Below are 270,713 nucleotides of genomic sequence, written 5' to 3'. Positions count from 1 at the left end.
ATACAATATATTTGACAAGTGATCATCTGGTCTCTACTTGAAGACCTCCACTGAGAAGACGTTCCCTACCTCTTAAGGCAGACCTTCCACTTTGTGGAAGTTCTTAGTGTTAGAAAGTTTTTGTTGTTACTGTTTTTGTTTGTTTGTTTGTTTGTTTTTTAAATGACACCAAGCCTACATTGGCCTCTTTTCTACTATCACCCATTGTTCATCGTTTTGCTGTTCTGGGCCAAAAATACAGCCTAATCCATCTTCCTTTTCTTTGGTGATGAGGAAGTCACACATATTTTGAGTATTTAAAAATAATGAATGTATTATTTACTCTTTGATAGCCTTGACCTAAGAACTACTTTAGTTCTGCCAAAAATAATTGTAACACCTCAGGTGAGCCTTGAACTAGATCCATTTTTACTGGGGCTCTCAAGATGGTAGCTGTTACTGCTTTACTGCCATAGAAATCAAAGCCACTTTTTACAGATCTGAATAAAAAATGAGTTAAAAATCGATTGACCCATACTTAGTTTTCATAATATCAATAATTTTTATTTTTTCATATCAATAGGAAGCATGGCATAGTAGATAGAGTTCTTAGGAAGAACTAGGTTCATGGATTTTCTCTGACATTTACTAGCTGTATGCTCATGAACAAGTCATTTAACTTCAGTTTCCTCATCTGTAAAATAAGGGGGTTGGAACTGATGACCTCTGCAGTCTCTTGTAGCTCATATTCTTTGATACTCCTTTTCTATGTATAACACAACTATATTGAGGAATATGATTCATTTTTGAACAATTTATTTTATAGAAATTTTCATTTTCCTAATAGCAATATAGTACCTGTCTCAATATTGGAGTGATATGGAAAGAAATATCTCCAAAAGTCTTACACCATCCTAAAATAAATGATTACACTTTTAAAAGAGAAAAGAAATTCTGTTCATGGTATTTTGACTGCAGATTGAATCAGCATGCATGATTTCACTGTTGAGACATGATAGAAATGGATTTCCATTGTATGTTTTTAATTTTTGATGACGTAAAAATGTATTGCTAAAAATATATATACTTTAAATGAAAAGACTTCACCATAATCATCATCAGACAAAGTTATTGTAATCTTGCAAATATTTAAATTCTAAGCCAATTGTGTATCTCATAGTCCTTTTTCATATTTCACTTTTTTGAAGCATGATAATTTTTTGTATCTTATTTTAAATAAGCATGCTTTGTACATAAGTCATTTTGGTTTCAATTTTATTTTTGCAACAAGTTGTGCTTGTTAATTTTAAGAAAATGAGTTTCATATGTGTTAAAATTGTAAATATCTTACTTTGAAAGATATTTGATTAATTGATTTGGTAGCAGAAATATTTTAATTTTGATTAGACTGTTAATACTTTTGTATCTGATTTCATTTCAAGTGAATAATGAATGTATCTGAATGTAAATTTATCTTCCTTACATTTGAATTTGCCTCTTGTAATATGTGAATTTTTTTTTATTTTTGGATGATGCTCATATTTTTGAAGTATTACTACAATTAACTTGATGTTAAACAAAGAATATTTGATTTTTTAATCAAGAATTTAAAATAAGACTGAGTATTGATATACATATATACTAAAAACTTTATAGCCATAGTAAATGCATAATAAAGCACAGATATGTTTGTGCAAAGATTGCAGTTGTTTCAACATGCTAAGCAGAGTTTTCTTAAGATATTAAAATCGTGCTCTCCTTACATTGCCATTCATTACAGTTTTATAGCCTATCCAGTTAGTGATGGAATTGTCATCCACTTTAAGGAAAATCTGGCCATATGTATATCACTACAGATGGAGAGAAGAGAATTATAGTTCAGTTGATAAAGAGCCTAAGTCAGTCATGAAAATCTGGCTTTAGGTCCTGCCTCAGTTATGTACTAGGTGTGTAACTAGAGAAGTCATTTAATCTTTCAGTAACAGATACTATTCTTTAAGTTGTTAAGACTATAAATTGTGATATAGTTGCTGATCTACATTGGTAGAAAGAATTTCTACACTGAAAAATTCCCTATAACAATGAAATCATAGGCATGGACAAAAAAACTCAGAGATTATGTAGTAATGAAGCTGAATCTCATCAGCTACATTAAAAAATAAATTAATCTTGCTTCATTTTAGCCATGTCCATTGGATTCTCTTGACATTAATCACATATAGATTTTATACAAAATGTGTAAGAGAAGACATATTCTAAAGCAATCTGTTCATTTCTATAAAATTAATTTCTTAGTATGGTTACTAATCCCTGCATTTTAGTAACAATTGGAATAATGATGTTTTTCTTACTTGGGGGGAGGGAAGCTAACTTCAAATTCCATATTCCTTCAAAAGGATATCTTGGAAAACATTCTTCAGAAAATCATACTAAAATTGTTTACATGTTGAATCTCTATTTTTTCTTATCACTTTTTGAACATTGATTATTGTACATTAACAGAACTTATGATCTTTTATTAGATAATTTTATTATCTTATCAAGTCTGATATAAACAAAATCAAACTTTGGAAACTATTAGTGATGATTTGAGTTTTTGTAAAGGGCATTTAAGCATTATGGTAAGGTTACTGATTGACTCAAAGACAGATAGATGAGCACAGATAGATGATCATCATAGAACCATCTACTGAACAAGGTTATAGGAAAGAGGGATTCATAATTTTGATGGGAATTGGACTTGAACTCTTATATTCCTTCCAAATCTGCAGTTCTGTTTTTTTCAATACATAGCAATCCTAAGCGTATATCATTTGCACCTATATTTTTGGGGGCACTGGGTTTTGGTTGGTGCCTTCATGGTAGTATCAGCTAAAGATGAAAGATAGCTCCCATTGCCATCAAAATCTCTAGGCTTAAAGATTCATGGAGAATTTTGAACCACTGTGGGGCAGACTTGGACTTAATTTGGTCAGCCAAAGTGCAATGCTAAGACCTAAATCTGGGACTAGAACTCAGTGTGTCTACTAAATCTTAAGCTGGTAGATATTCTAAGGTTTCTGGTACAATCAGAATGACCTCAAGAATGTCAAAAGTCAAACAGTTTTTCAGTTTACTTATGTTGGCTCATTGACGATTTGGAGTATATTAAGGATATCTGATACCATGTCAGGGAAACTTCTTTAACTTCTAATTAGCTGTGTTCTAAGCCACATTATTCTCCCAAACAAGGTGATTTTTTTAGTCATATATTTTAAAGGTTCCACTTCTTCCTCTTTCTGGAGATAATTTGAAATTAAGATGTAAACTTCTAGGCTTTATCAATCAATCTTCAGCATCTCTATGATAATGATAAGCCCCTGAGGAGGGAAATATTGACAAGAATAATTTATTTTACACTTATTTAACCTATCCTGCAACCACCATTCCAAGATTTACCTGTCTTATTTAAATATAAGATCAGTTCATTGGACTATCAGTATAAGATCCTAGCATGATAAGATTCGAATCATTTTGTCAAAGACATATTAGGCAAATGCTATAGCCTCACATCTGAAACATATAGACTATATGATCCTAAGCAAGTCATTCAACTTCTCAGTGTTACTTTTAGGAAATTATTTAGAGTTATTATTTGTAGCAGCCACCTATCTTTATGGATAGAGGGAGTTTCTCATATCAATAAAATCATAGTTCTAGTTCAAAGAAATATAAATAAATAAAGCTGTATGAATATACACGTTTATTTGTACTGAACCTATGATTTCATTGATGTACATATGTAGACACACCTATTCCACACTTTTTTAGAGCTAGAAGTGACCTTAGCAGTCATCTAGTGCAATGTTCTGATTTACACATGAGGACACTGAAGGTCAGAATGGCTTACACACACCCAAGTTTACTCAGATAACAGGTGCCAGTGAAAATTACCAGGATGAGGATGTTAGACTAGAGAAAAAGAAATTACCTTCAAATTTTCACAAAATCTGCTTAATCCTCAAGTATAAGTAAAATAAATATAAAAGGAGTTGATTCTAATATTTAAAAAATAATTTATGTAAATACTAATGTGGACACTTTAACTTTCTGTAGCACAAATTAAAATAAAAACAACAGATTAAAGGTCTCACACTTTTCAGGAAGACTAGGAAGGATATAAGTGCTATTTTCTATTCACCTCAAGCTGTTAAAATAACATTATTCATCAAAGCTATGTAAGGACTATTATTAAAGTTGTTTTTTAATTTTTTTTTAAGAAATATTTCATTAAATTAAATTACTAGAAGAACAGAAATAAAGAAAATCACCAAGGAGATATACAATCAAAGAAATGGACTGGTTACATGGCAAGGATAAGAGAAAACAAATAGACTCATTGCTACACTGGTATCCTCTCAATGTCATGAGAAAATAAGGAAGGCCCTCCTGAATGTTGAATGGATTCTCAGGGGCAAACTCATGGGAGTACAGAGACAAGAATGAAATAAGAAGAGTAGGTATGGACGAGTTGCAATCTGTATTATTGGAGGGAATATCCAAATTGATTAGATCACAGATCTATTTGAGTATTAATCAATTTAAGACATCACATATTATGGTATATTGGGTTTGTAATAATGATGAACATTTACACGCTGCTTTAAATTTTGTAAGTTGCCTTATGTACTTTCCCACATTTATTCATAGCAATGAGCTTCACAGACCACTCTGTGATACAGAGGTATTATTATCCCGATCTTACAGATGAGGAAACTCAGATATATTAAGTAATTCTCTTGTGATCATATAACTAGTAAGTAACAGAGACAGGATTTGAACCCAGGGCCTTCCTGACTTAAAGTCCAAGTCACTATCCATTGAATAATCTTATTATTAGGGTTTTAACACAACTACCTCTAAAAACTACAATTCCTAGAGTTGAAATTTATTTATGTTTTAATTCATGTTTCAAACACTGAGGCCTATATACCAAAGACGATACTTGGGCTTACACACATTTTGACAAAAATAGGTGTTCTTTCCTTTGCAGGGTGGCATGTGTGTCTTCCATGACAGTTTTGCAGCATCCAGCTATATTCTAGGACACAGAATAGAGCAAATTCTTCAGAACGCTGTCACATTATTTTTTAATATAGGATTCTTTTCTTCTTACTGAATGGTTAGAATACTCTGATGTCTCTTGGTCTAAAACATGTAATTGCACAGAGAGAATAGAATTTTAAAAGAAAGTTTGTTGAGAAGGCAGGTATGTAAAAACACAGAACATTGGCTTGAAAAATACTCAGAAGTCTTCTGTCTCTGAACCAACTATTGTACCTAATTAGTGGCTGCAGGTTGAAAATTCAATAATAGTTTTTCCTTGTTAAGCATTTTAGCTGTCAAGATAATTTTAAACACATTCACATTCAGTTTTAAGATTCTATTAAAAGCTACATTTTCTGCATTACATAAGAATTTGATTATCCACAATCAAGTTCAGTTTTTAATAGATTACTAAATAAGGGGGAGGGGAGAGAAGAAAAAGAAAATCCTTGCTTTTGTTCCATGAATGAAAATTCAAAATTATAAAAAAAAAAAAAGCTTAGGTATGTGGGTCAAATTGTTTCCTACTTGGACACTTTGGAAGAAATATGAATCAGTTGGAAGTTTCCTGATAATTTATTAGTAATCCATTTGTGCCAATGAAACTTCTGGAGTGACCAACTATGATTAGTTAGTAGTTTCAGACCATGAATAAATTCATATTTTTGATGGAAAAATTGAATAGTTTACTTTGATCAAACATTTCCAAAATGGCTGATGAAATGATATATATGAATGAGAAATTCTGCTCATGGACCTGGGATCCCAATGGTCTCAATATCCCTTCCAAAGATTCAGCTCATATCTTATTTATGCCTGCCTATCCTATGTAACTACTGTCCATGTCCTCTCAAATGTATTTGTTGTGGTTGCATGTATTTTTCTTAAAACTCATTAAATGAAAATGTCACTATATTAAAAAACCTTCACTCCCACAATATTTGGTTTTTCTCAGTATTCATTTTGTGCCCCAAATATGCATATGGATAAAATCAGGGATAGCTATTTATATGGGTCTATACTGTACACTAATGACTGTCAGTATGGAAACATTGTAACCATTAAAGTAGGGGTTCTTAACAGTTTTTATTTTCTGGACCCTTTGATTGCCTAGTAAAGCCTATGGACATTTTCTGAGAATAATGTCTTCAAAAGCATACAATAAAGTACAGATGAGTAAAAGGAAATTAATTATATTTAAATATAATTATATCAAAGTATTAAAAAGGGAAAAAATATGGACCCCAAGTCAAGAACCTCTATCTTATAGTTTCCTGGGTCAATGAGAATTAAGTGACTTACACATATTCAGTATCAGTATCTGTCATTAACTGGATTTGAAATGAAATTATCTGACTCCCAGGCCAGTCCTTTATTCACTATGTCACAATTGCCTTTCATATACTTATAAATAATAGTTATTTCAAATAGGCTGCCTAATATGCAAAATGCCCATCTTATCTTCACTTTCTCCTCTAACCAAAAAAAAATGTGGTATTTTTCCAGTAATTAAGGAGAGACATGGGGTTTTCAAAACATATTTAAAGAAAAGTGTGGTTTCGTGATTGCTTGCTCTGTCAAAATTCTGGCTTTGATAGGTACTGGTTACTAAAAGAGTTTGTTGGCAAAGAATGAAAAAAAAAGATTAGGGCTATTTGGAAAAATTTTTTTTAAATCTTATTTTTCATTTTTTTTTCTGTTCAGTATATTAAAATGTGGTGTATATCTGTGTAATATCCATGAGTCTACTAACAACTTAACAAATCTGATTATTTTTGCATTTAATAAAGTGCCATTGTTTTGCCTCTCCATGTTGATTGTCCTTAAGGTAATGGAAGGAGATTTAAAATATTAAACTGATCAGAAATTTAAAAAAAAAAAAGAAATTTAAAAGAAAAAGTTAGCATCTAGTGCTACTGTGTCCCACAGGTTCTTCTACATTGACCCACACTTCCTCCACTGGTGAGTTAGAGGAGCATATTGCGACTGCCACTGATGCTATTGCTGTTGCTAGCACATCTGCAGATGTTACTGCATCCAATGTGACAGCTGCCACCACCCCTAGACTTTCTGAGGAACAGCGAGTGCAAGTGACAAGCCTCAGAAATTCAGGTCTGGACCCCAACACATCCAAGGACGGGCTCTTTCTTCATCAAGCAGATACACAAAGTACAAGGAGAAGACCAAGAAATGCTGAGCAGATAGAAAGAACTAAAGAACATGCAGTTGTTACTCATAGAGGTATTGGATGTTATTTTACTTGTGCCCATTTAGTTATTAGCCAAAACTATGATTTTCTAATGATTCAAATTAGAGAATCAAGATCACAAAAGAGGGCTGAGATGAAGTTAAAGAAAGGATACACACAAAGTCTTACAAAAGAGTAGAGTAGAAAACTATGACAAAACCCAAACATTTAATCAGAGATTAATGACAATTTAGCATCTCCTATCTTATCATATATTTGAAGGTGGATAAGGGAGCAAGAGAAAAAAGAACAACTTTTAAAAAGTTTATAACTTGTTGTCAAGTCCATCAAGACACAATATTGTGTAATTTTTACTTATATCAATTGAGGTATTGAAATAACTTATTGTGAAGAAATATTTCCCTAAGTGTAATGTTAAGGCATGTTGACTTGGAGACTGAGGCTGGCTTAAAAACAGTTTCAGTGTTGTCATATTTCAAAGCAAGTTCAATCTGTAGTAGATGTTTTGACATTACATTTTGAGAAATATGTGTCAGAAGTGTCTAACACAGGCATCTGATTTTCTTCTGCTGCATGAAAGCTCATTATACAAAGATTCCACTAAAATATCATTTACTTGGGAAATTAATGAATCTAGATCTTGATGGTAGTTTTAACACACATTTACTTTTCTATCCAAATTTCCTCTTCCTTCTACCATAAGATACAATTGAAGAGGAAATCGTTTATTTTGAACAGGTGTTGGCCATTGCTTAACTTTATGGTTTTTTAGAGTAAATATTCATTAACTTCATAATTCATATTTAGGGATCATAAATGCTTGGGCATTTTATTATGTATTGTTTATATTGTTACTTTAAGTCAACCTGCTAAAATTGATTATATAAAAATAATGGTAAATAGATTTAAAAGAAAATGTTATTATTGTTTTACTTAAATTATCCAAATAATATAGAAAATTAGAATAGTGCCACAGAAACATATATGTTTGTGTATAAAATTACCAATGGATGCATCCATAGAAGTTTAATTGAACAAATTTCTAGTCAAGAATGTCTGTTTTCCAAATCAGAATTATATTTGACACTGAATAAGATAAATCTTCAGTTTGAGTACAGTCTCTATAATAAAGTATATTATATAATTTATGCATGTTACATTTTATGTCATGCATAGATATCATATATAAGTATATATTATTTTAAAGCAGAGTGAGAACTAAGAAGGAAAAAAAATTTCTACAAGCCCATTGCAAATCACCTAGAAATATCTCAGAAGCTCATTTCCATCCATGTATATTTGCAATAGCATTTTACTTTCCATCTCCTTTACGAAAAACTTTTTTTAATGGTCCCATCCCTAGACATTCTAAATTGCTTTCTTTTGATTCTTTACTATGTTATCAACATATTTTTCTTTCCATCCAAAAATGTGGATATTTCAACATTTCCGAGTTGTTGGGTTTTTTAAAATTATGTAGCTATATTGCTTTGTTTTGTGTCAGAGATTTTAATAATGATAAAGATCTAGTTTAAATCATGATTTATTTGTGAGGGCGAGGTATGGAGCATTGTTTAGATAGTTTTTCGTGCTATGTTATGGCCAACAGAAAAGCATAACTGAAACCTAACCATTTTTACTGTGAGTTTTTACTTGAGCTATGGAATTGGAGTTCATGAAGTACAAATGTTTTCTAATGTATAATAACTTCAGGCTACATGAAAATTGCAGAAAAATACATTTTGTTGCTGCCTGATTCGCTGTTGAATAAAATCTACTCTTTGAGAAAATCAGGGAATACTACTTAAGTTCATGTAGCAAGTGTTGTCATTAGTGGGGAACAAAGGAAAACATAAATTGAGAAAAAAGAAAGCTAGGTTTTATGTGCTAATTGAAAAAGGTATTTTTAAGAAAGTTAAATCTGAAAAGTTGTAAATAGATAAAAGTAAATATCAATTAAGCATATAGACTTATTCTCAACATAGTTTCCAATATTATTCAAATTTCCTATTTAATTATATTCATTATGACCCCAAACTATGTTGATTCATTCTCTGTATTGCAGTCTTTACCTTCTTTCCAAACTTGCATTTCTTATTTGAGCTTCCTTAGAAATAATTATTCTCCAGTCATTTAAAAAGTCACTCTAGACATATTCCTTAGGATAATTTGGATATATGTTTAACCTCTTTGAAAAGAAAGCAATTTAAATTTAATTGTTACGTTCATTGATAAAAATGTTAAATGTTCACTGCTTAAGTCTCTCAAAATATGCAGTTTGCAAATTAGTTTGCATTTCTCTACTATAATTGCACAACAGGAATTTCTGAATGACATAACTATCATTTATGATTATACTACAAGATATTAATTTCAAAGGAAATATTTCTAAGAATAATTAACTTAAATAAAAACTCTTTTCCTATGCCTATTTCTCTCCATGACAAGAGAGCAATAGCTTTTGTGGCAATGAAGATTTCCCTTTTCATGAGGTACACTATCTTCATTTCCTGTCAACAAACATTTATTAAGAGTCTATTTTATGTTAAGTATTGTGATAGGAATTTGGGATGTAAAGGCAAAAAGTAAAAAGAAAAATATCTTTACACTTAAAGAGCTTGCATTCTACCCAAAGTAGATCTTGAAAATGTTTAATGCTATAAATGCCAGGTTTCTGCAAAAGAAATGGTTTAATATTAAATCAAAGTACCTTTTTTTCCCAATTAGAAAAGTCACCTGGAAAGGAAATTATATCAGTGATTGTTATTCAATGTAAGTCCGTAGTTTAAAGTCTATATTATTCAGGGAAAGAAAATGTTGTTTTTATCTTCATTCACTAGGGAATTAATTAAAATATCCTCTCAATATAGTTAATATTTGTCCTCTCACATTAATGATAATAGCTGGGGCAGCTAGGTGGTGCAGTAGACAGAGTGAGGCCTAAAGCCAGGAAGGCCTGAGTTCAAATGTGTCCTTAGATCCTTACTGGCTATGTGACCCTGGGCAACTCACTTAACTGCTGTTTGCCCCAGTTTCTTCATCTGTAAAATGAGGATTAAAAAAATGTCTCTCAGAGTTGTTGTGAGAATCAATGAGATAATAATTATAAAGCCCTTAGCACAATTCCTGGCACATATTAAGTGCTATATAAATGTTAACTTTTAGATTTTTTTCTTATTGAAAAACATATTCCATACCCTGGCATAATTATGAAAGAAAAAGTATGCCCCATAAGTAAATGTATGTGTGTGTGTGTGTGTGCGTGTGTGTGTGTGTGTGTGTTGGACCTAGAAACTATACTATTTTATATATTATACATATATGTATATGTGTGTATATGTATGTATATTTATATACATACAAAAATATGCACACACCCACACATATATATCATACTTCTGCTTACATTGGTATAATATTCTCAGAAAAGTGATTTCTCTTACCAATACATTCTCTGAAATTTTTAGTTAAATAGTTACTGGGGGAGGGGAGTGGAATTAGAGAGATTTAGTAACTTACTAATGACCTAAAGACACAAACACCATAGGTGAAGGCGAATACTGAACTTAGGTCATTCACACTCCAAGGTCACCTTTCTTTCCACACTGCATCTCATTACCCTACACAAAAACAAATAGGAATTCATCCAAATCCTATCGTCAAAATTTATTTTTTCTTTCTATGTTTATATAATTCTTGGCAATTTATCTCCTATTTTGTTTCATCTCAAGATAGTTTCGGGTAGAGAATAAGAGCAGGCAACACATAGCACAAATATTTATAAAGCAATTTCCTCAGAACAACTTTATGAAATAAGAAGGGCAATCATGTACTCACATTTTACACGTTACAAAACTAGGGATAAGAAAGTCTTGACTGACTGGCCAAGCTAATCAGGAAAGGAATCCAGATTTGAATCTAGGTCTTCTAACTGAAATATTTTGATTACTCCACATTGCTCTCTGTTGGGTTATATTACTTTCTAATTGATTCTGAGTTGTTCAAAATAAGCGAATAAGTGATAGATAGCTAAGTATGAAGTGATATTAAGGAAAATCATTCACTCTGTTACTTAATAAAAATATGAAAATATCTGCTGATACTATGCCATGCATTATTATTTCTTCAAGTAGTCTTGATACTAAGACATTAAGTTTTAACCATAGAATTTGATTTAAAATATACCCAATCACATAACCTGATGTTTACAAAGAGAATAATCAATTATTGAGAACAATATACAAGCTCTCTAAAATTTTAAATTGCTGGGTAATTGTGGCTCTACATTAGTAGAGGGAATTTCTTCCACCAGCATTCTCTATACCCATGAAATCATAGGCTTAAACTCACCCAAGCCACCCCCATGCACATATACACACACACACACACACACACACACACACACACACACACACACACACACTCACAGAGTTAATAGATGATTTAGGTAGGTAGGTAGATACAAAAGACAGACAGATCAATAGTAAAGGGGATAATGTGATTATATTATACTGAATGTAATAGAAGATACCATCTGTTGTCATTTATTTGTTTTTCAGTTATTTCTGACTCTTCATGACCCCATTTGGGATTTTCCTGGAAGAGAAAACTGGAATGATTTGCTATTTCCTTCTCCACCTCATTTAACAGATGAGAAAACTGATGCAAACAGAGTGAAGTGACTTGCCCAGATTTACACAGCTAATTAATCTCTGAGGCCAGATTTGAACTCAGGAAGATGAGTCTTCTTGACTGGAGGCCCAGAACTGTGTCACCCAGCTGCCTAAAATATTTACTAACACACACACACACACACACACACACACACACACACACACAGAGGATATCCAAGTGAAAAGCATAATAATAACCATACAACCAATTCAGATAGATAGATGACAGATGTAGCAACATATATGGAGGGAGAGAGAGAGAGAGAGAGAGAGAGAGAGAGAGAGAGAGAGAGAGAGAGAGAGAGAGAGAGAGAGAGAGAGAGAGAGAGAGAGAATTTGTTTAATGGGGTATTTGTAAACAAAAAAATGTCTAGAATATTTAAGACCAGTTTAGATAGTGTGATATTTTAGCACAGGATTTTTGTAAGGCTCAATTGAGATAACATGTAAAATGTTTGCGAACTTTAAATTAACACAGAAATTTCAGCTATTATTCCCATGTTTCTGTTATTTTGTTCAGTCATTTTTCAGTAGTCTGACTCTTCATGACCCCATTTGGGGTTTTCTTGGTAAAGAGGGGTTTGCCATTTCCTTCTCCAGCTCATTTTATGGATGAGGAAACTGAGACCATCAGGGTTAAGAGACTTGCCCAGGGTCACACAGTTAGTTGAACTCATGAAGAGAGGAGTCTTCCTGACTCAGGACTTTATCTACTGTGCCATTTAGCTGCCCCATACCCCTGTTTACATGACACCAAATATTTATAAATAACTGAATATCTTGCTTTATGGAGAAAAAAAATCCAAATAACAAAATTGCATTTTTCTCTTTTTTGTATTTTGCAAGTACCTAAGTATAATTTTAAAGAGTTCCTTAATTATTAATAAACTATCCTATTTTACTGACCTTAAATTTCACCATTAACTGCTATACTTTGGGAAAAATAGCAAGGTATAGTTCATAGAATCCATGGTATAAACCTTGGCATCAAGATGCCCTGGTTCAATGTCCTAGTCTATTCTTAATCCCTTAGTGTCCCAACGACATTTTTAAGGTTATAAATTACAAAATAGTTACTGACCTTTGTTGTGGTAAGGAGTTATCATATTAGGAATGTCTCACAGTGATTTAATCATTTGTCTATAGGGTTGGAAATCTATACTCTGGTGATGAAACAGTAGTTAGGACATCTCCATTACAAACAAAAAATAGAAAGCATCTGATGACCAATGTTAATAAACTTCTCTAAACTGAAATAGATTAGCCAAAAGGTAAAATTTCTGCCATATCCTTAGGAAGTCTCCTCAGTTTATTAGGACATGCCAGAGCTTTTTTTCTCCTGAGAGTACTTTCAGAACTCATGATTATTTTTATGAACATGAGGAAATAAAGTAGAATTTTTGTGGAAAACTTTATGCAATTTTAGTAAAAAATCATGTCTATTTAAACTGAAATTTGAATAATTCAATTTGAAGACTGTACTATCAGGTGTTTTCATTTATTTTTTCAATAACTAAAGAGGTTTTGATAGCTGTTTTTTTTTCCACCTAGGATTTCCAGGATTTTTTTTCCACCTAGATTAACTCCTTTATATATTCCTACCTAGATTAATTTCTATGTAACATGAAGTATCTTAATTATGGTTCAAATAGGTATTTTATTTAATAATAGGTGTTTATTCAATGATAAGAAAGTTTGGTGATTTTTTACATGACAAATTTTTGTTATGAATATTTATATACATAAGATTTGGTTTTCATATAGTTTGGCCTATTTGCTGACAGTATATTTAATAGCCAATCATATTAATATGATATAACAGATTATATAAGTTGGAATTTGAGGTTTTAATTAATATTTCTGATTAGGTATTTTAAAAAAATTTTACAATTTTTCTCATCTTTTAGTGGGAGTTGTAATATTAATTTTTTTATTTATATGCTAATAAAGCAAAAGGAAAACTAAATGTTTCACTTTCACCTCAAGATATTTTTCTAAATACAACTATTTACTTCCTTATGGAAGGAGATCAGGAAACATTGATTTCTCTATTATGTTGCTGTTCTCAAAACACTAAGGTTCTTTGATTTTTCATACTATAATAGAATCTTAGTATTGGAAGCCTATCTCTACCTCAAAAAGTTGAGGAAAGGGCTTTGCAAATCTTTAAAAAACTATGTAAAGTGGGGCAGCTAGTAGGACACCAGCCTTGGAGTTACTAACTAGTTATGTGACTCTGGGCAAGTCACTTAATCCTGATTGCCTCAAAAAAGAAAATATGTGAAGTAAAAGATTATTTTTTTTTTTTAATTTTTGTTAGTAATTCTAATAAAGTTAACTAATAGCATATTGCCGTATGAAAATATTTAGGTCTATAGGGTTGTTCAACTATTTTCTCTATCAAGAGGCACCATAATATAAAGGATAGAAAGCTGGCCTTGGATTCAAGAAGGATTGCTTCAAGTCCTATTTTTGACGCTTGGTATCTGTGTGACTATAAGCAAGTTCTTTAATCATCTGTATTGATAAAAAAAAATTGTTATCAAGTAGTTGTTAGTTATAGTTTTGTTGTTTTCAATGGCAGATATATGGTAGTGTTTTTAGGGGCAAATGTCAAAAAATTTAGCACTATACCTAATGCCTATGGCTAACAGAAATTAAGCATAAGACAAAGACATAAAATCATAAGTAAATAAATTATTTGCCTTTCTAAATCTGGTTGCCATGCATTTTACTTAAATCTTTTGATCAGGCAAGCAATATTTTTCCTATTTTACAAGTAAGGAAACAGAGATGGTGTAGGTTCCTCATAGCTGGTATTAGAATTTGCATCTCTAGACTCCCAGTTTTGTGTTCTCTCTACCACATGTACTGACTTTCTGCCTAAAAAGAATAGTTTGAAGTATAAAATGATCATCCACAAAATGTTCATATTAACCCATGTATTATAAACCACAGTGGACTCCAAAGAAGTCCCAGGTAATGTAGACTTGAATTCTTTAGGAAATATAAAGTAAAGGTAGACTAACAATAATAATCCCAGAAGTTTATGTTTCCAAAGTTGTTAGGAATCTAAAAGTGAAAACTGAAATGAAAATATCCTGGATATATTGCAAATAAAATATACTTATTAATAGCAAAATTAATATCTATTCATCCTTAAAACACGAATCTGTCAAAATAATACATTTTAATGTGTAGTTTCATAATTTGATGTTTGGTTAAAGAGATAACATAGATTGTGTGTGTTTGTACTGTGTGTGTCTATGTGTATGTATTTGGGATAAGCAGTATAAATCAACATGTTGGGCTAAGAGTTAAACAAGAGGAAGAGATGTAAGTGGACTGTCTTTATTGCCTGGTACATAGTAGACACTTAATAAATGCCTATTGAATTGATTTTTTGGTTGAACTGCAGTGTTCTTTTAATGATCCTCAACTTCTCCTATAATAACTGGTTTTTAAAATTCCAATATTCTAGTGTTATTGAGAGGAGGAGGAGGAAAAAAGAGGACCAGGGAGAAGAGGAGGAGGAGGAGGGCTATAAGTAATGGAACACTATAGTCTCAGAAGAATAAATAAGTATCCCTCAGGGGTGCAGTGGATAGGTACACAGTATGTATAACCAGGCTGTAACAAATACTGGAAGAAATGCATATTATATATGTTTATATGATTTACAGATATATTTGACTCATTATGTACATTAAATTTTATTTAGTCTACTAAATGATTTATAGTTTAAATGCTTCTTAAATTCAAGGATACTTGATTCGTTGATGTTGATAACAAATTTTCTATAACATATTAATAGATAGCTTTCTTGACTTGTTCAACCAAAATAATTCCTCAATGGAAAAGTTTACTTTATTAATTTTCTCAGAATGAGACCTTCTAGGATTAACTAGATTGTTCCTCAGATTCCTATTATCTATTAGCAGGAATATACTTTTACTGTTCCCTGATTGGTAGGATCAGCTACATAATATACTCAACTGGTAGCCTTTTATTACCTATGGTAACCGTCATGTCAAGGCAGCTAGGTAGCACAGTGGATAGAGTGCTGGGCCTGGAGTCAGGAAGACCTAAGTTAAAATCCAGCCTTAAACACTCACTAGCTGTGTGACCCTGGGCAAGTCACTTAACCCTGTTTGCCTCAATTTCTGCATCTGTAAAATGAGCTGGAGAAAGAAATGACAAGCCACTCCAGTATCTTTGCCAAGAAAACCCCAAATGGGGTCGAAAAGAGTCAGACATGACTGAAATGAACCAACCTTCATATCAGAATGAAGCCTCCTATCTGGGTAGTTTAAGGTAATGAAAATTGATCACATTCTTTTAATATATGTTACCTGGGCTCACATGTTCTTCTCCTCCTTCTAGTAGTCACAATGCTGTAACAGGTTCTATATACAACTGAGTCAGGAAAACAAAAGTATTCGTTCACTCTGACAATTACACATATACATACATACATGCACACATACACATATATCATAAATTTTTAAAAATGACAAATAATTACTAACATCCAATTTTACAATGTAGTATATAGGCATTACCATAGAGTTCTTTCATAGACACAAACTCCCAAATAAAGTAGGAACAGAACCAAGAGAGAGTGTTCATTAATTTATTTTTGTGGTAGGTATCTAATGTGCTATGAATAAAGGTCTAGAGGGAGGCAACGTGGCTTACTAAGGAGTGTTTACCTTGGAGTAAAGAAGAACCTGGCTTCAAATACCATCTCTGACATATATTAGTTGTGTAAATCATATAAATTTTCTGAGCCTTGTTTTCCTCCTCTATAAAATGGACATTATAGTGTTTGACAAACCATACAGAATTGTTAGGAGGAGCAATTGAGATAATAGATGAAGTAGTTTACAAAATTTAAAGTTCCAATTACATGCCAATTAATAGAATGCATGTCTTATTGGCTTAGCTGTTCAACATCTCAATCATCTGTGATAATTTTTGGAATTGATACTAGGAAATGCTGATTTCCTATCCCCACTACCATGTGCTTATTTGCACAAACCCAAATAGCCTACTGGATATAGATATAAACATGATGCTCTCAGAGTGACGAAGATGTTGTAGTAGCCCAGACAGCTTAGCCTTCCCTGGTTGTACATTGTACTTCCTACCTTACCTTCTGTCTCCTTTCATATCAAAATCACCTGCCCTTTGAACAATATCCTTAGGACTAGCTGTGACTAGAGGCACTGATGCCACTAGAATATTAGTTTTAATGAAGTAGTTTCTCGTGTGCCTCAGCCTTACCTGAGTGTCTCCACTAAACGCAATAAAAAGATATCAGGTCACATTTAAATCTTTTTTAAAAACAAGTATAATAGCTTTAACTTTATCCCCAATCCCCTCAAACCAAAACTCCAAACTACTAACATGCCCCCAAATTAACTAGCTTTATTTCCGTTGTTTGTATTTGTACTGTTTTTAGCCTCTGGTGGAAGTATTAGAAAGGCCAATGTTTTAGGTGAGAAAATCAGCAAGGGCTGATTGCCCTGTGGAGTTTTCACTGAAATTGTACAACAGCAATTTCTTTTGAAATTCAGTATTCCAAAGCACTTCTTAAACACGGAAAACAAACAAACTAATATATTACTTTGCCATTTATGTAATTAATATTTTGAATCACAAGTAACAATAGAATGGTAAAGAATAGTCATGTTTCTTTGTTATATGTTTTTAAAAGGTAAAATAAATAAATGAATTTAATAAGAAAGGTCATCCTAAACATATTATGATTACAGATTGTTTGGAATAATGTGTATTTTATCAATATTAGTCCATTATTTGCTTTCAATTTTAATATATTCTTGTATACTAGTCAATAATGAGTTATTTTAAGAAAGCCTTACCATGTTATATTTGTAGTACATTCAGGTTCAATGTTTAGATGTATACAATATATATTTAATCATACTGAAAGGATTATTTTGCTTCCTTGTACCAATTCATCATGTCTACACAGACTTATCAAAGTGATACTCTTCATAACGCTAAATTTTTACTTAGTATCACTTTTGCTTGTTCTTTACTATATTGTTTAGCCCAAGAGGCAAGCCAAAACCCTAAAGATTAGAATGTTCCTGCCAATCTATGAGGAACAGAGTATTTAAAAGGATTTAAACAGATGTATTTTTTAACCAGCTGGTACTTTTATGATGATATTAATTCACTGAACTTTATTTTTCTTTTTTGATAACAGCATATCTAGAATTTCAATAAGAATTCTAGCCAGGGTCAGACAGGTTAATATTATATTTAGAGTTCTTTGTATTATACTATATAAAACTACACACTGGACAAGGCATTTTCCCATAAGGGAAAAGGCTTAGACTTTTACACTAAGCTTTCCAGAGCAAAGCTTTAAGGACTGATTATGTCTCGGGTTTGTGGTTTTAATATTTTTGTTATAAGAAAGTCTTCTGAAAAACAGACAACTTCTCAACTTAATCCATATCATGCCTATGTAGAGAAAAGTACAGTGTAGGAAGAAAGTTCTACATTTCAATTTCTTCTTTTTCAGCCTAATTGTATAGCCTTGCATGAGACATTAAATGTATTCAAATCTTATTTGTAAAATGGTATTAATAATACTTATACTACCCTTTCCACAGATTCGTTGAGGGAATCAAATGTAAAAAACAAAAAAACCATAAAGCACTACATGAATGTCAGCACCTATTAATGGGAGAAAATATTGTTCTTGATAAAATTAGATTTCTACATTTTGACATTTTCTCCCAGCCTAACATAGTTTCTTCCTTAAAATATTTGATAGCTCCTTTTAAACAACTCAATCTAATATTATTTTCATTCCTACTTTTTAACTGGTTGCTATGATTGCCTACCTTTAAAAAAAATCCGTATTACCGTTGCCCAACATTCTACAATTTATAAATCTGGGCATATAGGAGATGAGGGCAATCACATGTAATATTTCATATAGTTTTATATCCAAAATGCAGACTATTATAAGACTAAAGCTAAACAGTGTCATTACATTCACCATTTTCCACAAATGATGCTCAAAGATCATTGTCGTATTGATAAGAGGAATGGCCCAGATTTATCTTGTACTCTAATTAGAACAAAAAGACAGAAAATCATATCCATTTTCTTATTATATCACATATTTTCAAAATCCTTATTGATTTTATGCTTCTTCCCTAACTTTACAAACTCCATTTTGCTTGAAGTGGTGTATCATGTTAAAAGTACTCCTGACTTTCATAACTTTTGATGGAATTTTAGTACCTGCAAATAAAAAGTGTATGAGGGTACATAGATTTATAAGTAGTGATGTAACTCAGGTGATAATATAGACAAAGCTACTGCCACTTTCTTTTCTTATTAAAAAAAATTAAACCTAGTGCCAGAGCAAGCCCCTGCTGCCTTTGGGATATGAAGAAATTCTACAACACCTTAGATACTTTTATCTTATTTGTGATTATTTTGGACCATTTTCATCCCATTTTGTAACAATGTGCTGTACTTGTTTGTATGCTTATAAAGCATATGGTTCTCTTTCTGTGCACAAAATGGACACATACCATTAACCTGGGTGCTTTTAGGAAGGCTAGAAGATTGCATAAATGGTAGAACAGTTTGTCATTGGCTACATAGAGATAGGACCATTTTTCATAATTATTACATTTCATTCCGTCATGGTCTTATGTATCTGTTCATAGCTTTAATGTTTAAATAATCTTTGGATAATTCTTAGTGGTGATATCAAATAAATACAAACTTATAGAACTTTCAAGATATCTAACCTGTCCCTTTCCTTATTTGTTTGAATTTTTCTTTCTAAAGTATGTAGGAAACTAAGTAAAGCCTATCAAATTATTCTGAATCAATGTAGTCAATTTTTTTTGTTAATGTTGTTATACATCTGGCAGTCATTAATTTCCTATATCTTGCTCATTCTATTGATTATAATAACAGTATTTTAAACTGAGTTTTTAGGTACCTAAGCAAAATTATCAATATCTTTATTAGATATAAGTAATTCAACTAATTACACTGAGTACAAGAATAAGCCAAGGGATATCCAAGTATATTTCATTTTAGCCTAGTTAATGGGAACATTCTATGTGTCCTTGGTGTTATTCGGACATTAAGAATTAGATAGGGTCACAGCCTTCATAGAGCTTACATTCTAGGCACATATGTTTGTTCATATCTTGGTTTACTATGTGAGATCTTCATCAGATGAAATAATGAATATAAGCTATTTTTCAACATTGAAGCACTACCTAAATTTCAATAACAATCATAATGTTGTTAACAATCATTTTGGAGAAACTAAACCTATATATAGTGTATTTTATGAGATATATTGAAGGGGTCAAAAGTTGGTTTGGTCTAATTCTTTGGTAGTTTTTATATTCTGCCATTTTAGGAGTAAGAATACAAGACTTTCCCAAATAAAGCATTTTCCTCAAAGCTATATAAATCTCATAAGAAGGAAAACAAAAATTAAATAGCCAAGATGAAATTTTATCGTAAAGGTTAAATAAGTTTCTGAGAGAGCTCAGTAGTAGAAGCCAAACAGAGCACATATTAAAACAATATACATATGAAAACAGTATAATTTCATGTTTTGTACCAATATGATCCTCTAGTTCACATTAGCCCCATATTTCTTTGTTGATTGGGGCAGTGGGAAGAATACTGGATTTAGAATTGGAATAGCTGGGTATATGTCTGGTTACTACTCTTGTGATCACTTTACCTCCCCTGGACCTCAGACTCCTCTCTTATAAAATGAGAGAGCTCTACTTGAAAACCACTGAAGTCTCTTTTTTTCTGGAACTTTGCTCCTATGACCCCTAAGTTGTCACCTTGTTCTTTATGATATTCTCTCTAATATTTTTTGAAAAGCTCACTCATTACTTAATCTGTCAAATTCAAATAGAAAGAGGGTGGGACACTAACCTGTACACAAGGATCTCCACATATTGATTTAGAAAATCATTAATATTATTCAAATTCTATTGCATTTTTTATTTATTTTGTCAAATATTTCACAATTATGTTTTATTCTGGTTTGGGTGGCACTAGGGAGTATTTATCAACCACAAGACAGCTTGTGAGCCTAGAGAGTTTGACTCTTATGATTTACTCTACCTAGTGTGGCTTGTGTTTCAAGAATCATTTATTAAGCAAGGTACTGTATTAGGCATTGTAGATACATGCATACATATATACACACATATATACATACACACATTGTAGTGTAGATAGATATATACATATAAATATGTGTATGTATATATATAAAGATATACACACTATATATATGTGTATATATATATACATATATATATATATATATATATATATATTTTCTGACTTCAGAGAGCTTACATTCTAATGGGCATGATTCAACATTAAACTGATAAGTGTAACACGATAATTTGTGGAAGGAGAGAACAATTAGAACTATGGAAAGTAGGAAAGGTGGTTTTAGTCCTATTGAGATATTTACTTCAAACAAGCCTATTTCTGGTATGATGCCCTTCCAAACGTTCCCCAGGAGGAAGATGAGCAGACAGAGAAAATGCTATAAGCACTAGCCATTCTATAACCCTAAATGTGAAATTATCACTCTAGCATGTGAGATAGGCAGATAAATAGGAAGTAAGATAGGCAGTAAGAGAAGAAGATAGACAGACAGAAATATAGCCAAATAAAAAACCTAGAGACAAGGGTGAGATAGAGTTGGGGAATAGGTCAAGAGAGGTCAAGATATTGAATTTAATTTTCAAGCAGACTGAGTTGATATTCTTGGCTTTCTTCACAGTCTAGCAAGTTAGCAGCTTGAATCTAATGTGCCCTATGGGAATACTTTTCTGCCAGCCTCAAAAATAGTGCATTATGCAAGTATAGCCCAGATGATATAAGATCATAAATTACTATGGTCAAAAACTTGTGAGAACTTCAAACTTATCCAGTCTATGCTTTTGGCAAAGCCTAAGAGAGTATGGTCAAATGGTTTTAAATTATTTTTTAGTAATTTTGGATTAAAACAAATGCATTAATGATTCCATTTCCCCTTTGATATTGAAATACTGTATTGTGTTCTGGATGAATGATACTTATTAATTATGATCACTGATTAGTTGCTTGCTTTCCAATAAAATAAGTTGAAATTATTAAGCCCTTATGGAGGCAAATTTCCTAAGACATTGAATCAAACATGCATATATATCTATATCTATATATAGATATCTATGTAGATATATAGATATAGATATATGGTATGTATGCATATATGTATGTATCATATTGTTGATATAGTTGATATATCACATAGTTGACATCACATAATGGATGTATCATATTGAGTGGCATATTTATTTTTTAAATAATTTATGATTAAAAAAGCAAAGGAAAAGACAAAACTGCAAAAAAGAAAAAATAGACACTTAGGATGCTGTAAAATATGTCAAAGGATTTTAAAAATTTAATTTTATGGATTTAAACTATCCTACTTGGACAAAGATAACAATAATTAGACACTCAATTTAAATCCAAATGCAAAAAGAATTGGAGGGTATTACCTCTATTAGTGGAGGTATAAACAGCACTGAAAGTTATAAATGGTAACTTTAATCATATGTTGGCTTTTTCAAATCAATTAAAATAATTCCCAAAAATGATTTTTTAAAAAATTCTCATTATTTTCATGTAGTTGTGACATTTTCTTGCTGCACCATAACTGCAAGGTCTATGAAGCCAAGCAGACCTGGTACATCTGCTACCATCAACATATGTTTTAAAGTTTCCTGAATTAGTTCCATCTCTGTGATGGTACAAACTAAAATTATCCATATTGAGATTTGGGTGTCAGGATCCAATAATTAATTGCCTGATTGTGAGCCAATCATTTATCTTCATCACATTGTAAAATGTAGATCAAAAACTTGATGTGATTAACATATACTGCAAAAATAAAGTTTTGTAAGTCATTCTGTAAGCTTTTAATTTCTTCTTCGTTTTCTAAGTTAAAGGTTTTGTTTTTTATATTTCTCAAAATACAGCATGGAATTGTATGATTTTTCCATTTTTCATATAATCACTAAAGTTTTTTGATGAAGGAGGTAATGTTAATAAAATTTTTAAAAATAAATCTATAAAACAAATGGGCCTGCATAGTTCCACCAAATCAAACATTTTGGACTAAAGATACTTGGTGCTTTGATTAAAAATTTCATGATGTTGATTTGATGATATCAGCCTCTATATATGGAAAATGGTCGAATCTGTTTCTGCCTCCTATATATGGTTACAAAATGGAGGTAACACCATAGAGGCCTTTAATTCTTAAAGATTCTGAGTTTAAGTAACTAAAAGTACTGAATTTACATAGGCATGAATTTTTTTATCAAAGATATTTGGGGTTCAATTCCTATTAGTCAAAAAATTTCAGATACCAATTACTCAAATGGTAAACAAAATAATTTAGTGCTAAAGAGAAATGGATTTGGCTGTCTTAAACATAATACCCATTTTTACAGAAATTTTTAAAAGTTAAAATTAGTGCATTTATGAAAGGTGAAATTGAGTATTTGTAGCTTTTTAAAATATCTATCAAGTTACTGTTTCTACTTTTTTATTCCAAATTGCTTTGATTCTGTTATGTATAAATCTCTAGTTATTTATACTCTCAAAAAAATTTTCATCAGTGCTTTTCAATTTCTCCAGTCACATTACTTGTTACTTATATAATCCTACATATTTATTCATCATTTACATTCAAGTTCATTGTAAAATAGGTTTAAAAATTGTGTCATAAAACAATTCTCATTGAATTGCAAAAGGGTATACTTATATGATTTTTATTACTTAGCTTTTTATGTGTGACAGCCTTGTTTTACAGGTATAACTCACATTATGAAGCAAATCATTCCTACAAAATTGGCTTTACAGTAAATTAATTCATAGCATAGCTTTTCCATGGACTTCCATTCTAGTTCCGAGGCTATGTTTCACATATGTTTTGAGTATAAGAGAAAATTTATAAGTGTGATAGTGGTCTGCTTTTTATTGTGAGAACTTCCAGGGAACTGGTGTAATAATGCCCTACATTTTCTTCTTCATACTAGTGATAGAGTGCATACTTTGACTGTCTTCGCTCAGAAAGGAATTTTGATGTTTCCCTAGGAGGAGTCTAAAGTGGATGATTATTATGGAGACTCAATGGTTCAACATTAACCAGGAAACACATTTTGCCAATATTCTCAGATATCTATTACTGGTGATCTAGTAAAGTCCCTCCCCCTATTTCCTTTATTCCCTTCTTCCTGGACATCTCACCAGCTTCTCAATCTCAATGTTTTCAACATAGAACCCTTCCTCTTTATCTGCAGCCTTGAGCTCTACCTGAGTTCTCTCTCGTTCTGTTATGAGACAATGTTTCTTCTAGACACACAATCCCTGCAAATCGTCTTTAACTCTTCCCCCAGCCGTATTCTCACTTCCTAACAAAAGGATCAGTTACATAGTGGTTATGGTACTGTCCCCTCTATGACCCAGAACAAGCCAATAAATCTCCCTGAACTTTATTTTTTACATCTATAAAATAAAGGTGATTGTATTAAATGGCCCTGGGGTTTCTTCTGCCTTTAAATCTGTGATTTTATGAAAAATCTTATTTCCAGCTCTAAGTCTTTCTGTCTTGTCCTTTTCCATCTCTATTACCAAAAATTCAAGTTCTATTTCATTATACCTTCTTAGGGCTAGTGCCTAACTTGCTGCATAGAACTTCTACCTCCCTACTCTAATCAATACCAATACATTAACTAGGAAATTCAGTAATGTAAAATAATGTAAAATTATATAACTCTACTGAACAAAAAAAAATGCAGGAATTTCCCATCTACTATTGAATAAAGTCCAAGCTCCTTAAACAGGAGTTCAAGACCTTCTATATCACTTAATGATACTATTACCCACAAAAGGCTGTGGAACAGATAGTCATCTGCTGACATACACCAGACCACATTTTTACAGTTGCATACCTCACTGAATGGGATAAAAAAATACAAGAGTTCACTCTTTTTTCATTTATTATAATGAAGTATTTGACTCAGTAAAGTAAAGCTCAGCCGCAAATTACTTTCCCTAAACTATTTCACATTCCCATTTACATACACAAAGCTATAGCTAAGCTGGACCACTACTTGTCCCTTTACAAGCACATTCCTACCTTTCCACTTCCGTGCATTCTACATGGAGTTATCACTTTCATCTTCACCTTGTGGATTATGGTGGCAGAGAGTGGGTATATTATATGTTCCTTTCTTGAAATAAGTAATGTCATTTTAGAATAAGCCTGTGTTCAGAGGCAGGTGCATCAAATCATTAAATTTTGCTTTTCTTTACCCCAGTCTTTGTGGATCACAAGCCAAATAAACAAAAAAAAGATCAATAAAGTCCACACTATCTCAAATGACTTCAAAGCAAATCAGTGAAAAACTAGTAGATAGAAAGGCTCTGTCTCTCTTCCCTGAAATACAACAAATCTTCCTCAGAAGCCAATGTTAGACTGGTTGTGAATCAGCATGGTTCTGTTTTCTTCCAACTACCAAGACCAGTGGGAAATGGCTTGGCATGGAGAAGCTTACTTGCCCCATAGAAAAATAAATACATCTTGGTACCAACTGATGTTACTCCCTGTTATGCAATGGAGCAATGTATGGTATAAAATCTTTTACTGACATTTAACATATTGTAATAAAATGAGTTTTCTTGCCATGATAAACAGATGAAATACTTCTACATCAAGCCCAAGTGCTATCTTCTCCATCAGGACTGTTGTAATCCCCACAATGAGATGAACTCTCTCCCTAAAGGATCTGTTTGTACTTTCTCTTATTACCGTGATGACATTATAAATAGTGGCAGATACATAACTGGTTCTCAGGCCTCCATTACCTCAGTCCATTGCTCTTGTCTCAATATGGTGATGTTGCCTTTTGTTTTACTTTACTTCTCTTGAGAATAGAAGTAGCTTGGAGTAGAGAGACCTGGCCTCAAAATCAGGAAGGTTTTAATTCAAGCCCCACCTCTGACATCTATGGGTTTTGCAACCCAAAACAAGCCACTGAATATCTCAGTGCTTTAGGAAAAGATGTATGACTGTATAAGTCGCAGTGGTATGGATGTGCATTGGCAGGACAATTTTCTAAACCAATGAAATTATAAGTACAATAATAATCCCTGCATTTTGGGAATGTGGATGAAACTAGAACTATAGGCTTTATGTTCCATAGAGACAAAGTGAATTTTTCTGTTTACCAGCCAAGAGTAACACTTAAAACAATTATTGTGTTTCTTTTGTGAAGAATAATCTTTGTTGATTTATATAATATCTTTTGCAATGCCAAAATGAGAAAAGTTTTGGCAAAACCTAGATTCTTGCTTTTTGGTTTAAGATGTAGCAATCAAACACACTTGTGAAATATAAAAAGAAAACCCTATTCATTTGTGGGCACTAATGACAACTGAATGTGAAACATCTAACAATACAAATAAATCTGATACTTCAATTGTAATATACACACAGATATAGAAACATATTTATTTGCATGTATTTATAAGAAATATATATTTATGTATCTTAACTTAAAATAATATCAATATAATCATGATTGAAAGTAGTTATTATTTATAAATTTAGATTGGGATATCATTCTGATTAGTGTAACTGGAACTCAAAAGGATTAATAGATCTGCCAATGGTTACCTGGCTAATAAGTAGCAGAGACAGGAGTATAACCCAAATTTTTCTGAGTACTTCTTCAGTGCTCTCTCTAATGCTACTTATACTAATAGTAACACAAATAATAGCAACTGGAAACTATATAGTGCTTTTATATCAATCATTTCATTTAATCTTCACTATTACCATGTAAATTAAGGAGCATAAGTATTGTTACCCCCTCCCTCCATCGTAGATCTCAAAAAGATTTGTCTATCTTCAAACAGCTAGTAAGTATTAAAGCTAGGTAGAATTACAGCTAGGTGTTAGCCTGAGCTACTGATTCAAAATTTGACATTCTTTCTGCTATATCCTTCTGGCTTATTATTTATATGCAGCTGCTCTTTCAAAAACATCATTTTTCTCAAGCAGTACTTCTGTCTTGAAGTTAAAAAGCAAACTATTCTTGTAACAGAAAAAATTGGGGGGAAAATAAAACACATTACCTTGTTGAACTTTTGTGGCTGAGACAGAAAGAGAAGAGGAAAGAAAGTAACAAGGAACATACATAACCTTTATTTCTACAATACTTACCAAAATCCTTAAATAGAGAAAGTACAGGCTAGCAAAAGTGTTTGGAGGCAATATTCACGTATGAAAAGAAATGGGCATATGTATCATCTTAATCATTCATTTTCATTTTCTTAGCTCCTTGCTGGTGTCAATTTGAAATATAATAAAAAGATTTTACAAACAGAAAATCCCTTTATTTAATTGGCCTAAGAATCAAATGTTTCATTATTTCGAGTTTTCACATAATACAATATCCCAAATTTTAGCAAAACATCAGAAATTATTTTAAAACAATATACAATTTTATCACAATTATTCTATTCTTATTCATACATTACATAATCTATTATGTAATGAATAAAGTGGACATGGACATTTATTAAGTGCCTATCTTTCATATGTCAGGCCCTGTGCCTGGTGTTAGTGATACAAAGGCAAAGAAAGTCCCTACTTTCAAGGAGCTTACAAAAATCATTTTTAGTTCTACTAATCAACTATACCCTTTTAAATATGGGGTATAAGAGAATGTTATGATGAATTAGAATTTTGACATCTGATCCAGTTTTACAAGAAACTTTATAAAAAACTATGATTGCTAATGGTATTTCACTACTGTTTCCTCAGGATTTAACATATCATATGAACTCACATGCATATATAATAAATAGGTCATTCCTTCTGATTGGTACATACTCTTTTCCCATATATATTTTTCACATCTTTTTTTTTTTTAGTTTCATAGCTCAAAGTAATTTTTTGCTTCATAAGCTGTTTGATTTTTGGTAGTTTTTTTTCAATTACACTTTTGGTTTTTTGAAAAATGTTGTTGTTTTCCTGCATTTGAACTCCAATTCTGAAATAGTCCTTGAAGTTATAATGTCACATTTGTTTTTTACCACTTAATCATGAGAATTTTGATTTAGATGTATTCAGACCTCCAAAAATTTAATGTTTCTATCCTAAATAATACTTGCACATTCAGTAGGAAAAGACCAAAAATAGGCTACTCTCTGAAGCAGTGATGAACAACAAACAAAATTATTGCATATTGCCCAGTTTATACTCCCATGATCCATGATAACAATCTGTGCTGATATAACCCTAGTTCCATTTTTACCCCGTTGTACACAAATATACCTGTGCATATACATCCACAAAGATTCTCTGCTCATTTATATCTTAGATAAAGACATCATTTCTTTGAAAAAAATCTTCTTCATGGCTGTCGGGTTACTATCTTACAGAATTTTCTTTTTTGCTGTTCTACTTTCTTCCTTATGCTTGCATTCCTTCCAGTTTTTTCTAGTCCTTCCTTAAGAATTTCAAATATGTGTTAAAGCTGCTATACATTTCTGAGAGTTGTTATTTAAAAGTCATAATCCATTATGAAGAGGAGGAATGGGGAGACTTTCCATATGTCCATTATCTCCTAGAGGGATTGTACGACAATTTACAAAACATGTTCTGAAAAAGTTGAATTGCTATAAAAAATATAGTGCCACAACTTCTAAAGTAAAATTAATATGGTTAAGCACATTGCAAACAATTTGATGATAAGCTCTCACTTGGGGAGGGGCACTTTGGAGATATTCTACCCAGTAAACTGCTTTCTAACCAGTAAGCTGAATGTACATAAGATTCTCAGGTTTTTAAGAGTGGTGGCCTCTGAAGTCACTCAATTAATGACAAAACTATCTCATTTTATATATGCAATAGAGAATTGAGTTGCAGGAGATGACTTTTCTAAGGTTTACATATTTGTAGTGTGTAGAAGAACTCAAACTGGAACTCAAAACTCACATCTTCTAATGGTCAGTACAGTGTTCTTTCCACCAAATAGCACCGTTCTTTGAATAGCGCAAAGTTGCCTGGTTCTGCTAATTGTTATTGACTTTTAGAAATATAATTTAAATGATATAACATCACAATTATTTATCTGTCCCTCCTGTTTGAAATGCATCAAATTCTCCTTAATGTATTTAATTAGAAAAAAAGGCCAAAATCAATTTAAGAATATTAGAAAGAAGCATATTTCCAAAAGCAGAACCAAGGTAACTGCCAAATTACCTGATCTCAATAGACTACTAATTTGTAATGAATACAATTTGCATGTAAACAATCGATATGGAAAAGCATTTACATCTAGTTTTTCTTAACCCATACAGGTTATTATTTCTCTTTAACTGTTTTGAGTTTTATTTTTAATAAAACACTTAAAGCAAAAATAGAAACATGTCAATCACTGGGTTGGTGTGTTCAGGTAGAATAACTTCTGGATGAAAAATAGATTATTTCTGTTTGCTCTTAGAAATACTATAGCTCATGCCTCTCTGTCAATAGAAATGATTGCCTATAAATCTATAAAGCATCATCAAGAAGATAATTAAAGATACAAATGTCAGATGATTCTTGCCATTGACAGTATTGTCATTATGTAAAGTAAATCTTAAATCGAATAATGAAAGAAATGAATATTGAAAATCATCCCTGGCTCTTTTTTTTTGGGGGGGGGTTGGTTTTGATATTTTCCCAAAAAATAGCTGCATAAAAATCCCATCATGTATTTTTCTGTTTATTTTGATTCCACTAATTTGGACAGATTATAGTCTTAAATTAAAATCACATTTGCCATTATTTGCTCTCACATACAATACCCAGCATAGTGCCAAACAAATTATTTCTACATGGGAACTTGTTTTCATCCACATCATATTCACAACCCTGTTAGAATACTTTTTTTTCTTTAAAGGTCATTATTTTGCTACTTTTCCCATGGTGGGCTATGCCAGATTTTTGAAAGCAGTCTCTTTAACTTGCATACTTCCATGCTAACAAAATTTGTTAACTTGAATTTCATCGTTTAGAATGTATTTCCTGATACATGTTTTTGTTTGTTTTCTTAACTAGTGAAAAAGGCCATAGATTTTAAATCTAGAGGATTTAAATTGTTTCCAGGGAAAGACAACAGCAACAAGTTTTCTATCTGTGAGTGTACTTCTTTTTGTTACTTTCTCTAGTGCAAGAGTGAAGTCTGTGCTATCTGTGTTGTGTGTGTTTTGAACTGTATGTGTATTTCAATATAACTCTATTAATTGTTCTATAACATGCATGGCAAATACTAAATATGTGAATCACTGAAAATTTTAAAAAAAGAAATGTGAATTACATTTACTGAATTGGAGGAGGATGAGTCTGAGATGAGTCATTGCTATTTAAAAAGAAGTAAAATGTGACTTGAGCTCCCCTTCTGACAAGTCTGTAGTTTTATCATCAGGTTCTTGACTTAGGAATAGGTGTGTGGTGACCTTACTTAGAAAGGTATATTTTTGACTCCATTTCCATCTACACTTTTCAAGTTCTTAACTTAAGAATTATCTATTTCCAGAGAAACCTTTTAAATTAATGGACACTTTCCATGTAGGAAAAAAAGCGAAAAATCTTCATTTTTAGTTTATAAGTCATTTAAATAGGGTCAATTAATTTTCCTATAAAAATAATCAAATTCAATTCAGCAAATATACATTTGGTACCAACTATGTGTAAGGCATTGGCTAGGAACTGACAATACAAAGAAGTCAAAAAAAAAAAAAAGGAACTTATATTCTCCTGGGGTGGGGTTGGGGAGGGGAAGGGTAAGAATACACATGCAGATGTAAAAATAAATAGGTTATGAAAAGCAGCTTCAAGGTGAGGAACAGGGTGGAGAAAGAAAACTGAGCACAGGATGTGGAGAGTGTGGGTCAGAAAAGGTCTTATATAGGAGATGCTACTTGTACCAATAACTGAATTACTTTGGGACATTATGTATGTCCCAAAATTTCAGAAATAGGAGGGAACTTCTTCCAAGGGAAGACATTTTAAAACTAATTTTAGAAAAAAAATTATCCTCACAATATATGTATATATGTTAAAAAGAAAGTTTAAAAGATAATATTCAATTTAATATACAATGACAAAATGGAGTTTCATAACATTTATGAAATAGACAATGGAATTGTCACATATAACAATTGTTATTAATAGTTTATAACTCCTTTCCTCTTTCACCAGCCATGTCTTTTACTCATCATGGTCATTTTTATGCAATTTCAAAATCATTCTGTTAAATCATGTTGATAACTATGTAATTAGGACATTTCAAGATATGCAGTTAGGAAGTACTTTAGCTACATTCTTTTCTTGCATGTGTTGAAAAAGTTCTCACTAATTTTTCTAGCAACTGATTCCCTTCATACTGAAGCACATTTAGGATAAATATAGTGTCAAATCAATTAATTTTTAATTTACTTCAAATATTATTATGACAAAATTTTCTGACATTTCAGTTAGACTTGAAAATCTTAAACATGTAAAAACATTTGGAACAATTGATTGATGAGTGGCCGCTTTGATAGGAGTTAGATATAGTCAACTCAACAGAATTTAGTCACAATTAGGTTTTCCTATTATTGATTGGCATTAAAACAAATACATGAAAAATTGAACTGATGTGATTTTCAAGCAAAACTTAACACATTACTGTTACCATTATCATGCAATTAGTGTAGACTTTATTCTTTCATAAATGTACTATTTGATAGAGATAATTTCTAAATCCTAGTAAGCAATGAAATTTATGAATAGAAAATCTAATTAAATGCTTCTCTTATATAAACTCTGGTGATTACATGATATCTTTCAATACATTAATGTAGCCAGAATCCAAAGGCACAGAGTCAGATAACGGTATATTGTACATGAGGAGCAGCAAGTAGACCCTTCTAGGTAGATTTCAGAGTATGTGAAAAACAGTCATATGGGGAAAAAAAGTACTAGAAAGATAGAAAGGGGTCAAGTCATGGAGGGCTTTCATTGTCAAATGTCACATTTTACATTTGATACTAGACAGAATAGGAAGCCAATGGATTTACTGAGTTGAAAGATGACATCGTCAGACCTGTGCTTTCAGAAAGCACTTTGACAACTGAGTAGAAGATGGATTAGAGGAGAAAGAAACATGAGTAGGGGAAACCAACCAGAAAGCTACTGCAATAATCTAGTAATGAGGTGAAGAGGATTGATCCTAGGATCCTTTGAGATATCAGAAAACAAAAAGATTCAAAGTATGATGATATAAACAAAAAGAATCATCCATGTTTTCTAGTATAAGTATCTTATAATATCAAACAGCCACAGATTAAATGAGATTATTAATTATAACATGTTTTGTATTGTGGCTGGTGTTTAGAAAAAAATGGTACTTTTTCTTAACTTACAACACTGAGTGGAAAGGAAATTGTCATAAGAGTTGCTAAGGTACTCCAAAATTCTTTTAAAATACTGAAGACAAAGGATGACTTTCTAGGGTCAGGCAAGGTAAGGGATATATCTTAGTAAATTTAGATAATATAAAAACAAAAGTTATCAAAAAGAATTAAAATTTTATTAAAAAAAGAATACTGGATAATACTTTCAATGCATCATGAAGTATGTCTAGGTTACAAGACTATGTTTTCCCCCTCTGCTCCCATCTTCCCCCCATGCATACCTATTTCAGTCATTCACCACATATATCTTCTAGGTGTTAATCATTATCTATGCAGTTTTGGGGACACACACAAATATGAACACATATATTTATATATAGATATGCACACATGTGTATGTATACACACATATGCATACATACACATATATCTAGATACACAGATAGATAAATAGATGTCTCCTGCCTTCAAGAGGCTTATAATCTACTTAGGGAGAGAATGACAGTAAGACAAAACACAAAAGAATTATTCAACAATATAAGATTATTTCAACAAATCACTTGAAATTGCTTACTAACAAAGTTCTAAATACACTTTAAATCATAGTGCTGTAAGAATTGAGAAGTAGATTAGAAAGCACTTCATTACTCTGGTAAATATTTATGGAAGAAGTGGCACTTGAACTTGGCTTTGCCTGATATGTAGAGTAATATAGCATGTGGGCAGAAAATATGAAGAACATTATGTCAAGTGGGTAAGGGAAAATGAATAAAGGTCAGGTTGAATGAGGCATATGCAAGAAAAAAGCAAAAATGAATTTATCTACCTAGAGTGAACCAGAACATTTTGGAAATTAGAAAGAATAATCTTTAATGGCCTATGTTCAAATCCTACTTTAGACAAATATTATCTGTATGACCCTAAACAAGTCACTTGGGTTATCAGACTCAATTTCCTCATTTATTTTAAAAAAAAAAAGTAGCACTAAATGGCCTCTAAAGTTCTTTCCATTTTTAAATATATAAGTCTATGATCATATAAGACAAAATTATGGTAGACCTTGAAAGAAAAAATGAGGAAATATAACTTAATAAATAGGGAGTAGTCATAGTGAAATTTCAGTAGTGTGTTGAACTTGAATCAGAAGTACTAACTTCCCATCCTGCCTCTGCCACTCACTATCTATGTGATATTGGGCAGACATTTCAATTTTCTGGGCTTCATTTTCCTCACCTACAATAACCAACAAGGAATCTTTGAGCTCTTAGATTCTGTGATTCTCAAATTCTAAACTGGGGGTTTTGGAAAGTTTTGAGAGAAAAGAACAAGATGATGGCAGGGTTTCAGAAAGGTTAGTGTTAAAGTAGAGGTTCTTACCCTGAGGTCTGTTTTGTTTTCATTTCTTTTCTTTTTACATTCTGATAGCTATATTTCAATCTGATTGGGTTCCTTGCTAGCCATCTGTATTTTATTTCTATTATAATGCTTGTTAACATTTTTATGCATTTAATAACATTCTGAGAAGGCATCCATAAGACTGCCAAAAGGACCCATGACCCAGGAAAGGTTAAGAACCTCAATCTTAGAGGAAGATCATATATTAGAGTGTCAGAATCTCAGAACCATAAAAACAAGAAAGGAAGGAAAGATAGAAGGATGGAAGGAAAGAAGGAAGGAGAAGAGAAAAGAAAGAGAGGGAAAGAGAGGAAGAAATACAAAAGGAAGATAGATGGACAGACAGACAGAGCATTTATTAAATACTCGGTGCCAGATACTTGTAATAATAATTTCAGTTTCAGATATGTTGAAATTTGAAATGATGGAGGAACACCCAGTGGTAATATTCAATAGGCAGTTTGGGGCTATGCAAAGAGGGATGAAGACAGTGATTTTGGGGAAGTACATTAGCATAGAGATGATCATTCAATTTAAGAAAATGAATGACCTTTCTGTGAGATAAAGAGTAGAAGGTCAAGAACTGAGTCTTGTGGAGTAATCACAGTGTGGGAAGAGGTAATAAAAGAAAGCTAATATCAATGAAAACAACAATAATGGAAAGAACAGATGAGTTAGCAAATGAGTTAGCAAATACAGCAGTGCTGAACTCAACATATAGGTCAAGAAATATAACAGAGAAAAATACATTAGATTTGACAATAAGATTGTCATTGAGATACCTGAAATAATAGTTTCAAACAGTAGTAGTGATAGAATCAGGATTGTAGCTAGCCTAGAAGGGAGAATTAATTAAGGTCATGTTGTTCAATGGGGCATTAGTACATACTAGAAACAAGGTAAAATATTGAGATGGGGTGCATTTTCAGACATAGAAATTCTATCATTCATTTACTATGCATTTAGAAATATCTGTCATGTGCCAGGAATCATGCTAGACACTGAGTACACAAAAACACAAATGAGGCAGTCCCTATCCTCAAATGAGATAGCATTGTACTGGAGGAATGTGCTTTGTTCACATATAAGTAAATACAAGCTCTATACAGAATAAATACAAAGCAATTAGATTCAGGGGATTCTAACAATTAAGAAAGCAGAAAAGTCCTTTTGAAGTAAGTGAGCTTTGAAGGGAGCTAAAGGTTCCAGAAAGAAGAGACGAGGAGAGAAAATGTTCAAAGTATGAGAAAAATCTATGCCAAGACATTAAAGTGTGAGAAGGAATATCATTTATGAGTAAAAACAAGTAGGCAAGTTTGGCTGGAAGGCGGGGCAATGATATAAAAACAGAATATAAAGATAGATTGGAGTCAAACAGGGAAAACAGTTTTTAAACATGGTAGTTTGTATTTATTTCTAAAGGAATTTAATACCACTAAAACTTTTTGAGCAAGGAAATGATATCTTCAGACTTGTGCTTTAAGAATAATGAGTGGACAGCTATGTAAGGGGTAGATGGGAGAAAGGAGATACTTGAAGTAGGGGAAACAATTAGGAGTCTTTCAATTTTCTAAGCAAGAGGTGGATGAGGTCCTGTACTAGGGTAATTATGGTTAGTGTGGAGAGAAAAATATGATGAGAGAGATACTGTGGTGGGAGAATAAACAAGATTTGGGAATGGATTGAATATTCAACAAATAAGTAATAGTAAAGATCAAAAAATGGCACCTATAGGGGTTATCAACCTGGGTGACTGGAAGGATGGCTGTGTTCTTTACAGAAATAGTGAAGGTAGGGGGAAAGTGGGTTTTAGATGAAAGATAACTTATATTTTAGACATGTTCAACTTGAGATATCTATGGGACATTGAGATAGAAATGTATGGCAGGCCATTGAAAATGTGGGACTCAATCTAAAGCAATAAATGAGGATAGATTTTAGAATCATATGACTAATCATCAGCAGAGTGAGAGAAAGATAAGGAAAGGGTATAACACGCAGTCCTAGGGTATTTCAGGATGATGATCTTTGAAAGGATGCAGAAAAGCATGACTTGTTCAGTCAGAAGGGGAAATAAATGTCCTGAAAATTCAGGGAAGAACCAATACTCCAAAAGAGGTGCTAGTCAGCCATGTTAAATGCTAAAGACAAGTCAAGAAGAGACAATTTGAGAAAAGCTCTCTGCATTTATTAATATGAGAACAGTTATGACCTTGTAGAGAGCAGTTCTCAACCAAATGGGGGCAGAATCCAGATTATGTGGGGTTGAGAAGTATATGGAAGAGGAGAAAGCAGAAACAGTGGAGGTAGAGAGCTATTTTATTCCTAGGAAATAAATTTGGTTAGGAAACCCTAGCTCTTTTCAAGACTCAACTCACTTTTCAACTAATTAAAGACCCTAAAGGGACAGTAGAGTCAATTAAGGGTAAGTTAAGGATGAGACAGGAGAGCATGGAGCAGGAAGGTTTTGTAATGTCTAGGAAAGTTTTAATTTGCAAAATAAAGAGGATGACTGAAAAGGCAAGTTCTTGAAAAAGATAGAGATCATGGACTTCTGGGACACAAATTGTATTGCCATTGGCAAAGGCAAGGGATGCTTAATTTTATAAGGCCACAATAAAGGAATAGAAAAGAAGAAATGACTGCAAGATGATTCAAAGTATAGAACTGGGAAAAAGATCTGTTTGCTCATTATTTTTTGGCGAGGAAGCATGAGGCAAGTTCTCTACTAAGAAGGAGGTAGAAGTGGTGGTAGGGATGATTTGAGAAGAGAAGAGGTGCTATGTATCATATTACATGAAGTGAATCAAGGAATGTAAAAGGATTGGCAGCAGTGAATACCCAGTTGGGATTAGATAAAATAACTTTGTAGTAGACTCAGTCATCATAGTTGTATGATTCACTCCAACAATGAATAGTATTCACAGGGAACCAACTGGTCAGTTCCAGTTAGTCAATGCTGCTCCTTCCTTCCTTCCTTCCTTCCTTCCTTGCTTCTTTCCTACTCTCCTTCCTTCTTTCCTTTTTCCTTCCTTCCTCCCTTCCCTCTTTCCCCACTCTCCCTTCTTCCCTTCATTAACATAGGGAATCATACCCTTACCTCTGGGTGCTCTGCCTAAAGGAATATAAATTTTGATTGTTGAAACCTTTCAAGATGTATTGGGGATTATGGGCTAGATTTTTTTTTCTCTTCCCTACCTGTTTATACTATCATTTTAAAAAATGTGATGATTAACTTTTTTTACCCCATGTAGTTTCATTTATGATTTCTTGAAATACAGCATTGGAAAACCAGGCTTTGATAAAAACTCATTGGGATTCAAATGAAGCTATTTGAGCATGACTTAAACGCAAATCACTCTGACTTTCACTGATTGGCCAACAATAGGTCCCAGCCCAAGCCTCACTTGTTCTTTGCTTTGGCTTTAATGGCTCAGAGTGAGTGGAAACAGCAATTGTTTCTGTTTTGGCAATAAACCCTTCCAGATTAATTTTTTTTTTGACTAGGTAAAAGAGGCCATTTTTTTGTTTCATTTCTTAGCTACCTTTAATCACTGAATGGATGTTGCTTCAGACAAACTGAATCCTGGGAAAGACCTTAGCTTAAAAAGACCAAGGTCTCCTACTTCATCTCTAGTCATCCACATTTACATCTTGCCACTAGACCTAGATGGCTCTGGAGGAGAGAATGAGGCTAGTGACTTTGCACAGCCCTGCCTCACTTAAATCTAATCACTTGCCAGTCAAGACATCACCTTCCTGATGTCATTTGTCCTCTTCAAGAACAAAGGAAACCACCAACCCTGTTCAGTAGCACTAGAGAACTTAAGGCATGTACTGGAGAATTGGGGGCATGGAAAAGAATGAGCTTTGAGAAATTGACAGGGCAAGTTAGAAGTAAAAGGAAGCATCATTCTACAGAGTCAAAATTTTTTAAAATGGAAAGTGGTGATCAATAGAAAGGTGATGGCTTAGAAAAACAAGGAAGTCTGGAGGGCCTGGAGGTTGTACAAAGGCTAAGGATACATACCTTTAGGAGGGGTAAGATAGAGAGAGAATTGGAAGGAAAGGAAGTTTGGCCAATTAGAGGGATTTCAGAGTTATGGATTGTGAAGGTGAGCACTTGTGGGTGATGAGGTCTCTGTGTATAGATGAGCCAAAGATAATATAGATCAGAGGAGTTATGAAGTAAAGATCATTGAGGGAATATCAACAAGTAAATTTAAGTCCGTAAGTTCAAGAATAAGTATGGATTGGGGTGGAAAGGAAGATCATAAGACAGGCAATGAACTCCTTGAGAAAAGCCAAGTATTGACCTGGGGTTTAGCAGATAATGTCTATTGGGGGGGAGGGAGAAAGAGAGAGGGAGAGAGAGAGAGAGAGAGAGAGAGAGAGAGAGAGAGAGAGAGAGAGAGAGAGAGAGAGAGATTATGAGTGTTGGGAGGTGGTGATGAGTAAGAGTATATCCAGTACTGTAGAGGGTGTTCAGAGATACAGTGTTTTTTAGGGATACTTAGCTATACATTATTGCTAGAAGCTAGAAGGACTGTGAGAAGAAAAGATCTAATATTAAGGACAATTCAAAAAAATAGAATAAGCTTACAGAGAGCACAATGGAAAGGTAAGGGAGTACAGGGTAGGGCTTTAGGAAGAGTAAGGCTGAAATGCATGGGTATGAAGAAAAAGTGAGTTACAGTCAGGGGAGAGAACTCCCACATAGGCAACCTATGGCTGAAATTCAGAGCTGGAAGGGGCAATAGAGATCATACTCCTTGATTTCTTTGGTTTGTTTTTTGTTTGTTTTTCTACAGGTAAGGAAATTGAAACCCAGAGATGTTTGATGCCTTTTCTCAAAATCATACAGTTACCTAGTGGCAAAGGCCAGAATAGACTACATGTAATATGGCTCCAAACCCAGGGATCTTTCTACTATTCTATACCATCTCTGTGATCTCTTGTGCTCTGCATTTCCACCTTTACCTCATAATTCATGTAATTCTCATGTTAATTTGAATCATTGCTTTATCACTTACATTGACAAATCAGATGATTTGCTTTGGTGCTATACTGAATAAAATAAATCATAAGAACTTAAATGCTGTACTTTATGCTCATTATTATCTTGTGCAGCTTACCTCGCAATGATAAAGGTAGTGTAGCTCATTTTAAAGTTTCAAACAAGGTGGTGATGACATTCCTCTTTGTTGCCACTGTTAAATGCAAACTGAATTTGTACTTGAAAAAGACGGTTCAAGTGATTTTTCCATTTGGTAAAGATTTTACAAAGTATAATCTGCTCACATGGCCATCTGTACCATGATTCAATTGGCCTTATCAAAATAGAAACAATTTAGAAAACATAAACTAAGATTCTTTTTTTCTTTTTGCTTTATTGGTTATCACTAGGAAAAACGTAATTGTGTAAGCTATAATAATGAAATCTAATGAATAGATTCAATTCATATTGTATTGCCTTGTTCTAATAAAGTATAGAAGTAGTTCCCCCCTATGAATTTCTAAACTGTTGTCTCTCTTGATTTCCTAATCTTGTACGTTTTCTTTTGTTTCCTCTTTCTGTTTTGCAGTAAATGAGGGAGGTATTAAAACAGCATCGAACTTATGCCCAGATCCTGGAGAGCCAGAAAATGGAAAGAGAATAGGCTCAGATTTCAGGTAATACTGGAAACTACTGACTGAATTCTTTCTTCCTCTTTAGAAATCAGGTTTAGACATTTTTTTCCTAGTAAAAAGAACTGATGTCCTTCCTGTCAAATCAAGAACTGATGTCCTCTCAAGTCTAGGGTTTGGAACATGGAAAATTCTCATGTGGTGGGGTTTTCCATCAAATTGTTTTGCTCGTAATTTCTATTGCTCTCTAACTTTCATTTACTTTCATATGTAACAGGATTTCCCTCATAAAGTTGAAAAGGTTGTATTTTTAACTGTTTTTTCCTTAAAACCTCTATTGTTGTGTTTGTATTTTTCCTGCATTAACCTCAATACTACAGCTAGCTAGCTCCCTATTAATGTTTGAGTAGTGAGCATTTCCCTTATTTTCATTTTTAGTCTTTAAGCAAATCACTCCAGTGGCTGAATGGAGGATATATTGAAGTGGGGAGGGACTTGAGGAAGGCAGACCTACCTGCAGACTGTTGGAATGATCAAGGTGTGAGGTGATGAGAGCCTGCAACAGATATGACAATTTCAGAGGAAAAGAGGAGCATATCTGAGAGATTCTGAAAAGGCGAAAGCAATAGGCCTTGGTAACAGTATGGATATGAAGGATATGGAGAGTTAGTGAGGAATTGAGGTTGAATTCTAGGCTGCAAGCCTAAAGGACTGGGGGAATGGTATTGCCCTCTACAATGATAGGAAGGGAGAGCTTTGGGGGAAAGATAATGAATTATATTTTGGACACATTGAGTTTAAGATATTTATTGGAAATATATTTTGAGATTTCTGAGAGACAGTTGGAGATGAAAGATTAGAGATTTGGGGGTAGGATAAGTAGATTTAAGAATCATCATCATAAAGACGGTAATTAAATCTATTGATGAGATCAGTAAGTGAAGTAGAATAGAGAGAAGAGAAAAGGGCACAGGATAGAACCCTGTGGGACATCTGTGGTTAGATAAAGTAATCTGGAAGAGGACTCAGCAAAGGAGACATAAAAGGTGTGGTCAGATAGGTAGGAAGAGAAGAGAAGAGAAGAGAAGAGAAGAGAAGAGAAGAGAAGAGAAGAGAAGAGAAGAGAAGAGAAGAGAAGAGAAGAGAAGAGAAGAGAAGAGAAGAGAAGAGAAGGAAGAGAAGAGAAGGGAAGAGAGAGAGAGAGAGAGAGAGAGAGAGAGAGAGAGAGAGAGAGAGAGAGAGAGAGAGAGAGAGAGAGACTTCAAGAGAAGAAAATGTCAAGGAGGAGCGATCAGCAGTGTCAGAGCCTCTAGAGAGGTCAAGGAGAATGAGAACTGAGAAAAGGCCATTGTATTTGGCCTAAGAGATGATCTCTAACTTTGGAGAGAACCATTTTGTTGCAATGAAAAGGTTAGAAGCTAGACTGTAAGATTGAGATGAGGGAAACTGGAAGCACCTACTATAGATGGACTTGTCTAAGAGTTTAGAATAAATAAAGAAAGAGAGTTATAAGGGATGGAATGATCAAGTGAGGGTTTTTTTTCAGGATGGGGATGGCATTATCATGTTTATAGGCAATAGGAAATTAACCAGTAGACAGGGAGAGATTGAAAATTAGTGAAAGAATAGGGACAACAGGTAAGTCAATGTGTTGAAGATGGGCAGGAAGGGGATTACTTGAACAAGTACATAAGAAGTAAGGCCACTCCATCATGTGAGACAGAGGTGAAGGAAGAGAAAGTGGCAGAAGACATCTGAATGTGACAGGAGGTGAAGAAGAGGGGAAAAGAAGGAGTTCATAGTGATTGGCCTCAATTTTTTCCTGTAAAATATGAGTCAAGGTTCTCAGCTGAAAGAATTGGGGGGAAAGAGGAATCATGGGAGGTTTGATGAGGGATAAAAAGATTGGAAGAGATATTAAGGAGAGTGGGTTGATAAGGGATATTAGTAGGATTGCCTAGCAGCAGTTAGGGCTCAGATGAGGTTCTGTAACATAAATTTTAAATAATAATCTTGGAAGTTTCTTAGAGAATAGGAGGCAGGGAAGTGGCCTAGAATTAGCGTACACACAGTTAAAGATCCTTATTCTTATGTCAAGTACTTACCTGTGTTAAGCTACTCAGTATTCTTTCTTATAGTTAGAATGAATTAGAAATATGCAGCACCTTCCTCAGAGTAGTAACTGTCATTTATAGGGCACATAAACATTTCCAAAGCTCTTATGGGTCTTACAACAGGTCTGCATGATGGGCAGTTAAGTTATTTTTAGCCTTATTTTATAGAAGAAGAAACAGAGGTCCAGGGAACATAAGGATCTCACAAATTATTTGTCAGAGTACTGACAAAACTTCCTCACTTGAAATCAGGTACACCATTGAGTAAAGTCTAAAGCAAAGGTATCAAACAGGTGGCCTATAATCCTTCCAAGTGAGTCCTAAATCAGATTAAAATGTAATTAGAAAATTATAAAAGTGAATAAAAATACAATAAAACATAGATAATATTGCATTTTTAAACTAAGTTAATACACAGTCCACATGGATCCTTATGAGCAATTTAGTGACCCACATTTCTATTAAGTTTGACACCACTGGTCTAGAGCTATAGCTCTCAAAGTATCATTTATGGACTCCTAAGGATCCTCAAAACCTTTTTAGGAGATCAAAGGTATGAAAACTCTTTTCATCATAATAGTAAGATATTTTTATTTATAATATGCCAAATATCAATATATAATCTACATAAACAAAAGCTCTTTGGAGATATCCTCAATAATTTTTAAGAGTTTAAGAGGTACTGAGAACAAAAATGTTTAAGAACCATTGGCTCTAAAACATCATTCAAATGTGATTAAATTAGCAAAAAAGACCAGGGCTTCAGTCTCATACCTGCCACTACCCTAACTGTATGGCTATGAGAGTATCATTTATTTACATATTTTGGGGTTCAGTTTCTCTTCTGTTAATGAAACTTTTGCATATCATCATCTACAAATTCCTTTCTAGTCCTAAAATTATATAATTCTTTAAGATCTGACTTCTGATTTAGCATTAAAATTTTTTTTCTATTCTTTGAAGTTTATAAATAGCAGTCTTCCCTGCATGGATAGGTTTAAAAATAGTAGAGTAAGTATTATGAGAAGAGACTGAGTTGTTACATTTTGAGGTCCTTCCCAGTATTAAATATAATACACACTAAATAGACCATGAATTATTTAGGGCCCCAAATCTGGAAGCCATCTCAAATGTTTTGAAAGATTCTACATGAAGACTGAGGTTCTGAATCTCAATAAGTGAGACTAGTCATATCATTCTACGATATTAAAATTTTTATGTGTGTTCTCCCCAATGTCCTCTAAAATAGAGATAATTAATTGAACTCTGTCTTCTCCCTTGAACAGATGAGAGAAATACTCTTCTGACTTTGCTATCTATGTAAGATTTTATGATTTCTTTATCTCATCATTATCATCAGCAAATATTTATTGAGCTTCCAATGTGTGCAGAGCACTATTTCAGGGACCATCTGTCTCAATTACTTAGCCAGCATGAACTAGTTTCATAACCAAGAAAAACATGTAGAGACTTCTGCGTTCCTTTGAAGAAAAGTCAGTATACTTTTTTAAAAAGTGAAATACTCTTTTTACAAGAAAGAAATAAGAACTTCCTAAAAGCCAAGATCTAGAAAGTGAGGTTGGGGCAGAGAGCTGATTCACATAGGGAAAGACAGAAGAAAAGAACTAAATGTTATTTCTTCATGGTATTAGTATTTCTAATAAACTTGGCTCTTGTGGTATGTTTATTCTATTTTATATTATTTCTTTGGCCATTTCTCACAATTTAGTAACACATCAGAAAATTCAAATAAGTCTTTCATACTTACTACTTTATTACTTAAAGGATCAGCGTTCTCATCAGAGAAACCAATCCAAATTCCTCTGTGGATGGTCTTCATGAGCTTCCATAATGGACCCAGCTAAAATTTTGTCTTCTGTAAGAAAGCCTTTCATGGTTCTCTTTAAGGCTAGTGCCTTTACTCTGTTGATTTTACCCTGTATATATCTTGTTTGTACGAAGTTATTTTCAAGTTGCCTTACCATTAGACTGTGAGTTCCTTGAGAGCTGGGACTGTCCACAGCATAATGGAGCATCAAAGTAGAACATTAGAATGAAGTAGAACTTTAGACTTTAAGCAATAAAGTTTAAAAATTAATCACTGTTGGGAACATTGAAGGAAAATGTTCATACTCAATGGGATGGGATATATTTTAATCACCACAGAAGCCCTCTGAAATATATATATATATATATATATATATATATATATATATATATACATATATGCATATATATAGTAACTAATAATGGAACAGATCCATTTCAAAGGAGAGTTTTCCCTAGTATAATGAGGAAAACAGCAGCAGCAGCAGCAACAACAAACAACACATACTTTAAGCATAGACTGAATTAGTGGACTATGAACAGTGCAAACTGCAAGCTTGTTTTTCTAAACTTTTCCCATTATCCATGGTTTCAGCTGAGAGGCTGACATGTAATTCATTATGCTTCAGTAAGGGAGAAAGAGAGGTCAAATTTAGTAATTTTTAGTAATTTAGTAATATTTCCAAAAAACTATGATTTCTACGTATGAGGATCATGAAACCAAGTAATTTTTGTAGAATGTGTTGCTAATGTTAGAGACCCATTCATCAATCACAGTTAGGTTGTAGTGTTTTTTGTTTTTCTCTAAAATCGTATTTCCCTTCTGTCAGACAGTTTTGAGGTTGAGAAAAACTACAGATTCAGTGTCTTTTTCTATTCTTTTTTTTATGAATACTGAAGCTTACAATTAGCAAAGCCCAACAAATTTAACTGATGCATGGCATGGAGACTGACTCTTTAATCACAGACTGTGATTCAGAACTGATTTTGAGAACACACAGTCTGGTCCAGTGCTTTGAAACAAAGAAAAACACAGCACTAAAGATTCAGATCTTCAGAGTAAATATGCTATCATTTCCTTTCAGGTTCTTAATCCTCTATTTTCCATCACACAATCCTGCTTAGCAGCCTATGGTAGGAAGCTCATGAATTTCTGAACCACTTTGTACCAAATGTCTTCTTCTCTGTCTGTGCAAGTCAATACTAGTCTTGACTAGATGCTTAGCAACCAACAACAAGTGAAAAAGCTTTGAGGATGTTAAAGGGGATGATGTGTTGTATCAATACCATTCTTCAACCTTCATCCTATACCTCCTATTTTGCGGAGACCTCTCCAAGACGGAGGCAAGGGCAATAATCATGTGTCCTCTATAGTTTAAACATTCTCCTGCATGAAGGCAAGGACTAAACCAGAATAACTCCAAAGGCCTATTATTTCTTAGGGTTTTTATGATTGTTAAGTGCATAGTAGGGACCTTTTCTTGGGAAGACAGAAGAAGGTAAGGCGAGTGATGTAATCAGAACTGTGGATTATGGAGTCAAAAGTCTCATACCTGTCACTTCTATTAATATCTCTAATCTGTAGATGCCTGCCTGCAAGTAGGTGGTTCAGTGGGTAGAGCGCTGGACCTGGAGTCAGGAAGATCTGAGTTCAAATCTAATGTCAGGCATTTCCCTAGCAAGTGACCCTTAGCAAGTCACTTAACCTTGTTTGCCTTAGTTTCTTCATATTTAAAATGAGCTAGAGAGGGAAATGACAAATCATTCCAGTATCTTTGCCAAGAAAACCTCAGATGAGGTTACGAAGAGTCAGACATTGCTAGCCTTACAGAAATGTATAGGATGTATTAAAATGGGCCAAGGTTCACAATGGGGAGTCAAGGAGGCTGTTGTATTGGTATACATGAAACATAATGAGATTCTGAATGTGAGGGTAGTGGAAAAAGAATGGTATGCATATAAGTGAAACATAATGGCATTTTTAGCCAGGATGTCTAGGTAGAAGATAGTGATGTTATTAAAAAGAATATAGTAATCAGAACAAAAAGTTGGTTTCAGGAAGAAATTATTGAATTCATTTTATGATATATAATTATAGCATCATAGATTTATAGATGGGAGTAAAATCAAAAGTCATCTACTTCAACATTTACAGAAGAGGAAACTGAGGCTCGGAGAAAGTAAGCAACTTTCCCAAGTTCACACAGTTCATAAATAACAGAATCAGGATTTATACTCATGTTCTGTCTTCAGATCCAGCATTTTTCCCCCGCACCACCATGAAACACATAATATCCTTGGAGGCACATTGATCCATCACTGTGTAAGCTTATACAGCAGTGTTAATGTGTAATTGTATAAATGTATTGAAGGGAAGAAGAAATGTTGCTTCTTTGTTTACTGAAAGTCAAAGAAAGACCAGACTGCAGTGTTTGCATTTCTCCCAACTAATTTCCAAGGCCACATGAAACTATCTTAAGATGTTTCATGTACATCATAAAAATAAATGACTTAATGCTTGCACTGCTGAAATAGCCCCAAACACACAAACCTACAATAAAATTATTTTTCAAGTCACCGTGAAGAATTCTACAAGAAAAAGTCATACACATAAGGCATCCAATGGGACTTGCTATATTATACTCACCATTTTTACTCCATTCTTTAAGGTGAGAGTCCCAGCAGCTGTGTTTTGAAGGCTTAAAAGCTTTGTTTCTAATTTGAAATGCCCATGGAGCATAACAGGCTTTTATAGAGTGAAAGGCAGCCAGAAAGATTGTAAAGGCTGCCAATGATCCCTATGCTTAGAAAAGGCATTTAAAATTGGAAGCAAGCTTCTGGGAAAGGACAACTTGTAGAATTTCACATGGCCTCCACTTCAGTAACAAAGATGGTGTGTTATATTTGCCTTCTGGATGAAGAAGATACCATTGCCTTTAGTGTTTCTCATCACTTTCTGACCATTAAAAAGAACATACACCTAGATACAAGAGTTCTTCTTGAAATAGCTCTTCAGGAAGTACAGACTTTATAGAAAAAAAACTTGGATCATCATATGGAGTTGCTAGAATGCTGGCTCCTCTAAGCAATGAACCTGCAAAGGACTTCCTCCTCAGCTGTGTCAGTACAAAAACAGCAGCTGCATTCATGACACAAACCTATCACCAAGATGGAACTAGGATAGGATAACCAGAGATTTTGCCCAGGGAGCCAAATTTTATTTGACTCTTACGGTACTTGGAAACCAGCAGGTAGAAATTATTGAGTTTAACACCTAGTTAGCAAGAATCATTAGTTAAAAAAGGAAGGTAGCAGGTGGCAAGATCCTAAGCGGCAGACTTGCTATCCTGGCATCTATCCCCAGGGCTCATTTTGTGTTTCTTGTCCCAGAGGCTAGGATTACTAGTCCAGTCTGTTACTCTTTAAACCATGAGCCAACTCTTCAAACATGCCGATAAATGAACAACTAAAGCCCACTGTTACTTGCAGATTGTTATTGTTGTTCAGTTGCTTCAGTCATTTCTGACTCTTCATAACCTCATTTGGGGTTTTCTTGGCAAAGACACTGGAATGGTTTGCCATTTCCTTTTCCAGCTCATTTATAGATGAGGAAACTGAGACAAATAAGGTTAGGTGACTTGTCCAGGGTCACTTGCTAGGGAAATACCTGAGGCCATATCTGAACTCAAGTCTTCCTGACTCCAGGTCCAGGGCTCTACCCACTGAGCCACCTAGCTGCCCCCTACTTGCAGGCAGGCATCTACAAATTAGAAATATTAAGAAGTAACAAGTACGAGTTTTTGACTCCATAATAAGTATTCATACATTTCAAAGCACTTTCTCATCTAGCTATTTTATTTGATGATCATACTAGCTCTAAATGGTAGGCAGAGCAGGTGTTATTATGTAGACACAATTAAATCTTAAGTTCAGTGCAATTAATGGTTAATCCCTAGTTCTCCCTACCAAAGGATATTTTTGTATCCTTCGGGAACATTGTTGAAAGACAATGAAGCACTGATCTGAAAGCAAAGAATAATGAGACATAAATGTTCTGTTGCTGCTCTGGGCATCAAGTCTCTCATAGGATTTTGTGGTATAGAACACTAAAACTGTCTCCTAGGGAAAATACAACCATTTTAAGAGGACTGAATACATATGTATATATATATATATGGAGAAATCAATAGAAATTAATCCTAAAAAGCTACATAGGTTTATGCTGTCAAACCTGACAGGGCATTAAAAAAAATCATTGGCATAATTAATCACATTGGTTGGCCAATATAAAAGCATATGATACATGGGGAATGTGAATGGCTACTCAGTTTGTGCTTAATACAGAATGACAAGCTCTGTATTTGATGTAGATAGTATTTAATTGAGCATCCCAGTTACATTATGAGGTAGAGTAAGAGCAAATCATTTTTATAATGTTATATGGAAATAGTTATCCTGTGAACACAAAGAACTCTACATACTATGCTAACATTTTATTAATACATAACTTTAAGTATAGATAAAATTAATCACATGTAACTCTTTATGACGATAGTGATGGACAAAACTTTCTCACCTTATGCACCATTATTTTCTATTACACATTATTTTCTTGATAGATTTGGTCTCACCCACGTGTATTTTTTGCAGCCAATAACTCTACAGATTTCTGGGTTTAAGCCAAGGAAGATCACACTATATTAAAAGATAATTAGGTAAAGTACGCAAGGCAAGAATATAGGTGATTTCTGCCACTCATTCACCTTGGGACTCAGTATGCTTGAACTATGGGATATGTAGTAGTAAAATGTACTTGGAACATTTTTCACTAGGACAATACCCTACATTGTTAAGGACTGACTGTCCAGGCTGAGGTGATCCTATGGTGCGATTGCAGGCTATTTATTCAGTTTCCAAGAACATGACAATATCATGTGCATTACACCAATTTAGTTTACAACAATAAGAAATGACCCAATGGATTTCTTTCTCTCAACCTACTCCTGAGTATACTCAATAGGTATTACCACTTCTCTTTCTTTACATCCTTTCTCTCTATGATCCCAGTTTCCATGATTTCAATTATCTCCATTATGTAGATGACTCCCAAATCTATATATCCACATCTTTTCCATTCATAATAGGGGAAGATAATAAGGTTTTCATCTCCTGTGAATCTTTATTTTCAGTTTTTAGAATGAAAATAAGAGCTTTCCTGAGTTCCTGTCACATATTATTAAATCACTGCTAAATAACTTCCCTTCTATGTCTCATGAGTATCTCAAATTGAGCGTGTATGAGATAGAACTCTCTATCTTCCCCCTGAAACCGATTTTTCTCCTTAACTTCTCAGTTTCTGGAGAGGGCACCATCACCCTTCTATTATTCAGATTTACCTCCTCAGCCACCCTTGCTGCTTCATTTTCTTCATGCCCCTTCCTTTTTCAATCAGTTACATGCCTTCAACAAATTCACCAATAAACATTTATTCATTATCCATTATATGTCAAAGTCCTACAGATGAAGATAGAAATGAAACATTATCTGCTTCATTGGAGGAGACAAGTAATAAATATAAATTTGGAATAAATCCAATGTAAAGTTAAGGTAGTATTGGAATAGAAGGAACTAATAATGAGAAAGATCCAGGAAATCTTCATAAAGCAAGTGGAACCTAAGCTGAGTCTTGAATGAAGAAGAAGAAGAATAACAGCATTTGTGTGCCTAGAACTATACTAAGCAGTCTGCAATTATTATGTCATTTGACTCTCACAACAACCCCGCAAAATGGGTGCTAAAATTACCTTTATTTTACAGTTAAGGAAACTGAGGCAGACAGAGGTCAAGTGACTTGCCCAGGGTCACATAGCTAGTAAGTATCTGAGGCTAGATTCGAACTCAGGTCTTCCTGACTTGGACCCAACACTCTATCTGTTGTACCATTTAGCAAGATAAGGAACTTTCCACTGGACATTGTACATTCTAGGCACATGGTGGTCAGCTGTATAGAGATGAGAGAAGGGATGGTAATATCTGTGAATTCCTAGCAGTCTATATCGTCTAGGTGATAAGTACTTAACATTTATTTCTTCTTCTAACATCTCTTTTTATTCTCTTCTCTACAACTGGGAGATCACATATGGCTGAGATGATGGAACCCCAAGGGCTATACAGTTCTCCTTTGTCTCTAGCATCATAACCATCCACATGCCCTATTAAGTAGGTTCCAGTAGCCTCCATTTCTCCTAGGTGAAGTCTTCACAAAATTACCTCCCCAATTTCTCTTGCATCTGTGGACTTCCTTCTACCCATATGACCACCTCATTAGTTCATAACCCACTTTTCTACTTGTGACATTATTAATGTACTGTAATAGGTTCCTTTTGCCACTCTTTCTCACCAATACATACCCACTGTATCTGCCAAAATGATATCTCTAAAGCACAGGACTGACCATGTCACTTCCCCACTCAAGAATCTCCAGGGGCTACCTTTTTCCTGTAGGATAAAATGCGACCTCTTCTGTTTAGCATTTAAACAATTCCATAATCTAGCTCACTAACTTTCTAGGCATATTTCACATTATTTTCCCTTCCATAGTCCATGTTCCAGTCAAATGGCCTTTTTGCTCCCCATACAACTTACTCTATGGGTGATCATACAAGTACCTCGACCACTTTGGGGCCCCAATTTTCTCATTTGTAAATCACAAGTGATTCTATGAATATTCCTTCTCCTATCTCTGTGCCTTTACAAGGCTGTTTAAAATGATCTCCATTCTCACTTTGCCATTTGGAATCCATAACTCCCTTCTAGGTTTAGCTTATGTTCCTCCCTGTAAGAGATTTTTTTATGGTTTTCCTGAAGTCAATACTTAGCACAGTCAGTAAATAGACATTTATGAAATGCCTAATATGTGCCAAGCACTGTGCTAAGCACTGAGGATGTGAAAAAAAGGAAGGAAAAAAGGAAGGCCCTACCTCAAGAATTTACAATCTAATGGAGGAGACAACATGCAAATGAATATGTATAAACAAGTGATGCAAAGCTTAAATAGGAAATAAATTAAAAGAGGGAAGGAACTAGAATTAAGATTGTTGGGAAAGCCTTCCTATAACATAGGGGTTTTTATTTGGGACTCAAGGAAGTCAGTAGGCAGAGATGAGGTGAGAGAGCATTACAGGCATAGAGGACAGCCAGAGAAAATGCCCAGAGGTAAGATATGGAGTGTCTTTTCCTGGCACAGTGCCTAGCACATAGTAGGCACTTACTGTACACTGGTTGACTGGCTGAATGACACCTCCACACACATTGGTAATGTCCCTTCCCCAAATTACTTCACGTTACATATAGTTTACCTTTGTTTATCTGTCAATGTGCTTTTTTCTCCAACTAACAACATAAGGTGTTAAGGTGTTTGAGAGTTGGGAATTTTGTTTTCCTATTTCGACGCCCAGTATATACACAGTAGCTGACACATAGCAGGTACTTCATAAACGTTTGCTGAATTGCATTGCATTTCATTGCATTAAGGTATTAATTTCATAGTGTCTAGTCTTACATGTCCTTTAAAGCTTGGTCAGTTACTCCAACTGGGCAGCTAGGAGGCACACTGGATAGAGTGCTATGCCTAGAGTCAGGAAGACCTGAGTTTCAAAACAGCCTCAGATACTTCCTGGCTGTGTGACCCTAGGCATGTCACTTAACCCTGTTTGCCTCAGTTTCCTCATCTGCAAAACGAGCTGGAGAAGGAAATGGCAAACCATTCCAGTATCTTTGCCAAGAAAAACTCATAAAGGAGAACTAAGTGTCAGACACAACTGAAACGACTAAACAATAACAGTTACTCCAAAGAGAATGATCTAATTAGGATTCAAAGGTGGAGACTGCTAAATTTTTCAAACACTCTTACAAATAATTCCTGGAAGAGAATGTGTGGGGAAAGATGCCAAGGCACCTTAAGGTCCAAGAAAAAATTCCAAGTCAAAAAATAGAGCAAGTCTTTCTCTGAGCAGGTTCCATAAGCCTTGACAGCCTAAGCTACCTAAGTCCTCTGGACCAATGTACCTGGTTATCCAAGATTGTTTGATAAGAAGACACAATGAAAAGAACTTTCCTATGAACCATTAGATAACAAAGTCTAATAACCCAAACAACATCTGGATTTACTTTTAAAGGGAGAGTCTTAAGAATGTGCTTTGTCCTGTTCCACCTTCTGATATTGACAACTCTCTGAGTGCATTCAGGATAAGACCAATCTTTGCCAGCAGTCTCCATGCTGTAATAAGAGTCTGATTCACCACTATGAAACTAGATAATATATATGTCTATCTGGAGGATACTCTTCTATATGATGTATGACTTTTTGGCCTTTTCCAGCTGAATAAAATAAAGTGCTTGTGGCGAAACCGCTATGTGACTTCCACAAAGTAGAGAAAGGAAGATGACATATTAATTATCCACACTTTCTGCCTAGTCTCCTTTTCTGCAACAGAATTGATAATGAGATGGTTGGCAGGGATTTGAGGCTAAAGGGAGAGGGAGGGAGAAGGGACGAATCAGAAAATGGAAACAAAGAATAAGAGGTGCCAGGGTAGAGAAAGGATTTGAAGATTAAGAAAAATGGAAAGAAGGGAGAGGGCAGAAATACACAAAGGAAAGTGTGAGTGAGAAAAAAAAGGAAGGAGATGCCAACAGATTGAAGGACAAGGTAAAGGAAAAGAATAAATTAGCATTTAAATTCATTATGGGCTCTGCTCCTTAGTGCCATTGTTCTCTTTGTGGTCCTGAATTTAAGAGATCAAGGATGTGATTTTAAACTGGTATAACTGATTCACTGAAGTGATCTTATTGGATATATCAAAAATATAAAAAATGCCTGCTATTCTTACTGCCATCAGAATTATCAGTTTAATAATGTCACTCCTTTAGTCAGAATTATATTTTGGTTAGCTCTTTCACTATATTTGCCTGTAGACTTTGTTGTTTTTGTTGGTTTTCAAAGCACATAATGTATTAAGGCCAACCAAAGGTTCATTAAAGGACCATCCATTCTTCCTGGGGACTTTTTGTGAGTAGAGGATTTTGTGAATGAAGGATTCTGTATTTAATGGTGAATCAGTGTGATATATTAGAAAGAGCCTAAACAACACATCAATGACGCTTAGGTTGGCATCTCTTCACTTATGAGCTATGTAAGTCCCCCAATATCTTTGAGCCTCAACTTTCTCATTTACAAAATATCCTACCTGCTTCACAGTGTTCTGAAAAGAAAATGATGATGTGTGAAAGGGTTTTTCAAATGGTAATACACTATACAAATGAAAGGTGGCATTCTGTTATACTCTAGAAATTCTGTGGTTCAACCAGTTGGCACATAGATATGAGATACCAGCTGTCTTCAGCATTATGTTAGGTGTCCTCAGGGAGTTACAACAGAAATCTAGGAAGATGTGTACCTCTCAGGGAGCTAGTAAACAGATTGGGGAGATAAAACAAATCCAGAAGACCTGTGATTTTCTCAGTTTGGCACAACAGATAGTGCTGGACCTCAATCTCTTATTAGTTGTGTGACCCTAGGCAAGTCATTTAATTTCTGTCTGCCTAGATTTCCTTATTTGGAAAATGGAGTTAATAGTAGCACCTACCTCCCAGGGTTATTGTGAGGATAGAATGAAATATTTGTAAAGCACTTTGCAAACCTTAAAGCACTGAGCAGTGCTAGCTATCATCATTATCATCAGCATCATCATGGGAACTCCTTCTATTTCACAATGCATACCCTACCCCTCTCTGGCTTCATTCATTCTCTCCAATATAATCTATGCACCACTTCCAAAATGATTTTTCCTAAAGCGCAAATCTAATCATGTCATTCAACAAATTCTAATCAATGGACTCTAGTATTTTCCTGTTACCTGTAGGATCAAATAAAAGCTCCTCTGTTGGTCTTTTAAAGCCCTTCATATTTTGGGCCCAACCTGTCTTTTCAATCATCTTACAGATTACTTCCCTCATTCTCTATTCCATACTACTTTATTACTGCTTATACCTCAAATATACCCACCCCTCACTTCCATCTCTTAAAATCCTTTGTTTCCTTCAAAATTCTTCTTAATCTCCACATTCTACATCAGTGGTATCAAACTCAAATAGAAATTGTGCCACTAAATTCCATACAGGCATCCTTGTTGACTGCATGTGAACTGAGAAAACCACATATTAACATTATCTATAGCTTCTATTGTATTTTGTTATTTTATTAAATATTTCAGTCTTGTTCTAAGGAACTCAGGAGTTTTGGTGGCTGCAATGTGGCCTAAGGGCTATATTGGACACCTCTGTTCTAGATGAATCCTTTTCTGCTACTACTCTGCCCTCTTCAAATATTTACTTCACATTTCTTTTTTATATAATTTGTATATAGCTGTAAGTAAATAGTCCTACAGGCCTTGCTCTTCCCTTAAGGGGCTCTACAGGCACCCCCTCATCCTCCATCTCAGGCCCCAGAGCCAGAGGGGCTTCACTTCCTGGAACAGACCTGCCTGGTTCCCTCTCATTCCCTCACTCCTATTAGATGGAGTAATTTATGTCTCTTGCTAAGTCTTAAGCAAATCAATATCCACTAATAATGCTAGTTTTGCATAGTTATTCAATAATAATGTATACTTATTTTAAAATACTTTCAAAACTGGTATGTTAGATCTCAAGTACTGGGCAAAAGTCATACAGTTTAAGTCTCAAGAAGAATACAGTGTAGTTGAGAGATAAGTAAGCTATGTATATGAATAAGTATAATACAAGTTAAAATTGGAGAAAAGCAAAAGAAGAAATCAAATAGAGAGCATGAATATTTTAGGATTCTCTTTTAGTTAGGGGGATTGGAGCAGACTTCATAGAGGAGGTAGCATCTAATTTATTCTTTAAAGGAAAGAAATAATAGGATCATAGATTTCAAGTTGGAAAGGACCTCAAAGGCCTTAACTTCATCTTAGCACAGTGCCTATACTGTAACAGAAGTTTAATAAACACTTCTTGACTTGATCCAACACTTTTATTTTATTTTTTTAAAATTTATTTATTTTTAGTTTTCAACATTCACTTCCACAAAATTTTGAGTTCAAAATTTTCTCCTCATCTCATCCCTCCCCTACCCCAAGATGGCATGCATTCTGAATACCCCTTCCCCTAATCTGCCCTCTCTTCTATCTCTCCCCTCTTTCTTTTATCCCTTTCCCCTTCTATTTTTCTATAGGGCAGGATAGATTTCTATACCCCATTTCCCATATTTCTTAGTTCCCAGTTGCATGTGAAAACAATTTTTTTTAACATGTGTTCTTAAAACTTTGTGATCCAAATTTTCTCCCTTCTTCCCTCTCCACCCACCCTCATTTAAAAGGCAAGCAACTTGATACAGGTTATACATGTGTAGTCATGCAAAACACTTCCATACTAGTCATGTAGTGAAAAACTAAGCATATTTCCCTTCAGCCTATGCTGCCCCCCATTTATTCTATTCTCTCTTTTGATCCTGTCCCTCCCCAGAAGTGTTTGTTTCTGATTACCCCCTCCCCCTATCTGCCTTCCTCTCTATCATCCCCATGCTCTCTTGTCCCCTCCCCCCCCATTTTCCTGTAGGGTAAGATAAATTTCCATACCCAATTGGGTGTGTATGTTATTCCCTCCTTAAGCCAAATCCTATGAGAATAAGATTTACTCATTCCCTCTCACCTTCCCCTGTTTCCCCTCCACTGTAAAAGCCTTTTCTTGTCAGTTTTATGTGAGATAATTCACCCCATTCTGCTTCTCCTTTTCTCCTTCTCCAAGTATAATCCTCTCTCACCCCTTAATTTTATTTTCCAGATATCACCCATTCATCTTCAACTCACCCTGTGTCCTCTATCCATCTATCTAGATACATACATATAATGTTTTTCCCTCCAACTACTCTAATACTGACTAAGGTCTCATGAGTTAGAAATATCATCTTTCCATGCAAGAATGTAAACAGTTCAACCTTAAAAAAGTCTCTTATGATTTCTCTTTCCTGTTTACCTCTACATGTTTCACTTGAGTCTTGTATTTGAGAGCAAAATTTTCTATTCATCTCTGGTCTTTTATTCAAGAATGTTTGAAAGTCCCCTATTTCACTGAATAGCCATTTTCCCCCCTTGAGGATTATACTCAGTTTTATTTGGTAAGTGATTCTTGGTTGTAATCCTATGTCCTTTGCTCTCCAGAATATTATATTGCATGCCCTGCAATATAGAAGCTGCTAAATTTAGTGTTATCCTGACTGTGTTTCCACAATACTTGAATTGTTTCTTTCTGGCTGCTTGCAAGATTTTCTCCTTGATCTGGGAACTTTGGAATTTGGCTACAATACTCCTAGGAGTTTTCCTTTGGGGATCTCTTTCACAAGGTGATCAGTAGATTCTTTCAATTTCTATTTTGACCTCTGGTTCTAAAATATCAGGGCAGTTTTCCTTGATGATTTCTTGAAAGATGATGTCTAGGCTTTTTTTTTTTTTATCATAGCTTTTGGATAGTCCAATAATTTTTAAATTCTCTCTCCTGGATCTATTTTCTAGGTCAGTTGTTTTTCCAATGAGATATTTCACATTGTTTTCTATTTTTTTCATTCTTTTGGATTTGTTTTACAGTGTCTTGATTTCTCATAAAGTCACTAGCTTCGAATTGCTCCATTCTAATTTTTAAAGAAGTATTTTCTTCAGTAAGCTTTTAGACTTCCTTTTCCATTCGGCCAATTTTGCTTTTTAGGACATTATTGTCCTCATTGGCTTTTTGGACTTCTTTTTCCATTTGGGTTAGGCTGTTTTTTAAGGTGTTATTTTCTTCAGTATTTTTTGGAGTCTCCTTTAGCAAGCTGTTGACTTGTTTTTCATGATTTTCTTGCATCATTCTCATTTCTTTTCCCAATTTTTCCTCTACTTCTCTTACTTGTTTCTCAAACTCTTTTTTGAGTTCTTCCATGGCCTGGGACTGATTCATATTTTTCTTGGAGGCTTTGGATGTAGGAGCTTTGAATTTGTTGTCTTCTTCTGGTTGTATGTTTTGATCTTCTTTATCATCAAAGAAAGATTCTATGGTCTGACTTTCTTTGGACCTTTGTTTGTTCGTGATTTAAACTCTTTGTTAAGGTAGGGGTCTGCTTCCAGTGTGGAGAATGTACTGTCCCAAGCTTTGGGTGTTTTGTGCAACTGTTTTCAGAAATACTTCTAAGGACCTGTAAATTTTCATTTCTTCCAAGGGGGTATGATAAGGGGCAAGGTGTTTACTCCTTTCCTGGCCTGGTCTCTGGTCTATAAGTGACTGCAAGAACTCTTGCCTGCTTTGGAACTGTGAGGAGGATTTTCTCTGCACCACCACTACAAGCTCCACCATGCCAGTACTCCTCCTAGTCCCAGGATTGCGACCTAGAACTGTGCCGCAGATCCAAGCACAGGCAAAGTAAAAGAATCCTGCAGCAGAGATATCCCTGCAATCCCTCTCTGATCAGCCACTTGATTCCCTCTCAGTTTGTGGGCTGGAAGCTCCAGAAGCAGCCACCCCCCGGTGTCCAAATTTGGGGATTGGGGCTGGGATCTCTACTTCTCTCTCACAGACTTTTCCCAGTGACCTTCTAAGTTGTCTTTGGCATTTGTGGGTTGAGATGTCTAGAAACCTCCACAGCTGCCCACAATTCAGTTCTCTGAGGCCTGCTCCGGGTTCACCGAGGCCTGTTTTGCCAGCATGCCAATGCCAAACTGCACTCCTCTCAATGTCCGGTACAATATACCTTTCTGATCAACTATCCAGGTTGTCTTGAGCTGTAAATTTGTTTCACTTTGTATTTTTGTGGGTTCTGCTACTTTAGAATTTTAGAACCATTTTTTACAGATATTTGGAGGGATTTGAGAGAGAGCTCAAGCAAGTCACTGCTTATAGTCTGCCATCTTGGCTCTGCCCTGCCCCCCAACACTCTTATTTTAAAGATGAGGAAACTTAGGCCCTGGAAGTTTATTTTTTCTTAAATTTATTTATTTTTAGCTTTCAACATTCACTTCAATAAGATTTTGAGTTTTAAATTTTCTCCCCCTCCATTTCTTCCCTACCTCTACCCCAAGATAACATACAGTCCAATATAGGCTCTACATACATATTCATGTCAAGCATATTTTCCCGTTAGTCATGATGGAAAGAACAATTAGAACTAATGGGAGGAGCCACAAGAATGAAGCAATAAAACAAAACAACAAAGGAAAAGGAGAGCAAATAGTATTTTTCCATCTGTATTCAGACTCCATATTTCTTTCTCTGGGTGTGGATAGCAATTTCCATCATGAATCTTTCATAGTTGTCTTAGATTCTTGTGTTGCTGTGAAGAGCCAAGTCTATCAAAGTCAGTTATCCCAAAATGTGACTGTTACTATGTACAATGTTCTCCTGATTCTGCTCATTTCACTCTGCATCAGTTCATATAAGTCTTTCTAGGTTTTTTTTAAGTCTGCCTGCTCATTGTTTCTTACAGCACAATAGTATTCCATTACATTCGTATACCACAATTTGTTCAGCCATTCCTCAATTGATGGGCATGCCTTGAATTTCCAAATCTTTGACACAACTGAAAGAGCTACTATAAATATTTTTGTATATATGGGTCCTTTTCCCATTTTTATGATCTCTTTGGGATACAGATCTAGAAGTGGTATTGCTGGGTCAAAGGGTATGTGCAATTTTATAGCCCTTTGGGCATAGCTCCAAATTGGATCATTTCACAACTCCACCAACAATGTATTAGTGTTCCAATTTTCCCACATCTTCTCCAACATTTATTATTGTTCTGTTTTGTCATGTTAGCCAATCTGCTAGGTGTGATGTAGTACCTCAGAGTCGTTTTGATCTGCATTGCTCTAATCAGTAGTGATTTAGAACATTTTTTCATATGACTTTAGATAACTTTAGTTTATTCCTCTGAGAACTGCCTGTTCATATCCTTTGACCATTTATCAATTGCAGAATGACTTATATTCTTATAAATTTGACTTAGTTCTCTATATATTTTAGAAATGAAGCCTTTATCAGAGACACTGGTTTAAATTTTTTTTCCCAGTTTTCTGCTTCCCTCCTAATCTTTGTTGCATTGGCTTTATTTGTGCAAAAACTTTTCAAGGCCCTGGAAGTTTAAATAACTTACCCTAGGTCACACAGGAAGAAAACATGAGATGTGAGAATTGAACCCTGGGAAAAAGATTTCCAAAAGTCACACAGATAGAGAGATTTAAGACTTGCAGAGGATTTTATTTTCAAGAAGCCTAATCTTTTCCATGTTACAGATTGGGAAACTTAGTTACATAATTTGTCCTCAGTCATACATCACTAGTATTTGAGGCAATGTTAGAATCAAGGTCTGCATGGGGCAGCTAGGTGGTATAGTGGATAGAGCACTAGCCCTGGATCCAGGAGGACCTGAGTTGAAATCTGGCCTCAGACACATAACACTTACTAGCTGTGTGACCCTGGGCAAGTCACTTAACCCTATTGCCTAGCTAAAAAAAAAAAAAAGAATGACTGGAAATCCAGCATTCTATATCACACTGAATTTCTGATTTCAATAGGCTAAGATGTGCAGGAACTCTATCTTAGGTTTTGGAGGTAGGTATGATTAAATGCATAGAGGTGAGAGTGGACAGTGGAACTTTAAAAAAAAAACTTGTCTGGTTTGATTGAACTGTGAAAAATGAAAGGGGTAATATTGATAAATAAAGTTAGAAAAGTAGATAAAAGCCAGATACTGGAAGGCCTTTAATATTAAGATAAAATGTAAATTATTCCACATAGGATTTGGCAACTAAGAGAGCATTAGTAACTTTGGAGAGAGTAGTTTCAGTGGGATGATAAGATCAGAAGCTATATTGTAAAGGATTAAGAAGGAAAGAAGAGTAGAGAAAGTGGAGATACCTATTATAGATAGGTTTTTCAAGAGTTTAGCTTCAAAGAGCAGATAGAGAAGTGAGATATGATAAGAGTTAGCAAGGAGGGATTTTTGTTTTGTTTTGTTTTGATTTTGTTTTTTCAGGATAGTAGAGACATGGGCATGCTTGTAGGTGGTAGGAAATAAGCCAGTAGGAAAGGAGAGATTGAGCCTTGGTAAGGAATGAAGCCACTTTATCATATAAAACAGGGATGAAGGAGGAGAAAGTAGTAGAAGGCACCTGAGTTATAGGAAATGAGGAAAAGGAGAGAAGAAGGAGCTCACTGTGAATGGTCTCAATTTTTTTTCTGCAAAATATGAGGCAAGTACCCAGCTGAGAGAGTGGAAGGGAACCATGGGAGGTTTGAGAAAGGATGAAACTATTTAGAAGAGCCACCATGGAGATAGCAAATGGATAAAGAAGGTGTAGTAGGATTGTCTAGCAAGAGGGAGGGCCAGTTGAGTTTATGTAATAAAAGTTTGTAGTAGATCTGGTCAGAATGGTTGTGTGATTTTCTCTACTTCTGTTCAGCAGCACATGTGTAGGTATGAAGGCAATGAATCATGGGAGTGGTAAAAGGCTGAGGCTTAGCTAGGCATAATTGACAATATAATAAAGGAAGTAGGGATTCAGGAGAGGGCAGTATGGAGTGGAATTGGTTCACCATGGAGTCAAGATGGGGAGAAGAGGAAGGAGTGACTAGTGCAGAGGAGATGACCTGGGAGAGAATTGAAGGGTCAAAGGATTGGAGGCCACAGTAAAGTTGAAGAATAGGGTTATTTAAAGGAAGGCAGAGGGAGAGGTGAAAAGCCAAAAAGTTGTAGTTGGATAAAGGGACTTCAGAATTATTGAACATGGAGATTGTATGTCTGAGGGTAATGGCCAGATTGAGGGTATGAACATCTTTGCATGTGGCTGAGGTTAGTTGGAATAGTGCATGGGAGGTGAGTAGATTGAGGAGCTTGGTGGTTATGATTTTGAGGGAGAATCAATATGTATTTTAAAGCCTCCCTGGTATGAGGACAAGATTTGGGGAGGAGAGAAAAATTACAAGTCAGGTATTGAACTTATTGAGGAAGGTAGGGAAGTGACCTGGGTCTGGGAAGCTACCAGAATTTTGATTGAGTGGTGGTTATGAATAGTATAAACTTCAAAGGAAGAGTGGTTACCAAATGAAGAAGGAAAAGAGAGAACCTAGAAGTAACAATGAGAAATAAAAAGTATTCCCTCACCCCTACCATGACCAGTGGGCCAAGGAGAATGAGTGAAGGTTTAGTCAATATTAGAAATGTGGCCAAGGAAATGACAGAGCAATATTATCTGGGTCATGAGATAGCACTCTCCCCACAGCATTATGCTGTCTTACCTTTATATTGTTATTTTTTGATGATATAAATCAACATTCACAATTTTATATAGATATACATATAGACACACATGCATATATATATATATAATTTCACTTGAAAAAAATAAATAGAAGAGAAAGGGCTCCATCTTGGCATTAAATGATAAATTGTAATTGTATTTGGTTGGGGAAGGCATTCCAGTTTAAGGGAAAGCATTTATTCACAATAAGAGAAGAAATTGAAGTGGAAAAGAATATGATGTTCATGTGGAGAATAGCCTGAACAATGAATCATAGTGGCGAGTAAAGTAAATACTTACTGATGGAGGGGCCAACTTATGGGAGCTCTGCAACATCAAGAGAGAAATTTAGGTTTTGTGGCGTATAATGACTGACTGTTGTGGAAAATTAGAAGTTACTGACAGTTTAAAGAGGGGACTTAAATGTTGTTAGTGGTGTTTCAGTGAGTCTGTCATAAATATTCAGCATGAACTAAGCTGGGAGAGGCTGAATTCTGAGAGGCCTGCTCTGAGAAGAACCCACTAATCCAATCACAAGCTAATGAGGTTCAATCTTAGTCTTAAATTTGTTACAGATCTTAGAAGTCATCTAAGATAATGCCCAGAGAGAAAGATTTTGCCAGAAAAGTCAACAGGACTTAATAACTGACAGCATATCAAAATGAAGAAAAGGACCAGATTAAAGATTCTGATCTAGTCACATGTTTAACTGGAAAAAAAATTGACATGAAATAGAGATTGTAGTTTTAATAAGCAAGGGAAGTTGTACAGTTATATTTCTGAGGTTCCAATAAAGGCAGATTAACTTTTGATCAGTTCTACTTTGCTCTGAGTCACAGAAACCTAAGTGTTTCAGTTAAGAGAATATAAAATAATTTGACTGCATTCACAATTGTATTTTCTCATATTGCTTGAATCTTTCTGATTACATTACTAGAATCATTAACTTGGGAATTAGGGAACTAGGTTGTCCAGATAACTTGTGCCATCATGTCATTATAGGACAGATATGGCAGGATTTAGTTCTCTGACTGTAGGAGTAGCTAGGGGGGATTTTTTTCTCTCCTACCTATATTAATATCTTTTCGTAGCTAGAGTGTAATGCAATCATTAAGCATTGGGCAGAGACACTTGTGTTTTTGTTTTGTATTTCAGCACTTAAGCACAGGATTTTGCACTTTGTTGGTGTATTTGAAAAATTGTTGATTAGTTAATGTTTATAATTAGGCATACACAGATTCGTAAGATCTGAACAAGAATTGCTATGGCTAGGAAGGTATGTATAGACTGAGATTTGCAAACTCGGAGGGAACAGCCAAATCTCTGAGCTCACAAATCCATTTGAGTAGTCACAATAGAGGGTGTCACAAATATTGGTTCAATTTTAAGCTTTAATAAGTTAAAATTTTTAGCTTTTGGAGAGAGGGCTGGCAGTGCCTGTCTTTGGGAAGAGTGCAGGTCTGATGACTGACTCTGGCCCTGGGCCCCCAACAGCCTCAGCTTTCCAGGAGAGACTGGCCAAGGCCCATGGGAGGCCAGCTTGGTGGGAAGACCTGTGCCTCTTTCTCCCTTTGCCAACCATGCCCCACAGAGACTGTGATCTTACATTGAAGAAGACTCTGTTTTGTAGACATTTTCATTTTCTTCTTCAGAGCAATGAATTCCAGTATGGAGAGCTAGAATTATTAAAGGGACAGAGTCTATAAACCCTGGGAGCTAGTTTTGTGCTTGAATATAGATATTAAATAACGAAGGATGATTTAAAAGTACCTTTTCAGAGTTAATGATGCATCACACATCTATACAGTAATTTTTTGATAGGGCAACAATTTTTAAGCATATAGGAAAAACTGTAAGGTTTTTCTGTAAGTGTTTGAGTCCTAGTATATCCTTAGGTAAAAATGGCAGTACTCTATATATGTGATCCCCAGATGAATATGCTATAATTTAATTTTTATATGTGTTCTATTTTAAAAAATACTACATCAAGATTATATGTGAAACTAGTGACATCCCTAGTCATTACATAAAACAAAGACAAAACATCATATCTAACACACACATATGTGTATATGTATATATGGGCATATATAATATATACATATATAAAACCTATTTTATTGTATAACTATCACCTTAGGGTAATAGAATGATGAAAGATGTCTACAAGAAGTGTAGAATATTGATAGCAATAATTCATGTAAAATATAGTAATTATTTGACTAAAATAAAAGTAAGAATATGTATCATTGGGGTAAATTGGTCAATTTTTGTAGAAAACATTGGTTCAAAAGATGAACTTTATGTGTGTGTATCTTGTTTTATGATTAAGGCTTGTGATTTTATCAGGAAAAGTCCCAGTATGATAAATCCCTCTACAAAATGGAGAACATCAACTAGTCTGTCATTTATAATCTTAGAGCTTTACCTGGACGTTAAAAGTTTAAGTGCATTGCTCGGCTTTACATAAGCTGGTATGTCTCAAAAACCACGCCAAGCTGCTTCCTCTATCCACTATACCATGTCGGGTCTCTATAATGGTATCTTTGAAACAGTAAAGGAACAAGAGGAAAGTCTCCAGGGCAATTGTTTAATCCTCCATAGACAATTTATGGAAAGATATGGATAAAGATCTCACAAGATAAAAGGCATGAAAGATTTGCTATTTGTCCCATTAAAGGGAACACTGACACCTATGGGATAAAAAGGCTCACAGATTTTTTTAAAGCTAAAGAGGAATTTGGAGATCATTTATTCTACTTATTTAAAGATGATGGAATTGAAGTCCAGAGAGATCAAGTGATTTTCTGATTGTTTTTCTAATTTTTTCTAATTGTTTCCTGAAACAAAACAAAGACAAAACTCATTTTAATTTTAATTACTAGAATGGCTATTTAAAATATATTATATGTATATATATATATATATACATATATATATATATATGTGTGTATGTGTGTGTGTGTGTGTGTGTGTGTGTGTATATATATATAAAATATTGAAAAAATTATCTCAATCTGAAGATTTTAATAGTCTTATAGACTCTCTTCGGAAAACCATTGATTCAATCAATGAGTCAATCAATGTTTTCATTTAGCACTTATTCTGTACTAGACATTGTGCTAGGTACTAGAGATATAACAACAAAAACAAAAACAAAACAGTACTAGCCCTCAAGAAATTTATATTCTATCAGAGGAGATAGCACATTCATAAATAAGTATATACAAATATTCTTTTTTGGGGGGGGGAAGGTTTCACAAACCATTCTCCTCTGGCTACAGTCAATTTTTTTTTTTAACACTGTGTCACACTAAGCACATATTGCTTGATTTCTCCCTGTCACTTACATATTTTGCCACATTGCCACTAGAATCCAAATCACATAATCTTAGAGTTAAAAGGGAACTCAGAGACCATTTAGACCAACCCATGCCATAGAAAAACCCTCATATCCCATACTACAAACACAAAGTCTGGTTATCCAGGTTTTGCTTAGGAACATTCAACAAGGGGCACTCCAGTACCTTTGAAAGCAGATCATTATACTTTTGGATAGCTCTAATGGTCCAAAGTTTATCACCATATCACCCCTAAACTTGCCTTTATGTATCTTCCATCCATTGTTCCTTTTTCTGTCCTCTGAGGTCAAGCAGAACAAAGCTAATCCCTCTTCCACCAGCCCTTCATATACTTGAAGACAGATATCATGCTTTTGCTGTCATCCCTTCAGTTCCCAAAAGAAAATTTGTGTTTAGGATTTTCAAGGATTCAAAAAACTTTACTCATTGACACTCTGACTTTAAAAAAGAAATTGACTCTTTTGATCCATTTAAAATTGAACTTCAGAAAAACTACTGACTGGGTTATCCTTCATTTTTCTTCAATAGTGTTTCGCTTTCCTATTATATGTCTTAGTCTTACTTTATGTAATATTTACATATTTACAAGTGGCTTTTATGATCTATATTTCTTTTGTTCATTCCAGGGATTTTAAAACACATATAAAAGCCCTCTTAAGTTAGGGCAAAAATCTGGTCTATTCACATGTTGCACAGCACATAGAAAAGCAATTTAATAAGAACAGATGATTAGGTGTGTATTTAGAATGAATGATAAAGCATTTTTAAATCACTTACTATTTGCAAAGCATCGAGTATATATGTAAGACAATCCATGCTCTCAAGGAGCCCACATTCTAATTGGAAAATATTGTAATGTATGGAAGATTTTACCTACAAGTCAGATAGAAAGATCCCATTGTCCTTAGAGTTCAGTGGCAAAGCAGATGGTAATAGTTCTTCTTCAATGTCATTTTTGTTGATTAAAATCACATTATTTTCTGATGCTGAACCGTTTGACAATGGCAAAAAGTTTGGTGATGAGAACTTTCTTTTCCAGCTCTTCAGCACCTGTGGCTATAGAACCCTTAGGAACAACTGTCAAGCTTCATCTCCACAGGGGTTGCTTCCCAGTATGGAGGTTGTAGGCATTGGACTAGAAGAATTGTTATTCCTAAGGCTTTTTGGTTCAGAGTCTTATAATGTCTTCAGCAGGGTTTGGGGGCAGATGTTGGTCATGGTGTTGGTGGTTTGCCTTGCCTAGAACATAATCCCTCCTGTTTCTCCAGTATGGGCCTTGCTACAGGATACTTCAGCTAGGCTGGCTTGCCTGCCTTGTGAGTGGCATTTGGTTGGCAGTTGTTGGGGATAGTTTGCTCTTTTGCCTTAGTAGCTGCTTCCCTAGATGACAGACATGAGGGCTGGGGAAGGGGGCGTTGTGAAAGGGGAGTGCTTCTACTCCCATAGTTCTCATGCTTATCTTTCTGTTGGTGGCAGTTGGCCAGTGGCTGTGATCATGGGGTGATTTGGAATATGGGTCCCATCTCCACATTGAAAGTGACTCAGTTTACAGGCTTTTCCCTAAATGTTCTTTAATAAGTAAAATACTTTCTAACAAAACATTCTGTTTTGGGTTCACTTCCCTTCTCATCCAGAACATATTTTTCAGTCAGACAGTTCATAATTAGCACTTAATATTTCTCATACTTTTACATATTTTCATTCCCTCCAACTATAATGTCATACCTTACCTAACATATACTCTGTTTCTATCTTCTACACATGTCTTCATAAAGGCTAATTTTGTCTCTGGGGTCTCTTGCATCTATATAGGTCTATTTAGAAGACTATCTTTTCCCCTCACTGTCAGAATATTCTTTGCAAATTATAGAGGTTTCATAAAAGTTTCTAGAATTAATTACTTTAAAAAGAACTTTCACAATGTTCTAAGTATTGTCAAAGGAATTTTAGATGTTAAAAGTTCTGCCTTCATGCATGGTCAACCATTGGTACCAAATGGATGAAAGGGGTAAATGGGAACAATCAAATCTACCTATTTTTAACCTTCCTGATTTCCCTGACTTTCACTTTGCTCATGTTGACTTCCAACAATAATGAAATGAACCCCAGGCATATATGGGACTATTGTTACTGATAATCATCACTTATTTCTTCTATCAAAACATACTGGACACACCAAAAGGTTTAATTATAAAACTATTTCTGTTTATGCTAAATTTTGTGAGATACATAAAATAGAAGCATTTTTAAAAGCCCATTATAAATGGGAGACAAAGTTAAAAATCTGCTGTACTTTAGAATCTTGGAATTATTTTTGAATCTACAAAATTTCTACTGCTTTCTAGGCATATTGAATTAATTTCAGAAAAGAGAAATAAAGGGAAATTAATTTAATTTTATTGTGATGCTTTTTTCATCATTCAAAGATTATACTTTTCTAAGTTGTAAATTGTATTATGGTAATTTTCCTAGCCTCTCATTCTACAGTGGTAGAAATACAACCTCAGAATTGCTAATGTGCAATTATTCACTTTTGCAATTGTTAGTTTGCATGCATTTGAAATGATCCAATTTTAAAGGATTCTACAATGGCCTTACTGAGGTCATTTTGGTGATACTTATTTTCTGTCCATTGAGTATTTCCACTTTTCACTGCAGGCAGGGAATTTAGACTCTGTAATTTTATATAGTATCCTTCATGCTCAGTAATTTCTTCTCACAAAATGCTAATTTGGAAAAATATGCATCTACTTCATTGTAAGATTAGTTCATCCAGTAGCAAGTTGTATGGAACTTTATATCACATACTAGAGCCAACTAAAATTATCTAAACCACACAGATTCATTTATTGGATAATGGTGTTAATTCTTTATTCAAGTTAATCTTAGGTATCCAGTTTGTACTTCCTTCTTTCTAGAGGGTTTTAAATGCATTTCATTTTCATTTTACTTGATTCTACTATATCTTTTTTAATCAAGTTTTTAGGTTAATATTTGAGACAGAAATAAAATACTGATTTAGAATAATCATATTTCAAATAGACACTTTTTACTTTGATTAACTTGAAATTACCATGTATCTCTTTGCTATTAGAAATCACTGTAAAGAAGTTTTAACAGATAGAAGTTATCTGGCATGGGCCTAGTGAAGGGGAATAGAGGATTCATGATTGGTACCATTGTATATTTTATGCTTAATGAGTTTGCCATTTTTAGTTAATTAGCTAACTTTCATTGGCATCTTAAATTTGGGATATCTGGCACTAATAATAGCTGCCAACTAAACCTTAGAAAAACATCTTATCTCATTTAGATAGAGTGCTTATCTTATTTCAAGCTCACAATGAGCCTATGAATTGGAAACAAGATATTCTTATAAACATTTTAACAGTAAGGAAACAGACTGAAAGGGGTGAGTAATGACTTAAACATATGTGCATAATGAATCCTCATTGAATTGGAATAGGCTTCCCACATTCAAAAAGGTAGTAAGTACTGGAGGTAGGATTTAATCCCAGGTCTTCCTGTATTCTAATTCAGCTAGATGATTCTATAGATAGAGCACTGGGCCTAGAGTCAGGAAAACCTGAGTTTAAATGTGACCTCAAATACTTTATAGCTCTTGTGCAAGTCACTTATCCTTTGCCTTGCATTGGAGAAAGAAATGGCAACCACTGAAGTATCTTTGCCAAGAAAACCTCATGGACAGTGTAGTCCGCACAATCATGAAGAGTTGGACAGGACTGCACAACAACACCTCACCCACTACATCATTTTCCACATAAAGGTTTTTTTTCTTTCATTTTTTCATTGTTGGTTAAACCATATTTGTATTGAACAAGCCTTTCTGTCACATTTTGATATGAGATGTGTGGACAGATTTAGACTAGAGGATGAGGTATAAACTTGAATAATCAATAAACAATTTATCAATAAATATTTATTAAGCACCTACTATTTGGTAGGCACTATGCTAAGAGCTGGGGATGCAAAGAAAAAAGATAGCATTTGCCCTCAAAAAGCTCACAATCTAATGGGGAGACAAGATAAAAACAACTATCTACAGAAAAGCTATGTAGAGGATAATTTGGAGATAATTAACAGAGGGAAGGCACTGGAATTAAGAGAAATTAGGAAAGGCTCCTTCTGGAAGGTGGCACTTTATTTCTCATAAAGTCACTAGCTTCCTATTGCTCCATTCTAATTTTTAAAGAAGTATTTTCTTCAGTGAGCTTTAGGACTTCCTTTTACATCTGGCCAATTCTGCTTTTTAAGGCATTCTTCTCATTGGCTTTTTGGACCTCTTTTGCCATTTGGGTTAGGCTATTTTTTAAGGTGTTATTTTCTTCAGTATTCTTTTAGGTCTCCTTTAGCAAGCTGTTGACTTGTTTTTCATGATTTTCTTGTATCACTCTCATTTCTCTTCCCAGTTTTTCCCCTATTTCTCTTACTTGTTCCTCAAACTCCTTTTTGAGCTCTTCCATGGCCTGGGACCAATTCATATTTTTCTTGAAGGATTTGGATGTAGAAGCTTTGACTTTGTTGTCTTCTTCTGGTTGTGTTTTGATCTTCTTTGTCACCCAAAAAAAGACTTTTTGTGCAGTTTGATCATGATCCCAGCCAATTAGTTGAGTTATAAACTCTTTGCTAAGGAAGGGGTCTGCTTCCAATGTGGATAATGTCCTGTCCCAAGCTTGGGGGTTTTGTGAAGCTGTTTTCAGAGATACTTCTAAGGACTTGTAAATTTTCAGTTCTTCCAAAGTGGTATGATAAGGGGAGGTGTTTACTCCTTTCCTGGCCTGTGTTCTGACCTATGAGTGACCACAAGCACTCTTTTCTGCCTTGGAACTATGAGAAGGTTTTCCTCTTTATCACCACAACAAGCTCCACCACACCGGTGTTCCTCCTTGCCCTAAGACTGTACCTAGAACTGTGACTCAGATCTAAGCATAGGCAAAGCAAGAGAACCCTGCCTTAGCACCAGCAAAGAGATCCCTGCAATCCCTCTCTGATCAGCCACTCAGTTCCCCCTCAGTCTGTAGGCCAGAAGCTCTGGAAGCAGCCGCCAACCCAGTGCTGCTCCAGGACTGGGGCTGGGATCAAGCTTCTCTCTCACTGTGGTCACAGACTTTTCCTACTGACCTTCTAAGTTCTCTTTGGCATTCATGGATTGAGAAGTCTGGAAACTGCCATAGTGATTCAGTCCTCTAAGGCTTGTTCCAGGTTCACTGAGGCCTGTTTTGCCTGTGCATGCCTGCTGACCTGCGTTCCTCTCCTTGCCCAGTGCGATAGACCTTTCTGATCAACCATCCAGGTTGTCTTGGGCTGTAAATTTGTTTCACTCTGTGTTTTTGTGGGTTCTGATGCTTTAGAATTTGTTTAGAGACATTTTTTACAGGTATTTGGAGGGGTTTGGGGGAGAACTCAAGCAAGTCACTGCTTTTACTCTTCCATCTTGGCTGTGCCCCCTCTGGAAGGTGGCATTCTAGCTGGGATTTGAAGAAAGCAAGAGAAGCCAGGAGACAAATGAGGAAGAAGATAATTCCAGGCATGGAGGACAGACAATAAAAATGCTTGGAGTTACGAGATGAAATGTATTATTTGAGGTAGAGCAAGGAGGTTGGTGTAATTAGATCAAAAAGTACATGGTAAGATATAAAAGGGTTGCAAAGGTTGGTGGGAAGGGTTATTATGGACTTTGGATGCTAGACAGAAGATTTTATATTTGATCCTGTAGGTGATAGAAAGCCACTGCAGATTATCCAATAGAGAAGTGACATGGTCATACCTGAGGTTAAAGAAGATCTGTTTGACACTGAGTAGAAGATAAAATGGAGTGGGAAAAGGCTTGTGTCATGTAGAACAAACAACAAGCTATTGCTACAGTCTATGCATGAGGTGATGAAGGACTGTACCAGATTGATATCAGTATATGAGTAGAGAGAGTATGAAAAAGATGTTGCAAAGGCAAAACCAACAGATCTTGTTATCAGATTGGATAAAGAGGTTTGAAAGAGACTGAGGAGTTGAGGGTGACACCCCGATTATGAGCCTTGGGGATTGAGAAGATAGTGATGCCCTCTACAATAATAGGGATGTTTGGAGATGAAGATTTTGGGGAATAGATAATGAGTTCAGTTTTGGGTGTGTTGAGTTTAAGGTGATTACTGGAAATCCACTTCAAGAAGTCCAATAAAGAATTAGAGACTTAGGGGAAGTTGGGGCTAGATAGGTAGATTTGAGAATCATTAGCATAGAGATAATAAAATGAATGCATGGAATCTGATAACATCATCAAATGAAATACTATAGAGGGAGAAGAGAAGAGGACACAGGACAGAACCCTATGTGACATCCACTGTTAGTGGGCATGACCTGGATGAAGATCTAGCAAAGGAGACTGAGGAATGAGGAGTGAGGAACAGTTAGGAGAACCAGGAGAGAATACCTAAAACCTACAGAGAACAGAGTATCAAGGAGGAAAGAGGGATCAGCAGTCTGTGTCTGCAGAGAGGACAAGAACGATGAAGAATGAGAATAACCTCTTAAATTTGGCAATTAAGAGACAGTTTATAATGTTGGAAAGAGCAATTTTGGTTACATGATGAGGTCAGAAGCCAGACAATAGAAAGTTAACAAAATAGTGAGAGAAAAGGAAGCAGAAGCCTCTATTTTTGATAACCTTCTAAAGGGGTTTAGCCACAAAAGGTAATAGAGAAATGGGATGATATTTCATAGAGATGGATGGATCAAGTGAGTTTGTTGTTGTTATTGTTGCTGTTTATTAATTTTTTTTTTTAGTATAAGGAAGGTATGAGTTGGTATGTTAGCAGCTGGTAGGAGAAGTTGAAGAAAAGCTAAAGATTAGGGATGATAGATGAAGCATTATGCTGGAGAAGATGAGATGGAATGTGATCACTCATGTATGCAGAGAGGTTGTCCGGCTAGAGGGCTACTTCTTCAAGAGAGAAAGGAGTGGATAGTAGCAGGATGTATTTGGGGGATATGAGAGGAGATAGAGTGGATAAGAAAGCTCTTGTTGAATGGCTTCAATTCGTTTCAGTAAAATATGAGGAAAGATTCTCAACTAGGAGGTTAGAGGGGTAAAGGGAGCCATGAAAGATTTGGGAAGACATGAAAAGGTTTGGACAATCTGCTGTGGTAAGTGAGATAATAATTAAATTTCAGGGAATGGGGGGATGGAGGGAAGTATAAAAAGGATCACCTTGCATCAATGAAGGCCCAGTTGAGATTATGTGACAAATTATTAGTAGACATAGTTAGCATAGTTTTGTAATTTTTTTCCACCTTCATTTAGCAGAATGTGTGTAGGAGTGAAGGTATGTAGTAATCCAAGTATGAAATGGGTCAGGGCAAAATCCATGTTATGATAAGGGGAGAAGGGACTTAAGAGAAGAGGACAGTGAACTGATTCACCAGGAGATCAAGATGCAAAGAGAGAGAGAGTATGGGTAGTGTAGGGTTTATGGCCAAGGTGAGAACCTCCATGAATGAAGGTCATGGCGTGATTAAAGAGTACAATTTGGTGTGGGAAAGCAAAGGAGCAGGTGATCAAATAAGGGAATTTCAGATTTCATGAAAACATGCAAGAGGTGTGTTTGTGGATGATGGCAAGATCAGGAGTACGTGGCTGAGTTGGGGTAGAGAAGTAAGTCATGGGAAATGAATAAGTTGAGAAAATGGGAGCTTAGTGTGTTACAGGCAGTCTCTGTCTCTCTCTGTCTCTCTCTCTCTATCTCTCCCTCTCTCTCTCCATACACACACACACACACACACACACACACACACACACACACACACATATGTATATATGTATATATGTATACATACTTATACATACACACATATATGGTATCCATAGCATTTAAAGCTCAAAGGTGTCTTAGAGGCCTTCTCATCTGACTACTTGATTTATAGAAGAGGAAACTGAATTCCAGAGAAAAGATGTGATTTGCTTAACATCTAAAAAGTGCTGAGTAGTAGAGTAGGGAATTGCAGCCACACCCTATAACTTCAGATATAAATTCTTCCCATTACTTTATGCCTTTATCCATAGACACAAATAGATCATTGTCTAAGTATGTCCCTTTATGAACAATCTGGTAGCTGCCCTTCAATACAATAGTTACATAAATATAAAGTCAAAAGAATGAAGTTTGACTTCATGAAAGGCACTAGATTAGCTTGCTATCAGTCACTAAACTCATTAAAACCTTATCTTGCCATTATGCAGACATTGGTCAAGTCCCAGAATTATAGGCCTATAAGTCCTTCTAAGTCAGGAGCTAGCTGCCTATGGTAAGTGAGATAAAAATGTATAATATTTTATCTTAAAAAATTTTGTCCTAAATAAAATGTGGAGTATGTAAAACACTTTAAAAGCTTTTCAGTGCTCCTCTTAACCATCTTAGTAAAAGCCTTCCTTCTCCTAGTTCCACTTCCCCACAACCTTCCCAGGGCCCTATACTGTAGTCCATTCTTATTCCTATCAATACTATTGTAGTGTTTGTGAATGATAGTTTAAGTATTATGACCTTCCCCAAGTAAATTTATACTTCCAAAAAGGGACTCAGGGAGGGTGCCAATCACAACTTCACAAAACTTATATATGAAAACTAGGATTCTTACAAGAGAAACGAACATGCATGTGGAACCCAAAGAGTTCACAATCCATACAGAAGTTTGCATATTTATGATAGTAGGACAAAGGAAGGAGGAGAAAACACAAATCTCCATTGAAAGGGTCATGACACGAGAAGGGGAAAGGTGCAGTAAAGGTGGTAAAAGGACAAAACCCTTCCCAAAGAGGAGAAGCAAAGCTATAGCAAAAGCCACATTCTTTTTCCTTGGGAACTGCTAAACTGTGGAGAAAAGATGGTCTGTTGATCTACATGGGTCCCAGATACACAAGCATTTTTCCCAGCCTGGCACAGACTGACTGGAGCCTATCTTGACTTCCAAGGACACACAGTTTGGGATGCAAACAACAAATCATGTCAGCTGTAGGAGAGGGGGCAGGGCTCATCCTTGACACTTTAAGGGCCTCCTGCATTGGAAAATATGGCAATTCAAAAAGAAAAATTCAAAGGATACTTTAACATTCCTTAACAAAGGAAAATGCTCCAGTACATTTTCTCACACTCTGCAACCCAATCAAATTAGTCTTCTTGCCATTCATTAATTATATACGACATCATATCTTATGACTCTGCAATTTGCGCTGGATGTCCCCCATGCTTGGATCACTCTTGCCTCACCTGTGTCAGAATATCTTTATCAAATTTTCAGATGACACAAAGCTCAGAGAGTTAGCTAACACATTAGAAAAGACCATGGCAGAGTACAACAATCAATGTTCAGCTCAAGAGTTACTAAATGAAGCTTTTTTTCTGAACCCCTATTCCCCAGCTGCTAATGCCACCCATTCAGAACTTTGTAGTTTTATCTATATTTTACATATACTCATATATGATCTCATATTATTTCCCTCAATATAACGTAAGCTCCTTGAAGGAAAGGATGTTTCATTTTGGCTTTTGTATCACCAGCTATTAGCAAAATGTCTGTTTTTGTTTCATAAATGTTTGTTGATTGACTATATACTTGATTTTTTGAACCTAAGTATTAAACTTTATATTATATTTCAAACACAGAGTGCAAGAGGAGTAATGATATTCAACGAAATTAGAAAGATAGATAAGGGCCAGGTTGTGAAGAACTTTAAGAGCTAAAAAGAAGATAATATTGTATTCTAGAGGCAATATGAGTTGGTTGAATAGAGGAGGCACATATCAGAACTACGTTTAAGGAACGTTACTTTGGTAGCAACCTGTAGGATGTACTGCAACTATGAGGGACCTGAAGCAATGAGAACAATTAGCAGGCTGTTAAAATAATCTAGTTTAGGTTGACTGTTGTGTGAATGACAGGGCTATATATGAAATACTATAATTCATAATTGAAGACTAATTATCTTTTTCAAATGACATTCATTTTTTATTTATCCTTATTGATTTTTAGTCTTGGAGCCACTGTGCAGTTCTCTTGTGATGAAGACTATGTTCTACAGGGTTCAAAAAGTATCACCTGTCAAAGGATAGCAGAAGTCTTTGCTGCTTGGAGTGATCACAGACCCGTATGTAAAGGTAAACCAAAGGCTTTACAATATGGTACCTCTTTATAATACTGTGATTATCTCTGCCTCTTTCTGCTGAATCATATTGCAATTTAGGACTTCTAGTAATGCTTTATTGTAATCTTTGCTATAGAATAATTCTGTGTGTGGCTTTGTTTTTCATAGTTATTAAAAAAAGATTACAAAAATTCAGACTTTTTTTTTTAGATTATACTACTTTGCCAAAATTCAGGACTCATTTTGTTCTAGGCTTGATAACATTTATTTACCAAAGTGTCCAATAGTTGTGGCATAAGTAGGAAAGAAGTGAAGGAAGGAAAGGTCATAAAGAAGTTTAACAGAAATCAGTGATTGCAGTAGTCTTGTATTCCCCTGATAATTATGGATAGGTATAATTGATTTATTAATAGAATGTAATCCAGGATTATTCCATATGTGGCAATCAAAAGCATTTTCAATTATGGAAATATACCTCTAACTTAACTATATGAAATAACTTTGCATTTGCACAATTCTATGTACATTTATGGCATTTTATAAATTATATTTCTGTATATATCTTGATTAATCAATCAATAAACATTTATTGTCTACTATGTACAAGACACTGTGCAAATATATATGCACATATATGTAGCACATATACATATGTTTTACTGCTTCAATGATCTATATTTCTATCAGCACAGGAATTCCCTCCATCAAGGCAAATCTCACCCTATCTATAATTCAGTACATAAGTCTATAAAGAGTAGCCTGAGGCACCATGTGTATATATGTATTTATTTGATCCAAATCTGTGATTTCATTCATGTGGATAAATTCCTGGGTAGAAACTAGGTTGACTGATGGAATAGAAGACTTTTTCTCTTAGTTACAGCTTAAGAGATTTGCCTGGGTTATGGAAAGCTTTAAGGTACTTACCTGTGGTCAAATAATTAAGATACGTCAGGAGGAAGACAAGGGCCCAGCCCTCTGTCCACTATGTTGCATTGTCTTCTCTCTATCTTTTTTTTTTTTCATTCAAGTCTGACACTGGCACATATAACAGCTCTGACCCTGGGCAAGTTACTTAACCTCTACATGGCCCTGGCAAATCTCTAAGGCTATAAGAACAAAATGAAGGTTTCAAAAAGTTTATTTTTTACGATTTCTAGAACAGGATAATAGAGGTAACATGGCTGAAATAGTCATTTTAACTTTACTATAAAGATTCATTCAGGAGTTTGAAGAGGGAATCAATTGTATGTTTGTATCATAAGTTTTTCAACAGAAAAAATGCTTTCCTTTCAAGACAGAACAAAGATCAGATGTCAATTGTTCTATACCTTAGAGAGATTATTAATATAACTGCTGTTTCTTGAATGAATGGCTGAGCAAACAAGAAATAATAATTTCAAGAGCATACAGAAGACTGTGTAAATACTAAACTAGAAATTTAAAGAGAAATTAATGATCCTTCAGAAATTTATAACAGCTAAACTTACACAAATAGTGATTTCTTCTGAAGGAGTTTGTGCTTTTAGTACATTATTCATCCCTAATTGATCCTATACCATACTTCCCACAATCTGCTCCAAATCTTCTTTTCTCTTAAACTTTTCACACCACCCTTCCTCACTCTCCTAGCAAAGGACATTCTTTGCCTCATATTTTTGTAACAATGACTATCCACGTTGTGGCTATTTGTTCTTCATTCTCTAAGAGGACCATGACAACAGGAAGGTGATGCCATGACATGAAAATGAATTGGATTTAAATGAGAGAGGGCTGTGCAAAGTCACCAGCCTCACTCTCTCCTCTGGAGCCATCTATGTCTAGTGGCAAGATATAGATCAGAACAACTGGAGATGGGGCAGCTAGGTGGTACAACGAATAGAGCATTGGTCTTAGAATCAGGAAGACCAATCTTCCTGATTTCAAATGAGTTTGACTATCCAGGACCCTACAGCTGGAAGGCCAAGTATAATGCATTTCACCCCTTTGCTGAGGCTCTCCAGTATGTTAAAGGGGGTTGGAGGTGTCTAGTTTCAGCCAGTGTCTCAAGTTCACTGATTATATTCCCCCAATTTTAGGGGGTGGTGTAATTGAATTGTACCTCAGTTCCATTTAGCCACTTAATAGTCAGATTAGATTGTCTGAAGGAATATTTGCTTCAAAGGTATATTAAGATTAAACATATAAATAAATACCTCCCCAACACTTGGGGGACATAACTTCCCTTATACCAAGAAAAGAAGAAGATAATGCCCACAGCTTAAATCAGTCTCTATATAGGGAGCATGGACCCACCAAGTTCCAAGTCCAAAGAGTTGCTGGGATGGCATGCTGGCACCCTGGCTTCTCAGGACTTCCTTCTTGGATAGGCTGCAACATTTTGTCTGCAATACTATCACTGAAGTTGCCATGGCTTTTTGCTCCTGGATCTGGGGAATTCACTGTCTGTGCCTATAACTGAAGAGGACGATAAAAACAGATCGAAACTCCAATCCCATTTCTCAGAGCTGTAGGGCCTAAAAGGAGCATGTGGGGAATGGAGGAAGTAGGTCTTCCCCCAGCCCAGCTTAATTCATGGTTCCTGTGCTGTGAGTGAACATGACTTTTACCCCCTGAATACTGCTGGAAAAAAAGAGATGTCCCAGCTTGGCATAATGTCAATTATACAATCTATAAATTTTATAAAATTGTATCAACAAAATACACAATATAGCCTGGCAATTTTAAAGACGTAGTCAATTCCAGCTACATAGCCAATAAGAGAAAGACTGTTCCTACTCATTTAGTAAGGGAAATCAAGATATCTTCTCCTAGATGCAGGTCTCTGCCCTCTCCCACATAGGTACCTTCATTTTTGGTAATCTGAGCATGGACCAAGCCCATTACACTTTACCAAGAAAATAGAAGAGATTCACCAGGAACTCCCTTTTATCTTCTTCTTTTATATCTCAATATCCCTTAACATCATCCCTCATTCTTTCCTCTTTTAGTCCAGTCTCTGATTAAGAGGTAGATTTTCTCTTGGCCAATTCCAACCCCTTCTCTGCATATGCTTGACCGCATTCTCTTTTTTTCTCTTCCAATAACTTGCCTACACAATCACTCCTTCTTTTATTTTTAATATCTTTATGTTTATAGGTTCCTTCCCTGCTGCCTTATAACACACCTAACTTTCAGCCATCCTTAAGGAGAAACTTTCTTTTGACTCTACTGTCTCATCAATCTATTATCCTTTATCTCTCCATTCCACATACTCCAAGAAAAAAATAAGTTTACACTTGCTTCTTCCACTTCTTCTACTATCATTCATCCATCATCTTGTGTGACCTATCTTTCAAATTCAACATTCAATTTAACACTGTTGTCTCCAAGGTTAACAGTGATCTCCTAGTGGATGAACTTTCCTTAACTATTATTTTTCTTAACCTCCACAGCACTTGATGCTGTTGAAAAGCTCTCCTCCTAGGTACCCACTCCCTTCTTTGTTTGGGAGACATATTCCTTTCCCTGAATTTCCTTCTACTACTCTGACTGTTGTTCCTCGGTCTCCTTTTCTGGATAACCATTCATAATCTGTCCCCGAACTGTTAGACGGCCCAAAATCTCTGTCACAGACTGTCTTTTCATCTCTCTCTCTCTCTCTCTCTCTCTCTCTCTCTCTCTCTCTCTCTCTCTTTCTATCCCTCTCTCTCTTCTTTTTTGGTGATCACACCAGCTCCCATTATCCATCTCTTATACCTTTGTCCAACCCTTGTCTCTCTTCTGTGCACTATTGATTTTGCCAGCTGCCCTTTGGGCATTCTACATTTCCTGAATTGAACAAATTAAAATTGCTCCTTCTTTCATTACTTTTTAAAATTTTTTTCAGAAAATCCTATCATTTATTTTTTTGAAATGACTTTCTGATTAACCTTTGCTTTCCATTCTAATTGCCACAGTCTTAAACCAAACCCTCAACAACTTATATCTAGATTATGGAAATTGTCTCATAACTGGTATGTCTCTTCAAGTTTTATACTTCAACCAATGTACCCTTCATACTGCTGGCTTCATTCTTTTCTAACATGAAAATTTATGTCATTCTCATGTTGTATGTTCAACCAACTAAAATGCTTTCCCTCTTATACAACCTATATTATATCTTTAGTCCCCGGTTTATGTGTCCCACAACCTCCACAGAATCATCCCTCCTTATGCTCTCTTTTCCTTCTCTAAGCTCCATTTTTGTCATACAATTGTGCTTCTAATGCCCAGGGATACACAGAAGCAGTAACAAAATGGATATCAGAGAGACATAGAGTGGGAAAAACAAAGACAGGTCTATCATATAGCAAGAGCAAAGAGTAACAGCCTGTGTGGCTGTGCTCCTTTGGCTCACACACAATGTTGAGATCCAGAGGGAGGTCCCTCAGCACAATGGATAGACTCTCACAGGAGGCTTTATATAAGAATATGACCTAGAGTTACATGAGATGGAAACATAGGTGGATTGCTGTCTGCATCATTAGAGGAAATACCCCCATCAGTGAGATCACAGCTCCATTGAAGTACAGAAACATAGTTGTATCTGGTTGTGTCATGTGTGCTAATCTTATCTCCCCATCTAAACTATAAGTTCATGAAGGTCAAAGACCATATTTTCTACTTCTCTGTCTTTTATAACATCTAGTAAATTTCCCAGAAAGGATACTCAATAAACACCAATCAACAGAGTCAGTTTCCTCAATCTTCTATTTTTTATTTTGCATATCAAGTGTCATGACATAACAAATTATGTATCTCCCTATGAATCAACATTCATGGAAATGTTTATGGTGATTATCCAGTGTCTCCACAGACAGGGTTCTCTGTGTTGGTGATGACTTTTTTGTTGCTTATAACATAATGCCTCTGTGAGATATAGATATATAGATATATGTGTGGATATATATACACACACATATGCATATGTATGTATGTATGTGTGTGTATATATACACATACGCATATATGTGTATATATACATACATAGTTTGTGTTCAACACTTATTAGTCAATCAACAAGGATTTATTAAATTCCTACTGTGTGACAGGAACTGTGTTAGTCACTGATCATTTGCCATAACATGTTCCAGGTGCTAACTATACTATAGAATTTGTCTCACATATTGACTTTCTGAGTATTGTAGCCATTAATTTAATCAAGGAGGGTCCAAATTTCCATCTTTTCCTGACATATCAAGCATTTCTTTTATGGATAATGAAATAAAGGTCTCCTGTTCAGTCATGCATGTTTGCGTATATACTGGATGGACATGAAGAAAATGTCTGTCCGAGTCATAGATAATTTGCTTAAATTAATGTGAATAGTATAAAAAAGCCCATAAGAGTTTTGAAGAGCACAACTAATGGCTGTGGTTTCTTTCAGTCTTTCTAAATTGTGTAATGATCATAGTTTAAAAAAAAGTTACTGGGTGCTTTTTTTTTAAATTCAGCTTTCTAACCTCCTGCCCCTAAATGCCTTACATAATACCTTGTCCATCTAGGCACTCAGTAAATCTCTATTGAATGAAGAGATTTTAGGAAAACAGAATTGAAAAGAGAAAAAAATTTAGCTTTCATCATATATCTGTGCCTAGAGATATATGGCTATAGGAAGTCATGCAAAACCTGAACAAAATGGGAATGTTTACCCAGAAGCAAGTGCACCTGCTGAAATTTACCAGGCATGATAGCAATGTAGCTAGAGACAGAATATCAAGTGACTTTCTTGCATGTGTTCGCCTTTTTAGCACAATGGAATACTGTTAGAGAGGAGATGATGCATATTAAGAAAGTTATTAGCAATTAATAGAGTGACATATGGTAAAAAGACAAATAGACAGATGGTCTGGATATGGCATTTTGTCACAGTAAATGAGTAAATGTTTCTTGGTGGTCATTATTTTTGTTCAAAGTACTACTTTGACATTTTATTAGGTTGTATTCATTAATGAATGATTTTTACTAAGCTCTAAAATTAATGAAGATTTTAATATATAAATACCTGATATTTTAAGATGTCATCTAAATATTAATTTGATGGAAGATAAACAGTAATGGATTTATTTACTTTTATTAGAAAAGGTGGGAGAGGTAGTGTAGTCTAGGAGATAGAGATTGAACCTTTACTCAGATAAACCTCAGATAAATTCCTGCCTCTAATATTTACTATTTATGTGACTGTGGGCAGAAAACTTACTTTTCTGATCTTCAGAAAACTCTTTAAAGCTATAAATTGTAGAGAGCTCCAACACTAATGAAATCACAGGTGTTTTGTTGTTTTGGGGTTTTTGTTTTGTTTTGTTTTGTTCAGCATGTTAAATATAAGCAAATGTTTTATTTGTTTGGTCCAGTCCAGGAATCTTATCAGGGTAGGAAATTCACTATATGATAAATCCCATAGCTACTGAAGATGAGGGTGTCTTTGTAACTCATATCTTAGAGATTTGAATGTATTAATGAGAGGTTAAGTGACTTACCTCCATGGTCAAATATCCAATGTATTCCACTATTAGTACCTGAACCCAGATCTTCCTGATACCAAAGTGAACTTTCCATTTAAGACACAATGATATCTTTAACTAGTAAAGACAGAATATAATATTGCTTAACTACTAAAATAATTATGGAATTATAAATTTTAAGGATGCTTTTTCACCAATGAATCAATCAGTTAATAAGCATTTATCATGTGTCTAATGTGAGTCCAAAATACCTTGCAAAAATCTTACCCAGGTTATTTCACTCAAAAAACTTGGGATAAAAATGGAATCATTAAAAAGCATGAAGATATCAGGGATCTTAGAAACTTCTAATGGCTATGAAGGTTATAAAAGAATTATAAGACTTAGTTTCTGCTATGAAAGAGAGGCAATATGCTGCATTTGATTTGAGTAAGGATACATCTGTCCAAATCCTGCCTCAGTCATTTACTAGCTGTGAAACCCCAAGTAAATCATTTAACTTCTCTGGGCCTCAGTTTCTTCATCTGTAAAATGAGTTGAACTCAGTGGCCTCTGAGGGACCTTAAAGCTCTGGAGCTATCCTTGAGTACTTTACACCATAAGTTGGTAGAAGTTCTATAATTCTAAGTAAATTCAGAGTAAATGAATGGAATAAGCATATGGAAAGATGTTCCTGATAACTTGATAAAACAATTTTACTTCATTTCTACTGGCCTTGAAAATAAATTAAAAACTTATGGTATTTCTCAGTTAGTTGATTGCCACAAGTACATTCCTTCCTGGCTGTAACCCAAACATTAAGCTCGTTCTCATTCTTTTTTGTTCCCATCCTTCTGAAAGTAAACAGGGTAGATCTAAAAATGTGAATGGACCAGAAATTGGCAGCTGGTGAGAAGTAACCAAGGATCATGGCTTTCAGGAGCACCCTTCAGGGCACTAGAGAATCATTTAACAGTTCATTATGGCATTAAACAAAAGTCAAGACTATGCTACTAAAGGAGGTGCAATGAGACAAAGTTTAGGATGATTCTGGCAGTTGCTAAATTTTTCCCTGGGAATAAGTAAGACATCTTATTTCTTTCTAAGTCACCTGGGAACAATTGACAAAAAACGAAACAACACTCTAGTGTTCCTGAATGGTGCCTGCCTACTGTACTCCCAGGGAGCAATGTACTCATCATATGTGAGTTATACATATTATGTGCGTGTTTGACAGAATGTTAAAATGCCCGTTAGGTACGTTCATTTCACCAAAGGAAAACACCACCTCACCAGGCACTCTCACTGGGCACATACAAAAAGACAGGAATACATTTTCACACTAAAAATGAGAGATGAACTCATTTTAGAAGCTGTCATGTACTGTCAGCTGGAAGTGTGTCAGAGTCACTCTAGAGATAAGTATTTCTCTAGGAGAAATGAAATAGGGTCACAAATGAGAGTACTGACACTTCATTTACACTCCAGCTGTCCTCTGCAGCCACTCTGAGCTTATTTACCCAAAGGAAAACAAGATGAGACAAAAGTCATTTTGCAGAATGGAAAATAATTTTGATATAAAATCAAATAGCAAATCAGGGCTTTAGAGGACATGAATTTTGTTTAAAGCTTATCAAACCTTCTAGATTACCACTTGTAAGCCACATTCAAACTTTCTTTTCTCCAAGAAAAACTGTTGTGTGGACAAGAGAACCCACCTGTTATGTGACCTGCAGTCCATTGGTTGACTATTTTAATTACTTTTTCAATGAACAGCAACATTTTTCCTTGAAGCCTATACCACAATAAAAGTCACTTCTGGTTTTGACTTCTTATTGAGTGCTTATTCACATGTGTAATAATGGGAATAATCAGTTAACTAGACACTACGAATTTCTGGATGATTCCATAGCGCATGTTTTTTTTTTTTAAGTGCAGCTAACATTTGCTTTTTAAGGCAAATATCAAAGATTTTTTAAAAATCCTTTGTTTTTACATTACCATTATTTCTCAATATATCTCATCCTTTCTACCACCCAGTCATATCTTTCTCACATCAACTTCAACAACAATTAAAAATTAAAAAGAGAAAAATAAAATAAGTCCAGCAAAACTAACCAACACATCAACCAAATCTACACTATAAGCACTGTTCCACATCTCTGCAAAGAAAATATTGTTTCACACTTCTATAAAGACAGGAAGGGGGACAAATTCTGATAATTCTTCTTTGGGGCTGAACTTGGTCATTGTAATTTCAAAGAATTCGTATTGATTCTTTTATCATTGTTATTTTCTTTCCATTTATATCATTGCTATCATTAGGCATATTTTCTGGTTTTGCTTCACTTTTCATCAATTCATATATCTTCCCATGCCTCCTTATAATCTTTGTATTGACTGTTTCTTATACTAAGGCAATATTTGATCACCTTCATGTACTGCAATTTGTCAATCTCTAAGCACCTTCCTTCTTTCCGGTTCTTTATTGACGTGAAAAGTGCTCCTTTGAATATTTGGGTATGCTTGAAACTTTTTTCCCCCTTTCTTTGGCTTCCTTTAGTCATGTGCCTAGCAAAGGGATCCGAGTAAAAAAGATATGGACATTTTATTCTTTTTTTTTTTTTAGCAAAATAACAAATCATTTTCTAGAATGTTTAAACCGATCCACAAGTCCGTCAGTTGGTTTTCTTACATAGCATCAATTCCCATCTTTTATTATCCTTACCAATTTCATAGTAAATGGAAATGATAATACCCCTCCCCTCAATTATTAAACCTTCCCATTATGAAGAAGCTGAGGAAGTAAAGGGAATTGATCATATTGGTTTCTTGCCTCCAGGGGCAGGGAGTAGTAGACATAAGAGGCTTATGGAGGAGTGAGGATCTGATTTTCCCCTTTTCATTTTCCACAGTCTGTGACTACTGAAGTTTAATTAGCACCTACTTAGCAAGAATATTTTTGTTGTTGTTTTTGTTTTATAGATTATCTTCCTATACATGTCACTTTTCCAACCAAAACTCCTAGAAAATAGCACTGCACACTTTGTGAAACACTTTATATGTGTTGTTGTATTTTATCTTCACAACAACCCTGTGAGGTAGATGCTATTACTGGTTATTCCCATTTTACAGATAAGGAAACTGAGACTAAGAAGGGCAAAGAGAGTTAGAGAAACACAGCTAATGTCTGAGACAAAATTCAAACTAAAATTTCCCTGGCTTGTAGACCAATTACTCACCTAGTAGCCTGGACCCTTTTCTCTTTGCTCTGTTAGTGATCTTATCAGCTACCACAGATTAAATTAACCTCTCTGTGGATGACTCTCAGATCTATAAATCTAGCCCTAATTTCTCTCCTGATCTATAGTCTCAAGTCACAAACTATTGGATGTGGATTTTCTATAAGTACCTCAAACTCAATAAGGCAAAAGAGCAGATCATGATCTACCTTTACCCCTAAACTCACCTTTTTCCAAACTTCCCTATTTACATTTGACTGAAACACCATCCTTTCAGTCACCAAGGTCCACAACAAAAAAATGATTCTTAAATATTCTCTTCTCCTCAACCGCTATGTACAATTAGTTTCTAAGTCTTATAGACATTACCTTTACCATTTCTTCTTTCTGTCACTTAGTTCAGGTCCTCTTCACCTTGTCTGAACTATTACAATAGCCTGCATTTGAATTCTGTGTTTCCAGTCTCTCCTATAGCCAATCTATCCTCCACAGAGCTTCCAAAATGATATTTCTATAGCATGTATGAACATGTCCCGCCTTAGTCCTGAAGACTTAACACTTTCCATAATGCAAACTCCTCAGCTGAATATTTAAAACCTTTCACAAACACCTAGGCAATGTGACCAACCTGCTGGAGCAATAGACATTCCCACTAACAAAAAAAAAAACCCTAAAAGAGAAACAGTATACTAGAGGTATAAAATTGCCACTGAATCCATAAGACAAAAAAGCAAGAAGCCCAACAAGATAGACTTATAAATTAACACTGAAAAATGTGAAACCTTTCACAAACTGTCTGCAGGGTAGTTCCTGGGCTTATTTCATATTACATCTTTTCGTGTACTCTATCCAAGCTGGCTTTCTTGTTGTTTCCCCAGACTCAACATTTCCTTCCTCTCCTCTGTTACTTTCCATCTGATCTCCCTCAGTTATTATTGCCCCACACCTTATTAGATGATCTCATGTATAACTTCTTTATTTATATGTTTTATCTGCTAGTAGAATATATAGCCTTGAGACCAGCGACTAAGTTTTTGTTTTTGTTTTTTGTATTCTCAGTGCCTAGCACATTGTAGGCACTTAATAAATCCTTGTTGGATTGGCTTGGTTTGGAAGATATTGAATAGAGGGTAGAACTCATTCCTTGTGCTTCTGCATTCTAGGGTTCCAAGTTCTCTGTTGGAACATCTCCCAACCACATAAGGGAATCTTTCCTGTCTCCTATCCCAAGTTACTAACAGTCCTAGTTAAAGACTCTGGGCAACACTAATGAGATTGTCCTCCTCTGCTAAACATCTAGGGACAGAAGTGGTAAGAGAAGTGTCAGACTTGGTATCCCCCTCCCCTCATTTTGTAGAGAGAACTTTATTATTTTTTTAGTGACAGCATTGAATTGGGAAGTCTAAAAAGTACCACTGAACTCTGAATAGAAAATCCTAAATCAATTTCTTCCTTCTTCATTCCGTAACAAAATAACTACTGTTTTAGACTGCCTATCTTTATTGTAACTGGCTCTGGATAGGGAGCACCAGGGTAGCTACAGTACACTGTAATGAACAAGAGGTGAGAAAGTGATAGAACTATTCCCATATCCTTTAGTTACTGCTTTCCCATTGTCTTCCTTTCACCAAGTCACTTTCCTTTCACCAATTTTGGCCATTCAGTAATTCAGTGTCTAGGAGATGGATGCTGATTTCCCTGATGAGGCGATGTGAAAGGATTTATGAAATATTACCTATATACTTTGGTTTTTTAGAGAGAATGAAGGAGTTCTAGGAAGGGTGGAATGAATAATCTAAAAAGAAGTCAGAAAGAAAATTATTCTGTTGAGGTAGAGATAGAAAGGCCAGCCTATATAAGAGAGAAGAAACCCTACTACCGAGGCTGTACAATAGGAGCATAGAGAGTCAACCTGGGTCTTCTGAGGAAGACAAATAATTTACATTTTATAGCATTTTAAGATTTGTAAAATACTTCCTTCATAACAACCCCACAAGGAAGATGTTCTTACTCTTTTGTAGATGAGGAAACCAGTACTATTTGCCCATAATCACATAGATAGTTAGTAGCAGAGGCAGGATTCAAAGCCAGCCTTCCTGATTCCAAGTCCAGCATTTAGTCCTTCAACATACTGTCGTTAATATACATGGTTGAAGGCCTTTTGTTAGTTGAAATCTAGATGTTAACATTTATTTTTCTCTTATTCCTTCAAAGTTATTCCTCCAAAGGTAGAATCATAGGTTCTTGGTACCACAGTATCTCAAAGCTAGAATAGAAATTAGATATCATGAATTTTATAAATAAGGAAACTGAGATCCACTAAGAGGTAATGTGTTTGGTCACACTGTGAGTTAGTTACAGTCAATAAGTACCAAGGTTTCCCCTACTTCCTGAAGAAATTCATTATACTTTTTGGGTAGCTCTAATTACCAGTGAATTTTTCCTTACCTCAAACCTAAATTTGACTCTTAGTACCTACCACCTATTTCTATTTCTGCAATTTTCAAACAAAGATAGTACAGCCTAATTTTTCTTCCAGGTCACACTAATCCTTCACATACTTGAGCATAACTGTCATATCTTACCCTTTGTGTCTTTTCTTCAGGCTAAATATTGCTAGTTTCTTCGGCTAGTCCTCACATGGTATGACCTAATAACCTTTTGCTATTTTCTTGATCAGTGCTGTCTCTGTCCTCCATTACCATAGTTAATTGAGAGCTAAGTGAAGGGGAAAAAAAACATGCAACAATCCAAAAAAGACCCTTTTTGTTTAGGCTACTCACATTTATGAATCATTTTAAAATGAAACAGAAAATTAGATGAGAAATTGATGAGCTTCAGATACCCAAGTCAGAAACTGTATAAAACTGTTAGCCAGAAAGATTTGCCTCATTAATAGTCATCTAAGATATGCAATTTGCTAAGGAACAATGCTTTCTATAACAAAGGCAAAAATGAAAGTAGACCATCATTGTGTAAGTGTGAAAAAATTATATAACTGTAGATCTATAATAATTGAACAAAAATAAATAGAACTCATTTGGACTAATCTTAACTTTTGTACTTTGCCATTCATTTGTTTTCTTTATAATCCAACTCAATGTGACATTTATAATGCTCTTATGCAAAATAGCTCAATTATATTTTGACAAATGCCTGAGTTCAGAACCTCTTTCATAAGGACTTTTGTTTGGCTATCACTAGGCTTTTCTATATTTCAACTTTCTATCATTCTGTTTATCTTAGCCCATCATTATATTTAAATAATTTATTTCTTATTATAAATATTACCTTAATATATAAATGCAGTTGTATACATTTAAATATACATTTTATACATATATATATGTTTTTGTATGTATACACAGATAAATAACCAGAATAAAGCATTTTTTTTGGTGAGGCAATTGGGATTAAGTAACTTGCCCAAGATCACACAGCTAGTAAGTGTGAAGTATCTGAGGCCGGATTTGAACTCAGGTCCTCCTGACTCCAAGGCTGGAGCTTTATGTACTATGCCACCTAGCTGCCCCCAGAACAAGGCTTTATTAAGCCATTAAACACCTCCTAGATGCTATGCTAAGGGGGTAGGAAGGTGGTATAAGACAGGCAAAAATGCTCTCTGCCCTTGACAAGGCTGTGTTCTAATGGAAGAGACAACATGTAAATGAACAGGTATGTATAAATCACATGCAGATTAGAAGGAAGTTAACCACAGACCAGAAAACTCTAGTAGCTGGGTAGGGGTGTGGGGAAACAAGAAAGTCCTCTTGCAGAAAGTAGCATTTGAAATGAATTTTGAAGGAAGCCGGTGATTCTAAGAGGTGGAGATGAAGAGGGAGAACATTGTAACCAGGGGTGGGGAACCTGTGGCCTCAAGGCCACATGCGGCCCTCTAGATCCTTGGGTGCAACCTTTTGACTGAGTCCAAGTTTTACAGGACAAATCCTTTTATTGAGGGGATTTGTTCTATGAAGTTTGGATTCAGTCAAAGCGCTGAACTTGAGGACCTAAAAGGCCACATGTGGCCTTGAGGCCACAAGTTCCCCACCTCTCTAAGCAAACAGAACAACTAGTGTAGACATGGAGATGGGAGGAAGAAGATAGTGGAAAAGGAAGTAGTCCAGCACAAAGAATGGTAGAGAAAATGTAAGAAACCTAGAAAGATAGGAAAGGGAAAGGTTATGAAGTGCTAAGAAAGAAAGAAAGAAAGAAAGAAAGAAAGAAAGAAAGAAAGAAAGAAGAAAGAAGAAAGGAAGGAAGGAAGGAAGGAAGGAAGGAAGGAAGGAAGGAAGGAAGGAAGGAAGGAAGAAAGGAAGGAAGGAAGGGAGGAAGGAAGAGAAAGAGAGAGAGAGAGAGAGAGAGAGAGAGAGAGAGAGAGAGAGAGAGAGAGAGAGAGAGAGAGAGAAAAGACTTTTTATTTTACCCTGGACACAATAGGGAATCATTGAAGTTAATTGAATATCAAGGTTGACATGGTAGGATCTGTGCATTAGCAAAATTACTATGACAGCTAAGTGAAAGATGATTTGGAGTGAGGAGATACTTGAAGCAGGCAAATCAATCAGGAGGCTTTTACAATAATATAGGCAAGAGGTAATGAATGTCTAGAGTATGGTTGTGACTGTGAGAGGAGAGAACAGGACATATGTAAGAGATGCTATGAAAGTAAAGATGACGAGATTTGACAGCTGATTGACTATGTGTGGGTAAATGAGAATGAGGATTCAAGGGTGACCTTGAGGTTGTGAACCTGGCTGATTGGCAAAATGATACCTTTGACTATGAACAGAAAATATGCAAGTAGGGAAGGTTTTAGGGGAATGATAATGATTTCTGTTTTGGTCATATTGAGTTTGAGGTTCCCATACGATATCATGATGATGATCATGATGATGATCATGATGACAATCATGTGATATTAAAATTTGATATACTATTTTGTTTTATTAAGACTTAATCAAGTTACTATTATCCCTCATTATGTTCGTTTAAAACTCCTTAAGCCTGAAATTTTAATTTCTTATATCACTCTTATAAGTCATCTACCACCTACTTTTAGGAGAAACTCACTTGAAAGGTAAAATATATCTCATGAAGTGTTGATGTCAGATACTCTAAGAATTCGAAGTTGTTGCTATGCTGTGCCAAATCCCCGTTCTCTGGTTCTAGCCAATGGTTACTTGATAACAGTCACATTGTTATAAATGGATTATGTCGCTTTACTGTAAAAGAACTGCCTTGACTGTCAGGGGGGTCTAGTTACTGTGGACCCTTGGATCCCATTTGGTGGCAATTGCTGGCTTGCTAATAAACAGATTGTGCCCAATTGGAACGTTGTTGCCTCATTTTCTCTTATTCACAGATTTCTATCACAACGATCACCATCATTTACACTTATATAGCACATTAAAGTTGGCAAAGTGTTTTACCTTTAAAGGTATCTCATTTGCTCCTAACAACAAGGCTGGGAGGTATATGCTATTATTATACCCCTTTTACAGTTGAGGAAACTGAGGCAAATGGAGGTTAAGTAACTTACTCAGGGTCATACAACAAATAACTGTTTGAGGCAGTATTTAAACTGAAGCCTATTTATATATAATGAGGGCCCTACAGATTAATGGGTAGTATTATACAAACACACACTTACAATCCTTTTTATGTAATGTAACATACCTGGAAAGTTATATTTCTCATTTTAGGCAGGCTATGAAAAAGTGCCTAGAAAAAGGTAATCAGGGTAGCAAGGGGGTCATATAAGGATCAATTAAAGGAAATGAAGAGGTTTAAACTGAAGAAAAGACTTAAGGGAGACATGATAGCTTTAAAGTTAAGACTCTAAACCTCTCTCGCTCTCTCTCTTTCTCTCTCTGTGAAAGAGAATTATAGTCATATTCATATTTCCAGCAGAGCAACTCTTTATATTAGAAGTAGTAGTATTTTGTGAATAATTATCACCAACTGATGAACCTGGAGGCTAGAATATGCATTTTAAGATATTTATAAAATTATTTTCTATAAATATTATAAATCCATTGATATACAAATATACTTAAATGTATATACTTTTCTGTAACATTATAAATATATATAATTATAAAACTATTTACAAAAATTTCCTACTCTGTGCAAACATTTCACGTAGTCATGATTATTCCACTGCATAGGACTCTTAAGAACAAATGTTTGCAATGCCAAACAATCTTCTTTTCCAAAAGCTCTGCTTTAAAGAAATGCAACAACATTTTTGTAAACATAGAACACTAATATATGGCTTTATTGTGAGTGGAATAAAAACAACTTTCTTGGGAAGCTGCTCCTTTATGCAGCATTGTAACAAAAGGGAGTCATTTTACAGGTCATGGTGCTTCCAGAAGAGGTGGCAGGCTGCTTCTTCACTTGCTGTGCTTATTCTATAGAGATTGATTGTGTTCCAATGTTGATGATTAAGCTCAGCTATAGAAATTTCTGAAATCAAGAAAAGACAGTCAATTGTGTATTCCTACATATACTATTTTTATTTTCATTGTAGCAAGTCTTATTTTTCTCTCCTTCCCATTGCCAAACTTCTCAAACACTTGACTGAAATCCACTCTCTCCATTGCCTCACAACCCACTTATTCCATTAGGCCCACCATTCTACCAAAACTCTAATGACCTGATTGCAAAATACAATGGCCTTTTCTTACTCTTCACTGTTTTTTTTTTTAACACAGTTAATCACTCATTTCTTCCTGAAGTTCTTTTCTCCTTTGACCTCTAAGAGACACTGCATTATGCTGGGATTACAATAACCTCTCTGACAGCAACATTTTTTTCCTTCATGCTTATTACTCCTTTTACCTCTGATTTGTGTTGTTCCCTAAAGTCTCAGGCCTTTGGCTCTTCTTTATGCATAATTTCTAACTGGATCCAGCCAAAATAGCTTTCTTCAGGTTCCTAACACAAAACATACCATCTTACATCTAAATACCTTTGCACATGCTGTGTTCCCCACGCCTGGAATGTATTCCCTCCTCATCTCCATTTCTTGTGGTTCCTAGTTTTCTTACAAAGCTAAGCTCAAGCTCTACTTTGTATATGAGTCCTTTTCTAATCACCCCAGCTGCTAGTATTTTCTTCCTCAATTATTTATATTTTGTATGTATTTTATAAGTATTTATGTGCAAATGTTGCCTTTCCCAATAAAATGTAGTCATTGAGGGCAGATTGATTCATTTTTGTTTGCTTCATAAGCTTATTGCCTAGCATATTAATAAATAGTTGTTTTTTATAGGGTATGACATATACTAGCATGTTTCAAACCATACTTGGACTATCAAATTCATAATTCAGAACAAGAGCTATGATTTCTACCCTTGGGGTACCAGGAACAACTCTGTTGGGCTGGGGTTTCTAATAGTATTGCTCCAGAGGCCCCATCTGGTATGTTCCCATTGATACCAATTGTCAAGTAATGTCTCAAGGAATATCATTTAGCAAATCAACATCAATTAGTTTTTACACTGGGACAATTACTCAAACACAGTATGACAACATGCTACACTGTGAGGAAACTCTCCCCCTTATTTTCTTTTATCCCTGAAGTAAATTGTACTTTAAAACATTACTTCTCCACTCAAGGTGGTTCTGGGAGTCCTGCTCTTCTCCCTGAATCTCCATCAAGTTTACTTCTATGTATGGCACAGCTAAGAGGCAAGTCACTCATTCCCTGGCTTGCCAGATTTAATCCAGTGCTGGGCTGTGTCAGTCCAGTAGGACTCTGGACTGACCTCTAAACAAGTCTCATCTACCAATGCTACTGACTGGTTGCTGAGGGAACTTTGATGGCTCTTTTGGTATTTCAGGCCTCACAGGATTATAACTTGGTTGATTTATTTTCTGATCCACAACCTAAAATTAGAAAAGATTGAAAAATAACGGAAAAAGGAGAAAAATATGCCTTGCATTTCACATGTACATAGTGACCAAGTGGAGAGAGACAGCCAGAGGCCTCTGCCTCCCTTGAAACTTTCACAGCAATTCTTCACTTGCTGAGGAAAGTCGTTCTATTAATATCACGTTCTACTTGTGTCACTAAAAAGTAAGCTGACAAGAGGCAGAGAATACCTGCAGGTGCTCTGAAGTGGGAGGGCAAAGTATCCTTCCATCATGCATTTCCAGAAGGAAGCTCACCAAGCCTCCATATGGATATTTTGTATGCTCTAAGAATTAGGCCATAATTAACCAGTCTACCCATTACACCTTTATTCAGGAGTATCCAAAATATTTATCTCCAGCCCTGATCATCTTCCAAAGCTCCATTTCTATATCTTCTCTTGGATATTTCCATTTTAGTATCTAAAAATAACACCATACTCAAGAGATCTAAGAGTAGATTGGATTTTCTACTTCTATCAATGCTATCTTAAGTTCCCCTTATTATATCCCAAGGACGTAAATCTTCAGCAAACTGATTAAAGATACACACACACACACACACACACACACACACACACACACAGAGGATTTGAATTCAGAGGACCTAGATCCAATTTCAACTGTAGTACATATTATACTGTGTAAGTATAGGATAAACTAATTAACCTTTCAAGACCTAAATTTCATAATATTTTTATGTATAACATGGAGAGTTGTAGGCAAGAAGGTATAGCAGTCAAGTAAATTTAAAACTGGTTTTATGACCAGAAAATGAAATAAAAAATTTTACATAGCACTTAAAAGTTTACATGAATCTATACATACATCAAATTTGATCCTCACAACGCTATGAAATAGGTACAATTAGTATTATTATCCCTATTTTCCAGATGAGGTAACAGATGAAACAATAACAATTTCCTGTGATTACAATGCTACAGAGTATCAGCAACTAAATTAGAAGTCAGGTTTTAAAATTCAAGCACACTCTTTCAAATTCTCATAATGAATCAATGTCAGCTTGTAGAATGGTTTCTAGCTGAGGGTCCTTGGTTGATGGATATGGTACAGATGATATAATTAGGTTTTTCACATTTACAGCTTTAGCTACAAAGGATTGTTAATAGGTTGTATGACAAAGATTGGCAGGTTGGATAGGCCAGATCTGATACGATGTAACTTAATAGGAATAAACGTAAAGTCCTACATTTGTGTTCAAGGAATAAATGACAAAAGTATAAACTGGGGGAAAATTGTCTTGAAAACAATGCATGTATAAAAAATAATAGAGTTTTAGTAGACTACTTATATTTAAAATGAGGGCCCTATAGGTTAGTGGGTAGTGTTATACACACATATACAAACTTAACAATCCTTTTATTTAATGTACAGAAAACAAAAACACACAGAACAGTTTTTAACCTATTAAATTGTATAATAAATATATATGTACATATGTATGCATATATACTTCAAAATAAACTACATAAGACATTAGCAGTTTCTTATATTTAGTTTTATGTTGAAATACTTGCTTGATTATTTATACATATGTTTTACATATATATATATACATATATATATACACACATAGATATAGGGATATACGTGTGTACTCATATCACTCTGTGTGTGGGGGGGCATCTTGAAGATATCCCTTCAAAATTTGATAACAAGCCCTTCTTCACCCTGCCTTCATGGTACATATAGGATTAATTTAAGCTACTTCCTGAATTTTCTTAAAACTCCTGAGAAGAAACTTGGAATTTTACAGAAATTATTGGTGAAGAAAGGGGAATGGAAACTATTGAATCTGGAATGCCTCAAGAGAGCTGAACAAGGATCTACATAAAAAGAAAAGTTAGAGGTTAATGCATGGAAATTCTATGGTCAGTCCAGTGAAACTGCTGAATTGGGACAGAGAAGGGTTTTGGTCTGGAACCAACAGCACAGATACAAAGGAACTTGTTTTCTCTGTGACTAAGTGATTTGGTGAAAACATCGTTAGCCTTGGACTTGGGTAAATATATATATATATATATATATGAACGTGGAAGGCGATCTTAAAGCCAGTGGAAAAGGCAAATCTATATGAGAACCTCAGCCCAGATGAATAGAGTTCTATGAGACTGTACTTGTATCTTGCTTAATTATGTGTTTAGCGTGTATGCATTGTTTTCCTGCAGCAAAGTAGTTCATGTTTAGATATCTAACCATTAAGTATGTGATGCTGGAAATTCTGTTGTCAGCAAATTTCTCAGCAAATGATTATCATGTTCATATCATTTGGCCCTCACAACAAGTATATGATATCATTAGTATAAATTTATTACTCCTATTTTACAAATGAGGAAACTGAGACTACCAATGAGATAAATGGCTATACATAGTAGAGCCAGAATTCAAATCCATATATTCTTATGCCAAGTCTGGGGCTCTTTCCATCTTTACTTGCTGCATCTTTTCTGTTTGGGAGTTGAACTGGCCTGTGGTCCAGTCCATGAAGATACAGGTATATAATTGCTATGGAAAATAATTGGGGGATAAAAAGCTCTTAAAAACTTTACTTACCCAACATACTCTATATTCCATCCAACTTGGCTTACTTATATATAAAATTCCATCTCCCAACTCCGTGCCTTTGCAAGGGCTACCTCTCATGCCTGAAATGTTCTTCTTCCTCACCTAGACATCTTGAATTTTCTAGTTCCCTTCAAAGCTGAGCTCAACTGCCACCTTTTGAGTGAGATATCCCCAGTTATCAAAGTTCCCCCTTCACTCATAGAAAATACTTTCTCTTCTGTTTATACATATTTTGTATTGACTTATCTCTGTACAAGTTTCTTCCCATAAGCTCCTTGTGGATAAGGACTTTTATTGTTTTTACCTTTTTTCGTATCTTACCTCCAGCAGCTGCCAGATGCCCAGTAGTAACTGCTTACTAAATGCTCATTAAAATGTGGAGTTGAATATAGAATATTTTTAATAAATCTTATGCCAAAGTGGTAAATTATATTTATTCAGGAGTAAAATTATTACCTAAAACAGTAAAAGAACACTGTTAAACAATGAGGAACAGATTTTTTGGGGGAGAGAACTAAAACCTTTACAGATAATTTGTTAACCTCATCATAAGTTCTGATCATTTGCATTTGACTATCCATTGTTTGTATTTTGAATATTTACATATTTTTTTTCTGATCACTTTTGGCTTAGTGTTCCCTTAACTAGGATGCTGTTAAACATTACCTATTGTGATGAAACAGGAGAGCAAAAAAATTAGTAACATTAAGCATTTATTTCTTACACACTTCATTTGAATCACTGTGAATGGAACCTTTCAACAAATCATAAGAAGGATGAATAATAAGCTAAATGACTATCTTCAAGTTTAGGAATTTTCCTTTCCAAAGAGTTCACAATCTTTTGGTGAATACTAGTCTAAAAAGGTGAAATTATTTTGAGGGGAGCAATTGAAAAAAAATTACTGTTTTGTTGATTTATATTCCACAAATTGGTTGTAGAGGTATTTAATGAATATTATAATTTTGTCAACACAACTGGAAAAATATTGCAGCAAAATAATAATTACATCTTTGAAAAAATTTCTGGGGCAATAGCAGCTAAAATATATGATGTGATAATTTATAGCTATGAAGGGTCATGTCACTAAGTTACATTTTTTTAGTATATAGAAAAAATACCAAAATATCTGTACCTCAGTGATAAAAGACAATGTTTCTAAACCTAGCTTTGTGTCACATACCAGATATCTCTTTATTGAATATATTTGGTATTGTGTTTTGATGTTACTGGGAAGAAGGTAGAAAGTTACTTTTTTTTCCCAACATCATAGGGATGCTTTTATGTTCATAGAAGTACCTAAGGAGACTAAAAAACTAAGGGATCTCCAAAAGTAAACAGTTATTTATGTCATTTGTCTTACAGGATATCTATGAGGAACAAAATGAAAAAAATAACTGAAAATTTTGTCGTTACGATAAAAATATAAATGTTAAGGATAACAATGATGGCTGCTGCTACTACTACTATTACTATTACTGCTATGACTATGACTACTGTGTTAGACTAAGGTGATCTTTAAGGTTCTGCTGTGAAAATTCTATTCCCATAAGTGTTTGACTTGTCTTAATAAAAATCTGCATAATTAATTTAGTGCATCTATGACAACTAAAATGTGTCAATATGTCAGTAATACAAAGGCTTTTAAAAGCTGCAGATGGAAATAAATGAAAGCAGTTGATTACATAGACAAATTCAACTGGCTTATATGGTAACCTTATCATAAGATTGCTTGCCATCTTAGAAGCAATAGATCACAAGATATTTAATAAGTTGCTCTTTAATGCACAAAATATGCTAGATAAAATTATTCTAATTGGTCCCTACCCTCAAAGATCTTCTATCACAGAAATAAAACATTTTTATGGGAACATTTAACTAACAATATGAGTTAATGAGTGGCAAAGCAAACTAGTGGGTAGAAAGCTCTCCTTGAAGCCAAAAAGACCTGGATTCAATCAGCTATTTTTAGACATACAGCCTATGAGACTCAGGGCTTGTCACTTGTGCTGGGCAACCTTCCAAGACTATAAATTACAGAGAAAAGTAATGACTTCCTTTGATAGAGTTTCCTTACCTGGGAGTTTCCTATACCAAAGCAATCAAAAGTCCAGTTTCCCTCCATGTTCCTATATAGCAGCATAAGAAGAGCAGTAAACAAAGGGAACAAATAATAACAATAGGAATTCAGAGATAGGAAGTATGACTATCAACTCTAGGGTTAGGGGGAAGTCTCATATAAGAGACTAGTAGTTTCATAAACCCACTGAATCTTAGCACTGGTAGGAACTTCATAGTTCATCCAGTCCAACCCTCTATACTACAACCTCTGCCATATTCTTGGCACCTTCAGTGATGGGATAACTGCTATATGGTGAAGTAGCCCATCACCCTTTTTGGCATTTCTAATCATTATTAAGTTTTTCCTTACATCAAAACCAAATTTGTCTTTCTAATCAAAATCCAACCTCTCTTTCATATGACAGCTCTTCAAAAACTTGTCTTCCCAAACCTTTGCTTCTCCAGAATAAACACCATCACATCCTTCAACCAAATCTCATTATCCATGGTCTCAACAGTTCTCATCATCCTAATTACATTCTGTATGTTCTCTAACTTTTCAATGACCTATGTAAAATGTGTTGTGGATGCAGAATATTGCAGATGGTATCCGACCAAAGTGGAGAACAAAAGAATCACTTTCTTCACCATTTTTAAAGATGCCATGACCTTCAATGCAACTTAAGACTCTGTTAACTTTTTTGGGCTGCAATTCAATTGAATTAATACGTATTAATCACTTGCTATGTTCCCATCAATGTCCTAGGTTCTGGGGTTACAAAGACAAAAGAATAGTCCTTGACTTCAGAGAATTCTATTCAATGCTTTTTCACATTGTTAAGTCATTTTAATCTTACAATCTTTTTTTATTTTTCATTTTTTTAGATGCTAACAGTATTTATTCTAATATTATGCAAATCTAAAAATGATTTTTTTCTCTCAACATTTATTATTGCTTCTATGTTAACACAAAAATGTCTCAGTTTGACATTTAATGCTCTTTAAAATATGGCTCCAACTTCTTCACAGATTGAGTACACATTACTTCCCTCCATGTTCCCAGTGATGAGGTTTAGAGGTTAGGGGAGCTGGAACCCCAAAATCACAACACACAAGTCCTGTCCAAAAGAATTCTACCCAAGCCTTCTTTCAGCCAAAGCAAGGTTTATTAGAACATCCATCATATTGGTCAGACTGTTAAGGAGTCTTAATGTTAGTGGGCTATTGGTTAGATTATAAGAATCTGATTCTGTGGCTAGATTATAAGAATCTAAGCTGATCTTACAATCTTTTAACAAATATCTAGAGGTTAGTAAAAGAAATCAACATATTAACCATTTGAGAGAAGACATATTTCATTCTTTATTATAAATTTACTATTCTTATCCAAAAGTGAGAGGTATGTTTCATCATCAGTTTTTTTTAAATCACTATTTTTTTGTTGCTTTGATTAGAGTTCTATAGACTTTCAAAGTTTTTTTTTTAATTTTATTGCCATTGTAATCATGTAAGTTGTAAAGATTTTCTTAATTGGCAGAACAGATGACAGTAAATTATACCTAAAACTTGAGATTCAAAATTCTCAACATTTCCCTAAAAAGCAAGCAGGTATGAGGTCACTGTGAAGAACAATTTTTAAGTACTTCTCTTTTTTTTTTTTTGGCTAGGCAATGGGGTTAAGTGACTTACCCAGGGTCACACAGCTAGCAAGTGTTATGTGTCTGAGGCTGGATTTGAACTCAGGTCTTCTTGAATCTAGGGCCAGTGTTTTAAGTACTTCTCAATGAGAACTTCTGAAATTAGTTTTAAAATCATGAAGGAGACAATATTTAATCTTATTTAAAAAAAAGAGTCATTTGTTATAAGAAAAGTTATTTGATATTCCCATTTGCAGTTTAACTAGGAATATATTACAATGCCTTGGAAGAATAAGGTAATATATACAACTTTTCCAATGAATGCTACTAGATCATTGAATCATAGATTTAGAGATGGAAGAAGCCTTAAAAGATCTAGTGAGTGCTCTCAGTTTACTGCTAAAGAAACCAAGGCCCAGTGAGGTAAAATTATTTTGATCAAGAGGTCAGAAGAAAATAAAGAAGCATAGCTGAGATATGAACCTCAAATCTCTAGTCAGCAAATCTAATTTTCTGTCTGTTATACCAAGCCATGAATTCTACCCTTTTCTCTTAATTACTAAGTTTTGTTAGGTAGATAGATATGATAGATAGATAGATTAGATAGATAGATAGATAGATAGATAGATTAGATAGATAGATAGATAGAGATAGATAGATAGATAGATAGATAGATAGATAAAATTTTGGAGAGAGGTAGTTGTTTGAATTTCCAGCTGTTGAAGGGCATCATCATTTCATAAAATCACCTTTTGGATATGTGTTAGCAGATTTTTGTTTGTTTGTTTTAGCAGCCCATTTATTGTGTGTTGCTCAAGAGGAGGTATTTTGTGATTTAAAACAACAGTAATTCTGCTTTACCCTGAATCAGAACTGCACTGGTTTTCAAAGGCACTGAAATGACCCATTCATTCCTGGGGATACTAAATGGCTCTTTAGCACCCCTGCCAGCTCCTCCTTGGAAGATGACAGTCCCAACAGTTCTGAAGAGAATTGATTGCTTTTTCACCCACAGGCACTCATAAGAGTGTTACTAACACAGTCACAGTGAATAAAACAATGTGGATCTCCTGGAAGAAAGTGAGATGTTCTTGAATAAGAGCTTACAGATAAGAAGGGAAGTGTGTCTAGTGAGTAAAATCTTTAGTATGAAGTATTTAGATTTAAAAAGCCAAAAGGGAAACTCAACAAAATGAGGAATAAACATTTTACAGCCTGTAGATGGTATCTCTCTCTTAAGAGTCAATATATTTGAGATAACAAACTTCAAAGGTACTTTGGGTAATTCTCAGCAGTAAGACGGATTTTGCACTTAAAATATTGTGAAAGAATACACATTTACATGTAGTTGGCTATATTATCTTGGTTAATTGGGAGATGTTGGGCAGACATGGAGTAATATTGCATAATTGCTGATAGCTATAGGGTATTCATAGATTAAAGTGGGATAGAACTAACTAACCATGTTACTTCTTTGCTCCTCCAACCAATAAATAGCGAACAATTTAGTGTTCAGTGTGAGAGTATTGAGTGGAACATGGCAGTTTCATAAAACTAAAGTAGAAACATGCCAGTCATAGATTTCCAAATACCATTTTGAGTCCCAGCAATATTTTAAAGACAAAACTAAGTATTTCCTGTAGTAAATGAAATTTTTAAGTAATTTAAAAATTGCTGCCTCTTTGCGTGTGAATGTAAAACCCAGGTACTTCATCTTATTTAATTAAAATGAGATCATGAATGTTTTATGAGCAGGGTTTCTTTGGTAGCAGAGCTTTGGTTTTTTTGGGAGGGTGTTCTGATATTTTTTATGTATTTTTTTAAAAATAATGATTAGCAGCTTGCCATATTCACCAAATTACAAAACAAAAATTCAAGGAATCTTAGAGGCCTTTTAGTCCAAGTCAAAACTGAAGAAGAATCCTCTCTATGATAAGACTTAAAAATAGTTATCTAAGTGTGAAGTGAAGACCTCATCTTAGAGGAAACCCCTTACTTCCTCAGATAGTTAACTATACTTTTTTATGGCTCTTTTTGTGAGGGAATTTTTCCTTATCCAATGCATCTTCTAAAGGGAGGAGGAGTCGTCTGGATGCATGTGGATTGCTGGACAACCCTTCTGAGGAAAGGTTATATTGCATGGTTTGGGGAGGCAGATAGGACTTGAGAAAGCACTCACAAAAAGAGAGGAAACGTTAAGAGGAGAAAGTGCCTTCTCTACCGTCATGGTAACTGCAGAAGAAGAAGATATAAAAACACTTTTAAGAACAGTTTTGTGTGACCCAGAAATATCACTTCTAGGTCTGAATCCCAAAGAGATTATAAAAATGGGGAAAGGACCCATGTGTACAAAAATATTTATAGCAGTTCTTTTTGTGGTGGCAAAGAATTAGGATTGAGGGGATGCCCATCAACTGGGAAATGGCTGAACAAGTCGTGGTATATGAATGGAATGGAGTACTATTGTGCTACAAGACATGATGAGCAGGCAGACTTCAAAAAGCCTTGGAAAGACCTTCATGAACCGATGCAGAGTGAAATGAGCAGAACCAGGAGAACATTATACACAGTTAACAGCCACTTTAAGGGATGATTGACACTGATAGGCTTGACTCTTTGCAGCAACACAAGAATCTAAGACAACTCCAAAAGATTCATGATGGAAATTGCTATCCATAGCAATGGGAAATGCTATCCATTCCTCAGGGAATGAGGGAAAAGCCAAATGACTAAAAGAAAGAAAAGAAAAAAAAGAAAGAAATATGGAGTCTGAATACAGATGGAAACACATTATTTGCTCTCCTTTTCCTCTGTTGTTTTGTTTTATTGCTTCATTCTCATGGTTCCTCCCATTAGTTCTAATTGTTCTTTACATCATGACTAGTGGGAAAATATGCTTAACATGAATGTATATATAGAGTCCATATTGGATTGTATGCCATATGGGGAGGGGATGGGCAAGAAATGTGAGGAGGAGAAAATCTAAAACTCAAAATCTTATGAAAGTGAGTGTTGAAAATTGAAACAAAAAGAAACAGTTTTGTAACAGCAATATTGCTACAGCTGAGATGTAATTTCCCCTACCAGTTTTTCTGCCTACAAAGTGAAGAGAAATGAATGATAAAGGGTAAAAAAGCAAGGTATGGCTTCTTTTTACCATGGCCATTCTATGACTGGGTTGTGGGTAAAAGAAATGTGTCTCAGGAAATGTGGAAGGGTTGTGGCTCACTTACATTCTTCTCCTTCCCCTTCTTTAGCTGAATGTGATCACCACCTGGGTCTGAGCTCCTTCATTGAGTGTGCTTAAAGTTGTCTTTTACTAACCTAGTTTTACTTTCTACAAACATCTGTAGATGACGCAGACATATGCATACCCTTTTGTCCTTTTGCTAGTGGTCTGAGTGTGTGTCAGGGTATGGTAGTATTAGTCAGACAGAAAGATCACTGGCTAGGAAGATTTTTCTTTCTGGCTCTAAACTACGAACTTCAAACCTTGGCCCATTGTTAGAGACCTTTTTTTTCCCCCTAACTGGGGAATATATTATAAACCATTTGCCCCATGCTATACCCCCCTGAAGCAATTTAACAGAGAATTTTGGACCATTCACTTCTAAGGTATCAATCAGCCTAAGTTCCATTCCATTGTGACCTGGTTGTCTGGCCCAATAGTAGGGCCCTGATGTGGTCTGGAGAAGGAGATAGCAGGAGGTTGGATGAATAGCTTCTCACATGACCTAACAGGGAAAAAAAAGAGGATAAGGGAAGGTGTTCCTTACTTTTGTTTCCCCTCCATCCTGCCCCCAGTCCCTCTTCCCTAAGACAATCTTTAAATACTTTAACATAGCTGTTATGCCCTCCCCTAGCTTTGGTCTTCTTAAGGTTAAATCTCTCTGTTTCGTTCAAGCAAGTGTCATATAGTATAGTTTGACAGCCTCTAAACATCAGTGCTAATGTCCACAGAATGTTTGCTACATTAAGAGCTGTTCTGAAGACATTACTATTATTACAATGCTGATGGGACATCTAAAATTCTCCAAATCTTGAAAATTCAGAGTTCTCCCACTGTTAGAGGAGAAGGTGGAGAAAAGAGACCAAGGCCTTAGTCAATGATCTTCTCTTTCCCCAGTAACAGAATCCTTCCTTGGGGCTTGGCTGGAATGGGCCTCTCCTGCCTTGCCAATTACTTTAATCCTCAGGTCCTAAATTGTCTTATTATTTTACATAAAATCTATAGGATATGCATGATCGATCTCCCCAACCAATCCTAACATATTTCCAGGGTGTCATAATTTAAAAGGCTAGTATATAGTTCAAAGATTTTTTTTTAATTTAGTCTAAAATCTATCTTGTCATTAACTTGCAATGTTTTGGGGGTAATTGATTGACTCATTCAATCCCTACCAATTCTTACAGGGTCATAGTTTTACACTAGAAGGGTCCTTTGAGCCCAATTACTTTATTTAACAAACGAGGAGATTCAGGTCCACGGATGCTAAATGACAATTTTAGACCAGTAACATGCATGAAGTGGAGGATTTGAAGCTGGGTCCTCTAACTCTAAATCCACTGAATTTTCCATTATTTGACATAGCCTCAATTGAAGTAATTTAAGGTTTTCTTTTCTTTGTGATACAGATTTCCAGTGTTTTCTAACAATATTGATGGGAGCAAAGTAAAATGGAATATTTCTACTTCTCATGATATCATATGACATTCTTATATTTGATCTAAATGAGTAAAACAGAATATGTGGATTTTAATGGTAAATGTAAGTCAAACTATTCTCTATCATCCAATATTCATTTCTCAATCCCATTTTTTCCATTTTGAAGTTGAAAAAAATGAAAATCCTGGGTCTTAAATCCAAGTTAGTCCATCTTTGTCTTAGTCCTATACCCAGGTATTAAAGGTGTCCAGTGTAGTCAGTGAGATCAGGGCCAAGTAAACATTTATGGATAGTATTGTTAAGCTAACACTCCTCGTAAACATCGTTTAAGCAAAGCTGAATCAGAAGGGGAGCATGCTATATTGGCATATATCAATCCTGTAGAAGTTTTCATTGCTAAGAGAAAAAAAAATGAGCCTCCTACCATACATATTTAACAAAAAGCTGTTTATTTACAGATTATTTGTAAATTAGGTTTGAGACTGTTGATAACAAATTGAAATTGCAGTGAGTGCTATGTGGTAAGTTTTATTAATGCAAAGGCAACAGGAAGGCAATGCCATCAGCAGGAATAACATAATGATGCTGTTGGCAGTGAAATTGAATTCTTCAAGCATAAGAGGGAAATTTTCTTTGAAATCAGCCTACCAAAATAATTTTTTTCTGAGCATTTCAACATGAATGTGACTGGTATACTTGAAACCTTGTTATCATTATACGTCTCACATTCCAAATTTGTGAAGCCACATAAAATGGGGAGGCCACTTTAAAGGTAGATTGAATTAAAACATTGTATTGGCATTCTAGCATTCATAATAATGGGGGAGGGAATCATTTATTTTTTTTCTAATGATCCTCCTTAGCAGATAACTGATTATTTGACTGGCAACTGTAAAAATGGTGGGATATTGCTATTTCACATCTCAACTCGTCCATCTCTCATTCCTTTAAAAACATCACAATAAAATTTTAAAAATCACAATGAAATGGGCATCCTCTGCTATTATTAGCAACAACATATAGTAAGATTTGAAAAACCTCTGTAATGAAAATGCTCCATTTGCTATATAAGACTACATTGTGTAGGTATTTGAAAGGTAGTAAGTCTTAATGCAGAGGTGTCAAACTCCTGTGGAGGGCCAGAACCAGATTAAAATGTAATTGGGAAATGTTAAACAGAGTAAAAAATGAAATACAGCATGATAATGTGAAACTGTGATTTCCTAAGTCAATATGTGACCTGCAGGGATCCATTTCTTTTTTAGTTTGACACCACTGCCCTAGTGGATAGAGTGACAGTATTGGTGACAGGAAGACCAGGTACCTTTGGTATCTACTAGCTATGGCACAATGGGCATCTCAGTGTCTAGGTATTTCTCTAAGAATGTAAGTTATTGATGAATTATCTTTGAGAAATGAGATATGAGAATCTGCTTTAGGGTAGAAATGCCTTTCAGATGAAATAACAGGAAATATACAATCACCAGACCTGTATATTTCATTAGTTTATGGAATTCTCTCTTCTTCTGCAGCTATTCTTAGTGAATTCCCTAGGGGCAATGAGAGTCTAAGTGCTTTTCCCAGAGTCGTACAGCCAAAACTCAAAGCTTTCTTTTGCTCCACGGCTACCCATTCAGCTTCAAGTGGCATTACGCTCCCTGGTCTCTGAACTGGGTTACTATACAAGTCTGGAATGTTTTGCCTTTATCACATTTGTTCACATATATGATATGGTCTACATTTCTCAATCACTTTTAAGCCAAACTAACCTACATGTTTATGTTTTTATTCTTTTTATTCTAACATGGCATTCTATATCTTACCTTTGTACTTTTGTGCAGCCTAACCCCTCTTCCCACTATCTTTCAATTCCTTGCTCTTCTAACTCAGAGAATCTCTAGTTCCCTTCAAGGTTCAACTCAACTGCTTCCTCCTGAAAGAGTCCTTTCCTGTGTCCTACAGTTATTTGTTTCCCAGCCCCAAATTGTGTGAAAGAACTGTGGATTTACATACATTCACGCATGCAAACATATAGACATATGTATATGAATGTATATATATATATATAGATATATAGATATATAGATGCTCCTCTCTCATAAACTTGCTCTCTGAACTTCTCTATTACCTCAATACATATATATATTTTTTTACATTGGAGAAACTATTGTCCTGAAACTACTCTCTCCTGAGTGGTGATTCTAACCTGAACCACCATTTTAGGAGGGTTTCTAGCTACGCTCACTTCGGTTCATGCTCACTTAACTCTCCACACTTTTCTAGCTCTAGTATTATTTCATTTGATATCTGTAATATAGATTATAGAATCACAGAGGGCTCTCAGAGGCATTTGGGGTCTGATAACCTGTTTTCAATTTCCAGCTCTACATGTGTGACCTCTGAGTCTCAGTTTCCTTGTCCATATATGCAGGGGTTGGACGAGATCAGGGGTGGGGAACCTGCAGCCTCGAGGCCACATGTGGCCCTCTAGGTCCTCAAGTGCAACCCTTTGATTGAAACCTCTGTGAAGTTTGAATTCAGTCAAAGGGCCACACTTAAGGACCTAGAAGGCCACATGTGGCCTCGAGGCCACAGATTCCCTACCCCTGGACTAGATGATGACATAGCCCAACTCTAAATCTACTATTCTAATCTAACACATACCTGAAAATAAGAATTCCCATAATAACAGACCCAAGTAGTGATCCCTCCTTAGCCTTTCCTTAGAGATTTCTCCTGAGTTGTGAATTCATAGTGCCCCTAAATAGCCTATTCTGATTTTATATAGCTCTAACTCTTAGAGTGTTAGATTTTTACATCTCCTGTCTGTAACTTCTGCCTTCTGCTCTAAGTTTTGTCCTCTGTGGACAAGACTAAGCAAAACAAATTCTTATCCCTCTGCCCCATGAGTTTTCTTCAAATACTTGAACACAGATAACATACCAATTTCTACCCTATTTATTCTCTTTCACAGGCTTATCACCCCTAGTTAATTTCAGCTGTTGTTCATTTAGTACCATCTTGAAGTCATCTTTGGTGGCTCTAGGTTTTATTAACATCTTTCCTAGAATTTGGATCCCAAAATTGAAAATAGTATTCCAGATGCAGTCTGATCAGAGCAGCGTGCAGGAGGACTATTGGTGCCATTTGCTTTTCCTAATGCAGCTTAGAATCATGTTATCTTTTCTAGCTATACTGTTCGCTCATATTATCCTAGCAGTCCATTACCTGTTCATATGAAATACTGCCTAGTTATACCTCTCCCATTATATACTTACATTAATTTTAATACATTTTTCCAATCACATGTAAAAACACTATTTAACATTCATTTTTTTAAAATGTTGAGTTCCCAGTTTTATCCCTTCTTCCCTCCCCTCCCTCCTCATTGAGAATGCAAGCAATTTTATACAGGTCACACATGTGCAGTCATTTCTATATAAGTCATCCTGTGAAAGAAAATACAGGCAAAAAATAAGAAAAATAAAGAAAGCTTTTAAAAAGTATGCTTCAATCTGCATTTAGACTCTATCAGTTCTTTCTCTGTAAGTGAATAACATTTTTCATTAAGAGTCTTTCAGAAATGACCTAGATCATTGTGTGCTGAAAATAGCTAAGTCATTCACAGTTGATCATTGTACAATAATGCTATTACTTTATACAGTGTTCTCCTGGTTCTGTTCACTTCACTTTGCATCAGTTCATGTAAGTCTTTTCAGGTTTTTCTGAAAGCATTTTGATCATTTCTTATACCACAATGGTATTCTATCATAATAATATACCACAACTTGTTCAGCCATTCCCCCAAGTGATGGACATTCTCTCAGTTTCTAATTTTTTACTACCACAAAAAGGGCTGCTATAAATATTTTTGTACATCTAGGGCAATTTCCTCTTTTTCTAAAAATCTCTTTAGGGTACAGACCTAATAGTGTTATTGCTATATCAAAGAGTAGGTGTGGTTTTATAGTCTTTTTGGGCATAATTCTAAATTATTCTTTAGAATGGTTGGATCAGTTCATAACTCTACCAACAGTGTTATTATTGCTCCAATTTTCCCACATCACCTCCAACATTTGCCATTTTCCTTTTCTGTCATATTAGCCAATCTGATCGATATAAGGTGGCATTTCAAAGTTGTTTTAATTTGCATTTCTCTAATCAATAGTGATTTAGAGCATTTTTTCATACAACTATAGATAGCTTTGGTTTCTTCATCTGAAAACTGTGTGTTCACTTGCTTTGACCATTTATCCGTTGGAGAATCACTCATATTCTTACAAATTTGATTCTGTTCTCTATATATTTGAGAAAAGAGGCATTTATCAGGGAAACTAGCTATAAAAATTTGCCCCAGTTTTCTACTTTCCTTCTAATCTTGGCTGCATTGGTTTTATCTGTGTAAAACCTTATTGATTTAATATAATCAAAATGATCCATTTTATATCCCACAATACTATCTCTTATTTGGACATAAATTCTTCCCTTATGTGTAGTTTTGACAGAAAAACTATTTCAGGATCCCCTAATTTGCTTATGGTATCACACTTTATGTCTAAATCATGTGTTCATATTGACCTTATCCTGGTATAAAGTAAGATGTTGTGCTATGACTAATTTCTGCCAAACTGCTTCTAGTTTTCCCAGTAGTTTTTGTCAAAAATGAGTTCTTGTCCCAAAAGCTTGGATGTTTGAGTTTATCAAACACTAGATTACTATAGTCAATTACTACAGTGTATTATGTACCTAATCTATTCTACTGATCCACTATTCTTTTTTAGCTAGTACCATATTGTTCTGATGATTACTGCTTTGTAATACAGTTTGAGATCTGGTATAGTTAGGCCACATTCCTTCACTATTTTTTTTGTTGATTATCTTTATATTCTTGACCGTTTGTTCTTCAAAACATTTTTTTTTTTAAATCCAAGCATAAGAATTTACATTTACCACAACACAAAACCTGCTTTTATGCTGGGTGAGAGGAACAGAATGGGACACACACCCTCTCCCTCTAAAAAAGCCTTTAACTGGAACCAGACATTTACATTAGGTTAATCTTACATGAGCTTGTCCCTTAAAGAGAAGATCAGGCTCTTTTTCATAAACTCTATCCAGCGCTTCTTAAACCATGGAAGGTGACACTATATGGGATTACAAGCCAAGTGCTGAAGGGGTCCTGAGAGGAAAAAGTTTAAGAAGCCCTGAACCACTACTACCTACCCCCAACTCTAGAATCTTGGGAACAATGTCTGATTCATGTCTAGCTTCTCCTCAAGATGGAGTAGAAAGGTAATCAGGGTACACTGTAGGCCGGGTTCAGAATAGCTATCTATTTCCCTCTATGCAAAGGAGATACAGAAAAGACTCATAAGTGTGCTTTGATACTCTTCTTCTCATACTGTAGAAAACAATGTCCTGAAGACTCACTCACTTGATTGGTAGTCCTAGCCTGAACGTCATTTCAGGAGAGTTCTTAGTCTTGCTCAATTGACTCTCTATACTTGTCTTGCTCTAAAAATATTTGACTTCATGTCTATAACATAGTCCATAGAATCTCAGAGGGCTCTCAGAGGCTTGAAACCTAAAGTAGTAAATTTTATAATTTCTATTATACTCTTCTAGGTGATTACTACTTTAAACTTACAAAAAGCTCTTTTTGAGACCACTGAATAAACATTTCCCCCATTCAACTCAGCACTGTGCTGTTTGAAAAAATACCTCAACATAAATGTCTTCAGACAAGCTAGGGCACCTTTTTGTGCTCTTAGTTCCTTCAGTGGTCATTTTCTCCAAGCAGCACCAAAAAACCAATAGGGAGAACTTCCTAAAGTTTAGTCATCACCAATTGAAAAATTCAGGAGCTCTAATTTTTAAAAAATCCATCTGTGTAGATAACTGTTAGACACCTATTCTCAGAAAAAGAAATCCAAAGCAGAATAAGCAACTTGAGGCCTGAGGTCTGTCTCAGCTTTGACTACTAACATGTGTGTTAATGGAAGGTACCATCCTTCATCTCTTCACAGGAAGTCACAGAAAAAATGAGTTCCATACTATACATTCCAGAGGGAGGAAGGGAGAGAGAGAGCCACAGATGTTGAAGTCACACCTTTTTATGAAGTCTACTCTGTGGGTGACTAGGTGTATAGTAGATAGAGTGCCAGTCCTGAAGTCATAAAGACTCATCTTCCTGAGTTCAAATCTGGCCTCAGACACTTACTAGCTGTGTAACCCTGGGCAAATAACTTAATCCTATTTGCCTCAGTTTCCTCATCTGTAAAATGAGCTAGAGAAGGAAATGGCAAACCACTCCAGGGTCTTTGCTAAGAAAACCCCAGATGATGTCACAAAGAGTCAGATGACTGAAAACAACTGAAAAACAACTATAACAACTCTGTGTGTCTCTTTCTGCCTCAGCGGCCAATCTCTGATGTGCTTTTAACACAGCCCCCTACCTACTGCCTTTCTGGAGGTGAAAGAATTATTGTGTCTTTCCAAAACACAAAGCCTTGGGAAGGTCCAGGGTAAATATCTCACTATAAGATGCTCAGCTCTAGGGATGCTTCATGGGATTTACTCTATTTTGTGTGTTCTCTTTGGGATATAGCCCTAGAAGTGCTATTGCTGGGTCAAAGGGTATGCACATTTTTATAGCCATTTGGGCGTAGTTCCAAATTGCCCTCCAAAATGGTTGGATCATTTTACAACTCCACCAACAAGGCATTAGTGTTCCAATTTTCCCACATCTTCTCCCATATTTGTCATTTCTTGTTTTGTCATCTTGGCCAATCTGATAGATGTGATGTGGTACCTCAGAGTTGTTTTGATTTGTATTTCTCTAATCAATAGTGATTTAAAGCAGAATAATTTTTTTTTAAAAAAAAAGAAAGCCCAGAGAATCAGGAGTAGAGCCTAGAGATAAATGAGGATATGTATGGCCTAGACTCTTTTTTAAAAAATGGAGGTTTTGGGAGAAACTGGCCAACTATAAGAAGGTTCCACAGGGTCAGCCTGTACTTCCAGTGTGAGAAGGCTGCTGTGTTATAGCTTCACATGTGGCATTGCTTAGGCACCTTTCTAAGCCTTAGTTTCCTCAATTGTAAAATGGTGAGAATATCTATGTTGTTTATCTCACAGAGCTTCAAATGAACACATATATAAAGCACTGTGTAGACTATAAAACACTATATAAATGTGAGCTATTGTTAGATTATGTGATCTGTGAAATCTTTCTAGCTATAAGATGTTATAACTACAATTTTATGGGCAAAGTTTCAAAGTCTCTTGTAGCTCACTGCTGGGGGTATCAAGTGGAATACACACACATATATATATATATATATATATATATGTACATACATACATATATACACATCTATATATGCATATGTGTGTATACATATATGCATACGTGTTTACACACACAAAAACACACACACACACACACACACACACATAGCCAGCTCACTTGGCTTAAAATATGATATTGGGTTAGAAGGAAAAAGGATCAAGGAGAATTATCACCTCAACAGACCAGCCTCCAGTAACCTAGTTATCTCTTGATTTCTTTCCTCTTATTCAGGCTTTGATTATTTGGCTAATGCTGACTGTTGTGATCTCCAACTATAGCCAGAGATTTGTCTTTAAATGATCACTTCTCATCTTTGACAGGCAAATCACTACATTTCCTACGATCACAGTTTCAGAGCTAAAAGTCATCTTGGAAATGATTTAATCCAGTCCCATTTTATAGATGAAGAATGGAAGAGAGGAAACAAGCATTTATTAATTACCCGCTATGTGCCAGGGACTATACTAAGCACTTCCAAATAGTATTTCATTTGATCCTCACAGCAACCTGGGAAAGTAGGTGCTGTCTTTCCATTTTACAGGTTGATGAAACGGAGACAGATACAGGTAAAGTGATTTGCCCAGTTTCACACATGCAGTAAGTGTCAAATCTAGATTTGAACTCAGATTTGAACTAGTATTCTATGTACAGTGAAAACTAGCTGTCCAGATACTGAAGACAAAAGAAACTGAAGTGACTAGACATTGTTCACAGTAGTAATAGTAAGTGGCAAAGCTAAAATTTGAATCCAAATCATCTGACACTTTAAATCCATTCTTTCTGGTGTACTCTATTGCTAATAATCAAGATTTTAATTGATTAACTGAAGAGAGAGGAGAGATGACATGATATAGTAGATAGAGTCAGAAAGACCTACTAGGTTCAAATCCTGCCACTGACCCATACTATATATGTGATTTGAGGTATGTCAGTTAACCTCTCACGGATCCAGGCAACTCTCTAAGACTATGAGATTTTTTAAAAATTGCAAAACACCATCTTTGGAGTGCAATTTTAAACCTGGAAAGTCCCCATGCCAATTTAACCAGAGTAGTATAGTGGAAAGTCTATTGGTTCAAGAATCAAAAGACACTTACTATCTAGTCATTTAACCATCTTGGGTCTTAGTTTCTTCCTCTGTAAAATGACGTAGTTAGAATAGATGGCCTCAAGTCCCCTCCAACTCTAAATCTTTGATCTGTGATCAAAGTCTGGGAACAGAAAAGTAAAATCTTATGGATCTATAAAGTTCAACAATCACTATTTTAAAAAAACATTGAAGTGTAAGAAATGAAATATTTAAAAGTTAACAAAAATTAATAAAATGTCAATAGTTTTATGAAAAGATATAATTAATTATATAAAGATGGATCTTTCAAAAATGTGAAAAGATGGTTTATTCACTACATGGTAACTGTCTAGATAGGACAACCCCATTACTGCAGATACTTTGATTTTCTACCTTTTACCACTACAATTCAATTCAATTTGAGTCACCAAAAGTTTGACTTTGTCTCTCCAATGAAAAAGTAATCTCTTCTTACTTTAGCTCACTTTAATCTGAAAGGATTTCCCAATTTAGCCAGCAAAATGAGAGGCTGGGGAATGTGCCCTAATGCTGTAATACACTGGGCATTCACTAAGTCTTGCTGGCAAGGTGATAAATAGAATTAGTTGAAGGAATTGAACCAGAATCTAAGAAGCTTAGGTATGAAAGGCATCCTATAAGGTCATTCAGATAGCACTACAAATAAGGATATATAACATTTGACAAAACATAATGTTGTTAACTTGATTAGAGCACAGAGAAGGTAGGATAAGGCTCACCATCGATTATTATTTCTTTAGAATGATTCAAAATTGGCAAATGACTGTCTGTAAAGCTGAAATCCATTTCCTGACTCCAATAATTCCTCTGTTCACCCTAGAGAACAGTTTCCTACAATCTCTTAATGAAGGGATTCTTAACCTTTTGGGGGTAGTGAACCTCTTTGACAGTTTGCTGAAGCCTATGGTCCCCTTCCAAGAACATTTTTTGTTTTTTTTTTTTTTGTGAGGCAATCAGGGTTAAGTGACTTGCCCAGGGTCACACAGCTAGTAAGTGTCAAATGTCTGAGGCTGGATTTGAACTCAGGTCCTCCTGACTCCAAGGCTGGGGCTCTATCCACTGAGCCACCTAGCTGCCCACAAGAATATTTTTAAATGAATAAAATAAAATAAATTGTATTATAATGGAAATAAAATCACATATAATGTATAATAAAAGATAACATACACATGTATATCTATATGTATAGTTCTATGTCTATGTAGATATTATATAACACATTACGTATAACATACATCACATAGACATAGCACTATATAAATTGGGTATATGTCTATATAAATAGTAAAATACATTTTATCATATTATAATAGCATATATCAAGATAGATACTGAATTACTGATATAAATGTTAACATTCATGGTCCTGTGTTAAGAACCCCTTTCAGAAACATTCTTCAGCTAAGTTTTATTGGTGAGGCTGAATAAAATGAGGTGAAGCAGGTGACCAAAGGTAAAGGGGTTTAGATATGAAGTACCCAAAGGAGATATTTAGGGGAGGGAATTTATTGGGTTTCTCACTAGCTTATTACTAGGTAGAATCCTCAAAACCAGTAAATTTTTAACTTGAGTTTAGTTATTTTTGTTGAAATTAGGACAAAATAAAGGCACTAGGAATCTAGGAGGCAAAGGAGACTAGGAACCAGAAAGTGGAGAAAAGGGTAGAGAAAGGAAAAGAATGCAGAAGGTAGACTTAAATTACTTCAGCAGTCATGGAGTCAGGAAAATCTAAGTTTGGTTGCATTTCAAACATTTACTTGCTTTGTAACCTTGGGAAAATCACTTAACATCTCTAAGCCTTACTTTCCTCCCCTATGGAATAGAGGTAATGAAATATAATGAAATACTCATTTTGCTGAGCTGATGAAAGGATCAAATGGGATGGTGCTTGTAAAGTGCTTACAAACCTTAAAGTATGATATCAAGGTAAGTGCCATCCAGTGAAGGCCCTGTTTCAGCACCTTAAGTATTTTATCATAGGTCAGAGATCGTTCAGAAATTGTCAGAAAACAAGACTACAAAGGCATTTGAAAATGGGCAGTGTTAAGCAAAATTGTGAAGTTTACTTTCAAACATTAAATAAAAAATTAAACTATTGTATTTGTTCCCCCCTCTCTTTTCTTTATTATCCCCACTTTTCTGATCCTGTCAGTCTTTCAATAAGCTAATACATCATCTTTTACAGGGTATTTGCATTTTATAGAAGCTGAAGAGAGGTAATGTTTAATACAAAAGAATGAATATATAATGGTAGCATTATAGTGGGGAGTAATTTTGGGGCAGTGGGCCATTCTCTAAAACCTTCAAATCACATTTAAACTATATACAATAGATATTTATTAAGCATTGAATGAATGGATGACAATTAATTTGTATAATTCTATTCTTGTTTCCTTTACAACATGAGATGAGAGTTTTGTTGGTGACCGGGCCAAAATTAGCTTTTCTTCATAAAAATTCATGTTTCTAACTATATTTACTTTAGAACTTTACCCTCATATAGCTGTTATTGACAGTGAAAGAGTTAATAGCCTTGGCCCAGTGGCATAGGCCAGAAAGCCTAGGTCCATTCTTGCCCTTGGTTTGAGGTAGTAGTTGACAGATGACAGAGATCTTCCTGGGCCCAACTCAAGCTCACTGCCACCTGGAGGGGGGCTGAGCTATTTTTGCCAAATGTTCACCTGCTGCTTTTAAATCCAGTGGCTATTGGAGCAAAGGTAGGAAAGCCTCAGCTGTTATCACCCATTTTGGAGGAAGATATTTATAAACATAAAAAGTTTGGTTTCTAACCTGCGATTTATGGGAGATTTGTTCTTGCTGTTTATCTCTATGCATTATCTAAGCCTTTCATGCCTTCGAGTTGTAGAGCTCACCCTTTGGTTCAAGAAATAAATCAACATTTTATGTGGGCCTATGAATTTATATGATTAATGGAATTAATTTCTAAATTATATGCATTCATATAAATGGACAGCAAATTAGTCAAAATATTAAGAACAGAATTGGATAATAACTAGCTGGTTTGTCAACTCACAAAACAGCTAATAGAATTGCCATCTTTTTGGGATCCTTATAGATATGCAATCTGAATGTTACATATGAACATCCACAAGGAAGTTTTTATTTCTGTGATCCCCCACTAAATGTTTCATCATGGCAGGGAGGGGACCTTGGGCTCTTGAACATTTGGCTAGTGAAACAGAAGGCCCTAGTAGACTTTTCCATGCTGTGGCCTGAGGATGAACAGTATATCTCTCGTTAAAAGATGAACCTTGAAAAGTTGAAAAGGGTTCATCACTAGGTTGACCATAGGATTAAGTTAAAAAAAATAAACTCCTGTTTTTCTCCCACCTGAATGTAATACCATATCACTGAAATGTTAAAGAATTTCTACAACCTTCAATATTTTGATGTTCTATATAAATAAGTAAAAAAGATAGATATAAGCAGGGTGTGAATTCCATCAATGGGGAAAATGGGGATAGTCAGTGAAAAGGCAAAAAAATGGGAGATGAAATGTGATGTGTAAGGCACAAAGAGAAAGCTGGATTGGTTGCACAATCAAGTACATGAAGGGGTGTAATGTATACTCAGCCTTGAAAAAGGAGCTTAAAATTAAATTGTAAAGGGCTTTAAATGGCTAATAAAAGAGACTGTGTTTGAACCTGGCAAGTACATGGAAGCACTAGAATTTATCAAGAAGGGAAATGGTATGATCAAATTCTTGTTTTTGGAATATCACTATGGTGGCTATGCAGAGGATGATACGAAGAAGAGGGAACCTTGAGGCTCTGATTTCAATTTGGAGTCTGCTGCAGTAGTCCCAGCAAGAGGATATAAGGCGCTTAACTAAAATGACGTCTCTGTGACTAGAAAGAGAACATTATCATCGGGCATCTCACCCTAAGCATGACAATAGCATATTTAAATCAGTTACAGAAAAAAAGATAGCTCCTATGACCTGAGTCTCAGGAAGGGAAGTTTTTGTTTTGTTTTGTTTTTTTCCAAGAGAGATGGGAGACTTTCAAGAATGAAATACTGAAATGAAATCACAAATTATTCCAATGAGTAGGAAAAGAGAAAGGCATAGGAAGAAACTAATGTAGCTCTGTAGAGAGCTCATCCACAAAATCTCAAATACTTTTAGAAAGAAATTTATTAGTTCATTTGGTACAGGAGAGAGCTGGAAGATGTGGCTCCCAGCCTAGCTGCTGTGAAGTTTACATTATATAGAGTTCAGAGAAGAGCATAAGAACATATGTCCAATAAGCCTCCTATAAGTAGCAAGTATTCTCCAAGAGAAGTATAGTTTGAGATGTGTATCAGCAGGTAAATCAATCTATTCTGAGGAAACCAAAATAAAAGCTTTGGGTATACCAAAAACAAGGAAAAAATAACAAGTAAACAATTAGGTAGATACAAGATATGTACAGAGTACTTGGAGGCAGGTAGCATTAGTAGATGGGGATTAGATCTACTTTTTTTCTTTTTTCTCTGTTTCTTTGTTAAATTTTAGTGGCCATGAATTTTAGTACATATCAACAGTCTAATATGCAGCCAAAAAAAGTTCAATCTTATCTTGGGCCACATCAGTAGAAGTATAGTGTCCAGAAAAATCAAAACCTTAAGTCCATCATGCACATCCCTGGTTCAACTATATATTGGAGAGTTGTATTTAATTCAAGGCCCATGTTTTAGGAAGGATATTGGCAAGCTGAAAGAGAGGAGGGCAACCAAGTCGGTAAAAAATATTGGGAATAATGACATGCTATGATTTTTTTAAAGACCTGAAAATGCTTAGTTTATAGAAGAGAATCATTAGTGGTCATAGGATTTGAAGTGTTATCAAATGGAAGAGTTATCAAATTTGTTTTGCTTGACCTCACAGGACAAAACCAGGAATAATGGTTGGAAGTAAATAGGAGATAGAATTCATCCTCATAAGAGGAAAAATTTCCTAACAGTAGTTGTTAAGTCATTTCAGTTTTATCTGACTCTTCATGACCAAATTTAGGGTTTTCTTGGCAAAGATAATGGAGTGGTTTGCCATTTCTTTCTCCAGCTCATTTTACAGATCAGGAAACTGAGGCAGAGTTAAGTGACTTGCCCAGGGTCACATAGCTAGTAAGTGTCTGAGGCCAGATTTGAAAGATAAGTCTTCACAAAGACTCATCTTCCTGACTCTAGGCCTGGTACTCTATCCACTGTGCCACCTACCTGCTCTAACAGAATGTTCCAAAGATGGAATTGTTGGTTTCCACATAGATTCTAAGACACAGTAAAGACCGCAGAGGACATCCAAATACCTCATTTTACAGGCAAGGAAATTGAGACCTAGGGGCATTGACTTTTCCAGCGTCAGAAAGGTAGTAAGTATCAGAAGTGAGATTTGAGCCCAGGTCATATAACTCAAGAGTCAATGCTATTTCTACTGAATCGCACTGTCTCTTTACAGAAATGATTACTTTATGTGGCAGCGAGGTGGCGCAGTGGATAGAGCACCAGCCCTGGATTCAGGAGGACCTGAGTTCAAATCTGGCCTCAGACACATAACACTTACTAGCTGTGTGACCCTGGGCAAGTCACTTAACCCCATTGCCTAGCCAAAAAAAAAAAATAAAGAAATGATCACTTTAGTAGTCAACATTTATCTAGCATCCTAACATTTGCAAAGCTCTATTGAATTTCCAGCTACTGCAAATTTGAAGTAAAGACTAGATGACCATTTTATCAGTGTTGTAGAGGGGATAATAACTTAGGGTAGGAACTAAACTAGGTAATCTTTGAAAAGTCCACCCCATGTGGTTCCATAATTTTAAATTCTTCATGTTGTACTTGAGTTTTCTCTATTAATAATTTTTATTGGATATAATGAGGGCAGAGACATAGTAGACTCTTAATAAATGCTTGTTGACATGAATCAAATTAGGTAGCATGATAGCCAGAGATAGTCAATATGGCCTTCTCATTCTCAACATAAACATAGTCATTCTCTATGAGCACCGTGTTAACAAGCCAATGGAATTTCTGCAATGATACAATACTTTGATACTGTATACTTTGAAAAAATTCTACAAGTGAAAATATAGTCTGTAATGATCAAAACGCATAGAGTGTTGCTGGGCTTATCCCAATATTTAGATCTTTGCTAAAAAGCAGCCAGTTACGTAATCCTATTTATTTGTTTCATAAATTCATTCAAGCAGTTAGTGTTCCACCTGGTAATGAAATCCCTTTAGCCAATGACTAATGCACATATGCTGCATTCCTGGATGGGAAGCTGTGAGACATTTCCACCTCTGCAGTCAGTCATGGAAAATTATTTCAGCAACTGCTCCTCTCCCCAATGTACAATCATACATAACTGCAGAACGGGAGAAGAAAACCTACGACTCCTGTGAAAGAAACTGTCCTCAAGATTTGTTTCCTGGAAACACACCAATGCTCCAGTTGTTTCTTTGGGATTAGCAAAAATAATACCTCTGTGGATTGCAGAAATCATGTAAATATCTCTTTTGGGGCTGGGCCACACATGGATCCAGGTGAGATGATTCAAATCCTGACCTAAAGTTTTCCCTTGGGTCATGCTGTTGGGGAAAAACTAACTGTTGATCACTAACCAAACAGAGCAAGCAGTAGATTTGGAAAAAAGGGACATATATTCACATTCCAGACCCTGCCTGCTTTTAACTGAGTGATTTGGGTAAGTCATTTATCCCCTTTGGCTCTCTGTTTTCTCAGTACCTTCCCTCAATAGTGAAAAGGGCTGAGAAGATAGTGGATAAGATGGTTTCTAAGGTCAAAGATTCAATAATTCTAGGATTCTAATCACTTGTCCCTATCAAAACGTCTCTCTCTCTCTCTCTCTCTCTCTCTCTCTCTCTCTCTCTCTCTCTCTCTCTCTCTCTCTCTCTCTTTCTCTCTCTCTCTCTCTCTCTTTTTTTGGATAATCTGTTGTTCATGAAGGATCTCCACCCTAGTTTATATGCCTTCAAACCTCAGATTCCTGGGAATCAGCTGCTTCTTTGAACTGACACAGAATTCTGCCTGATTTGTTCCCAAAACAGATTCCTGATTGAATCCTATGGGTAAAATACTATTTAGGCATCTGGAAAAACTAAAGCTTAATATTTTTTCCTGCTCTGATAATGACTCTGAAGTCCCTGAAAGTCATGGATGTCACCACTTAGGTATACTCTGGCTTTAAAACCTAACTTGTCTCTCCTGGCGTCATTCCCTCTACATTAAAAGTATGGTTTTCCTAAGTAATTTATTTGCATAACATAATACTTTACAAACTTTTATATTAATTAACATATTAGTTTCACGAGAAGTAATGAATGAAATGAGCAAAACCAGAACACTTTACACAATAACAACACTGTTAAAACAAATACTTTTGAAAGCTTTGAGAATTATGTTCAATACTACGACCATTCATGGTTTCAGAGAACTAATTATGAAGCATACTATCCATTATAGGGAAGTGATGGATTTAGAGTGTGCAATGAGACATTTTTCTTTTTGCATACTGCTATTGAGAGATTTTGTTTTGCTTGTTATACACATTTGTTATAAGAATTTTTCTTTTTTATATTCTGGACTTTTTTCAGTGGGTGGGAGTAGAAGAGAAAAAAATAGATTTCTGTTCATTTTCCAAAATGAGTTGGAGGTAGAAGGGGTGCTACAGATGTGAAATGTATGAACTTTACATAGAATTAGTGTATTATTTTATTTGACTGTTTCACTTTATTACAAGACAATTCTCATAAACTGGGAGTAATCTGTAACTACATAATATAAAAAAAATCAATAAAACTGAAAGCAAAAAAAAAATTATATACAGGAAAGACAGAAGTGATCCAAGTGACAACTAATACAATTCTGTCCAACAATCAAACTAGGTGGCTCAAAAGCTTCCCAAATTTTTCTATTTGACATTTCTCTGGGATGTTTTGGGCCATTATTCAACACTCCTATTCTGCAATAGAAATTGTAATATTCTGCTTGATCAAAAAAGGAAAGATCTTCTCTCATCACAGAACAGTCCCTGGCATAAGTGGGTAATTGGGATAAAACTGGTTCATTCAAGTTTCATCTCCAGGTTCACTCAGTCTCTTAATTGTTATCAGATGGGCAGTATTCCAAATACACTTTGCTGAGATACTACTAGGTCCTTCTCTCAGGAAATCAAATGATCAGAGATGGAGTGTTGGAAGTGATTTTACAGATCATCTAGTTCAAGCTAGATGTTCAAGCACTTTTTCAAAGTGGAGGAAACTGAGGCCTGAGTGATTGAGTAATTTTCCAGAGGCAACACAGGTAGTCATGATGAGCTGGGATTGTAATCTAAAGCCTCTTCCTTGAAATCCAGCACTATTTCTTAGTGATCTTTGATGCAGACTTTTTTTTTTTTCTGGCAAGGCAATGGGGTTAAGTGACTTGCCCAGGTCACACAGCTAGTATCTTGTTCTGACGCCAGATTTGAACTCAGGCCCTCCTGACTCTAGGGCCAGTGCTCTATCCACTGTGCCATCTAGTTGCCCCTTTCCTCTTTTTTTTTTCTGATGTAGACTTTCAGGGAGCAATCAAAAAAAACCCCAAAGAGAGGGGGCAGTTCCTCTCATCTCTCTCATAAAAACATACAGAGACAACAACCACAAGAAACACCTATTATGGGCCAGGCACAGAGAAGCAATGTGGAATAGAGAGACAGTCTCAAATCCAGAAGACCTGCGTTCAAGTTTTATTTCTGACACACACTTGCTGTGTGACTCTGAGTCAGTGACTCACTACAATTTGCAGAGTAGGAGCCAACCTGCATTACTAGAGGGAGTTTACTCATTTATGGGTTTCCTTTCTCTATGTATCATGCTGGTGATATAAAGGCCAAAATGAAACTGTCTTTGCTCTTAAGGTTTATATCCCACAAGAAACTCCTTTTCATCACAGGATCAAGTCAGGAACTATTATATCCATACTAGAAGAGAGGACGAAGGAGGCAATTTAGGGAGGCTACATACACTTGTGTTGCTAATCAAATCCCTCTTTATAAGCAGAAGTCTGTCAAATGATTGTTACAGATTAACCCCATCAAAATGTTAGGGAGACAAAGAGGGGCAAGATAAATAATTTAGGAAGTTACAAGGAAAATGAGTTGTTTTAAAACACAAAGTAAATTGTTACTATGCAATATCACTATCTCTTAGCATGAACATGGGCAGTTACCAGTACCTTGAGATCTTTGCAAAGGTTTCTTTCTTATCCTCCTTACTCTCTTTAACTACTTCAAATATCCCTTTTAATTCTTCTAATTGAAAAGCCAGAAAACCCCTTGCTCTATTTCTGTCTCAAATGATAGAGTTAGTGAGCAATGAGCTGCCATCGTTACACTGATGAGCTGGCAGAGATTCAACTCATTCAAGACAGGGATGTTTCTAGTTGGCCAGAGAAGTAACAGAAGGACTGTTAGAGGATTAACATTAGAAAGGTAAATTATTCAAACACTTAGCCACAAACTTTCCATTTCTAGAATCCAGAAATAGCCATGAATTTTATAAATCACAGTTCTTTTCTTTTTCCCCTTGTGTGAATTTAATATTAAAAGCAGTGTGGTGTAAGGGACAAAGAGCTGGCCTAAAAGTAAAGAAAACCTGAATTCAAGTCCCACCCCTGACATAATCTGGCTGTGTAGCCCATGGACACATCATTTGACCTTTCAGTCCCCTGAGTAACTCTCTAACATATAATTTTCTTCCCAGCTGAATCATGTAATAGAGGACTGGCCAATGAACCCGGTATGTATGAGCGTGCAGAGGATTTTTGGTTAACGCAGTTCTCAAGTGGAATTTGGAGCAGGAGCTGCCACTCAGTAACTGATTCCCGTTTTCTAACTATAGTAAAGAGGAGGTTTTTTGATGAGCTATTAAGTCAGAGCTAAGATACATTCATGGAGAAGGAAATGACGAACCACTCCAGTATCTTTGCTAAGAAAACCACAAATGAGGTCATGAAGAGTAGGACAGGACTGAAAATGACTGAACAACAAATCAGTACCTTCAAAAGCCTGTGGCCTTCCAGGGCCTTACCTTTGCTCTTTATCCTGAATGGCTATGTTTTAATGAGAAAATGCCATAAGGTTAAAGGCCTTGGCCTCTTCCTGAAACCAACAGGTGACTGGTAAATATGGGCCTCTGTTTTTTGCCGCTTTATGTTTATCTTTTCCTGTTGTAAATGAAAGGATTAGGGATGATTATGCCCTTTTGAGCTTCCAGAGGTCAGTAGAGTGAGAAACTTGACTCCAGGAATTAGAATCTATTCCTGGATTTTCCAGAAGTAAAAATGTGCCACCCAAAGTCCACAGTGGTCTGCGTGGCCCAGTCCAGCAGTAGTGGCAGAGATGTGGACTAATTCACCCATCAGTCATGCTTCATTTGAAAGTGAAATTGGTAGGGCAAGCTGTATTGTCTAAGCCCACTCTTTCCTGAGGACAAGGCAGTACAGAGGAGAGTGTGGTCCCAGGTTTTAGAGCAAATATTTGTACTTCTGTTCTTGCTATATGCTTGAAATAAGTATCTCATATAAACTAATGGATATTAATTGATCAGGTGCACTGGAGTACCAAGTACTGATGGCTAAGAGTGGGTAATATATAGCAGAATGGAACTTAAACTGATAATATTAGAGACACCATGCAACCCCTCAGGATTACCCCTAGAATAGACATCTAGACTTCCTCGCTTGGCATAAATTTAATACTATAAATGCTGGAAAACATACTGGGGTAATTCAATTTTTGTTTAGGGAAGCTTCACTGTGCCAGGCATTGAAATACAAAACAAAACAACAACTACAAATAAATGAAGCTTATTGCTTACCTTTAAGAATTATACATTCTATTTAGAAGCTATTATGTAAAACACAGTTGACTATCCCAATTAGGATATAATATTGCCAAGTGACATTTATGTAATTGCTATATGCATGTAATCTATTTTTGATCTTCATCTTGTGAATATGTGCTGCATCAAAGAGAGTTGTCAAAAAGGACCAGCTAACGGCCGGTTGAGTCCCTCTCATTGTTGTCTTCAGAAAGTGTCAATAATGTCTTATGTCAATGATGACTTATTATGTTTGTTGCATTGGAGATTCCTTTTTGTGTTTGAAGAGATAGCCTTTAAGCTCCCTTCCTATGACAAATATGGTGATCCCCATTTTATAAAGCAAGAAACTAAGACCTAGAGAAGTTAAGTGAATTGCCCAGGGTCACACAGCTAGTAAGTGACCAAGGTGGGATTTTGAATGGGACTCAAATCTTCTTGTATCTAACTATAAGGTTCTTATTCTCTAACTAGTCTGCCTAGCACCAGCACACTATTAATTTACATGCTGGATCCCATTGGTTATATGAGGGACACAGGATAATATTCAGAAGACATATGCCATAAAACCAAGTCATAGAATATAGGTTGGGGTTCTGCATAATCTGTAATCAACCAACAAATATTTATTAAACACCGATTGTATTCCAGGTACTTTTTTTTCAGCCAAAGATAAAATTTATTAAATATTTGCCATATTAGCCAGACTCTTGAGGAATCTGAGAGTCTGTGAGGTATGGGCTAGATTTTAAGAATCTGAGCACCTTAATGGAGATGAGATGGACCTTATATACAGAAAGACTATGGAGGGATCTAGGAAAGGATAAGTAGTCTATGAGGTAATAGAATTCCAGGGACCTGGACCACATGGCCAAGGGAGAATGGAGCCTAGATAGAATTAAGGGTGGGAAGTGGCCTGGGGCCATAAGGAGGTAAAACAATGGAGGGCTAGGCTATGTTAAGGGTAAGGGAATTAGGAGATTGGGTGTAGCCACAGTGAAAGGACAGTTGATGAGATTATAGCCTCTGGTAAACACCTAGAGATTTGGCCATGTGGGAAAGTTCAGGGTTTTTCCTTTTTTGGGGTCTAGATCCCATCCTCATCATTCCCCCCCCCCCAAACAAATGGGATTCAAATTCTTTTGGGGTAAGGGACGAAGGTCTTGGCTTCTGAAACTGCTTCCTGCTGGCCAGGGGTATAGAGCTGTCCCTGCCTCAAGAGGGTCCCAAAGAGGAGGTTGACTGGAACTGAGCACAAGCTGCATCTGGGGAATGATGGTGGGGGGGGACATTAGCTGGTACCCACTGTTTGCTACCAACTATAGGTGAATGGCCTGTAGTCTTCCAGTCTTGGCTGGTGAAGAACTTGGTATTAGGCAGTTTTTCCCAGTCAGGGAACCATATAATGAGGTCTAGAGGTTTAGGGGTACTGGGAACCCAAGATCACAACATGTGGGTCCTGCCTAAAAGAATTCGACCCAGGCCTTCTTTAAGCCAAAGACAAGGTTTGTTAAATATCTGTCATATTGGTCAGACTCTTGAGGAATCTGAGAGCCTGTGAGGTATTGGCTAGATTTTAAGACTCTGAGCCTGGGTACTTTTCTAGGAAGATTATAAACTGCAGTCTTTATGACTAGGTCATCTCTACAAACCCAGAGCAGCTATAAAAACAAACAAACAAAAAAACATACACAGGTGATTTTGAGGGGAGGATCCCAATGATTGTTTTGGGGGATTTTTCATATAAACTCTATGTCTTCTGATATACTCTGACAGGTAGCCAGATATTCACCATCTGGGAAATGGAGATATCAGGGTACCTTTACAATTTATTAAAATTCTGTGATCTATGAGAAACTGCCACATTTTTAATAAAACAAGAAAGAAAACACTTGTCAATTTTTTAAAGCACGATTTTTTCTGTGTCATCTAAGTATACTGCAGTTAGTTTTGGCCCTAATAGTTTATTTTCCCATTAAAATTCATGGGATGAATAAAGCATCAGTTACTATCTCCCCATCAGAATGCATCAAGTGACAACAGCATTTCATCATGTGGTTAAATTGCCATTATCTAAGATAGATGACAGTTTTTTCAATGATTGCCAGCACTTCACTTAGAGAAGATGATAATGTCTTTGCTATAAGTACCTGGAATCCAGAGGGAAAATCTTGAAATAAGGACAGCCATTTTAGAAACATGTAGTAAAGGGTCTCCATACCCCAACTGCTTCCCCACACACCCAACACATGAGAGAGATATAGTCCTATCATAGGGCCAGAAACAATGTCAGCTCAAGTCTTTAAAATTTAAGTTATTTTGCACTGCAGCAAATATGGTTAGAAGTTTTTAGGGATGAGTGCAGGGTACTGCAGGAGGGCTACTGAATTAAAGGTGCTGCTAGAAAACCTGAAATACTGACAGGAAAAAATGTCTACTGAATAAGCACTTTTATTCCATTACCTCTCTAAAACATTGTCATCTTTCTTTTTAAGGAAAAAAAAGTTTGTGGAGAAGTTAAGGAAGAAATCAATGATGTGTTCTTCCACCTTAGATTAATTAGAAAATTATTTTTGTACTTGGGATTGTTTAAGTATAGATGAAACATGAGCTTTGGTCACTAGGGTAGGGATACTGGAACACAGTACCGCTCTTAAATAGCAATTTTTATGCCTGTGATTGGCATATGAAATGTGCCTTGAATCTCCTATGTGGAGATGTTGGGATCCTAAGAAGGTGCCAGGGAGATTGTAGGAGAGAAGAGGATGGCCTATTTAGTGCTCATGTGTAGTTGAGGTGGGTTGGGAAAAGACCCCAACTATTAGCTTCTATTTTAACTAATTATTTTTGTAAACTAGGCACTGAGCCCATTTCTTTAAAACGTCAGCCTATTATGGCCAAGTCTAGCCCCAGGCTATTGTCTGCTAGCTGAGTTCATTGATACAAGACAATCCAATGTATAAAATACCAAAAGAAAGACGCTTAGAGAATGTTAACCTGTTCACTATACCTATAACGTGTGAATCCATCTTTGGAGGAGCTGCAATGTTATCTTTCCCTCCCTCTTTCCAGCCCCCAATCTGTATATGGAATTGAAGATTTGCTGAACCCATTGGTTTCAACCCTTTTCTGAGACCTATCATAGCAGTAAATGTCTTTAATAGCTCATTTGGACACATAAGACTCCTAAGTGGGTTTCCTTCTTTTCCTTTCTCTGGAGTGGATATTGATTCATGATATCCTCATTCATTTGGAAAGACCATTGCTGCCAAATGTAGAATTTTAAATGAACAGGTAAAGCTGATCAAGTATCATTATTTAAACTCCCAGAAAGCTCTCATTCAAATTGATTCAGTCCTCATTTACTCTTTCTTCTAGATTTTGACACCTCACCTAATTAGGCTCTGTCATCATCATCATAATCAGTTGTCAGCATTTTCCTTAATTTCTCCAGTATTTCAAGTAGAGGAAGATGGGGTATAGAATGTGTTCAAGGAAGACTAGTACCTCTGGTATGAGGACTGCTGAGCCCTTTTCAGGGCTGCTTTCCACCTTTGGTATCCACCTGATCCACTTAACTGTGACCTGTGGCTCCAAGAGGCTGTAGCATACCCAGCTGCGGCACTCTGTTCCAATGGCCACGAAGGCAGCAGGTGCTGTAAAGTGCTTAGAGCTTGGTTAGCTGTTGAAGACGCCAAGGTCATCCACTGTATCTCAAGCCATCACCAGTCATCTTGACTCTGTCCTGCCACTGGACTGTTATGGCTCTGGGGGAGAGAGTGAATCTGACGACTTCATGCAACTCTGCCTCACTTAAATCCAATTTACACATGAGTCAAAAAACATCACCCATACCATTTTACCATTTTTACCTATCTCAAAGTTCTGTGGAGACGGACAAGTACAGTTGCAGTTGCAGATACACTCGAGCTGTAGTAACAACCTGCACACAGGTGGCCCAGGCAATAGGATCTTCTTCTCACTGGAAGCAGCAGTAGAATTTGGCAGCCTCCTGGGTATCTGAGCAGCCTTTTAAGGATCTCACTGCTCACCTTAGGGGGTGGGATTTGATAATGTTTGTTTCTTGTCTTCCCAGAGGTTTACATGGCTGTCTGAGGGGGGCTGTTGTGTGCTACCTAGCTGATCTGTGAGTCTGCCTAACAAAAAAAAAAGCTGCAAACAGCCCCAAAAGCAGGTTTCTGGCCCTTATTATCCTCTACATTTTTCTGTTTTTGATCATTCCTTGAGGAGGGGGTAGGCATTAAAATCTGCTTTGTATGTGTATTTTTATTTTATTATGTGGTGTCTTCATTTTCCTCTTTTTTCATTTCAAAAAAAAATTACTTTCTCCCCCTTCATTTTAGTACTGGATATACCAGGTTCTTCACTTCAAGGGAATTAGGATTATCAGATAAACTGATAAAAGCCCTAAAATCATTTATGTGATGGGAAGTACTTTAGAAGCTCCTTACGACCTTGCCACCAAGAAGTAAGATATAGTGATGTTGTCTGGTAGTTATCCAGGATTCCACCTCCTATTACGGAAAAGAAATAAATAAGCATTTATATAGTACCTATTATGTGCCAGGCACTATGCTAAATACTTTACAGTAGTCTCATTTCATCCTCACAACAATCCTGATAGGTAGGTGCTATTATAATCCCTATTTTTACAGTTCAGGAAACTGAGACAAACAGAAGTTAAGTAACTTACCCAGGGTCACACAGCTAGTAAGTGTCTGGAACAGAACTTGAACTCTGTTCTTTCTGACTCCTAGCTGGGCAACCTTTCCACTGTGCTCCTTAGCTGCCTCTATTACCATGTGGGTGAGACTAGTTGTTTTTTCCCTTGAAAGATAATAAAACTACCCCTAGTACTTTATTGGCTAAGTATTAAGCCCCATGTTTCTTGGTGCAACTTCATGGTGGATTATGGCCATATTGATATACCTTCCTGGTTGTGAAAAGACAAAGTTCAGGCCCTTTAGATTTGGTAGATGCCCTGAGGCCATATGAATGTCTCACACACATATACTGTATGCATGCGTGTGTATATGTGTGCGTGTGCGTGTGTGTTTGTAATAAGCTTGCTTCATGTTCCATGGTTTGCTAGTTTGGTGATTGCAAGAGAACTGAGAACACTCATATGACAATTATAAGGAATAAAATGCTGGTGTTCCTGGGGAAAACCTTGTCTTGGGGTGTGAATCAAATACTATTTTTTTTTGAGAATCTTCCAAGACTCAGTTTGATTCCATATGACCTCAGAGCTGTTCTAGGCCACAGGTTATATAAAGAAAACAGCATATTATAACAAGTAGTAAAAGTCTAATCCAAAATAAATGTAAAAATAATATTTTTGTCTCAGGATACCCAAAGAAATAAAATATTCATGTGAATTGGAGCAATCCACAAATGTAAATTATTTCTTTTGATAATTTCCATGAATATTGAATAAAATAAATTAAGAATTGACAATTGCTAAACCAATCTATGCTTAATTTAGACATATCCTATACTTTCCCCTCTTTATTTCTTTACAAATACCTCAGATATCATTCCCTTCTCCACTCTACTTTCATCTCTACCTCTTGAAATTGTATACTTTCTTCAAGATGCATATCAAATGCCTCCAACTTTAGGCATCAACTTTGGGAAGATTCTTTCACACCACCTCCACCACTAGTCAGGAAATATTTTTCCTTTTTATGACTTTACATTGACCATTGTACTTCTTCTATCATTGATAACTCCTTGGGGAAAGAGTAGCCATTAAAATCAGCTTCCTTTTTTACATGTTATCTTTCCCATTAAAATGTAAGCTCCTTGAGGACAGGCCGTTTTTCTGCTTATATTTGATTCCCAATGCTTAGCACAGTTTCTGGTGCGCTGTAAGTGCTTAATAAATGTTTGTTGACATACTGATTTTCCTAAGGTCATGTACTGTCAGAGGTAGAAATTTAAACACAGCTCTTTGTGACCACTCTGCATTCAGTTGGGTATATCTTTCCCATTTTCCTTTCCTTTCCCTTTCCTTCTTTCCTTAGCCATTTGTAAAGCCTCATCAGACAGCCATTTTGCTTTCTTGCTCTTCTTTTTCTTTAGAATGTTTGTGTGTGTGTGTGTGTGTGTGTGTGTGTGTGTATACTGCCTCCTCTACAATATTGCAAACCCTTGTCCATAGTTTTTCAAGCACTCTATCTATAAGATTTAATCTCTTAAATCTATTCATCACCTCTACTTCGTATTCACAAGGAATGTTGTTTAGGTTATACGTATACAGCCTTATGGTTTTCCCTGCTTTCTTCAATTAAGTCTGAATTTTGAAATTAAAAGATGCCTGCTACTTGGAAGGAAAGCTATGGCAAAATCTGGACAGCATACTAAAAAGCAAAGATATCACCTTGCTAATAAAAGATCTGTGTAGTCAAAGCTATGATTTCTTCAGTAGCAATGTATGGCTATGAGAGTTGTACTATAAGGAAAACTGAGCAGTGCGGAACTTACACTTTTGAATTGTGGTGCTGGAGAAAACTTATGAGATTCCTTTGGACATGAAGAAGATAAAATCAGTCAATACTTACAGAAATTAATGCAAGCTATTCACTGGAAGGTCAAATACTGAAATGGAAGCTTAAATACTTTGGCCATGTAATGAGAAGACAGGACTCACTGGGGAGAAAAAAAAATGTTGGCAAAGATTGAAGGCAAAAGGAAAAGGGGATGACAGAGGATGAGATGGATAGATAGTGGCATTGAAACAATGAACATGAACCTGGACAGACTTTGAGAGACAGTGGAGGATAGAAGAGCCTACAGTGCTGTGATCCATGGGGTCACAAAGAGTGGGACACAACTGAACAACAGCAACAACTTTGTGACCACAAGTCCAGCATCTTGTGCAGTGTTCCAGCTAACTGTAATTTTTTCATCTCCCATTTATATAGCACTTTTTTCACAACAGCCCAATTACCATTATACAATACTCATTTTATGGAAGTAATTGTTTCTTCATCAGGGAAGCTCTTTAAACAGAAGCCTGACAAGCATTCACTGGGGATTTTTAAAGGGGAATAAGAATGGATTGGGCATGATGACATCTAAAGCCCTTCCTAATCTTAAATTCTCATGACTTACCCATAGTCACAGAGCTGTGTAGTGTAAGGGATGGAATGAAAACCAAAGTCCACCAGGACTGAGAACCCAGTGTTCTAGTATACCACATTGCTTACAATGAATGCACTCAGGAAATATGTATTATGGTTATCTGTATTGGAGCCATATCCTTTTATTGGATGCCTTTGAAGGAGGGAGCCATATCCTAGCTAAATTTTATAGTTTTAAGTTTTATATTTCCTATAGTGCATAGCGGAGTGTTCTGCACACAGTATGCACTTATTCAATATTTGTTCATAGAACAATAGATTTAAAGCTGGAAAGAACTTAGAAGTCATTGAATCCAACCCCTTTGTTTTCAAATGAAGAAACTGAGGCACAGAGTCATTATTTGTATTGCCCAGAATCATACAGCCTATATGTAAGTTTATAAGCATAGGATTTGAACCTAGGTCTTCCTGACTTCAAGTTCAATGCCCTATTTACTATAACAAAGCTGCCTCCCGCTGACAGATTGATGAGCACTAAAGAAGCTCTTCTATAGAACCGATAAGAAGCAATATTCTATTGTTAAATAAGAGCAGAAGTTAAATAGAATTATGAATGGTATATATACACCCTCTCTTTTTTCTGAAATGTTCTTTTTCCTTTACTTCTCATGTCTAAGCTAATACCTTTCAGGCAGAATCACCCTGTGCCCTGCCCTTTATCATTTCTTGTAAATCCTATTATATCTTTAACAATCATTGATGCTGCATTTTCGAAGTCCATTACAGTGTGAAATGTTTCAAGACAACTCCTAGGGACTAGGGCAAGTTGAAAAGAGAACTGTTACATATTGAATTTCACTTTATCAAAAAAGCTTCCTCCCTGGCCTACTCTGAGACTCTGTCCATTTCTTGATGCTCTACTTCCCATTGATATTTTGGGGAAAAAATGTTATTTGAATTTGTATGTAGATAAATATTTTGATTTGGTGGGATGGTAAAGTTTTACATAAATTTCTTTTTTAGGCTCCATTTTCTTGGACTTTACAGCATGTAATTTAAAATCCTTTTGGTGGCTATGGGATTTTGTTATTCACAAATACCACCATAAAAAAGTCACTGTACAGCTTTCTTAATTTGCATTAGCTAAAATTGGGTATACTTCATTTCACTGAGGAGGAACCATGGACAAATAGTGGGTGATTAGAGATTGATTCTCTTTTAGGGCAATACTACCCCATTATCACCTAGGTATCAGGACACAAGAACTAAACTAGTGTCATGGACTTTGCAGGTTATGGATAGTGATAGGCACTGGATCTCTGATTTGAATGATGTAAGGAAATACCTTCTACAAATATTGGTCAGCATCATACCTGTTCTTATAGTCTCAGAAAGTTGCTTAGAACACTTAAAGGTTAATAATCATCTAGTGTCACAAAATCAATATGTATCAGAGGCAGCATCTGAACCTGGGACTTTCTGACTCTTGGAAGCTCTCCATCATGTTATACCATTCTCTTGGTTATGGTTGTTGGGTTTTTAATTCCCTTTATATTACATAAGGTATAATTTGTGTTGTCCTGCATTATCTTTATCGTGTCAGAAAATTCTGTGAGTCTATAGTGTCAGTGATTTTATCAGCATATAAAACTCCAGGCCACCCATTCTTCCATTCCTTTCTTAGTATAGAAGGCCTTAGGAGTAGTTTAAAACAAATTGAAAGTTTACTGATTTACCACCATCACAAAGCTGGTGTCAGAGGTAGGATTTAAATCCAAATCTTTCCAACTCTGTCTAGCATTCTGCCATTAGTATGGTGCTTCAAAAGAGAGTTTCATTGGACTTCATAGCAGGGTTAAATTTCATTACTTGTATTAATACATTCTCTGTTGAATGTTTGTATCTTTTTTAAGCAAGACAATAATTTTCCCCTTAAGTTTATGAGAAACCCATTCATTATGTTGGTCACTGAGGTAGCTTTTTAGTTATTTTTGCTTTCATTACATTTAAATGCTTTTAAAAATAATTCTATCTTCTTAATGGGCCTTCCCCACATAGAAGATCCATTCACTTTTTTTTTGTTTTATTGATGGCTTTTTTTTTACACTTAATAATTTTCCAGGATACTATAGCCCTGTAGAATATTCCCACATGACAAAGAACAGTTGAGTTAAACCAACAGTGAATTCTTCTGAGAGAATGACCTTCTTTATTTAGAAGGGGAAAGGCATGTTCTTTATTGAATTGAGTTGAATTTAACAAAAGTCTATTAATTACTTACTATTGTAAAGCATACTATGATAACTGTTTAGCATAAAAAAGATTAAAAAAGAAAACCCTACCCTCTAGGAGACTATAATCTAATGTGTCTGAACATGCAAAATATTTTTAAATGAACTAAAATTAGGTATATATCAGAGAAGTCACGAGAGACGGGAAAGAGCAATCACTTCTAGCTAAAGTGATTAAGGAAGGCTTCACAGGAAAAGTGACATCTAATGTGGGCCTTAAAGAATTTCAGCAAGTGGAATTGTGGAGGTATCCTATTCCAGAATTAGGATTACCAACTCACATGCATAGTGAGAGGAGAGGGGAAGCTGAGATCCAGACTTGACTGTTAATTTGGTAAGAATGGAAATAAAGCTGAAACAATCTTCATTCATCAAGATAGACTATTACCTAAACAAGAATTACCTTTCCTAATTAGAATATAAATTGGAGTCGTTTTCCTGAATATACTAATTGTTCTCCCCTGTGATGGATTTTAGACTGTCCTCAGCCATGATGAAATAATATTTTTAAAATGTTACTGGAATATGAAAACATAAGGCTTCATCTCAATGTAGTTAAACTGTCTATGTTTCTATGATCCAATTTAAATTCAGCAATTTGTCTTACCAACAGTCAGCACATATCAAGTGCCTACTATGTTGCAGGCACTGTACTAAATGCTAAGGATATAAAGAATGGAGAAAAAAAGGCAGTACTCGTTCTTAAGAAGCTAACTATTTAATGGGGGGAGCAACATGTAAATATCCATGTACAAAGAAGATATAAACAGGATAAATTGGAGATAATCAACAGAGGGAAGGAAATGCACTAACGGTAGTTAGTAAAGACTTCTTTTAGAGGGCAGAGAATTGAAGGATGGCAAGGAAGCTGTGAAATTGAGATGAAAAGGAAAGGATTCCAGACATAGAGTACAGCCAGTGAAAATCCCAGAGACAGAGATGCAGTGTCTTGGTTAAGGAACAACAAATAGGTCAATGTCACTTGATCAGAGGATATGTGAAATGGCATGAGATATAAGAAGATTGGAAGGAATCAATTTTGGAAGTGCTTTAAGAGTTAAAAAAGTGATTTTGTATTTGATCCTGGAGGTGATCAGGAGCCACTGGAATTTATTGAATAGAAGAATGACAAGGTGAGACCTGTACTTTTAGGAGATCAGTTTGACAGCTTAGTGGAGAATTGACTGGAGTGGGGAAAGACAGGGAAATTCCTTTGAAAATGTTTGCCCAGGGGGCACCTAGGTGGCACAGTAGATAGAGCACTGGCCCTGGAGTCAGGAGGACCTGAGTTCAAATCCAGCCTCAGACACAACACTCACTAGCTGTGTTACTCTGAGCAAGTCGCTTAACCCCAATTGCCTCACCAAAGGAACAAAAAAGGAAAAGAAAATGTTTGTCTAGTTGGGGAACTTTTAAAAAATAAAAAAAATATGGAAAGGTAGATTGAAGATGGATTTTAGAGAACTTCATGTACCAGACAAAGATACTCCTTCCATTGTCTTATAGGCATTAGAGAACTTTGAAGTTTCAGGTTAGCATTGCAATCAAACCCATTCATTAAGATGGTTATTTTGGTAATTGTGTAAAGGATAGATTGGAGAGAAGAATGGATATTGGGAGACCATTTAAGGGACAATTTCAATAGTTTAGAAGATAGGCCCTTCCATTTAGGGATGTAGCAATAAAAGTAGAAAAGAAGGGAGAAATGATAGGAATTTTTCTCTAGGTTTGTTGTAACTTTTTATTGGCACCTAACCTTTACTTATAACCTTAACTGAGACAGTTCTGGTCCCCAAGGAGTAAGTAAGATTCAAATAATCTTTACTATTCTCTTCAATCTGAAATCATGCCCTGGTTCTAGTAATTGGCCTTCTTATTGTCCTTGCCTTAGCACCCTGCTGGGAACATGAGTTCCTGTGGGACTGGAATTCTTCCTGATTCTACCCAGTCTTCTCAGGGACTGATATCCCACCTCCAAATCAAAGCTCTGTGGTAGTTTCCCCATCACTGGCTGAAAATACAGAAAAATAGGAGTTGCGGGGGAGAGATGGCAGGGCATAAGTGAAGTGATTATCTAGTCCAACTTTTTAATTTCACAGGATAAGAAACTGAGGAATAGAGAAATTAATGACTTTCTCAAAGAATTATGGTATCACATCCAAGGAAGGTTTTCAGCAAATTGCCTAAGATTCTGTGAATGAAAATGAGTCAGATATAAACTCAGCATAAAAGTACACGTAACACATGCAGAATAAACATTTGATGATTTGAATTGGACAGTGAGTAAAAACTGTGTGAAAATATCTTCTTATATAGTGAAATAAAAAGTCATAATAAAAAAGTGCCTTAGGAAAAACAATAACAATAACCACAACAACAAACTAAAGTATTATGGCAGCTAAGATGGCCTGACAGCTAAGACTTGCAATCCTGTTTTCATACATGCTTTTCATTGGCAAAGAGGTGAAAGAATTATGCCCAAGTGATGGCTGCCTGATCAATTAGAAGCAGAATGAAAGAATAAAGCTCCATTCTAAGCACCAGAAGATGACAGGAAAGAAACAGGGAAAGGAAACTGAAGAAGAAGCCAGGAAGGTGTGGGAGAAGGAGAGCTTTCTAAAGAAGTTGGCCAAAATGAGATTTCTTAAAGACCTGGGACTCTTTGGATGAGTGTGAAAATCTTTGAAGACATTAGGGGAGTTTTAAACTGTGCAGTTGCTACTATTTTGTGTAACCTTATTTGTGTATATTTGTTCACATTGTCTCCTTTGATGGAACGGAAACTATCTTGAGGCAGCTATTACATTTTCACTTCATCATCCCTATTGTCAAAAACTTTGTCTAGTACATGGTCGACATTTTATAAATGTTCGTGGATTAGTTGATTTCTATTCTAACCCCAAACAACTGTTGAACTCTGTTTAAATTGGCAAAGAAAAAATATGATAAAGGCATCAAATCCGATAAAATATATAAATACAGAGGTTGAAAGAGGAAAACCTTATATCAAGATACAAAGTGGCAACAATTCCCAAAAGGGAAATTTTTATTGGTTGAAAGGAGCAGGAAAAAAAAATAACAGATATATGAGAAAAATTGAAAAAGCATCCCCATAGGAAAGGACACTCACTCAGAGTAATAATAGCCAGTGTCCTTTTTTCTCAATCCTCTAATTCATATATTATTGACAAGAAGACTGAGATTGAATACTATGAAACCCTGATATCTAGAATTACTTGGTGACTATGAGAAATTGTGTACAGGTAGGGCACATTTAAAGTGCACTTGAAAAATGTGAAATTCAATTTAGTGAAAAATATAAAGTGATACTAGGTTGTATTTAATGTTAGCCAAAATTTGTTGACTGCAGTGAGTGTGAGGTAGTTGAATATTTTAAATATAGATTACTATGTTGTCGACCTGAACTTGCCTATTGTCATATGTGGATCTGATGTGCTGCTGGATACCATACTAGCAAAAGTTTTGTTTTTTGGGACAGCTAAGTGGCACAGTGGACAGAGCTCTGGCCTTGGAGTCAGGAGGACCTGAGTTCAAATCCAGCCTCAGACACTTGATACTTACTAGCTGTGTGACCCTGGGCAAGTCACTTAACCCCAATTGCCTCACCAAAAAGCAAAAAAAAAAAAGTTCTTTTTTTAAGCCCTAAAAATGCACAAAAGAATTATATTTCAGATGGAAATACTGATGGTTCAAGAAAGAAGAGGATTGTTTACATTACATTACATTGTTTATATTACATTTAGACAAAAATTTGGTGTAATTGAATGACATGGATAAGGTCATAGAAGGACTAAACTGGGATGAGATATTGGAATGCCTGAATCTATGTTACAGAATATTATAAAACACACAAGTGAAATAAAATGAAAGAGCAGGGTTACATCAGCTTTTTGTGGTTTGCAAACAAACAAAAAAACAAACAAAACCCCAAAACAAACAAACAAAACCTACAAAGAAAGGAAGCATCGCAATGATAGAAATGGAGGCTTTTGGTTGTATAGACTGAAGACTGAAAATTTTTAAAATTTGTCTGCTCTTAGCAGACAAAAGCTTGAAGTTTAAGGCAGTGAAAGAAAATGGAAATGAAGCAGATAGTGAAGAAACTTTTACTGTAGGTTTTGGTTGATTAGCTTGCTTTAAAAAATCAAGTTCAATTGCCTAATGTTAAAATTATCAGAGATGTAGCCAGTGCAGATGAGGACGTAGCAGATAAATATCTGGATATTTTGACTAAAATAACTGAAGAAAAAGGATATACTCATTCAAAACATTTTTAATATGGACGAAACATAAGTATTCTGGAAAATGATGCCTTCCAGAATTTGCAATTCTAAGAAAGGGGGAAAAAATTCAACTCAGATTTAAAATGTTTAAGAATTGCCTAAGACTTTTATTGGGAGGTAACACAGAAGAGGATTTTAAAGATAAAATCACTGCTTCTTTATCAGTTTTAAAATCCTTGTGCCCTAAGAGACTACAGATATTAATAACTTCTAGTACTTTAGTGTTCAAATAAGAAAGTAGAGGAGACTCAAGCTGTTTTTGAAGACTTATTTTCAAGTTATTTTGGCCAGGTATTGAAAAATATTGTGAGGACAATATCACTTTTAAAGCATTACTGACTTTAGGTAATGCCCCAAGTCATACACCTATACTTGGCTCATTGTGTGAAAGTAAACATCATTTTTCCACAGAGTACATCTTTATTACAGTTCATGGACCAAGAAGCTATTGAAATATTTATAGTCTACTCTTTAAGAAAAAAAAATTTATTTGAGCAAGCAATTAACAAAACTATGTAGAGATAACTTATACAATTTCTTTAATTGATGTTTGGAAAAAATTACAACACCAAAGTTGCAATCAAAAACATTCCCCATGTTTGGCATCAAGTAACTGCAAGCAGCGTGAGTGTAATCTGGAAACACATTTTGCCACACTGTGCCAATAGTAATTTTGAAGATATTTCCTCTCAAAAGCAGAGTGTTTTAGAAAAATAAACATTGGAAGAAAGCTTGGTCTTGATGAATTAGAAAATGACAATGTCCAGGAATTGCCTAATTCACACTAGGTAGAGTTGACTGATCATCTTCAATTAGAACAACAAGTGTTTGAGGATCCAAAAATGATGCCACAAAAGCAGATAATGTACAAATGAAGGAGCTCACTCTAAAATAATTTTAAAGCTATTTAAGTTGCAAAGCAAAATATTTTGGATGCTGACCCTCAAATTGATTGAAGGATGCACATTTGATAAGATATAGATGAAGCTCTCTGTAGCTACCAGTGCATGTAGGAAGACTTATAGAAAAAGAAGAAGGCTAAGTCTGTACTGCTAAAATATTTTAAATTATAATAATGACATTTTTGTCATATTGCTACTTTTAGGTATAATATTCAGCAATTTTTAATTTTTAAACTTTCCTTTCTATAACTACTCTATTACTTCACTATAAACTTGAATTAGAAATACATTTTTCCTACCCTTTGTGGTTATAGTAAATTAATAAACATATTTTAAAACCTTATTTTTAAATTTTTCCACTGGATATTTCCATTGGGCTAGAACCAATTTCCATATTATGGTTATGATGTGATAGATATTTATTAAGCACCTACTATGTGCCACGGACTGTGCTAAGTATTGGGGATACAAATAAGAAAAAGAAAGTCAGTTATTGCCCTCAAAGCACTTACTTAACGAGGGAAGACAATACATAAAAGGAAGTTAAAAAGGTGGGAAGGAGCACCAGAGGGCACTCAACTCAGGTGCTTGCTGATTGTGCTGTTGATGGTGGTGGTGGTGTTAGTAGTAACCACACGAACAAATGAAGAGATGGCTGGAATTTAGAGCGCTCTATAAAGTGAAGCTGTGGAGGGAGTTTTTTGCTCCACCTTCCAGGCCTCCAATCAGAGGGACAGAGGTAACCTGATAAGGTATGAGTACTGAAGCTGAAAGGAAACCTGTTGTTTCCAGGTGATGAGCTTACCTTGAGGTGAGGGGAAGGGATGACAAGATGATAGAGTCCAAACCAAGTAGGGTGGCTGATGGCAAATGAAAAGATGGCTGCTAGAATTTTAAGTCCTTTATAAATATGTTTTCTCACCATAAAAAAAAAAGAGTGAGTCATTTAACATAAGAGACCAGGCTTTGAAAAAGTAGACTTGGTCAAGACCATACATCTGATGGGGTATGAGAAGATTTCTCTTAGCTGAGTCCAAAAAGAGATTTTAGAAATGGGTCATAGCAAGATCCCCCAGTCTGTATCTCTACCTGCTCCTTAGACTTGCTGATTAGAGGAAAAAGGCTTTGCTGCTTGAAAGAACTGATTATAGGTAAGGGAGGAAAAACAAAGTTCTATTGCTTGGATAAGCAAGTGAAAGCTTCTTTTATTTCTCCTTCCCTTCCCTCCGCCTAGCCACTGCTACCTACTTCCTGAGAGGTGGAAATCCCTCAGAGCCCAGAGAAGGCTGTAGACCTGGAAAAGTTTGATATAACCCAGCACTAGTGTTCTATCCAGGAATAATGAGGCCCAGGATAGGAGTGGCTTTGCATCAGTGACTTGTGGTATATACTGTCTTTGAGAGAGAAAAAGGGGGTGTTCTATCAGTCTTAGGGTTCCCAATATGATGTCTTAGATACTGCAACTTTATACCAGGGAAGGGAAAGTGGTGGAACATTGTATAGAGCACTGGGCCTGAAGTCAGGAAGAAGAGTTCAAAAACAGTCTCAGATACTTACTAGCTATGTGTTACTGGGCAAATCACTTAATCTCTGTTTACCTCAGTTTCTTCATCTATATCTATAAAAAAGGATAATAAGGGCACCTACTTCATAGGTTTGTTATGAGTTTCAAATGGGATAATAATTGTAAATTGCTTAGATCAATGCCTGGCACATAATAAGTACCATATAAATGATAATTAGGAGGGGGAGGAGTACTCATTATCTCTGTGACTCTCTAGATCCAACTACCCCATATGTATTGTCTTCTTTGAGGAGATTACAAGGTGCTTTAGGGTAGGGGCTGTGTCACTTTGCATTTTTATCCCCTACTACAATCTTTGGCATATAGTTATTTTTCCTTTAATACATGCATTGTGGAAAGGAGGTTATTCACAAAAACCATTTCATCTATCCCTGATCTATTCTGTGCTATGCATACAACATTGTGGATACTGTCCTCATTCCCAAAAGTCAAATACTACAATAAGACTGGAAATGTAAATGTACACTCCTTCATGCCTAAATTATTATCAGACCAGGTCTAATCAAAATATGAAAATATTGTTGGTTCTTCCTTGAAAATCTTGCACATTATAACTTCTGGTCCTCAATAGTACTCACATTTGCTAGGTTTTAATCAAATTTATCTGATCCTGTGCAGCCTTTCTCTTTCTGATTTTAATTCTGTCCCTTTCAGATGTCTTCTGCACTTTCCGGTTTTATGCCTTGAGTTTCCTTCATTATTATTCAGCATTTACATCCTTACTTTCAGAGAAGACTTGGATTAGATTTCCATTCTTATGCAGATGACACTCAGATGTATTTGAAGATTAGTCCTAATTGTTCCCCCACTTCTGACATTTCATCAGCTTCTCATGAAGAAATAGAGACACGGGTGTCCAATTAAATATTATTAAAACTGAACTAATAATTGATAGTTCCAGACACTGACTTAAGTTGGTTTTTATCATTCTCCTCAGTGTTTTTGATATTCAGTCATGACCAACAATCAAAGGTCTTAGTCATGTAATTGATTTTGTTTCAATGTCTGTTTATTTACAGTTGAAACACAAGCCTTTGGCATTTCTGTAAACATCTTGGTAATTTCTCCAGTTCATTTCTATTGTGTATTGACACGCCTGTTTTATGGATTAATAAGGCAGAATAATACCCAAATAGAATTCTTAAAATTCAAAAGGTTTTTCATGTCAGCATCACTAGTTTGGTTTTCTTTTTGTTTGTTTGTTTGTTCTGTTTATTTGTTTTTTAATTTGCTAATTGAGTAGAGATTACCACTCATTTGGAAACCTTTACCAGGAAATATACAGCATATACATTCTAGGTGTCAGAACTCCCTCTACAATCGTGTCCCATCTTCCCATGACCTAATTGTTAAGTCTTAGTGAATTTATCATGACACAAATATTTTAAGTAATCACATTAACTAGGGTCACACAGCTAGTATCAGAGGCTAGATTTAAACCCATTCTTCACCAATCCACAAACCCAATACTCTGTTGACTGTGTGGTACAATAACAATAATAACATAAACAACAATTAGAATTTATATGGAGTTTTAAGGTTTGCAAAGCAATTTATATACATTATTTCATGAGATCTCACAACAACCTTTTGATTCAGCTACTATATAGGTAATATTATTCTCATTATACAGATAAGAAAGCTGAGCCTGAAAGAGGTTAAGTGATTTACCCAGAATCATATAGCTATTTGGATCTGAGGTGAGATTTGGAACTAAAACTTGTTTACTTTAATTATTGAACAGTATCCATTATGCCAGAGGTATCAAACATACTATACAATACTTGAGTACCATCAAAACAGATTAAAATGTAATTGGAAAATATTTAACAAGATAAATAAAAATAAATAAATAATAGAGAATGTTAACATGTGGTTTTTGAAGTCAATATGAAGTCAAAGTGCAAGATTTTCAAGGAAGAACTAACCCTTAGGGTTCCTTAAATATGGTTTAATGGCCTGATTCTGTTTTAGTTTGACACCACTACGTTATGCCATATTGATATTCTATAAAATTAATACTGTGAGAGATGAACTCTCAGAAGTGAAGCCTCCTCGAAGGGTCATTAGTTCTTGTTAGTGGTTGTGGTATTGCTGCTTTCAAAACCCTCTCCCACTCAGACTCTGATTTTTTTTTTAAATACTTAGCAAAAGGAATAACCCTGCCCCCAACTTGAACTGCTTGCCCTTGAAAAGCTTCCCAGCTTTTCTTGTCTCTGAGCAAACTTGTGTCTCTATGAAATAGATTGTACCCTCTGAAATCCCAGCCAATGGGATAAGGGGAAGGGGGTTAGAAAGGGGAAATTGCAGTAAGTTTCAGTTTCCTAGGAATTACTTAACTCATGGGAATTCGGCCGTAAACCCCCTCCTGATCACCACACCACTGCCACATCTGCATTAGGTTTTCTAAATAAGGACATGTATGTTTGGATTGACTATACCCTGTTTCCTTGTTCTTTGTCTTTGGATTTTCGAACCTAGAATGTAAGCCCAACTCCCAGCCACTGGGAATAAGGGACAGTGGTGGGTGGAGGTTTGTTTGCATTAGGGTATATAATCTCATTTTGCTTTCTGTGCCTTGCCTGTCTCCTGCTGGAGGTATACCTGAGGAGCAGACGCCCTTTCTCGGGAGATTGTGATGAAAAAGTAACTTTTGCTTCCATCTTGAGAAGTCTCTGAGTTTAATTGATTTAGAGTTGCTGTACCATGCAATGCCAATCTAATATTTAGCTTTACCACATAGCATGGTATATGGAATCTTGTATGTTGCTTTACACAATTATTTGCTTCATGCCAGAAAGGAGTAAGAAAAACTGAAGAAGTTTGGGCTGAGTAGCACTGCCCTTCAGATTATAATTAGGGAGTCTTCAAAGCTTAGCTTCCTGTCTGGTTAAAACAGAATATTCTTATGGCATGATAAATGACTGAATCTTTCTGTAGATTATGGTATCACCTCAGTAATGTTATGCCTAAGACCTCTAGAGGAGGCAATTCCGTTTTTCTAGTGTTTTTCTGGGGGGGGAAAGTGCATTTTGGAAACCTTGAAATTAGTGTAGAATCCTATATGTTCATTGAAAAGGGTGTTGCGTGTGTGTGTGTGTGTGTGTGTGTGTGTGTGTGTTAAGTGATTTCTTTGCATGTGTTTAAAAATGAATGAAAAAAAAAATTTCTTTAGAACTTATGTGTCAGGAATTTTACTAAGGACTGGGGATGCATATATTTAAAATAATTAGCTTTGCTGTCTGAGGGCCAGGATGGTTATATTTTACTCCTTCTATACACACACACACACACACACACACACACACACACACACACACACACACACATACACCCCTTCTTTAGACACTGAAGGGTTTGAAGAGTTTCCCTTCTTTGCCACTGTCCCAAACCCTCACCACTTATCTTTCACAATGTGAAGGGTCCAATGACTGCAACCCACTTCCATTTAACCACTTAGTCTCGATCAATCAATCAATAAACATTTATTAAGCACCTACTACCTTCTAGGCACGTGCTGATGGAAAAAGAGGCAAAAGATAATCTCTGCCCTCAAGGAGTTTACAACCTAATGGGAGAGACAAAGTGCAAACAAATATATACAAAACAAGCTACATACAGGATAAAGAGGAAATAATTAACAAGAGGAAGGCTTTAAAATAAGGAGGGGTGTTGTATAAAGCTTCCTATAGAAAAGGGAAATTTTAGCTGGGACTTAAAGGAAGCTAGGGAGGTCAGGGCAGAGTAGAGGAGGGGGAGTGTTCCAGGCATGGGAAAGCAATTGATTTTTTTTTAAAAGAACAAGAACTGTTCATCTTTCAAGTCTACTGGATTTTGTGTTGTCTCTTAGTGTGTGCACATTCCACGTACTGCTGGGTGAGTAGAATCATCTTTGCAGAAGTTTTTGTACATTGTGTGTGTGTGTGTGTGTGTGTGTGTGTGTGTGTGTGTGTGTGTGTGTGTGTTTCAACTGCAGGGTAGGATTCTCACCTGCCCAGGTATTCAGGCCAGGGCTGGGTGTGTATGCTACAGCTTCTTGGAGCCACAGGTGAGAGTCAAGTTGATCAGGTGGACACCAAAGTTGGAAAGCAGCCCTGAAAATTCAGGGATCAGCAGTCCTCATAACAGAGATACTAGTCTTCCATGAACACACCCTATACCCCAGATATAAATTATATAAGCAGCATAAAGCTCAAAGGAAGAGAAGTTACTTAAGTGGTGGAAAAAAGGGAGGAACCTGAAAATGGCAACAGAGAGCAAAGAGTATTCAAATTCCGCTACCTCAAAAGATAACCTGCAGAGTGAAGGTACAGCCAGTATTAAAAAGGGTGGGCAGGGAGACTGTGTTATTAGGGAAAAGGTAGGTTTCAGTAAGAGCTCACAGATGGAAGGAGTGGGAAAGGAAAAGCTTTAAGATGAAGGAGTGTTTTTACCTATGGAATAGATATTCCAGAGGGCACAGTGGAAGGGCCAGATGGAGTTAGATTGAAACTAAAGTGAGAGGCAGGGCTGAGGATGGGAATGAGAAATTGGGTGTCAGGAAGAGGGTGAGGAATGGGGTTTGGATGGGGGTTTGGATGGTGATCTACATGAGTTCAGAGTGGCTAGGATTTGAAGGGTATGACCAGATGTGAGAATGAACCTCCTTGAGTTGAGAATACCACTCCTCTTCCCTCTAAGGACAGGTGCAGCAGAAGATAGAAGGCCTGAAATCAAAGGGAGGGTCACTCTTCTTTTCAGTAGAAGTTCTCTACATTCCAGTTGGGAGATTGGGCTAGCAGGAAGAGGTAGAAGATGCCCTGTGCTGCTAAAAATGGAAGTAGTTACTTTGGGGCAGATGGAAGATGCTGGGCTTCTAGGAGCCTTTCCAAGGAGAGGCAAAGGGAACTAGTGCACCCAGTCTGAGGACTTTTCACCTGGAGAGACTGACTGGCAGGAAGTGGTAGACTCCCTGAGCAGATGAAAGAAGCTTAGCCTGGCTGGACCTGGACCCTAATAGTCTTTCTGGCACAAGAGCATGGGTCATTGGATTGGACTTTACAAAGGGGTATTTATTTCATCTATGAGGCTAGGACAAACATATAAACATTTCAACCTAACTCCACTGGGACATACTTTACTCTGACATTTATCACTTGAGTCTTTAGAGAGGGGAAGGTGGATTAGACTTGGATATTACCTCAATTCCTATTTAGCATTATTCCCACTAAGTTGAAATCCATGCTCAGATCCCGGCTCCTCAGGTCCTTGCTACCGGGCTGCCAGTAACATGTGTCTCAGATTCCTAGATTCTCATATCCCCCTGGGTCACACTTCATTTCCTGTACCTGTAATGAAAGAAGAACAAACAAATATCAAAGCCCCACTTTCATTTCTTGAGGCCATGTGGCCTAAGGGGGTGGGGAAAGGGAAGGTGATTGACCTCACCCCTTCCCCATTATCCTATGGTATGAGTAAAGAGGGTTTTTTTACCTTCATAAGTGAATACATCAAAAATCTCTAATGATGTTCAGACAGGTAGCTGGTCTCAGGTGGTCTAAACATGAACCAAAACTTCTTAACATACACAAAAAGCAAGACAGTCCATGCCCTCAAAGAGTTTATATTCTAATATGGCAACATATTATATATAGGAGAATCATGGCCATGGAGTTGTATCTCAGTTTGAGAAGGGTTGGTTAATGGAATAATATGGCAACAAACTGGCATGTCCTTTTCAGGAATGGTAATATAGTTTCAACTCAATTACTATTCCCAGAATTAGAAGAGCAGCATGGAATAATGGATAAAGACCTCTCTTCAGAACCATCAAGATGTTAATATAAGCATTGCCCTTGACCCATACCACATGTTTGACCCGGGTCAAGCCATTTGAGCAACAACCAGTGCTCCAGGCCAATTTCAAGACTATCAGTTGCAGAGAGAGTGAGGGAATAGGAGAAGAATAACATCCCCCCCACACACACACACACTTGCTAGTACACATACATGGTGCCCTTGAGCCTGAAAACACCTGGTGTCTTCGCTGTTGGACTTCTCACTTCTAAAATGGCCTACTGTATAATACATAGGAAATGACTGACTCTCTTTAACCTATACAAATATTTTCTAGGAGGTATCATCTGCATTCATCCAATGACAATGATCAAAACACCCCAAATTGATTAAAGGACTTGTTTGCAACAAGTTCACGTCCATTTATTGATTAATTCAAACCAGACATCTGGACCTTTCATGGTTACCTGATTTGGGATGGGTCTGAAATCACCACCCTTATATGAGACCTTGCAGAACTTTTAGTCTAATTCTCTCATTTTAGAGGTGGAAAAGTTGCCTAAAATCTTACAGCTAGCTTGTGGAAAGAGCCACATATAGCCATCCTGGTAGAGTGGATAGAGTTCTAGATTTGGAGTTGGAAAGACTCAGAATCACATCACATCTATGACACTTAAATAGCTTTATAACCTGGTTAAGTCAGTTAATGTCTTTGGGCCTCAGTTTCTGCACATGTTAAATGAGGCAAATGAACTTGAGGAATTCTAAAAGTTCATCCAGGTTGAAATCTATGATGCTATGATGCAGGTCTTCTGATTCTTAATAGGTATTTCTTTCAGTATAAAACAGCTCCATAGGACTGAAAGTAGAGAGACTGATTCTAATGCCAGTTCTGCCTCATATTACTGTCCTGGTCTTGAACTTATCATTTAGCCTTCCTGCCCTTATTTTCTTCGTCTATGAAAAAGAATGAGGAAATTGGAATTGATAACTTCTAAGGTAACTTTTAGCTTGCAAATCATTATCTTTTCAAACAAAAAAGTAAAATAAAAAGTTTAAAGTAATCTGGAAAAGTAATACATTATGTGAGCTGATGTTATTTTTAATTATCTTTGTTTTTACAATATACATATTATAAGAGGTAGAAAAAATAAATAAAATACCACTAAAAGCCTTATTTTTTCTACTACTTAGCTGGCATAATATGCACAATAAGGGTGGCATAACAATCTTTCGTTTTATAATTGGAATATGATTAACTTAAAAAGATGGCTTCTCTCATGCAGGTACACTGATGTGTCTTCCTTCATGCAGAAGTAGAGATTAAAGTTACTGGTGCAACTGAGATCTTCTTTCCTAGCTTACTGATGCCACTATCAGGGAAAACAACACTGCAAAGTATCTGGGGTCTCTGAATATATTTCTTTCCTGGGAAGAGTGTTTGAAATAGTAATTCATGTTGTTCTGCTCTTGTTTTGCTTCATCGTATAGTGGTCTAATAGATTATATAATCAGCTGTGGTTCTGGGAAGCTAAGTACTAGTATAGCATTGTTCCTACGGAAAATACATTTTGAGTTCCAAAGAACTTATGCAAATGAATTTTCCTGGAGTTAAGACAAATGGCCTTTTCTAATACAGCTCATGTTAGGAATCTTCTGTATTTATGAATAGAAATTTATAACTGTCAGCTCCTTTGCTTTGTTACACTTAAGTCCCATAACAAAGATGGAACTGAGCTCAAAAGCTGCTCATAAAGAGCAGAAACCATAAACCCTTGATTGTTATGTGTTCATTATCTTTAAATGGAAAATAGGAAGGTAAAGGAATGTGTTAAATACTTGCTTCTTATTAGGTGAGTCTATATTTGGAGAGTTGAGAGACTTATAAGAACATAATTTATTTAAAACTAGAATAAAACTTAAGGGGGGAAAAGGGTTTTTTTAAAAAAATTTTGGTTTTTTATTTCCTCTGTTCTCTCTTGTAATATACTTAGGGATAGGATGAGTATTACTTATTTGTCAGAATAGCCATCTTTTCTGTGCACATGCAACACAGAGACATAATAAACCTTTTATAAAACAACAGCAACAGAAGCAGTGGCAGCAACTTTGTTCATTATCATGATAAATCCTCACAATAAAATTATCAACTGAAATTAAGGTAAATTGAGGCATAAAGTTCTGAGCACATTCAATTTATTGGTAAGGCTCGAAATTATAAATAAAATGGTTCTCTCAACCAGCCAAGAGACCCTGAGATAAGGGCTTACTAGCATTTATATAGTTTTTGGAAATATAAGAGAACAAAGAACAGGAAGCATCTTGTATGAAAAACAAGATGATTGGATACAAAATCTGAAGTACCATAGATGATGGAAAACAATATAATTGGATAGAAGTCTAGAATTCAGGACTAGCAACAACCACTCCTTGCATGTTGTTGCTATGGAAAGCTCGTTGGTGGTGTCCACTTTCATGACTAGTTAGTGTCACTTTGATAACAGACCAAACTTTTTTGAAGGACAGCCAGCTTTGCAAAGATAACAGACCAGACTCCCTGGCATATACCTGCATTCCTTAAGGATAACACATTTCTTCCAATTGTACAAGGGCAGCTAGTTCTGCGGAGATAACAGTTTTCTTTCAATTAAAGTGATTTATAGGGAAAACAACTTTTAAATAACTCAGAAAGGAAAGCTAAACTTCTGGACTCAGGATTTCTGAACTTAACTCAGAGACAAAGAAACAAAGCTCAGGCAGTTGCAGAATAGAATCAATTACAACATGGAATCAAAAATAAAATCAACATTTTATCTTCTCAAAATGAAGCTCAAGTGAGGAGCCCAGCCAGTCCATGTCTACTCTAGCAATCTTGCATTTACAGGTTTACATGTTATATCCTTCCAGTGGAATGTAAAATTCTTGAGGATAGGGGTCTATTTTAACTTTCTTTTTGTCTATCTCCCACATATAACATAGAGCCTGATAAATAGATGAATACACAGATCACCAAGGATCTATGATTTCATCAGCATAAGGAGCTAACTCCCTCCTCCAGATTCTTTCAGTTTACACCCAACCCTAGGATTTAATAGTTAAATCCAAGGGAGTTGTCTGAGACACATATATCTTTATCTAAGTAATTCTCATAACATTGCTTTCATGGGGAGAAAAGAGTTGAAAAGGGCTTTTGTTTAGAGTCCATCACACACTGGTCACAAAGCTGGTAAGTGTGTGGGGAATAGGGGAGGGGAGATGTGGGAAGTGGAGGGAAAAGGGGATTTGATTTTTATACATGAATTTCTGACTTTAAACCTACCACTGTATTCATTACCCTATGCTTGCAAACAATAGCCATTTAATAAATATATTTGAACTGAAACTGGACAAAAAGTCAATTAAACTGGTTACTGAATCCTCTTCTCTCCCAATTTCTCTCTGTAGCAAGTACTATCTTCCAAACTCTATATGTCATTTTGTTGTGTTTTCTTTTCTCCAGAGCCTAGCACAGTACCTAACACATAAATACTTACAGATTGAATGATGGATGGTTTCCTAGCTCTCACCCAGTATAGGTCTTCTCCTCAAAACTTGGCAAAGAGCTTCCTGAATTGGGATTTTTTAGACATGGCCCCTAGGGCCTCCCACCCTAACAAGTCAGTACCTTCTGCTTTGTCTTTTTAAAACCTTTTATTCATCTTCCCAACTTCCCTAAAACCAGTTTATGCAAATCTATTTGAGGGTCCCTGGGTGGAGGACCTGGATTTCATGATCTCTAAATTCTGCCGTAAAATTTAGCATCACATCCACAATTTCTTTTAGTATCTAGGGATGTAAAAAGGTTTAATTTGTCTAGGCTTGACTAACTATAAACAGCTAAGTGTTCTCAGTATCTCTTTAGTTAGCATGTCTTTCAATAATTCTAACCACTTCTCCCTACCCCCCCCAAGTCATTCTCCTTTGTAGGCACATTTATCTTTTTTTTTTTTCAAATCAGACCAAGGCTTTTATTTTATTCATTTCTTGCATTTAAAATATTCTTCGATGACATCTTTGGCCTGAGATTCCTTGCCATAGTCCTTAACAACAACACAACTGCAGCCAACCGCTTTACGGGGCTTTCCCTCTCTGTCAATTTTACAGAGGCCTAACCGTTCGCCCTGCTTCTTATTGTCATCAACCGTGATCAAATTGATTTGGTGCTCAGCACACAGGGCCTCAACCAACTTTACATACATAGGTTCATCGCAGCTGGAAGCAAGAACACAAAGATGGGCTTGGCATTTGTCCAAGGCTTTGGCAGCTTCACGAATTCCATGAGCTAGGCCATCGTGGATGAGGGCGGTCTTCAGTACTTCTTGTAGAGCCATGTTAACGTCCATTACACCTCCAGCAGCAAAAGCACATATATCTTGATAGAGAAAAAAGAAGCAACCTTAGATCTTCGGGAACGTAACTACTGGCTCCCAAATGTCCCTCTTTCTTACTACTGGGCTTTTGGTGGCTGAAGGAATATAAGGGGAAGTAGAAGGGACTAATATAATAATTATATTAAAGAGGTTTTCATTAGATTAGTTTCATATATATGTATTATATATTTGTATAGATGTGTGTATATATATATATAGTACTGTTTATTGTGCAAAATTTTTTTTTCTATCTTGGAGACTCAGAGCTCCATCCCCCAGCCTCCAGCAGTAAAGTTCTTCACATGGACATTGCTGATAATGAGATTTCATTGAGTTTTATCCTGGACAAAGCCTACCCAGGCCTGAATTGATTTTTATCCTTCTCAGGTTTGGGTGGAGACAGATTCTTCTGCCTAGATAGACCAAGGCTGAGAGCGGTCTGGTTGGAGGATGGTCTGATAGAACATGTATTTCCTCAGTTCAAAGGTAGAATGATGGAAGGGTGATATCAGCCCTTGTTGAAAAAATATTGTACCAGGATTAAGTGACCTAAGTCACGTACTCAAGGCCCTCATTTCAATATAGTCCACCTCTCAGTGTGTTGAACAATCAGAGTTGATTGGCACCCTTTGGGAACCCATACTCTTAGAAGGGCATATAATTCTGTACCCCCAAGCCCCAAATCGAGCCAATTCTGCACTGTAACTCTCATACAATGCAGGAAAAGCCAACTTGAGAGAAATTAAACATGGACACACATTTGTTTTTCTTAGAACAAACTCTATTTTTTGGGTTGACAGTACATAGGTACATACACACTGTGTACATACACACACACAGTTCAAGGTTATCAGTAGCATGGAATGCAGAAACCAGAATAATAGGAGGTAGCCAGAAAGTCCAAATAAATAGTTTTGACTGAGAACACTGAGAATGAATGGTCTAATTCTTCACCTCTGTGGCCTAGGAACAGTCTTGGTTGTCACTAGTGGTGTTTAGGCTTCTGTTTTAAGTCAGCAGTATGACTAATGAGAAGCCATTTTCCTCTTGTATAGAAAATTACTCTAGTATTATTAAGAAATGAATGGTCTTAAAAACCAAGGGCAATTGGAAAAGCAAACATTGACTAGATATTACCTGCTTGTGACAATAACCAAATAATTATGATAGATGTGTCCTGTGTAAGAACAGGGGTGTATGGGTGTGTGTTTTTAAACCTTATGCTATGTTTGAGGAAAAATGCATTAGTGGTCACTGAGTAATAATGTAATCTTTCTGGAGATATTAATTCTAACCCATTCTAATGTTTAGGAAATAGTTCAGAGATACAGTGACCTGCTCTTCCATTTTGACATCTGTTATTGCAACTGATAGCAGATCTATTGCTGCAGGGACAGCTGAAAACAAATTATCAAAAGTCTTTGCCCAATGAGGGATCCTTAAATCAAACAGAACTATAGAATAGATAGATTTGTTTGTGGAATGCATATGAATGTATCAGAGCTAGTGTTTAAGTTATTGTAAGGGAAGACAATCTATTGCCTTCTAAAATAAATTTTTTAAAGTGAAGTGTCAAAAAAAAGAAAATACTTAGCTATCTGGTGTAATTACAGAAATATTCTGAGAACACAGTGTTGCAGGGGGAAGAATTGATAATGGTAATGATTATGATGCTGTTAAATTTGACATATCAAACCAAACTCTGTGCATGTGTGTGTGTGTGTGTGTGTGTGTGTGTGTGTGTGTATGTTTTAGAGGCTGCCTTTATAATACCTACTAACAGTATTTGTATCCTTTTCTTCTATACTCTGGGAATCTTTGAAATTCTTTGAGCAAAGTAATTTTGTAAACAATAGAAGCATACTGATTGATTATAGTCAGTCATATTTTCCCATTGGCTTATATCATCTTTTTTTCTATGTTTATCAAAATTTCTTATTAATCTTCAGTTAGCAGATGTTTCTAACATTTCAATTTGAGTTCACTACCCTTTAGTATCTCTATAGAGTAGTTACTACTAAACTTAAGAAACAACTTTAGAAAGTGTTCCCTGTGTCCAAAGGAATTGTAATAGGCTCTGGTGATGCGAAGGCAGTATTTGACCCAAAGGAGCTTAGAGACTCTAACCTTAAGTATTCTGTAAACAAAATAATACTTTTTAAAAAATAATGTGAATAATCACCTGAAATTTAACTGCTTTATAAAGTCAACAGTTTTTTTTAAATGTGTGTGTATACACACATAGTATACACATATTTATGTGTGTATACACACATAGTATACACATATTTATGTGTGTATACACACATGTATATATGTATATGTGTGTGCATATATGTATGTATATGTATACACACATACATACACCACACACATGCACGCACGCACGCGCACACACATGTATAAATGTATGTAGTGTTCCTTCTGTAAGCTATTATCCCAACTTGTACTCATACATTGGATCTTCCAGAGGGCAGCTATTTCCAGGTTTCAAAAGATTAGTTCTCTGGGTCTAGACCTCCAACCATAGCTCACAAGCCTTTACTTTTACCTTTAGCCGATAGACAAAACTATTTCAAGGCTAAGGAATTTAACAAGATGGCATAATAAGTCCAGTATATAGAAAACATCCCTCTCTCCATAAACCTGGGGTATATTCTCCCATAGATATATGTAATGTATTTGGGGTATCAGGCACAAATCTAGGTGTTAAGTATAATGAGGCACATATATAAAGAATCACATGCAGTTCACCTCTTCAGTACTGTACGTTACATAGATCCTTTCTCTCTATTCTTGTCACAGAATCCTTATGCTGTTCCACACTAGGTAAAGTATCTACTCTGGATAAGTTTCTCAGCTGGTCTCCCTAGGTCTCTTCTCTGCAACTCAATTCTCTATTCCTAAGATTAGTTTTCTCCCTTCTGCTGGAGTTGGCAAGCTACTACCGGAGGGCTAAATTTAGCCCATTTATTGTTTTTGATTTGCCAGGGAGCTAAGAATGTTTTTAAAGTATATTTTAAATAAACTATTCTATTTAAACATTTAAAAGCCATGCTTAGATACTGCCATCATTAAAAAACAACAACAACAAAACAGGCTGAGGGCAGGTTTTGGCTCTCTGAGGTAGTTTGCCCCCACTCTTGCTGTACATGACACTTCATCTTCTACCTCCATGCTTTTGTACTAGCTATCCTCATATCTGTAATACTCTACTTCCTTAATGCTACCTCTTAAGTTTCCATTGCTTCCTTGGAGACTCAGTTCAAATTCCACCTTCTGAAGTAGGTCTCTCATAGTGTTCCCAGATGGCAGTGCCTTCCCTCTGAGATTACCTTTCATCTATTCTGTATATCTCAGTCATTTCTGTCTCTTCATGACCTCATTTCAAGCAAAGTTACTGGAGTAGTTCATCATTTACTTCTCCAGCTTATTTTACAGATGAGGAAACTGAGGCAAAGAGAGTTAAGTGACTTACCCAGGGTCACACAGCTAGCAAGAGTCTGAGGCCAGATTCGAACTCAGAAAGATGAGTTCTCCTGACTCTAGATCCAGCAGTCTAGCCACTGTGCCACCTAGACGCCTCTATTCTATCTAATATGTATATTTAATGGATATATCTAATATGTGTATTTAAAAAAAATCCCAGCATATATTATGCACCTACTATATTCCAGATACTATGCTAATTGCTAGGGCTGCAGAGAAAGACAAAAAGTAGTCCCTACACTCAGGAAGCACACAGGCCTTATTTATTTATCATGCCAGATCTTTAACATGATGCCTAACATATAATTGATGCTTAATAAATTACTGCTGACTGATTGCTGTCATTAGACTATCCTCCTGAAGTTGCTTCCTGTCTTGAATATTGTATCTTTTTCTCTGTGTCTGCTAGAAAATATATATCTGTGCTGTCTGCCTAGAACTAACTCAAATCACCAAATTAAAGAATTCCCAGTGTCTCCTATGGGGCAAGGAGTACTGTAAGGTATTATGGTTAATGAAAAGGCTTGAAAATCTCCTCACCAGAACTGATAGGAGCCACATTCCGCATAGCTTTGTGCTTCCTGGAATGCCTGGAAATTTCAAACTGAATTGTTTTACCATCTCTAGTACACAGTAGGCTTAATTTGGTTTAATTTTATTTTTAAAGGCTCCCACTGGCATAGCCAATGTCTAACTTTTCTAACTCAATCAGAGAACATAAAGGAATGACAATGTATGGTTTGAGGAAGGGGCAAGAGAAGGCACAAAGTCTTTTCTAGAATTTTGTTCCTCCTTCCTCCCCTTCTTGATTATATTTTATTTATTCAGGATGTGGTTATACCAGGATTGAAATACCAATAACTGAGATGAAGACCCACTCCATGTCCAATAGATTGTAATATCCTTGAAAGCAAGAGTTTTGTTTTTGCCCTTGTATTATGGCTGTTGAGTAGCAGCATGGCATAGTGGCTAGAGAGTCAAGAGCCTTGTTATGTGAACCTAAGCAAGTCATCAAAACTCTAACTGTCCCAGGTGATTCTATAAGACAATGAGAAGCAGAACAGTTCAAAAGGGAAAATCCATAATACCAGAGACATAACTCTTTGCTCAATTTGTTTTTGGTTTGTGAAAGCTGACCAGAGGATGTAGTAATGGAGATGGGAGTCAAAAAGGACCTAGACCTAGGTTAGTGATAACAAGAAAGATCAGAACTGGCAGATACTGAGGACATAATAGGGCACAGTGTGGGATGGGTAGCTGGTATCCTGTATAACCAAAGTCAAGCAGCTAGGTTGTAATGTAGTGATAAGAGAGGGCCAAGCCTGCAGTCAGGGAGACTCATCTTTGTGAGTTCAAATCTGGCCTCAGATGCTTAACTAGCGCTGTGATCCTGGGAAAGTCATTTAACCCTGTTTGCCATCTTTAAAAACAAAACGGAGAAGGAAATGCCAAACCACTCCAGAGTCTTTGCCAAGAAAAACCCAAATATGGGGTCATGAAGAGTTGGACGCAACTAAAATGAATGAACAATAACAACAAAGCAATAGTTCAGATGCAAAAACTAGAAATTTGGAACAATAAATAAGAAAGATGTTAGAAACCTTCAGCTCTCCTGGATAGCACCGTTGAAGAGAAACTCTTTCTGAAAAGTGTTGAGATTATATTGAATTGGCTTACCCACAGAGATACCAGTTCATTTAATGCTCCCAATTCTGGAATTCTGGCCATTAATAGAGCCTTTTTCTCTTTTACAATAGGCTTAGTTCCTATGGAATCAGACAATAAAAATCTTCTATCCAGAAATTTTGAAAGGCTATGTTGGATAGACAAATAACATTTTTCATCTCAATGGAGACTCTGGTAGGGGTGCCCATCTCATCAAACCATCTGGCAAGCCAGTCAAACAGCCTTATCTTCCTCTTCTTTGGAATTCTTTCTGTGAGAATGTTTCCTTTCTTAGATTAGGAGCAGAGCTTTGACAATGGTAAAAGAAAATAATTATTTGCAAATCTAATTTTTGAAATAGCATCTATGTTCTTTTTTGTCAGACCCTTTTTCACATCTCCATCTTTAAAAGGAAAAATGAAAATAAAAAGTCTGCTATTGAAAAGATATCTAATGTCCCTACTGCTTGAGCAGGAAGTCTGATCATGATCCATCATTCCACTGACAATATTCAACTGGTGTAACGCACAGTGAAAATCCTTAGAAATCTGTCTCTCTCTTTACTTCTCATGTCTTATATATAACTTATATCCTTACTAAAGTATTTGTGTAGCTAAAAGATGGATGAGAGCAAGAGGTCCAAATACCTGCTAATATTGTATCTGCATCCTGGTGGAGTTAGCACAGATCAAGGATCTGGTCCTAAGGTTGAAAGTTTGGCCTTCATTGACCCAAGCAGTTATAACCAGGGTCTGGGCAACTAATGATATTGTGAAAATATATGGGGTTTTAGAGTTGGAAGGAATCTTGAAGATCACTTAGTCCAGTTCTCTCATTTTACAGTAGAAGCCTAGAAATATAAAGTGACTCGGCAAAGTTCACATGGCTAATATGTTTTGCAGAGAGCTGAAAAAGAAGGTTAACTGGTTAACTTGGTTTGTTGCACGAGGAACTCCCACTGAGTGAGTAGGTCCAACTAGGACTCTAACTTAAAGCTAAAAAGGTTGTTCATTGAGAACCAATTTAGAGCAAAGGAAGTTGGGTCTTTTAAATGGATATTTAATCTGACAAATGCCCTTGGTCACTCCGGTAATTTTTTTTAGTCTATTTTACCAATGCCAGTATTAGAATCAGAGCACCAACCCTACTTGAAAAATCTGGAAACCCTCTAATAAACTCTTTTTTGCTTTTGTTTTGCTGGCTTTTGTTTTCCCTAGATTCTAAGTAGACTACCACTCTTTCATGTTGATATTCCCTTGGACATAGAGACATCCTGGTAACATGGTGGGGAAAATATAATTTTTGGAGTCAGAGGTACTGGGTTCAAATTCATCCTCTGTCACCTACTACCTGTCTAATCTTGGGCAAATTATTTAATTTGCTTGAGCCTTGATTTCTTCACTTGTAAAAGGAAGAGTTACTCTAAAAGGCCTCTGAGATCCCTTCCAGCTATATATTGGCTCTTTCTCTGTAGTCCATTACACTATTGTCAGAGGTATTGGTTAGTAATATGATATACCTAAATAACACAATATAGCTAGGCCCAGATTAGTACAAATAATCCCCTGAAGTGGCCAGATTATTTGAATTCACACTGCATATTTCCACTGGACTAGAATTAATTACCATATTTTACATAATAAACAGTTTGTTTTATAGTAAAAGCACTTCAGTTTATTGTCTCCATATGGGGTTTCAGAAGATATCATATTATTAATAACTGACTTATGTATCACCCATTAGGATGTGACATTTCTGAAACTGGTCCATCTTTCTTACTCTGTTGATTCCCCTTTAGAGGGTGTCATGTTCCTGAGATGGTTAGTAGATTTGAGGGAGTGAGTCTCTTTACTCATTGATTATATGCTTATAATTTTAAATTTGCTACACAACGCTCTAAATTAATACATGACAACACATGTATTATAGAATTATAGATTGAGAGGAAGAAACTTTATAGGCAAAAGATTCTCAACCTTTTTGTGTGTCATAAATATGTCTGGCAAAGCCCTTCTCAGAACAATGGTTTTAAATGTATAAAATAATATACATAAGATTACAGAGGAGACCAATTATATTGAAATATAGTCATCAGAATAATAAAAAATTTAAAAAAACAGACCCCAGGTTAAGAACCCTGTTATAGACCATCTTATCCATTCCCTACTCACTCACCATACAGATGTAGAAACTGAGATGCAAAGAGTTTATATTGTACCACTCACTTTTCTCTGACTGTATCATGTGCCCAAATATTCTCTCTTTGAACACACAGCTCCCTGGAATATAGCCCTTGTATCTCTAATGTTAAAACCAATTCATCTTTAAAAGCCCACATAAAATGCCATTTCTTCCATGAAGCTTTCCTAGATGCCCCTACCTTGAAATGATCTTTCCTGTATAGGATTTTATTTGCATATTTATATGCTTTCCTTATCCAAATCTATTCAATTCAGTTCAGTAAGGGAGGCTCTTCTAGGTACTGAGGACACAAAGATAAAAAGAAATAGTCTTTGCCCTCTGTATTTTATTGGGAAAGTATTATATGCACAAAGATGCATAAATTTGAGGTGATTTGAGAAGGGAGAGAACAGTAGCAATTGGGAAGATTATGGTTCAAGAGACTTAACAGATGAGGTGACACATGAACTGAGTCTTGAAAGAAGATAAAAATTCTTAAAAGGCAGAGATGTGGACAAATTCCACACCTAGCATGGTAGACGTACTGAACAAATGCAGATATTCTAAACATATATATGTGTGTGTGTGTATATATATATATATATATATATATATATGTATATATTTTTGTGAGGCGATTGGGGTTCAGTGACTTGCCCCAAGTCACACGGCTAGTAAGTGTTATGTGTCTGAGGGCAGATTTGAACTCAGGTACTCCTGGCTCTAGGGCTGGTATTCTATCCACTGTACCACCTAGGCGCCCCTGTATTTTATTTCTGTGCTCATATCTTACCCTACCTACAACTGAGTAAGAGATCGTTGCATTTTCTCAATTGTCCAATATGATCCATTACATTTAGTGGGAATTTAATCTGTGTTGTTGAATAGTTGAACCAATTAATAATAGCTAAGATTTATAAAGACAGGGATTGGGGTAGGTGCTAGATCTGTGATTTCATGGCTATAGCAAACTCCTGGGTGAGAAAACTCCTAATAATGTACGTAGATATCTTCTCTAGGGTAAGTAATATCTAGTATGTGTCAGATCCTGGACCTAAATGCAGGTCTTCTTAACTTTAAGGCCAGAACTCTAATACTTAATGGTAAATATAATATTTTAAATATTTTATAATATTTTATAGCTTTTTGCTTTTATATCATCTACATTTCCAGTTATGTCCCTTCTTCTTCCCTCTCACGACTAGAAAGCTATAATTTATAGGCAAAGAAGGAAAAAAAAGAAGAAAAAAAATCAAAACTAACCAATACATCGAAGACATTTGGCATTATATGAAGTGTTCAACCTCCCCACCTCCCCACCTCCCCCACCATAGTCTTGCAACTATGAACGGAAAATGAGGCAGTGCTTTCTCATATTGCTTACTTGAGGTTAAACTGATTACTGTAATAAACAGTATCCAATTTTGGTTTTTGTTAGTTTTATGTTTTTCAAGGTGTTTTCTTATCTATTATGTAATTTGACCTTCACAATTCTATGAAGGGAGCTGGGAGGGTATTAATATACCATTTTTAGAGATGAGAATCAGAGAATAAAGAACTATGTGACTTGCCTAATGATAAATAGCCAGTTAGTGACATGGCCAGGAAATAATATAGGTCTCTTCATTTCGCACCAAGTGCTGTATCCACACATTTTCACTATATCATGTCAATGCTCACATGATGTAAATGAATGTTACTTCACCCCAGATGCACCTGTTTAAGAAAAAAAGTAAGGTTTGTTGTATATCACTCAGAGGTATAACATGAATAAAAATCCTAGAGATGCCTGTATGTCATTTTCAGAATCTCCTAGGATTTGGATGAGTTAAAACCAAATAGTTTAAGCAACTTGATTTTATCTTTGATGTTTTCTTTTCATTTTTTCCATTTAATTTCCTTCTTCCTATTTTTCAATTTTGATAACATACTTTTCAAATCTTTTAGGATTTAAAATCTGAAAGGACTGATTTCTCCTAAAACCAATTAGGCCAGTATTTTTGCCATCTGGCTTTAGTCAAATTGATACTGTTCCCTACATATCAATTAAAATAATTAATAGTAGATTCTTTGTCTTAGTCTTCTGTAATTCAAGTTGCAAGGGCAGCTAGGCTAACAAGATGTCAGGTAGTGGACAGGTTTTTCATAGATCCATAGAATAGTATTATTAATTTATATTATTAATATTAATAACATAATTGCTAACATTTACATAGTAGATTTAAAGTATACAAAGTGCTTTAAAAACATTAATTAATTTGATCCTTTGAGCTAGAAGGGACCTCCGATCATCTAGATCACCTCCAACATTTTACAGGTGAGGAAATTGAGTCTCATAGATATTAAATTGCTTGCCCAAAGTGATATAGCTAGTGACAGAGCCAAGAGTAGAACTCAAAATCCATATTTCTTCTTCTATATTTCAATATTTCCATGTTCCTGACATACTTGTATGTTCTTCTTTCTAAAATCCCAGAAACAGACATAGGAACAAGTAGAAAAATATCTTTTATTCTATCATTAGAGTGTACTTACTTTTATGCTGAATTCCCTGTTTTCAGTAGACTTTTTTATAACAAGATATTTGAAAGGAATCACTCATTCTTTAGATCATTATCAAAAAATGTTTTAGTTATTACTTTGATAGTATTAATCTTCAATGCCTCTCTATCATTTCTGTGGTAAAATTTTTTTTTAAATCCTTGATCTTTTATTTAATGGCTTTTATAATATAGATCTTCATGTACCCTTCCCACAATATTTCATATGACTCCCCTTCATCGACTTTCCATCCTACTCAAACTAGTCTTCTAACTATGCAGGATACCATATTTTCATATTCTTGCTTTGGAACAGTTGGTTTACCTGGAGTGGAATGTACCCTCTGCCTCATAGAATTTCTGGCTTCCTGCAGCACACAAATCAGCGGCTGTCTCTTTTTCTGATGCCAACTGTTATGAGAGTTTTCTTCCTTGAAATTATTTGCATGTGCAGCAGAGAACAAAAGAAAACTTACAAGGAAGCAAAGAAAAGATGGACAGTTTGGAGCACAATGTGTAGTATTTATCATGTATGCTTTCTTGAAATGGAAATTTACTGTTATATGGTTTGAATCCTCTCATGTTCTGCTGTGCACATGCCAATGCTTTGTCTTTTCTTATTTTATATTTAAGTTTATAATATGTTTCTTTTTATTTTTTTATTGTACATTTAAGTTTAAAATTTTTTAAAAATTACTTGCTATTTGTATATACTTTGTAAATTGGGTGGTCTACTATGGGCAAGTCAGTTAACCCCTCTTCTTACCCTGAGTGTCCTCATCTGTCAAACGAGGCTGGAAATATTTCAGTACCTACTTCATAGGGTTGTTATGAGACTAAAAAGAGATACAATATGTAGTGCTTTGAAAGTACAATCCCTAAAGCACTATATAAATGTTGGTTACTATCATTTCAAATTTTTACTGAAGGTTGACCTTAACTTTATCTCAAATGCCATGTGTGGCACATATGCCATATGTTGTCATTCCCTATGTTAAGTTCTCTTGTGTGAATAGTACTAGTGATATTTTAAAATGACACCTAGGACATCCTAAGTATATTATTTTTAAAAATGAAAGATACCTATACTCAGTCAAAAATATTTGTAGTTGCTTTTATTTATAATCACCCCTCCAAAAAAGGAAAAAACTGAACAGAGAGCTGAAATTCCCCAAAGCTGGGCTTGTGCTGTGTCACAGGTTGAAGATGTAGAGAGCTAGAAAGGAGCTTCAAGGTTGTGTCGTCCAGTTCCCTCATTTTACCTTTGAGGACTCTGAAGCCTGGCAAGGTTAATTGATTTGTCTAGGGTTTCATAGGTTACTAGTGGCAAAATCAAGATTTTAACCCTCTCTTCTGATTCTAAATTCAGCCCACTTTCCACTGAATGGAAAATACCATGTCAATCAATCAACTGGCGAGCTTTTATTAAATGCCTAGTGTGTTTCTGATCTAATGCTTAATTATTAGATATAAATTTAATCTGATAGCTCTTAGAGGGTCAGTGTGATGTAGTGAAACGTGTATTAGACCTGGTAGGAAAGACCTAGGTTCAGATTCTGCTTCAGAGTCAGTAGTTGTATCCTCATGGGTAAGTCACTTAACCTCTCTGAATTCCATGTTTCTCATCTATAAAATAGGATGATAACACTTATGGGCCTTGTATCAAAGTGCTGTGAGGATCAAAAAAAGAATCATATATATTTAATGTACATTGAAAACTGGAAAATACAATATAAATGTTGATTAAATTTTATTTCTGTATGATTTATTCAGCGGCTAAGAAAGGCTAGATCACCAGTCCTGTGTGTGTGTGTGTGTGTGTGTGTGTGTGTGTGTGTGTGTGTGTGTGTGTGTGATGCACCCTTTTTGCCTGTGGACAGAGTCTCAGAATAATGTTTTAAAATAATTGAAGGAAATACTATATTTCAATCAGAGTTTATTGAAAATAAAAATGTAATTTTTTTTCCCTCATCTAAGTTCATGGACTACTGAAATCCATCCATGGTCCCCTTGAGGGCCCTAGACCATAGGATAAGATGAGTTCTAAAATGGAAAGAAAGAGCATGTGGATAAATCTCACTATCCACTGAATATTTACCCACTCTTCAGAAATACAAGTAAAAGATTCTAGATGATGATTTAGAGAAACTGTGAAATTAATTTAGCTGTAAATATGAATAAGTGCATATTGAAATTTTGATGTACTAGATAGAAATTGTTAGTAGCTGGGACATGCATGCTTATATGATCCCCTTACATAATGTATTAGAAAATAATCATTTTCTAGTCAAATATATCCATTCCTATACCTGCCCACTGCCTGGCCAGGGGAGAGGGATATATCAGCTCTATCCCAGACCAAATATATATTTTTTGTCAATAAGGACAAGAATTATTTGTGGAATTCTTCACATTGGAATATGAGACATGGAAGGGATTCAGGTTTCTTTATTTCATATTACAGAGAATGGTGGCATTTTCTTCTGATTATGTTTTAAAGTCTGCCATTATATTGCTTTATAGTGAGCCTTAGATATTGTTTCTCTTCTTAATACAGCTACGATGGCCATAAGTATGGTTGAAGCTGACAATCAGGTCAGGTGACTTTTCATGATACCAAAGAAAGGTGACAGAAACAATATAACTGGGCTGGCTATTTGGTCCACCAACTCTGCAGGAACACTAAGTGATTAATAGATTATACTTTGAGCAAAACTATAGTCACCATCTACTATCACAAGGAAAGAGCCACAAGTAGATTTTGTCCAGCTCTCATGCAAAGGTCGTCCAAGTGTGAAAACTAACGTATATAAATATATATGTCCACAAATTAGCTTTTTTAAATGTCATCTACATTATTTATACACATCTAGTTAAGCATTTTAATAATCACAAACAGACTTACTCTCACTGGCATATGAAAATCAGAGTTATTCAGAGCTTTATAATGTGGTAACTATCTTTGCTTATCTCATTACACTCACTAGGAGGAATCATGAGTGAGGGAGATCATAGAATGTCAGATCTGTAAAAAACTTTTTGAGATCATCCAGTTGAACTGCCTCTATTTCATAGATCATAAAACTGAAGCTCAGAAAAGATGAGTTTTGTCCAAGGTCATGCAGCTTATTAGTAGTGACAGAACTCAGACTAGAATTGAAAGCCTCCTTATGTTCTGCCAAATGCCCATTCCACTACACTACATTGCTTCTTTATCAATGAACATTTGGGGAGTAAGAGTAATGAAGTGTTCAGAGTACAACTGAAATAGTCTGCAACTTCAACTGCCTATTTCTATTCAAAATCCAGCTTATTTGACTGAGATGTTAGAGTTTTTGGAGATTTGGACAAATGAGGGCAGAGGATCAGAATGTTGCCTTCCTCTACCTAAAGAATCACAGAATCTTAGTATCAAAAGGGCCCTCAGGGGCCATCTAGTACAGGATGCATTTGAATATGACTTGAGTATGAATCTGCTATATATGCTGAAATGGTCACCCTAAAGAGAGAGAGACACAGAGACAGAGACAGAGAGGCAGAGACAGCCAATTCCACATTTGCTTAACTCTAATTATTAGCATTTTTTGCTTACATTTAAAACTTGCCTCTCAGCAATTTCAGTTTGTAACTCATAGTTCTTCTCCCAGAGGACAAACTTCCATCACTGACACATCCTCCCTGGGCACTCTTTCCAGTACTGGCTGCACCTTCACTTACTCCACTCAACTTACTGTTCAAAATAAGGGGAGTTCAAATGTTCTTTTTCCCCATTGGCACTTCCAGATTCTCCCCCTTCCTCTATGACTCAGTAATCTCTCTTCCTTTACGTTTATGCTATTCATATCTACCACTCAATCAAAATCTTGGTAGCTTTGTCTACAGACCTCCAGGTCACTTTATTTCCTTCTTCAATGAGTTCTATACCCTGATCACAATTTTTCTGTCCTCAATTCATTTCCTAATACTAGAGGTCTTCAACATACATATTGTTTATTCATCAAGTACTGTAACCACTCACTTCCTCAACCAACTTGCTTCCCATGACCAACTCTTCCCCTCACCTTCAGTCCCACACAAAGGTGGTCATACCCTTGATCTTTCCATGATTCACAAATGTGCCACCTCCATGTTCTGTGAAGTCCCCCATCTGATCATAATCTATCAGCTTTTCAAATGTCCTTCTGACATCTCTTAAAATATCCTATGTTTCATCCTGACATGACCTCAGATAACTTGACCCTTCAGTTATCTCCCAGGCTATCTCCCTAACCAACCCTGCAGAACTAGAGGCTGGTGGAGTACTGAGGGGAGAAGCATAGCCTATTCCAGATTTCAAGGCCTATAATAATACCTCAGCTACCCTGCTCTAGTTAAGCCTCTGAATGTAGAAACTATATGAAGGAGGAACACAGGATATTTTGTGAGTTTTATAGCCAGTTACATAAGTAAGTGACATTTGCCAGAAAAGGGAGAATTTGGTTTAATAAAGATATTTTGCATTGCTGTAACTTTTGACATTTTCTTGCAATGATTTCACATCTATGAATTTGTTTTAACCTCACAGAAACTTTTCAGAAGTTATCCCCATTTTATATCTTTAGGGGGTTATGCATAAACAAAACTTTAAATAAATGTTTTAATTATAAAATGCAAAGTTGGTCTAAGGAATTAAGTATTCACATAGCCATTTTCTCAAAAAAACTATAACAAACGTTCCTAGTCTATGCTGACTTTTTTGAAACTTTCCAAGAGTTTTTTTTTCTAATTTGAGAACCAAATTTACTGACAGATTTCCTTCCCATTCAAATGCAATAAGAGAATCAGCTTTTGTGGAATGGAAAGTGAGAAATGACTTGCATTTTTAAGATATTACAATAATTCATGTAGAAACATGAAAGAGTGCTCAACATCATCCTTTAAACAGATGACATTATGATATTTGAGAATGTTGGGCCATTGAGCTTAATGATTATTTTTGGTTCATATTTCCTATTCTTTATTAACATGAAACCCGATGGAAGGGAATGTAGCCTGTATAAATGTGTCTGGATTTTGGCCAAAATAATCCTTTAATTTTACCTCCTGATGTTTATCTTCTAATCACCATTAGGCTGAGTTATCATTGACTTGGAGAGTTTTTGAAGTTATCATGGTCCTTGGACTCATAAATCAGGGTTTAATGGTTATTTTTGGGGCCCTCCTGGCTTATAGTGAATATAAATATTAACTGTTTCTCTTTGGGGCAGCAACCCTGAGGATCTTCCCCTCCCAGTTAGATTTTTTTTTTTTAGAGTAGAGGGGCCATCTCTTTACTCACGTCTTAAGAGGCTTATTCACTGGGTGTTGCCTCACACAAAATGAGAATTTGAAAAGACCTTAGCTTAAAAGGGCCAAGGTCTCCTCCCACTGGATTCTGGGCCTTCTCCAGTTGTCTTGATAGGTATCTGGCCACTGGATCCAGATGGCTCTGGAGGAGAAAGTGAGGCTGGTAACTTTGCACAGCCCTCCCTCACTCAAATCATAGTCAATTGCAAGTCATGTTATCATCTCCCTGATGTCATGGTCCTCTTCGAAAACGAAGGACAAACTGCATGCACAGAACCAGATTGGGATATCGTTGACTTTACTTGGAAAGTTTTTGAAGTTATCATGGTCCTTGCACTGATAAATCAGGACTTAAAAAGAAGTATTATGATGAAGAATTTTTGTAGGGATTTGAGAAATAAAAGGTGTCAATGGTTTGTGAAACTGTCTGTTTTTGAATTCTAGTTCTCTTCCAGCTTCTCAGCATTTATTCATCATTACTTTGCGCTTGTTATCAGCGTTCTACTGTTCGATTCTACCTTAAGGATAGCTAAAGCCTGAGAGAACCGTACTTTACTGGTTGTCTCCTATAGTGCTCATATGTTAATAAACAGTTTGATCTGGAAAATTTTCCTCAATAAGACAGAAGAGGGTAATTTGAGTATTGTCTATCTTCTCCGACTGTTATCTTTCAAGTCAGGAAGAACTGGCTTTAAATCTTGCTTCTGATGCTATCTGGAGTGGGCAAGTTATTCAGACTCTCAGAGCCTCTGTTTTCTCATGTGTAAAATGGATATAATAGTAATACTTGCAATACTTGCCTCAGAGGGTTAGTTATTGTGAGACTCAGGTAGGATAATCTATGCCTAGCACAGGTTCTGGGCTCAGTCTCCCTATTTGCCACTTATTCAGTGCCTTTGATTGACTCATTTATTAGAAGTGTTCTTACCTTACAATAGTTAATTTATGTAGGGTGACTAATTGATTGACTCAATCAATCTCCATACAATACACTTTGTCCCCAGTTTAATATTTGTTGTTCTCTGCAAATTTGTAGGAGTATGTTTACCAGTGTCCATAAATTCCCAAACCTGGATAGCTCTCTAGTGATTTGGTGGAGTTCTACGTGATCAATTTTGAATATTTTCCCCAGAGTCTCATACTAAAAAAAGTACCAGGAAAAGCCTGAGTGGCGCTATTTGTAATCAAATCCATTCATTAACATTTGCCTATACAAACAGTTCTTTCTTTACACATAAGTGGACCATTCTGCAGACCTCTACTTAAAGTAATTTTACTAATGTGAATTTGCAAGAGGGCATGGGGAAGGGAGATAAGTAGGCAGGGAGGGTACTGGCATATGGTTCAAGGAGTAGTAGGGGCCAGAGGCCAAGACATGAAAGCAGGAGGACCACACCTGGCTGGTCCGGAACCAAGATAAAGAACATTTAGTGGACAGATACGGGCAGGACACAGACACAGACAAGAGAGGACAGACAACATGCAGAGGCCAGGGACAGAAACGTGTTACCCACATAGAAACACTGCAGACATGTGGCGTGAACAGACACAAGGGGACTGGGCACCCAGGCCAGGCAAAGCATTGGCTTTTCTCAGCCCTGGAGTTCTCAGGAGAAGCCCCTAACCCTGCCTGGGAAGTGGTGGTCTCTCCACGCCTCAGTCCACTTTTCCTTGGAGTTTTATTTTATTTTTGATTTTTTGGTGGCAGGGGGAGGTGGTGGGAGGCTGCGGAAGGGAGGGGCAGGAGTGGAGAGAGAGGACACAGTACTGAATCATAAAGTGAGCATAAGATTTTGGGGGGGCTTTTTATTTGTGTGTGTGTGTGTGTGTGTGGAAAATTTATTTCGTTCGGAATTCACTACTTAAAGTTGAATTTGCATAATGCAAGTTTACTTAAGCAAGAACTGTGTAAACTTTTACAAACATGGTAATGCCATTCTACTAGGTTAATAGAGCCAGCTAGGTGGTACACTGGATAGAGTACTGGGCCTGGAGTTAGGAAGAGATGATTCACATATGACCTCAGGCTTTACGAACTGTGTGATCCTGGACAAATCATTTAGCCTCTGTCTACCTCAGTTTCCTCAGCTGTAAAATGATGGCAATGAGAACATCCATCTCCCAGGGTTATTGTGTGGATCAAATGAGATAGTATTTATAAAGTGCTTAGCACAGTGCCTGGAACATAGCAGGGGACTTAGTAAATGAGCTTACTCTTCTCTTCCCTTCCTTTCCCTTCTCTTCCTGGCAGCTAAGTGGCACAGTAGATAAAATACCAGACCTAGAGTCAGGAATAACTGAGTTCAAACCCAGCCTCAGATACTTCCTAATTGTGGATTCCTAGGCAAGCCACTTCTACTTTCTCCAGTTTCCTCTACTGTAAAATGGGGAATATAACAACACCTACTTCACAGGGTTGTTGTGAGAATCAAATGAGATAATTATAAAGTGCTTAGCACAACTCCTGGCACATAGTAAGAGTTATGTAAATGTAAGCTATTATTATGATTAACGTTAACTCACATAGATAATATTAATAAAGAACTTAGCATAAGTTCTAGCACATAGTAGACCCTATATAAATGCTTACTCGACTTCTTTTCCCTTTTGCTTGTCTTGGTGCTTACAAAAGCTCATCTCTAACTCAAACATAATAAAGAAAAGGAAAAGAATATCGATTTTCCCTTCTTAGAAAGAAAGCCTTTGTCTGGATACTCTCCCCTTCAAGATTAAGGGCTTGGGGTTGACTGAAAGTTCTGTCATCTCCCTGTACTTGCGATACCAAACTGCCCTGGAATAACGGTCATCCAAATAGGTTCTGTACAAAATTTCTTGGTATCCATTTCTATTCAGAGCACATCAAAATTTCTTCCAGAATCACTTAAACATAGGCGATTTTCTTAGAAGTCCAGGTGAATTTCCTCTTGGTCCATCTACCAGACAACGCCTGAAATTTCCCTGAATGGATCCCTGCTAATTCAAAGTCGATCCAAATGTGGTTTCTATGGCACTCCTCATTAAAACAACCAGGTTAACTGAAAGCGGCAAACTCAGGAAACTTCTGAAAGAGAAGGACTCTCTATAAAGGAATAAGGTTGGTGGGTTACTGCAAATAGGAGAAGAACCCAATATTTATTGCAAATGAGGCTCCCTCTTATTGCACAAAATCTTCACTTATCCCCTCAATTCATTGTTGACTGAATGATTTACTAGAGATGTTCTCTCCTAGTTAAGATATTTACTTTCAGTGAGTTGTAATAATTAATTGCCTCAAGCAACCCCCCTATATATGTGTGTGTATGTATATATACATATATATATATAAAGAGAATGTGTATATCACTTTTCACAATTTAAAATTATATATATCTATATATCTATATAGATATATAGATATATATATATCTATATATCTATATAGATATATATATATATCTCAAAGTCAACAATAGTTCTAGTTACTGATTTTGTTCTTCAGAGTGCTTTTTATGACTTCTGGATTAAAGATAATTTTTTTCAATATTTTTTCTTTCGCAAAAATCATCTTTTTAAAAAAATCCCAATAGGTGTTCATTCATTATTTTTTTAAATGTCCTTCATTGTACATTAAGTGGCATTTAATGAGCTTGATCTGTGTAGCTCATCATAATGGCTCTAGGTTTTGTTTCTGAGAAAGAATGTCAATATATGAAGAAAATTAACTATTATATGTGTAAACAACTGACAAGTTGACTTTTAAAGTAATACCAAAAATATAGTGCCATATTCTCTAAAGGTGCTCAGTAAATTGAATCAATGAAATGGTTTATCACCCAGTTTCTTTAATTAATCTAAGTCTTTTCTTTCATTTTGTAGAGTTTGGTTAATAAACTATTAGACCAATCTTTTAAAAATTAAACTAACCTATTTAAAATCAATAGACAGTTTATCATGTCTCACATGTATTATTCATAACCAGGTTTCAATTTATTTAGAAAAGATTGAGTTCGTGAACTCAGAAAAAAACCCTCAACATTTTAATTTTGATGTTATGCTTTAGAATATTACAAGAGAAATTATAATATCATTCAGTGGGGTTATGATTGTGCAATTTTGTATACAAATTATTTTTGTAAATATATAGTATTAGCATGTTGATACATGGATTGAATATAAATATTATTGAAGAAACAATTTCTTTTTGCAGTGAAGACATGTGGTTCTAATCTTCAAGGACCGAGTGGCACCTTCACATCTCCCAACTTTCCATTCCAATATGATAGCAATGCACAGTGTGTGTGGGTTATCACAGCAGTGAATACAAATAAGGTAAGTGAAAAAATTTATTTTTTTCAGAAAGTTATACAATTACCATACAAAATACAAAACAAGGATTTTCACAACTTCAATTTCTTGCATACACATAAACATACATATAAAAGGTACCACAGTATAGTGGAGAGAGAGAGATAGTTTCAAGTACCACTTACGACATATACCGACTGTGTGATAATAATCTAATCATTTGACGTTTCTGTGCTCTAGGCAACTGTGTAAGATCATAAATTTCAGAGTAGGTACCAGTGAAATCATAGGTCCAATATATTTCTCACATGTATGTCTCACATGTATGTAAGTATGTGCATGTGTGTATCCTTTCATTCATGATGATATGTATAAAAAGTATGATATTATGAATTCAAGTTTCTACCTTCAGAATGACTATATTATAAAAGTTAAAGTTTGAGTGACAAATTTGGAAAATGTCAAATATATTATAAATGAGGACAAAACATTTTTCTGGTTATTTTCTTTAAATTCAATAAACAATTCTTTAGTACCTGTATGTGTGTATGCTAGGAATGTTTTGTATTTATGAATTTTAAGTATTTGTGGAGAAAGATACTATACTAGGACTGTTTCATATGTGTGTGTATATATATCTATATATGTATGTATGCATGTATATGCATATTATGGGAGGAAGGAGAGAGGCAGAGAAAGAAATGGAGGAGGGACAGAGACTGATAGAGAGAAAGACAGAGAGCTAGAGAAATAGAAATCCAGCAAGACAGAGAATATAATTTCTAGAAACTATCATTATGAGTTGCAGTTATACGGGCTTGTTTTGAAAAGGTGGCATGAATGATGATTTCTCTAATTTTATTTTAGAACAAATTTATTTAACATAATTTATAGATTTGTCTTATTTTAAATACCTGAATTTCATCAATAGAATTTTAATATTAACTAGAATTAGTGAGAATAATCAGTCAGTCAACAAGCTTTTGTCACCTTTTGTCATCAACTACTGGTTTAGAACCTGTGTATACAGGCACAATTGTAAAAGTTTCTGCCTCAAGAAAGTTATATTCCCATGAGAGAAGCAACATATATACATATAGATTTTTTTTAAAATGAGCAATTGAGTTTGCAAACATGAGTGACTGAAAGGATAGAAACTGTCACCAATTTTTAAACTTTACATTATGGCTAGTCAACTTATAATGAAAGGAAGAGTATCATGCTACCCAGCCAATGCAAATGTTAGAGAATCACTGTATTTTGGCTCCATATTGAGGTTGCTTTCTAATTGTATTTGAATATACTCTGTTATTGTATTTCCTTAAAGACCCAGGGTATCAGGGTATAACTTTTCTATCCTCATTTTTTTTTTTACTCTTAACTGCATGCTGAAGAAAAACAGTTTGCTTTTCAGACTAACGTATCAGAGAAAATCAGTCATTCTCCTGGTCGGCAAGCCCCATAGTTACTTTTGTGGAAAGGAATTTGACCTAGGAAAGAAATCTCTATTTATTTTCAAGAGAAGATTGACTTTTGCTTTTCTGAAATGAAAATATCAGTATGACGTTAGGATTGGGCATGGAGCTCTGAGGCAGTACAAACAGGTGGGAGGAAAACTGGGTGGGGAGGATAGAATTTATCATTTGAGACTATTTTGGGATAGCTCTTTCCAGGAGAAGGAGCCTTGTCAGTGACTATCAGATGACTTGGTTATCCTTGAATATGAGCTGGCTGATTCCAATTCATGAATCAAATAATCTTCCTCAAGGAATTAGGAGACCTAGGTCAAAGATTTGATCATTTTAGCTAGTTATATGACCTCAGGCAAGTCATTTAACTCCTAGAGTCCTCAGTTTCAGCATTTTAAAAATGGGAATAATCAAATCTATCTTTCCTGTGTCATCAGTGTTTAAGGAAATAGTGTACTTTAAAGTGCTTTGAGAGAAAACATTTAAAATTATACAAAATATTACAGATTCATTTGTATGAATGTATTGTATAACGCCGGATAGATACATTACTATAATGTATCATACTCTGATAGAGACCGCTCAGAACCCTGAACCAAAGAGCCTTAATAATAGTAATACTTGCAGCCCAGTGTCAAATTATTGACATCAGAAACTGGCATAATAATATCTGTGGAAATGGCGTTAAAGAAAAGGCATTACCATCTGTTTTGCCACTGCACCCGGAAGGCCTGAATGCTGTGAAACTCATTCTAATTCTGTAATTCACATATTAAAAGTACCTTCTTCCCCTCCATCCCAACCCTCTCCTCTGTTTGGATTTTAAGGAAGAATCATAGGCCACTTGTGTCTTCATTCCTCTTCAGACTGCTCTACAGACTCTCTCTTAGTCTTTCTGTACCATGGCCCCAAGCCAAGTACCTTCATCTTAGTACCTACTAAGTGCTTAATAAATTTCTTTGACTGAGTGTCTATCCTTCCTATCTGGGGTGCAGCTGAAACCTTTCATGTATAAGAACATATATGATAAATAGAATGTGAGTCCCTTAAGGGCAGATACCATCTTTTTAATTTAAACTCGCATCATTCAGCATTGTTCTTTCCACATTGAAGGTGCTTAATAAATGGTCAATTCATTCACATGGTCTGACACCCTCATTTTAGAGATAATTAGAATGAGGTTTAGAAAAGTTAAGTGGCTTGCTCAAGGTTGCACAGGTAGCAAGGAGAGCAGAGTTGTGAATCCAGCTCTGAGAGTTCGAAATTCAAAACCTTTGATTATACTTCATTTCTTTTCCATAATAAAATAGCTAGGCAGAAATAAATAAGCATGCAAGAATGAGGATACATTAATATCTACCTCTTGGAGTTTTCTATTGTTGTGTAATCTCAGCAATGCCTAATAACCGAGGATATAAACTTTAATCAGACAAAATGATGTATTCTCTAAGTCTATCTTTAATTGTTTATAATCTTATGTAGCTATTATTGGCCAAGTTTTTCTTGAATAAATGAAAATGAATTTATTAAGCACTTACTATGTTCAAAGCACTAGGGATAAAAATAGGTAAGAAATAAGTCCTTGCTCTACAGGAGACAGGTAACTGGCACAGTGGATAGAGTGCTGGGCTTGGAGTTAGGAAGACTTGAATTCAAATTTGAACTCAGACACTAGCTATGTGACTGGGCAGATAATTTCCCTTCTACCTCAGTTTTCTCCATCTGTAAAATTTTGTTGTTGCTGTTTAATACTTGACTCTTCATGACTCCATTTGGGGTTTTCTTGGCAAAGATACTAGAGTGGGTTGCCATTTCTTTGACAGATGAGGAACTAAGGCAAACAGGATTAACTCACTTGCCCAGGGGCACATGGCTAGTGTTTGAAGTCAGCTATGAACTCAGGAAGATGAGGCTTTCTGACTCTGGGCCTAGCACTCTATCCATTGTGCCACCTAGATGCCCCTCATCTGTAAAATAGTGATATCACTAGCACCTACCTAACAGGGTTGTTGTCGGAATCAAATTAGATAATAAATGTAAAAGGCTTAGAATAGTGCCTGGCACATAATAGGAACTTAATAAACCTTTACCTTCCTCCCCTCCCTTTGCCTTCCTTCTTTCCTCTCTCCCTCCCTTCCTTCCTTCCTTTCACTTACCCTTCCTTCCTCTTCCCACCCTGTCTTCCTTCCTTCTACCCTTCCTTCATTCTTCCCCACCCTTCCCACATCCCTCCTCCTCTTCCTTCTCTCCCTCCTTCCTTCCTCCCACCCTTTCTCCTTCCACCTTTCCTTCTTTTCCTTCATTCCTCTCAACCTTTCTTCATTTTCCTATTCTTCCTTCCTCCCTTCTTCCTTCCTTCCTTCCTTCCTTCCTTCTTTCCTTGCTTCCTTCCTTTCTTCCTTCCTTCCCTCCTTCTCTTCTCTACCTCTGTCCCTCTCTTTTTCCTTTCCTTCCTTCCTTTGTTCCTCTCATACTCTAATTGGGGAAGATAACACTTATGGTTACCAGTAAACAGAAAGTCCAGAAATAATAGACATTTTAGTGTCTCATCCATTAGGAAGGGGCGAGTGGGCCAAATTGCCATAATGGAGTTGGAATTCCCTCAGGGTGGGGTGGCCAAGTAGTGTAAAAGGAAGAGGGGATTGGCAGGAAGATTGGTGAGGAAGGATCTGGGGTTGCCTGGTGCAAGGAAGAGAGAGGATAGTATCACTTGTTGCTAGCTCTAGCTTGGACTCTCCAATAGCTGCAGAGGAGTCTGAATCATGCTGTGGCAGGCTAGGGGAAAGGGAATTCCTATTTACCACAAACTTCAGCTTGTTCCCCTTGGGTAGAAGAGCATTACTTCCTAAATAATGACAAAAAAAATCCTCAAGAACAGCAAACAATATGTTCTCTATCCTGCTTTATTCGACCCCAGAGTTTAAATTATATTCTTTTGTTCATGCTGCGTAGATGTTAGACATAAATTAATACTTTTTACTGATATGGGTACAAGAAGGCATCATGAATCTCTATGTTTTTTCATGTCTGAATTTATTGTTGGATCATTTGTAAATCCTCTGATATGTTATAGTCTTCTAAAACCTTAGAGTGATTAACTATGGTCATTGTTTCTGACCAGTTTTTGGTTAGACACACTAGAAATAATGGTCCAGTTTTACAATCCGAGAACAGTATAAATTGTTGATAGTAATTACTCTCCCATCCATTTTCTGAGGAGAGTGAGACTTTCAATTGCAGCTTCTCCACAGTGAATACACACTGCTGTTACTAAAATTGCATTCTACATCTGTGTTGTCCTTTTCATAATGTGAGGTAAATTAATGAGTGGTGGCATGGTGTAGGGAATAGAGGAATGACCTTGGAGCCTGAAAGACCTGAGTTCAAGTCCTGCTCCTCACTAATACAAGTTCTAAGACCATAAGCAGCTTTCTTATCCTCTTAGCATTCCAGCTAACTTTCTGAGTACAAGCTAAATTTGAGTTGCCTATCTTAAATAGTGGAGAGAGTTTCTATACCAAGAATTCCCTATGCTAGTGGAATCCCTGGGCCATAACAAAAACATCAACAAGTGAATGTGGTAGAAGTGGACTGGTGCCATAAGCAAAAGTATAAATTGCTTTTATTTTGCTGCCCACCATTAAATGTTCTATTTAAAATATTAAATATTGTTATAAAATACAAAAATTTTTAAGCTTTTTTTTAAGGGAATTTGCTATCCTAATACTATCTCATTAATAATTCAGTCTCTACAAGGTCAGTTAATCAGTCAATAAAATTTTATTAAGTGTCTAGTATGTGCCAGTAGTAAATCAGTCCAGTCTGAAGGATTAGTGAAAGGTGGATTGTTCTACCATTCATATTGACTTGCAAAGGAAAACCCATTGACTGGTCATCATGAAAGCTCATGATAATGTCTAATTATGCTTATTTATTATTTGATGCCAATTGTCATGTGTTAGGTTGAAATTAGTGATGTATGTTTTATATATTCAGTCCAAAAATAGAGAACCAGACAGAGCTTATTACATCTCCCTGGTTCATATTTATGAATCTTGATGTGGAGGTCTTTTTACAGACAGCTATGGTTTGGGGGTATCATCACCATTAAACAGTAAATAATACAAACACTAATGACAAGTCCAATTTGTTCATCTTAATTACCTAAATGCCTACATATGATTATTTCAGTTATTGGGACACTCAGATTATTAGCCCTTCAAAAGTATCTATTACCAAGTAATTTATCTGATCAATAGCTGAGAGATTCCTCTGAAAATGGGTGATAAATTCAATTATATTCCTCAGTGTTCTTTTTAGTGAAACGTTGAGAAAAAGTAAAACCCATTAGAAAGAAAATATGTAATATGCGTGTGTTTGTAATTTTCTCACCCCACCTGAACCCCAGATACACTGTTTTCCCAGGAAATTATTACTTAAACCAGTTGGAATTAGGGACCAGCTTGGACTTAAGTACTAGTACATTGTAGACTTTGATAACTTTAAGATTAGCACCCAATTACAAAAGAACAGTTACTCACTCACAAAGCAATCAGCAGCAAAGTGGACTCAAGCTGCAAGTATTTCTTTCTCTTTTCACTATTACCTCGTATTCCAGAAAACTTTCACTTAAATTGAACAATTGGATTGTTTTAAATAGTTGCTTCAAGGCCCTGGATGTTTTTGTGCTAAATCCAAAGAACTGGCTATAGAAAGTGATGCTTTACAAGCATAGGCTCCCATACATTGGGCTCAGGGCATGGCTTTAAAGAAAGGGTCAGTGGTAAAACTTGCCATAGGGTGTGTCTGACTGCCCAGCCTCCTCTCTGTGTCCGCATATATTGACAAATGATTGAAAATAGCATTTTAAATTTAGGCTTTCATTTCCTTTCAAATTCCAAATTTGGGGATTAAGCACTTTTAGAACAAAGGAAGAAGAGCAAGGTAGCTGCTGCTGCCTTGGAACACTGTGAGAGTTCCCCTGATGTCTCTGTACTGGGTTGGAAATAAATTAGAAGCCAGCTCTGTAGCCCCCAGCCTAGGGAGGCAGTAGAGAGACAGAGATAAGGAGGTAATAATGTGTCAGTCAGCTGAAGCAAAGTGAAGGAGTAAGTGTTGGCCTGCTCTTTTGACCACAATCCATTCAGTGGGAAGCACCACCCACTCCTTTAATTCCTTGCCAACACTGGCAAGGACAAGGAAGTCATCAGGAGTCATGTAATACTGCTGTTATACCTTATGTGACTGTTAAGATCCTTTTGTTCTTTTTCCATCACATGGATGGAAAGATGTAGAGACTCAGAAAGGTTATTAAAGGGTTTTCGGGAAAGCAAACCAAAACCTTTTCTGCCCTTACCAGAAAGAGGTCACAAATAAAACTCTGTGATAACTTCAAGAAAACAACTTGAGCTGCATTGTGACATTTTCCAGGAGAATTATTTTCTAACTGAAAGAAGTGAGAACAGAAAATCCAGAGGTAAATGGCAAGATATTCCTTGCTTTAAATCTTTCATTCTACCAGGACAGAGGTAACCGGGTGAAGTTAATTAGGTCAGAGGACCTGAGTTTGAATCATGGCTCTGCTACTTATTTCATGTATGGCCCTGGGCAATTCATGTGACATCCCTCTGCCTCAGTTTCCTCATCATAGTTCCAATATTTCACAAGTCACTTAACCCCCCTGGGCTTCAGTTTCCTTATCAAATGAAGTGGTTGAATCAGATGGCCTCTGAAGTCCCTTGCAACTCTAAATCTATGATCTTATTGTCCTGGTGACAACTTCTCCTAATTTCAATCATAAATAATATCTCCTTAAGAGCTGCTCCTGTAAATATAAACCTAGAAATTGATGAAAAATGAAAAAAAAAGAGCTCAAGAGTTGCTCAGTAGGAGATTAATGAGGAAAGAATTGTTCAGGGAAATGCACTATGTATTTCTTCATCTGCTGACACGGCAAATTAAATGCATTTTTTTCAATATTGATAGTTATAAGAACAACACAGGTATCTCTAGTATTAAAGAGTTTCACGAGTAAGCAGCTAATCCATAGGGGTGTTGGTGTTGAAAGACTAAAGAAATTGAAAGGAGAACAGCAAGAATCCAGAGAGGATAAAGACAGGCACTTGAGATCACCTGCAGTTTAGATTGCATATCTCACTAGGCTAGCAGAGCTCTTAGAAATATGTAGTGCTACCAAAATCCACTATAGCCATTTATTTAAGGAATGATAGTAGAGCATGGATTTAAAGGAATATTTTCAAAAGAATAATATTGCCCTAAATGGCAAAATCTTTCATTTCAACTATACATTGCCTAAATATTCTCTCATTAGGTAGGACTGGTTAAGCATGGAGTCACATACCATAATGATGTAGTTTGGAGAATAGGTAAGATTAAATACAATGTCAATATTTACAGGGTAGAGTTTGGGGTACAGTGGAACTTTTAGTGTCTACATTGCAAAAATATTTTAGAGTTCCTTTTATCATGCATGAAACTATTAGTTCTCTTTAGAGCAACCCACAGAAGATAGGTAGGTGTAAGTGATGAGGAAGGTTGGGAGTAAAACTATTCAGTTTGAGTTAGATTTTTAGGCTAGTAGTTTCATTATATTCTAAAATCAGCACATGTTAAGTAGAATATATCATTTGAATTGATAATAAAGCTTTACAAATTATGTTTATAGTGTACTTTTATAATTAAACACATATTGTATATTTATATTGCATGTTTCCCCATCTGTAAAATGGGGATAAAAAAACATACCTCATAAAGTGCTGTCAATACCAAATGAGATTATATATGTTACAATCATTGTAAATCTTAAAGCACTATATACATTTTAGCTGTTGTTATCATTATTATAGCAAATCCACTCAAATCTTAATCTGAGACTCATTATACTGTGGGGGTGAAACTTTGTTATCGAGGGCTTACCTCATATAGTACTTTGTTTTCACCTTTCTAATGTATTAATCACACATTACCATATACTATATTTTTTCATCTAAGTTTCATATTCTTCTGTTAGACTGGAAGCTCCATGAGGGTAGAGGCCTCTTATTTATCTATAGCTTATATGTCTTCCCAGTGTCTCACACATTATTTGTTTAATAAATGAATAACTCTTATGGACATACAGAATGTATGTTCATGTATACCTAAATACTTAAATGGTTCTATTTTTTCCACTAATTTGGAAACCCTCTCCAATGGTACCAATCATGATATACTATTGCCTGCCCATTCTGTCAAGAAATTTAATCATGGATGAGTTCATTTTTAATTGTGTACATTGTTTTAGTATTTTCTACCTTAGGATTAAATTTTCCTTAACTATCACTTAGAGTTTTCTTTAGCTCTTCATATAGTGACTTGAACAGAAAAGATTATAACAATTTTATGACTAAATATCTATAATAATTCATTTTATATAATTTACTTTTATTAGATACAAGATTGATATGGGCAGTATGCAAAGTGGTCCTCTAACCAAGCTGACTGATTATAGTTGCATTCTTATATTCTAAAAAAAAAAGAGAGGAGGGAGGATCAGGATCTGTGATTTTATCTGTTTAGGTGATTCTTAGTATGTAGTTCCTGGTACTGAACTCCCCATCCTGACATAGATTAGCAACTTTTGTAGAACATAGCATTAAAGAGTTTCTTGGGACACTGGAAAAGTTAACTGACTTGTTATTAGTCACAAAGCAAGTACTTGTATCAGAGGCAGAACTTAAGCCCAGGTCTTCCTAACTCCAAAGTGAGTGCTCATGCTGCATTTTTATATAGTGCTATGAGAGGAGATTTTTTTTTATTCTTTCAAAAGATATGGACTTAATGATATATTCTGTGATAAGGAAGAAATTACTCTACAGAGCCTGGTTGGGCATGAAAAAGGAATGTTTCTCCCCTCCTTACTCCATTCTTATGATGGTTGCTCTCATCCTAAACTTCTATTGACCATATGTGCCATAAACTCTTAACATATTTTTTTGAATCAGCAAGTATTTATTAAGTGCTTGCTTTATTGGGGAAGAGAGCATGTGAGTGTCGTGGGATGCCATTCTTGAGCACTATTTTAAAGGAAATGAGATTCTAAGATGCAAAAATGAAACAGTACACTTCAGATGGATGCCTACTCCAGATCAGTGAGTTCAACTACAGAAAGTCAAGTACACATAACAGAGTTAAAGTGTTAGTATGGCTACTACCATGCCACACCTTGGTAAAATGTCTTGGCAGATGGGTAAACCAGGTTGAGGGTAATCAACAGTCCTCAAACCTATTGGTGACTTGGGGGATGGCTACCCCAAGCATGTGAAGACTTTTACTGGTAGAAAGGGTAGATGAGAATAACTTCTTCCTACAGCCACATATATGCCAAGGTCATCCACTGCATCCTGGGCCATTGCCCATTAACTTGATTTTTGTCTTGCCACTGGACTTCAATGTCTCTAGAAGAGTGAGGCTGACTACTTTGTGCAACTTCGCTCACTTAAATTTAATTCACATACAAGTCAAGACATCACCTCATGATGTCATTGGTCTTTTTCAAAATGAAGGATGAACAACACTACTACGATAACAAAGTGCAAAGTATTGATATCATTCCCTTATAAAGTGTGAAAAACTTCCCCTGATTGAACTGGGGGGGGGGGTGGCTTGGAATTTACTAGTAAAATATTAGCCAAATACTTGGTGGGACCTTTAAAAAGCTAAACCTGCCTGACATAGAGATTAGTGAACAATCAGAGCTCATATCAGAAAGGGAACAGCTTTTTGGAATGTGACTCATGCATTATTACCAGTAGGCACAGTAGGCAGGGATTGTCTTTCCCCTCCACTTCCATTTGTCATGGTGTCCTATTGTGGAACTTTTCACCCAGGAGGACACATTGCATCCAGAAAAAAACAAAACAAACAAACAAACAAAAAAAACACCCAGATACAGAAACTCAGGACTAGAAAGTTTCAAGGAGTCTGACTTTTAGGAACAGAGAAAAGATAAGCCAGTGGATTCAAGGTAGATTTCAACCTGGCAGTTGAGACTTGATATGCCAAGAGGAACAAACCAAGGGCAGCAGATGAGCGTCATGACCTTAGAGGCACCACTCCCAGGGGATGGATATTAGCATAGGGAATCCATGAAAAGAAAATGATATGAGGGTAGTGTAGTGTTACTGGAGGTGGAAGTTGCCTTGGCCACATCTGTTTTTCTTCTAATACCCACTCTTTCCTGCTGATGTGTGTTTATTTTGGGGAGACTGTACCCTAAGTTTGTAGGTTGGTATTTTGTAGATATTTTCTTACTATGATATCTTAGTAAATGCCCTTTCTTTGAGCTTATTTTGTCTACTGGCTCACTCTTACTTAAGTGTTGGCTAAACAACTATTCAAATGAAAAAGATCTGGAGATTTTGAGTGCACAGAAAGTTCAACACAAGTCAATAATAGGCATGAAGTCAATAATGGGCATGAAATACCCTAATCTTAGATCTTAGGTAGAGTTGGAGAAAGAATTATGCTAGAATGAGGAAGGTGAGAGTCTTATTCTTCTCTTCCCTGTTTAGGCCGTAGCTGGAGCATTATGTGCCACATTTTTGGAAGGATGTTAACGAGCACATGGAGAGCAACCATGTTAATGGACAATATAAAGCTCAGTTATAGGAAATGAGAGGGCACAGCCTGGAGAGGAGATGTAGAAAGGATACAATAGCTTTCTACAAATATGTGAAAACTATCATATAGAAGAAGTTTTAAATTTATATTGATTGGCCCCAAAGGATAAAACTAGGAGCAATAGGTGGAAGATTTAGATAAGAATTTTTTGAGGGGGAGAGTAGTTAAGAAAAAAAAATTCCCAATACATAGACTGGTCCAAAAGTAGGATAGTCTTTAGGTTGTATTAATAGAAATCTTCAAGCAGAAGTTTCAAAGGGATTTCTAGGGAAAGTACCCTTCTAGGGTACTTGGGTTTGGACCAGATGACTTTTGGTCCTTTCCAGTTCTGAGATTCTATGATTTCCAGAGTCCATTGGGGTCGATGCACATGCATGGTTTGTGGATTTTTCTAGCTCAAAGTTTTCTTGGGAAATTTATTTTTCTTGGGAAATTTTCAGACCATCTGCTAAGTTATAACAGAATTACAGTTACATCAGTTGATGGAATTCTTACACTGATGAAATGACAGATACTTGAGCTATTGATATGAATTGTCAGTTGGAGAGGCAGGAGAGTAGAAACAGGATATCCAGTTAAAATTCTCCCAATCACAATAATTCAGTGGAAGACAGATAGTATGATATGGTGGATAGAGTAGGTTTTGGAGGCAAGGACACCTGAGTTCAAGCCCTGTCTCTGATACATAATTGTTCTGTGACTGACAGCAAGTTATCCATTGCCCCAGGAAATTCTCTGAGATTGTAAATTACAGAGCAGATACAGTGTGCTTTGACAAAAGAAATTTCTTCACCAGGATTTTCCTGTACTGATGAAATAGTAGGACAAAAAATGTAGGAGAGAATGAATGAGTCTTTGAACTAATGCAGTGTCTCTGTTAGAGGAAAGAAAGGGATAGGTGTGAGGAATACTGTAGGAGTAGAACTGGTAGCATTTGCCAACTAGTTAGACTGGGAAATTAGCTAAAGGGATCAGGAATCATACAGGCCATCATTAGAGATCATCTAATCCAACCCTTCATTTAACAGACAAGGAAATTTAGTCTCAAGTGGTTCCCACATAATCACACAGCTAGGAAATGTCAAAGCTGAGATCTGAACCCAGGGTTTCCTGACTCTAAGTCCAGCACTTTAATCGCTATAACACTCTGCCTCTCCCAAAAGTGCAAAGTCAACAATGACTCCAAGATACTGAGCTTGCCTAACTGGTAAGATGACAGTGTCATCAATAAAAATATGACAAGCATGACCACATGACATGGCTGTTTCCAAAATGTACATTTGCTTTATTTAGTAGCACTGGGGTGTTATGCTTATAACCACATCTTCATTTTACTGCTTTATTTGAAGTAGCATAATTACAGAATTTAAGAGCTAGAAGAGAAGTCAAAAGCCATCTAGTCCAATTCATAAACTAATAACATGTCTGACAAGTTCATGATCTACTTGAAGAACTCCATGGAGGAGGAACTCACCAGCTATTGAAGCAACCCCTTTCCAATTTTGGTGTCTCTGATTTTGAAGATTTTTTTCCCTCCAGCTTTGAGCCTAATTGGGCTCAAGTTGCCAAGAGGCAACTTCTCTGTTCAAACAGAACAAATCTAATCCCTCCTACATATGACAGTCCTTCAGATACTTGAAGAACACTCTGATGTCTCTTGTTTCTTCTTGTCTCCAGGACAAACAAAAAACCATAAAATTTATGCAATGAAAGAGAGCAACTAGAAGTCCTAATGCAAGGAGACAAATGAGACCTGTAGGTATCACTAAGACTTGGTGAGATGAACCTATTTTTAACTGTGGTTCTGGATGAGTATAATTTGTCAAAAGGAAACAGTATAGTTAAAAATTATAGTGGAGAGTAGCATTGTACATTAAGAACTTATAGTGATATGATTTAATGCAGGAACCAGAGAAGGAAAGCATGTCAGAGAGTATTTGGGTGAAAGTCAATGGAGAGATGAACAGAACTGATTTTGTCATTGTATTATTGATCAGCTGCATAGAAAGATGAAATTAATGAGGAGTTTAAGAAGCAAATCAAAAGCCTGACCATAGAGAATTATATAGTAAAAATGGAGAAAACAATGATTATCTTTCAGGGGATGGGAAAGAGTTAGAATTGCAGTATATCTAGATGAAAGTTCAAGCCAGGAAGGATGGTACAGAAAAGGGAGAACATATATTTTTGAAATAGATATCCTTTCCTTAGTTCACAAATCAATTCTGTTGTTGAAATAAGAAAACAATAAAAATATTTCCCTTGAGTATTCAAAAATCTATTGGCAATTTTTGAAGCTTTCTTCTGTTAATACTAATAAATTCAACTTTTCCAAGAGGTTCCCTGCTTTTTTGGTTTTGTTTTGAGTTGTTTTATTGCCACAGTTGATATATCTAGCTTTAGTCTGCTGTGGATTTCATTGTTCTGCCACCAACAGAGCTATGGTTTCTAGAAAAGCATAACTCTAAAATAAATCATGTGTAGCAAAACTATAACAAAAAGAATAAAACAAGCAGAAAGGGGTTTATATTTATAAGATGTCTATATGTCTATAAAAGGCAATATGAGATGTAGCTTCCCAGGGTCCTCTCTCAGTTATTTCACATATCCCAGATACTGTTGAGGTAGTCATACATTTATACTCCTGACTCACAAGCCCTTGTCAACATTTATTTTACTCAGTCAAAAATGATGATTTCAAATTCAAAGGAAAAACATGTAATGAAAGAGTATCAGGCAATGACATATAATTGAATTAGATATTTAAAACCCCTAGCACATATTTCCAAATAGCTTCTGTCTGTTCTCCCACATGTATCTCCCAGGGGAAGAACTAGTTTCATTTCCAATTTACCTGACCCTTCAGTCTCCTCAACACAATAGAAAACAGGATATACTATCATTTATGCACAGCAGGCTTCATGGAAAATTTCCCAGAGATCCTACTCACCCACTCGTTCATCTGTTCCCCAGATCAGCACCTGACTTTCTCTCTGGCATGTAGTTGCTTCCTTTCCTGCCTCAAGTCTCTGGCATGTTGCCCTTTGTTCATTCACTCATGGATTCACTCTTAAAACTATTCCCTTTACCTTGATTTCTTGCATCTGTGTCTGTGCCTTTACACTGCCTGTCCCCATGGCTGGAATGTTCTCCTTCCTCACTTAAGGCCTATTAGAAACCCTGACTTGATTCAGTTCACAATCTGCCTTCCACAGGCTACCTTTCCAGGTCCCTCTGCACCTGTTCCTATAGTTTTCCCCTCAAAGGTTAACTTCAATCTACTTTATATGGATCTTGAATATACTTACATGTACACATATTTTCTCTTAATATATGAACTCCTTCAAAATAGGAACTGTTTAAATACTTCAGAATAGCAATTCCTTGAGAATAGGAACTTTGAATACTCATAGCTTAGCCCAGTGCCTGACATCTAGTAAGTACTTAATAAATGCTTGCTGATTATTTATAGATCGTTGTATTGGCCTTCTAGTACCTTGCTCCCAACTTGATCTATTTTGTCACCATAAGCATTTCTTTCTCTTCTTGGTGAAATTTATACCTTTCTTTTAAAAACTAGTTGCACAGAAAGCTGCTCAGTAGCATGTAGACTTCTGCTGGATGTAATTCCCCAAAGTAAAACAAGGCATTTCTCCTCTGGGGAGAATAGTAGCAGAGAGAGATGTCTGGTGTAATTATCAATGTTAAGCTGGCTTTAAATTAGATTGATTCATTACTGACAGCTTCCCAGGAAAGGATTGATGCTACAATTATTTTCCTCATATTTTCCTGCCTTCCATTCTCCAACGAAAAAAAAATTATGAGCAAGCTTTGAGTTTGTCTGTCCTGACTCTGCATAGACTAGTCAGAGTTCTTAAATGAGTACGAAAAGGAATGGTTAGAAGACATTGCTATTGATTATTCATAAGCAATTATTGTTTTTTTAATGCTTTTAGTAAAATTAAGGAGTTAAACTAGATGGACTGCATGTTCAGGGCAAGATGATCAAATCAAATCAGGAGGGTTGGAGCAATTCTAATGGATAATAGAGTGAACATAGAACTATTCACCTTTATTTGCTTTTATTTCCTTTGCCCCATTCTCAAAAAAATAGAGCCTCTATACTGAAAAGGGTATGAACACAATAGTTTGCAAGGAATTGAAACCTAAGATAAGTGAAGAGAAGATAAGAGACTTTTGCACAGGTCACCCCCATCTGGAGTATTGTGTTTAGTTAGAGGCCTTTTGAATAGGCCATGATAGGATGGGGCATATATAGTCAATGGTGAAGGATGTGGAAAACATGCCATTTGAGAAATGTACATCTAATTTTGGACACAGGCAAGATAGAGATATGTTTTGTTCAGTCATGCAACTCTAATACAAGGCTTTTATTTTTATTTCAAAATTGGAGATTGGGAGGGAAGTAATGATGGAGGTATGAAAACAAAAAAATAAGATGGCCATTTAAGCATTTAAAAACGAGTAGAGAGTCAAATGAAAATCTAAGTAGGAAGGATAGTGTTGAATTTATTATATTTGTGTCAAGGGATTGGCCACTGAAAGTAGTCATTATGAGAATCTACAGAGTGCTATTCCCCACATGGAAGAGATAAGAGAACCTGCTTTGGGAGACTCTTGATGCTATGTAATCAAAGTACCTTGGAGATATCATGGAGCACATATAGACATTCTGTAACTAGTTTTGCTCTGCCAAACGTGTGGAAAGGAGAAGCCTCTTTGGTCACTGGATGGAGAACCAGAAATGGGAGTGTATCCAAAAGGACATCACCTAGCCTAGTCTTCCCACTCTGGGTGTGACTGCTTTTGGTTTTCCTCTTTTCTCTCTCAAACTCTGGCAGTCAGAAAGAAGTCAGTGGAAGAAAAGAGAAATTTTCCAGTTTTTCTAGGGCCTCCTAAATTAGGGTATCCAATAACTTAAGTCCTGGATGGGAAATTTTTCCAGGGGTCTTGGAAATGAAAAGAGCACAGTATTTTTTTCCAGATAAATCTCCACGTGCAGTGAGAATCATAGCCTCACTCAATCAGAACAAGGTAAGCTACATTCTCACCTCAGAGATCTATGGGTAGCCCTGAGGGCTGGAGACGTCTCTTCTTTACTATTGAGTCAAGTCCCCATTCCAAGTGTGTTCTCCCTCACTGTTAGCTGCAAATAATAAGTCTTCCAGTTCTATTTAACCAATTAATATCAATTAACTTTTAGAATAACTTCAAAGATTTAGCAAGAAGAGAGATATAAGCATTTCCCCCCACTGCCTTGCAGGTACATTTTACACTATATCAATTCAGTGCTTGGGAGAATGGCCCCAGTCTCTCTATGGGACATCAGTCCTGAGTTTCTGTATCTCAGGTAGTGCACTCTCCCGTTCTTTCAAAACTCTCAAGTCTCTAGCCTCCATTCTCTTTCATCTAAAACAAAAGAACAAATGCTGAGGTAAAGAACTGAGGCCCATATTTACAGACCCACATGTCAACCTCAGAGAAAGTCCTCTGTCTTTACAGCATTGTCTCTCACCAGACACCATCAGTCAGGAAAAAAGCCACATGAAGAGAAGAGGTCAAACCAAGAGAGAGAGGTCAAAGCTCTTCTCAGCTAGTGTCTTTTGAATAGTCACCAGTTACAGCTGTGCAGCCTCATGCAATCGAAAAGGCTGCTATTCATCCTATAGTTAGCTGCTGGACACAGTTACAGACTGTCTATATTTGTTCTAGAATCTCTCCAAGATACTTTCCTTACGTGGCACCATGACTCTCCCATAAGCAGGATCTTTTGGGACTCTTTTGTTTTTATAAGGACTGGACTTAATGGCCTATTCTCTGTAACATAACTGTAAAGAGAGAAGTGAAATATCTGTAATAGAGACCTTTGGCTTCTTGTATTGTCCTTTCCTCTTATTTTGTTTTGCATATGGAAATCCTTATTTTATTTAGTGTTAAGTTCAGAATAAATTCCCCCCAAAAGATATGCATATGCAATCAGTAGCAGAATCTCCTTCAGATAACTGTGCTTCTAAAGAAGATGTTAGTGATTTAAAAAAAATAATTATTTCCCAAGTGGACAGAACAGTCATTAAAAATGATAATATATTCCCAGAAGTTAATTGTCTTATCAATTATCACTTTGTGGAATCCGGCTCAATCAATGTCTTTCATAGAAGAGGGTACCACCATCACAGGTTATAAAAGATTATCAGAATTATCAATTATTTAATCAGGTGCTTACAATTCAGATGGTAATTTCTTAATTCTAGTTATACATTCATGGGTCACAGCAAATAAATGAGTACGACTTCAAAATTGATTCAGGTAAAATATAAAAATGTTTTTTTCTTTAATGCTATTGCAATAGCCTGATAGTTATTCTCCCTTGCCTCAAATCTCTCACTAGTCCAGTCTATCTTTAGCTGTCAAAATAATCTTCCATGTTGGCAGGACAAGAATGACCCCCCAATCTCCTGCCCTGTCCCTTCAATAAACAATAGTGATTCCCTACTATTACCACTTGGAGCAAATGAAAAACATGTCCTGCCTCTTAAAGCCCTTTATAACCTAACTTCTTCCTACCTTTTTAGTCATCTTACTCCTTACTCCTCTTTACATACTCTGCCATCCAGTGACCATGGCCCCTTTTGCTGTTCCTCACATATACTTCATCTTCTTTCACACAGAATTTTCACTGTTATTCCCCATGCCTGTCTCTTTCCTTCTTCATCTTTGCCTCTTGATTTCTCTAGCTTGATTCAGAAACAGCTAATGTCCCAACTCCTGCAGGAAGTCTTTCCCAAGTCTCTTTAATCATAGTGTTTTCCCTCTGAGATTACCCGCATTTTGTCATATATATATTTTGTTTCTACATATTGGTTTACATATTGTTTGCCCCATTTGTCTGTGAACTACTTGAAAGCAAGGATGTTCTTGTGACTTTTTTTTTTTTGTATCCACAAAGCTTAGCACAGTGCCTGGAACATAGCAGATACTTAATAAGTTCTTGTTGACCTTCAGATCCTGAATACTGATATGTCTGACCCCTTTTTTCCCTGGCACATTTTTATTGCATGTCAAATTCTGGCGTGTAAGCTAATGCAGAAACATCATTATTTTTCAATGACAACTTATTTGACATTAGGTACCTTTTTCAATTTCCTCTTTTTTGATGAATAGGTGGGGAAGAACAACAATGATCGTCTCAGAGTTAGTGAGCCACCTAGAGAACATCAGGAAAAGTGCACTGAACTGGCTGTCAGGAAGACCTGGGTTTGAATTCTGCCCCCAAATACTTACATCTTGTGTGAATCTGTGGAAATCACTCCCTCTCTATAAAACGAGGGTGATAGTACACATCACAATGTTGTTATTAGGATCAAATGAGATCATGTTTGTTAAACTATTTGAAAACCTAAAAGCACAATGTAATGGTATCTGTTATAATTAATTAGAAAGACATTAATACATGACAAATTTGTGCTGAGGATTCTGGAGTTCAAGTATGGCATTTTAGCCATTGACTTAATTTCTCCAAATTCAGTTCAGTTTACATTGAACTTCCCTCTTCCTATTTGCTATAATTGGATATTTTCTTGATATACTATAACTATAGAACTCTACTTGTATTAACTATTCCAACTTCAAATACGGTTTGCAGTGTTGGGTTTTTTTTAAGTGTAAGGTTTTTCCCCCCAGAAATAACATAATTATGTGAGTAAAGTTAAACTGGATGTGAGACTGAACTGAGATACACATTCAATCAAGCACTCCCCACTGCCAGGCGACCATGTGTCACTGAAACTGCTCAAGTATTATGAATTTCCCAAATTTCTGTGCCAGCTCAGTAGTTGAAAGCTTATCTGAAAGTCTATGGATTAGTCAGTAATTAGTTCATTACTTAATTTGAAATGGAGGGTCTTGTCCATTTTGAAATTATAACTGTATCAATCTTAGTCACCAGTCAGGCAAAATAAAATATGCCAATAAACAACAACACAGATCATCCAGCTGTTGTTTTTATTTTCATTCACAATAATAGATAGCAAAGCGTAGGCATGGATCAGTCCATCCATGGCTCTTTATTAAGCACCTGTTATATAGTTAGTGCCCTGCCAATGTTTGTGGAGAGTACAAATGTAGTGAGTCCTGTTTTTTTAAATCAAAGTATATGTCTGACAAATCATCGAAGAGAGCACAGAAGATAAAATCAAGAGAGAGAAGGCACTAGGGTTAAGAGAAGCATTAGGAATAGCTTCCTGCAGAAGGTGAGATTTTAGCTAACATTCCCCCAAGACCCTAATTTTCCAGTTCCTCCGCTTACTTGTTTCCACTGACCCAATCCTCTACCCTGTTTCAGCCACACACAAAGATGTTCATACCCCTGATCTTGCAATCACCCAAGGATATAGCACTTCCATTTTCAGGAACTCTGAAGTTCCTTATCTAATCACAATTTCTCCCTCTGCATCCCAAAACCAAACCCTGTTCTTCATCAGGACTGTGACCACTAATGCCTCAACCCTTCAGTACTCTCTCATGCATTACCTGTGTATTTGCTATACTTCCCTCCTTTCCCCAGCTTCACACTTTTGTGGATCAGTTCAACTCTAAACTGTCCTTTTGAGTGCTTTGCCTCTTCATCTTATCTCCAATCTTGCCCCACCAAGCCTTGGTCTCAGATTATTCCCATCATCCATTGCCTTTGTTCCTATGTATGTGCTACTGAACAAAATTGAGAAAAACACCATATCAACTGACTGTGCTACAAATTTATGGTATATAACCTCAATGGCACCTTTACTGCTATAAGGCGATCTTTTTTATACCTCTAATTAACTGAATATCCCACTCATTACAGTGGTTCTTCAAAACCTTTTTTCATTTCTCCTAAAACCTCCAATGACTCCCTGTCTCCTTTCCATCTCAGTTGAAAGCTTTACATTATATTCTACTTTAAAAAAAGGTAGCATTTACTGAGATCTCCCTCTTTTCTTACTCCTCCTTATCTGACATCATCTAGATATCTCTGCCACTATTCCCTCCTTCACCTGTTTCATGAAGAAGTAGTCCTTCTGCTTGCCAAGGCTAACCCTTCTATATGCACAATACTCTCATTCTACGTTGTCTTTTCCAAGAGACAGCTTCCTCTATCATCCTTATTCTCACTTATCTTTAAGATCTCCCTGTCCATGAGCTATTACCCTACTGTATACATGCAAGCAAATCTCTCTCCTCTCCTCAAAAAACTCACTTCATTCATTTATCCCCATTGTCTTCCCATATTTTTTGCTTTCTCCCTTGAGGGAAGGCCAGCTGAGAGGAAGTGGATTTCTCTCCCATCTCTACCCTTTTCCATTCCTTGATATCTCACAATGAGCTATTCACCCACATAATTCACAAGTATATATTAAGCATCTACTATATACAATGTCCCCGGGATAGGCAGTGGGCATATATAGGTACAAAGGACGATATAATTTCTATTCATTATGAGCCTACATTCCAAGTTAGAGATACCATAGCCATCAGGAAACACATATTCAGTTAAAATAGCTCTAAGAAATGTGATCCCTGGCAGCAAATAAGAGAGCTAAGCTTATGATAAGAGAGCCAGCTCTGACAGGAGCCATGCTGTAATGAGAAACAGTCTCAGGGAAACCCATTAAGCAAAATGACCACAACAAATGATTCGTCAGGGGGAAAAGTATGAAAATATTACAAAAGAAGAATTATGTCAAGTCCTACAGTGCCAGAAATATGAGTTGTGTTAGCCACAAATATTACTTACATTTATACATCACTATCATAAAATCTAGGAGGCAGCTAGGTGGTTCAGTTGATGGAGCTTTGGGCCTATAGTCTGGAAGACCTGAGTTCAAATCCAGTTTCAGACACTTAGTAGCTGTGTGTCCCTGAGCAACTCATTTAACTTCTGTTTTCCTTAATTCACTGAAGAAGGAAATGGCAAACCATTCCAGTATCTTTGCCAAGAAAACCTCATGGACAATATGGTCCACAGGGTCAAGAAAATTGAGGCACAACTGAATAACTGAACAATGATAATAACAACAACCACTAAAATCTACATGTTACTCTCCCATTAACATTGTGTTTATATGGGAGAGTAAACCCACATATGTATATGATTAGAGGGAAATGTTTTGTAGCTATTGTTTTTACTAGGCTGTATAAGTAAATGACTTTGATATGGAAAATATTTACTATTGCCTGAAATTTAAAGATAAATTTAAATTTATCTCACAGGGCTAATATATTGGTGGGGGCTCATAAGCTAGAGTTTTCATACTATGGACCCACAGTATTAATAAAACCTAGGGTAGTAGTTGTCCTCTTGGGGCCCGATCTGCAACCAATGAATGTGATTTGGAATATAGCCAAGAGAGAGAGTTAGATCATCACTTATAAGGTATCATTGTGTAAAATATTATCAGTTTTACTTTATTGGTTCATGTGAATTTTTCCATGTTTCTCTGCATTACTCGTATTTATCACACTAATATTCCATTATACTCAATAAACCAAAATTGTCTTGACTTTTCCAAGTAAAGGCCATCTACTTTGTTTGCAGTTGTTTCGCTACTGTAGAAAATACTGCTATCTATTAGTATTTGGGTATTCATGCCACTCTTCTGTCTTTGACTTTTTTGAGCTAAATGCCCAGTAGTGGGCTCATTAAATGAGAGATTATGGGCAACTTAGTGGATTTTCACATATAATATCAACTATTTGTGTCTTTTGTCATCTACATCAAGTTGGTTAGTGAGAGATGATTCTCCCCACTCCCAATGCATTTAGGATACAAATAGCCATTAAAATATCTTTCAGAATACTTGAACCTTTGCTCATATGCTATCAGAGATTTTCACACTCTATTGGGAAGCCATAAAAACAGTCACTGATACATTAATTTTTACCTTGAAAAGCCCAATTATGTCTTATTAGAGAATTCTGACCAACGTTAGCAAATCTACTGAGCAACATTACTCTTACCTTTTTTATTTTGATTTTTAAATTATTTCACTTACGAGAAAAGGAAAAAGAGTAACATGATCTCTTAGATTCATTTCAACTCTAAATTCAGGGATCTAGTGGGTCTTAAGGATGCAATGTCAAGTTATTCAACCTCTCAATGTTCAAAGTGACTCTCTAAAATAAGTTGGAGAGCAGGTGCCAATCATTGTTATAGGGAATTTCCACATCTAGGAGTTCCCTATATCAATGAAACCACAAGTTGGCCTAGTCTCTATCACTAAATATACTTTGAATATATCAAGACTATAATATGATAGAAATTCAATAATTCTTTGATCTTATTAGAGTACCCCATCAGTGGGATACTCATTGGGATTACTCATAGTAGTGATGTAACCAGGGTCACATAGCTAGTTGGGCTCTGTGATCTCAGATCCAGTGCTCTATCTACTGTACCATTTAGCTTCCTACAAATAAAAGCAAAAATATAGTCCCTGTTCTAAAGGATTCTAATAAAAGAAGATAACATGTAAAAGTGAGCTGAACACAATGTATGTGTGTGTGTGTGTGTGTGTGTGTGTGTGTGTGTGTGGAGGGGAAGGATGTAATTGTAGAAGGGAGAGAGGCTCACTAGATTGTCAATGGGGTACATGATGAAAAAAATATCAAGAACATTCCTCTACCTGGCATGCTAGAGACCTTCCTCCACATCTTTAACTTTTTATGTGTGCAAGTGCAGCCTGCCATATAGCTTACTGTTATTGCTAATTTTCACTATGTGACTAGACTCCTACCTGCTTTTATAATCGTACATTTACTATATGATACCTGTTATTCCCCTTCATGGTCATATCATCATTGTAGCCTACATGATCTCTCTACTGTCCTTTACCCTAGCTAACATTTTCTTTAAAGATTGAGGTGTTCTATTAAGCATCACTGAGACAATAATGTTAAAAAGATTAATTTTTGCATCAGGGAGCAGCATGAATGAAAGTGTTAGACAATTTCCTAAAATCTATCTACTTTACTCTGCTTCTCCTCTTCTCAATCCTCAGACCAGTTAATTTTCTGTATGCCATAACTTTCAAATATCATACACATACACTAACAAACAACAGTATACTCCTTTCTTGCACTACCAGATTATGCCTTTGAAAAAATTACTCAGCTTTTCTTCCTTTAAGATTCACTTGGTCTGTGCAATCTAATTCTTTGTCATAGTTATCTATTCAACTTCCAAGTCATTATATTCTGTGTGGGACACTCTGGCTTCATCAGCCATCTAGACTCCAGTGACCTCATTATACTTTGGCCTCACACAGAAATAGTAAAAGCTTGATCTGATCATTACCCATGATTCTATCTTCATGACACAAAACTCAGAAATTGGTCTTTTAATCCTAGTAAAAGATAATTATAAAAATTCTGGTTAATCTATTCCATTTTGTGTTTATTATTTTCTTTCCAATTTAATCTAAAACATTTTACTATATCTTCCAGCTTCATTGAGTTTTGTACCAAGTTTTTATAGAAAATTATATAGCATATTGGGACTTGATAAGCTTTATCAGTGTGAAAAATGTGACATAATTTATATATTCCACTAGGGAAATAGTTCTACTGTATTCTGATCATAAGATATGGCATCTTAAGTAAAATAAGCATTTATAAAGCACCTACTATTTGCTGGTCACTGTGTTAAATGATGAATAAATGTAGAAGTAAAGGAGTTCCTTCTTTCAGGGAGCTCACAATATAATGGGGAACACAACATGCAAATGGCTATGTAGAAACAAGATAAATACAGGATAAATTAGATAATCAACAGAGTTGGAGGCACTAGCACTAAGGGGGATTGGAAAGGCTTCTTGCAGCAGGTGAACTTTTAGCTGGAACATGAAGGAAGCCATCATACATAGATGAGAATAGAAAGAATCTGAAATGTTTTATCTCCTTCTGTATAGCACCTTTTAGAAAGGACATTGACAAGATGGGAAAAGTCGACTAGGATTGTGAAGGAACTCAAAACACTTAATTATGAGTATCATTTGAGTTAACCAAGAATACTTAGCCTTGAGTAGGTTTATGAATAATATTTTATATGAGAAACATTCCCAGTGTTTCTAGAATTATTGTGCAAAAGACTGATGGGAGTTCAACCTACCTTTCTAGGCTTACCTAACATGCTTACCCTTCCAATGCAGAGACTGATTTCATTATTTTGTCACACTGTCCTCATTCTTGTCACAATATGTATGACAGACCATTCTCACTTGTCTCATCTTCTCCACTGTTTCATAATTTCCCTCTCTGAAGTCTGCTGGACTTATTGACAAACCAGGATAACCACAATCATCAGCCTTCTTCCTTTCCACACCTGGTCTGCATGCTATCGGTTATGGGTCACAAAGCAGTTAATTGACACACATTATTCTCTAGCCAAACTGGAACTCATCTCTGGAAAACATCCTGATCTTTCTTATCTCTGTATTCACTCTTCCCCCTTAAGTCCAGGTTGTACTCTCAACTCTTTTCTTGAACCTCTTCCCAATATGCCCAGGCCTCTCTAAAAATACATTTTTGCTTACCGAAATATTTTACATTCTTTAATGCCTAGCCCAGGTTCTGTGAAGCTTTCCCTCACTGTAACACTTAGACATAATAGTTACATCTTTATAACTCTCTTTTATGCTTTATTCCTCTCTTATGCAAATATTCTAGATTCTAATTTATATTATAGATATTTGCATGCCTGTTTTATTTCTACTAGACTTCAAGAGGCGTATGGGAATAGGCTCTATTTTCTTTATCTTTGTATTCTCTGAAGAACTCAGGGCAGTGCCCTGCATTTTTTTTCTTCTTTAGACTGGACATATGATTTAATTGGTAGGAAATTCCCAGTGAGGCAACTCTCTCTAGTAGCTATCATTTATATAGCTTTAACATTTTCAAAATTCTATAACCCTGTGAGGCTATTATTATCTCCATTTTACAAATGAGGAAAATGAGAATTTAGATGACTTGCCCAGGGTCACATAACTAATTAAATGAGACAGAATTTGAACTCAGGTCTTCCTAAATCCAAGTCCAAGACTCACTAGGTCATCTTGCTGCCTTATTCAGTACATATGAGGCTGGCTCTGCAAATTGCAGAATTAGAGTTGCCTGGGACACCAAGAGATTAAGTAATTTGCTCGGAGTCAAAGAGCCTTCACATATTTGAAGAACCCAAATCTTCCAAACTTTCTATCCATCCCTCTTCTAGAGGCTTCCTCTTCTCTAGTAAACAGTGGATGATTAGTAAATACTTATTAACCAGAAATTAAATACTGCCAAATAGAAGTTGAAAAAAATGAGATAGTCCTCAAGAGAAAGTTTTCAAATGTGACTTTAAGAATTAGCTAGTCCTTAAAATGGACCTTAAAAGGAAAAGTTTAGCTAAATGGAGGAGAAGGGAGAAGCTATTCCATGTGGATAAAGGACATAGACAAAGGAGTAGAACACTAAAGGAAAATGGTATCTGAGGAACTTAATCAGCAGATCTAACAACTCTTGGCAAATGTTCTCAATACCACAACCCAGAGCAGATCATACAGGAACAGATTTCTAAGGGGATGCTATAATGAGGTAGAGCTTAAAAATAGCCTATATTGTGTTAGAGCCAAAATAAGCTCAGAGCACCTAGTGAATTGATAAGGTTACTTTCCCTAGACAATTGTGAGAAAAGGGTTGTTTCTCTTCATTCTGTCCTCTGGTGATGGTGAGTGTAAATTTCTATCAGAATCCCAGATAGCTGGTTTAAGATACTAATGTAGAGAAACTGCAATAAGAACATAACATGGTTGTTGAAAGAATTGTTTCTTTAAAATTGAGAAATAGTTCCATGGAGAAAGCCATCAACCACAATAGAAGGCCCTAGGTACTCATACATCCTTCCATTCAGCAAAGATGAAATCCCACACCCACCCAAACTAGAACTACTATATTGCTAATATCCTTGAAGGGAATTCATTTACTGCCATAATGCTTCCAATGATTTTACCATCTTTTATGCATAATAAAATATGCGCTTATGCTCACAAGCCTTAAAAGGTCATGGTGTTCCAATGGCTTGTTTTTTTGTTACACTTTAAAACAGAAGAAAAATATTTTGCTGCAAACTGTCAGAAAGAAAATAGCACAATCAGTTTCTGAGTCAGGTTAGTTTATCCATTAAACAAAGATTTATCAATTGCTTCCAGTGTCCAAATTTTATCATGAACACTGATGTTTGTTTCACAATGCATCCAAAAAGTGTTCAAGACTCTGAGCATTTATGATGAATATTATAAGTTTCTTTACTAAAGCTTTAATATAAAGTGAGAAAAGTCCTCTTTTTAGTTCCTCCATCACCTCTCCCGCTATTTTGTAGTGAATATTATCTACCTTTTCATAACAGGGAAAGGCCTTTTTGGTTCTGAATTTATCCTGCATGCCCCCATGTGCTGCTCAAATCTGTCTGAAAACTTTGTATTTGAAATCTTGAAATTCCAATCAGGCTAAAATGATCTCTTATCACAAATTCATGAAAATCATACAATATAGTAGATGAGGGCAGGGAGTGTGTCTAATTTATCTTGGTATCTTCCATAGTGCTCAGAACAGTACTTGTTATATTAGTGTATTTGTGGAATGTATGGTTTCTTTCATCTGAACTGAATGTTCTTTAATTTGCCTTTAAAGTAAATTCTGAGAGTGATCCATTTATTCACAAAACATTGAATAAGCACTAGGAACAGATTCTGTGGTTACACAGAAAAACAAAATTATTGGTGGGACAAACAATAGATGAACGTTAGGTATTAATTTTTAATGTTATCATTGGTATTGTTATGAGTGTTACCTTTGTTATTAGAGGCTGAACATTTTCCCCCCATCCATTTGTTTCTTTCAGTGAAACCAAGTAGGAACTAGATGATAATTACAGCAAACTTCTTGAAATCAAATACCTTGTTGTGTATGCTTAATAACTTGCCAAATATTTTCTGACCTTTTTGTCAGGAAAGATGTAATGTCAGGGAACATAATTCGGGGTGTGTGTATGTGTGTGTGTGTGTGTGTGTGTGTGTATTCTTTTTTATTGTTTCAGAAATACTTTATGAGTGGAATCTTTCCTTCTTTCCATTTTCCTTTTCTCTCTCCCCTCCCTCCTTTGCTTCCATCCTGTCCTTTTTCTCCTCTCCTCTTTTCTTTCCTCTCCCTTTTCTTTCTTCTATCCTTCTTCCCTCTTCTATCCCTCTTTCTCCTTTCCTATTCTTCTTCTGTCTTCTCCATTCCTACCTTCCTTTCTTCCATTCTCCATTCCTTTGAAAACATAATTTAGTGGTGAAAGGGCTAGCCTTAGAGTTAGAATTGTTTGGATTCAAGTCCTCTCTTTAATGCAAACTAATTAGTGACCATGGACAAGTAATAACTTCTTAGGACTCAAGGAAACTCTCCAAGGCTATGAGGAGAAAAGAGGAAGGAGAATAAGCACTTATATGGTGCCTATTATGTGTCAAGCACTGTGTTAAATGCTTTAGAAGTATTATTTCATTTGATCTTCACAATTGCTTGAGTGAGATACTATTATACCCATCTTACATTTGAGGAAATTGGATCATAGAGAGGCCAAATGATTTGCCTGAGGTCACACAGCTACTAAGTACCTGAAATCAAAATTGAACTCTGGCCTTCCTGACTCCAAGCCTAGCACTAGCAATTATACTACATGACTGCCTCTGCCTTTAAGTTACAAAGTAGATATTGCTTGATATCTGTCAGTTGTGGAGTTTCAAAAGGGGGCAAAGACTCCCTTTACAGTATCTTTGAATAACTCATTTGTTTAACAAACTTTATTGCTTCCGATTTTCAAGGCATTGTGCTATACGCTGAAAATACAAAGATAAAAAGTCACTGCCCTCAGGGAGCTTCTATCTTACCATATTTGAAAAGGATCAGCTAGTCTTTAGGGGCAACTAGTCAGTACAGTGGATAGAGTGCTGTGCCTTGACTCACCTTCCTGAGTTCAGATCTGGCTTCAGATACTTACTAGCTGTGTGACCCCTGGCAAGTCACTTCACACTTTGCCTCCATAAAATGATCTGGAGAAAGAAATGGCAAACCACTGCAGTATCTTTGCGAAGAAAACCCCAAATTGGGTCATGAAAAATCAGACATAACTCAACGACAACAACAACCACAACATCCAGTATTTGCTTGGAAAGCCTCTAAATATGTGGTAACCCACTACTACCTGAACTATCCTGTTCCACTTTTTTGTTGTTCAATTGTTTCAGTCTTGTCGGACGCTTCATAACCCCATTTGGGGTTTTCCTGGCAAAGATACTGCAGTGGTTTGCATTTCCTTTTCTAACTCATTTTTTTTTTCAGCCAAAAATAAGGTTTATTAGAACACTGATTGGGGTGAGCGAGATTCCTAGTGTGTCTGCTCTATTGTCCAGATTTCAAGAATCTGCGCCCAGCTCATGTTACATAAGAGGAAACTGACTTTCGATCTGATATTCTATCCACTGTGCCACCTAGTATCTGCTTTTAGACATCTCTAATTGTGAAGTTTTTCCTGACATCAAGCCCACATCTGGCCCTTTATATTATCCACCCATCGCTTTTGGTTCTGCCCTCTTGAAACAAAAAGAATAAGTCAGCATTGGGTAGTAGATAGAGTGCTAAACTTGGAATAAAGTATAAATCTTCTTTTTGACACATATTGGGGATGGAACCATGGACAAGTCATTCAACCTCTTCGAGCTTTGGTTTCTTCATCTGTGAAATAAGGGTTTTGGACTACTTGGCTACTATGCTGTTTTCTAGCTATAAACCTGTGATCTATGGTAGTATAAGTATAATCTTTCTTCCACGTGTCAATCCTTTAAATATATAGCTATATTGTCTATTCTTCTCCAGTTCATTCCTTATATTCTCAAGACTTTTCACCATCTAATCTTGGCTGCATCATTCTAAAGACTTTCTAGCTTTTGGGGGGCAGCTAGGTGAAACAGTGGATAGAGCTCCAGACTTAGAGTCAGGAGGACCTGAGTTTGAATCTGGCCTTAAATACTTGATACTTACTAGCTACATGACCCTGGGGAAGTCACTTAACCCTGATTGCCTCACCAAAAAGCAAAGGAAAAAAAAGACTCTCTAGCTTTTCAATGTCCAATTTTCTTACACTTTCCTCCTCTCTTTATACTTTATGATCCAGTCATACAGGCCTTCTTGCTGTTACTCATTCTAAATTCAGATGCCACCAGTACCACTCCTTCCCTCTGACGTTATCTTTAATTTAAACTATATATTTGTGCACATGGTTGTTTGCTTATTGTCTTCCCCCCTTAGAATAGATGTGCATTGTTTAGCAGGTGACAGGTACTTAGGAAGTACTTAATAAGTGCTGATTGATTGATTGTTGCCAAGAACTGCACCTAATGTACCATAAGTGGTCTGACCAAGGCAGAGGAAAAATAAACTGTCACTCCTTTATTCAAGGAAGCTATTCGTCTCTGAGGAGACAGCTGGATAGCTCAGTGGATATAGTGCTGGACCTGGACTCACGAAGACATGAGTAAAAATCCAACTTCAGATGCTTACTAGCTGCGTGACCCTGGGCAAATCAATTAACTTCTGTTTGCCTTAATACACTGGAGAAGAAAATGGCAAACCATTCCAGTATCTTTGCCAAGTGTGCTTTGGTCCACAGGATCACAGAGTCAGATATGACTGAATGACTAAACAACAACAATTCCTCTCTTAGGCAGTTCAAGATCACATTAACTTATGCAGTATATTTGTTTATTCATTCATTCATTTAGTTATTTATTTAGGTCACTCATATCATGCTAACTCACATGGCATTTGCAGTCCTCTAAGACTGACTGATATTTTTCAAACAGACTTGTCTAGCCATGCCTCTCCACATGAATCCCTTCAGGTATATAAGATGGTTTTCATGACTGTGCTCCATCATCCCTCAGTCTTTTTCTGCCTCAGATACATATATGTGTTATTTACTCTCTTAATTACTCTCATATGGATCCTTCCTTTGTTCAAGTCACTGTTTAAAATGTTAAATGGTATAAGGTCACAGACACATGGTCAGGGCACTCCTTTGGAGACTTTCCTCTAAGTTGGCTTAAATTTATTGACTTCTACTCGGATACAATCAATCAGTTAAGAATCAATACAAGTGTGCTATCATCTAGCTGACATTCTCTTCATATTGTCCATAAAAATTGAGTTTTGACAAATACTTTGATGAGATGAATCTATATATAAGTTTACTGTGTTTCCCTGACTTAACAGTTTAGTAAATCTTCTGGGAGAATATAAAGTAAGAGTTTTTACCTGGGCATGATTTATTCTTGATAAAGCCATATTGACGTTTAGTAATTATCTCTTCTTTCAAAAGATATTCATGAAACATTTTTTTTTCATGAATCATTTTCTAAACAATATTCCTGGTGTTCAAGCCACTCATTGTCTTACTCATCCTTGGTTGCTTCCATTTATTGATGCCTTGTAATACAAAGGGAACACATTTTCAATGTTCATTCACTGAAATAAAGAAATACAACTTTTAGATGCTTCTCCAGTCCACATGTGTGGGATTGATCTTATTCTGTACTAACACATATTTTAAATCCTTTTTCTCTCACATCTTCCTTTGGTTTGGTCTATACACATTTACCTTTTTTCTCTTCCTAAATTATTTTAGCACTATATTCATTTTTTCTTCACTTCCTTATGCATGGACATCATCGTTAGTCCCTTCAGCATTCATTCTACATTTCATATTTTAATCCAATTGTACCTTCATATTTTTTACACTAGTCACCACCATCTCCAAATCACATGAACGATACACTAGGAAGGTCATTCCGTGGAACTGTTTCTTCCCCTCTCCTTACATAGTTGTCATCATTAAAAAAAATAAATAACAACAACAAAATGCAATCCAGGCTACTGGGTTACAATTACAAGCTTCCACCTTGACTTTCTATGAGTATAGTATTTTCCCTGTGTAACCTACCCAGGATACCATTACCATAATATCTTTGTTAAATGTCATTTTCTCTTTTACTTCCTTTTAAAACAAAATGAAATAAAAAATTTCTGTGGCTCTATGATTCTTTCTATTTTAGTCTAAATTCCAGTGGCTTTTAAGATCTTCCATGATTTGACTTTGTCTTAGCTGTCCATGTTTCCATTATTTCGCAGCATGATCCCTGGTTTACGGTCAAGTCATTCTCACTTATTTCATACAACCGATATGTTTATTCCTACCTCTATTTCTTCACAAGTATTAATCTTATTGCCAAGAATATCTTCCTTCCTACTCTATTTGTAAATACCCAAATTACACTTTGAAGTCTGGTTTAAGATTCAGCTCCCAAGCCCTTCATAAAGCTTCCTTCAAATGAACTAGATGTTATTTTTCTGCTTTTATGAATTCCTACTTTGTTTAGAGTTTCTTCCATATAATTACTATTGAATGACATGCTTTTTGCATATAAACATGTAAAAAAATGGGCTCTATTTTTCCCATTAGATTGTTATGTTCCTTAACAGTAAAAATAACATACACAACTCTTGTGGTCTGGGCACAGTTCTGAGGACATGTAGTAGATGTTTAATAAATACTTAATACATTATTGATTTGGAATAAATTTAGATCAAGTTGGCCATTCACAATCCTTTGATGGATATAAATGCAAAGTCCAATTATCTCTAAAAATCAACTACGCAAGTACAACCTGTGAAAGGTGTGGCTAGGCAACAATGCTTATGAAAAATCTGGAATTTTTAATGAATAACAAGCTTAACATAAGTAAACAGTCAACATGGCTGCTAAGAAACCAAATGCAATCATAGACTGAATTGAGAGACATAGCATTCAGAACAATGTTTATGATAAATCTGTGCAACTGACAGAGCCTAACAGTTTCTGCTACCAATTAAAGTTCTATCTAGGACACTGTCTGATTGGTTCAACTAAAAATTATTATTCCCATAATCAAGTCAGTAAGTTAGAAGGGATTTATTAACCATTTACCATGTCCCAGACACTGTATTTAGCACTTGGAATGCAAATACAAATAGAAACGAAGATATTCCTGCCCTCCAGGGACTAACATTCAAATGGTCAAACACAACATATAAAACGAAGCTGAGAAGGAAAGGGATATGGTAAAAGTTGTCTGGAATGCCACCTGGAGATGAATGAGACATGGCTCTGGCCTTGGTGCTTTCCTTAAATAGAGATTTCTGGAGGAGACATACAATCAGAGGTAGAGTTCCTAGGGGCAGAGGGTACTTCCAATGCATTAATTAAAAGGATGTTGAGAGTTTTCAGGATGTACAGAATTCTGGGTCATGATAGAGAAAGTCCAGAGTAGAGTCTCAAAAAGAATAAGCAGTGCTCTATCACCACTGTCATCTTTGTTTCAGGAATCTGTGGTGTAGATCTATGTGAAACAAGTACTACAGTAATGAAATTCTGCACTATCTAGTGTTATGATTTACTTACATGAACAAAGAAAAGGAATATTTTATGTTTAATTAATTGGCTTTTTTTAAGAAGTCCAGTTCTAATGTTTTCTTTCTGTACATAGAGTCTATATTAAAATAGAGTTCAAAAAATCTATTGATATAAGAACTCCATGGAAAAACTCAGCAAAACTATGTGTTTGTTGTCGCATAGCAATCAGTGAGTCAGTTGTCCGCATCAATAAGCATTTACTGAGCACTTCATGTAGAGTGCTGTGTTAAGTGCTCGGTTGTTTATGTTAGCATCAGATATATACAGTTAACAAAATAAATAGATTTATAAAAGGTCTCTTTCCACTTATTCTCTAATAATATTTCTAAAATATACATCCATTTGTCTTTTTATATAACTATTGAAAAGCATATTTTATTAACTTAGGAACTATTTCAGTTGATATGTAAACCATTAATGGCATTCATCTCATTTTCTCTTTGTTGTGACTTTTCATTAAAGTTTTGTTTAACATTAGATCATATTTGTCACAAAATGTGTGACATATATCATTAGTGATATGATTTTCACATTGCAGTTTATGGGAAGAATTGTGTATGCATATGTGTATTTTTGTGAATATATGTATGTATATATCCATTATGTCATATAAAATAAATTGTTCTGATGCTAAGGTACCATCAATTGCAATTCTTCTGTGTGATAGAATACATTCGTAATTGAGGCTTTTGTTTATTTTTGCTCCCTAGGTTATTCAGATAAATTTTGAAGAATTTGATCTAGAGATTGGCTATGACACATTGACGATTGGTGATGGAGGGGAGGTTGGAGATCCCAGAACAGTGCTGCAAGTGTAAGTTTCCAGTGTTTTTAATTGTCCTGAAACATGATAATATTTGTGGGTATTATTTTACATTTATTTTAGTGATTGTCTTTTTTTCTCCATAAAAAAGCTCATATAAACTTATAAATTCTAATAAGTTTCATGAGCCTGTCCTGGGGCTTTCCAGCACAGTCCAGAGCAGCAACTATTATGAATCCAATGTTAGGCCATCCTTCCAGCCATGAGAATAGGGTTTCTGACTTACCCTGTATCAGAACAGTCAGTTAGCCAGTTTGGGTGGAATATATACTGCATAAAAGAGAATAATATGTAATAAGGCTAGAAACTTAGGTTGAAGCTACATTATGAAGGACTTTAAATGTCTAACAAAGGAGTTTCTATCTATGCTAGCACTAATAGGGAACCACTTTAGCTTCTTAAGCAGGGAAGTGATATGGCCAAATATCAGATTTTTGCTTCAGGAATACCATCTTACAACTGTACTGATCATGGATCAGAAAGTGGAGATACTTGAGGCTGATAGAATACCTAGGAGCCTGCTGCACTAATCTGTGAAAAAGGTGATAAGGGCCTGAACTCAACTAGTAGCTATGTGAGTAGAGAGAAGAGGACATTTATTTTATTTTTTTTATGTTTCTCTATTATCATTTCTAATTGATCTATTGATCCCATTTACCCTACTTTAAGCAATTTCACACACACCCCAAAGAACTCAATACATCATTTTGTAGTCTGGTAACGCAAATTCTTACATTAGGCAGGTTCAAAAATACATGTATTTCTGCATTTTAAGTTCATCACCTTTATGCTAGGGAGTTAGAGGAGCATTTCAATTTCATTCTCTTTACACTCATAGATTTTGGTGTTGATCAGAGTTCTAAAGTCTTTCAAAATTGATTTTTTTCTATAATGTTATGATATACAAATTATTCTCCTACTCCTTACTTTGCTTTATATCAGTTCATAAAAGTTTCCCAATTTCCTCTGGAACTGTCCATTTCACAATAATAATCCATTCCATCTGTGTACTACAATTGGTTTAGTCTTTCTTCAATAGTAGTAATTAGTTTCAAATTTTGGGTTCCCATAAAAAGAGCTTCTGTAAATATTTTTACACATACCATTCCTTTTCCTCTTTCTTTGACTTCTTAGCAAATAGGCTTAATAGTGGTTTAGCTGGGTAGGGTATGCACAGATTGGCAACTTCCATGGTATAGTTTCATATTGCTTTCCAAAATAGCTGGACCAGTTACAGTTTCTTCAACCATTCTCCAGAGGAGACAGATATGAGGCAACTACTACCACTTTTGCATAGCAGTAGTTAAGATACTTCTTTACATTTTTGAGCTTAAATCTACCACTCTGTAACTTATTGTCATGGATGTGTTAGTGCTGAAATGGACCTTAGTCATCAGATCCAATTTCCCCTTTTCTCCATATGAGATAACTCTATAGATAACTATAGAGGTGGCCTATATTTTGGGCTTTCTGACCACAGTGGGATTATCGTTTTTGGAGAATAATCTATAAATACTCACAGATTGCTTTTCTGTGTTGTAAATGATTGGATCCCCCCACCCCCTTAAACAAACTACTTTAGAGTTGCTCATACTGAAAACTTATTACCATTTTTCTGCTTCCTCTCATATATACTTACAAGATGATTCTTTACTAAATGGAGGAGTAGACTTGGCCAGTGACCATTCCATATCTTAAGGACTCTTATATTTATGATAACAGCAAGTGATTTCACAGAGTTTTTATTCAGAAGGACTTTGTCAGGTAGCATATTTTCTAGTCTAGAGGTGGGGAACCTGTGGCCTCGAGGCCATATGTGGCCCTCTAGGTCCTCAAGTGTGGCTGTTTGACTGCATCCAAACTTTACACAACAAATATCCTTAACAAAAGGATATGGTCTGTAAAACTTGGACTCAGTCAAAAGGCTATACCCAAGGCCACATGTGGCTTCGAGGCCGAGATTCCCCACCCCTGTTCTAGTCTATGACACTATGCGTATTTTAAGATTCTCAGTCATATTAAAAGAAAAAGAATCAATGGGAGGATAGAGACATGAGGGGAAAGTTGGAGAAAGGTGAAATGCAAAAAAAAAAATTCTCTTCTTCTGTTGATCAGTCAACTAACCATTTTCCTCAAAAATACAAAAAACCAGACAGCAGATCTCATACATGAGTACCACTTCTACTCCTTGCTGTCCCTAATATAAATACTTGAAAGCTTATTAATATTATGATAATATCACACATAAATAATAAAAGTAGTTCTCAGCAGTATTATTGTAGTAATGGGTAAGTGTTATGGGAAGGCATGATAATTTCAATTCATCCTTCTTAATACTGAAATGGTTAATTCTTCATGGAACTTATAGGCCACTTGTGATGTTGCAGAGATCAAAATAGTATTTGAATAACTGGAAATCTTAGTGGATTTTAGGTGTGCAAAAATTGTAGAAATTCTAACCATTTCTCAAATTTTCCCCCTCTAAGAGACATGTGTTTACTGCAACTTACCGTAATGATTGTGTTAATGTCACAACACTAATACATAACACCCAAAGTTAAAATCAAGGCTTTACCTTGTATGTAAGGTAAAGCCTTAATTTTAACTTTGGGTGTTGTGTTGTTTTGTGTTGTTTTGTGTTTGTGTTGCGTTGTTTTGAGTAATTTTTCTATTACAAGAAATTATATAAGAAGTCAATTTAGATATTATCATTCTTTAGAATGTTCAACTAATTCATGGGTATTGACACCATGCTAATCAACGCCATATGTAAAAAGATATTTTGATGATAATGATGATAGGAGTTCTAAGAAATTTAAGCGGTCATTGAATATAACCTCTTTTTATGGAAGAAACTGAAGCCAGAAAGTTTATGATTATCCAAGAACAAACAAGTAATAAGTGTCAAAGTCAGAATTTGACCCCAGTTCCTCTGAATCCAAATTCAATACATTTCTATTGACCACATTGTCTCCATCACTACATATATCTTGGACAGATGATATGGATAAATGAGTTTATCCTTGAACTGAACAAAGGGAAAAGTTTGGGCTGTATTGCTTTTGGGAAAATGAGTAATGTTTTTAAAGGCCCAAAGTTTCTACCTGAATAAAAGGCCCAAATTTTTAACAAAAATTAAGAAATGTGATCTGCATCAAAAACTGGTAGAAAGCATATGATTTTATACCAAGATTATACTACCCTCTGGGGGTGCTGGTATGATCTAGGGGTTGGTAGTAGCCTTGGGTGCAATTAGGGTACATTGAATAAAAAAAGAGGTGGTAGAAGCATAAGTAAAGAAGAAAAGATAAGAAAATTTTGAAAAGTCTTTTGTACATTTCATCTGTTACGTAACAGAGTTAAAGCAGTAATGGTTACAGTATTTTCCAAATAACACACAAAATGCAAGTTATAACCCATCAGTAGTCAGGTCCACTGACAGGTCTTAACGAGCAAGTGCTGGCAGGTGAGAGTGTTGTGCATTGTTGGGAAGTCTAGCATGCCTCAGCAGGAATATGTGTATGTAATGATTTATTTACAATACGATGTTATGTGGTTACATGATGCAATTTTGCATCATCAAAATTTCAATGCAGGAAAACCCCATAAATTTACAATAAATTAAAGAAAGTAAATTTTCAGGGAGCGTTAAGTGATTATTTTGTAAAAGGGAGCAGTAGGCCAAATATGTTTGGGAGCCTCTCATTTTAGAAGTTGGTGTAGGTTTTTTTGATTTAAGTATAGTAATATCTTTTTTAGTATTTTTTTAATGTGATAAAAATATTTGGTATGTTTAGTCACAGATATAATTGCCTTTATTGCCTTTAGAAGTGTGCTGGTTACACCTATTCCATGAAACTTTTTCTTTTCTTCTTCCTTTTTTTTTTTAAGATTATTCTTATCATATAAAGGAGAGAACACTGGCTTTATTGTTAGAGTTCCCTGGTTTGAATTTAAACTATGCTCTTTATTAATTCTGTGACATGAGCCTCAGCTTTCTTATACATAGAGGAAGTATTTGTACTAGATGGTCTCTCAGCTCCCTTTTAGCTCTAAATCCTTTGAGCCTATGAATCAGAGCTCCAGTAACTTCTTGAACTATCCTGCAAGCCTGAATCTCAGTATCAACTATAAGGAGATATCCCTGTAATACAATTTTTTAAAATGGTATTGGAGGGCATTGGTAGTGATTTTAAAATGTGAATAGCTCCCAGATGATATCTTAAGTGGTGAACATCAAGGTCATTGAGTTAGCTACAGGTCATTGAAGGGTTGAGAACCAATCCCGGAATTGATCCTTTGGTAGAAGAATATGGCCCTAGCACTAACAGTGCACAAGCAACTAGCTAAAATATAGGTAATAATCCCAGAACACAGATGAATGTCAAGAGAGCAGGAATTATATTGTATTAGAATACAATCAAGGTCTCCATTAGCTGTTCTTGGGAGAAAGTAGGAAGATGAGTATTTTATTCTTTCCTTCTGACTTTGTCGTTGTCATATTATACTCAGTCTGCATGGTGGCCTGTGATTATATTTGGAATTATTCATTTTTCTCCTTGGAGAAATAATTTTTTTAAAAACAGAATAGCCACCTCAAAAATGTTCCCAATACTTTTTTTTGGTTATTGTTACCATTGTTCATGATTCTCCTATTCATAGGAGATATGTTTGTCTAAACTGCTTCTTTTCCTCAGCAGCAAAGTCTCTCACTTTTCTAAAATCATAATCTTTTTTCCTTGAATTGAGAGTGACAAGATGAACCATCACTATAGTTTAGCCTGGAGAAGAGATAATGGGGATAAAACATGTTTGGAAGATAGCAGAGAGTGGGGGCTCCTATATTTTGCTTATCTTAAAGCTAGTAACTCTATTTTAGAAGAAATGGACATTCATATCCATCCCTTAAATGGATATTTTTGTTCTCCTCTATCCTAGTTCTTCTGGAAGGCCAGCCAAAAAGCAGGGCCAGCCTTGTTTTGGACGTTGAGGGCAATGACAAACTAGCAGACTAGGAAGATTGTTTTTTTTTTCTATTACTAAGAACACAACACCCTCCACCTTCCAGTCCTGTAGCTGTTTGTGATCTCAGTATGACAATACCTTTCCTTTATTCTATAAATACCTGTGGGACATGGCTCACATTCAGAAGCCAGATGGTTCCAGGAAGACTTCCTTTCTCTCTGGGCTGATCAATGTTTATCTCCACTATGACATGGAACTTTGAATAGAATAAAGCTTTTTAATTACTTACAGTTTAAATACTGTAAGTGGGTCTCCTCCACTACCCCACCTCCTCTGCCTCCCCCACCGTGACAGCTCTCTTTAAATATTTTAAGGGTTGTCATGTGGAAGAAGTATTAGACTTTTTCTTCTTGGTCCCTAGGCAGAATGAGAAGCAATGGGTAGAAGTTACAGAGTTAAAGTTAAATTTGATGTCTGACAAAAATTAAACAAACAAAAACTTCCTAATGATTTGAGTTATCTAAACTAGAATGAATTGCCTGAGGGGGAAAATGGATCTCACTTAATAGATGTCTTAAGCAGATAAGTTTTAGGTCTGCTTGTCAGGTGTGTTCTAGTTAGCAGCATGACATCATGGAAAGAGTATTGCCTTCTGAGTCAGAGGACTTGAGTTTTAATTCCACTTTTGACACTACCTGTATGACCCTGAGCAAGACACTTAAGCTTTTAAGGCATTGACTTCCTCATATATGAAAGGGCAGAGTTAGAGTAGATTGCCTCTGAGGTTCTTCTGAGCTCTACATTTATGATCACAGTGGGGCATTTTTTCTGCTATATGTTGTACTAGACAGCTCCTGAGGTCATCTAACTCAGAAGTTTTGTGATTTTATTATTTATATCATCTTTTTTTTTTAAAGGCAGTTGGGGTTAAGTGACTTGGCCAGGGTCACACAGCTAGTAAGTGTCAAGTATTTGGTCTGAGGCTGGTTTTGAACTCAGGTCCTCCTGACTCCACGGCCAATGCTCTATCCACTGTGCCACCTAGTTACCCCTATATCATCTTTTTAATATATATCAGCTCTTGAGTTTTATTTGGAGCCTATCTAAAGTCTATCCAATAGCATTTCTGAAAAACAGTTTGGAATTCACTTTCTCATCTGGTATTGACAGCTTATTGGTAACTTATTGTCAAAACCTAGTAGAAGGAAAGTCTTTAAAATCTACTTTCTTATCATAAATCTAAGACCTAGTTTGATATTTCTCTTGTTCATGAATCTGTTTAACAATATTCTGTTGCGTATGTTTTTTTTTCTTCTGTATTTAAGTCTTTTTGTACCCATACCTACATATTCTGTTACTATTTGGGTACTAGAAAGAATTTCAAAATTAAACATATATGTTGTGTGTGTGTGTGTGTGTGTGTGTGTGTGTGTATTTCAAAGAAGAAATATGGGTAGAACAAACAAAAATCCACCAAAATGTTTTAAGTCACTGAAAAGTTATCTAAAATTACCAGTATTGCAAAGTTGGCTATGCAAATATTAACACAAATGAATTTTTCAGTTTACTTATTTTTGCTAGGATAATCAATAATGGATATAAAGACTAGACCTATAACTTCATTGGTATAGGGAATTCCTTGGAGAAGAAAACCACTATGCTGATGTAGGTTGGCACCTTCTCTGAGGATTATAATGTTAGAGTTGCCTACAACACTCAAAGTTTGAGTGTCTTGATGAGGTTCACACATAGCCTGTATATGTCAGAGGTAGTAGAAATTGAAGCCAAATTTCTTTGGCTCTGAGACTAGCCTTCTGTCTCCTATGCCATGATGCTGCCTGATTTACTATACAAAAATCAGTAGCCAGTTGGGGGACCATTCCAGCATGTTTTAGTCAAGCAATAAGACTCAATTAATATTGGACACCAGCAACTTGTTGACTATATCTTTAAATTTATTCTATAAATAAATAACCATACTATTTACATTCAGTTCAGTTGAACTTTGGAAGTCTCAAGGAAAACAAGACAATATGACATCCCATGCTACAAATCAAAACTACAGTTCTTAATTCAAGAATTTCATAACTTAATCAGTAGGTAGCACAACCCTGACAGGAATGAAATTACTGGCATTAGCTCATTTTTTGAATTATATAAGCTCACCAAAAATTTGAAGTGGTTTTACCTAGAACGGAAGAAAGATATGTTCCTTTATATTCTTCTACCTTAAAAAACCCACCAAAGTGGTCTTATATAAGCTAACCTGAAGCTAAGGACCAAGCATGAAAAATGTTAAATTCCAAAGAAATCCTTTTGCCACAAGTATGAGCAACTCAAAGTGTGTGGTCATGGAAATGGCATCATATCTTGACATTTTAGGGCATGTTTGCTTCCCCTACATGCCACAATCAATGTGAAGAGTGAAGGTAAGGCCCCACTAAAATTGTGAATTTAAAGTCACTGTTCTGAAAATGCAGAGTTGCTCCATAAAGCATGCAGTATGTTACATGTTTACAATCCAAGATCCTGCTCATGTCCTTCAGTACTACTCTCAGGTCCTGCACAACACCATGGGGTTCCTTGGAGGCCACAATTCCAGTCCTGGTAAAGACATTTCTCACTCTCAGCAGCTTCATGGGGGTGAGGAGAAATAGTGTCAGTGGAGCAGATCATAATGGAAATTCGACAATTAGCTAGTGATTTGATGTTGCATTTGTGTATTGACACTGAATTGAAACTATCAAAAGAACTTAATTCTCTCTCTTCTCCCCTTAGGGAGATTTTGATCTCATTTTCATAGGTGTCTCTTCAGGTGGGCATGTTTTTTTCTTGAGAACTGTATCAGTGACTGTAATAGAGGTATCATCTTTTTACTTTATAAATCCCGGTACCTTTTCTCCTCCTATATCTTTTGTATTTGAGGGGAAACAAGCTGTAAGAATACCTCATTTCATGTGGGGGTGGTATCAAAATCTAGTTTTAGCATATGACATCTTATTTACTTATTTTTCTATATTGCCTTCTTCTATATTCCTTATTACCAATGGATTAATCATTGGAACTTGTAAGATGGAGAGCAAATCTCACACAATAGTGATGACAATAATGTAGCACCTGGGGCACTCTTTCTCATATATAGGACCCTAGAAAAGCTTTCCCATATTTAGGGCACTTACTTCAGAAATTATAGAGCATAAGTCCCCATAAATGTATTACTTTTACTAGCCAGACAGATGGCACATTGTTGTTCAGTCACGTTTGACTCTTCATGACCCCATTTTGGGATTTTCTTGGCAAAAATACTAAAGTGGTTTGCCATTTCCTTCTGCAGCTCATTTTAAAGATGACGAAACTGAGACAAACCAGGTTCAGTGACTTGCCCAAGGTCACATAGCTACTAAGTATGTGAGGCCAGATTTAAACTCAGGAAGATGAGTATTTCTTGACTTCAGGCCCTGCTCTCTCTCCACTGCACCACCTAGCTGCCTCATGGATGGTACGTTACTTTAAAATAAGAGAGTTATTCAAGTATCATAGCAAATAAAGTAACAGGGAAAAAATGCAAATAGGTGTCCTCACTAAAACATTATCATGCCACCATAGGAGAAAGCGTGCATGCAGAAAACAAGTTTGACCAGGAAATACATATAGATTACACACATTGGCAACATGTTATAGAACATGTATGAAAGGGAACTGATCTAGAACTCATGAAGCTAGGGCATACATCTAGAGAAATGTGTCCAGGGACAAATGTGGCTGGGATAACTCATACTTCTGATTCCAAAGTACTACTAATAACTTTCAGTGATGGGAGATAGAAGATGGCAGAGAGAAGACAGAAAGTTGCCTGAGTTCTCCCCACTTTCACTTGGAAACAACATTAAATCAAGCCTCTAAATGGATTCTGGAGTGACAGAACCCACAAAAAGATGGAGTGAAACAATTTTCTACCTTAAAATAACTTAGAAAGGCTTAAGATCTGTCTCACTTAGGTAAAAGGGATGTACAGCCGAGCACGGTTAGTGTCTGGGCAAGCCAGTGGGAGGCTCTTAGCCACAGCACAGATCAGCAACTAAGTCCTCTTGGGACTAGCTCAGCAGGGCAGCAATGAGGCCTACATCCTCAGTGTAGAAGGCAAATTGTGAGCCCTGGAACTCTAGCACAACAAGTACAATTAGGCTGGGCCACCCCTAGGGCGGTGGGCAAGTTGCAAGCACCTGAGGCCTTGGTGTGGAAAGCCAGTATCAAGCCCTAAGCCCCCAGCATGAAAGCTTGGGATAGTGCCCTCTGAGCCCCAGGATCAGAGCTCAAGTTTAAAAGTCATAAAATAGTCTGGAAAAATGAATAACAAACAGAAGAGAGTCCTAACCATAGTTAGGACACCTAACCTGGTGACAGGAAAGATCAAAACACAAACTCAGAAGAGAACAACAACAGCAAGCCTACATGTGAAGCCTCAAAGGGAAATATGAATTGTTCTCAAGACCAAAAAGTTCTCTTGGAAGATCTCAAAAAGGATCTTAAAAATCAAGGAAGAGAGGTAGAAGAAAAATTGGGAAATGAAATTAAATTTTTGAAGGAAAATTATGAAAAAAGAGTCAATAGCTTGAAAAAGGAAGCACAAAAATTGACTGGAGAAAACAACTCCTTTAAAAGTAGAATTGGCCAAATGGAAAAGGAAGTACAAAAGCTAACTGAAGAAAAAAAAATTCCTTAAAGTTTGTAATTGGTCAAATGGAAGCTAATGTTTCTATGAGACGTCAAGAATCAGTCCAACAAAATTTTTAAAAAATGAAAAAACAGAAGAAAATGTAAAATATCTCATTAGAAAAATGACTGACCTTGAAAATAGATATAGGAAAGATAATTTAAGAATTATTTGACTGCCTGAAGGCCATAGTCAAAAAAAGAACGTGAACAGAATCTTTCAAGAAATTTTCAAGGAAAACTGCTCTGATATCCTAGAAATAGAAGGTGAAAGAGTCATTGAAAGAATCTACCCATCACCTCCTGAAAGTGATCCCAAAAAGAAAAAGGAATATTGTAGCCAAATTCCAGAATTATCAGATTTGAGAGAAAATCCTGCAAGCAGCCAGAAAGAAATAATTCAAATATCAAGGAGCAACAGTCAGGATTACACAAGACTTAGCAGCTTTTACATTAAAGGATCAGCAGGCTTGAAATATGATATTCTGGAAGGCAAAGGAGCTTGGATTACAACCAAGAGTTACCTACCCAGCAAAACTGAATATAATACTTCAGGGGGAAAATAGATATTCAGTTAAATAGGGGATTTTCACACTTCCCTGATGAAAAGACCAGAACTGAACAGAAAATTGGATCTTCAAATACAAGGTACAGAAAGGTAAACAGGAAAGAAAAAAACACAGTTATTCAATAAGATTTAAACTGTTTTCCTTATACAGGAAGATATTTGTAACTCTTGAGAACCATATCTCTATTAGGATAGTTAGAAGGAGTATACATAGGCAGAGGAAATCAGTATAAATTGACTTTGATATCATGAAATAAAAAAAAAAATTAAAGGGTGAAAAAAAGAATTGTACTGGGAGAAGAGGAAAGGGAGAGGCAGCATAGGGTAAATTACATTACATAAAGAGGTGCAAAAGATCTATTACAGTGGAGGGAAAGAAGGGAGTGGGTGAGCATTGTTTAAGCCTTACCCTCATCAGATTTCACTTAAAGAGAGAATAACATGCACACTCAGTTGGGTATAGAAATTTATCTTACCCTATAGGGAAGTAGAAAGGGAAAGGGGAAAGGGGAAAGAAAATGGAAAGGCATGTGATAGAAGGGAGGACAGAAGGGAAGGCTGAAGTAAGAAGGGAAAGAAGAAAGAAAAGAGAGGGACTGATAGAAAGGAGGGCAGATTGAGGGATGTCAGAAGCAAAACTCTGGTGAGGAGGGAAAGGGTGAAAGGAGAGAGGAAAAAATAACCAGAAGGGAAAATAAGATGGAGGGACATACACAGTAATCATAACTGTGAATGTGAATGGAATGAATTCTCCCATCAAATGGAAGCAGATAGCAGAGTGGATTAAAACCAGAGTCCTGCAGTATGTTGTTTACAAGAAACACATTTGAAGCAGAGAGATACACACGGTAAAGTTAAAAGGCTGGAGCAGAATATATTATGCTTCAGCTGAAGTAAAAACAAAAAAAACAGAGGTAGCAATTCTGATCTCAGACAAAAGCAAAAATAGATCTAATTAAAAGAGAAAAGGAAACTACATCTTGCTAAAACATACCATAGACAATGAAGGAATATCAATATTAAACATATATGTACCAAGTGGTATAGCATCCAGATTCTTTTATTTTTTTTTAGGCAATTGGGGTTAAGTAACTTGCCCAGGTCACACAGCTAGTAAGTGTCAAGTGTTTGGTCTGAGGCCAAATTTGAACTCAGGTCGTCCTGACTTCAGGGCCAGTGCTCTATCCACTGTGCCACCTAGCTGCCCCTGCATCCAGCTTCTTAGAGAAGTTAAGTGAGTTATAGGAAGAAATAGCAAAACTTCACTAGTGGGGGACCTCCCCTACTCTCTCCCACTCTCAGAACTAGATAAGTCTGACCACAAAATGAATGAGAAGAAAGATAAGGAGGTGAATAGAATTTTAGAAAGTTTAGATATGGTTGACCTCTGGAGAAAATTGAATGTGGATAGAAAGGAATATACCTTTTCCTCAGTAGTATATGGTACCTACACAAAAATTGACCATGTACTAGTACGTACAAACTTCAGAATCCATTGCAGAAAGGCAGAAATATTAAATGCATCCTTTTCAGATCACAGTGAAATAAAAATTACTTATAATAAAGGGCTGTGGAAAGATAGACTAAAAAATTAATTGGAAACTAAATAATTTAATCCTAAAGAATGAGTGGGTCAAGCAACAAATCATAGAAACAATCAATAGCTTCATCCAGAAAATGATGATAATGAGAAAACACCAAAACTTATGAGATGCCATGAAAGTGATTCTTAGGGGAGCTTTCATATCACTCAGTGTTTATATGAGTAAAATAGAGAAAGAGGAGACCAATGAATTGGGAATACAACTACAAAAGCTAGAAAAAGAACAAATTAAAAATTGCCAATTAAAAAGAAAATTAGAAATTCTGAAAACCAAAGGAAAGATTAATAAAATTGAAATTAATAAAATTATTGAACAAATACATAAAAGAAAGAGCTGGTTTTATGAAAAAAAAATAATAAAATAGATCAACCTTTGGTTAATTTCATTTAAAAAAATAAAGAAAACCAAAGTACCAGTATCAAAAATGAAAAGGGTGAATTTGCCACCAATGAAGAGAAAATTAACACTATAATTAAGAGCTATTACATCCAACTGTGTATCAATAAATCTGACAATCTAAGTGAAATGGATGAATATTTACAAAAATATAAATTCCCCATATTAACAGAAGAGGAAATAAAATATTTAAATCGCTCCATTTTAGAAAAAAGAAATAGAACAATCTATCAATGAACTTCCTAAGAAAAAATCTACAAGGCCAGATGGATTTACAAGTGAATTCTACCAAACATTTGAAGAACAATTAATTCCAATGCTATTTAAAATATTTGGGGAAATACGTGAAGAAGGAGTCCTACCAAATTCTTTTTATGATACAAATATGGTACTGATACTTAAATCAGCAAGAGCCAAAACAAAGAAGGAAAATTATAGCTAAATTTCACTAATGGATATTGATGCAAAAATTTTAAGTAAAATATTAGCAAGGAGATTACAGCAATTTATCACAAGGGTAATACACTACGACCAGGTGGGATTTATACCATGAATGACAGGCTGGTTCAATATTAGAAGAAATATCAATATAATGGACCATATCAATAACAAAACTAACAGAAATCATATGATATTCTGAATAGATGCAGCAAAAGGTTTTGGCAAAATACATTACCCATGCCTATTAAAAACACTAGAGAGCATAGGAATGTATGGAATTTTCCTTAAAATGATAAGTAGCATCTATCTACAACCATCAGCAAGCATTATCTGTAATGAGGATAAGGTAGAAGCACTCCCCATAAGATTAGGGGTGATACAAGGATACTTATTATTTCAATATTGCGCTAGAAGTGTTAATGATAGCAACAAGAGAAGAAAAAGAAATTGAAGGAATTAGGATGGGCAAAGAGGAAACAAAACTGTCTCTCTTTGTAGACGATATGATGATATATTTAGAGATCCTAGAGAATCAATTAAAACACTACTTGAAACAATGAACAACTTTAGAAAAGTTGCAAGGTATAAAACAAACCCACATAAATCATTAGTATCTCTGTATAGTGCCAACAAAAGCCAGCAGCAAGAAATATAAAGAGAAATTTCAATTAAAGTAACTGTAGACAGTATAAAATATTAGGGATTCTGCATGCCAAGACAATCCCAGAAAACATATGAACACAATTACAAAACACTTTTCAAGCAAATAAAATAAGATTTAAACAATTTGAAAAATATCAAATATCCATGGATAGGCCGAGCTAAGATAATGAGAATGACATTTCTACCTAAATTTACTTATTTATTCAGTACCATACAAATCAAACTACCAAAAATTATTTTATAGCACTAGAAAAAATAATGTCAGAATTCTTCTGGAAGAACAAAAGCTCAAGAATTTCAATGAAATTAATGAAAAAGAAATGCAAAGGAAGGTAGACTAGCCATACTAGATCTAAAACAGAAAAAAAAAAAGCAGAAGTCATCCAAACTATTTGGTACTGGCTAAGAAATAGAGTGGTGGATCAGTGGAATAAGTTAGGTACACAAGACACAGTAGTAAATGGCTATAGTATTCTACTATGTGATAACCCAAAAGACTTCAGCTTTGAGGATAAGAACTCACTACTTGACCAAAACTGCTGGGAAAACTGGAAAATAATGTGGCAGAAACTAGGCATAGACAAACATCTCGCACCCTATACCAAGATAAGGTTGAAATGAATACATGATTTAGACTTATAAGGCATGATACCATAAGGAAATTAGGAGAGCAAGGAATAATTTACCTGTCAGATCTACAGAGAAGGGAAGAATTTGTGACCAAACAGGAGATAGAGAAAATTATAAAATGAAAAATGAATAATTTTGATTACATTAAATTAAAAAGGTTTCGCACAAACAAGACCAATGCAACCAAGATTAGAAGGAAAGCAGAAAGAGGAAACAATTTTTGCAGCCAGTGTTTCTGATAAAGCCATCATTTCTCAAATTTATAGAGAACTGCCAAATTTAAAAGAATACAAGTCATTTCCCCAATTGATAAGTGGTCAAAGGACATGAACAGGCAGTTTTCAGCTGCCTAGTTAGCCTAAAGCTATCTATAGTTACATGGGGAAAAAAATGTTCTAAATCGCTATTGATTCAAAAAATGCAAATTAAAACAATTCTGAGGTACCACTTCACACCTATCAGATTGGTTAATATGACAGAAAAGAAAAATGATAAATATTGGAGAAGTGGAAAAATTGGAACACTAACGCATTGTTGGTGGAGTTGTGAATTGATTGAACTGTTCTGGAGAGCAATTTGGATCTATGCCCAAAGGGCAACCAAACTATGCATACTCTTTGATACCATTACAAGTCTGTATACCAAAGAGATCATAAAAAAGGAAAAGGACCTACCTGCACAAAAATATTTATAGCAACTCTTTTTGTGGTGACAAATATTTTTAAGATTTTTTATTAATTTATTTTGATTTATCAACAATCACTTTCATATCCTTTTGAGCTTTAAATTGTTCTCCCTCTTCTTGCCCACCTTCTTCCTCAAAATGGCACACAATCTGATGTAGGCTATACATATACATTCCTATTAAATATATTTTACATTAGTTATGTTATAAGGAATAATTAGAACCAATAGGAGGAACCATCAAAAAGAGGAAACAAAACAAAACAGAAGAAAAAAAATAGCAAATAGTATGCTTCAATCTGCATTCAAACTCCATAGTTCTTTCTTTGGATGTAGATAGCATTTTCCATCATGAGACTTTTGGAGATGTCTTATACCCTTGCATTGCTGAAAAGGGTTAAGTCTATTAAAGTCAGTCATTGAACAATGTAGTTACTGTGTACAACATTCTGGTTCTTCTTACTTCACTCAGCATCAGTCCATACAAGTCTTTCCAGGTTTTACTCTGACATCCTTCTGCTCCTCATTTCTTATAACACAATAGTATTCCATTACATTCAAATGCCATAATTTGTTCAGCCATTCCCCAATTGATGGGCATCCCCTCAATTTCCAGACATTAAATGACAAAGCCAGGATTCAAACCTATATCTTCTGGGTCCAAATCCAGTACTTTTTATACAATGCCATAAAACCTACTATCTTATGAGGGAGGACGAATACTTTTTTTTTTTAACCACATAGCTGAAGACTAATTTGAATCTGAAAGGCTAAAACTAAGTCTATTATTTTGGCTCATTTAGTCTGATATACATGACTCCAGAAAATTCTCTGATGTCTTTTTTAGAAAATTTCTTTTAATTCCTCAAAAATCTCTGAATGTGAATTGATATTCCCAATACTATTTTTTCCTACTTGACACATGAAGCTTTTATTTAGAAATTTATTCTCTCCTAGTTACATGTAAAAACAATTTTTACCATTCATTTTCAAAATTTTGAGGACCAAATTCTCTCCCTTCCTCCCTCCCCTCCACCCTCCCCCTACTGAGAAGGCAAGCAATTCAATCTAGGTTATACATGTGTAGTCATGCAAAACATATCCATAATAGTCATATTTTGAAAGAAAACATAGGCAAGAAAAAAAGTAAAAAAATAAAGTAAAACAAAAAAGTGTGCTTTGATCTGTGTTCAGACACCATCTTTCTCTGGGGATGGATAGCATTTTTAATATAAGTCCTTCAGAATTGGCTTAGATCATTGTATTGCCAAGAATAACTAAACCATTCACAGCTGATCATCTCACAATATTGATGTTACTTTGTACACAGTACATTTCACTTTGTATTAGCCCATGCAAATCTTTCCAGGCTTTTCTGAGATCATCCTGCTCATCATTTCTTATACTACAACAGTTTACAGCCCTTTGGGGATAATTCCAAATTGATCTACAGAATATTGAATCAGCTTACAACCTCACCAACAATGCAATAAAATCTCATTTTTCCCACATTCCCTCCAATACTTGTCATTTGCCTTTTCTGTCCTATTAGCCTGTCTAATAGGCATGAGGTAGTATTTCAGTATTGTTTAATTTTGCACTTCTCCAGTCAATAGTGAGTTGGGGTATTTTTTTCATTTGGCTATATATAGCTTTGATCACTTCATCTGATAACTGATTATATCTTTTGGTCATTTATCAATTTGGAAATTGCTCTTATTTTTATAAATTTGACTCAGTTCTCTATATATTTAAGAAATGAGGCCTTTATCAGAGAAATGCTTGAAAATTATTTTTTTACAATTAGTATTGCTAATTGTATTTCCCTCCATCCTATCTCCCCTTTATTGTATTCTCTCTCTCCTTTTACCCTGTCCCTCCTCAAAAGTTGTTTTGCCTCTGACTTCCTCTCCCCCACCAATCTTCCCTCCCATCTGTCACCACCCCCCTCTTATCCCCTTCTCCTTCTACTTTCCTGTAGGGTAAGTTACCCAATTGAGTGTGTGTGTGTTATTCCCAATTTGAGTCAATTCTGATGAAAGTAAGGTTCACTCACTCCCTTTCACCTCCTCACATCCCCTCCACTGTAAAAGCTTTTTCTTGCCTCTTTTATGTGAGATAATATACCCCATTCTACCTCTCCCTTCTTCTTTCTCCCAGAACACTCCTCTCTCACCCCTTAATTTTATTTTTTAGATCTTATCCCTTCATATTCAACTTATACCTCTGCCCTTCATCTATATATATTCCTTCTCACTACCTTAATAATGAGATAGGTTTTATGAGTTATAAATATCATCTTCCCATGTAGGAATAAAAACAGTCCTTTAGGATTTCCCTTTCCTGTTTACATTTTTATGTTTCTCTCGAGTCTTGTATTTGAAAGTCAAACTTTTAATTCAACTCTGGTCTTTTCATCAAGAATGCTTACAAGTCCTCTATCTCATTGAATATCTATTTTCCCCCTGAAGGATTATACTCAGTTTTGCTGGGTAGATGATTCTTGGTTGTAGTCCTAGCTCCTTTGCCCTCTGGAATATCATATTCCAAGACCTCTGATCCTTTAGTGTAGAAGGTGCTAAATCTTATGTTATCCTGACTGTGGCTACATTATCCTTGAATTGCTTCCTTTTGGTTGCTTGCAATATTTTCTCCTTGACCTGGCAACTCTGGAGTTTGGCTGTAATATTCCTGGCAGTTTTCATTTGGTATCTCTTTCAGGAGGTGATTGGTGGATTCTTTCAATTTCTATTTTACCCTTTGGTTCTAGAATATCAGGGCAGTTTTCCTTGATAATTTCTTGAAAGATGATGTCTAGACTCTTTTTTTCATCATTGCTTTCAGGTAGTCCAATAATTTTTGACTATCTCTCCTGGGTCTGTTTTCTAGGTCAGTTGTTTTTCCAATGAGATATTTCACATAGTCTTCTATTTTTTTATTCTTTTGTTGTTGTTGTTTTTTAATTGTTTCTTGTTTTCTCATACAGTCATTAGCTTCTGTTTCCTCCATTCTAATTTTAAGAAATTATTTTCTTCAGTGAACTTTTGGACTATCTTTTCCATTTGGCCAATTCTGCTTTTTTAAGGAATTCTTCTCCTCATTGGCTTTTTGGACCTCTTTTACCATTTGGCTTAGTCCTTTTTTTAAGGCGTTATTTTCATCACTATTTTTTTTGTGTTTCCTTTACTAACTTATTGACTTTTTTCTCAAGATTTTCTTGCATCACTCTCATTTCTCTTCCCAATTTTTCCTCTACTTCTCTTAATTGATTTTCAAAATCTCTTTTGAGCTCTTCCACGGCCTGAGACCAATTCATATTCTTCTTGGAGGTTTTGGATGTGGGAGCTTTGACTTTGTTGTCTTCTACCGAGTGTGTATTTTGATCTTCCTTGTAACCATAATAATTTTCAATAGTTAGAGCTTTTCCATTCTTTACTCATGTCCCCAGCCTATTAGTTGACTTTTAACTCTTTGCCAAAGTAGGGCTCAAGGTGCTATGACCTAAGGAGAGGTGTTTACTGCCGTCTTGGCCTGTGCTCTGCTCTGTGAGTGACCACAAGTACTCTTTCTGTCCAGGAGCTGTAAGGAGGGGCTCCCCTTCACTGATGCTGCAAGCTCCGCTACGCTAGTGATACTCCTTGCACTAGAACTGCCACCAAGGACCTGGATTCAAGTGTGAGCAAAGTCACAAAATCCTGTCTCAATGCCAACAAAAAGACCCCCATAATCTCCCTCTGACCAGTTGCTTGACCCCCTTACTTCCTGTGGGCTGAGAGCTTTAGAAGCAGCTGCTGCCCCTGCTGCTGCTGATTGAATGGCTCCTAAAGTCTGCTCCTAGTCTACTGGTGCCCAGGACTGTGTTCCACTCTCATCCAGGTGAGACAGACCCTTATTGCTCACCTTCCAAGTTTTCTTTAGCATCTGTGAGTTGATGGGTCTGGAAACTGCCACTGCTGCCAGTGATTCAGTCACCCTGAGGTCTGCTCTGAGTTTGCTGGAGCAGGTCTGTGCTGGTGCAACCTGTGCTGGACTGTGCTCCTCTCTCATCCTGGTGCAACAGACCTTTCCTGCTGACAACTTGGCTGGGAATTTGTTTTATTCCATCCTTTTATAGGTTCTGCTGCTCTAGAATTTGTTTTGAGTCAGTCATTTTTAAAAGTTGTTCAGAGGGATTTTGGGGAGAGCTCTGGCAAGTCCTTGCCTTTACTCCACCATCTTGGCTCTGCGTCCCCAATACTATTTCAATACATACCCTTAAAACCTATAGGATCTCTGTTGGAAGGTGAGTCATTAGGTGAACTTATTCTCTAAATCCTCTTTGATTGACATATAAATGAAGACGGGATCAAAAATAGAAGCTGAAAGAAAGCAAGTCTTTTGTCTTCTACTATCCACCTGTCTTTAATACTTATCTAGAGACTCCATCTGGCTCCATTCCTGTCTTTACTACTTATTTGTGAAGCAACACAACCTCTCTGATCTTCCTGTGGTAATTATAACCATAACAATTCACATTTATATAGAACAATCATTGCAGAAAACCCCTTTCCCGTTGTTGTAGGTAGAAAATGAATAATTGATAGTTATATAGTGCTTTGGCATTATATTATTTTGGGAGGCAGTGTTGGACAATGGAAAGAGTACTTGATTTGAAGTCAAAGGACCTAAGTTCAGATCCTGCTCCATCTCTTGCTTTCTGTGAGACCTTGAGCAATTTAATTAACCTCTTTCAGCCTCAGTTTCTTCATCTATAGGATGAAGGGATAAGCCTTAATCATCTCTAAGTCACCTTACTCTCATCATTCAGTTATCCTATGATTTATAATTGACAAAGCCTTTTATATACATTGCCTCATTTTATCCTTGTCACAGCTGACAGATGGGATAGGTGTACCATCTGTGTCACAAGAATTCTCCCACTTTACAGATGAGAAAACCAGTTTGGTAGGTTAAAAGTATGACTTGTGCAAGTTACGAAAGAGCATAGGGAAAGGGGGGAAAAACTTATGTTCCTTTTATGGGTAATTATTAGAGATACCATTGTATGTTTTATAAGTACATGCTGATTTTCAGGATGACATTCTATATGAACATACCTCTACAAGAATGTAACACATGATGATTTAAATGAACAAATAGGCTTCAACATTTGAAATTTAGATTGGTTCAGAAAAATTGGTATAGTTTTAAATCATATGCTCAGAAATGTTGGCCAAGGTAGAATTCAGCTTTACAAACTTAGTAAGCTATGTGAAGTAAAAAGAAGACTGGATTTGGAGTTAGAGGACTGGGTTCACTGACAATTCTACTACTTACTACCTGCTAATCTTGGACAAACTATTCTACCTCTCTGGGCTTCAGTTTTCTCATCTACTCAGTTACAATACCTCTAAGATCCCTTCTCTATCTAAATTACGTTCCTATGATTGATTCTCTGATGTGTGAGAAACTGGATCATTTGATAGAGGAAATACAAAGATTAGCAAACTGGGTTCCTGTCTTAAAGGTACTCACAATCTGATAGTTATATAAAATATAGAGACAGATAACTGGAATACAATGTAGACTGCTACCTAGTGGTATAAGGGATATACAGTGCCATAAATGCATAACATGTAGCACTTTAAGATTTGCAAAGTGCTTTACAAATCTTATCTCATTTTATACTTACAACAACTCTTGGAGGTAAGTACAATTATTATTACCCCATTTTACAGATGGGGAAACTGAGGCAGATGGCAGTTAAGTGACTTGCCCAGGGTTACATAGCTAGTAAGTATCTGAGTCCAGGTTTGAATTCATGTTTTCCCCAACTGCAGTGTTCTATCCACTATGTCACCTTTCTGCCATATAGAAAAAGAATTTTAAATTGAGCTTTGAATGTTTGTTAGAATTTTAACAAGTCAAACTAAGGGGAAAGTGATTCCAGATTGGGTGATAAAGGACAATATGACAACAGCAACTTAGAGAATAGTTAAGAAAGGGTAAGAAATCTCTTTAGATAGAGAATAAGAAGTTAGAAGGTGGTAAGCCTTGTGAGGTAGTTTGTCTAGAGCTTGGGATGCTACAAATTTGAAACGTAGTGTGAAAGGAGACTTTAGGGTTCCATATTATGCCCTAAGAACCAATTTTTTGGTTTGTCCTTTTCCTTCATGTAGACAACCACTCTTGATGACTTGATTTATTTATTTTTAAGTTGTCTTACAGAGATGACTGCACAATACTGCCGGTATAGACCCCAAGAGGAACAATGATCACTTATATTAAAATCTATATAAGTGCAAATTATTATTACACTTGATTGCTACCAGATCCTGAGATCCTGGGGTTAATAAAATCCTAAGGCTTCATGAAGAAAAGTTTAGGCATGGTATCAATGAAATAGCAACTGCTTTCTATGTTTATTACAAGGAATTTATTTCCCCAAGTTCCAAATACTCCAAGATATATCTGGTTACCTTGTATAATTACCATAGAAGCAGTTCCAATACCTAGTCTTTTAAGCCTTAAATGAATGTATGTTACGTGATTTTATCTCTTATTATCTTTTAGGAAATCAAGCCTTCCTTAATTTCTATGAAGTTTCTTTTTTAAAAACAAAACAAAACAAATATTCCAAGACAGTGGAATATTTGACTTGGGAGTAGGTTCCTTAGAGTTTGTCTCTCTCAACTAGTTTACATAAATCAGTCTATCAACATTTGATGGGAACACAAACATAAGTAGGTATAAGCTTTTCAGATTTTAGCACAAAATGACAGGAAAGCGTTTTTTAGGACTTAGTTTGAGCTTAAAGAAATATATACATTTCTCCTGGGTTGAGATACAAGAACTCCATCCCACAGCTAGGCCAATAATCAAAAGGCAGAACAATCAGAGTTTTCTTAATGTCTTTAAAACATTAAGTAGTGTGTTTTTATATACACCAATGTCAAGGATTCTCTTCTGTATTTTAAAGAAGTCAGCATGTAACTCAAAGTCATGGAGAAAACACATCCCAAGACACATCTAATGAGACAGTCTAGCAGGAAGAATATTCATTCAGATGTCAACATGTGCTAGTCTTCTAAACACAGAGGGATTTCAAACTGTTGGCTATCAATTTTACAGTCTTAGGGACAAAAGACGCTTTAACTTACGGGTGTAATTATCATGAGATCTAACTGTTCTCTTTACTGGCAGGACCTCAAATGGAGGCAATTTTGATGAGCTGCTATTGGGCTAAAGCAGATCTGAGTGCTTCTGGAACCCCAGCATGACTCAGTTAGTAATGATTATGCTTTCTTTGCAATATTCTGGGTACTGGGAAAGGTCAGGTAACAACAGCAGTATCTCTATAAAGTGATTTGCATTTATACAACTTGAAAAAAACCTGTTGAATTCAGAATGCAATGAGGAAAGCAGTCACAATGATGTTTTTCTGGCCACCCTGATTGTCTATAAAACAGGAAAAGTCATTTCAATGAATCTTTCATATTTTAACTAGTTATGCTGGTAGTACAGAGACTAGGTTTACTTTGATATTTTTGATGAGAACCCAATAGGTAGATGGACATCTTGAGTTAACCTATCAGTAATCAGATGTTAGATATTGACTGTGGATGGATAATGAGGCAGACCCAGAATTGAACAGGAGGATGAGAGTAAGATGCATTTAATTTTGGAAATTGTGTAGTCCTTAGGGTACTACCTAAGCTTCTTTCTGAAACAAAAAGTCATTTTAAAGCCATTTTACATTTCTACTAATGCTAAATGCCTAGAAGTGTCAGAACCAGAGGCCACTTTGGGACAATGGAGAAGAGAATGATGGTGGCTCTCAAAAGGCTACAGGATATTAGCTACAATGATTTGTGCAACAGAATAAAAATGTAATTTAAGAGATAAAGAGAAAAAGGGTATTGGCTAATTATGTAGCAAGAAAGATAAGTGGATAAATAGCTCTCAAACTGTAGTACTCACATGATATTAAGAGACCTAGAAGAAGGCCTCTGACACGTTGGACAAACTCTCATGTGGAGAATTTATGGTGGGATAGAGTTGAAAGTTACACAGGATAAGAAAACATGAATGAGTTGTCATTCCCTTGACAGGAGTGCTCACAATTGGTAAGGTCATCAATCTATGGAATTCTTGTTGTCTACTCAATAAAATCAGTTGCCTGGAGAACTTCACCAAGATGATAAGGCATAAAATTTACATAAATTGTGACAAACAATACCAATATCACAGGGATAATAATTATCTACCTATGGAAGTAGTGCTGTCCAAACACAAGGGCTCAGAATCTAAAGGATTCCAAGAGATAAACTAGAATATCAGTATGGTATTCTCAGTACTGGCAGTCTTCAGCTCTTTAAGATTCCTAATTATAATTATGTTAGATTTCATGAAGAAAATGGTAATCATATAGCTTTATAGTTAATGGTATTTGCCAATGGGGTTCCAGAGTCACATAACTGTGATAGCCACTGCCCTAAAGTGCTAAAAGGCTTTGGGATTTGGGATTAGAGAACTAGTAGAAGGCTTAAATAAGATATTGACTTAATACATATATATTTAATTCTTCCCATGAACTAATATATGTGTAAGATACTAATAGGAGCACAAAGAAATAGAAAATATAAATGGTACTCGCCCTCTAAAGACCCTCTGAGCATAGTGAATATAAGCATACGAGGTTTTTTTTTTCCTACAGAGATAAGTAGAAACAAATATACATATAACACAGAGGCTGATTAGCTAATTTAGTTAGACTCTTGAGTCCTATAGTGAAATTACATGCCAACATTATTGAATACCTAATTAACTAATTGAACTATTCATTTATATAGCGCTTTCCATTGCATATACAATTTTATTTTGAAAACTGTCTTTTATTCTTACAATGTTTTGATTTGTTTACTGAAATGCCATGTTACATATGATATTTTAGTATTTTGTTTATTTTAATTTTTCCTAATTTCTTCCTAGAAGCATCCTTAGTTTATTGTTCATATACCATAGAGTGGCATGTATAAATCGTTCTTGATGATGTTAAATTATAAGAAAAAAAGAATACTGATTGTATTCTAGGATAAAGCAAAAGGCCATGTATTTGCATAACAGAAATAATTAACAGAGTGGAATAATGGGTTGTAGTTGTCCTGTCTAGTAGAGCTGTCCATATGCCTTGGGCTGAATATAAATCAGCGTAAACATAAAGAAAATCAGACATTGGGCCTAATAGAAATTTAATAGATGTTGTTGTCCTCCTTTTGGCAATTTTCCCTTCCTCACAAACTCTAACCCCCCCATCCATTCTGTCTGCCACAAGAATTTATATATGAGGAGGGATTCTGAGTGTATTTTCTGAAAGTTTCTGTGCTTTTATCTTGATGTAGTGATGTAGGCCTAATCAGGAGGAGTACAAGGGAATTTGAAACTAAGAGGTTTATTCAAGCTGAAATATATATGTGTGTGTGTGTGTGTGTGTGTGTGTGTATATACATATATATATATATACATATATATATATATGTATACACACACACATATATGTTAAAAGAAGGCTTTTAGAAAAATTCATATATTAAGTTATTAAAAGGAAGAGGTTTGGGGAATTCATAGGAACATAGATTTAGAACTGAAAATGACATTAGTCATCATTTGGATCAACATTTCCCTACTCCCATTTTGATATGAAGAAACTGAAAGGCACAGTAGTTTCTTGACCTTCATCATGTAGGTAATAAGTAGCAGAACCCAAGTCTTTTGACACCAAATCCAATATTCTCTTTCAACTGGACCAAGCACCATCTTTTAGAATGGTGTAGTAGAAAACTACACCCAAGTTGTTTCTCACGGCAGTGTAACTGCCTAGATATATTAATAAGGTGGTCAACAAATGGTTTGTTGGTTTCGACTGTTGGAATCTCATATATCCCATGATGTATGAGATCCCAGGATCCCCTAGTGCCTTGGCCAAAGAAGGACATACGGATCTGTTTCCCATATTTTTGTGATGGATCCTAACCACATTTCATAGTCTGAATCAAATATTTGTAGACATGATGTCTCTTACAGACTGTTTCCCAAGCTATAGCACCTATTGATATTCTTGAATAGTACTTACAGGACACCTTCAGCTCACCAGAAATCATTAGGCACCCACTTATGACTGGAGAAAACCAATCCATTCTAGTATGGAAGAAAACGTTAGAACAAGAAGGAGCTACTAGAATCTGAAACATAGCTTAATATAATGCAATTTAATACAACAAACATTTATAAAGTATCTACTATATGTAGAACACTGAGCTAGACACTGGGGGAGATGTGACTCTTGCCCTTACAGAAATCACCTTTATACTTGAACTCAGAAGCTCTAGATGTTAATTTCATTTATCACTGATGTGACCTTGTAAAATTACTTGGGCTTTATGAGCCTTATTTCATCATCTGTGACGCATAAAAAGGTCCAAGAGACATAGTTTCTGGGTAATTTAATCATTTTATTAATAAGGCTAGCAGGTTATTAGTAAAAGGATGGCCATTTGACTATCTACCCTAGACCAAAGACCCCTAATGGCAGTGGAGTCACAGTTTATGTGCCCTTCAAAGAGGAGTTTTTATTACTGAGGGATGCTTAATGACTTCTCCTGGGTTAATCAAATGGGAAGTGGACTGTCTTGGAGTATGTGACTTAGGTCACTCAAATCTTGGTCAAAGAGGCATCAGTTTCCATATCTCTGTCTTGATAGTAGGGAGAATCAACATTTTCCCAGGACCCGTCTGAGCAAACACAATTAAGTAGGAATATACCCATTAGTCTAATCTTAGAATTTATTTTACTGTCTGATTAGATCTTGTCCTGGGTAAATCTGTAAATGAGATTTCCCACACTGTTTGGTTTCTGGATGAGGAAGTAAAAAGGGGGAAAAACCTTAGTCCTAATGCAATAATTAGGTATTAAATATAAGAGAGAAATATTCATTTCTCACACATCTATAAATGGAGACAATAATACTTGCATCATTTACATCATAGGCACCTTCTGAGAATTGCTTTGTGAACTACAAAATACTATGTAAATTTTTGACATTCTTTACGTACAAACATATACCCCTACTTACATTTATTTCAGTGCTCTATTTTACAAGAGATGTTGTACTAAGCTTTTTAAAACAGTGTTTAAAAATATTTTTTCCCATGCTTTTGTTGTGTTCATTCTCTTGCAAACCAATTTTTTTCTTTCAACTGAGTCTATTTTTCGTGCAAATTCATAAACTGATGAGTTGATAATACAACAAAATATTCTATGGCAAATTAATTCTCATATTAAAATCAGATATGTTGTATTACATTAGACTATATTTTTCTAGCAATTTGTATCTGGGTAATAACATGAAATTATCGTATCTAACCCATTGGTGGAGTTTTAAATAGTTGGTAGGTTGAAAAAACAGTTGGAAGAGAAAATTATAAAGAAATGGAGTGCAATAGGTGGATTATTCTTTATTCTGTACTCCATCTATCATCTTCAGTCAGGTTTCTAAAACAATACATGTTGTAATGCATACTCCTGCCTTCATTGCTAGACAATGTATTGTTTCTGCTTCCCTTACTACCCTGGTGACCTAGATTCATGTAATCTAGGGTAGAGTCCCTGGAAAACTTTGAAGGCACCTTGAAAACCCAAAACCTAGAACCCAGAGCACACCTAGAACAACCCTCAAGTTATTAGCTTCCTACTTCTTGTTCTTTGGGCTTCATTCTGGGCCCTTCCAAGCAGAAACACTACTTAGGCAAACAATTCCATTTTCCTTTCCTTACACCTACAGAATGTAACAAAATGTCCCTAGCTTACAATCTGGTTTAAGAAACACAGCAATGGAGTAGTGGTATCTTTGGCTTTAAATTCAGAAGGCTTAACCAGGAGAACACTGTACACAGTAACAGCCACATTATGGGATGACTGACTTTGATAGACTTGGCTCTTCACAGCAATGCCAAAGGTTCATGTTGGAAATTGCTATCCACACCCAGAGAAGGAAATATGAAATCTGAATGCAGATGGAAGCATACTATTTGCTCTCCTTTTCCTTTGTTGTTTTGTTTTATTGCTTCATTCTCGTTCCTCCCATTAGTTCTAATTGTTCTTTACATCATGACTAGTGGGAAAATATATTTAACATGGATGTATTTGTAGAGTGTATATTGGATTGTATGCCATTTCAGGGTGGGGGAAGAAGTGAGATGGGGAGAAAATTTAAAACTCAAAATGTTGAAAACTTAAAACAAATAATTTTTAAGAAATTCAGAAGACCTAGATCATCACTAAGACTTCAGAGAACTGTCTCTGTTCATTAACATTTATTTAGTATTTTGATATTGAAATTAATGAGCAGACAAGTCTTTGAACACAAAAGATAGGTAACTGCTACATGTATGGAATTATGTGTGTGTGTGTGTGTGTGTGTGTGTGTGTGTGTGTGTGTGTGTGTGTATGTATCTGTTGCACAGTTGAAAAAGCACTAGGCCGGAAGTCATAAAGACCTGAGTTCAAATCCAGCCTTAGACACTTACTAGCTATATGACCCTGGGCGAGTCACTTAATGTGTACTTCCCTCAGTTTTCTCAGTTATAAAATACGGACAACAGTAGCACCTACCTCACTGAGTTGTTTCAAGAGTCATATTAAATAATATTTGTAAAGCACTTAACACATGCCTGACATAAAGTAGTCTCCATATAAATGCTTATTCCCTTATCATCATATAAAAAAAGTAGCAAGTAATTTCAGTAGATCCTGTGTTATTGATTAATCGTTGATTGACTGAGGAAGGCACTAAATGGGAGGGTTGGGAGAGAGTGTTGTGAAGTGGCTATTGGAAGTCTTTTTCTCATCTTTTAGATTTAGCTTCCTTATCTGTAAAATGGGAATTTTACTTACACTACCATGTCCTTCATACCTAGAATACATTGTCTATTCATATTCAGCTACTGAAATTCTTCCAAGTGTAGTGCAGATGCCACCTCCCTGTTTTTCTTAGCTAAAAGTGTTCCTCATACCTTAGATTTTTCCTGAAATGTTTTGTCATTCATTCGATATTCATGTGAGCAACTATCTATCCTTTTACCCTATCATTTTCTGTGTCATATTATACATATTCAAGTATATTTCAATTTTTAAGATAGTAGGAAACCTGTTATTTTTTCATCTTATTGTTCTGGCACAGTGACTTGCAACTTAGTATGCACTGAATAAGTGATTGTTGAATCAAAATAAGGTAATGTATGTACTGTGCTTTGTACTATAAAAAGCTGTAGTTGTTGTTATTAATATTATTAGCTACATTCTTCTTATGGATTGTAGGGTTTTTTCTTGTTGTTGTTTTGGGTTTTTTTTGTTTTGCTAGTGTTCAGATAGAACCTGTCCTGAGGTACCTCATTATCCTGCTGTTATTCTTTAATATTTAATATTTTGAATATTATTGCATAAGTGGATTTTTCAAAGCTTTTTTTGTAATTGAATAAAAGTATTGGGATATAAGCCTATCTTTTGTAGGCTCACTGAAAGCATCTTTGGGATGACTCCCTCAGCAAACAGTATTATCAGTTTAATATATACCTTATCCTGTTCCCACATGATTTTTAATTATTTTACCAGATATCCATATTTAAATTTTTTTGTTCCACATACCCTATAGATTATAGATTATGAATTTCCATGACAACATTTTATGAACATTCTAGTCTCAAGTTTTTAGGGACTGATGTTATCTCTAATTGATTTTGGAAAATTACTACCTTACCTATCTTTGATAAGAACTTGGTTCCAGTACATAGCTGAATTCCAAAGGATATTTTGAGATCTGCATTTTTAGTAGAAGGACTTGTCATCTGCTCATTTATGAAAGATGGTACTGTAATTTTTAAATGTTGTTTTTGTTAATATTGTTATTGCTGTTGATTATTGCTATCCTTGTTCTCATATTTGATGGTTTAGATAAAAATAAACCTGGGATGGGTCTTCATCTTTCTATAATTCTTTTATATCTCCTATTTGATGATCTATATACACATAGATAAACCTCATAGTTGAGTAAAATATTGGAATTTAAGCTCATCCTCTGTAAGCTCATTGAAGGTATATTTGGAACAGCTCCAGTAGTGAATAGGACAACAGAGATGAAAAATACTTGATTCTCTTTCTTCTTTCTATTTGATTTTTTTTCCTTAAGGTATCTATATTTTGAGAGCTTTTCATTCCAAGTAGTTTGGAGATGATTAGTATTTTATATGGTCACAGTATTAAAATTTTTATTCCTTAAATTGGTTATATGTAATTAATTCAGGGTAAATATTTTGCCTATGATGATCTGGTTTAAGTACAGTTTACTTTATGAATTCTTAAGGATATTTCTGGGGGTCACATGAGGATTTGTCTTTATTAGTTCATGAAGTATATTAAGCTTCTGGTGTATAATTGTTGCTACTTGTGTCTTCATAGATTAGTTGTTAAGAGTTTAAAACCTATAGGGATATGTTGTGTAGATTTTTTTTATTATTTACATACAGATTCTACATCAATTAATAAGTTTAGTTTTCTTAAAGATCACCATCTATGAATTGTGTTAAATATTGTTTGGTCTCATATTGTCATCCATAAATCCTTCCATATATATATATATATATATATATATATATATATATATATATATATATATATATATATATATATATATATAAAACTCTGGCTTCTCTGGGAATGCCCAGTTCTCCTTACATGGAGGTACCTTTGAGAAGCCTTTTGAGCATGCCCAGTTTGCCAAACATGAGGCTCCCTGCATCCTCCAACACATGACTGGGGCTAGCCTCCTTTGATTGGCTTCATACAACTTTAAAACTGGCGAGACTGAGCCATTTGCTTTCTATTCTCTGTTCTCTTTTCCGCTACTCTTATCTGCAGCATTCAGAGGGTAAAGATCACAGTTCATCCACAGCATGATTCAGTCAGTAGTTTTGTGTAGGAATCATGGTGATGTTCACCATACTTTTCCACTCCAAAACAGAGAATTGTTCTGTCCCTTAGACATTTTCCCTCCATAATTGATTCTGTCAACATTGAGGCTTTATCCCTTGCTTTATTGATCTTAGTTATCCAGCCTATTGTTAATTTCTATAATAGCTCTTTTCCTATTTGTCCCAACTGTGTCCTGTAAGCTTTTTTATAGATATCAGTTAAGTTCATTTTCCTATACAGTTTGTGTTTTGAATATTTTTAGGAGTCCTCTCAAGGTTAATATTAGAGGGCCAAAGAAACATTTGCCATGCTGATATTGATGAGGAGGAGGAGGAGGAAGAGGAGAAGGAGGATAGACATTTATATAGTGCTTCAAAGTTTTCAAGAGACTTTACACATATCATTTGAGACAATGATAATATTGAAAATGAGAAAATATCAAATTTTTCCCATTTCTTTAAATAGAAAATTTGGTTGTAATAACAAATCATCTTCCCTGAGATATTATGACTATTTACAATACAAGTATTATAGATCACAGTCAACTTCTAACTTCATAGGTCGCTTCTAACATGGATATTAGTCTTGCTCCTGATAACAAGGTCTTACAGGGGTTCCACCATACATTGAGATGTTTTATTGTTGTAAAAGTAATGGAAGCTGGTGTGGAGAATAGAAGCAATAAAGACATGGATTCAAGTCTGATCTCTGATACATACTGGCTCTGTGTGCCTGGATAAGTCCATTAACCTCACCATGATCTAGACATCTCTGTGAATGTCAATGGTCTAAAAGCTACTAATCTACGTTGGTAGCAGGAGTTTCCTCATCTGAGATTTCCCTGTACCAATGAAATAATGAGTTTATTTTCTGTTTATTCTGTAACCTCTAGATTATTTAAGCTCACTTTCTCCTCTTATGAACCTAAAAAATGCAAAAATGATCATAAAGGGATAAAATTTGCAATTTGTACAGAAAAAGGTACTTACTTGATGTGCATAAATATGTGTGTGATAATAATTGCTGTTATGTTATCAGTTTTCAGTTTTTTTCACTTTTCAGTGATTTCGCATTAATGTTAGTACAGTTACTAATTCTGATGCCTTTCATTTTCAGAAAATAAAATGGATGGAAAATCTATCTCCATAGCAACTTAAACACAGAGAATTTCTCTGATAATCTGATTCTATCATTTTCTATTCCTTTTTCTAGGCTAACAGGAAGCTTTGTACCAGATTTAATAGTGAGTATGAGTAGCCAGATGTGGCTGCACCTTCAGACAGATGAAAGTGTTGGATCAGTTGGATTCAAGGTGAACTACAAAGGTAATGATAGCAAAGTGCTGATGAGCAAAATGCTGTTGCCACCTATGAACCTATGAAAATGATTTAAAATGAAATTTTGATTGATTTGCTGCATTTCTATTAGACTTTATTCAAAAGGAAGTATATATTACAATAAAATATTTTCCTTTATTTAACTACAGACATTTGTTACATTTTTCCTTTTATAAACTTATTTTCCATTATGTGCTGTATTCTACTTTGACTTCAAAAAACAATCATTCATTCAAAAATATTTATTGCTAGCTAGTGATTGGCAAGAAAATGTGCTAGTTAAACATTGAAAAGGTAAGCTGCACTGTCTCTTTAAGGCCCTCTTCAAAAGGTGCGTGTAATGATGAAAAGGGCATAATGAGTGATTTTCTATAAAGGAAGAGACTTACACTGAAAAGATGTGCAATATTGCCCATATCTTGAATGGACATTTTTATATTTATTATGAGCTCAAAAAAATCAATCAATTAATAAACATTTATTAAGCTTCTACCATGTGCCAAACATTGGGATAAGAGTTGGAGGGACAAAAAGAGGCAAAAGACAGTGTCTGCCCTCAAGGAGCTCACGATCTAATAGAGGAGACACTAGGAAACAACTTTGTATATATAAGCTATATATAAGACAAATAGGAAACACATAAGAGAGAGAAGGCACCAGAATTAAGAGGGCCCAGGAAAGATTTCTTGTGGAAAATAGGATTTTATTCTGGGAATTAAAGGAAGATAGGGACAGCAGTAGGCAGGTTGAGGTAGGAGAGCATTCTAAGTGTGGGGGATCAGCCAGAGAAAATGTGGAAACCCTAGAGATGAGATTGTCTTGTGTACATAATAAGAAAGAGGTATCAGGATCAAAGAGTCTGTAGTGGGGAGTATGGTCTAATAATATTAGAAACAGGAGAGGGTCAGTTTATAAAGAGCTCTGAATATGAAACAGAGGATTTTGTATTTGATTCTGAAGGTGACTGGGAGCCCCTGGAGTTTATTGAGTGGAGGGGTATCATGTTTAGACTTGCAATTTAGGAAAATCATTGATGGCTGAATGGAGGATGGATTGGACTGGGGAAAAAAATTGAGGAGTAGCCACCAGCATACTATTACAATAGGCCAGGCATGAGGTGGTAAGAGCCTGGAATGGAATGGTAGCAGCATCAAAGGGGAGAAGAAAGGATATTTGTGAGATATTGCAAAGATGAAATTGACATGCCTTTGCAACAGATTGTATGCAGGGGAAGAGAGACAGTTAAGAGTCAAAGATGACACCAAGGTTTCAATCCTGAAGGACTGTGAGGACAGTGTTTCCCTTTACAATAATAGGGAAGCTACAAGGGTAAGGTTTCAGAATGGAAGATAATGAGTTCTGTTTTGGACATGGTATGCATAAGAAGTCTTACTGGACATCCAGTTTGAGATGTCTGAAAGGCAATTGGAGATAATAGATTGGAGGCAGAATAGGTAGATTTTAGAACCATCAGCATAGAGATGGTATTGAAATCCATGGGAGCTAATGAGATAACCAAATGAAGTGTTATAAAGGAAGAAGAGAAGGTCCAGGAAAGAACCTGTGGGACACCTACAGTTAGAGGGTATGATCTAGATGAAGATTTAGAAAACGAGACTGAGAAGGAATGGTCAGAAAGAAAGGAAGAGAACCAGGAGAGTATCAAATAGGAGAAGGTAATCAATAGGGTCAGAAGCTTCAGAGAGGTTGAGGAGGCTGAAGATTGAGAAAAAGCCATTGGATTTGGCAATTAAGAGATCATTGGTAACTTTGGAGATTGAAGGTTTGGTAGAATGATGAGGTCTGAAGCTGAATTGTAAAAAGTTAAGAAGAGATTGAGAGGGGAGACAGTGGAGGCACCTATTATAGGTGGCTTCTTCAAGGCGTTATCTACAAAAGGGTAGAAAAGATATAGACAGTAGCCTGGTTAAAAGGATCATTTGAAGGTATCTTGAAAATAAGGGAAACATAAGCATGTTTGTAGGCAGTAGAAAATCAACTAGTAGACAAAGAAAGATTGAAAATCAGTGATAGAATGGGAATGGCAGAGGGCTGAAATCTGTTGGAGGAAATTAGATGGAATAGGGTTACTTGAACAGGTAGAAGAGTTAGTCTCAGCAAGGAGTAAGGCCACTTTATTATGGAGACAAAAATGAAGAAGGGGATAGTGGCAGAAGATATTTGAGTAATAGGAGATGAGGCAGAGGGGAGAAAAGCAAGCTCCTTGTGAATGGCCTTAATTTTTTTTTCTGTAAAATATGAGGCAAGGATTTCTACCAAGAGGGAAGAAGAGGAGGAGCCATGAGAGGTTTGAGGAGGGCTGAAAAGATTTGAAATAGTTTTATAGAGAGTAGGACAATAAGTTAATGAGGAAGGTATAGCAGAATTGCCTAGCAGTAGTGAGAGATTTGTTTTAATATAAACTCATAAATGATAAAAAAAAAGGACTTTGTTATAATATAAAATGCTAAAATTTGTATGAAGAGATACAACTTTCAGAAAGGATTCTGCAAAGTTTTGGAGAGGAAATGATTTGTGGTACAGAAACTTGGATCTCTTTGTCACCAATGTTGGGTGACTTGTGTGGGACAATTTAAGATTATAAAAAGGCAGAGCAATATTTTGTTTATTGTTCACTAGAAATATGAGTGTGAAGAAACATTGTATCAAAAAGAGCAACTACCATATTGAGAACTCCAGAGAGTCGAAAAGCCTGATGGTATGTCAGCTAAAGAAGATAGGACAAAAATAGTGAGAAACTTAATAGATCTTTAGAGAAAGTCATGGCTGAAAAAAGGACAGTTTCATAGGGAAAAGCAGAAAATTGTGTTTTTTTCAATAACACCTGAGTCATTGATAGTTTGGAAGCTCCATTTTAATCCGTTGGATTACCACTGCTACATTGAAAAAGCTCCAGGGACAGCCATTGCCCTTCAGCTCCACAGGGAGCCACAGCCACAGCTTTACAAAAAGGATTCGTGGCTCCTTGCGCCACCTCTGGCTTGAGGAGGAAATGCAGAGGAGCTTTGTGGCCATCCTAGGGCGGGTCGGTGGGAGAGTAGATAGAGCACAGCCCCTGAAGTCAGGAGGGACTTGGGTTCCAATCAGGCCTCAGACACTTACCAGCTGTGTGACTCTGGGCATGTCACTCAATCCTGTTTGCCTCAGTTCCTCATCTGTAAAATGAACTGGAGAAGAAAATGGCCGACTGCTCCAGTATCTTTGAGAAGAAAACCCCATATGAGGTCCCAAAGAGTTAGACACAACTGAAACAACTCAACGACAAAAAACTCATATCCTAGTTAGAGGAGTTGTGTTCCTGTGAGCTCCATTCTGATTGGACAGCAGAGGATCTGGAGAATCAATAAGTGGCATGTATAGCCCAGAGACAGCCGGTTTCATAAGCTTGGTAGCTGTTTGGCTTAATGAGAACTGCTATTTGTATTAAGCACACTTTCTAAACACCCTTCTAAGGGAGATCATTAATTAAAGTGCTTATGGAGTCTGAGTTCAAGTGAAAAAGAGGATTTCCTCAGCCAGAGAAGGGAAGACGATCAACACTTAAGCAGTAAGTAGAGAACCAATCCCATATGGTACACAGTTTCTGAATTAACCAATAACACTGAAGCCTGAAATGTAGCCTTAAGAGCTGTCCTAAGAACCTGAGTTTTTCTACTTTGTGTGTTTCAATACCAGGTTCCCTTATGTATATGCCCACTCTTTACCATAGCCATTGGGTCCAATTTTGGGAGTGTGATCTAGGTTGATACAGATATATACACAGAGACGTGCAGAGATGTACGTGTGTTGTTGTTCAGTCATTTTTCTCTTGTATCTGACTTGTGACCTCATTTGGGGTTTTTTGTCAAAGATAATAGAGTGATTTACCATTTCCTTCTCCAGCTCATTTTACAGATGAGACAACTGAGGCAAACAGGGTTAAGTGACTTTTCCAGGGTCACACAGCTTTTAAGTGTCTGAGGCCAGATATGAATTCAGGAGGATGAGTCTTCCTGACTCCAGGCCTGGTACTATATCTACTGTGCAACCTAGCTGTCCAGATATGCACATATATACATATACATAGATATGTATATGTATGTATAAGTATATCTACATTTATTATATTTTATTACATGTTTTTATTATATATATTTGCTTTTGTATCTATAACATTATGTATTTATTATATATGTTTTATATATGTTTTTATTATATATGTTTGCTTTTGTATCTATTTTATTACATTTTATTTTATGTATTTTGTTATATATGTTTGCTTTTGTATCTATAACATTAGCATTTCTTTTGCCTTATTGTTAAATAAATTATTATGTATTCTTATATATTTAAAAGTATCATTATTTCAAATTACTGCTGCTTCTGTAGCTATAAATCATGTTGGTTGGGGACTTAAGAATGAGAATGGGTGAGTAGGTAAAGTATATTTTTCCCTCAACTGGGTTAGCCCTAAACATTGAGAGAACTTCAGTGTAACCAAAGTGATTGTGGTTTATCTCTCAGGAATTAGAGCTTTTAGTGTGAGAACAAGTTGGAGGAGTGAGTGAAATCCAGAGGGTTATAGTGTCTTTCATACAAGTAGGTGAGAAATATAAGTCCCAAGTCCTGGACACTGTGAGTGTTGAGTATAAGCCCCTCTATATAGCCTTGTAGCATTTGGAGGTCATTAGAATAAATCATAGATCACATGTGCCAAGTGACATGCAATATAAGGGAATAGAATACGTAAAAACATGGTGTTCGTACTCAAAGAGTAAACAACTACATATGAAGTCTAGATAACTAGACAAACGACTATAATACCAAGAAATACTTGACAAATGCCTCATGAATAATATACTTATATTCTATGCTATCTAAAGGATCTGACAGTATTTTTTGAGTACTAATTCCACAGATGCACGTTGCAACCCCTCTATATTGTAAATGATCACTGAGAGTTGTTGGTGTTGAAAATAATTCATGATTCTTTAGCCAACCTGGTGATAAACATTTCTGAACATGGTCAGTCTTATTCTCAAACCCCCAAAATACCAACTTGCCTGTACTTAAATCATATCTAGTTTTTCAGTGCTTGTGTTCTGTTCATTTAACCTTTGAGAAGGAAAGCCCATCACCATGCCATAATGAGGCACTGGAGTAGGACTTTAATGGACCGCAGAGCTTTGATTCTATTTCATTTGGTATTACCTCAGTGGATTTACAGTGGTGATAATGTCCCAGGAGCCACTGCCAATATCCTACTCTAGTTATTCCTTCTTCCCTGGCCCTAAGAACATTCAGAAAACTGTTCTTCATTATAGGGCACATTATAAGCTAGTGAGGAGATTGAGTTCAAGAGACTGATTTCACATTTGCTAACTTTGCCATGAAGTTTCTTGTTTTAATAATTTGAAAGAAGTCAAGGGCGCTGAATAGATTTCTCTTGGAAGATAACATAGGATCTTTTAATTTGGGAAGGTGACAAAAAAAACCTAGTTATAATTCCTTTAGAGTGCATTTCTTCAAGCATGAAGTTATAGTTTGAAGTAAACATTAAGAAGTAATTCTTAAGAGTTAATTCCTAAATGAAATAATGATGTCACTTTTTAAAATCTTTCTCAAAATCTTGAACCTAAGCTCAATGGCCACTCATCTTTCTGTGATGTTAATAAATCTAAGAACCTTAGTCACACATTTCAATTATGTTATAGCTGGAAGAGTGCCTAGAGACCATCTAGTGGGTAAAGTAAATACCAGAGAAGTTAAATGATTTGTTTAAGGCCATCCAGCTAGTTACTGTCAGAACTGGGAACAGAACCCAAGTTTCTTGACTTCTAGTCCACTACTCTTTCCATGACACCTTCATCATTAATGAAAGGATGGGTGATACAACAGCATAGGCTGTCACCAACTAGTGAATCCATCTGTAGAAATATGTTCGCGTCGTAACTTCTAACCATTAATTCCTGAGTAAATCACACCCCATGTAACCAGAGACATAAATATTCATAATTGTGCCTGGAAGAAATTCAGTTGTGTGATAGACAGTTATCAGCAAATGAAGAAAGTGTGCTCAAATCTTATGTATACTGTCAGTCTGAACTCTGTCTCATGCTAGTCAAAGATCTCCATGTAACTATTTCCTGCATCAAATTCATTCTTATCTTCTATAATTTTTTTTTCAGTTAAAAGCCAAATATTGTTTTTAAAAAGCAAAATAAGTCTATCTTCCCAATTTGTTACTATTTAGATTGAACATCTAACCTTGCCCAAATCTACTGACCTAGTTTGAATTGGAAATAGCTGGTAGGAACCCGTCTTCTCATTTCTATATATCTTGTGTTTTACACACAGTATAACTTTCACTGAAGTCATACAGGGAAATTGGGATGTTGGGAGTTTGTACACATAAGAAACCTATTAGAAATGACAAGAGAACATTTCTAACAAAACAAGTAAATGTTAATAAATTCAGTAAAAATAAATTCATTATTTAAAAAAATGGAAATGTGAAAGAGCATCAGAAATTAATATTGTCTCACATGTATTTCAGCTATTGTGCTAACGACTATAATTCTTTTTTTTTTTTTATCAACAGCTAGGTAATGAAGCTGTGCCAACTTCTCTCATTCACATTAATCCATTTAGATGTGCATAATGAAAGGTTCCTCTTCCAGTCGCCCAAACACAGGCTTTTTACTGTTTATAGTCTTTAGGTCTAAAGACAGAGGGAGTTGAATGCATGATTCTGTTAAAGTGATGGAACACCCACGTCTTGTGTTTGTCACTTGTTCCAAAGATTGGATACTATATTAATCTCTCATAAGAATGAATTCTTTAGTGCAGCAAGTAGAAATTTAGGTAACTGACAATGGAAAAAATGGCTAACCTAGGTTACAGTTTGATCTTCATTTTTTATTAAGTCTCATACCTGGTAAATAAAAGATTGACTGGGAAAACAAACTAAGAAAATCTAAAGAACTTTTTGTGGGTGTTCCAGATTTCTGTTTCTCTTTTTTTCCTGCTCTAAATGGCTGAATGAACTTGGCATGTTTATATTCCTTTTGGCATTATTATTCTTTTCATCTTTTGAAGGTTACCTGTCAAAAAATCTCTACCTGCTCAAACTTTAGAAACTATATTAATCACCAATGACAATATTTCAACAAAGAATGAAATTGTTAAAGCCGCCAAGCTTGTGAACTAGTTGGCATGTCAGCAGAGTTATATAGTATTAACATAGATCCTCATAATTAGAGTCCAGTGGGAAATGGAAAATTCCATGATAACATTAACTGTTATTTTCTCTCTCCTCTTGAATTCCAGGTTTTAATTTGGAAGATAGTCTTATTTTGCTTTTTTTAAAAAAAATTTGGCTTTTAACTGGAAAAATATGTAGAAGAAATAACAGTTCATTAATAACAGTTGATAATAACAATGAAGGAGGAATTTGTTTAACAACAACGAAGGAGGAATTTGTTTTTATCATTACTGATTGTAGCTACTTTGTTCTAATTATAATAATCTGTCATAAAAAAACAGCATGTTGTAGTGCATTGAGGGCTAGACAGAGTCAAGAAAACCAAGGTTCAAATATTACCTTTGATATTTAATATCCTAACCTGGCCAAGGGATTTCAGTTCTCTATACCTCTTGCCATCTATGTTGATGGAACAAGTTCCCATAATAGGGAATCTCATATTAGATATAAAATATTTTCATTGGAAAGTGAATGGATGCAAACTCTATGTAGTATCTCTAGATAGCATCAAACCAGACCATTCTTTATAATCCATCCATCCATCAATAAACATTTATCAATGCTCAGTACAGGGCCTATAACATAGTAAACACTTAATTCGTTCTTTTTCTTTCTTTCCTTCTCTCTCTCTCTTTCTCTCTCTCTCTCTCTCTCTCCTCTCTCTCTCTCTCTCTCTCTCTCTCTTTCTTTCTTTCTTTCTTTCTACCTATCTCTCTAATTTTTAATCTTCTTGATCCAGTCTCTACCTTACACCCACATAGAAACACTCACTGCTTCTTTTAGGTTTTTTGCTACTGCTACTACTGCTGCTGTTTTGTTTTTGACAAAAGAAAGGGCAGGAGATGTGTGGGGTAGTTTTTCTAAAATTTTTCTTACAGCCTCATAATTTTCAAAATACATTGTTTAATGTTCAAGTTGAGTTTAAAAGGTTTCAAAAGACACTTACAACCTTTAAGCAGAAGTTTCTTTTAGCAGAAACATATTTTACCTGTGAGCAAATATTATTTAAGGTTAGTGGTAATTTATTTAGATTGTGTTTTAAATATTATATCAAAAAAAATTGGCTTATGGGGAGGAGAGTGATATAGAGAGGAAATTAGGTGATGTAAAAACTAATCACATCAATAAAATTATATTTAAAATGCATTATAGATAAAGAAGAAAAGTCAGAGAGACATGGAATAGAAGTATAATAATACTCTCATCCGGTAAGAAAGATTTGGTAAAGGTAATTGAATTGAATTAGATACCAGAGTTTATTTTGTAGCTTGAATTAGAAGAGTGGACCAAAGGAATAGTCTAGCTCCTATCTTTGGAAGGAATAATCATCACTTAGAGAAAAATTGAAGGACAGCAATTTGGGAAGGGTCATATTTTCTCCCCTATTAGACTATGAGCTCCTTGAAATCAGGGGTTATTTTTCCCTTTCTTCTAAATAAATGCTTGTTAAATTGCCTTGAAAGACTTCAACATCTAAAGTGATTTTTTTTCAATTAATAAGGAAAGCACAACAAGACTAATGCATAAAAGCCATTTTGAAATTCTTTATTTTTTTTAAATGATGAGGTTATAACTGAGAAAGGAAGGGAGATTTAGATTATCCATTGAAGATGGAAATTGATAAAAAGAAGTAACAGTATAAATTAGTTGAGTACCAATGAAAATATTTAAGTCTTTGTTTTATTTTGATCTTTGCTTTACACTGGTGTCTATCATAACCTTTCTATGGAGGATAAATTCAGTATTTTAATAATCTAATTTTTTAATAAATGCTTGATTTTTTAAAAGTAAAAAAAATAGTTATACTAAGTGGATGCCTTTAAGGTCTCAGTAATCAGTGGCTTAAAGATATTACAAAGACTGGTTTTGGTGTATAGATGATTTCCTAATTCTGTCTTATAACTAGTCCCCTAAGATAATTTATACACACACACACACACACACACACACACACACACACACACACACTGACTATATTTTCAGTGAAATTTTCTATTACAGTTATTTCAATCAACAAAAGGTGTTTTACTCACTCATCAACACTTATCACTTTGAGTTCATTACTTTAATTATAATTTTCTTTATCATGATCTTACCACATTATGTCATCTTTGCTAACATTCTTTGAATTTCAAAGCCCTTAAAAAATAAAAGCTGATAGATTTCAGAGGTATACTTTCCCAGGATGTTAAAATCTAATTGTGCAGCAAATCCACTGAATAAATCCATAATTGCTTTTTATGCTGTTTTCTGGTGTGTTCTCTCAAAAAATAATCCTGCTGTTATATTGCCTTTGGAAGTTGTTATTGAAAGGAATTAATTCAATCCAATTCAACAAGGATGAAATAAGTGACTACTGTATGTGAGGAACTGAGGATACTGAGACAAAAATTAATAAGCCTTGACCTTCATAGAGCTTATATTATATAAGCAGGATATACCAGCTAAACAAAAAAAGTAAATAAAATTTGAGGAGGGAGAGAAGAGAAATTACAGAGGAAATCAGAGAGGACTTCACAGAGCAGAGAGGACCTGTATTGGGCCTTGAAGGAAGACATGGATTATGAGGAATGGAAATAAAGGGGATACATATCTAGGCTTAAGGAATAGCCCATGAGAATGCATAGAAACAGATTATGACAGCACATTTGGAAGGAAAGAAGGGAAGAAAGAAGGAAGCTTGGAGGGTAGAAAAGGAGGGGAAAAATATGCATTTATATAGCACCTACTACGTGCAAGGCACTATGTTAAGTGCTTTACAAATATTACCTCATTTGAGAATTAAAATGATCCTGTAACCTAGGTGATGTTATTATCCCAATTTTATAGTTGAAGAAACTGAGGCAAGCAGAGATTGCCCAGGATCACATACCTAATAAGTATCTGAGGATAGATTTAAACTCGGGTCTTCTTGACTCCAGGCCCAGCACATTATCTACTATTCCACTAAATTGGTTTTGGTTAGAACTACAGTTCATGAATTTAAGTAATGTAAGATAATATTATAAAGATAGCTAAGAACCAGATGAGGGAAAGACAGATCCCAAGATAATAGGTTTTATTTTATCCAGTAAGAGCTACTTAGGGTTTTTGAGTAGAGGAGAGATCTATTCCTCAGGAAATTTAATCTAACAATATGTGCAGGATGGATTGGAGAAGAGAGAACATGGAAGTGGGAAGAAGCAATTAGGATGATATTAGAATACTTCAGGAAAGAATCCAAGAACCATTAAATGTAGAGAGATGTAAGGGATCTCAGTAGCCATCTACTTCAACATTTCAAAGGAAAAAGGATTCCTCGCTAACATACCCAACATAATGGTTGTCCAGTCTCCATTTGAAGACCTCAAAGGAGAGAGGAACCTCCCCCTCCTCCTTGTGGTACCATGTTTTACTTTTCTGATAGCTTCAAGAGGTCTTGAAGGCCCAAACTAGTACATTGCCTATGAGTAAAGATTTTGATATTCTACTGATATTCTATTGATTAGCCTAGATGATAGGGCTATCATCTTTGGTTATTTAAAATGAAAAACGCATCCTGGCTGTATGTGGAAAGAAAGCCATTGTAATGGTCATTTGGCTAGTGCTGTTGCTCCTTGACCACCAGCCTTACGTCTAGGCAATTTTAAATTTCTCATCCAAGGAAGTAACTTCTGTGGATTTAGAGCCTTCCATTCCTGCCAACATCCTTGCCAACCACCTGTGGGCAGGTAAGCCTAAGAAACCCAGGAAGAGCAGTACTCCATAAATTAGCAGCTCCACTTTCATCTTGGCACTGTAATCATACAGACAAAGATCAACCAATTTCAAATCCTCCTAACAATACATCTATCCTATATAACTCTTATATGTATACAAAGAGAGCATAATTGACTTTGTAAAATGTTCTGCTAAAATCCAAGTTACTAGGTCTAAGGTACTATTCTTCAAATCTAACAGTTTAGGAAATATTAACTTCACCTGACTTTTTCCTTGATGAAGCCATGCTGGCCCTTACTCATCACTGTTTCTATTTCCAAGTGCTCAAAACCTTACCTTTGATAATACTTTCTAGAACTTTTCAAGGAATAAGTTAAATTCATTAAACTATCATTTGTAGCGGGCTCCGGTTTCTTCCCCTTTTGAAAACTAATATATTCCCCCTTCTTCAATCCTGTCATAGCAAATCCCTTTTCCATGATTTTTCAAAGATACCTAATAATCATACTGTATTCAGAGGTATTAGTTCTTTTGTACTCTGGGGTCCAATTTCTCCTGGCCTATTGTGTTAAACCCATTGAGAGCAGTTAGATAATCTCATTTTATCCCCTTTGGGTTTCCGTTTTCTATTAAACATTTTTATTCTAAAAGTAAGTTATATTCTCATAAATTAATAAAGACCATTAACATATAGTAACATAAAATGCAGGGCTTCCGTGGACAAAGAATTCCTCATCAGTGATGATCAATGAATGAATGAAGAATGAATCAATGATAAATGATGAGTCTTTCTGTACTTAGCAAGACTGATCCACAGAAATAGACATTAAGAAGTATTTCACCAAGTTCTGACTCTGTCAGAGTTCCGGTTTCCCTAGCAAATCTTTCAAGAATTAAGACTCACTTTGTTGCCATGAAGAAGCATTGAAGTAGGACTTCAAAATATCACACACAAAATTTAAATTTGGAAGAAATTTTTTATTCAGGGGTTTAGCCTCCTCATTTCATGAAGGAAAAGACTGAGGTCCAGAGAAGTTAAGTGACTTAGCAAGAAAGTATTTTTGGTAATTGCTTTAAATGACCAGTTAATTGACTAATAGAATTGGTGATGATAAAAAGTTAGAAAATTAATAAGTCAGTAGGTTCATGTTAAAGTTTTTTTTTCTTTTTCCTGAGAGTCTTTGTTTAGAACTCTTCTTACTGTGAAACCTGAGCACAAAGTTGAAGCAAGGTTCACTTTGAGATGCTTCAAGTTTTGATGTGAAGATAGCTTTAGTAACTCAATCTGCTAAAAATAATTCCAGTAATTACCACTCACTCCTGCTAAGTAGCACGTTGGTTCTAAATGAAACACCTGCTAAAACCTTTCCCAGACCTGATAGAAAGATAGCCATTTAGTTTATGTAGATTTTACATGGGAGAGTATCATGTAACTTCCTTGTGTGTTGAAAAATGTTAGCTGTATATTAGAAGTAATGCATTTTCTTTCTTTGCTATTATTACATGTTCAGTTCCCATTAGTGATTGATTTGAAGTACATGTGACTTTAACTGTCGTATGACTAGGATTCAAAATTTCTATTTCTCCATGATTCTCTAAAATTAGATCATTGATACATGAGAGTCCTTAAGGCCTTTTCAAAGAACTCAGAGAGAATGTAGACTTGCAATACAGACAGGCCTGCTATAAATCTCACTTTCTGTAGAATGTGTGTCTCATTTTATTTTGAGTGGAGATGCTTCACACGGTACCACCCTTAAAGTCTGACTATTCATATATATATACACACACACACACACACACACATATTTATATATATACATATATGTGTGTGTATATATATATGTATATATATACATACGTATGTATATATATACATATATATATATATATATATATATATATACACTATCCATAAAGCATGACTATATAAAGTGGGATTATAAACATTTCTCTGGTAAACTGAGGAAAAATGACCTAGTCAGGCGCCAGATATTCAAAGATAACAGTACTAATATAGTGTTAAACAATTGTAGTTGCTTAATAATTGCTTGTTGAATAGAAACTGAGTTGAACAAATACTACTACGTTATTGATGACGTTCATCATTTAAAAACAAACTTCATTTATTTCTACAATTCAGAACTAGTTAGTCCTGCTCAGAGATAAACTAGATGACTGTCTCGATAGTATGATTTAGGGGCTACAAGGAAATTACCCTCATTAGGAAGGAGACTAGCACTCTGAGATATGTCATGGCCGAGCCTATCTGAATTTTCCATTATTGTTCTCTCTAATGAGCTACTCTTCAGAACTGACAGTCCCTCTGTCTTTGTTCAGCCCCTGAGCTTTGTCATTGCCCCATACCTCATCAAATTCTCTTCATCTAGGCTTGGAACACAAACCTGACTTCCTCTTAATTCACATATAACAAAATTTAATTTTATTGGAGGCTTATTTAATGGGTCACATACAACAAAAGTACAATAGCTAGACTACTAACAAGCCATGTCCTATTATTAGTTAGAGAGAAATAATGGGCCTAGTTGACCCTAGAAAACTGTGCCATTCTTGTTTGGATAGATTAAATATATTCTGGGATAAGATATGCATGCTACTGAACTCATTGATTCTGTATCCTATTCAGTATTCTGTTTTGCCTCTTCCCCTAAATTTGCTAGTTGATTACTTCTATGTGATAGAGAGCTGAGAAAAATGATTCTTCTGACTTTGGGCCAAGAAAGCAATGGATGGGATGAAGGACCGACCATGAGTGGAAGAGAGAGGAAAATTTTACATAAATAAAAAAGAACTTTCTAACACTGTCCACAAGTGGAATAAACTTCCTTAGAAATCTACTGAAGGTTTAAAACAAATTCTGATTGAACATTTTGGTTATATGCTTTAGATTGGACTTATGATGAGGATATATCAGATGATGTCTTCAGATCTACCCTTCAACTCTGAGATTTCATAATTCTGTGAGAATTTCTAGGAGGAAATTAAAGTCTCTTAGAGACTATATACCTATTTATTATTATTGTTATTGTTATTATAAAATCATCATCATTATTATTAAGTACTGGACATAGAGTCAGGAAGACCTAAGTTCAAATCCAGTCTCAGACACTTATTAGATATATGACAAGTCACTTAACCTCTTTATGCCTTAGTTTCCTCAACTCTAAAATGAGGATGATAACAGCAGCTACTTTCCAGGGTTGTTGTGAGAAAAAAAAAATGAGATAGTATTTGGAAAATGCTTAGCATGGTGCATGACACATAGCATAGTGCTGCTATATAATGCTTCTTCCTTCTCCCTTTTCCATTCCCATATGTTTGTAGATGCCTTCTCTTGTCAGGTAACTCTTGCTGAGGAAGCTTTGGGTCTAGCAAACTCATGAGGTAACCTTTAATTTACAACCATTCATCTCAGGATCATTATTTGATTACCTGTGCTCAGGGTGAAAATGAAAATCAAAACAAAAACAAAAGAGAGAGGAACAGAAGCATCAGCAAGGGTCTTTGAGCTAAAGTCAAGCTCACATAGTTGATCACATGTTATATATTCCATTTGTGAGCAGGCACCATAGGTGCTGGGATTGAGAAGAGATGTTTCTTCACCTCCCACCTACCCTGGCAAGGAGGAGTCTAAGAGAAAGCTTCAGAGCACTCACATAGTCAGAGGATGGGAATACAGAGTAAGAGGAGAAATAGTTTCTCTCTTTAAAGCCTACTGAGTCAAGAAGACTAGTTAGGGGTATAGTAAATTAATCTAGACAAAAAGAGAACTGAGTTGGGGTTGACACAGTGGGAATGAAGAAGACAAGACATTTGAGAGATATTATGAAGCCTAAGGGCAGCTGGGTGGTATAGTGGATAGAGTGCTGGGCCTGGGGTCAGGAAGATTCATCTTCCTGAGTTCAAATATAGCCTCAGACACTTACTAACTGTGTGATCTTGGGCAAGTCACTTAACCCTGTTTGCCTCAGTTCCTTATCTATAAAATGAGTGGGAGAAGGAAATTGCGAGCCGCTCCAGTGTCTTTGACAAGAAAACCCCAAATGAAGTCACAAAGAGTCAGATATAGCTGAAAAATAACTCGATGACAACAAATGAAGCAAAAAAATCAATGAAATTGTCAAGTGATGAAATATTAGTGTTATGAGAGAAACGAGAGTAAAAGATGATTCCAATATGAACCTTTAAAACTGGTATGATGGTAATTATATTAACAGAAATATATAAATATGGGAGTAGAACAGGAGTTTTAAAAAATATATAATGTTAGGGGGACAGAGGGAGACAGTAGAGGATTGATGATGAATTCAGTTTTAGTCAAGCTGAACTTGAGGTGCTAGCAGAGATGTTTAGGTAGAAATATCCAGCAGATGGTTGGAACTTTTGGAATAAACAGCAAAGACAGAGAAAAAGTTATTGGGGGAGAGAAAGAATTTTAAGAATAAAATGCATATAGGTGATAAGTGTTTAGGAGAATTCATGAAATCAACATGGCAGTGTGTGTAGAAAGAGGAAAGGTCAGGGAACTGAGAAGAGAAACTTGAGGACCATATATATTTAAGGTGTGGGAAGAAGAAAAGAAATTATGATAAACATTTAGAAATACTCTTAAGAGTGGCAAAAAGGAAGCCATTAGAGCCTAGGGTACAGAAATCAAGAAGGGAGTGGGTATGAAGAAGTAGAGGGTGATCTCTAGCGCCAGATCCTAAAGAGGAGGTGACAAAGATGATGATGTAAAAAGACAATTGGATATGGTGATAAGAGTTATTAGTAATCTTGGAAAGAACAATTTTAGTGTTTTGATGGTTCACCTCTTCCTCTGAGTCTAGAAAGAGGAGAAGACGGGTGATTACATAAAGAGAATTAGAAAAATAGGAGAATATAATTAAGAAGTACAAATAAGATAGCTTCAATTTTTTTCAGTACAGGTAGAATTGTAGTTGGCTGAGATAATTTGCTGAAAGGGGGTACTGGAAAACTGAGGCACCCTGGTGGACAGTGGGAAGTCTGCTAGGCAATATGTCAGGAAAACCTGAGTTCAAATTTCACCCCAGAGACATACTAGTTGAGTGCCTATGGGCAAGTCATTTAATCTTTGTCTGCTTCAGTTTCCTCAACTGTAAAACAGGGATAATGGTGGCATCTACCTCACTAGGTTGGTGTGAGAATCAAGTGAGATAATATTTGTAAAGCCCTTAGCCCAATGCCTAGCACATAGTAGAAATTTAATAAATGCTTGTTTTCTACCTCTCTTGAGGAGAAAAGAGTGACTTCAGAACAGCCATTTTGCAAAAGTGGGTTGCTTTAGATCAAAATCAAATAAGGAAGCAAGTGTCATTAAAAAGTTTGACAGACTGGAAAATCCAGAGGAATCAAAGTACTAGAGGTTATGATGATGATAATAATAACAAATGTTTATATAGTATATTCAAATTGGCAGAGTACTTTTCATATATTATTTCATTTTTTTTCTCACACTCATCTGAGATAGATGCTCTTTTTATACTAATTTAATAAGTGAAGAGACTGAGGCTGAGCTAAAGAAAGGCTGACTGACTCACATATAGCTAGTAAGTTGCTTTGGTAGGGTTCAAACTCTAGCATATCCAGCACTCTAGTCAGTATGCTGCTATCCCATCCAGCAGATGATGGAAGATTAGGGTATAAGAGGGACGTTATGGAAGAAGTATGGAAGTAGATGAGCTTTAAGAACAACAATACAAGATTGTGATCTAGAGGATAATATTAGAGTTTCAGATCTTAGAAATAGTCTCCATGACAACAATAAAAGAATATCAAAATTTAATGGGATTTTTTGCAGTTATCTTCTCTGCCCCCTTTTATTTTACAAATAAGAAAAAAAGCCCTCAGGTTAATAAAGGTTAAAGACCTGCCCAGGGTCACACAGTTAGTGTCAAGTCATACAGTTTGTTCATGGAAGAACTGGGACTTGAACAAAGGTCTACTCACTCCCCATCAGGTCTTCTTTCCATTGTATCATTTTTTTTCCATTGTATCATTTTTTTTCCATTGTATCTCTATGTATGTCTATGAAGGAAGCTATTGACCAAACAATACTTTCTTTGTGTTAACATAGAGGTCATCCATTCAACAGACTTAGAAATGGATTTAGAGAGAACCAGGAAGGGGAAGGAAACAAAGGGAGGAGGCTTTCACATGGTGCTGCAGATTTAAAACAAGTGCTTCACTCCCGTATCCTTCCAGCTTGTCAGTCAGTGAGCAGGTGAATCCTTTTAATGCATTCCCAGCACCCTGTCCTTGGAGACCTCTCTTCTCCTCATGCTGTTTTCCTTTCCTTCTCTCACATTCAGCATTCAGTAGGAGTAGGCTTCTGTTGCCTGGGAAGGATGACAAGGCTACATATAGTTTTTGTGTGGGTTTGATGAGGTAGCATTTCAATCTGCCTTTCAAAATCAGGAGCTTTTAACCCTGACTCATGAAAACTTTCCTATTCAGGTCTCAGTTATTCTGATTTTACCTTCATTTTTGTGTTGGCAGTTTTACATTTTTTCACTATTGAATAAAATTGGTCATAATCTTACATGAGGGACAATTCTACTACTGCCTACAATTTGTCTGCAGAAAGAACTACACCAGTCAAACTATCTGCCTTTAAATGTGAATAGTACTAAGCCCTAAACTTCAACATCTCAAGAATGAGAAGTATCACCAAAGCTGGACCCAGTTCCATGTTCATTCAAAGTATCCATCAAAGACATGAAGTAATGGGTTATCAGTCCATCTTTATATATAGTCTAGATTAACAAGCATGCTAAAATAATTAAGACTCATTTATACTTTGCATGAATATTAAAGAAGGCAAAAAAAAGATGAAAAAAGTGCTTTAGAAAGATTAATCTTTAGAAAAGGGTTGATAGCAGGGATTCCCTCTCTCTCTGTTGGTGAGGCAATCCAAGTTAAGTGACTTGTCCAGGGTCACACAGTTAGTGTCAAGTGTTTGAGGTCACATTTGAACTCAGGTCCTCCCGACTCCAGGGCTGGTACTCTATCCACTGTGCCGCATAGCTGCCCCTATAGCAGGAATTCTTAACCTACATTTAAGATATATTTCAAGGGTTTCATGAAATGTGATTGGAAAACAAATACATATATTTTGATATAATCAGTTTCCTTTGTGATACTATGTATTTTATTTTATGCATTTGAAAACATTATTCTGAGAGGAGAGCCATACATTTGAACAGACTCATCCATTAGACTGTGAACTCCTTTAGAGCAGATTTTTGCTTTTCTTTCTACCAACAGCACTTAGTATAGTTTCCAACACATTTGCTGTTCAGTCCTTCAGTTGTGTCTGACGCTTCATGACCCTACTGCTCATGGAGTTTTCTTGACAAAGATACTGAGTGGTTTGTCATTTCCTTTTCCAGTGGATTAAGGCAAACAGAGGTTAAGTGATTTGCCCATTTGCCCATCACAAAGTTAATAAGTGTCTGAGGCTGGATTTGAATCAGGTCTTCTGACTTCAGGCCCAGTACTCTATCCACTGAACCATCTAGCTGCTCCTTTCTAGAATACAGACGGTTCTTAGTAAATGTCTATTGAGTAAGAGATTGCCAAAGTGGTCCATAATATGAATACTCACACACACACACACACACACACAACACACACACACACACAAAATGCCTATTCAGCAGGATGAATGGAGTGGGGAGAAATTGGAATTTAGGAAACTGCAAGAACATAATTGCCTTAATTCATGTGTGATGTAATGAAAAATGGCTACAGTGGAAAGTAAAAAGAAAGGAGAGATGGAATTCAGAAATGACCAGATTTTTCATAAGTTACACAAAGGGGATAAAAATAATTTAAGGACTTTTACTCTTAATTTACATGTTTTGTCTCTTTTTTAATAACTACTTTTTTTAAATAACCAATCCATCAATAAACAATAAACTTTTATTAAGCATTTACTCTATGCCAGGTACTGTGCTAAGTACTAGTAGTTAGAATATAAAAGTGTGCTTGCTAGAGAAAAGTATCTGAAACAAATGGCTTTCTACCTATAAATATTATATTTTGATGGTTTGTATTCAGTTTTGTCAAGTTTAGATCTTGTTCTTTTTGTGTGATTTTCTTCTCCCTCTAAGATATAGAATGACATCAACCCTGAAAAAGTTCCAACAAAACATAGCTTCCCAAGTAGGTTGAAACATCTATAGCAACAACCCTATAGTTGTCTTCTGGAGGAAAGGATGCAAAAAAAAGTTATCTTGCCATACTTTCAGCACAAATAGCTAAATAGAATGTGATTCACTATGATAATTCTTTAAAAAAAAACACAAAGGGGAAAAATGAGTTGCATCTACATCTAATTCTACATTATGAACCAGATTATTGGCCAAACATATGGGTTATTTGGATACTGCCACGATCTTTTTCTGGACATGTCACTGACATTTCATTCCCAGACAAATCCAGAGTGGCCAAGGGTTTTGAATGTGAGTAAAGAAGAGGCTGATAGAACCAAAATGATGTCTGGAAGGTCTCAACATTGACAAGGATTTTGTTTTGCAACAACAGGAAGAATGGGAAAGCCTAAGGCTGATGCTTTCTGTTCAACACTCTTTCCTGGCTGCTTCTTCTAGCCAGTTTTCATGGCAATTTTCCTATTTTCTACAACATGGCAATTCTTTGGAAGTGAGTGATCAAAATATCATGGGTAGGGAAGTGAATTGTTGCCCATGTCACTTCTGGCTCTAATGCCCCATAAGTATTTCAGACCACACTAAGCTTATCTCAGGGAGGAAAATAAGAAAAACGATTTGAACTGATTGGCAAAAAAAACCCTTCCTCAAATAATATTTTCATTTTATGCTAAAACATTCCTACTGGCAGATGGAAAAATTCTGTAGTGTTGATGATTCCCTCGCCCTTTAAATTCAATTGGGAAATCAAACACAGAGGGTACCCACTCGTGACAGTGTTAATGGCATTCCCCAGATGGGTGAAGAAAAACTATTTTTCTTTTCACTGGAAAAAACTATGGAGACCCATGCTACTGGACCATATTTAAGGTTTCTTGGTCTGTAATCAGAGCTAGGTGGGGAGAACACTGACCCTGGAGTCAGGAAAATCTGAGTTCAAATATGGCCTTAGACACTTAATAGCTTGCCAAATCATTTAAATGCTATCTGCCTCAGTTACTGAATTGTAAAGTGGAGATAACAATACTTAACTCCCAGGACTGTTGTGAGGATCAAATGAGATGATATATTTAAAGCATTTGGCACAGGTCTGGCTCATAGTAGATGTTCAATAAATGTTTGCTTCTGTCCTATAATCATATAATCAGCCATAAAATGGTCATTATAATGTTTCATACAAACTATTAGTAAGATATTATCAAAAACAATGCTTATTATGGATATTATTCTTCCTCATGAATGATAGCAGAAGTATAAAGTAGTGAATTGAGTTGTATAGATTAGGGTTCAAATCCCACCCTTTAGCTTCCATGTACCTTGATTGTTTTCTTCTGTTAGTTTTTGTATTTCTTTCTCCAATTGGCCAACTGTATTTTTAAGGGACTTGTTTTCTTCAGTGTACTTTTTTTCCAATTGTTATCTTGGGCAATTAGTATTGTATAGAAATAATGCTAGTTCCGGGAGCTGAGATGGCGGAGTAAAAAGGTAGTTGCTCTCACTCTCCTCTATCAACCTCTGAAAACCCAGAAAATATCACCCCAGAAAAAAACCCTGGAACACCTGAACTAGAAGAAAGATGGGGAGCAGCAGTGCAGCAGCCCAGCAAACGGGTCTCTTAAAAATGCAGTTGGCCAATTGGAGAAAGAAGTACAAAAACTAACAGAAGAAAACAATCTGTTAAAAACTAGAACTGGACAAATGGAAACTAATGACTCTATGAGAGAGCAAGAATCAGTCAAACAGAAACAAAAAAAATTAAAAAAATGGATGAAAACTTAAAATACCTCATCGGTAAAACAACTGACCTGGAAAATCGATCCAGGAGAGACAATTTAAAAATCATTGGACTACCTGAAAATCATGATGAAAAAAAGAGCCTGAATAGTATCTTTCAGGAAATCATAAAGGAAAACTGCCCTGAAGTACTAGAACCAGAAGGTAAAATAACCATTGAAAGAATACACCGCTTACCACCTGAAAGAGATGCCAAATTAACAACACCAAGGAATATAATAGCAAAATTCCAAAATTACCAGATGAAAGAGAAAGTGCTGCAAGCAGCCAGAAAGAAACAATTTTAAATATCATGGAACCACAGCCAGGATTACACAGAACCTTGCAGCTTCTACGTTAAAAGACCGCAGGGCGTAGAACATGATATTCTGTAAGGCAAAGGAGCTTGGACTGCAGCCAAGGACCAACTACCCTGCAAAAATGAGCATGATTTTTCAAGGGAGAAGATGGATATTCAATGAAATAGGGGATTTCCAAAACTTCCTCATAAAAAGACCAGAGCTCAACAAAAAATTTGATCTTCAAGTCCAAGATTCAAGAAAGTCATAGAAAGGTAAATGAGACAGAAAGATACAAAATGTTGTTCATAAGGGTGTACTGTTTACATCCCTACAAGGGAAGATGACACTTGCAACTCTTGAGAACTGTATTGTTATTACACCATGTTAAAGGAGTATACATAAAGGGGGTGGATATTAGTTGACTTTGATGTAATGATAAAAAAAAAAAATCTAATCAAGTGGGTTAAATGGATCCAAGTAAGTGGATTAGTCTGATCTTAGAAAATGTACTGAGAAAGGAGGAGGCAGACAAGGGTAAATTACATTACAGGAAAAGACAGAAAATCCTATTACAGCAGAGGGAAAGAAGGGAGGGGGGGTGAGCATCAGATTTGGCTCAAGAAGGGAATAACATAATCAGTTAGTTATAGAAATCTAACTCGCCCCATGGGCAGTAGGAGGGAAAAGGGGAAAGAAAAGGGAAGGGGGATGGAAGGGAGGGAAGAAGCAGTGGAGGCAAAGGGAAGAGGGGGAAGGGGGGAAATAAAAGGGAGGAGAGACTGAAGGAGGCGTTAATGAAAAGCAAAGTACTGGTGAGGGTGGGAATGGAGAGAGGAGAAAGAAAAGCATAAATGGGGGGAAAAAAGGATGGAGAAAAAGACACAGATAGTAATCATAACTGTGAAAGTTGAATCACTATCTTTTTTTTTCTCTTCTGTTGAGTTTTGTTTCCTCTTTCTGATGGTTCCTCCTATTGGTTTAATTTTTACTTACAACTTCACTAATGTGAAAATATGTTTAATAGGAATGTAAATGTATAGCCTGTATCAGATTGTGCACCATTTTGGGGAGGGAGGTGGGAAGGAAGGGGGAGAAAAATTTTAAACTCAAAAGCATATGGAAGTGATTGTTGATAAATCAAAATAAATTAATAAAATATGCAAAAAAAAAAAAGAAAGATTGATGGTCCCTGCCCTCAAGGAGTTTGCATCCTACAAAAAGAGTGTGTGTTTGTGTGTGTGTGTGTGTTTGTGTGTGTGTGTGTGTGTGTGTGTGTGTGTGTGTGTGTGCAGGGGGAATCAACATGCACTTAGATAAGTAAATTAAAGTAAATATAATGTAAATGCAAGATTAATACAATGCATTAGCTATTGGTGGGAGGAGTTAGAAAAAGCCTCCAGTTTGAAATTGAGCAAAATTTCAGAAAAAAACCCATAAAAGACAAAGTAGAAATCAAGGCTACCCCAAATAAATGTTGCAATTACATTGTAAATGACCATTTGTTAGAAGTTAAACTTCATTTTTATTTATAAGGCTCTTAGAGGGTAGATACAGAGTTCAGTATAAAATATATGAAGAGATTTGGAGGAAGTAAAAAATTAAAACCCATTCCATTCATCAATCCTTCCACTAAAGTACAATTTCAAAGTTCATAGCCAAGAGACTATTTCTCAAAATATTATTATGTGGATTTTATATGGAAGCTTTTGAGGAAGAAGTAATAGTTTACCATAGTATCCCTTAATCACTGAGCCTTCTATAGGACCAGTATGAATCAAAATCCTAATACAGAAAAAAATCACATGCACAAAAAATTCACAATAATATTTTTTGTGAGCAAAAAAAAAAGGCAACCCAAAACTCAATTAGAATTTAATTTGCTTAATTAACCATTTGCTTAGAAAAATATTCATCTCTTAATGACTTCCCTGGAGAGACTGGTGACAGGAGACATAGAGACTCAAGAATGAAGGATAACTGGTGGAAAGCTCATGTTCTACACTCATATCCACATGGAGTAAAGCAATCTAGTTGAAGGCCCTCCTGCACAAGGGTATGATGCTGTATGGTGGATTTACGGGAAGACATGGACAAGAGTTGACTTGGAGAGGCAGGCATGGGATGGGGTTTTATAAGCATTGTTACAGGGAGTAACTACATCTCTAAAGAACACAGCTTTAATAGTGTATGGGGATTTGAAACTTTGATTTTCACTTTTGCAAATAGATTTGCTAATATATTTATTACTGTAACAAAGTTGATTTGTACCTTGATGGGAATTTGTGATATATGATTTTTTATAGGAATTCTTTTTTTTTTGAGATGTTCAGTTTTAGTATATGTTGGTGAATACAGAGTGTTTTATGTTAAATTTTAATGCTTGAGGAGCAATTGGGACACAGTCACAACACACAATGAACTAAGAAGCTAGTGTAGTCATGACAGTCTTTCAGCAAGGGATCATATTGTTAAAAAGCATAAAGTATCTAACTCAGAACTAAATATCATTACTCTATGTTTACTTGTTGCCCCTGAATAGTCAGTTGGCTGATGTGAATCCTTGTATAAAAAGCTAACTCTTGCTTTTGGGTACCTAGTACCCAAGTTATATTTTGGTAAGGATGTATCAACTTCTAGCTATTTACAAATTGTTTTTTTCTTAAATATTATACCATCTAAGTAAGAAAATTTAAACCTCAAGTTATGTTGCTTGCTCCATTTCCTTATACAAATACTTTCTTTGCTTGTATCCTAATGAAACATGAATCAGTGCTCAAAGAATTTGTAGAATTACAAAACTTCAGAAGTTACCTCAGATTTAATTCATTTAATTTATTTAATTCATGTAAAATCTTAACAAGAACTCTGTCTCCAACATACCAGGCAAATAATCATAAACACTTTTTTGAAAGACTGCCTTATGAGGAAATCCATAATAGTCATGCAAGTTGGGAACCATAATGAATAATCCAGGGATGTCTGTGAATTATAAAATATCTGTGCTTGGTATAGCTGTCACAAAGCTTTCATATCATGGAAATTGTAATAATTTAAAATAATTTGTGCCCTTGGCTCTTGAGAAAAATATGATTTTTCAGGATACATATATTTCTTTTGAATTAGGAAATGTGAAAATTATGACCCAAAGCTTCATCCATTACAGTATGCTTTTACCATATATTGCAAAAGTCATAAGTTTAATAGCAAAAACATTTAATTAAGAAACTAAAATGGGCAGCTACGTAGCGTAATGGATAAAACTCCAGCTTGGAGTCAGGAGGACCTGAGTTCAAATCTGGCCTCCAACACTTGACACTTACTAGCTGTGTGACCCTGGGCAAGTCACTTAACCCCATTGCTTAGCAAGAAAAAAAAAGAAATGAAAACATCATAAATATTAAAGGAAATCAAGTAGTAGAGTCATCTATATGTAACCTATTACTCAAATAGGAGATCTCTCCTCCAAATCTCCAGATAAGAGATAAGATTGAGTTATAGTAGGGAAAACCTAAAAAGGTTAGGGATACTGCCTTTCAATGCATAGGTAGCTACGGTAAGGAAATTTCCAGCTGTATCTTTTCTATGTGCTGTCAGTGATCAACACGGAGATTTGGTAACCTCTCAAAGTCTAATAATATTTTCTAAAACCTCTTGGCTTGACTCATGGACTCTGTCTTTCAAAAGATATTATAAATGCAATGTTATATATTCCAGGTCTTTCCATCTTTCCCCTGACCCGAATACATAGCTGGCTTTTCCATTTCATGACATCTCAGGAATATGACAAGATTCCCTGGATAGCAGATTTAATCACTTCTTCATATCACTCTCCTTCCCTTATTTCCTTTTCTTTTTTCCTTTCTCCATTCTCTTTCTTTTCTGAATTTATTTATTTTATTTCTCTGAATAAATTTCTTGGGATATTGACAATGTAGACTTTCTCAAATGAAAAGCAACAAGTCTCTTATTTTGTCACTGTGAGTGTAAAGCTGCACTGAAGAGGTTACCTTAAGGGAAAAGAATCCCTGTTGTGTCTCTTCAAAAAAAAAAAATAAATTATAAATAATCTATAAAAGGCAACTAATTGTAAATGTTACAGCTAATAGATGCCTGGAAGAGTTTCTGGTCTAGCATCTTCATATTCTAGATGAGGAACCTCAGACCCAGGATAGTTAGGTGACTTTCCAATGACACATGGCTATTCACTTCCAAGGCTGGAATTAAATTCAAGGCTCCTGGTTCCAGGAACAGCAGCAAAATGATAAGTTTGGCTTTGGCTAAATTACTTGGAAAGAAGGGTGTGAATGACTTAATTGAGCTATAGAAAATAATGAAATATGTTGTAGAATTGATGAGATGCATATTTTTATCACATTCCATAATGGAAAAACAAGGCAACACCCAATGAACCTGAAAGATGGCTTGTTTAAAAGAACAGATGCTATTTATTTTTCTAAATTTTAAATGTACATGAGCAACATTATGAATTGAAAATTGAAAAAAAAATTGAAATCAAATTGAAATTTCTCCCAACAATGTTTGTAACTGATGTGAATATTGATTTTATATTAAAATTTATTTTTGTAAATCTGTCAGGTTCACTTGAGCATTTTTTTCCTGTCAGCAGTCTAGACCATTCTTTGGGCACCAACCTAATTTAATTTCTATTAATGGTGTTGCTCAATTAAATTATGATGAGACCAGATTTACAATATCATATACTCGGTTTCCAGGCTGCCAGTGTCACAAATTATCTCTCTCCTTTTTAGCCAGATGTTCACCATCTGTAGTAGGCTGGGAAATGCCAAGTGGGGAGGAGGGAAAGGAAAACCCCTAGATGTATGTACTTTTAACTCTTTGCAGCATAAACAGTGAATTGCTTCACTATATGTGTGTAAGACGAACATTGTGCAAGCTTTGAGGAAATTATATTTCATTAATTTACACACATTTCTGTTATATTCCAAAAGAGGCCATATAATGCAGTAAATAAAGATTAACTTATATGTAACTATTTTGTAATTATTCATATTTATTTTTTTATATGCATTCTGAATATGTACTTGGTATCTCTTCCTTTAGAATGTAAGTTCCTTATGAATGGAAATTTTTTCATTCTTTATTACCCCAGAGCCTAACACAGTGTCTAACACGTAGTAAGAACCTAATAAATGTTTGATGGTTGATTGATTTTGCTTAGTTATATTTATTTGACTATTTGTTATAAGTAGAGAGCTGGCCTCTCAATCAGGAAGACCTAGATTCTAAGTCCCAACTCTGACATATATTGGAGTAGTGACCTTGGGCACATTAATTTACCTTTCAGTGTCCAAAGCAACTTTTCAAGATAATAAATTGCAGAGCAAGGCTCCAACTCCCTTGACAGAGGAGGTTTCATTACAGATCTAAAGCAATCCTTCAGTTAATACGCATTTATTAAGTGGTTATTACATGCCAGTTTCTGTGTTGGGTTTTAAGCAGACAAAGATGAAATTGGAACAGTTCCTACCCTCAGAACTTCATTCAGTTGGGGACAAACTATGTATTTATCCAAAATGTATAATTTTGGGTAATTTTAGGAGGAAGAAGACAGTAGTGACTGATGGAATGGAAGTGTGGGATTAGTAAAGGCTTATAAGGTACTTCCTAAGTCAAGTTATAAAGGAAACTAAGAACTCTAAGAGGCAAAGTAGGGAGTGAATTCCAGGCATGGGGGAAGCCTCTTCAAAGGAAAGGAAATAGCAGATGATATCTGAGGACTAGAGAAAGAGGAGAGAGAAAAATCAATCTTTACTACCTTATTAAGTGCCACCAGTAGGTACTGTAATGCAATAACATGATATAAAATCTTATTATGTGCTGTGTTCCTACTCTTCTCCAGGCTGGGGAAGTTAAAAAAAATAGCTTAAGCATTCTGCTATCCTTTTTTTTTCCCATTAGGAAAACCCCTGTTATGAAATGATATTCAATCATACGAATGTCAGTGGTAGGTACTGAGCCAGTGTTGAGCCAAGAATATTTAGTTCAACTCCCACCTCTGACCCATGCTGGTTATGTGAAACTGTGAAATCACTGAACCTCTTAGTGAGTGCTCTAAGTAAATCTCTAAGATTATAAGTCATAGGGAAAGTGCCAACCGTCTTTGGTGCTGGAAGTTTCCTCATTTGAAAGTTCTATATATCAGTGAAATCACACATCTAATTCCTACCTCTATCTCTATTAAACAATATAAATATCTTTTGCATTAAAACATTTTGACTCAAATTTATTACAAAAATTGAGTATGTCAAACAAATAACTACTATGGAACACAAACAGACACACACACAGACAAACACACACATACATAGTTCTGTAACATGGATTTCTGCTTTTCTGACATGTGTTTCAAGTGTGGTTTTTGCAAAAAAAATCCATATAAATACAGAAGAAAATCTATAGTCCTTCAGATGACTCCTGCCTAGACAGTAGATATCATACCAAAAAATGACTTAAATTCAAGGCTAAAAATTCTCATTGATTTCCAGTCTGATAAATTTTTAAATGATATTGTTGTCTGTTTTCTAGCTTTAAATTATGGTGGATTTTAATTTTTGTTTCTAAGGAAATTGCTAGAAATGGTTTTCACTTTAGGCAAAAAGAATTGATAGGGATGGTGGGGAATGGGAGGGGGTGGAATGTAGTCCTGCTATGAAAGGGCCCTCATCTATCTGGTGGGTGTTAGGAATGGAGGAGAAGGGCTCCCACTCAGCAGAACCTAGATGTACGTGCTTTACAAAGCAATTTGGGTTAGTGGAGAAACATAAGACAAAGTAAGGCGACGGTGGTCACCCCAGAGAAGAAACAGGTCCATCTGTCTACCATGGCAGCCCCCCTAGAGTAAATTAGGATAAGACCTTGGTAGTCATCACTCTGACAACTTGCATCACAAATTCAGTTCTAGAAGTGACTCAATCTCAAGATTTCTATAACTCAGTCTTAGTATTATTTTTGTTCATGAATGAAGGTAGAAAAAAATAGTATCCTCCATTTCTTGTAAACCACTGTAAGTAAAGTGATAGTGTAAGAACAGAAAGCATGTCTTTCTTTATTCTTTCCTTTTAGTACAATAGCCTCCAAACTTACCTAGAAAACTGGGTTATCTAGACTCTCCTCTCCAAAATGCCTTCTTTGTTCTATACTCATGGCGTTGGAAGGAATCACTTATGTACTATAAATTAAAGAACCAAAATGTTTCACAGGGAGTTGATAATCAAGACATGTAAAGAGATATAAGAGCAAAATTAGCTTCCCTTGCTGGGTTGAAATCATCTGGTACTGAAGAACTTACTACTTGGGTCTTAAAAATATGTGATTGCTGAGTCAATGTTAGTTATATCTGTTTGATCATGGAAAACAGGAAAGGTAGCACTAGATTGGAGAAAGAGTAAATTGTTTCTTAGGGTTCTGTTTGTCATTATTTTTTTCAATGGAAGCGAATAATGTCTGCAAACCATAAACCAGTGAGCTTGAATATGATTCCTGTGAAAATTCTAGAATGGATCATTAAAGAGATGTTTGGTGAATATCTAGAAAGTTGTTTTTGCTTTTGCTTTATGAAACATGGTTTCATAAAGAATAAGTCATGCCTGACTTTTCTCATTTTTACTTTTTATAGGATTGATTACTGTATAGATGTATAGATATATTACTGTATAGATGAGAGGAAATCCTATGTATAGTTTATATAGATTTTAGCAAATCTTTTGATAAAATATCTTATACACTTTTTGTGGAAAAGATGAAGAGAGGTGTTTTACACAATAATACAGTTAGATTCAGAAGCTGTCAGATGGTCAGATTCAAAGAGCCGTTAATTATTAATGTTCAGTTATCATTACAGCAGGAGGACTTCAGGAGAATGGCCCTTGAGTCTGCACTTGTGCTGTTTGACATTCAAAAAGATATTACTTGGACAAAGAATTAACTGATACTCTTATAAAATTTGCAGATGATAAAAAGCTTGGAGGAATAACTGATACCTTTAATGATAGAGTCAAGATCTAAAAAGATAAAAGGATCTTGACAAACTATATAGCATTGTGCTGAATCAAATAAGATGAAATCAATAGAGATAAATGCAAAATCTTTCATTTGGATATTAAAAAGATCAACTTCAAAAACATAAGATGAAAGAGGCATAGATAAACATTTCTGAAAAGGAGCTGGGAGTTTTAGTGGCTTGCAGACCCTGTCTAAAACAGCAATATGATGTGCTAATCAGAAAAGATAATGTGATATTGAACTACAAGGGGCCCGAATTCCGAGCACAGGGAAATGATAACCCAACTCTATCCTTTTCTGAATTCATCTGGAGTTGGTGGTCAGTTTGGGGCATTATAATTTAGGTACAATGATGAGCTGAAGAATGGAGTTCAACCCACATGATGAAGGGCCTTGAGTTCATGACATATGAGGACTTGATAAAGAAGCTGGGCATATTTGGCTTGGAGAAGAGAACACCTGTGGGGAGGGGGTACCTGTCATAGCTCTCTGCAGTGAAGGAATTAGATTTGTTCTGTTTAACCCAAAAGGTAGAACTAGGATTTAGGGATTAGTTGCAAATAGGTAAATTCAGGCTTGATGTCAGGAAAAACTTTATAATAATGAGAGCTATCCAAAAGTGAAATGGCTTACCTCAGGAAGTACTGGGTTCACTTTCCTTAGAGAGTCTATATAACCACTTCATGGTTGGGATTCCTTTATGTGTGGGTTAGACTAGATAGCTGCTGAAGTCCTTTACAGATCTCAAATTCTGTGATTCAGTTTGAGTTTTCTCATTATTCAACTGAAATGATTATCTCCCAAGTTATCATTGGTGTTCTAATTGACAGATTTAAGGGCTTTTTCTTAGTTCTCATCCTCTTTGACTTCTCTGCAACATTTCACACTATTGATCACCTGTTCTTCTGTTAGTCTCCTCCTAAAGTTTCTTGCTGATCCTTCTCATTCTCTTTTACTGGGTCATAATCCCTGACCCACTCACCCCCATTCCTTAAGGCTCTGGTGTGAGTCATCTAGCTATATTCTATTCCTGTTATCAGAAGAGTCACAGATCTATAAACCTAGCCTTAGTCTCTCTCCTAAGTTCTAGTACCATCTCACTGACTTTCTATTGGACATTTCCAATTGGATATAAACCATTAACATCTTGAAGTCAGTATAAAGAGAAATTACCTCCCCCCCCAACTGTATCCCCTTCCTAACTTCTCTAATTTTGTGGAAAACAGCATTATCTTTCTAGTCTCCCTGGTTCCAAACCTTGGAATCACCTTTGCATACTTATTCTCACTTTGCAGATTCAATCAATTGCCAAACCCATGTCATTTCTATCTCCACAATATTTATTCTCTAGTTCCACTCACAACTACTACCCTAGTATAAGTCCTCATTCCTGTTTCCTTAACTATTGCAGCAGTTCTCTGATTTTCTCCTTATCCCAGCCTCTTTCCATCTCAGTTCTTTTGTCATAGCTGTCAAAATCATATTCTTAAAGCAAAGACCTGATTATATTACTCTACTATTCAAAAAGCTCACTAATAGTCATTAGGATAAAATACAAACTCCTGTCTTTGACATTGAAAACCCTTCACAATCTGACTTGTCTTCCTTTACAGGCTTATTTCATATTACTTTTTTCCTGTCTTCTATGCCCAAGCCAACCTTAATGACTTGCTATTTCCTGTATTTGACATTCAATTGCTTTTCTCCAGGTCTTTGCATAGACTGTCACCCACACTGGTTTCACGCTTACTACCTCAGAATCTCTAGCTTCCTTCAAAACCAGGATATCCCAAAGTGGTATCTTTTACATGAAGTCTCTCCTAATACCCCAGTGGAAAATAGTTCATTTAACTTAATATGTGGTTTGTACTTATTTACTAATGCTTCTGTTGTCTCCTCCCCCAGTTGAATATATAAGCTTTTTCAGGACAGGGACTTTTTGACTTTATATCTGTAGTACTTAGCATAATGTGCTTACAAATAGGTGTTGAATGAATGAGTGAATAAACTAGTCTAGAAATGAAGCAAATGCAAAGTATTTTTAAATAGGGAGATCCATACTTCAATTTGCATTTCTCAATGTATTCTTGACTCCCTAGAAATTGCTGAAAAGTAACAATTTTTTGGTAGTGGAATTTTTTAAAAGGAGACTTGTTTGGTTAAAAAGGCAAAGTATTAACTTGGAATATCATTACATTTATTTCAAATATAGGAAAAGTTTAAACCCCTTAGGGAAGTAAGCATTTTTAGCTATCTGTAAATTAGGGGGAAAATATTTAATTACAGTTTCCCAGATATGGGGCTGCAGGGGGAAATGGCAAAATAATTCATGGAACTTTCTGGAAATCAGAATAGCCACTATTGGTCTTAATTTTATCCATAGAAAGGTTTGTATTACTAAGACACTTGGAAAGTACTATAGCCCACATGTGAAACCATGAATTGTTCTAGTCTGGTCAGTGATATTTAGTTCTGATTAGATGGATTAAGAACTAAATAATATTTAAAAAAGAAGATTAAAATGTTTAAAATGATCTTCTAGTTTTTCATATATTTAATATGGTCTTGAAAAATGAACTTTTCTAGTTTCTTGTAATAAAAGGTTCTTTTTGTGGGGCTGGGGGTGGGGCAGAGTGAAGTTCTGATTGCCTTTTAAGTAAGAATAGAAGAGCCTTCTGGACTAAAAGTACTGATTCTTCCCTTAGGTGCAGGTTCTGCTATCCCAATACTACAGTTTTACAAGCAACAACATAATGGCAAAAGAAGGAAAATATATTTTATTGACCAAGGATGCTAATTTAATTGAAGTGGTTTAAAACGCCAGAGATTATCTTTTTGGGGGGAGGAGGGAAGATTAAACATTTATGAAGTGCTTACTATGTACTTAGCTAAGCACTGTGTTAAGTATCTTAGAACATTATTTAATTTGTATGTGGCAAAGATGATAATGATGCCATTGTTGCTGCTGTTAAAGAAGGTTTTTTTTTAATTCTAACAGTTTTAGTAAATGGAAAGCCCAGTAAAACTACCAATTGGATGCATGAGAATTTAGTCTACACTAAACAGTAGTTATTTTAAATTATTTGATCCTCCTAGATTCAGATAAGGATATAAGAGTTGGAATAAATGAATAGAACTACAGAATTTTTACAGTTTCCTAAAGACAGTAAAAGCCGATTAAACAAGGAGTCAAGGAAAGCTATCCTCTTCTTTATCCTTCACATTTAGTCATAAATAGCAAATGGAGGCCTTGTTCTGTTGGTGGAAAGAATAGCCTCAGGCTGATTTTTAATGGAAAGGAATTATAAGAGACAGAGAGGTAACAGCAAGATTTTGCTCCAGAATCTCAGCAATGGTAGAGTGCAATGCTATTGAAAACATAAGTTGAGCCTAAATTTAAGTTTCTTTTTTAAGTCTTTTTTTAAAGAGGACTTTTATAGCAGATTATAGGTAGAAAAGGAAGGGACCTTAAAGATCCCCTAGTAAAAAACACTCACAAGTATAGAGGAAAAATCCAAGCCCTAGAGAGAAATGGCTTAATCAGGGTCTCAAAGAAAGTTTTGTTTTGTAGTTTAACAATTTAAATTGTTTAATCTTTTAAACCTTTATTTTTAAAATAAAAATTAATAAATAAATTAATAAATAAATACAGGGACATGCACAAATGAGATATATGTATACATACATATGTGTATACATAATTATAAATATGTATTTAATGTTGCTATTTTCAAATGAATGTATACTACCCCCAGGATTTGTTAAGCTCTTAATATAAAAAAAGACCTTAATCTTTATCAGTGCTATAGAACTAGCCTTGGAATTATAAAAAAACAAGCTTCAAGTCTTATATTTATTATATACTCGTGGTATGGTCCTAGCCAATTCTTAATCTGCTAAACATCTTTTTAAGACTTTAAGGGGCAGAACCATTGCAAGCCTAAATTTGTGGAAGGAGTTTTACCACTGAGTATTCCCTGCACTAATGAAACCCAGGTCCAGTCCAGACTTTTATAATATTTGTAGATATTTCCTATAAAATAATACTTTTCATCCTCTAGGTCTCAAACTATCAGGTTCTGTAGTTACTATAAGGAAACCATTCCTTAAATTATTCTGTTTAATAAATATGCAAGCATACCTTCTATATAATGAATAAACAAATAAATACCTTGACACACACATGTATATATGAGTATATCTCCTTTCTTTTTTTAAACATTCATTTATTTACTAATTTATTTTAGGCAATTGGGGTTAAGTGACTTGCCTAGGGGTCATGCAGCTAGTAAGTGTCAAGCGTTAGGTCAGAGGCCTGATTTTAACTCAGGTCCTCCTGACTCTAAGGCTGGTACTCTATCCACTGCACCACCTAGCTGCCCCTGTATATTTCCTTTCTACAAAATTCTGTGCAATTATGCTATAGTGTAGATGGTAGCTAGCCAGAAGTGTGTGTGGGGGGGTGGTTTATCATTAATCACACTGGTCTACCCATATTAATGAGAATTGCATGGTAAAAAGCAATAGAAAAATCATTTAAGGATATGTGGAATAGTGCAGCTGTTATACTCTCAGTTTTAGGGATTAAGTTTTCCTTCCTTATATCCTTTCATTTTGATGATTGACAAAGTTTGAAACTCTGTTGGTTAATGATCATGATAAAGCTCTTCATATCCTAATTGGAAGTGCAAAAATAAGTGATAATGAAGCTAGTATGACCCACCCTACACCTCCCTATGCAAGCGGTGCTTTTTGAATTTAGGACTATCATTTGCTATTCCGTGGGATGGATGCTGGCCCCTGAGCAATATAAATACTAAATACTATGTGACTAACCTTAGCAAAACAAAGAAATGAGCTTGTCTTTCTGAGCATAGCAAAGAAGCTCATAAATTGAGTGTCTTTTAGACAAAAAAAAGTCTGAGGGTTTGAGATTTGATGACTGACAGATCAAACTTTGTGCTTAGGTGGTATTAGGAGGAGGTGGTAATCACAAAGGAAAAAATAAAGGTCCCAGTAGCTTTTGATCTCTAACACATTTTTCAGTAGTTGCTATGGAACTGGTGAATGTTTATGAAAAGTACATTTGTTAGTTGTGGGATTCATAGAGCAGAGAGCAAAAGAGTAGGAGAAAGAATGAAGGAAAATACTTGGCTTAAAAAAGGATTTAAATATATGCACATATATTTCTAGCTTTAAAAAATCACATTTATAAATATGGTAATTATTTTTTTGGAATGCACTACAAATCAAAGTATAATTATTTTTAAAATCCATTCATAGAGTGTTTTTTATTGATTAGTTACATTCTTTGGTGATTAATAAGAAATTAATTAGTCTAGGACATGATCCTACCAGTAAATAAAATCTTGAGAGACTCTTTTAGTAAATAATAAACAATAGACTAGGAAATTTAAAGCTGTTTCATGGTAGATTTAAATTAATCAGGGATTGCATTTAGTTCTGTTGAAATAGGTATGAATCTGCCCTTAATCACTTTTCCAACTTTTATCTCCTTTATGCATCTATTTCAGTAAAGCTCAGTAAGCAAGGGTGCAAAACCTTAGGGACAAAATTGTTTGCATGGTCACATCTACAACAAAAAAGCTATCATTGTGAGGAACAGGGTTGTCATAAGAAACATATAAAACTGGACAAAAATTCATGACTAACTAGAAAGAAATAAAATAAAGGATCCCTGTATCTCTACTTTGCAACTCCACTTAAGGGGGTAATATGAGCTTTGGTTGGTCCTCTACAACCTGGCATGTGATACAATACTTTGAAGTGGCTATTGGGAAAGTGTGTCTAGCCTGAGGATAAGTAAAGAAGGTGGAATAAGTTTAAAGAACACAATCCAGTTCTCTCTACAAGTACTCCAACAAATATCCAAGCCTGATTAGTGACTGGGAAAGTTAAGGGCAAGAACCACAGTGGATGATTTTTTTCTTCCAACTGAAGATAATTAATTCAGCACAAAGGCAAGTTACCAGGGCATTGTGAATTCAACCCCAGAGCATGATCATTGAGTCATTTTCTATGTTCTGATCAGGCTTGGGGCTATAGCTCTGAGACTCTGATTATGGATTCCATTCCTGGGATCTGAATACAGGAGGAGAACAGGGTTCTGATCCCAGAGTAGAAGGATGAATTTAATCCGAAGTTTGGGATCGGGGTGGGCCTGTAGCTCTACAGAGTGAGACCATGGAATAACCCCAATGTGCGAACTCTAAGCAAGGGACAAGTGACAGCTCTATCCCTCTGACCTTAAATCAGGATGTAGGATTTAGCCCAGTGTTCTGGGAACATATTGTCACATGTAATTGGAGCACAAAGGTAGAAGAGTGTTAAAAAACAATGAGGAGTGGGAGATCAGAAGACAAATGAAACTATTTTCATCTGAACTGGTCAAAGGAGATAAAATTCATAGCACAGAAATGGAAGAAAATGAAGAGGGGAAAGGGAAAGAGAATAAAAGCAAGCATCATTTAGGGAAGGGATTAGTAGTAAGAAAAAAAAAACCTAAGCTAAGATAGTGGATTTTGAAGAGAACTTAAAATGCAAAACAGAAAGTATTTTCTCTAATTGGGGTCTGAGTGAGGAAAAGAGAAGAGCAGGCAGGTAGAAGCTGAGTACATTAAACAGAGCACTCTGGTGTCAAGCACACTCTTTTCTCACTACCTTTATGGGGTTAGCAAACAGAGGGAAAACTATAAAGGAATGGGATATAGGGGAACACATAATTAATGATTGTAACTGTGATTATGAACAGAATGGATTCACTCATAAGAGACAGAAGAATTTATTAGAATTCAGAACCCAACTATATAATGTTTATAAGAAATTATGTTACATTTGAAACATAAAATTTCACACAGTTAAAATAAGGGTCTGGAGAAAAACAGAGGAAAGGCAATTATTATTTCAGATAAGGTAGCAACAGGGAAATGACATTATGTTAAAAGGCACCACAGACAATGAATTAATATAAAGACTTAACATATGTACAGAATGTCATAGCATCTAAATACTTGAAGAAAAAGCTAAGTGAGTTACAAGGAGAAATACAGAGTAAAATTATAATAGTGGGTGACCTCAATGTACTCATTCCTGAGCTAGACAAATTTAACGACAATAAATAAATAAATGAATAAGAAAAAGTTAAGGCCCTGAACAATATTTTAGGAAAAATTGATCTGATAGATCTCTGACAATCACTAAATAGGAAGAAAAAGAAATAGTCAAAAATATTTATTAAGTGTCTACTATGTGCCAGACACTGTGCTGAGTTCTGGGAATTCAAAGAAAGGCAAAAGACAATCTCTAAGCTCAAGAAGCTCAGAATCTAATGAGAAGGGACAACAAATAAACCAAATTTGAAAAGTGGGAGGGGGAAGAGTATGCCAGTGCAAGAGACATGATGAAGTCTTAGAGCAAGGATAGGAAATGAATGAGCAAGGAATGAAACTGTTGTCTGGAACTTCTTCCTATTAAATAGTGGGGAAAATCTGAAAGAAGCTGTCCAATTTCCATCCCCTTCCCTTTCCAATCAGGAGGAAATAGGGGTCACAGTGCCAGGTGATACTGAGGAGGTATGAATTTGAAACAAAATTCTATGAATATGAATTAATAAACACAATGATGAGATCCAAGGGATCAGCCAGATGGAAAGTGATCTATGAATAGACATATATCATAATTTATGTGGCACTTTTACAAAAATTGATCATATATTAGGAAATATAACTTTAGTGAATGAATGCAGAAAAGCCAACATATTAAAATATCTTTTACTGACTACAATGAAATAAAAACTGTATTAAAAAAAGGGTCATGTAAGAAAGGGTTAAACTTAATTAGAGACTAAATATAAATTCTTAAGAATTGGTGGGTTGAAGAAGAAATCATAGTATAATAGATAATTTTGTTAAAGATCGTGAAAAACATGAGACAATATGCCAAAATTTTGGGGATGCAATAAAAAGAAATTCCTTAGTAGAAAATGTATATTTCTAAACAAAGGCATGCCTAAATTATCTCCTCCACCACCACCACCACCATCTCCACCACCTCAACAGCAACAATAAAAAGATCAATGAATTGAATATGCAAATGAAAAAACTAAAAAAGTTAACAGATGTATAACTTCTGTTGTGTCAAAATATAAATTTCAAAATCAAAGAAGATACTTACAAAATTGATGCAAAAGAAAAATAATTAACAAATCAAAGTAAGAGCTAGGAGGTTTTTTTTAAAGGAAACAATAACATGAATAAAAAATTTACTCAAGAGTAAAACCAGAGGATGAATATCTAAAAATTAAAATATAAAATAAATAATTAGAAAACATTTTGCTTAGCATTCCCCAATTAAACAGAAAGTAAAGTAGATTAATATTTATAAAAATATAAATGCCCATATTAACAGAAGAAGAAATGGAGAATTTAAATAAGAAACTCAGAAAAATAAATTGAACAAGTCATAAACAAACTTCCAAATGGGAAAAAACCCAAGATTAGATGCATTTATAAAGAAATTCTATCAAATATTTTTAAAAATTAAATCCAATATTCAACAAAAGGAAGAATCCTAATAAATTTATTTTTTATAATATGATCTTGATACTTAAACCAGGGAAAATCAAAACAGTGAAAGAAAACTATAGAATCAATATTGCTAATGAATATTGGTATGAATATTTTAAATAAACATTAGCAAAGAGGTTATAAAAACATGTTAAAAACATTGTCATCTTTGGATAACACAA

The 270,713-nt window shown here is 35.6% G+C and overlaps 1 long non-coding RNA gene and 1 pseudogene across 1 annotated transcript; one reads left to right on the top strand and one right to left on the bottom strand.

Annotated features, from left to right (window-relative positions):
• Positions 1 to 39,492: 39,492 nt before the first annotated feature.
• Positions 39,493 to 168,115, top strand: LOC144457026 (uncharacterized). Its single transcript, XR_013486309.1, has 3 exons — positions 39,493 to 39,573; positions 74,215 to 74,339; positions 168,000 to 168,115. It is a non-coding gene; the product is annotated as an uncharacterized LOC144457026 (long non-coding RNA).
• On the bottom strand, positions 148,198 to 148,595 carry LOC110193577 (small ribosomal subunit protein eS12 pseudogene; annotated as a pseudogene).
• Positions 168,116 to 270,713: the final 102,598 nt, after the last annotated feature.

This window comes from Phascolarctos cinereus, unplaced genomic scaffold (genome assembly GCF_003287225.1).
Source record: "Phascolarctos cinereus isolate Bilbo 61053 unplaced genomic scaffold, phaCin_HiC Scaffold_4;HRSCAF=312, whole genome shotgun sequence".
Taxonomy (NCBI): domain Eukaryota; kingdom Metazoa; phylum Chordata; class Mammalia; order Diprotodontia; family Phascolarctidae; genus Phascolarctos; species Phascolarctos cinereus.
Note: the sequence above shows the minus strand (reverse complement) of the source record. Positions and strands in the feature narration are given on the sequence as shown.